General features: G+C 41.6%; 3 protein-coding genes and 1 long non-coding RNA gene across 11 annotated transcripts; 2 read left to right on the plus strand and 2 right to left on the minus strand.

The window, feature by feature from the left end:
- Nucleotides 1-3,136: 3,136 nt before the first annotated feature.
- On the minus strand, nucleotides 3,137-50,507 carry CPSF3 (cleavage and polyadenylation specific factor 3). Its single transcript, XM_005287743.4, has 18 exons — nucleotides 50,330-50,507; nucleotides 41,607-41,670; nucleotides 40,067-40,164; nucleotides 37,015-37,143; nucleotides 31,051-31,228; nucleotides 29,145-29,234; nucleotides 26,921-27,071; nucleotides 18,621-18,796; nucleotides 17,941-18,099; nucleotides 17,027-17,173; nucleotides 15,768-15,920; nucleotides 13,546-13,654; nucleotides 12,072-12,170; nucleotides 9,802-9,896; nucleotides 8,918-9,005; nucleotides 7,695-7,764; nucleotides 5,991-6,087; nucleotides 3,137-3,572 (listed from the first exon to the last, which is right to left on the minus strand). The coding sequence occupies exons 1-18, from the start codon at nucleotides 50,398-50,400 to the stop codon at nucleotides 3,471-3,473; spliced, it is 2,076 nt and encodes a 691-aa protein (XP_005287800.1). The 5' UTR covers nucleotides 50,401-50,507; the 3' UTR covers nucleotides 3,137-3,470.
- Nucleotides 50,508-50,512: 5 nt separating this feature from the next.
- Nucleotides 50,513-63,117, plus strand: ITGB1BP1 (integrin subunit beta 1 binding protein 1). Of its 3 annotated transcripts, none has more exons than XM_008179893.4 (8): nucleotides 50,513-50,670; nucleotides 51,017-51,114; nucleotides 53,490-53,591; nucleotides 55,792-55,870; nucleotides 58,250-58,386; nucleotides 59,737-59,829; nucleotides 61,278-61,427; nucleotides 62,610-63,117. In XM_008179893.4, exons 3-8 carry the CDS (start codon nucleotides 53,520-53,522, stop codon nucleotides 62,679-62,681), a joined length of 603 nt encoding a protein of 200 aa, XP_008178115.1. In that variant the 5' UTR covers nucleotides 50,513-50,670; nucleotides 51,017-51,114; nucleotides 53,490-53,519; the 3' UTR covers nucleotides 62,682-63,117. The 3 variants fall into 3 exon arrangements, with proteins under 3 accessions (XP_008178115.1, XP_005287801.1, XP_008178116.1); XM_008179894.4 differs by having other exon boundaries at nucleotides 50,533-50,670; nucleotides 51,017-51,105; XM_005287744.4 differs by lacking the exon at nucleotides 51,017-51,114 and having other exon boundaries at nucleotides 50,527-50,670.
- Nucleotides 63,118-68,216: 5,099 nt separating this feature from the next.
- ASAP2 (ArfGAP with SH3 domain, ankyrin repeat and PH domain 2) lies at nucleotides 68,217-231,941 on the minus strand. Of its 6 annotated transcripts, XM_065590132.1 has the most exons (29): nucleotides 231,657-231,922; nucleotides 202,427-202,469; nucleotides 198,788-198,860; nucleotides 190,986-191,131; nucleotides 177,426-177,500; nucleotides 174,083-174,132; nucleotides 156,457-156,586; nucleotides 152,518-152,603; nucleotides 150,894-150,969; nucleotides 150,282-150,368; nucleotides 135,706-135,809; nucleotides 135,519-135,588; nucleotides 122,541-122,628; nucleotides 118,874-118,922; nucleotides 118,596-118,762; nucleotides 116,443-116,576; nucleotides 115,672-115,766; nucleotides 111,283-111,472; nucleotides 108,412-108,497; nucleotides 108,094-108,209; nucleotides 105,037-105,104; nucleotides 104,375-104,488; nucleotides 92,592-92,847; nucleotides 89,648-89,809; nucleotides 88,061-88,229; nucleotides 87,261-87,328; nucleotides 85,386-85,492; nucleotides 74,363-74,485; nucleotides 68,217-70,881 (listed from the first exon to the last, which is right to left on the minus strand). In XM_065590132.1, exons 3-29 carry the CDS (start codon nucleotides 198,825-198,827, stop codon nucleotides 70,807-70,809), a joined length of 2,931 nt encoding a protein of 976 aa, XP_065446204.1. In that variant the 5' UTR covers nucleotides 198,828-198,860; nucleotides 202,427-202,469; nucleotides 231,657-231,922; the 3' UTR covers nucleotides 68,217-70,806. The 6 variants fall into 6 exon arrangements, with proteins under 6 accessions (XP_065446204.1, XP_008178118.1, XP_065446205.1 ...); XM_008179896.4 differs by lacking the exon at nucleotides 202,427-202,469 and having other exon boundaries at nucleotides 231,657-231,941; XM_065590133.1 differs by lacking the exons at nucleotides 202,427-202,469; nucleotides 231,657-231,922 and adding an exon at nucleotides 228,304-228,427.
- On the plus strand, nucleotides 194,142-196,690 carry LOC135982618 (uncharacterized). Its single transcript, XR_010600056.1, has 2 exons — nucleotides 194,142-194,278; nucleotides 194,557-196,690. It is a non-coding gene; the product is annotated as an uncharacterized LOC135982618 (long non-coding RNA).
- Nucleotides 231,942-264,838: the final 32,897 nt, after the last annotated feature.

Raw genomic sequence — 264,838 nt, forward strand, 5'->3', positions numbered from 1 at the left:
TGGCTCGGCCATGACCCTCCTTATTAGTGCCCATGACAGCAAGAGTGAATCTGGTACACGTCGAACCAGCTATCTTTCTCTTGGTTGCTGTCATAACTATAAAGGGAAGGGTGTAACAGCTGTCCTGTGTACAATACTATAATATCCCTCCTGGCCAGAGACTCCAAAATCCTTTTACCTGTAAAGGGTTAAGAAGCTCAGGTAACCTGGCTGACACCTGACCCAAAGGACCAATAAGGGGACAAGATACTTTCAAATCTTGGGGGGGGGGGGGAAGGTTTTGGTTTGTGTTCTTTGTCTGGGAAGTTGTTCGCTCTTGGGACTAAGAGAGACCAGACATCAATCCAGGCTCTCCACATCTTTCTGAACAAGTCTCTCATATTTCAAACTTGTAAGTAAACAGCCAGGCAAGGCGTGTTAGTTTACCTTTGTTTTCTCAACTTGTAAGTGTACCTTTTACTAGGGTGTTTACCTCTGTTTGCTGTAACTTTGAACCTAAGGCTAGAGGGGGGTCCTCTGGGCTCTTTAAGTTTGATTACCCTGTAAAGTTATTTTCCATCCTGATTTTACAGAGATGATTTTTACCTTTTCTTTACTTAAAAGCCTTCTTTTTAAGAACCTGATTGATTTTCCTTGTTTTTAGATCCAAGGGGGTTGGATCTGTATTCACCAGGGAATTGGTGAAGAGTCTCTCAAGGCTACCCAGGGAAGGGAATTAGCTTTGGGATGGTGGCAGCGGACCAGATCTAAGCTGGTAGTTAAGCTTAGAAGTTTTCATGCAGGCCCCCACATTTGTACCCTAAAGTTCAAAGTGGGGAAGCTGCCTTGACAGCTGCAAACTCCTCTTTTATAAATAGTTTAAGATATACTTCTTTGCCTTTACCCTTTTATCTTTGATTAATTCTGCAATGTGGCTGTTTCGGGAAAAAACAGGAGATTCTCCACCCTGCACATCAGAGTGAGGCACCAGCCACCATAGCAGACTCTAAAGCTAAGGGTTTAAGCCCTGCACAAGCTGCGATGGCCTCATCCTCCAGCTGATAGCCCATAGCAGATACCTTTTCCTGCTGGGGGAGAGCCACATCCCTGATGAATGCTTGTGCAAATCCTTCTTGTTGAGGGCTTACAAATTTAGGGATGCACAGCTGAAACAACATATACTCACTTATACAGACGTTGTTCTTGATATTCAGATTCCAAGGCCTGAAGGGACTGTTGTGACATCTACTTTGATGTCCTGTATTATACAGATTATAGAACGACCCCAGAAATTGCCAGATTCAAACAGTGACTCAAACTCAGGCAAAATATCACTTAATCTTTCCGTGCCTACCACTAAAAATAACCTGTTTAATGCAATGAGTTGGTAGGAAGTTGCTTAGTTACATCCCCAGACCATTTTGGATCTCAGCTGTTTATTTTTATTAAAAGTCCTTTGCTATGGGAGAGGAAATAAAGTATCTCTTCTCGGGAAATCCTAAGGGGATCTTAGAAATGACCACAATTTGCAGGAAATGTTTACTACTTGAAGATTGAGAAATGTTTTTCCAATGCGGCAGAAGCAGCTGTGTTAAGCACCAGGAAGCATTCCATGAACCAGTTTGAAAACCAATATACTGAACTACTTAAACAAATGATTAAATACAAAAGGACAATTTCAGATACTTTAGACCATTTTTAATTTCTTTTGTTCATGAAAATATCATTCTACCCAGAGATGATTCTCCTCTTTTCCACTGAATAAACTGTGATTTCCTCTTGAAGTTTTTATGAAACAAACCGGCATGACTCAAACCCTTGTATTTGCTGCTTAAGATAGAAATGTTATTCATGTAGTCAACATAGCTCTTGGGAATAATTAACTTTTTGCTCACTTTGCAGTAGCCAAACAATATTAACACTGTCACAGAGGCTATATTAAAAAAATTCTCCATGACTCTAATACTACAGTGATGGGCACTATAGAAAAATTATAGATAGTAAAAGAGAGTGTAAAAATAGATTAGAGGATATTTCCCACCAGATTATAAACATTTTAACGCAAAACAGATGTTGCATCTGAAATCTTTGACAGTATCATTTTAAAAACAAAAACATTTCACAGAGTGGTTTTCTTTTTTTAAAAAAAAGTGCTAACTGCATTTATCAGTATTTCTTTATGAATAATTTTTTATCCTTATATAATTAGTTGGTGACAACCAATTATTTTGAGAGAGACACTAACACATAAATGTTCTTCGTTGATATTACTACTGAGAATTATCTGATGCCACTTTAACCAACTCAGGAAAAAAAAAAAAAGAAGCAAGTTTCTTGTGAATGATGCAAAGATACCTTTATATTCTTCTGTTAGGAACCCCACACTTTCCCTTAACATTTTTCAGTGTGATTTAAAAATACAGACTTAAAAATCACATTTCTATAGGGATTTTGTTCCCCTACTTTAGGCCTCCAGTCCCACAACTCACTGTGCAGAGGTGCAACTCTGTATCTACAGTTATACTGACTTGAATGGGGCTGTGTGCCGGCACACTGGTGTGCCCACATGCAGCGAACTGGGCCAATATTAACACTGTAATGGATACTGATAGGCTAAAATGATCTCTCTCATAGTTAGTCTGTATATTTGACAGCCTCTTCCTTATAGTCAGTTTCATTGCTTCCACCATGTAGTCTTCTAGGCTCTAATTCTGGTAAGCACATAAGCATGGTCTTAACACATCTATCAGAATCAAGTACATACTTAAGTGCTTTACTGAACTGGGGCCTAAAGGTCTGACTTGTAGAAGTTCCAGGTAACCACACAACTCCAGCTGAAATCAACAGGGGCTGTGGATGCTCAACACTTCTGAAAGTTAGTTATTCTTGGTTTGTGTGGAATCTATTGTGATTTCTCATATTAGTTCAGAAAGCATCTACTATTCAGATCTTCACCTTACTTTCTCATTTTAAGAGTAAGTGATAATTTAGTACAGATGACTGCAAGAGGTGTGTTTATCAGTCACTATACTATTACCATAAAAAACAGCAAGAAACAAATAAAAAGACAACTCTGTATAAAATCTTATATATATAAATATATAGGGGAGCAGAAAACCCAATTCCTCCTCCGACGAGTCAGCAGACCTTGAAAATATAAGATTCCTCCCATTTATTTTTTATCATCATTTTAGGTTATCTACTACATCATATCAGGGTAAGAAATTTCTCCTCTTATGTGCATATGTCCCATTAATGGGTTCATATGTACATATATTAACTCATTATGTACATTACACAAAATGGAGTTGCTATAACAGATTGCCCATCTGTTATTTGTAATGAGAACTAAGCAGTTTTGTGGTCAGGAAATAAGTACATATGGCTTGCTAAAGGCAAGTTTTATTTATTTTTTTATGAAAATGGCGAAAATGAATCAAGTATTAAAAAGATTGTTCTTGTGTTTCCTATATATATACTGGTCAGTCAGGTCAGCGGACTGGGCTGAGGGCATCATAGAGTCTCTGTGCAGCCAACTCCACCATTTCCCGAAGGGATTCATCATCTTCATTTCCTGGCTCACATTCAGCAGTCTGGAAGAAGAGATGTGTGTAATCAAGGAGTCAGAATCAAACAGCCCTGTAAATTTACCTTTTTTTAAAAAAATTGTAAGTAAAGCCAATTAGGAGAAGGAATAGTAGATGACAGTCTAAGCAGCAATAAAACATGTCCTACAGTGGTGAAGCAAATTGTAAGGAAAAGTATCAAGAGATTTCAGCTGCATTGCAGTCTTTTAAGCGATTTGGCTACACAGAAGATAGTTCAGCAAAAGATTTACATCAGTCTTGCTGAGAAACAACAAAACTAGATAAAAGTTTGTGCTTGATTAGTCAGTAATTTTGGAATTATTGAATAGTAAGTCTAGTTTTGTGAACTAGATTTGGTTCAAAATCAAGTCTGAATCCAAGTGGCACCCCAAAGTTTTTAACTTAATCTGTGACCTCATCTGCATTGTACTAAGTTATTTTAGGTAGAAGCTTGGAAACAATATAGAGTGCCAATCAACACCTCTGCTGTAAATAATTCAATTTTAACCCACGCATGGTCACCTGGGCATTCAGAAAATAAAGTTTATTTCAAAATAAAATCCATTGCCTCTTTTACTCATTAAAGCAATTCATTTTTTTATTGAGAGGCAAAACATCTATGTATACTTGAAACTTGCCAATTCACCCACGTAGAGAAGCCCATTGACAGTAGTAGCTCTTTGACTCATGTAACTAACAAATGGCAGCAAACAAGGATTTATATTTTTGGTGGGTCTTGTGGCTCTTTTAGTCTGAAAGACACTATTTACTCCCTTCTACTCTTAACTTGTCTCCTTTCTGGACAGGCACCCCAGCCAGGAGGTCAAACAAAAGCTCCACCTTAAAAGCAGATGAAAATGATGCTTGGATGATCCCTCTTCTGCAGCGAAGTGTAACCTGGAACCAAAACCCATCTGCCGAGCAACATCCCTGTGCTCCACTAAGCCCAGATGCAAAAACCAAATGCTATGATCCATTGTGCACAAATCTGAACCCAACCCTACTTAACATTTAGTGTTTTTCTTTTTTGTTAAATCCCTGCTTTTTAAAATAGAAGCTTTTGGCAATTATCCATTTCTTTATGGTTTCTTAGTGCTGATTAAGGTGAATCACTCAGGCACTTTTAGTTCAGGAGAAAGGAGAGACTACGTAGAGTATCAAGTATCAGAGGGGTAGCCGTGTTAGTCTGAATCTGTAAAAAGCAACAGAGGGTCCTCTGGCACCTTTAAGACTAACAGAAGTATTGAGAGCATAAGCTTTCGTGGGTAAGAACCTCACTTCTTCAGATGCAAGAAGAGTATATAACTATACTGGCAAATCCTCCTAGTGTAGATGTAACTTATACTGGCAAAAGAGTGCTTTGGCTGGCATAGCTTATACTGGTTCAATGCATGAAATAAGATATAACGTCAAAAGGACTTTTATGCCAACATAACTGTGTCGACACTAGGGCTTTTGCCAATATAGAAGGGGGGGAGGAGGGAGATGAGAGAAATCACATCTCTCACCAACATTACTATATTGGCAAAAGTTTCTAGAGTACACAGGGCCTGGTACAATGCCACTGAAGTCAGTGGTGTGTACACCAGTATAAATTATATAAAATACAATACTTAAATATATTTTGATTAAGCAGTAAAAGTTTCTCTCTAGGCTTCTGGTACTTTTGTCTCTTCCCTCTTCCACATGGTCTAAACAATCTGGGGCAGGGACCATCTTTTTGTGTTTGTACATCACCTAGTACAATGGGGTTCTAATCCATGTCGGGGGACCACTAGTTTACAATACTGGAGGATATTAACCATTTATTTCACCACAACGTTGTTCTAATCATCAGGTGTACATCATCTTCCTAAAACCAAGTTTCAATACATTTCAGCTTTACCTCTTAAGCTAACTGATAAATAGACAAGATATTTCACTCTCTCTGTGGGCATCGCTGATTTTGGATTTAGTGACTCAAGGATCAAGATGGGCAAATCTGCTTTGCTTGGCACATTTTCTACTGGATGATTGTTTGCCTTTATTTAGACTGGAGACTATATTTTAAGAGTCTAAAAGTTCTAAATCAGTAAGTTATATCAGTTATTCTATCTCTACCATCTGTTTTTATATATTTTTATTTAATTGCAATTTTACTTATAGCAAGTACGGTTGCTACAAAGAAAAATATTGAAAGTTTCTCTTTCAAAAGCAGAAGAATCAGATGTTAGTTTTTTCCCTGAAAGATTTCTGAATAGGATTTATCTGTTGTGATGCTGCGTATCAAAATAGGTCCCATAGCAAGTGGTACACAATATTCATGGGAACATTACCATTACACATCAGACTTTAGAGCTCCATGAGACAGATATTTTGTCTTTTTTTGCCTATTCGCTCCTATAGCACAATTCAAATAATATCAATGAATTTAACTATACATACCCGTGTGTCCAATGAAATATTTGCAGTTTTTCCATCCACTGTGACACTTAGAACAGAGCCATCTTTTGCACTAACACAGTCCTCTCCAAACATGTCCCTAAAAGAAAGGCCTATAATTGTAAAAACATAGCTAAATAGCAAACTAGTTTTTCTTTTTCTTTTAAATTATCTTTGGATTCCAGACAGATTCTGTTAGCATGGTATCTGGTTTCAGTCACTCACTGGGTTACTTAACTTTAAAATTATAGATGACAAATACTGACCTCAGTTGTTATTAAAGTGGATATTTAAACAACGTTAAGGATTTTACTGAAAAAAAATCTGTTAGTAAGTAAGGGCCAAAAGTCCCACTGACTTCAGCAAGTGCAGCTTCCCCTTCTCCTCCCCGCCCCAAGCTTCTATGGAACAGGGAACAAATGTCAAGGCAAGTCTACCAAAAATATAGATATTACAGGATTTCAAAATACAGTATGTTAGTAAGAAGGGATTGTGATGGATATTGCAATTCCATGCAATATCTTTGGGGACCATATTGCATCACTGTGGACCAGGTATTGTATGCAACTCCAGTGGGAGGGTTATCACAGCTCCTTCAGGAACCAAAACCAGAGAGAGAGAGAGAGAGAGAGAGAGAGAGAGAGGGGGGGGGGGGGGGGAAGAGAGGGAGAGGGTTAGGTGAATTACTCAAGGTGTAAATACCCCCAAATGGTCCCACCCCCTGGGGAGTCTTGCATATATTGGTTCACAATAGATTTTCCAGAGACCAACAGGCAAAGAAAGTTTTTCACAGAAAAAGGCTGCATTTAAACTGACCAAGGCCTTCTTTCAGATCCAGCAAACAGACAGGACCTTCTGTCCAAGGAGGCCCCAACCCTTCCGAAAGGGTTGGAAAGACGGATGGGTGACTTCTGGTAAGTTTTTAGCATGTGTACAAGAACTTGTATTGTTTTGATAGGTTTTCTCTAACGTTTTTAGCTTAAGAATAAACATGCGAACTCAGAAAGAGCCGTGTGTTAATTTGTAACTGCTGGCAATACACTGTTCATAGCCCTCAGAAAGCCCAGGAACTGGCCTTTAGGCAGACTGGCTTGCTGGGGATATCAATGTCAAGCAGGGCACTGTGGAGCCTTAAAACCCCAATCAGAAGGGAGTAGGACAAGTGTCCCCCTGCCCAGAGACAGGCAACAGCGGGAGACCTGAGACCTGTCTGGGCAGTCCTGAAATGGACCACCGAAGGGGGAATATAGGTGCAGTTACCCTGAAACTGTGACAGTGATGGCTTGATTTTCAGGGGTTCTGAGTACCTACAGCTCTCATTGAAGTCAATGGGAAGTACAGATCCTCAGCATCTCTAAAACAAATAAATATCACCACGCCCTTGGTTCAAAAAATTTAAATGATCAGAAAAAAATATCCTGAAACAGTCTGTTAGGATATTGCAGGATTTATTACCTTTTATCCTTTGGTTTACTTAATTATTGAGATTCATAGAAATGAAACTGATATAAACCTCTGCAGCCTTTTTGAATTACAGTACATGCAAACAATGAAATGGGCAAAATGTAGGAGAGAACTGTGTTTCTTTAAAGGCCATATATTTGGTGGCCATATATATTATGCTAAAATCACCACATTTGCATGGCAAACAAATAATGTTTCTAACTGACCATTTTCAGTTATTAATAATATGACAAGCCAACTTACTGAAGCATGATCTCCATCCTTTTGCTAAATACATCCATATCTACTTTTTTGGAAATCTTATGCACTGCAGCTGAAAAAAATAAAGAAGTCAGCATTAGGTTTTCATTGACATTTCTTGTGCTGTATTTTCTTCTTGCAAATGTCTACCATTACATATAGTTAATTTACAAAGTTTACATACACAGCTCTCATCAATTTTCATAGATGAGCAAGAGCATATGAAGGCAGAATTTGGTTTGGCCCTTAATGTGAAGAAGAATGTATGTGTTCCAAGCATAAAGGTATGTATTGGCAAAGAGTATATAGTATAGACCACAGAGGATATGAGTATCAGAGGGGTAGCCGTGTTAGTCTGAATCTGTAAAAAGCAACAGAGGGTCCTGTGGCACCTTTGAGACTAACAGAAGTATTGGGAGCATAAGCTTTCGTGGGTATGAATAGAGGATATGAGAACTTTTAGACTATTTTTGCAATGTGCATTACTGTTATTTATCCAACTTTAAATTTCTACTACTATCATGCTGCACAGTCCCCATAAATGTTCATCCTCTTGGAGAGTCACACCATTCTTCATACTTTCTACTAACTGAAAACAACTTCACCAGTACATTTCAATCCATCATGCAGTTCCTGTTCCACTTCATGAATACAATAAAATACAGGCTCATATATGAAACTAGTCATAAGACACCACCACTATTAGTCCCAGCAAAGTTGCTTTGTTACTTGAGCTAATCAGCAACCTCACATCCAGCATCTGATACAATAAGTCTGTTATGACCTAGTAATGCTATTTGGTTACTGATGTCAATGGGTATATATCTAAAACTAGGCAAAATACAAACATTACTAAACAGGACTTTCAAATGAGAGGCTAAAATAAATATTTAGATGTGGTACCGTGAATCACTTACAATGTTAAATTTTGCTTTCTTTTAGCTTTGTACATGTAAACCACTTCATCTGTTCCGTAATAATATGGCTGTAATTTTTCCATATATTAATGCACAAGTTGCCATTTACATATAAAAGAATCCAATTAACCAACAATGCAAATCAAATCAGTTTTGTTTTTAAACAGCAAGGCTGTTTGCTCATTAATAAGTGTTTTGCTTCATAATGAAAATACATTTATCATAATGTAAAAAGTCTGCTAAGATTCTCAACAGCAGAGATGCTAAGGAGTATGCTACAATTAAATACACACAAATTAAATGTAATACCTTTCTGTATTTTGGGATTTGACTGAACTTCCAGGATCACTGTTGTTACAGTGTCTGCATACATATCATTTGCAGGATTTGCCACCCACTGAAAAATAATAATAATTAATAATAATACTCTGGCAATAGCATAATCTGGACTGAATGAATAATACAACATAAAAATGTCATAACAGCCATGAAATTCTCTTGACTCTATACTCTGATTTGTGCTGAAGAGGCTAACGTCCATAGCCTTGGATACATTTTGCACTATATTAATTTTAAAATAAATATAACTTTGTAAATTGAAAATGGAGTCACCTAGAAGTTCTCCATTCCCCACCATGACACATTCTCGGATTCCAGAGGCTCCTTCTCCTTTGTTTTCACTCTCTTTGGACACACTGGAGGGATTACTATCAAACGATCGGAGATGCTACTTCAGGAAATGAACATAGTCTTGGCATTATTTTCAACTACTATTTGCCAGGGAGAATATGGCACTGGGTCTGAAATCTGGACTATAGAATTGCTCTATTACTTTTAAAGCATTTCTACAGTGCTAGTTAATGACTAGCACTGATAGGCAAGTGCCTCCTCAGAAAGGTGTTAGTAAAGTTTCTCTCTAATACTAGTGGCAAGAACAGTGATGCTTACACATCAAACCTCCTGGGGTATCTAACTGCAGTGAAGAAGTGAAATAAACATTTTAAAATGACACATATCAGAGTAAGATGATCACTGAAGGAAACTTTACCAGTGACCTTACACCTTTAACTTGATACCCAGCACAAATAACCTAATGATCTCTCATTTAACTCAGCACCAAAGCCACTGTCCGTGACATTGGTTTCTACAAAACAGGGACTGGAAATTTTCTCTCCCCTCCTTTTCACACTTACCTCAAGTACCACCATGCCAGGTTCCTGGATCACAGTAATATTTCTGAAAACCTTCAAGGCTGGCTTTTGCTGGATTTCAATTTCCTCTACATCACCTACAATGTGGCAAAAATTGCTTAATGAGAGCAAATTACATAGCAACAAAAGTTATTATAAATCAGAGTACCTATATTTGCACAGGAAAATATATCTGGTTTAAACAAATGCTGAAGGATTTAAAACCCTTCTATTTCAGTGGGGTTCTCTGTTTTAGAGTGTGTGGGCCATATATATGCAATTCATTTCTTCCCCCTCAAACACATACTCCTCCACACACTCCATGACACTTTTTGGCTTTTTAGGGTGTAATACTGGCCATATTAGCTGTTCTAGTCGATATGTTTTAATAGTGCAGTGCATTAACTAAAGCACACCAGTAGAAAAAAGTAGCTTAGGGCTAAATTCACAAAGAAAGTACGTGTAGTGATCCCACCTCCCTCATAACTGGTTCAAAGTCCCTCCTTCACCTGAAGGGGAGAAGGGATTTGAACTCTGATCTCCCAGTTCTCAGGTGTGTGCCCTAACCACTGGGCTATATTCTGATATTCTGATGTGGAGCTACCTGAGGGCTAGTCTACACTGGCAACACTTTAATGTGGCTTGTGTGGTCGTGGCAGAGCGCTGGCGGAGAGGTCTCCCAGCACTCTAAAAAAACCCCACCTCCACGAGGGGTGTAGCTACCAGTGCTGGGAGCGCTATTACTTGTCTTATCCTCTAGGTCTGAACTAACTGATGCTTTAATAATTTGTTCCAGTATTTTTCCACATAACAAAGCTAGGCTGACTGCTCTGTGATTTTCTGGGTCCTCCTTTTTCAATATAGCTACTGTTTTCTCCAGTCCTCTGGGACTTCACCCATCCTCCATGAGTTCTCAAAGAAAATCATTAATGGTTCAGAGATTGGGTTGGCTAGTTCTTTAAGTACCCTTGGATGAATTTCATCAAGCCGTGCCAACTTGAATACATCTAACTTGTCTGAGTATTCTATAACCTGTTCTTTCCCTATTCTGGCTCGAGGCCCTTCTCCCTTGTTGTTAATATTAATTGTGTTAAGTATCTGGGCACAATTAACTTTGTTAGTGAAGACTGCTAGAAAGATGCTAGATCTCACAAATACCAAGTTTTTAACCGGTGTAGAAAACAACACATTGTAAGAATATTTTCTTGTGTAAAACGTAATGTATGGAATTGTAAAGTAGCCAAGCAAATAGTAAAGTGGCCTGGACAGCCTCAGAATTAAATGAATGTAAATCATGCAGTCAGATACAACAAACAAAGGTTGAGATTGTCAAAGAAGTCTAGGAGATTTAGACACATCTTCCATTATTTTAACTCAAATATTTTCAATTAAATAAACAACCTGCTTCTATCTTCGTCTTCTAAAAAAAAATTAGACTTTAAGGTTGACTGATTCTTTTCTCAAGAGGAAACTAAGTAAATGGTGAGGTATATGACTATCATTTTTAGCTCATCCCAGTGAATGTACAATACACTTACTAAGATGCCAAGGAAGAAAAAAAATTGATTTTCTTTGCCTTTGTTTTATACCCATTTCTCATTCTGGAGAAAGTGTCTCAGCAAGCAGCATCCAAAAGGCAGGACTTAAAATTTGCTCACTATTTCACTGACAATTTGGGAAGGTGTGCTTCCTGTTTTGGTTAATCACTACTTTCCCAAATACTTATGAACCCCAGGATCAAATTCCTTAAGCTTTTATACATATGCTGTCTACAAAGTTAAAGAAAAAAAGCACTAGAAATACAGACTAACACATCAGAAGGAGGCTCCATATAGTTGGATGGTGGGTCAGTGCTTGTTGCGCCTCTGAAGCTGGGAGAGGGAGAGTTGTGGCAACTGGGAGGCAGGGCAAACTTGCCACCAGTTTCAGGCAGGTTTGTACTCGGCATGGCTCAGCCGTGCCTCTGCTGCCATTACCTGTGCTACTGTGGTTACATTACTATTTATACTCCTGCTAGCTCACTGCACACTAGTAGGGGAATCACACTACTGGCTTGCAGTGTAGAGACAGCCTCGAAGATGACTTCTAGCGGCGAGAGAAGGATGCCAGTGAGAATCTAACGAAGCTTGTGAAAATTTGCAACAAATTATTAATAGCTTAGTTAGTAAGAGGATAGCAGAATTTACCACTCAGATTTCCCCAAGAAATAGAATAAACAAAAACCTTTAAAGAAATGACAATAGGTCTTGAACATCTCTTTCAAATGCACACACCTGTCAGTTTCTGTAGCTGGTAATAAAGCAGATTGAAAGGGCCAGAATACGGAATGGCTTGTGTCTGTGTTACAGTGCTCATAGCCAAATCAGTGTAATCTGAAGGAATTAAAAAAGAAAAGGAAGTTAGTCCTTTAAAAGATACTTTCTAAAAAATAGATTTTTCAGTGCTGAGAAATGGTGGCTATTGTTGGTTCCAAAAGCTTACATACAGTTGGCAGAAAACAGAAAAACAAAACAAAAAATCCAGATGCAGTTTACAAGAAGAAGATTGGGTCTGTAATTAAGGCATGGGCAAGGCCCTGTATTTTATGTGGCACATTAGATGTAAATTATGCAGCAGGGATGCACTGTCTCCTACAAGTCCCCCTGTCCTCACTGTCCTATTCAATCAACTTATTGTTCCTTGTATTATTTATTTTGAGAATAAATTTAATTCAAATCATGCTTTCTGCACATTTTAAGTTTTCAATTTGCTGCAAATTTTTGTACTGGAAAGTAATAAATGCATTTTAGAAGTTGTCATGGGAAAGCTTGCTTCGACAACTGGCCAGGGCCCACCTCCACCATCTATGGTATTTTTGGTACCCAGACAGGAATGGGAGGTGGTTTTGGTTTTTGGTACCAGGGAGGGAATGCATTTTTTTCTCTCTCCGTTTTTGGGCAGGGACAGAGGAAGGGTTTGAATTCCTTGTTTCTCGCTCCAGCAACCAACAATAGAAACTAGTTGCCCTACTGCCTCGCCTTAATATCTACACCCAAATCCAACTATGACAAGTAAACATATTAGTTTGATGTTTCTGCTAATGCGATCAGCTGTGAAATTGTTGAAGGTGACAGACTTCACCCACTGAAATGAACGGAGCAGTTAACTTCGTAGGTCTCAACCTTGTTTCAGACTTTCTGCAAATTCAGGTTTGAGAAGTTGTTCTGAAAGCTGTAATTGTTTGTTGTTGATTCTATTTATGCACCATTCCTTGCATCATACCAAACCCAAACTTCACAACATTGTCCAGTATGCACAATGAAAACTCAGATGTGTGGCAGGGCAAGTGGTGCATAGGTTAAGGCCATACAAAAAACAAAAACAAAAATGCTGGTCTTTAATACATAGATGCAGTTCAAGGCTTAAGGTTACCATCTGCCATTGCAGGAGGGAAAGGAAAATAATGGCAGAAAGCTTGCAAATGCCAGTGTTCTTTACCCATAAACCCTCTCTATCAGTTTGAATGGTCTCTGACAGGTATTTCATATTACAAACATTCCTGTACTGCTGTAAATAACCCCTATCAAGCAACTTTTCCCCACACTGAGCCTAAATAAAAGTTTAAAAATTGATGTCAGCCAATTACTGATCACACAGAGATTGTAGAAACATAATGCATCAAATAGAAGGTCCTATAGATCTTTTGCCTTTAGAACAGGAAACTCAGATTAGTTACTGAGCACATGACAGTATGTCATCTTCACTTACTTGAGAGGTCACATGGAGAAAGGATGTGATAGTTAAAGTTTCTTTTAACCAGGATCCCTGAAACGCGCTGTCCTTGCTCTGGCTTTTTATCTGCTAAAAACCCCATCACCTGTCGAAAAGAGAAAAATAAAAATTGTTACAGATACACATAGAGTAATCTTTGATAGCAAGCACATTTCAAAGGCACAACACAACAGAGAGATTTGGAGAACAGAATGATATTCAAATCTTGTGACATATTTCATTTACAACAGCTGTCATATAGAACATACAGGCATGGTCTACTTAACACACAAGTGATGAGAAGTATATATATGGTCCACTGATTCCCATAAAGAATCAGAGCTGCAGACTTTCTAGTTTCTCAACCAAAGCAGCGACATCATAAGTACTCAACACATTTTTCATCTCCGTTGTTTATGGTGTTCGGTGTCACTAACTGGCAGAACAATAGGGAAGCCTGTGGATCAGATTTCTCAGGCTCTTACTATGGTTTTTATTACAATTCAACGCCAATTACATCTTAAACAGCAGCCATATATGCTTTTCCACTTCTGAAATCTTACAAACAAGCTTCGGACTTTTAGCATAACCCTTGCAGGTAACTATTATGTCCTTCAAGAACAGCACAATGTGTATTATGATGCAAGTTTTAGGACTCCACCTGCTAGAAAGGGATGCTGGGAATTCATAGGTACAGAAGTCCAGAGATTACCTTCACTATTATAGATTCTCTGTACAAACTAATGTACATTATATGTCATTACGTTCATTTTCTTTCTATATTTGCCTAATTTAGATTGTAAGCTCTTCAAAGACAAGAACCTGGCCTTTCAAAAAAAAACCATCTCTAAAGTGCTGTGTGAGTGCAGGGGTTTGTATAAATATCTACTACCAAAAAAAAATAATATACTTAGAATCATACAGATAACCTTTAAGTAGACATATTCTATGAGGATTATTTCCAGAAGAGCATGCATACAAATAATGTATGTGTGCATACTGAGTATACGCTATATACTCCACCCACCTCTGAGTCTAGAAATACTTGGTCAACCGGCTGGAAGAGGTCAATTGATTCTGCCCCATGGAAGTCTATGTGATTTTTGCTATTGATTTTGCTGGGAGGAGGATCAGATGCTTAATGAATACCATTTACTCATTTTTCAAAAACTCCTTCTTTAAATCTTTATGTAACATTTAAAAAAAATGGAAGGCTGTATTCAGCAGAGAGAAAGTTGGTTATATAACAATTTCGGACAAACTATCAAAACAGTGTCTACATTAGATTTTTGGGGGGGGAATAAATGAAAAATGCTGATTGATTAATACATTTTTCTATATGTACCACTGTAAGGTCACTTGTGCACAGTTGCTCTCAGCTAGTCCAATATTCACAGCTTTTATTGCAAGATTTAACATTACATCAAATAAAGTTGTCATTTGTCATAACTCCCTTCATTCTGCAAGAGAGTCTAGAACACTGGAGATTCATTAACTGTCAAGAATACCTACAATATCCAAATTTAAATCTTTGTTTTTCAAGAAAGATCTTTAGGTAAAATATATTATCTTTGGATTCCCTTTGTAGTTTCACTATCATGTTCCAAAAAGCAGAAAAGGTAACCAGTGCATATGATATCTTCTGCTGGATAATCCCATTTTTAACATGTGTCATCCCATCCCTAAAGTATCTAGAGATGGGAGACATTCAAGAATGTTAATTTTAAGAGAGTGTTTGAATGGAGTCAGCAAGTGTTATTTAATCCAGCCAAAATATATAGTGGTTTATTTTTTCTCTCTCTCTTTTTCTGTAATTTTTATATTACACACACACAGTCTTTTTGAGGTGTGTGGGATTTTACTAATGGTTTCCTAAATTGCAAATGAAATCTGTTACATCATTCATTCCATAAATGTCAGTGACCTGACACTACAGAGATTCGTGTACTATTCTTTGTTAAGAGATTATCTAGGGCTGCTGTCCTGGAACACGTTCCATATGGAATGAGATCAAGAGACTGAAAGCATTGGCAGACTTGTCCGTATCAGCACAGACAGTGGCAGACTGAAAAAAAGTGTTTACACTATGTCCCTCTCATAGTATACTGAAGTCGTCCAGAAACACAATCTGAAATTGATTAAAAGCAGGCATATTCTTGAAGGAAAAACATAACCGTCATCAAAGATGTGCTATGGTTAAGAAAACATCAATCGTATACCTTGGCAAGTTTTTCTCCTCTGAAGTTTAATGTCACAGCCTCAGTATTCCTAGGATTGTGAACTTCTATGTGAACTTCATCGTTATCCTCATATTCTCGTATCAATGCTGCTTTCAATCTGGCCATTTCATTCTGCTCACCATGCACTAAAATCTACAAGAGACAGTTTCACACTTAATAAGGAGTACGCTCTCAAAACAGGTGCACTTTATTAAATAAATCATCCAAGAAAGTTGCTGCTTTCCTGTGCATCATGTTTAAAAATATATATAATTGTCTTGGGCCACCAATATAGGTAATGTCAACTGTACTACACTGTGGTCAGTTCCACATTTGCCTTTGTATTCTATCCATTATAGTTTGCATTATAAAAGTGCTCAGATACCATGATGAGTGCAGGTACAAAAATCTACATAGATTTCACTTATTTTAATACATGGACTAACTGCTAGTATTGTGTTATGAAAAAGGAATTTATGAAGTTCTTCAGTTTAACTAGAAAAGTCACAGTTAGCCATGTTTATATACATTTGTATGCAAGGCACACGTATGCATATATATTCATGAACTGCTCATGAATTTAAACTTTAAACTTCATTAACATTAATAAGTTTATAAATATCTCTGCCAAGTTCAGCTTCCTTTTCCTCTGCTTCTCCCTTTCTTGAAAGGAGCTGCTGGCACAGATGTTCCTTTTCTCCCTATTTTAGGTTCCAAATTCTACTTCTAATTTTCAAAGAGAATTCTGTCCCTGCTCTCATCGCCTCCTGCTCCCAGTGCTTTGCTCAAGCTTCTCCCTGACTGTTCCCCTTGTCTTCATTGGCATCGCTACATCTCCTTTCGCACTGCCCTGGTCACTTGGAACAAACTCCATCGCAAATAATTTTTACTAAATAACCTCTTGCTTATTCTTCTAAAATACCTGGAAACCCATCTATTCCATGATCCACTTTGGCAACAGTGACCAGATGCCACATTGTATTTGTTCTGTAGTGTATCTTATAAGTAGCCACATACACAGAACTTAACTGCCGCAACAGGGTATAGAGTAACCTCATCTCAGGGAAGTCACCACAACACATCCACAGCAGTGCTGCAAATCAACCAGGTATTTAAATTTTGCTGGTGTAGCATGGTGAGAAGTATTTTGCCTACCTTTGAAGCAGCAAGGACTGGGCACTGCCAGAGGCACTATACTAGATTTGATGAACCAATGACACAACCTATATTCCTAAGAAATAATGAACATGCACACTAACCACATGCGGAGGTTTCAGTGCCCTGATAAACTCGCTGGTTTGTTGGTAATCCGTGTGAGCAGAGAAAGAAATGTAGTCTACAGACATCTTCAGTGGGAGCTTCTGCCCTGACATAGTTGTGATCTCTTCAGGTTCAGACATTATGTGCTGTCACAAAAGAAAAGTACTCTTTTCAATAAACAAGGTATTTGAAAAATCTTCTACAATATATCCAGTTTTTCACTTTTCAGAACCAGAAAAATAACTATCTGCAGTTGGTTTAAGTGGTAAATAGTTGAATAAATATACATTATAAAACATATACGTTATACACACCTGGGATCAGTCATAAAAAAATTAAACACATACTTGCATCCTGTCCTTGCACCGAACATTTAGGACAGAACTGGGCCCTAATACATATGACCATAACTCTCACTGAAATCAATCCAAGGTATGTGTATCAATCTCTGATTGCAGAATTGGATTCTGAGATCCTTTATTGATTGCAACTTCAAAGCAAGTGAAAGTGCTAGGTATCCCAATCTGATCTCTGATGTAAGTGGGAGTTCAGTCATTGACTCCAGTGGGATCAGGATAAGGGCAAAAAATTGAAAGACTAGGTGGGAGGAGTGAAGGGGAGAAGTATGTTAATCACACTTTTTTGGGACAAGCTCCCTGCTAATTTTTTTAATAGTATATGAAAAGATTTTTTCATTTAAGAATAGATTGTTACTGAAGATTGTCATCTTCAATTTTACTGGACATTTCATTTGTTTTTGCAGGGTACAATTGGCTTTGGTTGTATTCAGTCATCCATACATGACAACAAACTTATTGTTTAACAAGTTCAAATAAATAATCCAATCAGGGATCACTCCTTTTAACGTAACATATAAACTAACTACCATGGCGGTCAAATGGTAATAACTCACCTTGGCAAGTGTTCCTTCAACACAGTACCCTGCTATTATTACTCCATTTCTCTTATCAGTACACCAGCTCTCGAACAATTCTCTGGATAAGCCACTCTGCATCATACCTGGGGAAGCCATAACGACACTGGGGCCAATGTCATCAAAGTGATCCATACTCTACAAAACAAAAAGCAAGAACATCAGTTTGTATAGTTGGTTAAAATAAGTAGAGCCTGACTATATCCCCTGATCCACATGCAAAAAGATCACACTTCATCCTCATGGAAGTCACCTCTTTGGCAGCGTTCCTCCCACCTTTGCCCATAAAGGACATTTTGTGGATCTCTGCAAGAAGAAAGAGTAAGGGAATGCTCCCCACCCCACCAAACTTAAGTATATCAGGTAGACAGATGAGATAGCCCCAGTACAACTACTGCTAATTTTAAATTACAGAAGTATGGTTAGCACTGCCTTATTTATTTATTTCAGATATACTCCAAAGAAAGCCTTATATTAGGCAAGAGTATGATTTTATATTTGTTCCAGAAACTAAACTTAAATCCTCCATAAACTTTCAGTTAAAGTACCTGTTCTAAGGTCAGATAAGTATAGCAGTGGCCCCACCACCCAAAGAGTACTACTGGGGGAATTCTGCGCCACTGCGCAAATTTCTTTGCTTCCACTTTATTTACACTCACCTTCAGATTACTAATGTGTTTGAAAACAAATGGATTGTTGATGTTGATTTGCTTGCGGATCTTGTCATTCATAGCATTTACATATGTCTGATACACTGCCATGCATTTCTTTGCCAAAGAGGAGGCATAGTATATTGGGATGTCATGGAGTTCAGGGTGATTCTGCCAGTATTCATCTAGAGGAAATTTTACAAGGCATAAATATATTAGCAGCTTCCAAACATGCTTTTTTCAGAATCAACATTATTTTATAAAGCCAGGTTTTCAAACATTTCCAGTGCTGTTAGAGACAGGAAATCAAAGTAATAAGAAATGTCAACATGCCTCTTTTGACCTTGGCTATTTAGGAAGGGGGGAGGGGTGGGAGAGAGCACAAACCTGAAAAAGAGTAAAGATAAAACAAATCACTAGACAAAAAAGTCAAATCTCAGTTTTTCTCAGTAGAAGACCAGTCAGACTCCATATAACCACCAATTTTCAACCACCACCTGTAAATATGCATGATGTTACAGAGCATTCAATTCACTTTTATAACAACGCTGTTTAAAGAGAAATGAGCTCTAGTGCATTACTGCTAATCAACAGGCTGGCATATCTATGTCAAATGTTAATTATAAAAAACTTACAGCTAGCAACAAAATCTGTAGAGTCTTGTTAGTGAGACTTCATGATATCACCACTAAAAGTTCTTCAAGCCAAATTCACAGATGTATAGAGTTTACGGCCAGAAGGGACATTAGATCATCTAGCCTAACCTCCTGTATACCACAGGCCATTAAAATTTCACCCACTTTCCCTGAGCCCCAATTCTGCCCTAAGTTTCACCGGTGCAACTCTAACCTAGCCTGAGAGAGAGATATCTCTTGAAGAGATAAATGGGGGGGGGGGGGCGGGGAGAGAGGGAGAGTGGATAGGAGTGTTAAGTTAAGTTAAGTTAATGGAGATATCCCATCTCCTAGAACTGGAAGGGACCTTGAAAGGTCATCGAGTCCAGCCCCCTGCCTTCACTAGCAGGACCAAGTACTGATTTTTGCCCCAGATCCCTAAGTGGCCCCCTCAAGGATTGAACTCACACCCCTGGGTTTAGCAGGCCAATGCTCAAACCACTGAGCTATCCCTCCCCCGAGTGAGTTGTGTCTGGGTCATTGTTGCTAGCAGAGTTGCACTCCACATCCAGACGTTTCTGGAATTGGGTGTGGTAGTTTTGGGGTTTGCTCCAATACGTTCCCTGTTGCTGTGGTCGGACTCAATGAGAGCAAGCTGTCAGGGCTGCCGCTCTGCAAAAGGCCATGTGAACTGTGGGGGTTGGGAGAAGCTAAGCCCAGGACCAGAAAGCAGGCTGATTTCCCTAACTCTGAAGCATTTTGCAGCAGGTTAGTGAGTGACATTGTTAACCCTCCAACAGGGAACCATGGGCAGAGTTAATTATAGAAAGGGAAAATTGGGAGGAAAAATTAATTTATTTTAATTGTATACTTTGAATGTTGTTTGATTTTAGCCAAACTGTTTTAGTTAAATTGTCTCAACTAGTATGATTCACCAACTTTTCTTTAAATGTGGAGAAAGTCATTTATATTTTACTATTCTTAGTTTTGTATTTTCTTGTAACAATTTTTTTTAAAAATCTACATACTTAACTGAGTGATTGATTAATCAGTTAGCTGACTGGCTAACAGTGATTTCAGAAGACGAAGAGTCTGCCTGGATTCCAACTGAAATTCCTACAAGTAAGTGGAGGGAAGATGTTGCTTTTGACTCAGCAGACTATAGATCTGGTGATCAAAGCCTCTGAGACTCAGGTGAACTCAACCTAAGCTTTTGGGAACTCTGAGTTCCTTCTCACTGTGTTTCTGTGGGGATTGACCTGCTTAGATTTAATTTGTTTTCTTTATTTATGTTTATGTATAACTATGAAGATAATGTATGTGAATTATAAAATAGCCATGTCATGCTGCAAACATTAAGTTATTTATTATTATTAATTATGTTTCTTTATCATAACATTTATAAAGTTAGTACTTAATTAAGTTAATCCCTTTGGTTCTTTTTGGGACTTGAATGTGGGGAGGTTGACCCTGTGCATCCTTGCTCAAAATCCTTAGAGACTGAATGCTGGGTCTCCAGCTGCTTTTCTATGGGAGTTGAGTTTTTTAGGCATTGAAGGAGGACAATGAAGTGAGCTCTACCCACCCAAAGATTACACAACTATTGCCTTCCAATAGGTTTGAACAGGCATAAATATTGGAACTTATTGAACAGTTCTATTCAAGATGTACAACAGATTGCAGCTCACTCTCTCTTAGCTGTTTCTTTTGGAAGATTAACAGAAGTAGTAAAAACCCAACCTACCAAAACACAAAAAGAACTCCCCCCTTTACCCCCCCAATAAAACCTCCACTCATTTGGTTACTTGATAGCAGCAACCATGACCCCCCCAAAGACGTACAAGAAACTGGTCTGTTGAGTAACAGGTATCACTTAATTACTTTTAAGAGTGGAACCCTACTTTAAAAGTTAGGATTCCAAGAAAAGCATTGATCGTACTGTAGAACAGTGGTTCTCAACCAGGGGTCCACCAAGTAGGGCCAGTGTTAGACTCGCTGGAGCCCAGGGCAAAAGCCAAAGCCCCACCACACGGGGCTGAAGTCCAGGGCCCTGAGCCCTGCCACCCCGAGGCTGAAGCCGAACTTAGCTTTGCAGGGGCCCCAGACAACTGCCTTGCTTGCTACCCCTTAACGCCGGCTCTGGCTTTTATATGGAGAAAACCAGTTGCTGTGGCACAGGTGGGCCGTGGAGTTTTTATTGCATGTTGGGGGGGGGGGGCACCTCAGAAAGAAAAGAGTTGAGAACCCCTGTTGTAGAATATAACAGGATATTCACAAAGAAAAATTTGGCCCAGGCACTTTCAACAGGTGGCATATTCCCCCATCCCCCTCACTCAAAAATGAGCTAAGGAACTTTTTAGAGCACTGAGAAGTGTTCTTGGTGCTTTTACTATGCAGTTTGTACTGAGACACCCATTTAGGTTAAGGGTGTTTCTGTGCGTTTGACTGAAATAGTTATACTGGTACAACCTTTAGTGTAGATGCAGTTACACTGGTATAAATCTGCCTTAAAGCAGTATAGCTTATACAGGAATAGCTATACTAGTATAAAGGACCTTTATATTGGTATAATTGCACCCACGCTGGGGGACAGGGTGTGCTGGGGGGAGTTGTGAAACTTTTCTTTGTGGACAAGGCCTCACAGAAGAAGTCCGACAAGCTCCCTGCCATGAAACACTCACAATTTAAAATGTTAGGTGCAAAACAGCAAATAAAGATAACCCCCCAAAAAAGGGTAGGAAGGAAGGGGTTTGGTTGGACAAGAGTTACAATATGATCCCACAGTTGCAGCATATGCCTATCCTGATAGCGGTGGGTTTTTTGTTTGTTGGTTTGTTTTAAAGTATAGTAATTCACTTCTTGGAAGAAGTTTATGAGCATAAGAATAACTGAGGGCCTAAATTAGATTAGGAAAACAAATGGAGAGGTCTGGAGATGTAGCCATATCTCTGTAATTGCATTTTCTACACAGTTAGGCACCCCCTTGTGTGTCTAGTTTTAGTTGATGTATTTTCTTTTCTTCTCTCTTTTTTAAGAGGCATACTAATGTCATGTATAGGAAATAGAGAACAAAGAACTACAAATTAATGGTTATATTAGATTTTTAAAATTTATATTTTAAATATCCTTTGTTACAACTCTCCTCCCAAATATGACCAACTGTAACAAAATATATAAATAATAAGCACCAGATTTAAATGCTGAGCTGAGTTAAAATGGGCAGCAGGTTTAAAACAAATAAAAGGAAGTTTTTCTTAACACAGTGCACAGTCAACCTGTGAAACTTCTTGCCTGAGAAGGTTGTGAAGGCTAGGACTATAACAGGGTTAAAAGAGAACCTCCATGAATTTATCTAGTTAAGTCCATTAATGGCTATTAGCCAGGATGGGTAAGGAATGGTATCCCTAGCCTCTGTTTGCCAGAGGGTGGAGATGGATGATCATTACCTGTTAGGTTCACTCCCTCTGGGGCACCTGGCATTGGCCACTGTCGGCAGACAGGATATTGGGCTGGATGGACCTTTGGTCTGACCTAGTATGGCCAGTCTTATGTTCTGACTCCAAGAGACACTATCACATATGTCAACAGGATTATCCACTTGTCTTAGCGTATGTGCAATGTGCCTCAGGTGGCCCATGACCAGGATTCATCACTGAATTTGGTCTAGTGGTTGAGTCATTAGCTTCCCTGGCTTGGGCCAGGTACTGATGGGAAATGCGATGTGAACGTTGATCCATGCCCCCCGATCATCCACTGTGTGATCTCATACTCCTATTTTATAGCTTCTCCCTACGTGAGCTCTGACTGGCTCAGTTTGCATATTATGAATATTTATGACTCCACCCTCCAAGGAAATTTACTCTCCTACTCATGCAAAATCACTGATCTGCCCAGTAACTACCAGCCCTTACTTCTGGATGGTTCTTGGCACTTTAAGTAAATGGCCTTGCTGTCTCCTTGCATGTGTACACAGAGATAGAAACAGAAATCAATTAACGTCTGAACTGCCTCCCCCTCACTCTCTGAACAACTAAAATACTGCAGTGCAAATGGCATGTGGGTAACCTGAGCAGAAGTCTTGGATTATTGTTAGTTCTTTGTTTTTCTGGACATGGGTGGGGGAATTATGTAACAAGGGAGAAGAAGCAGAAAGTGCAACCAGAAAGAAGCAACACTGGTTTCAAAGCAGGTCTCTGAGAAGAAGGGACAGCATTCTTCAGACTGTAGCCTCTAGTGTTTCAACATCTGAGTACTGGAGACAAAAAAAACTGCCATTGCTGCAGGCTAAAGAAGACTATTTGGGGATATTTTCAAGAAATTCCTGTACCTCAAGGTAAAAAAGGAACAAGTGCCAAATGGAAATAGTGCAACAAGGAGACGCAAGGCCTGGCTGTCAGAATGAAACATTATGAAAAATGCTCCTCAGAAGGCCATGACTTTGAAGATGATATAGACATGTCTGAACAATTTGGATCAACTGGTTATTAAACTTATTTTTGCACCAGTCTTATGGACTGTCTATCATGTTTTACTATGCTAGCAACTGATAATAGATTATGGTCATACATTTGTGTTTTGGTTGAATAACTGATGAATTTCAAAATATTGGTGTTCAGAATATTAATTGGTATGTTATTTTGTTGTGGGTGCATTATCAGTTACATTTTTACAATTACTGCCAGATTTCTGAAATGATTTTTTATTGCTTAATATAATCAAATATCCTACGTGAAGATTTCCTGATTGAAAGTGAAGTTTCATTATGCATTTAATAAATGTTAACATTTAAAAAAAAAATTTCAAGCTGTTTGGTATACTGCTGGTATAAGCGTTTAAACAGATTAAGATAATCCTTATGATTTATTAATTATATTCCCTATAAAACAGGTTTTAGAATAAATCAGACCATTTAAACAGTGTGCAAACAGCTGCAGTAGGAGGACTCTTTCACTTAATCTCATTTGCTTTAATGCACTACACTGAGTAATGCTCAGCGAGAGAGACTTCTTTTTACCATTTTGTTTCAGGCTCCAACTTAGACATAGGGGTTATGAACATCCATCATCTGCAATGTCTACAACTTCGAAGTCCTGTGCTGCAACCACCAGCAGTACCGCAACTGAATATACTTCAGACAGTATTACCTCTATCAAAAGAAAGACTTTCCTCATCATCCAGTAAAAGCATGGATGAGTTTGTAATCAGGACCAGCAGATTCCAGCAAGACTCCATCGAGGAAAAGACTGCTCAGTTAATTTATTCAACAAATTCAACCTTTCATCTTGTTTAGAGCAAATATTTCATTTGCATGATTCAATCATTATGACCAGGCTACACATCATCCGGCAGAGCAGACATTGCTGGAAGGTTGCTGGATACAGTGTGTGAGAGGGAAATTGAACGATGTGCAAAAAATATTGGTGGGAAATTCATTATTTTTAGTCTTGATGAGTGGAAAAACGTATACAATGATCAAGTAGTATGTGCTTGTGTGACAACAGAAGTGGGAGAGGAATAAAAGAAGTCTGTCTTAGGTCTGGTCTATACTACCCGCCTGAATCGGAGGGTAGAAATCGACCTCTCGGGGATCGATTTATCGCGTCCCGTTGGGACGCGACAATCGATCCCCGAATCGGCGCTCTAACTCCACCAGCGGAGGTGGTAGTAAGCGCCGCCGACAAAAAGCCGCAGAAGTCGATTTTGCCGCCGTCCTCACAACGGGGTAAGTCGGCTGCAATACGTCGAATTCAGCTACGCTATTCACGTAGCTGAATTTGCGTATCTTAAATCGACTCCCCGCTGTAGTGTAGATGTACCCTTACAGAAACAATGGATACAAAAGGAAATGCCCATACAGCAGAATACATACAAAGAAGTAGCAGTAAAAGCTATAACAAACTGAACAAAAATTTAAGTGTCAGATGTGTAGCTTTATCACTGCAAATGTAGCAAAGGTGAGAAGAAACCTAGAAGATAATGAAGGGAACCTGAAATTTATAACATACGGTTCAGTGTTCATTTGATGCATCTTTTAGCCAAAGACTTAAGTACAACTCCAGGAATAAAGGAGAATGCTACTGAAATTGCAAAATACTTCCGTAACAACCACTTTGCTTCAGCTTCACTGAACAGAACTGGAGGATCCAAATTTATTTGTCCCCCAAGATGCACGATGGAATTCAGTGGCTGACTGTTTTGAGCTATTTATTATGAACTGGCCTATTCTGATGATAATTTGTGAAGAAAATTGTGACAGAATCGATGGAACAGCCAAGTAGTCACCATTGGACTAAAGAGAAATGTAGTAGATATGCTGAATATATTGAAACCTATTTCCATAGCCTTGGACAAATTGCAGAACAATTGCTGTAATATTGCTGACGCTTTTGAAATTTGGAAAAAACTTCAAGAGACATTGAAGAAAGAAATACCAACCACAAAGTTAAACTGCAGGCAGTAAAGAAGCAGATGGATCAAGCATTTACTCCTCCTCATTTTCTTACCAATATTCTCAACCCAACTTGCCAGGGTAGAAGATGCTGCTGCTATAACATGGGCATCTAATAATCACCCATCAATCATGCCACCCATAATAAATTTCAGAACTGGAGGTGAATCATTCAAGCAGAACATGTTTGCTGATGATGTTTGTAAGAAAGTCACAGCACTGAATTGGTGGAAGTCTCTAGCTAAGCTCCTGGAACCAGAATTTGCTGAAGTGCTAAACCAGTATCTGACAACAGTAGTCACTTCTGTAGGCACAGAAAGAATGTTTTCTTAATCTGAATTAATTAATTCGAAGTTGATTGGGAGTTAAAAAAACAGGAAAAGTTGTCTCCTTCTTCTAGTCTATGAATAAAAACAAGAAGGGACGGGATGAGATCTAAAAGCCTAAGTCACGACTTGTTTCATTTTTAAGGGACGTAGATGAGTAGGAAGTTAAGCTCCAGTAACTTGCATTTAGGCATATTTGAAAAATTTCCCAGGGTGTTCTGAAATAATCAGTTTAGTTCATTGGCTACAGAATCCCTGTTTCTTTAATAAATCATTAGTTGTAAATGTGAAATATGTCTTGATAAGAGAAGTTTATGTATCCAAAACATTAAAGGTTGTTTTGTTTAATACAAATACATTTTATATGCTGTTTTGTGTGTTTAATTACAATCCTAATGCAGTTTGACACAAATCATTACCAAAAGGCTAGTTATCTAGTAAATAAGCAATACATCATTCACAATTTTCTAACATACTAAAAATGTACAATTAATAAGAATCAGAAAATATTAAAATATATATTTGCTTAAGTAATGATATAGTATACAGTCTTTTGTAGAAAAAAGATGTCCCAAATCTTGTGTAAGGATCTATTTAGTTGTAAATCAACACGCTTTAATGGTTAAGTCAACGAATGAGAATGCACCTTTCTTTAGACACTAACTGAAGTACAAATGGAAAAGTTGATTAAAATCAATTATTTAAATCCAGGCTTTCCATTTGGTGATTTAAGTCATCTTGATTTAATTTAAGTCACCCTGGGATTTTTAAGTCATTAGCTCACTGCAAAGGTGTTGAAAGACTTGTTTAAATAAATAAATACATACATACATACAAACTTATTGTACATAAAAGGACAGCCATTAAAAAATTTCCACTGTATTTTGCTCATTCAGTGTTAAATGATGTGAAGATACATACCTAAGATCAAAAGCAGCTCTTGAGCACGACCCAAGGCAAAGACAGGAATAAGACCTCTACCTCCTCTGTTTACAATATCATGAACAGTGTTACAGAATCTTGCTTCTCGCTCTTCCCTTTTTTCATGAATATGGGTACCATAGGTGGATTCCTAAGTAGTAAAGTACATACAGAGCTATTATTAAAACAATGGCGAACCGCGGCCCCACGGAGCGGCGGGGGGCCGTGCCTGCGGACCGTCAACGTCTCATGGCCCACAATCAGATTACCCTGATGGGCTGCAGATTGCCCATCACTGTAATATACTCTTCTCCAAAGTCAACAAGAAAATGCTGACTAGAATATTGAGGTTATCTTATTGAAACAGAACTTCTATTTACAGTTAAATCTTCCATCCTACTGTAAATGCATCACATCTATGAGCCTCACTTGATTTTGCTCAAGACATGAATTGTAGGGAGAATGAGTGCATTGAATTCAGGTACCAAGTTTGCTTTAAAAAACAACAACAACTAGAAAATTGCTGTGAAAACAGAGGCTGTTTGTAAGGACAGACTCTGGCAGCAGAGAGAAGACTAGCATTTTGATACTATTCTCAGGGTTGTTTTTTAAATGCTGCTTTTCCTAAACCAGAAATGCTCACCCGAATGTGTAAAACAAATACACAGGCATTGTTGACTCTCAGAGACAAAACTACAACAGAAGAATCTGACTTGGTAGCCAGAGCTGTACTTTGGTGCACTGAGGTGACCCACTCTCCCTTTCTTTAAAGCCTTGTCTGCATTGGGGATTTGCCCCTGATTTCAGCCATTTGTGGCCAGCCACCAATGCAGCTTCACCAGTGAAAATCCCTAGTGTAGACAGGCAAAGCTGCTCTTTACCCTGCCTGAAACTAGGATAAACTCCACCAGCACAAACTAAGGGTTGTAAGAATGCAGCTACGCCAGTGACTGAAATCAAGGCAAATCCACAGTCTAGACAAGGTCTCAGTCTAGAGCCTTAAGGTATTTCTTCAGCAGAAAGGCAGCTCATAACACTATAAATAGGGCCCCTAACAAAGTCATGGTCCATTTTGATCAATTTCATAGCCAGAGGGTTGTAAAATTGGTCAATTTAACGTTTGCAGCTGTTTACACCTGAAATTTTAGTGTTATAATGGTGGGGTTCCCAACCCAAAAGGTACCTGGAAGTGGGTCTGATCTCTACCCCTCTTTCCCCCCCCCCCGCCCCCAGAGCTGCCATGCAAGTGAAGGACAAGTCCTGTCCCGCCTCCAGCCCAGCAGGTACTCACAGCCAGGAGCCCTCTGGCTGGGGCGCTTCCAGGAGCAGGGAGAGATCGTACCAACGTCCACAAGTTTCCTCCAGCTGCAGGAACCTCCAGATCTGGGCAGAGAGCTTCCTGCAGCAGGGGGAGGCACTCGGAGGTGGGTCTGATCTCCCTCTCACCTCTCAGCTGCTATGCAAGAAAAAGATAAGTCCTGTCCTCCTCAGCCCTGCAAGACTCACAGCTAGGAGCCCCCTGGTTGGGGTGCTCCCAGCAGCAAGGGGGAGATCAGATTTCTTGGGGAAGGGCTTATTTCACAGTCCTTGACACATTTTTCACAGCTGTGAAATTGGTAGGGCCCTAACTATAAACTGTCGATAGAATCTATATGTAATCCCAAAGGTAAAATACCAGATTCCACTCTTTTCTTTGAATCAATACTGAACCAATGCAACATTATGCTGGTAGGAGGCACTATGATGCTGGAGATGCTCTCTTGCAGAGATGTAAAAACAAGGTCTTGACTATGTGTATTTATTAAAAGTCCCTCAATACTTCTTGCAAGAAAAGGGGTATTAATCTGTGTCCTGCCCATATTCCCTGCTGTAGCTTCAACTGTTGTGGTTGGAATGACTTCCTTCTTGTGCTACTCCTGTTCTAGCAGGTTTCTGGGCACACCTCTGGGACAAAGTTGGGGCTTACACAGGTTAGAGAAGTGACACAGAGCTTTGGATAGTGCTTTGAGACTGGCCTGAAACACAGTATACAGAAGTTATTATATGCTAAATACTGTATTGATTTCCCCTGCAGCCTGGCTGTAAGGGACACATAATGCACATTGCTAAAGTTACATGTCACCATCAAGCTTTTACCTTTATTTTGACACTCACTTTAGATCTTAGTAATTCCTTCTAGACACTCCCAACTACTAATTTAAAGAAATCACAGTGTGAAACTTACAATGATAAGAATATCAGGTTTAATATTAGGAATCTCAGCTGCCATCAAGTGTCTGTCTTCCTGTCTTGAGAAATCACCTGTATATAAAAGCTGTGACAGAGAAAGAAAAATAATAGATCTGTAATTAGACAGAATGACTAAGTCAGCAAAAAGATATTAACAACATGTTTTGTAGAGGAAAAGTTTGCTAAAATATTAACGCTAATATTCAAGGATTTATAATAAAAGGTTCAAATGTTTTGAATGTATTGAAGACTCTTTGATAAATACATTGTGCTTATATGTTTTATTATGAATACAATAAACAAATCCTAATTGCAATGACTGAAAGATTTCAAGCAGTATATATAAGCAGCTATAAACATAAGTATCAACATTTTTGTAGTTCCTCCTTTCTGTTACAAAAGTTGCATTTTTAGAGTTTTGCACCAGTACACAAGCCATGAAGAACTTAAAAAACTCAAGAGGTTCCATTTGAGAATATCATCATAATGAACATCATAATGAACAACAGCAACTATTTTAATTAGCTTACGTTGTACTAAAGACTGATATTTCCATATTATTACTTTAAACTGAGAAAACTGCACACTTATTTTTAAAGGAAAACCCATAATTTAAAATGCTTTCTCTAAGGTCTTTATCCTGCTCTTTAATACATTGGTCCCTCTCAGATCAATTCCTAACTGCATGGTGAAGAGCAAATTGAGCCCCAAACAGAGTGAATTACAGGATTTTCACTTCATAATTTCAACATGCTGTATCCTACCATTACTCATTTGAAGAGAGTTTAAATACAAATCATGCTCAAAAGCTTGAATAAGAACACAGATGACCAGCAGTGGAAAAGATAAATGGTCTGTGTAGCTTGCTATCCTGTAGCCTATACCACATGCTTCAAGAGAAAGCACAGAACATAATGCATATAAAAAATAATAATTTGAGCAATACACACAACAGAAGAAAGGCTGTTTCTTCCCACCACCAAGTGATGATCAGCAAGAAGACCACTATCTCTTCTCATTTTTATTCTAGCTATTTAACCAGAGTCTTCTCAATATATGTTCGTAACCCTTTCTGAATCTTACTAAGCCAGAGGTTTTCAAACTTTCATAATGTAAACTATATCTTAATAGGGAAATTACCTTGTGGATCACCACCTTCCATTTGCAACTACACAAAACATTTCCTCTCCCATTTGTGATCACTTCTTAGCGTGCCTGTGGACATTTTAGAAATTGCTTATAGGGAGGAAGATTGGTTTTCCTTTCCAGATACTGAACTGGGACTCACAAATCTGTGTTTGACATCTGATTCAGCCACAGACTTGTTGTATAACCTTGGACAAATTATTTAATTTTTCTGTGCTTCAGCTCCCTGTACATAAAAATGGGAAAAAGAATATTTCCCTACCTCACAAGGGTGTTGTGAAGATTAATTAATTAATGTGAGGCACTGTAGTACTATGGTGATGGAGGCTAGTGAAGTTCCTAGATAGAAAGACAGATATGGGAAAGTAAAGTATTTATGGATTAAGTTGCCTTTTAATGCAATTTAACTACTGGATGCAAGGACAGCTAGCAACAGGTGATCAGCCAGCTCTCAGCAGACCAGTTTGGTAATCTCTGTGCTAAATCATTCCAAGCTTAGACCACATATTTAAAACTCACCTCTTCCACGAAGCCTACATATACTATCTCACTTAAATAAAACTGCTGTCACTCACCAGCTATAACTGATTAAAAATAATACTTCAAGACAAAGCCTCCTTCTGGGTCTTCCAGTGTGCTTGCTTTGAGGTTTCTTGCCTATTTTCATATTTTGAGCTCTGAACTCATTGCCAATGCTTAAAAACTAATAATAAATTTTTTTGACAAGGAGTTACTGCTCTATACTAAAAAAATACCTTCACACCAGCTATTTCAATCATAAACATGGCTGCTCCCAGGACGTGGCCCGCGTGGTAACACCAGAACTTGATTCCTGCCACCTCTTTTACTTCATGAAAATTGATGGTTTCAATTTTGTCCATGCTTTCTTCCAGATCTGTCTCCGTGTACAGCATGTCATCTGCTGAAATATTGCTGTATGAAAATGAAATGGCCAAGTATCAGCTAGTTTCACCGGTTTACTTTACAGAATAATTACAGATGTGCTCCTTTGATAGATTTTGTAACTCTAGATCCCCATTCAAAATTGCAGATTCCTTCCAAATTAAAAATATTGAACCAGCTAGAGCCATGGTTTCTAACACTATTTCCCTAACCAGTATGAACAGGTCATATATTTATAAAGGCCACATTAAACTACTGTTTTCATGCAAGGCAGTGTCTTGTACTACCAGCACAATGGGTTCCCAATGGGCAGTACTTTAATACAAATACACCCTCTACCTCGATATAACGCTGTCCTCAGGAGCCAAAAAATCTTACTGCGTTATAGGTGAAACCATGTTATATTGAACTTGCTTTGATCCACCGGAGTGCGCAGCCCCGCCCCCCTGGAGCACTGCTTTACTGCGTTATATCCGAATTCGTGTTATATCGGGTTGCGTTATATCAGGGTAGGAGTGTAATAAAAATATAACTTATAGCTTGCTTTAGTAACCAGATCATAATACAGTTCTCACACACAAAAAAAGCCTGTCTATGCCTGTTAGCAAAAACTACACTTAATGATAGCTATATCTATCATACATCTGATCCCAGTGTGGAGAGGGATACCACATACTGCTTAGCTAAATCTATGTGGAGGATAGTGTGGAGGATAGTTAACGTACATTAATTATGACGCATTTCCCAGATTCAAATTCTGTCATTCATGTAAATACCATTGTATAATATTAGTCTTACGATTCATAATACATTGTATGCACCATAGTTGTAGCCCTGTCAGTCCCAGGATATTAGAGACCAGATGGATGAGGAAATATCTTTTATTGGACCAACCTATGTTGGAGAGAAAGACAAGCTTTTGAGACACACAGAGCTCTTCTACAGGGCTGGGAAAGGTTCTCCAAGCTTCACAGCTAAATGCAAGGTGGAACAGATTGTTTAGCATAGGTGGTTAGTGTTTTAGGCTCTCTTCCTCACATTCCAAGGCACCATTCTAATGCTATGTCTACACTACTGAGGTAAGTCTACCAACTCTACACAATTCCAGCACGAGAATAACGTAGCTGGAGTCTACATAACTTAGGTCGAGTTACCGCGGGGTCTACACCACGGGGGATCGATGGGAGAAAATCTCCCGTCGACTTACCTTACTCTTTTTGTCAAGGTTAGAGTACAGGGGTCAACTGGAGAGCGATCTGCAATCGATTTGGCAGGGCTTTATTAGACTTGCTAAATCTATCACTGGTGGATTGATCTCAGAGCTCGATCCCTGCTGTAGTGTAGACCTGTCCTATGACAGAGTGGCTCGTTAGCACCTCTGCAGTCATAAGATAAAGAGGAGGAGGCTAGTGGGTTACAGATTGTTGCAATAAGCCATAAATCCAGTGTCTCTATTCAGTCCATGATTTTTAGTGTTTAGTAGAGTTATGAATTTAAGCTCACAGCCTAGTCTTTTGAAAGTGTTGTGCAGGTTTCCTTTGAGGATTAGGAGTGATAGAGATACTATATCTGACCTTTCACCAACAGAAGATAAAAGATATTATCTCACCCACTTTCTCTCTCATAATACACTGGTCCATTAAGCTTTTTTCCCTAACTGACCTTTTGTGTTTTAAAATTAAACTATCTGGTGAAATTGTAAAATGTACAATTAATATTTGTTGAACTCCCAAATTATGTTCAGGGCTGTTAATGTCATAAAAAAAAGATGGCTCCTCTCCCAAGATACACAAGAATAATGAAGAAAGGAGGAACAAATATATGCATGTAACCAAGCAGCCCAGTGTCTCCCACAATCCTGGACATCAGGGCTGGTCTCCTCTGTCTGCAACTTCATGGAGGCAGATCAGCATTTTGGCACCACGCACTGGCCAGACCCTCTTTGCTCCCACTTGCCACCAGTTTCTCTGCCTCTATGGCAGCAGACAGTGGTGGTCGCTACTGATCCCGCTCTTTTTCAATTTGAGCTGCTTCTGCCCAGTTTTTGAGCAGTGGAGAACAACGTTCTCCCTCTCCGACATTCATCCTCCTCCCTCAGGGATTTAATTCTCTCTGAGCATCTGCTGTAGCATCGCCCTGTCCAGCTCCTCTGCCCCTTGAAGGCATGGCAGAGCAGCCAAGAAAACACAAGATTAGATCCAAGCAGTGTTCTATTTGTGAATCCCCTAGTTTTGGCAGATAGTGAGTTGTGCACAGCTTGCATCCAGCCAACCGGTCCTAGGGCTGCAAGTCAAACAGGCAGGTGGAGTCCCCTATCCACCTAGGCAGTCACAACTCCAGTGGGAGAAGAATGGACCAGGAACCCCAGCGCAGACCAGGGAGAGGCTTCAAAAAGTGACGAGGACCCCGACAACATGACTCAGGGCACCGAGGCAGATGAGCTGTCTGGCTCTGAATGTGAACAGGATGGGTGGAAAATGCAGGAAAGTTTTTTTTCCCCCTCAGAAATTTCAAGCTATGTGCACAAGGTTGTTTCCACAATTCAAATCCAACCTGAGCAGGCTCTCGAGAGTAAGCCTCAGAGTAAATAGGTCCCCTCAAAATCCACCCCTGAGGTGGTGATACCCCTTCACTCCTCCTTCAAGGAAGTGATTAGGGATGAGTGGAACAAGCCTTATAAGGGCAAGCGCATTAACAAGAGCAACTTCAGGCTCCATAACATTCAAGAACCAAAAGGGATCTATTGCTGATACCGAAGGCTGACCTGCCACAGAGTCCCTCGCCAGAGATATGGTTATTCTCTCAGAGGGGGAGTTCTATACTAAGGACACCATAGACAGAAAGATGGAGGCTACTCTCAAAATGACTTTGAAGACTCCTCCACCGCCGTCCGAGTGTCTCTGGCAGTTCCCTGTTTGCAGGAGCATCTTTCCTAGCTGGAAGATCTCAAAACCTTTAAAGAAAGATCACCCTGACTTTGGTTCAATTTTAAAGAAAGTCTCCCTAGCAACAGCTTTTGTAGCTGATGCCTCAATAGATGCAATGGGGTTCTCAGCCCGAGCCATGGCTTTTAGTGTAACTAGATGCCACCTAGGGCTCTGTCCCTAGAAAGTGCACATTCACTCTAGGCAGGTTCTATGCTTGGCCAAGTTGACAGGCTCCCTCGTTTTTGGAGAAAGGCTGGAGAGGGAGGTGGCTGACAGTGCAGCAAAATCTCACCCTGCCCCACTAAGTGCCCTAAGGAGAGAGTACATTAATCGGCTTTCAGACACATGCACTCCTTTCACTCTTTGTAACAGTGAAGGGACAGCCACACCGGTACCAGCAAAGAGACAACAGATTCTCCAAGGGAAAAAACAGTAGAATCGAGATACAAGGGGAAGCCCAGAGGGACCTCGGCCGCTCATCCATCTAATCCACTTTATGACTGAGATTGTGTAGGCCTCTGTCCAGAACTGAAGCTAGGGGACAGAATTTCACATTTCCTAGAGGAATGGCTCATCGACCACAGAAAAATGAGTCAGGAAGATAATGAGCCAGGGATATTCCCCCAAGCTGTGGGCTCCAGTCCAAAGGTTCTTCATCCAATCACCCAATTCCAACAATGCAGTAAAACACAATCTGATCAAGAATGAAATGTCTCATCTTCTGGATATGGCAGTGTTAAAGGGGGTTTCCCAAAATAAATGTTCTTCAGGTTCTACTTGGGACACAGAGGCCCACTGGTGTTAACATACAAAGGGTTCTTTATAAGCAACTCCCATCTCAGACCTGACAAACTCACTACACCTAATATATCATTTCCATGGTATTTAGCTATGAAAAGTAGCATGTGAGATCTCTCCTGAAAGCTTGTAATTTCTCAATACTCATAATCATTGCAAGATTTGTGCAAGTGTAATATCTAAGGAATAATGTAACTATATTGAAAATTATACCTTACGGTCTTGGAACAAAAGTTAGTCACCAGGAATCATATATCTCAGTGCTGGCCCATTCAAGTATGAGGGAGTTTTCACCTCTCTCTGATCAGCCAGTGATGAAATACAAGATTTAATTCTCTACCCTCATTGCATCTCAGAATAGTCAATGGAAAACTATCAAAGACAACTTCAAACAATCAAAACCATTTGGAAGTAAAAAGGAACATTATAAACCATCAGGGGATCGCCCTGTCTTTGAATAAAGACTGTATATTCAGCAAATCAGGTCTCCTCCAGGTGCATGGCTTCCTCATCAATGCCAAGAAAAGTTCCCTGGTTCCATCCACCAGGATAAACCGCCTAGTGGCAGAAATAGCCACCTCGATAGCAAGGATCTACCCATTACTAGAAAGGTTTCAGAAAATCCAGGAATTATCATCTTGCTCCAGAGCCACTGGAGATCCATCATAGAATTATACCGCCAACTGCTAGGACTCCAGGTCTCGTGTATAGGGATCACTTCCTGGGCACAGTCACAGATCAGACATCTTTTCAAGCCTTTATATTAAGGGTCTGGAACAAATGAAAGATCAAGTACAGGTACCGACACAGGTGTTCAACTCCTTACACTGGTGGTCAGTCCACAACGATATGTCCATCTGCTGCTGTGGAATACATGTCTGCATCACATCTCAAAGAACTACAGTTACAGTAAGTAAGAGTTTCTTCTTCGTTGAGTAGTTGCAGACATGTATTTCACTTAAGTGACTCACAAGCTGTACCCACAGGAGGTGGGGCTCAGAGTAAAGTATATTAGATAAGGATTACAGGACCACTTTCCCAAAGTTTGTATCTCTTTCCCATAATTCCTGCCACCAGGAGGTAAATCCAAAATTTTTAAAGCTGCTATATTACCTCCTTCAGGCAAGAAGCTACTTAACACTTTCTGCAAACAAATACTTTGCTTCCACAGACTCCCCTACTACAGCCACTTAACATGCTTATGTATGCAAAGCACCCTAAAATTTTCATACAGGTCAGGGACACAATCTCATCTCTATTAATGTTTACTTTTGACATTATATAACTACTATTACAGTAATGCAAAGGGACAATTACTGTTTGACCTTTCAGGGAATGGATGCCTCTGGAAGAGAGCAAAAATAAACTATAGACTTAACTACTAATAAACTCACCCAACACACAGTTCAGGCAATATATGTTTGGGGCATGGGAGTTAGACCAAAAGGAACTATCCTATATACTTGAACACAATACCAATATAGTTAACATTTGAAATGTATAATTTAATATAATAAATATAATGCCATGCTCACTGTTAATCTCAAACTATGAAAATAGCCAAAAGGTTCAAATTTGGACCAAAAAAAGTCGAGGTTTTATACAAACCATCTTATAAGATCAAAGGAAATGTTTCCATAAACTTGTATTTCCACTGGACTTTTAAACAATTTGATTTTTGTGGGTTTTTTAAAAAAGTAAACAAACAAAATTCCCCTTTCATGTTTGCAGCCCAAACATTATGACCTAAAAGTGAAATTGACTAGAAATTAATTTGTCTACTTCCATTTATCAAAGCTTCAGGAAATGCAAAAAGTAAACATGACAAATAATTAAAAGTAAATTAGATGTATTTTCCTTCATTTTTAATGCTATAAATTAAATGTTATTAGTAACCTAAGTAAGTGAACTTTTAAAGAAATTTACATATGATTATTAAACTGACAGTGGTCTTTTAAAAATATAAGATATAACAAACTGCATTCAAAGCCCCTCAAGTCATCGCATCATTTCTCACACACTTCCCCCACTGGACAGACAGGAGCAGCAATTCAGGAGGGAGTTATAAAAACAACCAGTGTGTCCACTTACCTAACCTTGACGTAATCTGAAAGAAGCCACCTGTAAATAGCTTTTGTAGCATGAGTCATAAATGTTCTTCCTTTGAAACTGGTCTTCTGCAGAAACCATGGTAAAGCCCCACAGTGATCCAAATGGAAACTTAAAACGTACAAATGAATACAGTTAATACATTAATATCACATAATACAAATCACAGAACCATATAAATGTAGGTTTGGGAGGGACCTTGGGAGGTCATCAAATCCAGCCCCCTACACTGAGGCAGGACCAAGTAAAGCTAGACCATCCCTGAGAGGTGTTTGTCTAACCTGATCTTAAAAGCCTCCAATAATGGGGATTCCACAACCTTCCTTGGAAGCCTGTTCCAGAACTTAACTACCCATACAGTTAGAATTTTTTTCCTAATATTTAACCTAACTCTCCCTTGATGCAGATTAAACTGGTTACTTTTTGTCCTACCTTCATAGGTATGGAGAACAATTGATCACACTTCTTTTTATAACAGCACTTAACATATTCGAAGACTATTATCAGATTCTCCACTCCCCCAGTCTTCTTTTCTCAAGACTAAAGATTTCCGGTTTTTTAAATCTTTCCTCATAGCTCAGGTTTGCTAAATCTTTTATCATTTTTGTTGCTCTCCTCTGGACTCTTTCCAGTTTGTCCACATCTTTCCTAAAGTGTGACGCCCAGAACTGGACACAGTGCTCTAGCTGAGGCCTCACCAGTGCCGAGTACAGCGGGACAATTACCTTCCATCTCTAACATGCAACACTCCTGTTAAATATACCCCCCTGAATAATATTAGTCTTTTTCACAATTGCATCACTCCTGTTAAATTTCTGATCTCCTGTAATCCTTGAGATCCTTTTCAGCAGTACTACTGTCTAGCCAGTTATTCCCAATTTGGAGTTTTGCATTTGATTTTTTTCTCCTAAGTGTAGTACTCTGCACTTTGTCTTTATTGAATTTCATCTTGTTGATTTCAGACCAATCCTCCATTTTGTCAAGGTCGTTTTCAATTCTAATCCTGCCCTCCAGAGAGTGCGCGACCCTCCCAGTTTGGTGTCATCTGCAAATTTTATAAGCATACTCTCCATTGTCCAAGTCATGAAATATTGACTAGTACTGGACTCAGGACTGACCCCTGCAGGACCCCATTAGATGCAACATCTCAGTTTGACAGCAAACCATTGATACCTCCTCTGAGTAGGATTTCAACCATCTTTTTTAAATGCCAAACCATTCACTAATTTACTACCTTAATGCAATGTTACATAAATCAGGAAACACAGGAATTAGGGTTTCATCAGCAATGTTAACTGGGCTGCATTATGCATTCTGTATATTCTAAGATATTAAGATTGATACATTAAAATGCAATAGAGAAAAGTTAACTTTTGCATTTTAACATCTGCATTTCTTGATAAATTTTACCTATAGAACCTTACAATTACGTTTTTTTTGCATGTAAAGAAAAAGGACTGATAATGGGAGGGAAGAGAATGAACATCACACACAGAGAGAAAGGACGACAGAATAAAGCTAATAGCAGTGGCCCCAAAGTTGGCACATGGGCCACCACAGATTAGAAGTGAACCACTGAAATGTTTTTAGTAGTATACTAGATAACAATTTGGTCATTCCTACTAATGATGCTAATTTTAAAACAGTGGTTTTGAGATAAAGGTGCAACAAGTGCATTTTAATTACCGTACATAAAGTATCTGAGTGAATGCCTCTGTAACCCCTGTATCAGCATTTCTCAAACTCTGGTCTGTGGGGCACTGGTGGTCCATGGAGAGCTAACTGGTCACATAGGGCTGACTATCCTTGTTTCCAGGTGCTAAGTCATATTATCAGCCCAATCTAACACCCTTTTAAGTCAATGGGTATCTTCTCAACTCCTGATCCAACTCCCATTAAAGTTAGCTAAAAATACAATAAATACTTCCCTAATATTTCTTTTACACAAACAATTGCTGAAGTTGACATAGTGATGTTATGTGATCACGAAAGGGAGGGGAGAGTGGCCACGAGGTCACAATGGGCATGGAGGAGAGCCATGACATTAAGTAGTAGTTTTGTAGCCTACAGGTATTTCCTGGGTGAGCCATAGGTATAAGTTAAGGCAACAAACCAATAAGCTTGCAAACCTCACGGCCTGTAAGACAATAATTTAGCTAAACTAATTAAGGCATAAGGCCCAAAAATCCTTAGCATAAGTAGCTAACCAAGAGTAACCCTAGATCATAAAATATCATAAGATGGAATGCTGTAATGACTAAACTGCTGATAGGTAATCACAGGATGCTAGTTTATACCACCCCGGAATATTTTTAGGTAGAGACATCAGCAGATGTCTGATCACAAGAATGCCATGGTAACTAATTGACATATATGCTAATAAGCTTGATGTAAAAGGATTAATAACCTATAGAGAAGGGCACCCCAATATTAGTAGGGAGAGGAACTACAAATAAGGAAAAGGGACTGAAACCCCTACAGAACATGCATTAAGCACAGTGATCTCAATATAACACATTATAAAAGCTGTATCCCAGCCCGTGTACCTGGGGAGATACCAGGATGACAACCACTGATGATGGTGAGGGGAACGATGAGGAAGATAACTAACACTTCAGGTTGTTTTGCAAGAGATGGTGTAAACCTATGGATGCTCAGCTCATTTTGTATTATCTCTACCTGCTTTGCTGGGTTGGGTGTTTGTGAAGTTGCTAACTGTATTAATAAAACTATTATAAATAAATGTGAGTGTTGTAACTGTATGTCAAGGCTCCCAACTGAATACTAATTCTGATAATACTGGGTCTGATCTTGGAACAAGAACCAGCCAAATTTCAGACTGCTAATTGGGGAAACTAAATCAGTAATATAATCAATATGCAATCAACAGATTAGGCAACAGTTCACCCTACACAAATATTGGGATAGTGTCTGGATGACATCTGGCCCCAACCTTTCTTAAAAGTTGGAAGTCAACAAGGCTTAGAGCAAGAACTCAAAGCAAGCATTAATTCTTGTTCTGAATGCAACTTACTGACTGATTAAGAGGAGATCAATCTCAGCAGGATCTATCAAGTCAATGTAAGGTAGGGCATCCATTCCTTCTAAGCCAGGGTGAATTCCACAATCAAGCTGAAAAGTGATGAAAAATAATTAAAATTCCTGCTAAAAACCTATAAAAATGAATAAACACATACAAATTTATGGCATCATTACAAGCAAGTGTCATGCGGGAAAAATTCATTTTGCTTATTCACAGTTTTTGACACATTGTGATATATTAGACTCCAAGCTAGACTCTAGGGCAGGGTTGGGCAAACTTTTTGGCCCAAGGACCACATCTGGATATGGAAATTGTATGGTGGGCCATGAATGCTCACAAAATAGGGGGTTGGGGTGCAGAAGGGGGTGGGGCCAGAAATGAGGAGTTCAGGGTGTGGAAGGGGGCTCCAGACTAAGGCAGGGGGTTGGGTGTGGGGAGGGAGGGGAGTGAGGGCTCCAAATGGGGGTGCGGGCTCTGGGGTGGAGCTGAGGATGCAGGGAGGTGTTCTGGGCTGGTATCGAGGGGCTCAGGGAGCAGGAAGGGGATCAGTGCTAGGGCAGGGGGTTGGGGTGCAGGAGGGGGTAAGGGGTGCAGGCTCTGGGCAGTGCTTACCTCAAGCAGCTCCCGGAAGCAGTGGCATGCCCCTCCTCCGGCTCCTAGGCGGAGGTGTAGCCAGCCAGTTCTGTGCGCTGCCCCGTCCTCAGGCGTCGCCCCTGCAGCTCCCATTGGCCAAGGTTCCTGGCCAATGGGAGCTGCAGGGGCGGCGCTTGGGACAGGGGAAGCATGCAGAGTCCCCTGGCTACCCCTATGCGTAGGAGCCAGAGGTGGGATAGTCTGCTGCTTCTGGGAGCCGCGCAGAGCCACGGCACGCACAGAGCGGGGCAAGCCCCGGACCCTGCTCCCCGGCAGGCGCTCGAGGGCTGGATTAAAACGTCTGAAGGGCCGGATATGGCCCCCAGGCCATAGTTTGCCCACTCCTGCTCTAGGGTATCTGTGTAGGTGACTTATCTTCAGTGGAAAACTGAATGCCTTTTGAGAGCCTATTTTTCAGACCTGAGCCTTTGCATGTGCATTTTTGTACCTACACGAGCCTCTAGCCACACTTTTCCAATAATAACAGTTGACAGCATAAGTGAACAGCCTTTCATGTGTGGATTCTATCACCTGAGTACACAGGCATTAATGCTGGAAAAGCAAACAGAGCATCTGTGCATACACACACAACTGTGTGAACAAAGTAAAGGTTAGGCTCAGACACCACTGAAAACTAGATTGTGAGCATATCACCTACACTTATACATAAATAGATACCCGAATTTTCTCTCAGGATTTATACACATCTTTTATTACTAAATTAAAATCTCATATAATAGGTCACATCCTCTAAGTAACATTGCTCTTGGGAACCAGAGACTTTGCCTGTTTAGGGAAAGGCAGACATCGATACCAGACTTTTGTGAGGAACTTGGATTTAACACACAATAGCTTTTTACAACAGATCCTGGTAATTCAGGTGTTTACAAGTAATTACCATTATTTTTCTTCCTTTAAACTCCAGAATAATGCATGATCTTCCTACTTCTTGCCCAGCACCTCTGTGAAAGGAAATCCATGACAAAGTTAGCAAAAACAAAAAAACACCCACCGTATCTAAACACAGTTAACTACATCTCTGTTTTAAGTGCATTTAGATGCCTATGTGCAGAACTCATCATTCTACTGTTTAACAATCCGACTGTAGAATGAAAGGTCAATCACTATTTAAACTAACTGAACAGTGACATTTCATTCAATGAAACTGAGATCCGGTCCATGACTAAAGCACAGAAGACCTAAATTTGGGAAAGGACTGGTATCTTTTCTCTAGGATGGCAAATGAATGCTTGTTGCCGACCTGGGCTAAAGCAATCTAAATGCTTACAGCAAACTTACCCCCGAAATATTTTGGTAACTTGAGGGTGCTTTCTATTTATAATAGAACAACTGTATCCTAGGCTGAATGAATTTAAGGTATCAGAGACTATTAGCCCAGCACAGAATTATTTCAGAGTTAACAGGAAATGCCCTCAAGTTATTATACTGATTTCTTTTATTAGACACAAAATTTTCAGCGAAAGGAGAAAAAACACAAAAAGCAAAACCAATTGTCAAACTTCTGAAAGGTACACTGTTTTAAAATAATTAAGCTCTTTTTGCTTTTCCTTTCACCATCTCTTTTCCCCACTGCTATTCAGTTTCTTCCCTACAGATAAGTAAGGTGCTTGTCCTCAGTAATTGCAATAGGTTTTTATGTTAGGGAAGGAAAGATGGGATTCCCCAAATGTAAAAAAGCCAATGAACACTCATATACATGGCCATTATTATAGAAACAGGTGTCTCAGGGATCTGTACAAAAGAAAGGGGGTAAAAATCAGAGGAAGGAGGAAAATGAATAAGGGATTTAAACTATGTTTTAAAGCACTTTCCCTTTCAGTGGAGTGTCAGCCCTCATCTCCTTGCTTTTGGTGTGCTGTTCTTACCCACACACACCCTTTAGATTCACATGTACAGGGAGATTTTCTGTTTCTGTCAGAAAAGTGAAGAACAGAAGTGGTATATTTGTTGATAACAAGCAACTTGAAAATTCTGAATAGGAAGCCAACCCAAAAACAGGGATTACAATAGCCCAAGTAGATTCACATGTTTTGCATATTCACAGCAAGGAAAATAAGAAAGAACTTGTGCAATTATGCAAATACCAGTACTCTGATTGGCTAATGGTTGTCAGTCAAAGATTTTCATACTGTATGGGGGAGAAATAACCATTCCGACATTGTACAAACCTCACACCCAAGACAAAATCTTGGGCTTAATATAGAGGTATCTGGCTAAAAATTAGTGGTCTGTGCTATCCAGGCCATACTAGATGATCTCCTCTGCCCTTAAACTCTATGAAACAACATAGTATAGGGAACTGCATAATTTTGGGGGGAATTAAACATTAAGTATCCACAGCTATGCAGCCTCCCTGCATTCTGATGGGCTGAGACATTCCATTTCAGTACTGTATAATGTAATCTGTACTAATATATCAGCCCTTGACACAGGCTTACTCTAGTAAAGAACAATTTAAAATTTTGAAATGTTTGATATTGTGGCGATAGGTGCCTTTGAAAATTCCAAGATAAAGGGCTCTCTGTGTTAGTAATACTTCCCCTTTTCCCACACAGCTATGATTTTACTTCCCTAAAGATGTGCAATGCTTTCAACTGTGAGAAAAAAGGACTGGGCTGAGAATATTTGTTTTGAAAGCTAACTCATCTCCAAAATATTTTTTTCACCACACTGGCAAACACACGCCCTTTAATAATTCATATACTTTGTTCTGATAAATGAGTACAGATAGTTTGGGTCATTTAGCAGTGACATAACTTATCTACTCTCAAGTTCATCTTTGCAATTTGGTGGCATAGGTCAAGCCTCCAGAGCATAAAAATTGATAGATGCCAAGTAGGAAGAGAGATAATATCCTGCACTTCACAAAGAAAGACACGTAACATAGCCAAGGACGCCTTACGTTTTGCTGAAAAAAACACAAGTAAGAAGAGAGAAACTGATAAAGAAAGATCAAGCTTCTCAGAGGGTGATGCAACGGAGAGCTCAGCTCCTTATGTAGCACCACTAAATTCAGCACAATCATATGACGACAGTACCATGTAGGGGTGGGCAACCTATCCCTCGGCTCCTTCTCTACTGTTACCTCAGCCCAAACTCCCTTGCTACGAAAGGCCATTTAAGTTATGGTATTTTGCAGCTTTCAGCACTCAATGCTGAGAGGCAGTTTTGAATTATAAAAGTTTTGAATTATAAATCTAACATTTTTTCTGTTTCTTCGTTTATTACTAAAGAAACTAAAGTGCCAGTATTAATGTAATTATTACAAAGGGGAAGCCTAAACAAGTATGCACTTGTTTCCTGATGTATCTAAAGTCATCCAGTTACACTACTGTAGAAATCACTTATCCAAAGGCAAGATTCAAAAAGGGATCAGATGTTTATATGGATAACAGGAACACCCAATTTTGGAAGGGAGATCAAACCTCAGACTTCAGGGTTTAAGCCTCTTTCTAAGTGATCAGGGAAAGAGCTAACACGGGGAGCAGATTATCCCAGATCTCTCTGCTGTACAGTTCTTACGCCTTCCTCTGACTGGTCTGGTGCTGGCCACTGTCAGAGACAGGACACTGACACTCAGTGAACCTTGGGTCTGTTCCAGTGCAGTACAGTAATTCTTACGATTCTATGAGAGAGGTGTCACTGCTTTTCTTTTTTCCAGATTAGGATAGGTTAACATATTTGTACAATGCATTTTGTACAGAATATTTCTTGCATGACTGAGGGAGATTTGCTTTTAACTGCTTAATAGCCTCACCAGCTGCTTCAAATCCTTTGGTAGTTTCAGGAATTACCAGTCAAAATACTTTTTTTGTTAAATAAACTCATTACCCCTAGAACTCTATTCCCACATGACTTGTTTTGGATTCTTCTAAAGAAACTACCTTTTCTTTTCTAGCCTCACATGCCTTAGCGTAATGTTTGCTGAAAGTCCGAGTTTTACTTCTTTCTTTTACCAATAATTAGCAGCTACCTTTATCTGCTGTCCTCTGAAATAAACAAAGTACCTTTCAATGAATGCGACTGAACAAAAGGGAGAGGGAAAGTGAAGTCACGTAATGTCTCTTAGCACCCAAGGGTTGTAATGGGAGCTCAGTGTGAATCCTTGTCTCTTTGTTGAAACTCCAAGGTTGCCAACTATGATAGTGTTTTGTGTGATGTGGATACCTATTCACTGGCCAACTGGACTGAAACCACCAAACCTGTTTTACACAAGCCAAGAAACAGCCATCAGATGGTAACAGCTTTTGTTAAAGTTAAAAAGTTTGCAAACAAATTTGAACAGGACACATTTACAGTCCTTTCAACTAATTCACTTCCATTTAGGTCCTGTCTACACCAGTGGCTCGCAACCTTTCCAGACTACTGTACCTCATTCAGGAGTCTGATTTGTTTTGCACACCGCCATGTTTTTCACCTCACTTAAAAACTACTTGCTTACAAAATCAGACATAAAAATACAAAAGTGTCACAGCCCATTATTACTGAAAATTTGCTTACGTTCTCATTTTTTCCATATAATTATAAAATAAATCAATTGGAATATAAATATTGTACTTACATTTCAGTGTATAGTATATAGAGCAGTATAAACAAGTCATTGTCTATCTGTATGAAATTTTAGTTTGTACTGACTTCGATACTGCTTTTTATGTAGCCTGTTGTAAAACTAGGCAAATAGCTAGATGAGTTGATGTATCAATTGGAAGATCTCTGACCCTGGGTTGACAACCACTGGTCTACATTACAGAGTTTTGTTAACACAAGTTACGCCAACGTACCACCACCGCTGTAATTAAACCATTGTTGCATGTCCACACTATGCTTATTGTGTTGGTGGAGTGCATCCACAATAGCAGCTCTTGCATCAACAGAAAACAGAGCACTGTGGGTAGCTATCCCACTGTGCAACTGGCCACAGGGTGCTTTGGGACAGGTTTGCAATGCCTCATGGGGGCAGGTACAGTGTCACATGATAAGGGCTTTCTCAATCCAATTGTTCCATGGGTATCCTACTAGATTACCAGCTGCTTTTCAAATGCCCTGGTAACCTGCAACCCGGCCATCTCTGTCAGAAAGCACGGATCCTTCACTGCTGTTCAGTATTGTGCTGTGCGTTATGAACACAAGGCTATAAGAGGAGCCCAACGGGGGGCTATTCGGCTGACGGATGCTTTGAAGGAGCATATTAACACTAAGCTACAGTAATGTGTGTTGCTGTAGTGTGCTGAGCCTGGCATTGTTTGTTTGCTCTATGCTATGAACCTTGTAATGATTGCTGTGTGTGCCTGAAAAGTAACACATTTTAAATCAGTTTTTAAAGTAGCTCTCGGTAATATGACCAAAATGACATTGCTGAACACTAACAAAAGACCACAGAAGTGTGTGTGCAGGAGGAGGGAGAAAAGTATGAGAGAGAGAGAGAGACAGAGTGTGTGTTAGGGGAGTGTGTCAGAGAGTGTGTGGGGAGGAGTGTGTATGTGTGAGAGAGACAGACTCTGTGCTGGGGGAGAGTGAGTGTGTCTGCACGCTGATTCTAAGGCTATGTCTACATTAAGCACCTTTTAGCAACACAGCTGTGCTGCTACAGCCGTTCCGCTAAAAGGCACGCAGTGTAGCTGCTGTTTGTTGGCAGGAGAGAGCTCTCCCACCGACAAAAAACTTCCACCCACAACAAGCGGTGGTAGCTTTGTTGGCAGGAGATCTCCTGCAACGAAGCGCTGTTCACGCCGGTGCTTTTCATTGGCAAAACTTCTGTCGTTCAGGGGTGTGGCTTTTTTACACCTCTGAACAACAAAAGTTTTGTTGTTCAGGTTCCAGTGACAAAGCCCAAGTTCAGACAGCAGCCACAAACAACCAGTCCTGAGGCAGAAGCTGGTGCACAGACAGCTGGTGTCCTCGTCTCCCCACCCCAGAGGAGAATGGTACACAGGTAGGGGGAGGTGGACACCCCGACATCAGCCCACACCTCCCTCCCTGACTCTGCACAGCACAGCAGTCTTTCCCCCCGCTACCCCTTGCAGCAGCCCTCCCTGCCTGCCGCTGTGGTTCTAGTCCCGGGGAAAGCAGGATTCTGCATTACTGTTTTGATTCCGTGACTCTCTTACAGTTCTCTCACAGACCAAAGAGATCCACCCCCACCGCTGTAGTCCAGGCAGGAGTGTGTTTGCTGCTGGAAGCCAGCATGCTCAGCTGGACAGTGGCTATGTGAGCTCTCCGTGCTGAGGAATTTCAAAACTTCCTAGGGCTTTGAAAGGGATGGGGCGCATGCGTGTGCAGCTGGATGCAGGGCAGTGGAGTTCGAAACGGTGAGCAGAGTGGTCACGGTGAGTGTTGTGGGATACCTCCTGGAGGCCAGTTATGGCGACATAACAAATGCAGCGTCTACACTGATGCTCTGTCGCTCTAACTTTGCTGCAAAAAGCACTACGCCTCTTGTTGAGGTGGTTTTATTTTGTTGACAAAGCAGGAGAGTTTTGTCAGCAGGAGGGGCATTATAGTGTATACTACCTCCACTGTTTTGTCGACCAAAGCTGCCTTTTGCCAACAAAACTTTTTAGTGTAAACAAGGCCTTGGAGTATACACAGTTGGTGTTCAACTGCCGATCTTCAAATGTTCTGGCATTGCTCAAAGCAAAATGTTATAAAGAAAGAAAGCTGTGCTTTATACAAGTTTAAAAAAATACCCCACAAAGAGCTATTTCAAATCTAATCCATACTTGAATCTTATTACAAATCCATTGCACAGACCCATTAAACTTAAGTGGACAAGGATCTCACCAAGCTGATATTGCAGCCTTTTCCTTTAGTTATATCATTTCTATTTTTATTCTCATATTCAATTTTATAACATATTGAAAACATTTTATGGAGCATCATAAAAAATATTATGCTGACAATTATATGCAGGTGATTTCTTCTGAGTCTAAGCAACCAGTGCAAAACACTTAGGACTCCTTGCCATCGGTTTAAAATCCTGACACAAGTCTTTTATCTAGATAGAAAGGATCCAATGCTAGGAAGACAATGGCACCTGAAGGTGCAAGAGTCTCCTAGGAAGAACTCAGGATCAGCCCCAAAGTGAGTCCCACACAAGTTCATAGACTCAGACCACAAGGGACCATCATAATCAGAAGTTAGTGTGTGGGCTTTTTACAGGAGACTTTAAAAACAGTGATGCTGTCTACTCTACATGGACTTTAAAAAGAGTCGTGGATTCTTTAAACTTGTGTCTGATATGAGTCTTACCTCAATCTCTCTTTTCCCCACTCCGCAACTGCTGGACAGCATGCTGTTTGCTTAGCTGCTGCCCTCACACACCAGTAATGGTTAAGACTACGTTTTAGTCATGGGTATTTTTAGTAAAAGTCATGGATAGATCACGTGACCTGTTCATAACTTTTACTACATACCCCTGACTAAAACTTGGGGGGGCTTTGAGGTGTGTGGCCTGCAGGTGCTCAGATGGGGGATGGCCTGGGTGCTAGGGAGGGGGGCACAGCTGGAGAAGCATCGCAGGTCCTTGGGGTGGGGGACTCGCAGCCCAGGGGGTGCCGCAGGTGCTGGGGCAGGCTCCCTACCCAGTTCCTAGTTCCACATGCTGCCTCCGCTCTGCCCCAAGCCCCAGTACTGCCACTCATTGGCTGGGAACTGCGGCCAATTGGAGCTGCGGGGGTGGTGCCTTCAGGCGGAGGCAACACATGGAGCTAGGGGGAGGGGGGTTTCTATCCCCCTTCCAGGAGCTCCCCCCAGGTAAGCACCACCCCACATCCCAATCCCCAGCCCTGAGACCGCCCCACACCAAACTCCTACTGTGGGGGGGACAGGGAGATCCAAGACTGCCCCAGTAGCAGGTAGTGTGACATGCCCAGAGGCTGCCCGAGCTGCTGCAGAAGTCACGGAGGTCACAGAATCTGTAACTTCCGTGACAAACACGGAACCTTAGTGATGGTTACATTTCAGTGGATCTGTGGAGTGAAACACCTGGGAGTCTAGATTATGAAGGAGACACTGTGACACCGACAGACCAGGTGTCAGCTCATGCCAGAGCCCCAAGCCAATTCACTTGCGTATTAATATAGATCAGAGTGATTTTGTTAAAGAATGTACTTGTTGTTTAAACTTCATGAAAATTAATGGAATGTTACTTGCATTGTTTTTACTTAGCTGTATCCTGTTATAATGTAGTAGCAAGCATTTAAACTGTGTAGAGCCCTGTAACTAAATAACCCATCAAACGAGAAAGAAGCCTTGTGGAATGCAAATGAAGAATTTTATCAGAAAAGTGTTAATTTCAAAGCAAGTGGTCATTGTGTGTGATGACTGGAGGTCAAAGACTCAAAATGCATTCCTTACTCTTTGTCATCAAAGGAAAAGCCCACAGGGGTAGTGACCCTGTCAGCTTGTTTTCTGTGAGAAGAAGCTTTAAGTATGTATTCAAGGAAAGATCCTATTTCTCTGGACTGTTTGGACTCTTACAGGGAAGTATACCAGAAGCAAAGTAGAGATCCCCAGAGACAATATGGGAACCCTGAAAAGACTTTTTGTAAACTGGCAGTTTATTGCATCACTGCCTCCATTTGGAATTACAAAGTGTGACTCATCTGTTAATATATTTTACCTATTTTAACCTCTCAATAACTCTTATTTCCTATTCTTAACTAATAAACCTTTAAAAACAACAAGGAGTCTGGTGGCACCTTAAAGACTAACAGATTTATTTGGGCATAAGCTTTCGTGAGTAAAAACCTCACTTCTTCGGATGCATAGAGTTAAAGTTACAGATGCAGGCATAATATTTGTCAGTATATAATGCCTGCATCTGTAACTTTCACTCTATGCATCCGAAGAAGTGAGGTTTTTACTCACGAAAGCTTATGCCCAAATAAATCTGTTAGTCTTTAAGGTGCCACCAGACGCCTTGTTGTTTTTGTAGATACAGACTAACACGGCTACCCCCTGATAATAAACCTTTAGTTAGTTTACTATAGAATGGGCTACCAAACTAGTTCTTTGTGTAAGGTCTAGGATACTAACTGATCCGGAGTAAGTGACTGGTGTCTTTGGACTCGAAGTAACCTAAATGTGATGTGATGTTTGGTGTAAGTAACCATCTTATCATTAAGTCCAGTTTGTCTGGGTAGCAAGATAGACTGGAGAGTTTAAGGGGATGTCTGTGATTCTATAGTAAGACTGGTAGAGTGATCCAGGAGTTCACATTTGTCACTGGCCTGGCGAAAACTAATTCTAGAACATACCAGCGGGGGTGGGGAAGGGGGGGGGGGTCTGCCCCATGTTCTGACAGTCACGGCAGACACACTAACACGACATTAATGCTGTGCCACAAACTTAAGGTCTGCGACACCATGTTGATGCAAGTGATGTTTGAAGGGACTCCAGTGCTCCAGCCTCCAACTGCTCCATGTCCCCGCCTCCCGCTGTCCCCCAAGCGCCCCAGCTCCCTCCTGCCGCTCCCCCTCCCCGGCCAGTGCCCCAGCCCCCTACTACTCTCCTCCGCCGCCGGCTGCCCCATGTTCCCGCCTCCCGCTACCCCCCTTCCCCCGCCAGCGCCCTGCTGCTCCGCCGTCCGCTGTCACTCACAGGGGCCGGATCAGCAGCTGGTCGCTCTCCTCGGCCGGGATCATGGCCTCGGCTTTTCTCTTCGCCGACATCCCGGAAAGGGAGGAGCGAGCGCAGCGATGCCAAACAACCGGCGACTCGGTGTGTCCCTCGCCAGCACCCGGCCTCGACTTCCGGTCCGCCCACGAACACCTTCCGCCCTCCGCTTCCGGGGAGCCGGGCCGCCCACACTTCCTGTCCCGGCGCCTGCGCGCGGGCGGGGCCCGACAGACGCGCGTTCCCGGGGCAGGGAGTGTGGAGGAGCCGTGCTGGGTCCTGGGCGGAAGGCGAGTCCCCGGCGGGTACCGAACCCAGCCGCTGCGGTGAGGAGCGCGTACCTTGCCTGCCGGCGCGGCCCCATCCTCGTTCCGGGTGGCGCCGGGTCCTGAGACGGGATGGGGATGAGGGGACTTCAGCGCTGGGAGGTCCCTGAGGTGGAGGGATCCATGACAGGACGGGGGTGGGGCTGGGGGGATCCCAGTGCCGGGATGTGCCTGGGGTGGAGGGACCCGTGGGAGGACGGGGGTGGGGCTGGGGGGATCCCAGTGCTGGGATGTGCCTGGGGTGGAGGGGCCCGTGACAGGACGGGGTGGGTGGGTCCGAGGCAGGATGGGGGTGTGGGGACCCCAGCCCTGGGGTGTGAGTTCCCCATTTTTCTTGTTTCTTAAGGAGCCAGTCTGGAGTCAGATACCTTGACAGTGAGCACCATGTAAATACCTAGACAGACAGAAGTGACTGAAGCCGCCATAGGCTCTCAGGTGCACCTGGTAACTGCTTTTTGTGCTGTTCATGAGCAGGGCCTGAGGTTTTGTCTCTTTGTGCCAAATTCCAGCCACTCATATCTAGGTTTGGCAAAATTTGGTATTTGTTCGTTTATAATTTAGATGGGTAGTGTTGATGTTTATTGTAAGCATTTTAAAGATTTTTATCAATTAAAATTTTGCACAAAATTGTGTTTTAAGCTTTTTCCCCCTATTTTTATTTAAGTTTTCACAAGGGGGGGGGAAACATGGGGGGTGTCAGACTATGGAGTCATCAGTCAGTAATTAATGACAGTAGACATTGAGATTCAGAAAGTTAAAGCTTTACAGCCATTGATACAAATTGTCAGCATTACGTGTCAAAATATACAAAGTAAATATCCTTAAATCAAACTCTAATAAGTTCTGAAGTAGCATTTGTCTTACTTTGTAAATTGCAGTTATTGATGGAAATAGTTTTTGTCCATTTGTTTGTGTGTGCGTGGTGAAATTGACATTTATCAACATTTACCAATAAAAATCTAATCTTTCTATGCCTACTCCATCCTTCACTGTGGGTAATAAAATATTATCAAATTGGGTTGGATGTGCAAAGAACTGAAATGGTACATGAGGTGGAGAGCTTTCTCTTTCCTGAACACTATGGTAGTTCACTAAGTAAGGTCACTTAAACTTATTCTTGTTTTCACTATAAATATATCTATTATCAAAGAGCAGAGATTCAATGACAGTGAATAAGACTATGGAAACAAATGGCTACATGTAAAAGAAAATCATAGATTTTCTGGAGACTAAACTTAACTAACAAGTTAACCTCCTGTCTAAGGAAATTTATCTCACACAAAGTTCTTTCCACTGTTTTCAGTCAAGCCTCATTGAAACCCCCCTTTCATGAATTAAAATTCATTGTCCATTTACTTCCTGGGTGAAGGATGACAGTGTGTCTTCTTTGACCCCCAAATATATTAGAGCAAATCTTTAATATGCACCTCAAGATAGAAGCAAAGAGGAGGTAAAAACCCTATCTGTTACTTTTCTATCAAGTTTTTACAGTCCTCATTAGCATTCAGTTCAAACGGGTGAGAAGAGATCCATTGTGAGTTATACAATAGTAAATTTACATATAAGCAGCCAGCTAGATACACTTTTTTCCCCTAAGGCCAGGTTTACACTAAAAAGTTAACCTTGCTCAGGGGTGTGAAAAATGCATTTTTTTTTTAATAGAGCTATACCTATCTCATAGAGCTGGGAGGGGCCCTGAAAGGTCATCAAGTCCAGTCCCCTGCCTTCACTAGCAGGACCAAGTACTGATTTTTTCCCCAGATCCCTAAGTGCCCCCCTCAAGGATTGAACTCACAACCCTGGGTTTAGGTGACTAATGCTCAAACCACTGAGCTATCCCTCCCCCCATTTAGAAATGTGAAGGACTTTTTTCCTGCCGAAATTTACTAAACACAAATGAACAGTTAGTGAAATTATTTAGGTCTAAAGCAAGTTACTGTAAGTAGTGTTGTCAGTGACCCTGCCAGCAAGTAGGGGATCTTGGGAGACAACTACTGCACTGGTGGGGTGCAAAATAAACTTTATTAAGAAAATGCAAAAAAACAGGGAAAATTCAATAGTGAGGGGTACGGGGTTTGTTAAGGTAGACAATGGGGGAGGGGTTTCTTTTAGTAAATAGGATGGGGGTTTCAATAGTGGGGTACAATACAGTGGGGTACAATACAGTTGGTAACCAATTACATTTATACTTCAGTGTTAACAGGTAGCTAACAGTTCCTATGTAAAAGGTGTGTCACAGCAGCATATAACCAACTAACAGTTATGGGTAAAATGTGTTAAATAACCAACAACTCTAGGTAAAAATATGTCACAGTGGTGTAAATGTAAAATGTGAGGTGTGTTAGAGAGAAAAAGGGTAACCAATGGGGTTTTATGCTAGACTTTAGAAAATACAATTGAGGTTTGGCAGCAGCAGGAGTGGGGTGAGCACGTGCGGGAAGGGATTAAAAGAGAGAGAGAGAGAGAAAGGCAGTGGTAGAGGAGTGAGGTTGGGGGATGGGGGAAGAGGAGCACGTGGTGGAGCAGAGACCAAAGGCAGAGGCGCTGCGGAGGGAGATTTAAACTCGGGGGACACAGAGAGACCATTCTCCACTTTACACACAAAGCCCAGCATGTTTTTTGGCAGGGACTCCTACTCTTAATGGTATCAAGTATCAGGGGGGTAGCCGTGTTAGTCTGTTGTATCCGAAGAAGTGAGGTTTTAACTCACGAAAGCTTATGCCCAAATAAATCTGTTAGTCTTTAAGGTGCCACCAGACTCCTTGTTACTCTTAATGGTGTAATGTGACAGGTTTTATTTTTAATTCTCCTTCCTTTAGCATTTTCTTTGATCCAATTATGGTGAAAAAATGTTCAGAAAAGGGAAAAAACGACACAGCAGCAGCAGCTCCCAAAGCAGTGAAATCAGTACTAAAAGCAAGGTAAGCTGAATTGGGGGTATAGTATGTTTGTGGGACAGTTTCATTTGCTGTGAACTAACAGTTTGCAGAGAGCTTGGGAACTGGGACTCCTAGCACTTCCAGTCTCCTTGGCAGCTAGCCAGGTGTACAGGATTGTTTCTGGTGGAATGTAGTCAAAAATCAAACCATCTCCATGAAATGTTTTAATTTCAATACATTGGCAAATTGACAAAAATGTTACTTTTCTCTGACCAGCTCTAATCAGAAACCTTTACTGGAATTAAAGCGTTATCAGGTACAGGTTAAGGTATGTTATTCCTTAAGAACTCAACCCCCTGCCCCCTTTTTTTTCTGGCTTTCAAGAGGGACGTTTATACTCCTAACTGAAATTAATTCCTACTATTCTTTAAAAGGAGAGAGATGCCAATGTAGAAGCATTACTGTTTCAGAACTAGAATGCATCTGCACAAAGACAAATCATTGTTTTAATTAGAGATGACAGGTCAGTCAGCTGACTGATACAATATTTATACATGTTGAACTTATGTTGCCCTTTTAATAATGGTTGTAAATTTGGGTGATAGATTAAATTAGTTTTAGGGAGATTTGCATTCTAAAGAAGAAAAGTCATTTCGATTGTCAGAGTTAATCTGAATTTCTTTTATGAAATATTTGACCTTTTTTGACCAATAAAGTAACATTCCAAGTCAAATGACTAATTAAGGGGATTTTAGATTGTAAGTCCCTCAGAGTTTGGACTGCATCTTTATATGTCATGTACAGCATCAAGCACACTGATGCTTAATAAATAGTAAGTTTATGACTGCCTTGCTATGGCTGGTTTAATCGAGTCTTTAATATGATCATGATGTTTGCGGAAATAAACATCTCGTTTGCTTTTTTTTGTCTGTGAAATCAAACAATATCAGAATTAGTTTTCAGTTGTAAGTAGCATGCTGTCCTTCCATCATACAAGCATAAATCCCATTGATGTTGAGTTAGGAGTCTACTTAGAGACTACTTCAACACCAACAGAACATGACAAAGAAGTTGTACTAAAAAATATACTTAGTGCTTTTTGTAATGTTGAAGTATTAGTTACTAAGGTTCAGAGGAGAGCCATGAGAATGACTAAGGATTGGAAAACATGTCATAGTGAAAGACTCAAGGAGCTCAGTCTATTTAACTTAACAAAGAGAGAAAGTCAAGGGTTGATCTGATCACTGTTTGTACATTTTGTTTTTTGTGAACAAAAAATTGATAATGGGCTCTTCAATCTAGTCGACCAAGATATAACAAGATCCAGTGGGTGGAAGTTGAATCTAGACAAAGTCAGACTAGGGAAAATGTACAAATTCCTAATAGTGAGGGTAATTAGCTATTGGAACAATTTACCAGGATTATAGATTTTCAAACACTGGCAGTTTTAAAATCAAGATTGAATGTTTTTATAAAGGAAACACTCTAGTTCAAACAGGAATTATTTGGGAGAATTTCCATAGCCTGTATTACACAGGTGGTCATTTTAGATGATCACAGTGGTTCCTTCTGGCCTTATAATCTATGAATCTTTCAAGAACCTCTAAGCTAGCCGTTAAAAGTGAGAATGAGCTTGATTCTTCAGAACAAGCTAGCCAAATCAAAAAAACTTCTCTTTGTTTTATACAATATTTCTAAAATATTTCTTTCCTATCTTAAAGCGTAAGTCCTCTGAGCTAATAGGTACATTCTGTCAGATAGCTGGTGAATGATGACTTAAATCTTGTAGGGTTTCTGACATGGTTGGCATTTTTTAATGTAAATCTCATTGCAAAAAGGTCATGTTATATCAAATATTAGTGAGAAACATGCACTTGTCAGTTTCCTAAAGGTTAAGATATTCAATGTAAGGAAAGAGACAGTGGACATAACTTTTTAAAGTTCATTTTCTCTGCCCTTTCTTCCATCTCTCCTCTCCCTGTTTCAAAAACGTTTGAAAGCTTTTGAGAGACCCTTGTACAGTTTACATTGGTGTAAATAAGTCAGACTGATACTCTTTCAAGTTTTATTATATTAATCCTTTGGAGAAGTATGACTTTTTTTGGTCATGTTTCAAATAGCGCCAGACCGTAAAAGTTAGAAGATTATAATGAAGTATGTAGGAGCAGAAAATCTGAAGATAAATTAACATTTTCAATAATTAACTGACATTTTTATTTTATTTTTTTCCCCTTATAACTAGTCTGTTGACTCTAGTCTTGGTGGACTTTCCAGGTCTAGTACTGTCGCTAGTCTAGATACAGACTCCACTAAAAGTTCAGGTATGTAACCAATGCTGAGACAGACTTGCTTGAAGATGGATTAATTTTATAAAATGTGTGATTGTGTGCAAGAGTTGGGAGAAGGGAAGAGGTGAGAAAATGTAAGTTCACATTGTGTGACTGTCGGGGACTTTTTAACCCAGACGGCAAGGTTCGTTGTCTGACCGCAGAGTGAGAGACAGGCAACACCAGCAAGGTCCAATACAAGCTCTTTATTGAAGAGTGCACACAACAATAGAGAGCGGCCCGTCTCCAGAGAGAACCAGCCACGATTACAACAACTAGTGAGATTATATAGACAGTTCCATCGCGTCATAGTTAAGCAACTTAAAACCCCCAAACCGCCCTTTACTAGTTAAAAGCTTCTAATATTCATGCATATCTATGTTCTTTGACAGTACAAACAGTTCATGATTCCTCAGCAGCTTCTTATCAGCTTTTTCGTCATGCACTAGAAAGTAGGGAGTTAAGAACAGAAACAGGGAGTGAAGACTGCAAGTCTCCATATGTCCAAACAAACTGTTCCTAGTACATTTGGTACAAGAATACGGTCCCCCCCTTTATCTCATTCTTTGAAGCCCAAGCAAGCATGTCCTCATGTTTCACAGAGAGACAGGAATGGCCCAGCAACTACAGTTAGCCTAACTTTGGCTAAGATGGCCAAACAACCTGTTCTATACTCCATTTTCCTTGGACCTAACAGTACTGATGCTTTACACATTTACATGTAGTCAGTTGAGGGCAAACCTATTAGATGGCCCACTTATTAGCACATGAGCTACTGTAGTATAAAATAGAAAGTGATCTTTGGGACTAGAAATGCCAAGAAGGTATACAGAAGTTCAGAGGGAGGTGTAGCAGGACTGTGGAAGGCAGGGGAGGGGAAGGAAACAGGTGCAATGGTAGGGATTGGTTTGAAACAACAGGGTATTGTAGCAGAGCTTCGTGGTTCCTGCCTCTGTTCTGATCTACAAACTACTCAGAGACCCTTGTGCTGGTCCAACACCTTGTGCAGTTTATTTACAAATGGAGTCCCACCAGCTTCATAACATATACAGCTCCTATAACAAGCAGAGGAAAGCAATCTCTCTCTCCCCTTACTGCCTGCTTCCCCCTTTCCATTTCCGTCCAGTGTAGGGTGACCAGATGTCCCGATTTTATAGGGACAGTCCTGATATTTGGGGCTTTGTCTTATATAGGTGCCTATTATCGCCACCCCCTGTCCCGATTGTTCACACATGCTGTCTGGTCACCCTAGTCCTGTGCCTTTTTGTGGGCTCTGGCTAATGGCTTAATTAGCCTTTCTGCCCTGCCCCACACACAAATTAGATACAGCTCTGTATAGTCAGCTCCATTCAGCCTTGCTTGATTGGAGCTGCTGTGAACAAAGTGCTGACTCAGCCTTTCTGGCCTAGCACTTGGTCACAGGTATGTATGTATGCTACCAGGGATGTGTTGTTGAGAGGAAAGAAGTTTCAGCTTAGATCCAAAGCCCTATGAGGTCTAAGAGCATTTCCATAGACTTACTGGGCTTTGGATAAAGCCCTCAGCCCAGAGAACTGGCTTCTCATTGTGTTTCAGTGATTATGCATATAATGAAGAAAGTGGAAATACTTAGTGCCTGTATTCACAAAATGTTTAACATGATACTACAATTCCAAAAAGAACATTCACCTCTCTGAAGGCAAAATAGTAATTCTGTGTCAAATGTATTCCCCAGAGTCTGCGTCTACATATGCCCCAGTAAAAAGCTGGCTGTGTCCACACTGCAGTGTGTAACTATATCTGTCAGTGAAAGGCTCTGGCAGAGAGAAGGCAGCAGGGAAAAGCTTCTGCAACTCCCTGCTGCCAGAGACTTTCACTGCAATTGGTTTCACTTTATAATTCTTGTGTGTACCAGCGAAATGCTCCACTCTTGGGTCTCAACATGGCTGGGGGATGTATAAATCCAAACAACAATTCTTGTTTTGTAAGCTATGGTTAGCTCTTGTACATTTAAAAAAAATTTGTTGGGTTTAAGTTGCCCAACTTTTCTGTTAGAGTAGACCATACTTTAGTGTGCTACCACAGAATGGTCTTTGGTACAGAGCAAAATATGATGACATGAGTCTATTGTAAAGAATCATTCCATCAGAAGTCAAGGAAAGATGAGGTTAGTATACTATGAACCAAATAACACAAGAGTGTTAGGTATCTTTGCTACCCTCTTGTTTCATAATTGTTTCAGTGGGGAGATCCAGTGTTTGAGCCAAGGGAGCAAAAGATTATTCAAAATTAATAGATTAAAAAAGACCAAAGAGACTTTCCAACACCAAAGGAACAATAGACGTTACTGCTTAAGTAGAACAGTTCTTTGAATTTACAGTTTTTTTGTTATAGGACAAAGCAACAGTAATTCAGATACCTGTGCAGAATTTAGAGTTAAATATGTTGGTGCCATTGAAAAATTGAAACTTGATGAGAGCAAGAGTCTGGAAGGGCCATTGGACTTGATAAATTTCATAGATGTGGCACAGGTAAGTCTTTATAATGAGAGACAAAACATATACAAATACATCAAAACATTTTAAACCAATGTATTTATCATATAATCAGATAGATGTCTTACTTCTGAAGTGCCTTAAACTGTACAAATAATTTACTGTATTAAAGCATCAGAGGGGTAGCCGTGTTAGTCTGAATCTGTAAAAAAGCAACAGAGGGTCCTGTGGCATCTTTAAGACTAACAGAAGTATTGGGAGCATAAGCTCTCGTGGGTAAGAACCTCAGAGGATGCACCCTTCATGCTGAGAGCTCAACTGCCGCCAAGCTACCTCCTGGTTAGTATTTGAAGGGTATACTTCAGAAAAACAAATTGCTACTGCAGGAAGCAGTGTTGTTGACGCAGAAGCCTGAGGCATGATTGAACAAATATCATCAGGGGTTTGCTGGTGGCAGAAAGCTACAATTCCAGAGAGTCTGTCTCCAGCCCTTGTGGCAGTATCCATGAAAGAAGACTACTTATGCCAACATTTCTCAACAACAGAGAGGAAATTTTCAGTTGAGGAATAAAAGTGAGAGCCTGACCACTCATGGCCATTTATAATTCCATTGTGTTAAGCTAGAATCTAGCTCACTCTCAGAGCTGTGCTGATCTTTGTAGTGTCAAAAGGAATAAAAACAAAAAAGCTTTTATTAAAAAAAATGGTCAGGGTTCCTTAGCAAGCTCAATACTTGAATTCCTAAATGCCAGTTTGTATTATAGAAATTAGATATTGCAAGTATAGCATACCTGCTGGTAGCACTCATAGCCATATACAAAAGTGTTCCTAATGTTGCACAAGCATTGCCAATAGCGGCATCATTGCACCAAGATGTAGCAACTATCAACATTCCTCTGCCTGCACTGTTTGTCCCTGAAACAGTGCACTGCTGGTGTAGCTGGGCCATAGAACAAACACAAAGGAAGGGACTGTAAGAAACCTCATTCTCCATAAAAAGTTCCCTTCCCAATCCTGAATAACTAAAAGAAACGCAGTGTTTAAAGAAGAAAACCGCTTTGTGGGGAACAGCCCTATTAATGGTAATATTCCAGTAGTCTGAAATAAAAATAGAACAGGGAAAATGCAGGTTTTGTAATGACTATCTTCATGGGATAGCTCAGTGGTTTGAGCATTGGCCTGCTAAACCCAGGGTTGTGAGTTTAATCCTTGAGGGGGCCACTTAGGGATCTGGGGCAAAATCAGTACTTGGTCCTGCTAGTGAAGGCAGGGGCTGGACTCAATGACCTTTCCAGGTCCCTTCCAGTTCTAGGAGATAAGATATCTCTATTTCTATTTATGCCCTTCTCTGTACACTTAACACTTTTTTTTTGTTTCCCTTCAAAGCAAGACGGAAAGTTACCTTTTGTTCCAGCTGAAGAAGAGTTCATTATGGGAGTTTCCAAGTACGGTATTAAAGTCTCAACATCTGATCAGTATGTAAGTGTGTCTTTTCTTAAAGGGCTTTATTTGGTGGAAGTTGGATGGTGGGCAACTCTGGAATAGGCATTTATCAGTGCCCTGATGAGTTTGCAGTTAAAGGACACTGGATGACCCAGTAATTATTTTCCATTTCAAAACTTCGGATTTTCTGATCTCAGAGTAAGACTCCAGTTTTTGTTTTTAACCTGAAACAGAGGGACAGGAGGTTCTTGCCTTTCTAGCAAAACTGCCTCAGATCTTCTCTTCGGAATGTAGTCTGTCTCTCCTCCTCATGCATGGGTGACTTGGGGTTCTTGGTCCTCCAGCCAAAGCAAGAGTCTTCTCCTTCAGGGGCAAGTGAGAATCCCAAACAAAAAACCTTCCCTGGGTTTAGTAATTTTTATCCTGGTGGTGGTTCTCTTGCCCTCTGGTAAAAGTCTCTAACCATGATGACCAAGACTGATCCATCAGATTCAATATTTTCTGGATTATAAATTCGATTCCTTTCCCTCCCCCCACTAGGGTCTGTCTTAGTCTTCACTGGATAAGGCGGTACGGAAGGGGGGGATGATCTTCCACCCTCATAAATCCCATCTTTCAGCCCCTAAACAAGAGCACATGTCTACTCCAGGCCTCAAGCCTTTGTCACCTTTGTTGAAAGTACATAGACAGACTTATCTCTGTCTACTTTTAAAGTCTTTTATCCATCCCTCTGCTGGCTTCAGCCTGAAAGCATGAGACAAGCCGACAGACATCCATGATTAAGCTAGCTTGCGCTGGCTCGTTCTGTGATATTGCATTCCATACTCTTTAGACAAATTCTGGCCTCTGAACGTCACCCTTTGACATCAATTTGTATTTTATTTAGACCACTTAGCAGCTATAACTCCTTCATAAAGATCCAGCTACAATGTAGACAATGCAGAGATAGATTCTTAATTTATTCTAAAAACTCTTCTAGTTTAATAGTCTGAGTCTAAAGCTCCATCATCATTTATAGCAACCAAAAATGTTCTTAGATATGTAAGAATGAGATAGATAGGGACATTTTCCCTGTCCTGAACAGCTTCAAATTTAACTAAAAGAATGTACTGACAAACAGCAGAGGGATACAAGATATTCCCCCTTCCACCCTCCCCCCCCTCCCGCCCCGGCAAATTTGTGCATTGTATCTTGGTCCTGTGCTAAACTGCTACTAGTTTGGTTATTTGTTGTTTTTAATCTTTACCTATTGCCCCCATTTAAAGATTCAAAATGTTATGGGGGTAATCTAAGGACATGTTACCAGGGACAATGGGAGGGTTTGTCTTCTGTAAACAAGTGCACAGAGTGAGAGACTGAGCATTCCGTTCTAAAGAATACTAAGGATTTTGTAAAAGGCAACTTGCGTCGTAGTGAAAGCATGCAGAAAATTTCAATGTCTGTGCCCAGTTTTAGAATAACTTTAATTTGCCATATGGTTGTAGGATGTTTTACATAGACATGCTCTGTATTTAATTGTGCGGATGGTCTGCTACGATGATGGTCTGGGAGCAGGAAAGAGTTTATTGGCTTTGAAGACGACAGATGCAAGTTATGAAGAATACAGTCTCTGGGTGTATCAGTGTAATAGTCTGGTAAGGATTCATGTTTACGGTTATTAATTTAGGTACCAATACATTCTGATGTCTAACTTCATTACCTTCAAGCTTCATACTTAGAACATGGTATTTTTAACAGCACAGAAACCCAGTGGTGACAGCCCAGGTGTAGCGCCTCTTGCATAATCACAGCCTTCTGGCAGCTGAAGGGTTAACTGGTTTCACAGGGAATAAATGTCTCCACATTTAAGGGGAAAAATCACAGAATGCACTGGATTAACTTTGTTTGAGAATCACTACCTTTACTGCTCTAAAATTACAAAGGTATCATGTGACCAGCCTTTTCCTTAGTTCTTTAGGTAGTTTCCCTTGGAATATGCTATTCTCCCATCCTTATGGTTAATAGTTGTACTTTCTAAAAATAAGTAAAAAAGGATGTACTGGCAACAAAGGGAGTTGTGCCCAGTTGTCTTCAACTGGTAAAATGTTGACTATAACATGAGGAACTTCTAGCCAAAAACCTATTTAAATCAGTGAAGCAATTATATTGTAGCAGATGACGCCCAATCTGTTGTGCTACTACGCTGACCACTGGTAAAGATAGCGGTTAGAGAGCGCTCCATTTTGTACATGCAAATACAACAGCCTCTTTCCCTCTCCATGTTAGCCCTGCTGGAGGAACAGAGCAATCATATCAGTGGCACTATGCATTCAGGCTACAGTCAGGCATTATATTACCATTGGAGGAGCTGATCGCCTCCTGTGGTATATTAAGGAAAGCAGGAGATGAGATAGTGCTAGAGTATCATGGTAGTATATGCTTTCTAGTCTCCATGCTACCAACTCTTCAGATAGTTTGGCAAAGGCATAAGGGAGCAAGTGGAGTAACTTTAAGATGCTGGTTACACCCTATAAACAGATAATAGACTAAAAATTCTGTATTTTTTTTCACACCAAAGTTAATTTAAAACAGATGTCTGCAGACATGATTGCAAACAATAGAATTTCACACACAGCTCTCCTGTTTCATTCTGTATAAGCGCTGAAAACATTATGTAGATCGTGTTCTGCTTGAATTTTAATAGATGGGAGTTTTTGCTGAAATACTACATCATGTAATAGCCAGAGCACTTAGGTAAATGCTAGTGAAAATGTAACTGTCAATATATTATGCTTTTGAGTATGATTAACTGATTTTTATTGTGTTACACAATGCAGGAACAAGCACAAGCTATTTGCAAAGTGTTATCAACAGCCTTTGACTCAGTTTTAACATCAGAGAAGTCTTGAATTTCTGCAGCTGTGTGTCATGGTACAATATACCCCCTGATACATGGTACAGTATAAGAACCCTTCATGCTGGAAGGAAGTACTGCTCCCCTTTGTGACTATAGGCACTGACCAAGCATTTCAGAATGGAATAAGGGTGAGCCTTTAACTGCTTGAAGAAGGATCATTAACACTGTGCAAAAGGAGAACAATAGAACTTTGTAAATAGGACAGAAGTTATTTTGATATTTACCCTGGTGACAATTGGAAACCCACAACCCAACCAAAACTTACCTGAAGAAGTCATTGCAGAGTATCACTGGTCTTACATTTCAATTAATATAAAACCATGAACAGTTCATTTTATACTGCACATGAAGTTTGTACCAAATAGTGTTTTGTACATGAATGTAAATATTGCAGGACTGCAAAATAAAAGTTGGACACTTTACTCAAATACTGTCTTATGAAACTGTCAAAGCCTTGAGGGCATCTTTGTTTACATAGCATAGTTTAGAACACACAACAGCAGTAGTCAAATGGGAATGAGCAAATGCTTATGAGACTTGACTTATCTGCATATCAGAGGTTGTATGTTGCTCTGGATTACAGTGGGGGCTTATGCAGACTTATTGTAACATGACATGACATCTTGATTTTTGTGTGGGGCTGTGTCAAAAGCATAGCTTTTTCATAAGCAAATTAGAGAAATATAGTTGTCAAAGTTAGACTCAGAACTCCTAGTTTGTCAGACCACTCTGTTTTATTAGCACAGCGCTCTGCTAATACATTCAGATAATGTGAGCCCCCATGCAAGATTCAAACAGTCTTATTTATACAGATAAAAGGATGCAAACTAAACAAAGGGACAGAGAGAGAGCAAAATTGTAAAATTTGCATAGGGCACAATATGCATATTCTGCTTCCTTATTAACTCTTATCGATCTAAGGCTAATGCTTCACCAATTGCCCTTAAGTGGCAAGTTAAGCAGTTAATGTCTGCTTTCCTGCCCCCTGGCTTGCAGCATTTCTCATTTCTACTTAAAGGTACATACAGCATTCTTTAATTCATTCTATTTCTTTAATATAATTAATTTCACTTTCACATAGTCTAGATGAAATTCCTGTAAAGTTGGTGCAAAACCATATTCAGAGTAGTCATCTGTCAAATTGGGAGGATGTGATGCAAAAGATTTTGTGCTGCTCTAGTCTGTTTTTTAAGCACAGCAACGAAAGCATTGCTTTGCCACCATTAACTGAAAATAGGGGGAAAACGGAAATAAAATTAACTAGGTTGGTAAAAAAAAAAATAGGGTGGCAACAGTAGATTTTAACTTACGCATCTTAATGTTAACAGTTGTATACATATTGAATAGATGAGCTAACTGTTTACAGTTTAAGAGTTCGGTAATTTGGTGTGTGTAGAATGTTAGCACACACCCAAGGAGAGGGAGTTGGCTGTTTAAGCAATTTGGTCTATCACTAGTATGTTGGCAGGCAGATGTGGACTGAGGTTAAGAAAAGGTCACTCCAATACTACACATAGGGGTCAGTCAGGCATGCTCAATCCAAAATTTAAGTGTGGGTCACCAGACCATAATACTAAAACTAGTTGTGTGACAGCTTTAGCAGTTGTGATTGGTCTAAGTATGAACCAATCAGAGAGGGTTTAAAGGTGATTGGCAGATAGAGTATGCTAATAACAGGATTGGGAAACAAGCAGTCTGAAAGGGTATAATGCAGAGGTGGGCAAACTCTGGCCCAAGGGCCACATCTGGCCAACCAGATGTTTTAATCCAGCCCTTGAGCTCCTGCCAGGAAGTGGAGTCTGGGGCTTGCCCCACTCTGGAGCTCCAGCTGGGGAGTGGGGTCGGGGTCTTGTTCCACTCCGCACAGCTCCTGGAAGCAGCGGCACATCCCCCCCCTCCGGCTCCTACGTGTAGGGGCAGCCAGGGGGCTCTGCATGCTGCCCCCGCAGCGCCCATTGGCCGGGAACTGCAGCCAATGGGGGCTTCAGGGGTGGCGCCTGTGGACGAGGCAGTACGCAGAGCCGCCTGGCCACACCTCCACGTAGGAGCCAGAGCGGGGACATGCTGCTGTTTCTGGGAGCTGCTTGAGGTAAGCGCCACCTGGAGCCGGCCTCCCTTCCTCCGAACCCCTCGATCTCAGCCCAAAGCACCATCAACCCCTCATCCCTAGTCCCACCCCAGAACCCACATCCCCAGCTGGAGTCCTCCTGCACCCTCCCCCCCAATTTCATGAGCTTTCATGGCCCGCCATACAATTTCCAGACCCAGATGTGGCCCTCAGGCCACAAAGTTTGCCCACCCCTGGTCTAGAGGCTGGTAAAAATGAATGAAAGGCAGACAGTCAGCAGGCAAGAGTCAGTTGAGCACACTAGGAGCAGGAGAAGAAGGAAGCAGAAGTAACAGTAGTAAGGCAGTTGGGACAGAGCAGAAAATGATCCTGACAGAGCAGAGAGAGAGAAGACTACGGAGAGGAAGCATGCTAGCTATAGTGTAAGATATAGAATAGAAATAGGATTAATGAGCCTCTGTACATGATAATAAAGATGTGTCTGTGTTATGAATATTACATTATTCTGTATGTATAAGGTTTAAGATTGTTGTCAGTAACTGCAGGTGACTAAATCACTGCATGCAGAACACAGCCGCTTAGTATTGCTCTTACGATATGTTTATGGTTTGGGTACTTTTAACCTGTGCTTAAGGGATTTAAGTTTGTTTTGATTTATGTTTAGATCAATCTTCCCTGATTATTTAGTGTAACTAATTGTAAGAAAATACTTTGTTTTGAAAGCATATTGCCTGGGTGTCTGTCCAAGGGTAAACAGATCTGGTCTGTTCTGGGGAATTTCCTGAAGAGCATGGGGAGATCCTTGGTAAACCCTGGCAATTCTACTAGGGCAGGCCCCTTCCTTTCACCTTGCAGGAACAGATTAATAGGTTAACATGTGGGGAACCCGGAAGTAAGCAATAGGAGAGCTATTCTGGGTTCCCAGACTCTGTGCTTGGGGTAACAGATGGATGTAGTGGGGATCTGTTCTGGGTCTGGTATTTTTCAACATTTCCATTAATGACTTTGATAAAGGAGTGGAGAGTGCTCAGAAAACTTGCAGATGACACACAAGCTAGGAGGGGTTGCAAGCACTTTGGAGGACAGAATTAGAATTCAAAATGACCTGGAGAATTGGTCTAACAAACATCAAAAAGATGAAATTCAATAAAAACCAGTGCAAAGTACTTCTTGTTAGGAAGGACAAAATCAAATGCACAACTAGAAATCAGGGAATAACTGGGTAGGTAATAGTATAGCTGAAAAGGATTTGGAGGTTATAAAGAATCACTAATTGAATGAGTGAATAATGTGATGCAGTTGCAAAAAAAGCTAATCTCTCTGGGGCATTGTCATGAGGTTCACTCACTGCTGGGGGTGCCTCCTCCTGGCCATCCTGAGGATTAGCTCCAGCCAGGCATTGTGCCCTCCTCTGGCAGTCTCTCTCCTATCCCTCTCTTGCTCCAAGACCTTGATGTGACTTGGCCTTCTGGCCAGGTCACTACATGGTTCCCCTTTCCACGGAGGAGTGCAAAAAAAGTATTTCCTAGAGAAAATCATCCCAGGTACTCTCCTCAGTGGCTGGTAGGGGAACCTTGGCCTATACTCAAGGCTCCAACTCAGGAGCCCTGCAGTTAGCAGCCAAGGCCTGCACTGCTATTCCTTGCTGCAATTCCCAAGCCTTCTCCTAACTTCCCCCCTCTGGGTTTGCTAGTCTCCCAACTACCTTCTCCTACAGAGCAACTGTGGGCTATCCTCAGTAGGCCCCACACACCTCCCAAGGAGTGACTGCAGCCTGCCTTCCTGCAGCCCCCATCTGCACTCAGCTCCTGGGCTTTATACAGGCCCCTCCTGTTCCTGCCCAGCTGGGCCTCATTTAATCAACCCCTGCACCCTAGCTTTTCCTGCAGGTGCAGCCTGGGGAGTTAATTGGCCCACCTCACCAACTTAACTTCTTCCAATCCTGTATGGGGTGAACACCCTATCACAGGCATATTAATAGGAGTGTAATACATAAGGCTATGATTTAATCACAGGTATTTATAATAATTTAGTAAAAGTCATGGACAGGTCACAGGCAAGAAACAACAAAATCACGGCCCCATGACCTGTCCATGACATACCATAAATACCCAATTGAATCTGAGGGCGAGTGGGTGCCGCCAGGGGAGCCCTGGGGGATCTGCTGCTGGGGGTGGGGGTGAGGGGGGAGCCCTGGGGTGCCAGCAGCTGCTCTGGCCACCCTGTGGAAAGCTGTTCACGCAGTCCCCGGAGCCAGCTGCATTGGCCACTGCTCGGGCAATCCCTGGGGCCAGTTGCCCATGGCCGCCAGAGCCGGGGCATTCCAGCAGTGGCTGGTGCAAGTGACTGCAAGGCTGCCCGAGCAGCTGGTTGCCAGAGCTGCTCCAGAAATAGCTGGTGTGGCTGTCCCCAGGGCTGCCTGAGCAGCTGGCCCTGGGGTCAGCCACACGGGCTGCTGCAAAAGGAGCCCATGTCATACGTAAGAAAAAGGAGATAATGGTCATGCTGGCCTCAGCTGAAGTATTCTGTCCAGTTCCGGATGCCACATGTTAGGAAAGATCTGAACAATTTGGAGAGGGTCTAGGTCAGTGGTTTTTCATTTGCAGACCTCAAAAATAATTTCAAACGGAGATGCAGACCCCTTTGGAAATTCAACCTGTAGTCCGGGGACCCCTACCATAGACGTTTCAGATTGAAAACTGACTGAACAGAATTCAACTATAAATGTTGTACATGCTCAGTCCTGCATTTGACGCAGTGAGAGAAAGGGCACTAAAGGGTTCTATGGTAACAACAACACTGTCAGGTTTTGACCTGTAGGTGGAGGTATTCACATACTTTGGTTGATCGGAAAAATGGAACGCCTTTTTGGGGATCTGAAACTTTATTTTCAGTCAACTCTCATCGACCGCTTAGACATAGTCTGCAGACCCCCAGGGGTCCATAGGCCACAGGTTGAAAAGCACTGGTATAGAGAGCTTCAAAAAAATGTAGACGGTTTAGAAAACTTGAGAAAGATTAAAAAAAATTGAGCATGTTTATTCCTGAGAAACTAAGAATGAGCAGGGGCTTGTTAAGACTTCATATATGCTCAGGGCTGTTATAAAGAGGATAGTGATCAATTGATCTTTAGGTCCACTGAAGCTTAATCTGCAGCATGGGTAGTTAAGCACTGGACTAGGCTTCCAAAGGAGGTTGTGGAATCCACCTCATAGGAAGTTTTTAAGAACACGTTGGACAGACACCAGCAGGGATGGTCTAGGTATACTTGGTCCTGCCTCAGCTCAGAGATTTGGACCTGGTGACTTCTGATGGTCCCTTCCAGCCCTAAATATCTGATTATAAGTGCAAGTACAAACAAACCTCAAATGAGCAAACAATTCTGGAGCGGCTATCATTTTACATTTTTGAAACAAACATTGCTTAAATTGCACAAAATCAAATAAGGAAAATAGTCAGTTGATTTTAAAAGTAGTTTTATTTTTCCAGTCATTTGACTGTTAATGAGAGTCAATTTATAAATCATGCTCTAATTATAAATCACTGCATCCAGAACATCGAAAATAAGAGTTGATTTAGGTTATACAATATATACAGTTGCTCTGCAACCAAACAAAATCAAACAACTGAATTGAATATTATACATCTCAAATACCATTCTAAGCTGCATTTTAAATGTCAACTGCTCCTTTTAAAAACAATTAACAGCAACCTACTAATCTGCCTAGTAACAGATTTTTGAATCATGATCTCTTGAAGTCAGCTTTGATGAAAAATGGCATGAAACATGCCAAAATCTTGGAGCTAAAATTAAGTAACTTTTTAATTATAAATATATATCTAAAGTCTGTTCAGAATCTCTTCTGCAATTTTCTTCTCCCAGAGGAGCAAATATTGAGAGAGCATACTGTTGAAACTGGGGGCAAATTTTAGTCACAGAATTTCTTCATTGGACAGTAAGATCTTAGTTACCAACACCACAGTGCCATTAAATTATATTCTGAAAAATTACTTGTTTCCCATCAAATGTACCAATTAACATGATTAAGTTTTGAAAGTTTGCACACTTTCTAGTGTAGCTGAAGTTAAATTTGCATCAATGTTTATATAGGATGTAATTGATGCCAGATAATCAAGACTGATTGCAGGCTGTTATAGATGCTACAAGATTTTGTGTTTAAAAATACTGTACATAGAAGTGAACTGTGCAAAATAATATGCCCATTTCCTTTCTAGACTCTACCAAGGAATAGACACATACAAAATAGAGTCTCAAAAAAACAAACTGAACATATCAGTAAGTGAATAAAACTGTAGTGCTAAACTATTACTAATATCACATATATTTTACTGGGAACTTTGAAAATGCAGGCTAATTAGCTTCAAAACTTGCAACAAAGTATCCTGAAACATTCCAGTTTGTTCCATTTATAATGCAGCAACAGCTTCTGGAAGAAATGACAGGTTGTCTATCAATTGTACCATTTTAAGAAAGGTTATATAAAGGTGAGATCAACAGCTTTACTGTTCCAGCATTAATGCCACATAATTTTTCTCAGTATAAACATTGTATTGGCCTTTTTCATTCGTGATACAACACTGAGGCCAACAGACACGATTTGTCAGAGATTCAAAGTTCTCTTGATAAATCTAGAGATACAATAGTCACAAAACATGTGATCAAAGCCAATGTGACCTAGACACTTATTTCTAATCCTATGCTATCAGTTTTTTCCTGTAGCATAAACAAAAGAACCAGTACAATATCACAGTATACAAACATCAAGATGACGCTGGATCTCTATTGATGTTTTGTAGTATTCCATCAATCAACTGGGAATTATGAATGGCCTAGTCTTTTGTTCACAAAATAGTAAACAAGTTTAACAGTGTAGCTACCATAGATGTGGGTATATTATATAAATACAGAGTGAGTTAGCAAACTAGTATTTAATTATTTGCAAGGTAGTGGCACACTTTAAAAAAAAATTGTATGGAATAGGACATAACTGATGCATACTTGTGAGTTTTCAGATATTTATCCTTATCCAGTAATTTAAATGTTCCACTAAAGATATTCTTTGTGTATGAACATGTCACTGTGATCAAGAAAATTCCAGAATACAAAGTCTAAACACCATAAGGAAACAATTTTAAGAAATGCTCTGCAATCCATCATCCTTACAGAGTTTTAAGTAAATTTCAGGAAGTGCAGTTTTCATATCCTTGAGTTAATTTAGTAACTCAGTAATATTGCTAGGTGGTTTAATTAATTAGCAGTAGTCACATTAAATATGACTGAAAATGGATACATACAGAAATGACATTTCAAAACAGGTTACATATACATGCAGCATAAAAGAAACAGTCTCAAACTCAGAAAATTAGCTAACAGAGTTCAGACAGCTTTAAGCAAATATCTACATTAAATTTGAAAGAAAGAAGTCTCCTTCAGTGGTGAACTGAAAAACTTTTTAGCTTTACCTGTCAAGGTACCCAAGTTCAGAGGTCAAGATTTCTTCTGCTGCAAGTGTTGATGTCCTTGATTAGAACCTGATTTTGCAAAGTGCTGAATACTTGCAATTCAGAAGTACACAGCTTGTAGGGTTGGGGTCTAAAACTTAAAACAATAGAGGCAGCTAGCAGAATTCGCTGCCTTTTTCTAAGTGTTAGGGATTTCCTTGACTCTGGGGACACAGAATCCTGAACTATGCCAGGTTGAAAGACGGGAACTGAATCTTCAACTAATTTATTGCAAGTTATTTGTAATATTTTAATGGACACATTCACATAGTTTGACTCCTGAACAAGTTTTTTTAATGCTTTTCACTTCATCTTGAAAAAGATAATATAATTGGAATGATATTTTTTAAACTAATTGTTGAAGAGTTACACAGAAAAAAATCTGTTTAAATTCCAAAGTGAGAACTGTGGTAATAATAGGTCAGTTAAAGTACATAGGACTCAGGAAGTGTTATGGCTGGAACAAAGCAATACAGATTTCAACAACGTCTGGAAATTAGAAATTTCTCCACTTGTCAGTAGCAATTTAGTCGACAATAAAGTGCACAAATGATACTGGGAAAGCTCCTTTACGATTAGGTTCCCCATCAATGTGGCCAATCTGGAAAAGACATGCAATATGTTTTCTCAAGTTAATAAAAATAACTTAAGTCTCAAAAGAGCATTACAGTATTCACATCAAAGTTACTCGCTAGTAATAGTCATGTTCCTCTCTTCCCCAGCTTAAGCACTTACACTAGCAGGAAGAACCTATTTTCTGGTGGTAGGTGAATGCTGATGACTGCCATGCTCTGGAGGACCCTATGTCTATACGTCAGGACGAACCACTATATCCCTCAGTTCTGGAGCCTTGCATTTTATTTTGAATAAAGGAAAGAAAAGAAATAGTACAAACAGGTTTGCTGTCCTGAGACAGAGGAAAATGTTAATGATAATATTTCAGGTAAGTGTGTAAGGTTCCCACATCTGGATGGTGTCACCACTGTACTAGGCACTATACAAACATACAATTAGAGATGGGTGAATAATGGATTTTTTTTTTAATTGCTGGCAATTCTAAAAAATCAAAAATAATTTCAGGTTGAACTGAAAATGAAATTTTTCAGCAAATCAAAAAGTTAGAAAACTTTCTAGCTGAGTCCAAACAAAATGTTTAGTTTCAACCTGACTATAATAATTTCATTTTGATTTCAGGCATTTTTACAAGAGCAAAGGACTAGACTCACAAGACACTGAGTGGAGAGGGACAACACACTCTCCATCAGGGGTCGGCAACCTTTGGCATCCGGCCCATCAGGGTAAAGCTGCTGGCAGGCTGGGCCGGTTTGTTTATCTGGAGCGTCCGCAGGCACGGAGCCCCGCAGCTCCCACTGGCCAATGGGAGCTGCGGGAAGCAGTGCAGGCCGAGGGACGTGCTACCCACTGCCTCCTGCAGCTCCCATTGGCTGGGAACAGCTAGAGGGAGCTGCGGGGCTCCGTGCCTGCGGACGCTCCAAATAAACAAACCGGTCTGGCCTGCCAGCGGCTTTACCCTGACGGGCTGGGTGCCAAAGTTTGCCAGCCCCTGCCCTCTGTTATAACCCTGAGGCTAGCGGTTAGGGTACCCACCCAGAATGCGGGAGACCCAGGTTCAATTACGCCTCTGTATGATGTGGGGTAGTTATTTGAACAGGGGTCTCCCAAATTACTGGAGACCCTAGACACTGGGCTAGTCTATAGGATATTCTGGTGTGAGTGTTTTTCAATCTGTCCTGTTGAAACTATTGCACTGTGTATAAATAAATAGTAATTGGAGCAAGGACTTCAATGAGGGTCTCCCACCAAAGAGGCGAGTCCCTGAATCACCAAACTATAGTCATTCTCACTCTCGTATGCACATGAAGTGCCTCACTGGGAGAACCTGATGAGAAATAAACAGGTGAAGAATCAAAAAGAAATAACCTGTTCTTGGAAATTAGCACCTTTCTACTGAATGTGGTGCCACCGTGCTGCAGGGAGTGTTTTGGGGAACGTGTGAGGCCTCTGCTCTCCATATATTCAGTAGAATAGTTCTTCCCCAGAAGAAAGGAGTAAGGAAGGCTTGAGCTTTCATAAAAACTGCATTTTGATCTTACATGAGGCTTTTTGAGCGTACAAAGCATTACTATCAGTTTTGCTATGGTGATTTTGACATCTAACAATATAAACGGAAGTAAAGTGAATGATTTCATAGGTAACTGTCCTATTTAAAAAGAAAACCTGATTTAGCTCAGCAGATTCTGGAAAATACATGGCTAAGATATATTTCCTATCAGCTGGAAAACTAAGCACTAGTTTTGAGATGAAATCCAAAAATGGATGGAGTTACTTTAACTGCAGCTCTCAGTGATGGAAGTGAACAGCGCAAGTTCTCCTAATCTTATTGATGTTAGTCACTCCGAGGAATAAAAGCAATCCGGAGTGAGCTTTTGGGGTGTGTCTACACTGCAATTAAACACCCACAACTGGCCTGTCTCAGCTGACTCGGGCTCACATTAAGGGGCTGTTTAATTTCGGTACATACTTTTGGGGAAAGGGTCGCAGATGGCTCCAGCCTGAACCCAAATGACTACACTGCAATTAAACAGTCCCTTAACCCGAGCCCTGCAAGCCCAAGTAAGCTGACAAAGGCCAGCCATGTTTCTTTAATTGCAGTGTAGACATACCCTTGGGATCTGAAGCACAATGTGTAGTAGAGTACCACTTGCTCTCTCCTTCACATCTTTCAGAAAATAATGAATTAGCAGATTTCCAAATAGCTCCAACACGCCCTAGGATTACCCAGATCCTGAACAACAGCTCCCCCTCATATCACACATTCTCCAACTGAAGCAGGGTCATCCAGAGTGTTTGGTCTGTGAGGGAGGCTAAAAACTAAGTTGGGGTGACATTTGCCCTAGATTTATTTATTTATTTAAAGACACAGGATCCTCCGGGGTCAGGTCTATCATGCATTTACTTGCCACCAGAAAAGAGGTGGTTCCTCACTGGAGATGAGGAGAAATGAGAAGTACATACACATTTGTTTACACATGTTCTTTCATCTCACTAACTAATGGAAGAATTGTTTTTCATAATCATTGTTAAACACACTTTTATGATTAATAGGACCTAACAAAGAATAGTGTGCAATAAACCTGGTTATAGGGGAGAATGATGCCACACTGGAGATGTTTGAACAACCTCCACAGGCCTTGTAGGTGATGTAGTACACTTGTGTTTAATGAGAGATATAGAAGAACAAATAGGTCTTTCAACAATTTACACTGACATACCATTTGTAGCCTGAGAAGAGGTCATGTGCCCAGCCAGAGGATTAGTGGACTAATAGTGGCTCTTTATGAGAAGGAAATTAGTTCAAGACTGTATGGAAACAATATCCTCAGAATAAAAAGGGGATAGTGGAGAACAGTGAGATATTCAGAAAAGTCCGTTAGTTAATATAGGTAAAGAAAACCCATATTTGAATGCCTTGTAGGGAACAGAGTAAGTCCTCCAGGTTACATTCATTTTAAAAAGGACAGGTGGGTAGGTTATATACTCTTTCATATGCATGTGTGTAAAGTACAGATTTTATACACATGAAAGATGTTACATCAACTGATGGTACTTTCCAGAGACAACCTTTCATGGCACCTTATAAAATACTCCATAATACTGTCCTCTTAGGTCAAACTGACAGGGAGAGAACTTTTTAGGAGCTATTGTCTGAGCTCTAGACCTTTTGCTCTCAATCAAATCAGTAGATCTGGAGGCAGAGGGAGGGGATGACAGAAGAAGCAGTGTGTGTGTGGGTGGGTTGTGGGAGCAGTGTAATTCATCCAAGCAAGGAGTCTGTAAAACCAGATCTCAAAAGATGGGCAACAAGCAGCTGGCCAGCCAAAAGATGGAGAACTATACGCCAACTTCTCTAGGGGATTCTTCACTCAGTCAGTCAGTCTGGGTAGAGCTGCGGGTATTTCAATTCCTACCAACTCTATGGTATACTTGCATTTTCTGTCACCAATGTACTTTGAAAGTGTGAGCATACTTTGAATGAAAGATGTGTAAGTGAAAATACTCACCCACCACTCCTGATCTTCCTCCCCATCTACTACAATGATATCTCCCTCTGAAAAGGTTAGTTCATCTGGATTATCTGCTACACAGTTGTATATGGCTTTTACTCTCTTGGGTTTAGTTTTTGACTGCAATACAAAAATATGTATGTACAAGTAATGAAACATGACAAAAGATAAGCAATGCAGTTGTAGCCGTGTCGGTCCCAGGATATTAGAGAGACGAAGTGTGTGAGGTAGTATATTTTATTGGACCACCTTCTATTGGTGACATACACAGAGCTCTTCTTCAGGTCTAGGGTCAGGTCTCCCAAACCTGAAGAAGAGCAATATGTGGCTCAAAAGCTTGTCTCTCTCACCAACAGAAGCTGGTTCAATAGAAGATATTACCTCACCAACCTTGTCTCTAAAAGATAAGCAACACAGACTGGGAACTGAACTCACTCAGAGAGAAAAATTAAGTTACCTTTAATTGTTACCCTTTGAAAGCAGCAGCTCAGAGAGGCCTTTGCATTATATATACTCTTTCTTAGGCCTGGGTTAATGCTCCACAATGCAGTTCAGAGCCACTATGCAATCTCACCAGCAGGTGGCAAAGTCCTACACATTAGTGATACTTAGAAGTAGAGCTTAATTAATTCTTTATATCGTCAAAGCATTGTATAAACATGAAAACTAACCCTCCAAACCCCCAAGAGGCAAGGACTTTTGTATTCTGCAGATGGGGTGTGATGGGGTCCTAGTGGGGAGCCAGCTGTGGTCACTCAATTAGTGTGAACTGCAAAGAATGGGGCAGCCAAACCCCCAAAAGCTGGTGGATATTCCAATACTTAGATTTACCAAAACAGCTTCTTTTTTACCTTACTGGTTACTCAGAAGTTCAAACAACACAGTTCCCTTAAAGTGATCCAGCCTTAGGCCTCCATCCAGATACACACATCAAATATGATGATTTCTGAAAATCTTATTTCATCATATAAAAGAAAAGGTTCTACCAATCCCAAAAGATCGGACACATTACCTCCCAGGTTAATGAATGTTTCAGATCTGACCCAAGTACACGCTACAGCCAATTCTTATTAACTAAACTAAAATTTAATAAAAAACAAAAGAGCGAGAGTATGGTTAAAAGATCAATATACAAACAGACACAAGTTCAATTCATTGAGGTTCAGATTCAAAGAAGAGATGATGAGCTTTGTAGTTCCTTGCAAAGAGTTCCTTTAGAATTCAGTTCATAGTCCAATGTCCAAATCTCATATTCGGGCGTACAAGCATAACTTGGACCCCAATTTTGCCATAAACTTCCTCTGATGAAGCTTAAGCAGATCTGAGATGACAGAATCAGGACCCAAGGATCTTTTATACAATTTCATGTCCTACCTGGGTCAGGCTTACTTTCCTGAGCTTTACTAGCCAACAATTTATCACTCACCAAGAATGTACCCTTCTTTCCTCAGTTAGGGCTTTAAGCTGATCATCAACTTTAATTTGCTCTAGAGAAACCTCTTCCTGCGCCTTATCTAATGCCAGATTTACTTCTGAGATACCAGACACACTGAATTTTTTTCCACATATGCACTTCTTCTTTGCACAAACAGCCATCTTTCTCAGACAAACATTTGGAGAAACCCTCTATAGGCAAATCCTTGCCCCTAGTAGACACAGGTTCAGGATTATTTCTTTCCTGTGACTGGTTTACGTCAACCTGACTGAACAAAGCTTTAATATCATCCCCAATCAAAAGATCCTTAGGCAATAACTTTCTTACACCAGCTATAACTTCATGTTTAACACCATTCGATTCAAGATGGATTCTGGCTAAAGGCATACTAACAGTAAACTCAAGGATTACAATATTCACACTCCTATTTGGTTAATAATCTTCCTCTTTGACAAGCTCTGCTTTAACAAAAGTAATGTTAGAAGTTGTAATTTGGCCTAAACAGCTTTTACCATTGACTTTTACATTCTCTGCACAAGTTATGGGGTTACCTTCACCAGAGCTCACAGTAAAAGTATTTACATAAAAGGTGACAGTGTTGGGGTAACTTTGGTTACACACAGACAACTGCTTAGAGTCAAACAACATCTCAACATTGTTACAAACTGGATAGCTTCTATCCCCATTTTTGCTGTTGAGAGGAGCTGGCTTTTCAGGATGATACAGTTCCTGTTGTTCCTTTATTCTTCTGAGTTGGAACTTAAGCCTTAGCTTCTAGTTCCTGAAATCGAATATATACCATTTTTTGTTCATGTTCAAAACACAGGCGTTCTCTTTCAGCAGCTTCTCCTTCCATATCAGCTATTTTTTGCTTTTGTTCAAGTTCTAGATGCTGGTTTCTCACTGCAAGCATTTTCGCGGGGTCTGCCTCCTTATCACTGGCAATTAACAGATTTTTCAGTTCCTGCTCTGGGGCCTTTTGCTTAAAATACAACCCTCTCTGTAAGCACAATTCTTCCAGGCTTTTTCTGTCAGGATCTTGATCATGAGTCACTCACTGTAACTGATTTTTAACCCTTAAACTCTCCAATGTCAAAATTAAATTGTGACAAGCGTATGGTTCTGATCCAAAAACCCAATTAACCTGTGGTAATATATATGCAAGCACGACTACACCACTGTGACTGGGGTCTTAGTGGGGAGCCAGCTGTGGTCACTCAGTTAGGGTGAACTGCAAAGAATGGGGCAGCCAAACCCCAAAAAGCTGGTGAATATTCCAATACTTATATTTACCAAGCCAGCATAGAACAGCTTCTTTATTACCTTACTGGTTACTCAGAAGTCCAAACAACACAGTTCCCTTAAAGTGATCCAGCCTCAGGCCTCCATCCAGGTACTCATATCAAATATGATTTCTGAAAATCTTATTTCATCATATAAAAGAAAAGGTTCTACCAATCCCAAAGGATCGGACACATTACCTCCCAGGTTAATGAATGTTTCAGATCTGACCCAAGTACACGCTACAGCCAATTCTTATTAACTAAACTAAAATTTATTAAAAAATAAAAGAGCGAGAGTATGGTTAAAAGATCAATATACATACAGACAAGTTCAATTCATTGAGGTTCAGATTCACAGCAGAGATGGTGAGCTTTGTAGTTGCAAAGAATCCTTTAGAATTCAGTTCAGAGGTCATAGTCCAATGTCCAAATCTCATATTCAGGGCGTACCAGCATAACTGGGACCCCAGTTTTGCGATTCAAACTTCCCCTGATGAAGCTTAAGCAGATCTGAGATGACAGAATCAGGATCCAAGGATCTTTTATACAATTTCATGTCTTTGACAAGTTGGGATTTCCTCGCGGAACAAAAGGTAATTAGGATGACTCTGAAGGATGTCCATCACTGGTACTTGGCTATACGAATTAATATAAGGCCATTTGCTTGTTCCTCCGCTATTCACACCACATTTCAAAGAGAGATGAATACCGAGATATCCCGTGTTTACAATTCATTTAAATGGTAGGCTGTTCTTTTGATCTCTGAATTATGAGAATACAGTATAGACAGGGACAGTTGATTACTCTGTCGACCCTACTCATACATATGTAAATACACAAAAACACAAATATTATCTCCACACGTGTCTTTTGAGGGTTATTTATTTTGCAGGATGTCTAACCCTTTCTGACCATGCATCACATGGGGCAATCAAACCCAAGGTTAAAGTCCTGCCTAATGCTTTACAGTGACTCTGGCAGTGCCAGAAAGAAAAGGCTAGACACAGCCTGATTTCACTTCCTTGCTCATCCCACTAGACCAGTTCTCACTCTTTTTGGATCACGACCCACAAAATGTTTGAAAAGCCCCCTGCATACCACCATAACCACAGAGAGAGACAAGGTGGGTGAGGTAATAACTCTTACTGGTACAACTTCGGCTGGTGGAAGGAATAAGCTTTTGAACTTCACAGAGGTTTTGTTCTGATCTTGGGAAGGTAACCAGAGTGTCTGAGCTAAATACAAGTTGGGACAGATTGTTAAGCATATGGGGTTGACACAGGATACCACTTAAAATGAAGTGGTCAACAACAACACTGTAAACAACCATAATCACAATGCTCTGAGGACTGTGGGATATGGCTCATGGGATGGTTTATCAGGGTTTGGGAGCTGGGAAGGGAGCACCAGTGCTGCTTTGCAGTGGAGTTTTTCTGTGGAAAGTGCTTCTCCCCACCACCAAAGCACCACTTTCCTGTCTTGGAATTGAGCTTCTAGTCAGTGGTGGAGAGCTCTGGGATTGAGTGCTTGGTGGGAGGGGACGAAGCAGGGAGATAGTAATATGAGGAGGAGAGGGAGGGAGGAGGCTGCAGGCCCCCCCCCCCCGACCTCCTCAAGCTCTCCTTACATTCCAGTGACATAAGTATTTTGCTGCACTCCCAGCTGACAGGGTGCAACCCAACAGGTACTCGCTTGTGATCCATTTAATACTCCTGGGGGGATTCTGCACCAAAAAATAAAAAATTCTACAAATTTTATTTGTCAAAATAACGCAATAAAACACACCAGTTTCAATTATTTTGGTAAGTTATTTAAACTAGAATACAGAAAAAAAGTCAAAATAACTATTCAGCATTTCCTAAAACACATGAAAGTTAAGTTACAAATAGTTGGTAATTAATACCCTACATTCCGGTTATAATCCTGGATTTTCATGTAAATTACATTACAGAACACCAAACTGAAAAAAAAAAATAGGGCTGTCAAGCGATTAATTTTTTAATTGCATGCTTAATTGCAATTAATTTTTAATCATGATTAATCGTGCAATTAATCATAGAATACCATTTATTTAAATATTTTTGGATGTTTTCTATATTTTCAAATTTATTTATTTCAATTACAACACAGAATACAAAGTGTACAGTGCTCACCTTATATTTATTTTTCATGACCAATATTTGCACTGTAAAAAAAAGAAATAGTATTTTTCAATTCACCTAATACAAGTACTATAGTGAAATCTCTTTATCGTGAAAGTTGAACTTACAAATGTAGAATTATTTACAAAAAATAACGGCATTCAAACAGCATGAATGTTTAGCCTATCTAACACATAAATACCTTGCAATGCCGGCTACAGAAGTCCCATGCAAACAGCTTTTCTCACTTTCTGGTGACATTGTAAATAAAAAGTGGGCAGCATTATCTCCCATAAATGCAAACAAACTTGTGGAGCCAATTGCTAAGACAAAAAAGAATTAGGACTGAGTGGACTTGTAAGCTCTAAAGTTTTGCATTGTTTTGGTTTTGAGTGCAGTTATGTAAAAAGAAAAAATCTACATTTGTAAGTTGCACTTTCACGATAAAGAAATTGCATTACAGTACTTGTATGAGGTGACCTTAAAAATACTATTTCTTTTATCATTTTTACAGTGGAAATAAAAAATAATAATAATAATAAAATAATATAAAGTGAGCAGTGTACACTTTATATTCTGTGTTGTAACTGAAATCAATATATTTGAAAATGTAGAAAAACATCCAAAAATATTTAATAAATTTCAATTGGCATTCTATTGTTGAACAGTGCAATTAAAACTGCGATTAATCGCGATTAATTTTTTTGAGTTAATCACGTTAGTTAACTGCGATTAATCGACACCCCTAGTAAAATGTCATTTTAAACTGCACACATGAAAGTCGTACAGTTTTGCTAATTATTGTCCTGGACCTGCCTGGGTACTTTGGGATGTGCTTGGTTCTGATTGTACTGACATTTTATTGACTGCTTGGTAAATGTTTTATTTGCCCTCAAAGTATTTTTTTTTTTTTTAAACGGGTAAGTAAAACTCTAATCCCATTGGGCCACTTTGGCACAGGAAAAAAAGTGAGAACGCACATAGATCTTCCTAGCTGATTCTCTTACTGTCATTTATAAGGCTTTACATCACTCTGACAATGTAGGGGCCTTAAAACTTTTACAGGTTTTATGTTCCTTGGGGAACTGACTGAGAATAGGAACAGTTAACTATCAATAGGATCATTAATAATGTTACTAGGCAGACAGGCTGCTACATTTCTGCCTCAGAGAATGAGATCAATTAACATCAACCAGCAGCATTAACAAAATGTTTTGGTTTTTTGTTTGTTTGTTTTACAAAAGCTATTTTCTTTAACCTAAAAAGAAAATTTTCAGTAATGTGATACTAATATTTATTTAAGTGTTTTTTTCAATTCTCAAGAAGTGATACACATTTTACTAGGCAGGCAGGCTGCTACATTTCTCACTCAGAAAATGAGATCAATTAGCTAGTAGTAAGAGGAGGCCCTGAGATATAAACCTTGGTATCAGAGGCCTGGTATGAGGCCTAAGGCCTGAACTAAAGTAATGGTCAAGACTTTGCTAACATAAAGCAAAGTTAAGCTGTGAGCCAGACGCAGGCCCTACTCACAGAAGCTGGCAGGAAAAGGGCTGAGGTTGCATAAATATATATTCACCTAGCAAAGTTAAAGTATAAACATGGTACCAAGACATACCATACGGGAACATTCCACAGATAACATGGAACAGGCCGACCCATCCCAATGACGGGGGCAAAAGGGTAAAATGATGGATAGAGTTGTTTTGATCGAACCAATCTGTACAAGGTGAGAGGCGGCACCTTGCTACGTAGAGGGGTTGCACCTCAATACGTCAGGAGTGATGTGTAACTTGTTTGTACCTGTGTATAAGAATGTATCCTTGGGGTGGTGTCTTTGTCCAGCCGAGGGGGCAGTGGAAAGTCCCGCCACTGACTGAGCTGAGTCCATTGCCAAGAGGCACTTTCTCATTGTATGCCCTGAATTAGGCTAAGAAACCTACAGGGAACTGCAATTGTGTCAGGGTCGCAATAAACCTGGCCGAGGTGCCTTCGTACCTTACTAGACTCTGTGGTTATTGGGGGTTCTCGTCGGGTTTGCTGTGTCAGCTATCTGCGCAGAGCTGGGACAGCACACAGAGGGAACACACGCACACAGCCGAGTGATATCAACATAGGGGAAAGCAGAGCACCACACCAGTAGCATCTGACAACAGCTAGTAGGCAGGCTGCTACATTTCTGCCTCAGGGACAGAGTCTTCCCCCTGCATAACAAAAAGACCTATCTCCTCCAGGCCCCTCGAGCCACAGTATCAAGAGAGAGGGACCGAGTCTCTCTCACTTGTTGGCCAGCCCCACCCCCTGAAGGTAATCAATGTCTCCCCCAGCAGGCACACACACCCAGCCTCCCTCCCCCCGCAGTGATTTGCATCTCTGAGGCTGCTCCAGGCACGCTGGAACAGACATGCTGCCTGGGCTGCCAGGGAAGAGAAGCGTCTCCCCCCACAGATTTCTTTTGCATTTTTCTGCATGGGGGGGGCACAGAAATATGTGGGCTATATGAATTCTGCATCCCCGCAGGGGCGCAGAATTCTGTCAGGTGTAAAATTTCACGGTTACGCCTCACTCAATGAGCAGCATTGTTACAATGAATCTAGTCATGTCACTGTCTGTTCTTTCCCAGCCAAATTAGAGTCATAAATACAATTACCCTCCATTTCAGTAGAGAGGGTGAATGGGTGCATATATGCACTACCAGCAATATAATTACTACCTTCAGAGAACAGCAATTACCTTCTAGAGAAAAGAAAATACCTGTAAGTAGAATATAACAGATCCCCATTCCTGGGGAACTAAGAAACTTCAGGAAAAAGTGCAATATACTTCAAGTATACTTTTAAGTGTATAAAACACATGTAGAAAAAAACAGTTTAAAAGCTTTCCACCCAAAACCAGAAAGCTATAGGAAAGATGCACTTCATAGAGAAATCTTTGGTTATTTTTGTGTACCCTAGAAGTTTGATTACATAATCAGGAGAGGTGCCCCAAGCATGTGCCCTACCTGCTGGCTGGTCTCCATGATCTTTTGGCAGGGGGGGGACACACAGCAGAGAAGGCTGGGGAGCAAAGGTGGATGGAGCGATTTAGCAAAAGTGTGTTAGCTAAACTGATCTTGCTAAAGCTTCAATTAAGGTACTTTTAGCTCCATTAATTTAGCTAAAGCACGTTAGCAAAATCACTCCTTTCTCTGGGCTCCGTTTCTGTTGCCAAGTTTTCCCTTTCCACTCTATCCTGCATCATCAGAGAAATACCCTGCCAGCTTCCCCAGGTATGCAAACTTCACTTTGCTGAAGTTATCTGGAAATTCTGATATTTTATTCAGATATGTACAATTAAAACTAAACCCTGTGTGCAAAACAGATTGTCCCCTAGTACCTACTTGGCAAAGTAATTTCATTTATATTGAAAGCAATTCTGTTCTACAACATAACAAGATAGGAACAAGATAGAGGATTGCAACAACCCTATTTTACACAAAGCCCAGGGTAATCAGCTGTTTAAACATGACAAAAGAATGTTGAATTAATGACACCAGTGGTTTCACACCTGAACCATACATACACCTCACGGTCATGTTGTTATGGTTCAGCAGCTCAACAGAGCAAAGATGAAGAGAATGAAACCAATCAGGACAGTTATTTCATCTCAAATTACCCAGAAAAGTCCAAAATATCCAATATTATATATTCAGAGAGACAGTGTGGCCTAGTGAACAGAGCAACGGACTATGTTCCTAGAGACTCACACATTCTATTCCTGGCTCTGCTACTGGCCTGTTGGGTGACCTTGGGTAAGTCACTTCACTTCTCTGTACCTCAGCTTCCCCATCTGCAAACTGGGGCTAATGATACTGACCTCCTTTGTAAAGTGCTTTGAGACCCACTGATGGGCAACAATATCTCAGAGCTAGGTATTGCTAATTTGTCAGACAGACGGGATGGAAAGAGAAGAGGGACATTACTAATTGTGGTGTGTGAAAAATACCAGAGGTCTTTATTATTTCACCAGGCCTGCACGCCTGTCAGACACAGAAAAATACAGACCCACCCCGAAACACCTAAGTCTGATTAAGATAAATTACATATACACCTCTACCCCGATATAAATGCTGTCCTCGGGAGCCAAAAAATCTTACTGCGTTATAGGTGAAACCACGATATATCGAACTTGCTTTGAGCCGCCGGAGTGCACAGCCCCGCCCCCCCGGAGCGCTGCTTTACCGCGTTAGCCGAATTCATGTTATATCGGGTCACGTTATATCAGGGTAGAGGTGTATTTTTAACTTATTATTATTGTTAGTTGTTTGTATTATAGGAGGACCTAGGGGCCCTATCAGAGAGCAGGGCTCCCTTGTGTCAGGCGTGCCAGGCATACACACACACACACACACCCACACCCAGTGAGAAACACCCCTTGCCTGGAGAGCTCACAATCTAAACAGACAAGACTGACAAACAGTGGCAGGGGAAAGACAGACACAGAGAGAGGATGCAGCTTTCCAAGGTTACACAGCAGTACAGTAGCCAAATTAGGAACAGTCCAGGTCTCCTGATTCCCAGCCCAGCGTCCTATCTAATGGACCATGCTGTCTCCACAACTAAGGCCAGGTCTACACTTACAAGCTTACAGTGGCACAGCTGTACAGATACACAACCGCTCTTACAGCAGCACTGTAACTGCATTATGCCATAGGAGAGAGCTCTCCCGTCAACATAGTAAAAACAGCTCAATGAGTGGCAGTAGCTATGTCAGCGGGAAAGCATCTCCCGCTGATATAGCGCTGTACATACGAGCGCTTATGCCAGCAAAAATTATGTCAGTCAAGGTGTGTTTTTCCCCAAGTGAGAAAAGTTTTGTCGATATAAGTGCTAGTGTTGACATGGCCTAAGTTTCAAAAGAATTAAGTGAGAGACAGATCTAAATGTAAATGTTTCTATTTACTTCCCCCTTGAAGCCCCAATATTTTTTAGCTCAGCTAGAAGTATCACTTTGTGAAAGGTACAGTCAGGGAAGTATGTGTTGCTGATATAATGGAAGATGTAACCAGACATCTTTTACTAAATGATTCCAAATGAGGATACTGATGAAACAAAACCACAAAATCATTGTGGCTTCTTCATGATTTTCTTACTCAGCAAAAAAGAAACCTTCAACTTTTTCTATTTTTATACCCTGCACCTTACTACAGCATTAGTAGTAGGCAAACAGAAAGAATTAAGAAAGAAAATCTTTGCTGATGATAATATCTCTAGCAATGCAGTCTATCTATTTAGAGAATATACAGACAGTGGAAACTGTTGGTGACAGTTGTACAGCACATACTGATGAAATAGGTCAGAACTTCAACAATGGAGAATTCCAGACCCAGTCACACACAGGAATAAGGACTCAAGAGTGGGGATCTTCTGTATAGTAATTTACTTATCCTTGAGGAGATATTACTGTAATTGGGGAATGTGTGGGTTAAATAAGATGATGTAACACTTTGCAAGTCAGGATCAATAGATCTACAGTTATGACAGTAGCTTAGCTGATCTGCAGAGGGAAGTACCACCCTTTTCATTGCCAATCCTAATACATGAATAAAATACTTTAACACTAACATATATGTTAATATCAAATGTTCCAGAGCTGCAGAATGGTACCATTTGAGCTACCTATTTCAGATGTTATTAATACATCTGCTTGCCAATGTAAAAATAAATGCATCACCCATTTTTTGATGTTGCTTACTTCACTACCTACTTCACTGAGGTTTAAGAACTAAATGATGTATGTGATAACAGTGTTATTGCTGTTCAACTCTCAGGCTCACCGAGGTTTAAGTCATCAGTTCACTGTACTTTATAGATTTTGCATGCGTCGTGTCAGATACTGGCAAATAATTTCTACTTTTGTGTTTGTGGTTATGCACTCATTCCTGTAAAATTTCAGGAAATGCAGGGTATTTTTAAAGTATCTATTACAAAATGTATGCATGTTTAATAAAATACAATGGCTTAGTCTTATTCATGGTTCAGTTTTACACCGTGTTTTTTGACAAAATACTTGGCGCGGGGGCGGAGGGGGGGAAGGAACTGTTACAGCAAACTCTCTACTATCACACTGTCAACTGCCTTTTTTTTCCAAAAAAGACTCACCTAGATTTTTTTCCTACTTACCATTTGTGACTTCCTTGGCATTGGTGCTGGTGGTTGGATCGGTGTTGATGTGCTCGCTGTAGGACCAGTTTGTGTTACAGAAACCTCAGATACAGAGGAGGATTCTCCTTTTGTTAAAAGTAAGTAAAACAATTTAAAGTGGGGACATGTTTTAAAAAAGTAAGTTATAAATATATGATGATAGCTATACACTTAAAACCAGTTCATTCTTGTTATTGGAGTATGCAAATTATACTTTTTCCTTCAGGTTTTCCACTCCTGGTTATTCTCTCTAAATTCCTAAAGACTTTTCTACCCTTCCCAACCACAAACAGCTCCCTGGTGTTGAAGACAGTTATTTAAGAGCTTCAATACTCCCGTGATGGAAACTAGAGAAAACCCTAAGATAGGAGAGAGAGATAATCAGGCTGAGCTAGATGCTTCTCCATTTCCTTATACAGAGTCATAGGACTGGAAGAGACCTCAATAGGTCAGCTAATCCAGTCCCCTGAACTCAAGACAGGATACGTAACAACTAAACCATTCCTGATGGGTGATTGTCTAACCTGTTCTTATAAACCTCCAATGAGGCAGATTCCACAGCCTCCTGAGGCAATTTGTTTCAGAGTTTAACTACCCTGGAAGTTACAAAGTTTTTCCTAATGTCCAGCCTAAAGCTCCCTTGCTGCAATTTAAGCCCATTGCTTCTTGTCCTATCCTCAGAGGTTAACAAGAACCATTTTTCACCCTACTCCTTGTAACAACCTTTATGTACTTGAAAACTATTATGTTCCCCCTTCAGTCTTCTCTTCTCCAGACTAAACAAACCTGGAGAAGAGAACAGAAGGCAAACATTGTCAGTGTCCCAGTTTTTTCTCAAAGCCTTTGGTCATCCCAATAAATGTTTTAGTTCTGGATTTTTTTTGGTCAAGCCCCACATAGGCCCCAATTCAGCAAAGCACTTAAGCACATTTCACATTGCCATCTTGTTATAACTCTTCTACACAGCAAAAACAAACAAACAAACAAAAAAAACCCATATTGAAAAGCGTTCACTTCACTGGTTGCAAGCTTTAATCAGATGCTGCATCCCTTAATGTGCCCAAGGACAGGACTCCAGACCTCCACAACAGGGCCAAGAGAAGAACTCCTATAGCCTTCTGTGAGACACATGAATACAGAGTAGAAGGCCATCAGAGAACTTTCCTTAGCTCTGCAGAGAGGCCAAGGACAAGTACAGAGGAGTTATAGTGAAAACCAATGCAGGACGTACAGATTTATAAAAATGGTGGAAAGGGAAATTGACAGCGAGAAATTCCATGATTACCACACAAAGAAAATCATTCAAACTTTTGGGCATATTATATGTATGTATATATACATACATATTATATATATCATATTAACACACAACCAGGGAAACTGACAAAAGCCTTGATTCTGCAAGGTACCGTGGGGGGGATCCACCCCGGCAGGGCCCAACTGACATCAATAGGACCCAGAGATCTGTTCATCCATGGTAGCTCCCAGGATCAGAGACTTAATGACTTTAAAAGAGAAACAGTAAAAATCCTCCTCCTTGGAGGAGGATTAAGTTACTGCAAACTAAGGCTACTTTACTTTATTTGAGAGCATCCACATAGGGGTTAACATGCTTTAGCCTATGCACGTTGATGTCATAACTTCAGTTGATTCACTTTAACTTTCCTGAGTGTCCCCATATAGACTGGCTAGTGTTGTCAAATAAACAAACAGCACCAAACTAACTAAAACACTTTCTCCCCACTCTAACCTATTTCAGTTACAGTGATCTTAGAAGTTTTAACAGTAGGTTTAAAAATAATTCAAAAATAAATGTAACTTTTAAATCATGAGTCCTCTTTATACTATAATTACCAGACTGTTGCAGAGATCCTGGTCCTCTAGGCTGCCCTTTGTTAGTTATACCAGATGACTTGTCAATCCTGTTCAGAAGAAAATTAAGCATTCATAAACCAGAACTTTCAAGTGTGTAGATATCTAATAAAATAAATTTAAACTATTTTAAATGGGTAGGTAATGTATAACTCTTACCAGGACTTTAACATGTTCATAGAAATGCAATTACTTATGTTGTTGTAAAAACTACTTTACCTACTTATTTGCAATAAGCAACTAGCCCATTCATAGATCCTATTTCATCAATAAATGTAGTGCAAAAGAGCAATACAAATTCAGTTGTAATTTTTTGTAAATGAGATTATTGTCCTTTCATAAGTTCTGAGGTTTCATCTAATGTTACTTTTAAAGTTCTTGCGCAACAAACTGCAATAGCTCCCCTAATGTTACCTCTTTTTATTATTATATCAGAATTAGAACCAACTGGACCCTTTTTGCTTCCAGCTGCCACCAAGACTAAACATTATGTAAATATCAAGTCTATCATACGAGTTTAATAAGTCTTGGTAATTAGAATTCCTACATTGTTTCAGTCTTAATACTGACATTCTTGCTATCTGTTCCATAAATATTTCTTCTCAGTTTATGTATCCTATAAGACAGTGAACGGCATTAAGTGCCTGCTGTCATTGGCAGAAGATGGGTCTGCCTGTTTTATAGCTTTCATGGTACATACAAGTGCAATTCCTTTAAAATCTAAGATCATTGAATAGGCTGAAGTGTTTTATGAATTAAATACTAAAAATAACATCAATTACCCAGTAGCAGGCTTCTTTTGAGAGATTCTACTAGGAGGTTGTGGAGGCAGAGGTGGTGGTATAGGTTTAGATTGTGGAACAGCTGGTGGTTGTTTTGACTGCTGGTTTAAAGCTTCTATAACACTGGCTGTCTTTGCAACTGGAGGTGGTGGTGCTGGAAAGAGTATATCTATAAAAAAGGCAAAGTAGAGAGTGCAATGGAATTAAACTTTTATTGAATGCATTATTCTTAGAATCTCATCCACCAATTTCTATGTTACATGATTTGTTTTCAAGGAGAAGAAAAATGCTTTACTAATTATAATTATAGTTTACTAATGGTAGAAATCCTCCCCTTGCACCAAAATGAAAATGAAAACATGGGGGGGGGTACGCATGATGAGGGAGGGAGCCCCACCTCCACCCCCTGACTCACCTCAGTGGGCCACCCAGCCTTGCACATGTATTTTTATGTCTGGGGTGGGATGGGGGGGCACAACCAAAAATTGTAACTCAAACGGGAGTGGGGGGAGGGGGGGCGCTAAGCTCAAAACATTTGAAAACCACTGATTTAAGGCGAACAGAAGGCAAACATTGTCAGTGCCCCAGTTTTTTCTCAAACCCTTTGGTCTTTGGTCATCCCAATAAATGTTTTAGTTCTGGATTTTTTTTGGTCACGCCCCACATAGGCCCCAATTTAGCAAAGCACTTAAGCACATGCAAAGGATGTGTTTAAGCCTCACTGAAGTCACTGAGTCTTAAATGTGCTTTGCTAGCTAGTGATGGATTTAAACATGCTTAAATGCTTTGTTGAATCAGAGCCTTAACGTTTATGTTTTATGGATATTTTGTTGAATAATATTTTGAGAGAAGTTCTATAAAGAGGAATTTCTCCTTGACTGGACATTAATCATAACATGACTTTAGAAGAAATGTTTAGAATTAAGTTGGGTAATTAAAAACCTTTCTCGTCAGAGAGACAAGGTGGGTGAGCTAATATCTTTGGACCAGCTTCTGTTGGTGAGAGAGACAAGGTCTTCTTCAGCGCTGGCTAAGCTTGAAAGTTTGTCTCTCTCACCAACAGAAACGGATCCAATAAAAAATATTACCTCACCCACCTTGTCTCTCTAATATACAGGAGCCAACGCGGCTATAACACTGCATTTTTCTCTTCAGGTCAGTTCAACCAGAGCATGGCAGAATATTACACTACCTCAGACCTAAGTTTTCCAGTTGTCATTTGTATTCCTAAAGCTAGCAAAAATTAAGAACATCATGCAGGTAACACATTATAGGTACTGCCTCTGTGTAATACTTCTGTTATACAACTCATTAACATTAAAGAGAAATATAATAAAACCCTACATAAACAAATTGAGAAATCCCTTAAACACTGGTAATAGAAGGAATTCCCTGCTAAATCACACTGCAGCAACCAATCCCCACTGCTCTATTGGAGGAGACTATTCATACAAATTGCTGGAGGGGGGACAACAGGCTAAAACTACAATTGCCAAAAGAGGAAGCATGAGTTGTGAAAATGGAAAAATAAGACCAACCATGATTAGATGCAGCAGAAGAGAAAAACAGGGGAAAGTGAAAACATACTTGTAGATGTTACACGCAATGGCGGCACAGGGGGATGAATAGCTGGTGGATCTGATGAAGATCTCTGTCTGCTTATATTTTCCACTCCTAATGAATTTGTCTTCCACATTGTATTAAATGAAGAAGTTGTCTGAACACCACTCCCAAGAATTGAAGGCTGAACTAAGAAAAACAGGAAAATACTGTATAAAAATTATTTGCTGACTATGTGTGGAAAATGTGCTAATAGTCACACCTGTGTTTTATTTTAAATGGTGTGCCTGTATATTGTATAAATTGAAAGGAACCACCATCTTGTAAGAGTACAAGAGAATAAATCATATCTGACTGAAAACAATAAAAAGTTTCAGGTGAAAGTATTCTTAACATTTCAGTTACATAAGTGCTTATCTCAGGTCAACATTTCAAAATGTGTCAGGTTAATAATCCATTTCACAGCTTATGAATTTGAGGATGGTTAAGCCTTGGCAAAGGCAAAAACTTCTCGACAAGAAATCAAAAGGTGAGTCCTATGAAAAATCACTAACCCCTGACTGCTGCCTCCAGACAATTCAAGAAAGGGACATAACGAACATGTAAGGGTCTGTGAACATGCTGACTTAACAGGTAATGTCAGTTTTGACCTGGAACTTCCATAAAACTGCATTTCAGGGCTTCAGCCAAACTAGGACCAACAACTGTAGCACTTACATGGCATTGCTTTTGTATTTAGAAGTGGTTCCTAATTTACTCTATTCTAAGGCTAAAGTGCTGTCTCCCTATTTCACTAGAGCACACTGTAAGCGATCCTTTATAGCAAACATTTTGCTAGTACCATATAATTTTATGCCTACGCAGAGAGCATGATCACCATATTAAGGAAAGATGAAAAACACTGTTAATGTGAAGTAGAAATAAGCATTAATTTGCATGGAGAGAAGATACAAAGGGATCAGAAGATTAAAAGAGCATTCTAAAATTAAGAGGATAATAATAATAAAGGCAGCTAACAAGAGGCTAAGATCAGTGATGTCATCATAATGTTCAATTGGGAAAATGAAAGAGGCTAATGAAATGAACTGCTAGAGTAAAATATACCAACAAATAAATCTTTTTAAGCAAGGAGGCATATTTTCCTGGCATGAGCTGCATTGCATGGGTGCCAAGTTGTAAGGGGTGGGTGGGGAAAAAATGGTAAATGAGTGTTTTGGAAGTCTGCCATTTAATCAGAAGGCAATAGGTGAAATAGTACATTTGTTCAGGGGTAAAATTTAGTCAAAGGGCAAAACAATCATTCTATTTATTCAGTCAAGGAGTAGAATAATATCCTCAGCTGGGTTCCCCCTTTCCAAAATGTCTTAACAGCCTTTAAAAAAAAAAAAAAAAAAAACACCACATGAAATCATGCTAACCATTTTGTATTCTCACTTAATTTCCACCAAAAAAATAATACTTTATGCACATTTTTATGCTTGCACCCTTTTATGCTAGCTCATCGTATTGTAGACTTGTGATTTGCCATACCAGAAAACACCAACGGTACATCAGGTCCTATATCCTAACTTCAGCCATGACGTGATGCTTCCAAGGAGGATGAAAAAACCATTCACATATCTGGTCAGTTGTGCAATGCTGTACTTTATGCTGTCTTATTGTTCATTTAGTTGTCAATAAAGTCACACCTGAGGACGAGTATTCACTCTACACAAGGTGCGTGGACTATGTTATAGGGCAGAAAGTCATGCATATACAAAGTCTAAGATACTTGAGTATAAAAGGCTGTATGTATATGTATAATACTTTTGGCATTCAGGAAAGATGCCAGATTGCTGAAGGCATTAGAACCTGAAATCCTTAGCCAGGAAACTATCACACTATAAGGACTGGCTGAGCAAGTTTCTCCAGGCTTTCCCATTTGCTTGACCTGGAGGGATTATATCTAAAGGTAAGAGTCTTGACTGTAATGGAAGTTTTTGTTATGTCAGCATTTGGCCCTTATCAAGGAAGTGAGACCTACTGATTTCATATAGGCCTTTGAACAGAGGATAATGAGCAGAGATCCTAGTTTTCTGTTATTTAAAAAACCCAACATTCCCCAATAAAAAAAAAAAAATCCACCTTTTTCCACAGTTAAAATGAAATGCTGAACTTTAGTTTCCCTAGCCACAATATATATAGGTATCAGTGGAACGCAATGTTTTATTGAGGTTGTGAACACTGAATAAGTGACACTGGTACAATCAGTAAAATTTAGTTAATAGTTAATATATGTTTTATTTTTTCACAAAATGGAAAAATGCAAATTCCGTGTTTTTCCATGGCAAACAGATTTCTAGGATCCCTGATAATGAGTAATGGGAGCTATGTTTTGGTCAGTTACCAATCCCGTAAAACTCCTAGTCCTCCAAATATGTATCTTATATTTCACTCTTTATTTTATTTCCAAACTTTCTAGCACAGATTTAAGAAGTGTCTGTAATGTTATCATTGCCTATCTTTCTTCATACTCTCTTTGGCCCCTTTTAAAGAGAAGCATTTCCACAACAGCTAGATGGTTATGGAAGTTCAGTTCAAATCAGACTGAGACATCTTTAGGAAATAAAAGTTTTAAAAGTTGGAGCACAAACTAAAAGCAGTTGATGAAGTTGATCATCTGGGCTGTTACTCATTTCTTATAACTAGCTTGAACTTTACTGATTTTATTTATACATGTATTATTTTCACACACATTCTGTATACTTGAACGTATATAATTCAGAATATGTTTTCCTTCACTAGCCCGTACAATGTAAATCAAATTCAGAATATGTTGTGCAGATTCACTTCAAGTTAAAAAAAAAATCATCAGTAAATAGTTCCAATACCTACCTGTGCAAAGTAACTGTAAAACAAATCTTCAAAATGTAAGAAAAAAAATGTTATGATCCCATTTCTTCTAAAACACTATATTTTCCAGCGTTAGTACCTTTGCCAATATTCCTTGGAGGTAGGGGAGGTGCACTTGTCGTAACAGGTACTGCAGGTTGAATGGGAGGTGGACTGCCACTAAGTATTGCTCCATAGGTTTCATTCTGTAATATACTAGGCATAAAACTTCTTTGTTTATCCTTAGCAATATTTGCTGCATCTCTTGCCAAAGATGCTACATTAGGCTGAAGTTGATTTGATCCCAGCTGATAGAAACTGACAGGCCTGTCCTCTCTCCGATTAGGACTGGGTTGCTAAAACCAAACCGAAACAAAAATACACATGGATATTACATTAGTTATGTTATCATATTCAGCAAAATATAAAAATATATTGAAAAATATACCTAATACTTGCTAGCCAGAGGACTATGCCTACTAACTCTTGAAATGTATCATACCTGTGTTGCTGCCCCTGCCACTCCTGACCACACCTCCCCTTAAAGCCATATTCCCTCATATAATTTAAAAGAAAACAAATGGTTGTGTACCATTTATTGGATATGTATTTAATTGTAACAAATGATCTCAATCAATTTGCTATGTAATTATATTTTTAAATGTAGCTTCCTACTTCTCTCTTGCACCTTCTTTCCTTTCTTGGCTTCAGTAACTTTTTTTCCCTCATTTCTATAAATAGATCATGGTGCATATTTCATTGCATTTTCCCTAGTGTCTATTTATTATCATCATCACCACCACCACCACCGATGAGATTTTTGATTGGGGGGAGGAGGGGGTTTGAGCATTGGCCTACTAAACCCAGGGTTGTGAGTTCAATCCTTGAGGGGGCCACTTAGGGATCTGGGGCAAAATCAGTACTTGGTCCTGCTAGAGAAGGCTTGGGGCTGGACTCGATGACCTTTCGGGCTCCCTTCCAGTTCTATGAGATAGGTATATCTCCATATATTTTATTTATTTATTTATGTTTTCTACATTTTCAAATATATTTATTTCAATTAGAACACAATATACAAAGTGTACAATGCTCATTTTATGTTTATTTTTTATTACGACCTATCACAAGAACTGTAGTGCAACCTCTTTATAATGAAAGTTGAACTTACAAATATAGAATAATGTACAAAATATAACTGCATTCAAAAATAAAACAAATGTAAAACTTTAGAACCTACAAGTCCACTCAGTCCTACTTCAGCCAATCGCTTAGACAAGAAGTTTGGTTACAATTTGCAGGAGATAATGCTGCCCACATCTTGTTTACAGTGTCACCTGAAAGTGAGAACAGGCTTCCGCATGGCACTGTTGTAGCCAGCATCACAAGATATTTACGTGCCAGATGCGCTAAAGACTCACATGTCCCTTCATGCTTCAGCCACCATTCCAGAAGACATGTGTCCATGCTGATGACTGGTTCTGCTCGATAATGATCCAAAGCAGAGCGGAACAACGCATGTTCATTTTCATCATCTGAGTCAGATGCCACCAGCAAAAGGTTGATTTTCTTTTTTGGTGGTTCAGATTCTGTAGTTTCCACATAGGAGTGTTGCTCTTTTAAGACACCTGAAAGCATTCTCCATACCTCGTCCCTCTCAGATTTTGGAAGGCACTTCAGATTCTTAAACCTTGGGTCGAGTGCTGTATGTATCCTTAGAAATCTCACATTAGTACTTTCTTTGCGTTTTGTCAAATCTGCTGTGAAAATGATCTTAAAACGAACATGTGCTGTGTCATCATCCGAGACTGCTATGACATGAAATACATGGCACATTGTGGGTAAAAGAGAACAGAATACATACAATTCTCCCCTAAGGAGTTCAGTCACAAATTTAATTAATGCATTTTTTTTAAACGAGTGTCATCAGCATGGAAGCATGTCCTCTGGACTGGAGGCCGAAGCATAAAGGGGCATATGAATGTTTAGCATATCTGGCACGTAAATACCTTGCAATGCCGGCTACAAAAGTGCCATGCGAACGCCTGTTCTCACTTTCAGGTGACATTGTAAATAAGCAGCTGTCAGCAGTTCCACCCTGGAAATGTAAACAAACTCGTTTGTCTTAGCAATTGACTGAACAAGAAGTAGGACTGAGTGGACTTGTAGGCGCTAAAGTTTTACATTGCACTCAAAAATGAATGAGTTATGTAACAACAAAAAATCTAAATTTGTAAGTTACACTTTCACGATAAAGAGATTGCACTACAGTACTTGTATGAGGTGCATTAAAAATAGGATCTCTTATCATTTTTACAGTGTATTTGTAATAAAAAATAATAATATAAAGTGAACACTGTACACTTTGTATTCTGAGTTGTAACAGAAATTAATGTATTTGAAAGTGTAGAAAAACATCCAAAAATATTTACTAAATTTCAATTGGTATTCTATTGCTTAACAGTGCGATTAATCACAATTAATTTTTTTACTCAGCTATTTTTTTTTTAGTTAATCACCTCAGTTAACTGCGATTATTCGACAGCCCTACTTACAATCGAAACAGACAAGACAAAGAAAGGGTAGGAAGGGAAAACCCACACATTGAGGGAAGAAAAGACTTCCCCAAGATCATACAGCAAGTTATTGTAGAGCCAGTAAAAGAACAAAGGTTTCCTAAGTTCCAGTCCAATGTCCTGACCATGCCATGTCTACCGTTTCTTTCCTTTTTTTCATTCTTTCACCTTGAAGCCCCTTATCTCTTTCGCTTTCCCTACATTGTTCTCTCTAACCTCTTTCCTTTCTTTTCCCCACTTCTCCCACCAAAATCCTTCTCCCTCCTTCCCTCCCCCTTCCCTCAATACCAGTCTTCTCTTTTCTAACATATGTCGTCAATCTCTCTCTAGCCCAGATCCATCAACTCTCACGTGTGGTGTAGAAATTTTATCCAACACCTAATAGCTACTTGCCAGAGACTGTTATGTTAGATGAAGGGCCCCACTGACCAGGGGCAACACCTAGATGAAAAGCTATTGCCTAACTCCACAAGCTGCTGGGATATGGGAGAGTGCTGGGATTCCTACCAGTGTGCTCTCCCTCTGCCCTATCTTTTATATCAGGCCTGTTGTATTAATTTAGATGGAATATATAGGCTAATGGGGTTACCATAACCCAGTTACTATCCAACATTAAACAGTTTTAAACACAGACCGGGGTTTGGTATACAGAGACCTCAGCCTACTTAGTACCACGGTAAACACACCATTAAAATCCTTTTAACCTTTTATTAAAGATACAGAAGAAAAAGAAAAACAGTTAAATATTTTGAAACATAATGTATTAAATAGCAACAAAGAGTCCTGTGGCACCTTAAAGACTAACAGACGTATTGGAGCATAAGCTTTCGTGGGTGAATACCCACTGCGTCAGAATAAATAAATAAGGCTTTCATTTTAACAAAATCCCTTGTTCCCTTTCCCTTTAGCTGGGAAGAGTCTTTAGAAGGAAAAAGCCCTCATTAGGATTGCATTAAAGATGGTCTTAACTGTCCTTTTGGGGAAAAGAGAAGAAGTTAGTAGAGATGGACCGGAGCTGTTGTCACTGTTGTTAAAGTCTGATCCTGTTTCCCAGAAGACCAGACAAAAACAAACACATACAAGAGGGGAGAGAAAAGAACAGCAAAGATAGAAAATGAAGCTTCAGTCTCTGGGGTTGACTTTCATTTGCAGCCTCACTGCTGGAAAGATATAGGCAGAGCCCACAGTCTTATCAGACACTCAGAAACCTGGCAAAACTTCTACCAACATCTGGCTGTTTTGGGCATTGCTTTTAGTTGCCTCTTTTTAGTCATAGGCTTACAGCAGTGTTGTAAAGTATTCAGTCTTGGCCAGCAAAGTCAGACACTTATTAGACAGAAAGAAAATGGAGATGGACAGGAAAGAAAAGAAAAGAAACAAGAGAGGGAAGGAAAAGGACACATTGGTGGGGTGGCTGGGTGGATAAAAGAGACAAAGTCTCACATCCCAGGTGGTGTTTGGGATTCAGAAGGAGGTGGTGGAGATGGTGATGTTATCTGGTCATGACACCTTTCAAGATTGGGATGAAGCAGGTCTGGAATCCAAGGAGATGGTAGGGGAGGCAGCCATGATGGTGAAGCTTGCTCCAATAGCCAATTTTTTGCCTAAAATATCTTTCCTTAAGGACTCCAAAAGGGAGTTATATTCCTCTAATTATTTTGTCCACCAATTAGGCCTCATTCCCAACACATCAATTTTGGATCACTGATTTCTGATTCCACACTTTTCTTGTTTACCAAATATGATCATAACACAGTACTTGAGTTATGTCAGGTGGCTTTTTAATTTGGACTAATTCAGTCTGTCTGTCTCCCTTATGTATCTTTTCCCATCAACATATGTTGTTATAGGTTACTGTGACCTTTTATAAACGTACACTCGCTTTTCACAGTTGAACTCACAACCAGAGTAAATTTATAGGCCCAAATATCACCACAGGCCCCAAGTAGTAATTATCCGGTAAGTTTAATGCTCCCCAGCCCCTAATGGCTACAGAAAAGGCAAAGGGACATTTTGTCTCCCTATATGCCACCTGGCTGCTCTGAGGGTTTAAGAGGAGAATCTACCCTTCATCTAACCTTTGTTTTCAAGGCCTCCTTCCCAGCAAACAGGTCCAGTATTTGCCTCAGCTGCTATTCATATTTTTACCCAGCATCTGCAGAGTAAAATTGAGCAGGGTTCTGCACACAGTGATATTTACAAGGGTTTGTAAACACTTTGCATTCTGCTACCTCTCAGGAAGAGCTATGAGGAGGCTCAGAAGAAGCAATGAATTGGTCTGTCTGCAGAATCAGTGAAAGTATTGCACTGGTTTACAGATTTTCCACATGTGGAGAGTTGTCTTTCCAATCGTAAGAGCCAGAAAATTAGCTTTTTGAAAAGGAAGTTTATATAAGCTAATGACACTTCTTCAGGAAAGCTAAGTACTCTCTCTGAGTGGCTCTTTCTAGCCCTGCCTATCAGAACTTTTATTTAAAAAACCTCATTTCAGAATTCTGCCTGAAAACAGAAGTTGATTTCAGGCTGCTATAATTTATTTGTCACAATACAAGACAGCTCTGTACACCAAGTCTTAAATGTAAACTGAATTTCAAATAAAAGGTTATCATCATGATAATGCACTTGCTAAAGGCTACAAAAGTTTCTTGATATGCAGATTTGTACCTATATGATCAAATGTTGTACTAGAAATGACGGAATGTTCAGACGTCTATGTTGCTCTGGGATAACCACTATTATAATAATTACAAGATACCTCATTGTGAGCAGTTTGGACAAAAGATTAGAGATTTATAAAGTGGAGCAGGGTAGTTCCTTACTGATGTTTATGTGCACAAGGTTTCTTCCACTTCAAACAAAGGTAAAACTCAAACGTTAGAAACTCCTTTGTTAAAAAATGCTTCTAGAATACACATACTCTTTAAAAGTACCAGAAGAGAGCTCATTCCACTCCCCACATTCTTATGCAAAATATCACTCAGGCCTATGTAAAAATCTTACTCTACCTTTTAATCATACAATTATTAAAGATGAACAAGCATAACCACTGCAGCATTAATAACCAAACTCTCACAAAGGAAGAATAATACTTTGCCCAATAGCCCATGAATGTACCCAGCAGGGAAACTCCCTTCAATAATACAAATCCTCAGATTTGGACCAGTGAAGCATTCTGGTCCATAAGAATACATGGTAACATTTTCAAAAGTGCCTAAATGACTTAGAACGCAAGTTCCATTTTCAGAAGTGCCTAAGTCCAATTGAAACTCAGTGAGACTTAGGCTCCTATGCAACTAACACACTTTTGGAAATGTTACCCATAAGCAAGAACGGCACAGGATCCAAGCCTCTCACCAGCTCTCTTCAGCTTACTAATGAGGAAGCAGGTCCAGTTCATAGAAGGATTAAAGGGAAATGGGTGAGTTTGACAGGAGGGAGGGAGTGTTAATCAACCTGTGCACACTATCAATATGTGCCCTAATTAGTCACTTCGAGTCTTGTGGCAAGTCATCTGTTTGCTATGTGTATTTCAGACTTATTTTTCCTGTTGTAACAGTAGTCATTTGCAATTATTGTTGTCGAATGATAACTGTAATAGACAGAGTCATGGGTTCATATGTTTAGCACAGAACTGAATTGTAACATTCCGGAGATCAACAAGAGTATAAATGAGCCTTTAAAAATAAGATTAGATAAACACACAGCTGTGTAGACTGTTGGTATAAATAAAATAAACCATTTAGCAACTGCATTCAGGCCAAGTAGGTATTTATACCCACAGTATAGTGAACACATATGCTATTTGGTTTCAGAGTGGTAGCTGTGTTAGTCTGTATCAGCAAAAACAACAAAGAATCCTTGTGGCACCTTAGAGACTAACGAATTTATTTGGGCATAAACTTTCGTGGGCTAGAATCCACTTCTTCAGATGCATGGAGTGGAAAATACAGTAGCAGGTATAAATACACAGCACTTGAAAAGATGGGAGTTGTTTTACCAAGTGGGAGGTCAGTCTAACGAGACAATTCAATTAACAGTAGGATACCAACGGAGGAAAAATCACTTTTGTAGTGGTAATGAGAGTGGCCCATTCCAAACTGTTGACAAGAAGGTGTGAGTAATAATAGGGGGAAATTAATATGGGGGAAATTAGCTAAATGAATCAACAGTGTAACACTGTTGCAAAAAAAGTGAATATATCATTCTGGGTTGTATTAGCAGGAGTGTTGTAAGCAAGACACGAGAAGTAATTCTTCCGTTCTACTCCATGCTGATTAGGCCTCAACTGGAGTATTGTGTCCAGTTCTGGGCACCACATTTCAGGAAAGATGTGGACAAATTGGAGAAAGTTCAGAGAAGAGCAACAAAAATGATCAAAGTTCTAGAAAACGTAACCTATGAGGGAAGATTGAAAAAAATGGGTTTGTTTAGTCTAGAAAAGAGAAGACTGAGAGGGGACATGATAACAGTTTTCAAGTACATAAAAGGTTGTTACAAGGAGGAGGGAGAAAAATTGTTCTTAGCCTCTGAGGATAGGACAAGAAGCGGTGGGCTTAAATTGCAGCAAGGGAGGTTTAGGTTGGACATTAAGAAAAATTTCCTAATTGTCAGGGTGGTTAAGCACTGGAATTGTCTAGGAAGGTTGTGGAATTTCCAACATTGGAGATTTTTAAGAGTGAATGCAATGTAACTCACAAATGATAACCACAGACTAATAGTCCTTAATCTTCTTTCAGAAGTCCCTGTAGTATAAGCCTAGTGAAGTTCCAGTTTTATTACTTTAGCCTTACTGCTGATAGCAAATTATTTCTTTAAAGAGATGAAGCTGAGAAGCTGACCAAAACAAAGTACAGATGTCAGAGAACTGAAAAAGGTGCTGGGCACTAAGGACTAGTGGCACCTGAGCACAGTAGGAAAACAGAACAAAACAAAAACAAGGTACAGAGCATAACCAAAATGCATGGATACAACAGACAAGAAGATCTAAAGTGTTTAACAACATAATGGAGCTGGCTGGAAGAAAGGTTTATAGCAGGAAAAGGATATTCTACACAGCAATATGGCTATTATACCTAATGCTACATAATAAGGACTAAACCTTATCAGGATCCAATGAAGAGTTGCAGCAAATGGCCTATGAACCCCAATCTCTTGCAAAGGACTTCATCACTGAAGATAGTCAAGGAGAAACTGAAGGGAAGGAAGTAGCATTTATACTTTGCAGGAGCTGGCACACAACAGTCAGTAGGGGGAGTTCATGATTTATGCTATTAAAGTTGCTGTCAAAGGTCAAAAAAAATCACAAGCACTAGAGAAGTTTCATCTCTCCTGCACTAAGGAGATAAGACCCAAGAATAAGAATTCTGCACAGACAGTATTCCCAACAGAAGTGATATTCCAGTGAAGGAGACATTTATTTCAGAACAGGGCAAGGACCATTCAGCTAACCCAACAATTTGATTGCTGAGACATTCCTTAAAGGTGACCAGCAAAAGAAAACAATGGGCTTATACCTTTTCCCCTTTCTTTATGAAGTATAAGTGGGTGTGAAAAGTTTTGGTTTAGGGTTGTTTTTTAATTTATTTTTAATTTTGGAAATATAGGTCCTATTTAAGCTGGAAGACTATATAATGACTGGAAAACTAATGAAATGGTGATATTGGAAGAGCTAAACTAATGAAAGTTTAGCTACCAAGAGGGGACAGGATTTCTAGTCAGAAACTTCTAAGGTAAAACATGGGGGGGGAGGGGGGGAGGAAGGGAGGGAAGACTTTAAAAAGATACCTAACTTAACAAAAGCCTTTCAGGCCTTCTTTATACATCATAAAGAAGCAAAAGAGGGCATAAACCCATTTTTTTAAAAATCCTTTGCAGATCACCTTTAATGCTTCTCAATTTTTTTTTAAATAAAATGAGGGTGGGCCACAGTCTTCAATGCTGTGGGCTGGATGCTAATTTTGGGGCAACTGCAGTTTCTAGAATCAGATCATCCGAAGAAGTGGGCTGTAATCCACGAAAGCTTATGCTCTAATACATTTGTTAGTCTCTAAGATGCCACAAGTACTCCTGTTCTTTTTATCATCTATTTAGGTTTCAGATTTAGCCATTAAGACATTAATGGTGTTAAGTAGTAAAATTAAATACACATCAGCGAATAGCTCACTCTTAGTGAAAACGCTGAGGAAAACATTTTTCTTGCACTAATATCTCAATGTCAACATCAATATTCATTGCTGCAAGTCAGAGACAGCAGCAGAGAATGTCGCTCTCCGGCTTATTGCAAAGTTTTGACTTGACGTTTCATTGCTGAGAATGGGCTTTTGCAAATGTATGTGCTTCCAAACATTGAACACAACTTCAACACAAAGTCTAATTTTAACAGTTTTCCCACAAAGTGCCTCGTGGTTATGATGCAGTGGAGAATAAGACATTCAACTCCATTTTGTCTCAGCAAACCTACTAATCCATCTTTACTGCTGGTCATTGCTTTGGCACTATCTGTGACTATGCACGAGCACACTTGGAAACTGCCATATTTTCTCACAGCAGAAGCAAGTACCTTGTAAATCTCCACCCCCTTTGTACTACACTTGAGTCAAATTAATTCCAGTATCTTCTCAAGCACAGAGAAATCCTCATCAATAGTTCAGATGAAAATTAATAGTGGGCTGAGGTCACTGGTATCAATGACCAGTGGTATCTCATCTAGAGCTATGTAAGTACATTTTTCAGCAGCGGTCTTGAGTTTTGAGGACATATCATTCATGTCACTTACCCTCCTTGCTACAGTTTGGTGAGACAATGACACTCAAAATCCTTTTCCATTTTTCCATCCTCAAATGCATGAGCCATCTGGATTGCACACCCTTTTTTTTTTTTTTTAAACCACATCACCATCCCTAAAAAGCTTTTTACATCTCACTAGCTCGAGACAGACCTCACAAGATGTAGTCAGACTTGCAGGTCGTGCAGTTGAAGATTTCATGAGTATGTGTCTCTGCTTTGAAGTTGTTGTTTTTCCAAGTCCTTAACATGAGTGATACATGACTCTTCAGTGTACCTCCCATATTTGGTCTTGTGTAGCATGCTGTGATGTTGGGTGATATACTCCTTCCACACAACTATCACTACCAACTACACAAGGAACTGTGGTTGTCCATTACTTTCAATGAACAAGTCATCTTGTTTGAATCCACTTAGTGTCAAATGCTCTATTCTCCACATCGACTTTTCTTTTCCTAATGCAGCAATTGCATTTACTTGTTCCCTTGCACTTGGATTACTGTTGCACTACTTTTTAATGTGTTATGTTTAAAATTCATGGACCACACACCACAACAGGCAGATATGCTTTGGTTGTTGACCAAAGAGAAACGGTCCTTTGTCTTTGCTACATCCCAGAAAAATCACATCAAGGCAGGGTGCCACCAGAGATCTTTCAAATAGTTCGCACACCTCTCCCACTCCTGACTCAAGATGTGTGTGCTGGTGTTCTATGGCTGTGGGCACCTGAATCTAGCCATAGATCAGAGAGGAGCAAAAACTCCTCATAGCCTGTGAGCCTTGTACCAGCCCTTGGCAGAGAAGGCCCTGTCTGTCCTTTCAAGGTTACTTACACACAAACACACACACACACCCTCCTATTCTCTCTCCCATTTCACCTCACACATGACCTCTCAGACTGGACAAACTTGTGCTCAATGAGAGAGCTGGGAATTACTCAGGACAGATAAGGATTAGTCTGGTTATATAGTTCATTCAGCTGTTTCATTTGTGTCCATTGGGAAGGAAGAAACTCAAGAATATGGCAGCTGCATTAGAGAGAGAAATCAAGCAGTCCACCACTGAGTGCTGTCAGATACACAGGACACGGGGCTTTAAGTATGGGGACTGGAGGGAGAGCAGAGTGCAGGGCTGGTTAGGGTTGTTCCTGATAATAAAGACTACTCCACCCCACACTGATTGCAAGAGATGGCACTGATCTTCAATCGGCACATTCCCTCTCTTTCAGTGACACTCTTGCACGTGCCCGAGACTCACTCTACAAAATGGCATCCTCCATGCATCATGACCTCACACTTATGTAGCATACAAGGTCGTGATGCATGGAGGACACCATTTTGTAGAGCAGGTTTCAGGCACATGCAGCATTTCACTACAATGCTCTAGATCTGCCACACATTCTAGGCAGCTGCTGCTGGACACATTTGGGGGCTAGACTGAATAATCCCACAAGGCTGAATCCAGCTCACGGGTTGCCATCTGGACCACCCATATAAGTGACTACAGCACTTTTGAAAATGTTACTCTAAGTGGCTTGGGAGCCTAAGTCTCATTGTCTAATATGACAGATACTTTAGGAGCTTCAGTTCCAACAACTCCTAAGGGTGAGATATGAAAAGGCATTTAGGCAGCTAAAGATGCAGATCAGAACCTAGAGGAATTTTCAAAAGCACATGGGTGCTTAACTCCCATTGAAATCAGTGGATGCTATGCACCTACATGCTTCTGAAATCAGTGGGTGTTTGGACCCTAGTCACTTTTGAAAAATCTCATCAGGCAACAATCTGCATTTTTAGGCATCTAAATACCCTTAACATTTTGGCCCTAAGTTCCATTTTGAAATGAGACAGTCACTCAGATACTTCTGAAAATTTTTACCCTAAAACCATCAATACCACCAGCTCAGAATATGGAAAGGAAAATATGCATTTTATGGAGAGGATTCAGAGCCAAGGCCCCAATCCTGCAAAAACCAATGGACAGGCTTAACTTAATGCACAGGATTAATTGCACTGAAGTGAAGCCCATGCATAACTCTTTGCAAAACCAGAGCCACTGACCTCAGACATTTTATACGTATGTGAAGATTCTATAATGAATCACTATCTTTTGATGGCACCTTTCCTATCTTTGATGTTAGCTTCTGCTATGCGTCCCATAAATACAAAAACTCTTGATTTATTGAAACAAACTGTATTGTGTTCTGCTCTAGCTGACTATCAATAAAATGCCAGCTTTGGAAAGAGGAAGAGTCACCACATGCCTCAATTTCCCTCCTTTACATCACAAAGGCACCATCTGATCATGACAAACTAAATTGTTTTGTAATTAAAACCAACAGGAAAAGGCAGACAAACTATAATTCAAGAAATTATCTAGAAACAAAACCACAGATTTTCATTATGACATTTCATTTGCATTATTCTGCACCTTTACCTATAGAAACAAAGTAACATTTTATCTAAAGCATACAAATATTTTTAAAAGACACGTTTGTAAAGTTAAATGTACAGTGTCAGGCACAAACCTGCAACTTTTCATCCACATCATCATCACTTTCATCCAGATCTTCATGGAGTAACCGCCATTCATATTCTACATGAACATGAGAATTAAATCTTCCAGATAATGCTTGAGTAAGCTAAGGAAACACAGTAGTCTGTTAGTGACAATGCCATATGCAGTAGTTATGAACAGTTAAAATATAACTTCCTTGAACAGATGAAAAAATCAGTATATTTTTTGTCTTTTAAAGTACAAAGATTATGTCTTTTAAAACAAAGTTTAGTGCTTCTGAAAGTTATTGGACAGGCAAGCTTGAAGACTGAAATCTGGTTATCCACAGAGCAAATAAACCAGATGCAGCTTGGCCTTGCACTACCCAACAATGCTCCTTAATCATGTTATGGAGTGAGAGGGTAACTCAGGCCTTATTTGCTTCAATTATTGGCTTCTCTGTTGAGACTGCCAAACAAAGAAGTTAACTATTATGGCAGTTTTTGATATGTGGACACCCATCAAAGAGGTACTGGACTGATTTCATCAATTCATTTCTTATAGGACACTGAACAGATGCTGATAGTATTTGTGTGCTGCAAATTCTCACTGAATACCCACTATGAACTACTAAATGTTCAGAAATAATTCTATTTATAAAAACAAAATCATATTGGAAGATGCAAAACTTACCAACTCTTCACAGTGTGTATGTTTTAAACGTTTAGCTATATCAAGCGGCGTCTCTCCAGCTTCATTGGCTACAATTCAGTGAGAAGAGAAAGTCACACTGCTATGTGTAATAGGTGACGTGAGCACATTATTAAACATGAGGTAAACCTAAACTTATGTAATCACAGAATCATAGAAATGTAGGGCTGGAAGGGACCTCGACGCAGGACCAAGTATACCTAGAATATCTCTGGCAGATGTTTGTCTAACCTAGTCTTAAAAACCTCCAATGATGGGGACTCCACAACCTCCCTGGAAGCCTATTCCAGTACTGTATTTAACAATCTTTATAATAAGAAAGATTTTCCTAGTATCTAACCTAAATCTTCCTTGATGCACATTAAGACCATTACGGCTTGTCCTACCTTCAATGAAATGGACAGCAATTGATCTCTGTCATCTTTATAATTGCACTTAACATATTTGAAGAGTATCAGGTCTCCCCCTCAGTATTCTTTCCTCAAAGCTAACCATTTCCCAGTGTTTTTGACCTTGCCTCATAGGTCAGATTTTCTAAACCTTTTATTGCTCTCCTCTGAACTCGCTCCAGTTTGTCCACATCTTTCTTAAAGTGTGGCACCCAGAACTGGACACAGTACTCCATCTGAGGCCTCACCAGTGCCAAGCAGAGTAGGAAAATAAGTTCCTATATCTTACGTATGATGCTCCTGTTAATTGATCCCAGAATGATATTAGATTTTTTCACAAGAAATTAACCGAACTAAGTTGAATAAATGAGCCAAACTAAGTTATTCTAAAACTGATCTTCTTCCCTCATGTTAAGTTCCCCACAGCAGCATCTAGCTGGCTGCTCCTCATTGTGATAACTTAATATAAGAAGCACACTAAGTTATTACTGCTCCCAGAAAACCCCACTATGTAGCCTGCTTACAGGCCAGTTAAACAGAGGGATTTTTAGCTATATGGTGTGGTTTCAAAAATTGTTTAAAAACACTAGTTTATGCCTTTTGTTTCAGGGAGGATACATTTTTTTTAAATTAAAAATTGGATTTTTAAATTCAAATTGGATTTTTTAATTCTGGTATTTAAATTATAATAAATTTAATGTAAACTTGTTTAAAATGAAATCTGCATTTAATACAAAATATGTTAAGGCCAAATATATTATAATTTAGTTATAAATGTGAAACATGGTTTGATACAAGAAGCGTATGTATACAAAACACTTAAGTTTGTTTTAATACAAATACATTTTATATGCTTTTTTGTGTGTTTAATTAAATTCCAGTTACCATCCTAATGCAGTTTGACACAAATCATGAGCAAAAGGTTAATCATCTAGTAAATAAGCGTTTTTCTAACATACTAAAAAAGTACAGTTAATAAGAATCTGAAATATTAAGCTATTATGACACAGAGGCCCAGTGATGGTTCACTACTCTGTGTCAGCAGCTCTTGTCAGGCCTGACATACTCACTACACTTAACACACTGTTATAATCTGTATCTAAAAGGCAGCATGTACTACACCATTGGAAAACTAATAACTCACATTCTTGCATGATGTATATATGGGGTGTGTTCAAAGAGTTATGGATATGTGCTAGAATTATGTTCTTAAAATGTGTTTGACAATCAGTGCATAAGCCCAGTCTGCCCTAGAGAATGGAATGTGTATTTGCTTGACTGGCCAGCCTGGTCATCAGGCAGAGAAAAGGTGCATTTACATAAAAGGTAAACAAAACTATCAAGCTAAACCAGCGAGGGTTATCCTGAGACTGAACTCAACAGACAGAGAATTAACATGGCTCCTGCACCTCAGAAAGACACAGGAGACCAAATCCCCAGGAGGCCTTCCTGACTTGTAGGACAAAGAAAATTCCTTTAGGAATATAAGGGACAGAGAGAGACTCCACCTTTATCCTACATCTAAGACGACAAAGGAACCAAGCATTTTGTGCTCTGTGTTGATGTCTGGCCACTGGGTCTGGTAGACATGCCAGACAAAGAATGGTGAGAAAACTACATTGGGCAAAGTCTATATCATGTTAAGTTAGGTTTTAGCCATTAGAAAATGTATTTTTACTTTTGTTTGTTTGTAATCTGTTCAATCCTTTCTACTCGGTATCACTTAACCTATTGTCCTTCTATTAATACACTTGTTTTATTTTTACTATAATCCAATTCAGTGATGTGTTTGAATTGAAAGGATTGTTGAAATTAAAGTAATATGCTGTACTTTTGTCTCTTTAAAGGAGCAACAAACCTTATTACTTCCTTCAGTGTTCCAGGAGAGGGCTGGACACTTCATGGCAGACGGTTTTGGGGAAATTTGGGACTGGTGATGCGTTGTGGTCACCCTGCAAGTATTACCAAGGCTGGTGGAGACCAGGGTGGAGCTGCTGTGTTTTAGAAAGGCTGCTGGGATTAGACCACTGAACCAAGGCTACTAAGGATACAGACACTCAGGGAACTACATGCTTGTCAGCTGGATGCTGGTGTCTGGGCTGTGAGCCACAGCAGAGCATTTCAGGCACCCAGGGTTACAGGGTAGGTGGCAACACAACCTCTCACTGGTCTGGGTTGAACCTCAAAGTGTTATAGCTATACAATTGCTTAAATAAATATATATAGTTATAGTGTACCATCCTAAGTAGCAAAAAGTGTAGCAAAATTAGAGTAAAGGCTCTATTTAGTTGCAAAACATGTTTTAACGGCTATATCAACCAGTGAGAATGCATCTTTCTTTAGATAATGGAAACAGAAATGGAAAAGTTGATTAAAATCAATGATCTAACTCAAGGCTTTCCACTTGATGATTTAAATGACTAATTTTAATCAATCCACCCTGCTTTGTTTAAACTTGAATTTAAAAAAAAAAAATCAGTATTTTAATCATTTCTAAACAAATTGAGATATTATACAGTGGAACATGTTACACAATAGAAGGGGCAAATGAAGACGCATTGCTAATCTTCATTTATCATTGCTACACTTTTCTCAGAGACCATTTGCAAGAGCAGCAAATATTGAAACGGAGTACACATTATCCTTTTACCTATTTCAATAGAAGCCTTCCCTCTCAGCAGCAGTTTGAGGCACTCAACATTGTCAGTCAAACAGCAGTAATGCAAAGCTGTGCTACCCTTATATGTTTGCTTGTCAAGGTTGCCACTGTTGGGGGAAAAAGTTGGTTCAAATTAATTTCCTAGCCACATGCTAATAAAGTTCTCTTCCCACAAACACTTGGACAACTAGATTTTCAAAAGACAGAATTAAAGTTTCTGAATCAAATTCGCCCCCACTGTAACTCTACATGAAGTACTATTTCATATAGCTCAAACAGTTGCATTTTAATAATTAATTATACACTTACCTATTCTGCACTAAAAAGTCAACTATATGAAGTGAAGTTCGATCAACTGATCTAACTGCAAGGTGAAGTGCTGTTTCGTCTTGTTCCTAAATTAAAAAAAAAAAAAAAAACAAGTGTTTCTTTTGACTATCAGCTAATAAGAATCTTTAGGGAAAACGTCTCACATTTTACATTGCACAAATTTTACACTGTAACAGTGCAACTACTGAATATTGATTTCTGCCTGCCTCATTAAAATAAATAAATAAATAAATCACATTTTCCCTACAAATCTGAATGTAATACTCTTCTTTAGAGAAGAAAATATTGGGCTCGATTCTCCTTCCACACCAGTTTTACACTGATGTAACTTCATAAGCATCAACAGAATTACTCTTGGTTTATGCTGGGATCAGTGAGTTGGAAATCTGGACTACTGTCTCCAATTCCTGGTCTTGCTTAAGAGTGCTCTTTTCTCCAGCAAACTTTACAAGCACTTCATAGTACAGAGAATCTTCTTTCTTACATGTCTGGCTGATGCGTCTTGCTCACATGCTCAGTGTTCAACTGCCTGCCAAATTTGGGGCCAGGAAGGAATTTTCCCAAAAATCACATTGGCAAGGACCTTGGTAGTTTTTTTTCCTTCCTAGGCAGCCTGGATCATTTGCTAGGATCATCTGGGCACAACCCACCAAATCAATTCTCTGCCATTGCAAGAACCTTGGGCATTAGTGGCATCTTGGTCTCTCCTGTTCTCTGGCCGTGGCACATAACAGTTTAGTCTCCTGAAGACTGAAATGCTTTAGTCCAACCATACTTAATGTCTAATGGTACATTCTGACATTCAAATTAAATCTATTAAAAGAATCTAAAATCAAATGAAAATGGCAAAAGGCAGCATTTACCACTTCTGGCCTTCATACCATTGTGTATGCATTTCTTTTAACTCTATAACCAGGCTTAGTTACACTACACCAAGCTGCCAACTCCATAAAACCTATGTAACCACTTTGGGGTTTAGAGAGCATGGCCCTTTAAATATTTTTCCTAAGGGGGAGGTGGAGAGTAAGAAAAAAGGAGGGAAACTCCAGGAGGCAGTGCTGGAGCTCCAGGGAGAGGGAGAGGCAGCCTGCAGGCCCTGGAAAAGTGAAGCAGCAGAGAACCTGCCTGAAGCCTGGGAAGGACAGAGCCGATTGGGGACAGCCCAGGACAGGAGCCAGGAGGAGCACTATTCCAGGGAGGAATTGCCCGAGAAGGACAGGCCAGAGCTGGACCCAGTATCACTGCTTGCCAGAGCTGCATGGGGCCGTGAGTAGTGGGGTTTCTGACTCTGCATTGGGAACAAGGAAGGAGGCTATAGCTAGTTAAGTGGGGAGGTGGTCGCTATGGGTGGCTTTGCAGAGAGTGGCAGAAGAGGGCACCGGAGGGGTTTGTTTGGGGAAGTTCACTGGCGCCGAAGATGACCAGGAGCACTCAAGACTCACCACTGGATTGGAACTTTGCTCAGGACTCCTGAACTCTGTGTGCAGACACATTGTTCAGTGTCTGCCCTTTCACAGACTATGCTACCACTGGGCCTGTGAGGCCTTGGCTTGGATACAGCCCTGTCTTACTGCTCCCCCTATATTTCCCCTTGTTGTTTTTCTCCTCTCATCCCTCTGTAAATAAATATTTCCATTGTTATATCCACTGTACTTTTCCTGTGCGTGTGTGTGTTCACTCTGGGGGGTTTGGAACAGGTGCCCCTGGGGTGGAAGGGATTTCTCCTGCTGCATTCTTGCGCATGCTTTCTCTTGACCAAAGCTGCCTGCAGAGCAGACTCCATCTTGGCCACGAGACCACTAAAGTTACACCTAAAAGAGTTAATGTATATACAGAAATGCAGACCTGCCTTGGGAAAATCCAACTGTAGTTTTAAAAGCTATGGCCCCAGTTCATCCACCCCCTCTTCAGCAAGGCACTTAAAAGTTTCATTGAAGATACTGGGACTTATGCTTTGCTGAATTGAGTCCTAAAGGGTGAATTAATTCTAGATATGGGCTTTTACAAAGGGGGATGCTTGCAGCGTTCAATATCCAGCTGACTGTTCAGATTTAAAAGTAAACTAAATTAAAACAAAACTAAAAACACAAACAAACTAAAGTTCCTCACAGCTGCATAAAACACTTGGAGAATTCTTTCTAGTAACAATAAAGGAATCTATTTTTGAGCCTGAAATCTAGTTATCCCTTTCTTCTTATCAAACTGGAAAGCTCTGATTTATATATAAACATATAAACAGAATTACAAATGTGTTTTGAGAAAGCTTGAAGTTATCAAGCCCCAAAAGTGAGGGTTTTTTTTTTTGATGTTCCAGTTCTTCAATGTGACTTTTCAGTCAATTAATGTTGCTTTCAGTAGCAACAGGCTACTTTCTGAACAGTCCAATCATGAGATCTCTTCCTAAGCAGATTACAAGAACAACAAATGTGGAAGACCAAACAAACCCAGAAAAATTGATTTTCAATTCTAATAATGAATGAAACTCTACTAGCACGTCACTCAGATGAATCCAAATGTTAAAATATTGAATATTCTTATACATGCTATGTTGAAAGATATTCTTGTGTAGAAACTCTCTCCCCGCCACCTCTCAAAAGACAAATAAAACTGGTTTAAACAAAACAGACTTGAGTTGTTTTTAAATAGTGCATTTTAAATCATGAAAATAAATTAGAGTGATTTTAATTTTGGGGTTAAATTAATTTACTCTATTCTTTTGCTATTACAAAACATCTTACAATAACAAGGACTTGTGTGAGTTACTCAAAAATTATTAGTTGTCACTTTCGTTAATAAAAACATGCTGCATTTCTTATTAAAATGCTGGATAGGAAAATTTGCCACTCTTACATGTCCATTGGCTAGTGGAATTTTTTCAGTCAGATCCACACCATCAGCATATACTTGAACCAATCCAAAAATGTCTCTTGCTTTGACGGCTTCACAGAGGCTATGCAGTTTAGCTGCATTGTCAACATGTTTCTTCCTTGCATATTTTCTCTCAATATACTTGGCAGTAATATAATCTTTCCTTGCATTCCTGAAATTGAATATAATTTACTTTTAAAACTTTTAACAGTATCTCTACAGACACATACATAAACAGGCAAAAATATTTTAAATAATCTCTAATCTGGGGAAGGGTTGTTTCACATTCATTGTGATACTTCCCTACTCTCACAATCATATGTATGACATGCAGTTTGTTTTATTCGTCAGTGTAAAATACAACTACAGTAGAACCTCAAAGATATGAACACCAGACTGACCAGTCAACCGGACACCATGTGAAACCAAAAGTAACCAGTCAAGTAGCAGCAAACCCTCTCCCCTCTCCCCCCACAGACACAAGCAAATATTGTACTGTGCCTGTATTGCATTTTAAAGATAGGCACATCTGGGCTGCCTGTCCCCACCCCACCCCACCCCCACGCACATGGCAGCCCCTTACAGCTAGCTAGGGGGTGAAGACACTGGGGCTGCCAGCCCAAGGCAGCCGGAGCCAGCAGAGCAGGAAACCGGGAGGGGGATGTGGTTTTACCCCTGGGAGGGGGACACACTATTTTCATTCACACACGCACACGCACACGCACCCCGCCTGGAGGGGTACAAGCTTGCAAACTCAGGACACTGAGCTGCTGCTGGAGCCTGAACTGAGCTTTGTTCAGAGTTATGAAAATTTCAGAGTTATCGACAAACTCTATTCCCGAGGTGTCTGTAACTCTGAGGTTCTACTGTATTAAAGTTATGATGAACTGAACATCCAATATCCTCAGTGATATAGAAAAACACTGAGACACTTGGCAACAATTTTGTCTCTTCTAAAACCCTGACGTGAAATTGCGCTCATAATTATACCAGATTTATGCTTGAGAGTCACCTCAAAGCTTCATATTTTGGTTTGCTGACACTAAACCTACGTAACATGCACTGAGCTAGCTTGTTGTTTATACTATTTGCTTGTGCAGGGGTACAAGAAACCTTCCTTACACCCCTGCACATACTACCCAGACCTTGGATCCAGATTCATAACAGTAAGCAGGTTCTGTATGCCCACTACTTCCCATAACCAGAACATATAGGCAGGGAATGGGTGGAGCCTTGGAGCTGTTGGTATGCATGCCGACCAATATTGTTGCACTAGTTACTTGTACTTCCCTATCTGTCATTTCTTGTCTTATACTTAGATTGTAAGCTCCTTGGGGCAGGGACCATCTTTTTGTTCTATGTTTGTACGGAGCTTAGCACAACAGAGTCGGGTCATACTTAGGGCTCCTAGGTGTTACAATAATACAAATAATCATAATAACTAATAGAACACATGAGTTAGAGCATGTTGTTGCTGCTATATGCCCAAATTATTACCCCCTCTCCCCACCAGAGAAAGGTAGGAGAAGGGAGTGAATTGTATCTGTGACACAGGGCCAGAAGTGTTACACAGCTAGCTGGCTAACTGACCCAGATTCAACCTTTAGAGACATATTAAAGGATATGTAAATGGTAATTAGAGCCATTTCATGTTAGAGAGACTAAAGCATTGAAGTGCAAACCTGTATTGTTAGAGAATTAGAGGTAATACTAATTGTATATGTTTTCATATATATACTGTTAGATGTTAACCATGTAAACAGATGGTTCCTTTCTATTAAGTCAGAGATCAAAAGGGAATATTAACACGTAGATGAAACTTGGGTGTAATAATGTCATTGTCTATATTTCTCTCTGAAGTTTGTAGTAACCTGTCTATAAATTGCTTAATGGATAATTACCTTATGCTGATGAATGCAACTAGTTACCTGTGTATACATAGGAAATAAATTCTACTTCAAAGACACTATTCTTCACCCAAGGAACTCTTGCTGTCAAGAGACTATCATAGCTTGCCAGAAAACTATAAAAAACTCTTGGGACCTGATCCTTTCATCTCAGATCTGCTTAAGCTTTATCACGGGAAGTTTGAGCCGAAAGACTGAGGTCTCCAGTTCCATTCTGAATCAAATTGATAGTCCATAGGTTCAGTCCAATGTCCACTAATTCTGAAAGAACTCTTTGCAATTCTAAAGCTCACCATCTCTACTATGAAAATGACCTAAGAACTGCATTCATGTCTGTATGTAAAATGATCTTTTAACCAATATTCACTCTCTCATTTTTTAATACCCAATTCTTATCAACTAAACTAAAATGTAAGATCTGAAATATTCATTAACCTGGAGGGTAATGTGTCTGATCCTTTGGGACTGATAGAACTATTTGTATAATGAACAAGATTTCAGTAACCCTCATCATATTTGACTTGGCTGTCTGGGAGGAAGCCCCAGGCTGGGTTGCTTTAAGGGAACTGTGTTTTTGGCTTCCGGGTAACCAGTAAGGTATTGTGGAAGCGGTTTTGTTGCTGGCTTGGTGAATTTAAGTATTAGAAATAACAAACAGTTTTGGTGATTGTCTGTCCCATTCTTTGCACTTCGGCCTAACTGAGCAATCTCAGCGTGACCCACCTGGGACCCTGGGCACATTGAGTGAATTTTATCTCTCAGAGGTATAATTCCTTACCTGTTGTGGTCTTGAGGTGGTGCAGATATATACTACCCTATACACAGAGAGCTTGTGGCAAAGCCACAATTTAGGCCGTAGATAGTATACTAATGGGTGTATCAAAAATTGATAGATTAGACAATTCAGAGTAGATATACAGGATGGAGTCACTGAAAATGAAGGTAATTATTCTTTCAACATTTGGAAACTGTCTACTCTTTCTTTTTCTTCTACTTTAAGTTAGTCTATGAATATATTGTATAATTTAATATCTAAATGAAGAGGTCAGTATTACAACATTACCAGCCCCTAAGAAGACATCTAAAGAACAGGGAATGTGATATTCAAATACTTAGTCAAATACAATTGAAAACTGCACCAAATTTAAACACTTCTATGCTTCTACTCTATTGTTCTACATTATTAAGTTTGAAGTTAATTTTTTTTTAATCTGCTGTTACCAATTATTTAATATATGATCTGTTACAGATTACTGAAAGAGCAATGGCAATCACAGCAAGTATGCTTTGTTCAAAGCGTGTTCTCCTGGTTTTAATTTTTTTGTTATCAGGCTGTCAAAGGAGTAGGAAGCTTGTATGCTTCAAAAATCTTCTCTTGTCCTTCTTAGACTTTCATTTTGTTTAACCCTTCCCCTTTCTTTCACAGTGCTTAGGCTCTCAGATTTATTTGAGAGTTACTCACAATGTTATTTTTAGTACAATTGTTGAATGCACATTCTTAACTGTTGGTGGATAACAATTTCAATTAGAATTCAGATGTAAAGTCAGATTCATATGAAGTGTTTTGTTAGAAGTTGCTTTTAATTCAACAAATCATTTTATTTGGGCCACCCGCCTAAAAAGATTATCTGGTATTTTTGCACACTGTTATTTTGTACATATCCCAGGAGATTTAGTTGGGCAGATGAGCTGTATTACACAGATTCATTTCCTATCCTTTAAACAGATGACAGGGCAAATGCTTTTCATAGATATGAATCACTAATATGAAAAAACAGTTTTGTTTTTGGATTTGTTTTCTGTTAAATTGTACCGTCCTTACAGCACCAAACTAAAAGAAATGGTGGGCAACAGAGAAGAGCCAGATGGCTAGCGCTCCCTGATGATATACTGCTGAGCCAGGGCAGCTTCTGACTCTCCGGGAGTTCACTTCACCTTGGGACAATTTTTTTTCTATCTCAGTTCATGCAGTAAGGAAAGAGAGGGGGTGAAGCTGGGGCTTTCAGACCCTGATTCTGCGAGGTACTGAGCCCTTCAGTTAAAGTCATTAGGTACTGAAGGTGCTCAGTGACTTTCAGCAGGCTGTTTTCATTTTAGTGTCTTTGTATTTAACAGCGTAGGAGATAACATGGGCTTCAATCCTTGGTCTCCTACTATATCCGTGCCTTGGGGACTTCAACATCCCCATCAGTCAGTGTGAGTTTGTCCCATAACTCGTAAGGTATAATGGAGGGACTTAGTAACATATAACCTTCACTATTGGAGAATCAGAGGTAGGGGGAAATGAGGTGAACATATACTTTACTGATCATTAAGGCACCAGAAAAAGGTTTACATTTGTGGTGAAAATCAAACCAATAGTCACCCAACATGGAGTTCAAAAACACGTTAAGCAGCACAAAAGACATTCCTGATGCCAATTTAAATACTTTCTGTTTTCAACAAGTAATGGATCTATACTTACATATCGCTGCTTGGAGTAGGTTTGACTGTCTCATCAATTGGCAGACAAAATTCCATAATCTCATTAAAACCAGCATTCCCAATATTCTTGGCAAGCTGTTAAAAATAAATACCTACGTTTCAAACAGATATGTTCAGTAACCATAGTAGCCATAAGCACTGTGTAGTCAGAGAACAAGATAAATGGAAATCAGGATTTGTGGGTTTTAGTCCTAGTTCTGTGACTGGCTGTGTGACCTTCAACAAGTTATTTGGGTCTCAGTTTACCCATCTCTAAAACTGAGACAATACCTTCCTTTCCCTCAAGAGCTGTCTTTACGATTAAGTACCTGATCCAAAGCCCACTGAAGTTAACTTCAATGGATTTTCTTGAAGTTTGAAAAACACTTTGAAATTCTCTGCTGAAAAATGCAACGTAAAGTAAGAGATAAACAGTGGAGAAGTACTTTAATTCCTCACATGAAAGGCACTATTTAAGTGCCATATAGTTGTATTCTTTTTTAAAAGGAACTTACTGTAAAGACAGCCCTGTTAAGCACCAAAAACAATCACTCTTTTATTAATACAAATTCTAATACCAGACAAACAGTTTCTTCAGTAATACAATGTTTTCGAGTGAACTTTAATTTGAGAAAGGAACATTTCTTGCTTGTATTTTTCCAGAGGTAACTTCAAAGCCTGAAAGAATATAATTCAAATGACAAAAAATATACAAGGAGTGGAACTCGCTCACTATTTTCCTCAGATTTTATAAATTAATAAAGACATTTACCAAAAGTTCAGATGTTCCCAGCACATCTAATGTGAGTGACTGCATCCTGGAGTAGTGAACACCAAGTTCTCTATGGATTCCTGAACATTCAATACAAGTCAGAATTCCCAGATTTGTTGAAAGCCAAGTAGGATCTGAAGCAAAGAAAAAAAAAAAAAGCACAGAACTAAAGTTTGGTTAGGTAATGATTGCACTGTAAAGATTAATATTATGGAAATGAAGTCAAAATGTGAGCTTTAGATGTTAAATTCCTTAGGAAGGGGTCTATGTCTAGCTCTATGGCCGCTTAATGGAATGGCTCTTTGTATGCAGTTACTCATGTGCCTCAGTCTTTGCAGGATTGGGGGCTGTATTTGCACAGTAGCTAACATTATGGGAAAAAAACTCCAGATTAGGGCGTGAGGTTGCTACTGTAATATAAATAATAATAATACCTAGTTGCCCATTTTTGTTTTCTGAGTATATATTTTAGTCTAAGGGCAACAGCAGTAACATGAAAATACATACTTCACCATGACACAAAGGATCCTCAAGAAAACATTTCAGAGACATTAAGGAGTTTCTCTCTACCTACTACTCATCATCTCTCCACAACATTCTCCCTTTCTTCTATTCCCTACCCTTCAAATGAAAATCATCCATTTTTAAGATCTAAACAGTTCTGTAACCCTTTTTTAACAATGTTTGACCCCAGCTCCATTGAACTAGCCCTTTCAGAGGCAGTAGGACTGACTCTTCTCATACCAGTTTGTAGCGGGGCGGTCATCCCGCTCCAGTTAGAAAGGGGTTAAAGGCAGGCAAGGGAGGCTGGTTGGGTAAACAGCCCCAGGTGTGGCCACATCCAATTGGGGTCCAGCTGACCCTGATAAAAGGGCAGGATGAGGGAGTGAGAGACTCTTGCTCCAGCTAAGGAGCAGAGAGGACCAGGCTGCCTGGGAGAGTAAGCAGGGTATCTGAGGCAGAGCAGGGCTGGGGAGCTCTGGCCTGGTAAGTCCCCAGGCTGAGGCCTTGCTAAAGGCCAGGGGAGGTACTAGGGCTGCAGAGAGGCAGCTGGGGCTAGAAAGGCAGCAGGTCCAAACCCCCTTGCCGATGATGAGTAGCCACTTCAGACTGCAGTTTGCCCCTGAGGGAAGGGGCTAGATAAGGACTGGCAGTGGGTCACTGAGGTGAGGTGGGTTTAGGGGATTGGGGTTTCCTGGTGAGGGGAGACCCAGAGTGTGGGGGCACTGCTGCGGGGCAGTACCCCAAGGTAAGGGTCACCAGGGTCTGGGAGGGACAGAGGGCCTGAAGTGCTAAGTGGTGGAGATCAGGAGAAAGCAGGCACCAGTAGGAAGACACCGGCCAGCAGGAGGAGCTCCAAGGCTGGAACTGAGCTAATTCCCGGACGACCAGCAGGAGGTGCCGCGGCAGTGAGTGCCCGTCATGCTACACAGTTATACACCAAAACTAATTAATTAATTGAGTTACTACCGATTCAGAGCAGTGAAACAAAGAGAAAAACAAGATCTAGTGTTTTCAGCTAAAGTGACAGTCACTAAAGGAAGTAGTGCTTCTGAGCTATGTCATATAGAAGAAAGTGGGAACAGCAGGAATTAAAAACTGTTTAAAAAGGATTACAACAGAATTTCACTAATCAACAATACCAACCAAGAGGGAAAATTACAGACTGCAAAGCACAGTCAAGCAGGTGCACTGTTACAGTCTCAGAATCATCCTCTGGCCAGTTCTCAAAGTCAAGCGGAACAATTAAAAAATAAATATTAACAAAAATTATTAACAGAATGTTTGTAATAGCCTAGTGTGATTTCCAGTTTTACTGAATTTACAGTAAAATTTAAATTATATAATGGAGGGCTCAATGATAATATATGATATTGTAATTACTGCATCAAAAGTAACATAAGCCTGGCTAATTATCAGAATCTGTAGGAGAAAGGCAAAGAGCTTACTGATACTTTTTTTTGAACTGACAATAGGATATACCAAATCCATCTTAATGAACTTCTGCAATTACACTGTTAGCATATTCTGCTAGATGGGTAATTGAATTTAAGAGAAAAAGGAATAATATCAATCAGCAGCTTAAACACTCTTCATAGAAATATAATTTTACCAATTAGAAATGCACTGAAAGAATACTTTAAATTAGTCACCTTGTGCTCCACAGTCACAACACACATCATTTCCTGTCATCCTCTGAATCTCAGATATAATTTCTTTTGTCAGTTCTTGGACAATATTATTTTCTCCTGTATTATCATCACCTTTGAATGCATTATTTAAAGCTTCTTCTTTGCTGTTCTGTAGCACCGATGTCCATCTAAAAACAATAGCAATATTTTGCTGTTCAAAATGTTAGAGGCGTCTAAAGTTTAATGAAACGTAACAGTTGAATAGCAACACCAGAAACAAAAGTAGTGAAGTAACTCACATTTGACACTCTTGTTCATCTTCTGCTTGAAAGTGATAGGTTCTGTCATCTGCATAACAATATATATTGACCCATTATTGAATACTGAATATAGAGATATGGTCTCAGAAATTCTATAATTTGCTTATAATTGACTATTGACCTCTCTTTTCTCACCATTGGAAAGGCGGTAATTGGGGGGGGGGAAATCACATTTAGGTGACATTCACCGCTGTGTGGAGGTCTTAAGTGGTTCAACAGACCTTCTGGATAGGGGTGAATTTTACTGATATCATGTACATTATACATTTACGTCTTTGTTTAGAAGCCATCCTCATTGCACCTTCATATTGCAGTTTTTAAAATAGCAGCTGTCTTCCTTTAGAAACTGACTTCATTATTTAGAAGTTGTGCCTTTACCATACAAGCCACAGGATAAAATAACAACTTTTTCAAAGATATATACAGTACGCGTCCTCAGTGAAGACAAGTCCATGGGGAACAAATTAAAAAATAAATAAATAAATAAATAAATAAATAAATATATTTTTTTAAGTCATCTGAGCACATAAAAAGGATGTGAAAATTTTGTAAGTGAGTTCTCCTGCCTTGGTAACTCAAAAATGGCCTAATGGACTTTTATTAAAGTTTTCAGGCACACACACAAAAAAGTTCATCTCTGCGCTAAGAGCAGATATTAGGAATTTCAACCAAATGGCAAATATTTTTTAAAAATCGGATACGAAGGACTTCCCTCTGCTTTGGTAACTATAACATCGTTACCATTGACTAAGTCTTCAGAAAAGAAATAAAAGTTTTACAGAGTTGAGTAATATAGAATTAATGCAAACAAAAAAAAAACAGCTAAAGAAGAATTATGTAAGTAAAGCAAGAAACAGAAAAAAAAGGGTTTTATCTGTCATTTACATGAGTTGCAAAGTCATCAAGGCAGAGAGATAAGGAAAAAGCTGTCCAGCTGAGAGAAACTGTAGAGAAGGCTCTCATGCCAAGAATGGTGAGATTGTGTGAAGGGACAGAAAGGAAGCCAGTACCTAGTAAGAAACAGCGTAGAAAGACAGGTACTAGTTTTGAAAAGTAGGCTGGAGCAAGTCTGCAGAGGGTTTTAACAACAAAGAGGGCATATTTTTTGGTAAATGAATCCTACTATAAAAAGAAACAGTGGCATGATTGGAGGAAATTGTGCGGTGATTACTCTTCTCTGTACCTGGGATAAGGGCCACAGCAATATTCTGCATATGCTGACAGCAGATGAAGAAGCACTTGGGAATCCACAGAGAAGGGAGGTGCAACAGATATGGTGAGAGGAGATGAAAGTATAAATGATGACATCAATAGTTGAGTAGAGGCAGTGGTAAAGAAGTGATGATAGCCAGTTTTGCAAGCAAATTATATGGAGACAAAATTAAAGGTGAAGGATGTTGCCAGAATTATGGAGGGTGGATACCAAGTGAAGGAGGGAAAGAGAAGATGGAATTACGTTTGAGGTTGTGTCTCTTCCCCAAGATAAGCACTTCGGCACGTTTGCTTTTTACTTTAAAAGACAAAATAAGGAAGATTGAATTTAAAATTCCAAATCTTTTGTTTTTCTTTTTAAAAAATTGGACGAAATAAAAAAACAACAAGCCGGTGCTATGTTCAATAAGTGCTGTTGAAACCCACTGCCAACCAGCAAATACAGCTTTGGAAAGAGAACGGAAAATAAAGGGACTAAGAGGCAGAATAGAAGGAAAGAAAAGAGAAAGACATAGGAGCAAAGGTGTGGAAGGGTGCAGTGTTTATTGAAGAGTGAAGTAAATCATCATTATAATTCATAACTTGTATGCCAAAACAAATAACGATAAAGGTAAAATTTTCTGAAGTGCTTGCATGATTTAGGAAATTAAGCCTCATTAAAAGTCAATGGGACTTAGGCTCCTAAATGCTAAAGTCACTTTTGAAAATGGGACTAGGCTGCAAGTCACATAAGCATTTCTGGAAATTTTACCCCTTGATGCCACAATTTAGTTAAATATTAAGATAAAAAAAATGTGTGTCTTTTTTGATAAAATTTTTAATGTTAGCAAACAAAGTCCCTTATCTTGCAATTAATTCTGTGTGAGCAGAACTCTGAGTCCCTGCAAAACCCCGTGACTTGAAATCAATGGAGTTCTGCAGGGAAACAGGAATATACTCAGATGACTAAACTGCAGAATCAGGGTCTACCCCATGTATGTAGCTAGGTCTAGACTGATTATCTGTAAAGTAGTTAAACATGACTCTTTTATTCAAAACCTTAAAAATAGGAGTAGAGGACACACACTGATATAAAATAATCCAGATGTTTCCAAAAGCAAAAAATATAATTGCACGATTAGGGTTTTTATCAGGTAACAACTGGGTTTAAAAAACAAAATAAAAACACCAGAAGTTATTAAGGTGCACCTACTTGTGGAGGGGTTAACAGCTTTGGTTACTGGTAAACAGGATAGTTATTAAAAAAAAAAAAAAGGAGAGACCCTGGCCTTGAATTATTCAAGTGTAACACTGTACAGATTACAATATATTTTTATTTTGAGGAAGGCAACAGAGATACTGGCCTACAAGATTTACTCTTAATATATCTGAAAAGTTACATCCATTCTAGGTATAAAAGTTGGAACTCTACAATGGATCATTCCATTATGTCAGCCACTCGATTTGGAACATGTGCGTCTATTTTTGGTTTCCCCCTCCTTCTTCCCATTACCCACCCCCGTCCTGGAAAAAGGTTTTACTATGTTATGGTTCATTCTTTGTTATGTTTATATAAAAACAGAAAATGAACATTTCAATGGGATAAAGCTGAATATGAAAGTCATATTTTTGCTGGTGTAAATAGATACAGGTTCACTGATTTCAGTAGCATTTCCCCCACTTAAACATGCAGAAAATTTGGTCCACTATGTATATTTGAGACATTAATGATAGGTAACAAAGGAAAAAATTGTAAGTTTCACCCATTTTATAGTATACATGTACATATTCTTGTAATATGTACCGCATGCATTTATTAACTTAATAAAAACAATATAAAAATGTTCAGGATACTCAAACAAAAGAAAAAAACTCCACTATTCAATTACATTTCATCCAAATATAAGTTTTATAATACAAATCTTTAATGTTCATATTTTGTATCTTTAATTTGGGCATTTTACAATTAAGCAAAATCAATCAAAATCAAATCAATTTTTAGTAAAAGTATTTTTCATTGCTTTCTCTGTGATTATTAAAGACACTAATGCACTTATAATTTAATAAAGAAATTTTCTGTCACAGCTCTAAGTCTTTTGTTTGAGTCTGTATTGAAGTAATTACTCTGCAATTAGGACATCATAACTGATCTTGGAAACACTGTAGTTGTTACTGCTTCAGCACTGTGACCCCACTGAAGGATGATGTAAGATAATGTGAAATGAAGGAACAAGCCCATGTTTAAACATGAATAGTTTTGCGAATGAACAAGTTTGGTGAGAAACATTATGAGAAAGAGATGAAAGGCAAAGAGTTTTAAAGAGGGAATGTCATAACGGTAACATTGCACATACATTAAACTAATATTTTAAATCTGATACATTTTCTGAAATAATCTTTGAACCCTGGACGTTTACTAGAGGTAAAGACCTAAGGAACTAAACAACAAACCTACGTGATATGAGGTCAAAACATTTTTTCTCCTCTGGGTTTGTTTTCACTTGGCAAGTTAACAGATTGAGTTTTGCAGGAGGTCGGTTAGCCTATTTAAAGATAAAAAACACACAAAGTAATATCCCTTAGTAAGATGCATACTGATTAAGAATTTGCTTGTCTGTAGGTAGAATCTGCCTGCAGCTAAGCATACTATTCTATTACAAGACATCTGAGTATGAACACAAAGTTTCCAAAACTGGCTAGCACCCATATTTTTGGGGCATCAGACAAGAGTAGTGCAAGGAATACTTTAATTTCTATTTTTTTCTGGTTCCCGAGTATGTAACCTAGACTCCCTTACCTATTGACAGAATGGGTGTAATTAGGTGTAGGGTGAAAGTGAAGGGAGTCTAGTTGTAAAGGATGGGTCTAGAACCATTTTATAAATCATCTCTTTGGTTAACTTACCGTAATAATTGTCTGAAGGAAACAGATATAATAAAGGCAATAACTGCCTTGATCATTAGAATATTTCTAATCAAATGAAATCATTTCCATTCTAGTAATATTTCCATTACTACTTCTAGTAGGCAGGAGGGAGGGAAAGTGTGGCTCTATTATTATTATTACTATAGTTCCTTTAGAAAAACAAGTAATTGTCTCCTCTCCCATATATTATAAAGCCACACTGCTGGAGAATAAACAGTTCACTACAGAATGCTCTAAAAATAAGCATATACTTTTTTGCGGGGGGTTGGGTAGAGGGAGGAGGGGAGAATGAGCTACCAAAGACATCCTAAAAGCAAGGTAATCAAAATAGTATGTGCTCCCATGGTTCAGCACTTCCAGACAAGGATCCTCTTTCCTACATCAATTTCTCTTTGAATAAAAGTGGCATGTTTTATTAAAAGTAAAATCTAACAATAGGTCTTCCTAAAGATAATTAAAAAAAAAAAAAAACACGTAAAAGGGCAATGCAGATGTCAAAAAATAAATATATCAACTTTCTCCCCAAAATAGCTGCCCCTCTCTCCAGTGTATGAGGACACCATCTTGGTGGCTGAAATCCAGGAATCACATACATCACTACAAACAAAAACTATCGATACACTTTCCTAGAGCAATTAAATCAGAAATCAAATTAAATGAGGCAGTTATTGCTTCTGTGGACAAAAATCAGTCATCTGTTTAAATAATCTGGTAAATAAAATTGCAAGGACAGAATAATGCATAACATAGATTGAAAAGAACTTAACAGTCACAACAATAATCATGGTCATCAGTTTAACCTACCAATCTCATACAAGAAAATAAGGCTTTACAGTATACAAACTGAGATTTTTGTAAAACCAAGCTGGTATGAGGACGTTATTTACTTGTAACTGGAGGTTCTTCGAGATGTGTGGCCCCAATCTGTATTCCACTGTGGGTTATGCATGCATACTGCACCAGAGAAAAGTGAACAGAGCCCTATGTGGTCGCTTTACAGATGTCCAGGAGCGGTACCTCCTGAAGAGATGCCACAGTTGTTGCTTACACTCCGGTGGAATGAGATCTTACCCCATGGAGGGTAGTGGGGGTGAGGGAGGTTTGATAGCTGATGGAACAGAATGCAGCCAGAGATCCATTTGGAGATTCTCTGCATAGAGAGGACATGCTCTCTGACTCTGCTATAACAATGAATAGTCTCGGGTACTTCCCAATTGATTTTGTTCTCTGCAGGTAAAAAGCATGCGGTTTTGGGAAAAAACACAGAAAAGTGAATTGATTGGTTAAGGTGAAATTCCGAAACTACTCAGAGGTGAATTTGGGGAGTAGATGCTAAGAAACCATATGCTTATGGAATATAGAGTACAGAGGATCTGCCATCATCGTTCCAAATTCGCCAACCCTTCTAGCTGAGATGATGGCTACAAGAAAAGCAACCTTCATTAAAAGGAGTTGCATGAAACAAGAAACTAAAGGTTCAAAGTGGGGACACGTGAGTACTGAAAGGACAGTGTTTAGGTCCCACTGGGGAGTAGGCTTCTGAATAGGTGGGAAAGTTCTTATTAACCTTTCCAGAATCTATTTGTCTGTGGATGTGCGAAGATCAAGTAGTCCCAAGAAAGTGGATGATATGCACTGATGCCGCCAAGTGGACTCGGAAGGAGCTGATGGACAAACCCGATGTCCTCAAAGATAGGATATAGTACAAGATAAGAGGAATACGTGCAGTTTCTGGGAGAATGCCACTTTGATGGGACCAAGAAGAAAAGCACTTCCATTTAATTAGGTTACATTTTCTAGTAGAGTCCTTTTTACTATTAAAGTGGATCTCTCTTATGGCTGTGGAGCATGAACGTTCTAAGGATGATGCCCATCCAAATACCAAGACCCGAGGTGGAGTGGACGCGGATCGGGTTGCCTCATCTTGCAGTTCCACTGGGTCAGGGACTCAGGAAATGTTGGGAGGATTGGTGGTTGAGATGACATGCATAGGAGGCTGGGAAACCAGAAGGGCCCAGGATCAGGATGACCCCTTCTCTGTCCTGACAGATTTTGCATAGAACTCATGGCAGGAGTGGTAGCAGAGGGAAGGCATAATTGAAGTGGTTTGACCAAGGAAGAAACAGAACATCACCCTGGGAGTGGTGACTAAGGGCTCCTCTGGAGCAATATGTGGTACATTTTCTGTTTTTTTGAGAGGCGAACAGATCCCTGGTTGGGGTTCCCCACAGAGTGAAAATATTGCACAGTACCACGTCGTGGACCTCCCACTCATGATTGACTGTAAAATGTCTGCTATGGGAATCTGCAAGCAGGTTTAGCTTTCCTGGAAGGTAGGTTGCCGATAGGGTGATTTGATTGCTGATGCACCAATTCCAGAGGCTGACTGCTTCTGCACACAGGGAGGTGGATCTCACTCCACCCAACTTGCTGATGTAGAAGACAGTCATAATGTTGTCTGACATTTATAAGGACACGCTGAGTATAGATAAATGGAAGAAAGGACTCATATGCCTTCTAGACTGCACACAACTCCAGAATACTGATGTGCATCCTGAACTCTCGAGACATCCAGGTATCTTGTGCAGAGTGACTGTTCATGTGGGCTCCCCAATCCCATAGGGATGCATCTGTAATAAAAGGTCCTGTCTGGAAAGGAAGAGTGAAAGGGGACGCCCATGCATACCTGATGAGGATTTGTCGACCATAGCAAAGGAGACACAACATTGATTACAGCCATGTCTGAAGGCAACAAAGGTGGAGTCTTAGAAATGGGGTGACGTAGGAGCATGAGGCCATATGACCTAGGAGAGACAGATAGGACTTGACCTGTATTTCAGCGTTGTTTGTGATGCAAGCTATGATTTGTTCATGTCCTGGAACCTGTCCTGGGCAGGTACTCTCTTGCAGTGACAGAATTCAAGTTTGCCCTGATGAAGTTCAAAGATGGGGGAGGGGACACAACACGACACATTTTTCTGTATTTATGCTGACTCCCAGCGAGTTGATGCATAGACTTCCTGGCGAGACTTGGTGCCAGTTGTCGAGGCAGGGGAAGATAATGAGACCACGACGTCTCACATGGGCTGCTACTACCGAGAATATCTTGGTAAAGACTCTGGGGAGAGTCTATTCCGAAAAGGAGTACTCTGTACTGAAAATAGTTGGAACCCACCATGAACCTGAGGAAGCATCTGTGAGCAGGATGAATGTCTATTTGAAAGTAAGCATCCTTCATATAAAGAGCTGTAAATCACATGCTCTTTCCTAAAGATGGGATTATAGCTGCCAATGTGACCATACAAAATCTGAGTTTGTGAATGAAGCAGTTGAGATGGCAGAGGTCAAGGATTGGTCTCCAACCGCCCTTCTTTTTGGGTACCATGAAGTAAGTCAAGTAAAACCTTCTCCCCTGGTACTGAGGAGGGATATGTTCTCTATTGCTCCTTGCTGCATTAAGGAGTTCACCTCTTGTTTGAGAATACTCTCGTGACAGGGGTCCCCAAAGTGGGCAGAGAGGGGTTTTTTGGAGGAGGTAGGGATGCAAACTGTATCATATAGCCAGAATGGATGACATTCAGCACCCACTTGTCTTTTGTTTTTCAACACCTGGAGTGCAATAAGAGTGCTAGCCAACCCACACATGGGGGTCATGAGGTGTTGGGCTTAGTGTTTCGTGACTCTTGAGTTCCCATAAAAAATAAATGTGGAGCTGAGGGCTGAGAATGATGTGCAGAACCTGTTGCAGAGGGTGTAAGGAAGCAGGACTTTTGAACTCTCTGTCTCTTATGTAGTGGCTCATAGGATCTCTGATGGAAAAACTGCTGAGCCATATGACTGGATCTAGACCAATGGGCTGTGAAACTTCCTCTTAGGGGCAAGCGTGTATATACCAAGCAAGCGGAGGGTAGCCCTGGAATCCTTCATGGTATGGAGGGACTCATCTGTTTTCTGGTTGAAAAGGTGTGATTCATCAAAGGGGAGGTCCTTGATGGTACTCTGGACCTCCTTAGGCAACCCTGATGCAAGGAGTCATGATTCCCTATGGATAATGGCAGTAGCTACAGCTCTAGAGGAAATATCAGCGGCATCAATTACAGATTGGAGAGAGGTCCTGACTATGAGTTTGCCTTCGTCTATCAGAAAACGAGCTCTGTCCTGCTGTGGAAGGCTGTCAAACTCCTCAAACTTGGCGTGGATCAGGAAATTATATTTAGCTATTAGCGCCTGGTAATTGGCTATCCTGAAATGGAGGCTGGATAATGAGAAGACTTTTCTTTCCAGCAGATCCAGGCGTTTGCCCTCTATCAGCAGAAGTAGACCAAAGATGTTACTGTCTAGCTCTTTCAGAAGAGGACAGGAGTGGGGTGAGAAAAAAAACGCAGATGTGTGCATGCCCCGGGCACAGTTGCCAGCATTTTTCCCTTAGTGGTATCCATCAAATCAGCTCTAGTGCCCCCGGGTGCCGCCTGCTCATAGCGCCGGTATAAGGGGCCTTGCCGACCCCACATCCCTTCAGTTTCTTCTTACCAACCACTCAGAGAAGGGACGCCAGGTAGGTCTTGGAATGGACATGTGCAACACATCTCGAAGAACAGTTGCAGAAAGGTTAATAACCATTTTTTCTTCAAGTGCTTGCACATGTCCATTCCAATGTAGGTGACTCTTAAGCAGTTGCACAGGAGGTGGGCTTGGAGTTCAAGGACAAGCTGACTGCAACGCTGTGCGGCCGAAGCAGGCATCATCTGTGGCTCATTGGGTAATGGCATAGTGCACCGAATGTGTGTGCATGGAGGACCACGTTGCTACCCTGCAGAGATCCTAAATAGGAACTTGAGCAAGGAAAGCAGCCTAAGAGGCTTGAGATCTTGTGGAGTGAGCAGTCTGGTTAGGTGGAAGAGGGACCCCTGCAAGGTTGTAACATACCCAGATACACAAAAGTGATCCAAGACAAAATCCTCTGAGCAGAGATGGGAAGCCCCTTCTTCTCTCAGCTATTGCTATGAACAGCTGAGTCGATCTGCCGAATGGTTTGGTCCTTCAGGACCCTCCTAACATCCAAAGAGTGCAGATATTGTTTCTCCCTATCTGCATGCAGCTTACGATAGAATACTAGTAGAAACATTGATTGGCTGCAGTGGAACTGTGAAACCACTTTTGGGAGGAACTTTGGATGTGAGTGTAGCTGACTTTATCTTTGAAGAACATTGTATATAGGGGTTCCAAGGTGAGGGCTCGGATCTCCAAAACTCTTCTGGGCAAAGTGATGGCCACTAAAGAGGCCACCTTCCGAAGAAGTGCAACAGTGAGCATATTACTAGCGGCTTGAAGGGCAGGCCCGTCAGCTTTGACGGGACAAGATTTAAGTCTCAAGGAGGGATTGGTTCCTTTATCTGAGGGAACACCCTCTCCGGTCCTTTGAGGAAACGAATTACCACTTTGTGCAAAATAATCGACCTGGCCATCAGGTGGACCTTGATTGAAGAAAGGGCCAGACCTTGTTTCAAGAGTAGAAGGTACTCCAAAACAAGCTGCAATAAGCACTGCCTAGGCAGAACCCTACATCCGGAAGACCAGATGGAGAATCATTTCCAATTTGCCAGGAAAATTGCCCTGGTGGAGAGTTTTCTATTGCCTAGTAGGACTCTTCTCTGCGCAAGCTTGCTCTTCAAGATTCAGCCATGAAGGTTCCAGGCTGACAGATGAAGAGAGCTGAGGTTCAGGTGCCGCAGCTGACCATGATCCTGAGTGATCAGGTCCAGGTTCAGTGGGAGTTGGATGTGGGGCTCCAATGAAAGGCTCAAGAGAGTGGTGAACCAGTGTTGTCTGGGCCACGCTGCAGTTTTAAGGATGACCCATGCTTGGTCCTGCTTGAACTTCAACAGAACCTTGTGAAATAGTGGAATGGGAGGAAAGATGTAGTATACGTAAGTTGTCCATGTCAACAGGAAGGTGTCCGTAAGAGGGGCTGTGGCCCCTCAGGGAGCAAAACTGATGGCATTTCCTGTTGTCACGGGTAGCAATCAGGTCTGTAAGGGGAATCTCCCCTATCTCTGGAAGATGTCTCTTGTGATGTCCGGATTAAGGGACTACCTGTGTGAGTGGAGAAGGACCTGCTGAGGTGATCTGCAAGCTATTCTGTTGAATCCATATGCATGGATGATGTCTAAGAGTTTGTGCTGGGAGTCCTGCATCTCCTCAAAAGGAATCTGAAGCTCTTCAGCAACTCTGTGGAGAAAGTCCTGGAACTGCTTGAAGTCATCAGGGAGCTGAAGGGGAAAGGGATATAGGAATCACTGCTTCATCCAGAGCGTAATATTCCTCCTCCTCTGTTGGATCCAGGGGGAGATCTGACTCCCTGGAAGATCGGATTAACTCTTCAAGGGAGTACTGGTCCCAAGGCCCCCCAGTATGGCCATTAGGAGGGTTGATAAGTGGTCAGAGGGGCCCCCATGGCATGGGTTACCAGCAGCTTTCTTGTCATGCCTCTGGGGTTTAGGATGTCCTAAGTCCACATGGGCCAAGCTGATTGGCTTGCTTACAGCTGAATCCAACTTATTTGAAGTGGATTTCCAGGAAGACTTAGTCTCATGCTCATGAGAGTGCTTCCTGAAAAGACCCCACTGTGGGGGTAAATTCTCCCACACCAGAGTCGGACTTAACAGCAGGAGGTGCACTCTTTGCTGAATCAGGCTGATGTGTTCGGGGGGGAGGGAGTCCCCAGGCTGGAGCCGATTGAGGCCTCATGGCCTTCTCCATGATGTATTTGTGGAGATGAAGTTCACGCCTTTCTTGGGTATGGCTGGGGAATGATTGGCAGATACCACACCTTGCCATGATATGGGCTTCCCCAAAGCAGTACAGACAGTGCTGGTGGTCGTCGTGCACTGAGAAGGATCACAGACAGGAAGCACAGGGTTTGAAGCCCAGAGTTCTAAGCATAGCCCAGTACCCAAACAGGGCATGGCGGGGGGAGGGAGTTTAATCTAACATTAATAGGTCTATAAAATACTAAATTGTAAAAACTATTAAAACTGTTATAACTATTTGTAAACTAGACAATTCTTATTTTATAAAATGAAGCCGAAGTTGGGGACACTGTAGGTTCCAACCTGGACCATGTGGCAGTGAGAAGGCAGTCAGTGCACCCACTCTTCATTACCTCAGGCAGAGTCACAAAGTGAGCCAATGGACCCATGTGTGGACCAACGAACACTACTTTCAAATGCTTTCGCTCCAGATGCACGGTGCACATGCATAACCCCAGTGGAATACAACAGGGACTATCACACAAAGAAGAAATAGTGTTATGTTACTGGATTACAAGAGAATCCCTAAAAAAGTAGACCTGACTTCACTTCTTGAAAACTGATTGGTGACAATAATACACTTAAACAAGGAGGAAGAACAAATCAATAGAGAAAGAGCATATACATTCTCTTGCAATAAAATAAATAAAATGATGGAGCTATCAGAAAAGTGATATTGACATCATCGGAGCTGAGGAAGGATAAAGATAAATAGTGAAAGGAGCACAAGAACAAGGGAAATAAGGGTTATCAGAGAATTATTTTCCTTCTAGATTTAAGTTCCTCTACATAAGCCTCGTATCCATGAAGAATATTGTATATTAAAAAAAAGGGATAGAATCTGCACTCTTCTATTCAACAAACCTGAGAGCCTTGCACAATGGAAAATCATGTGAGTCTTGGGACAATGAAGCTACAGAATGCTTACAGGACAAGTAAAGCAAACTGTACCCACAGAAGTCTTGGATGCAAACAGATAAGCAGGCTGAATATTTTTGTTTGGAAGGCAATGAAAAGTTATATATTACACAGAGATTTCAATTTTCATTATTTTAGTTTACTAGAGACAAACATTGTTTCAAGCTAGAATTAAGCAAGCGAATAACTTCTTGCCAACATGAACTTGGGTCTATTTTCTTGGTGTGATCTCTCTATAATGTTCATAACATTAACATTTCTTGATTTTGGCTTGTTAAACATTTTGATGCAACAATCTCTTTCCCAACAAGATGACTGACTGGAATGGAGGCTTGAAATAGAGCAACTAGTTTGCTAAATGTTTTATGTTTTGATGTCCAAGTCACCAGCCAGAACTATTTTATACCATACTAGTATAGTTTGCTATATTTACCAAAAGTTTAAAATGTAAAAGTACTTGAAAAAATTCCAAAATGTGTTGGAATCACAAGATATGTATTGGACTCTGAGTCTAAAGCATATTCAGGATTAATCTAATTTCCAGTGGGATGCGAAACCTGAAGTCCTAGAAGTACCAAACCTAGATGTCTTCTGCACAGATTTTCCAATTTAGTTGGAAGACATCTGGGCCTGGTCTCTTTTGGTCTTTGTACCCAGTTTGGGAGTACTCTCCCAATCCTTTCTATCAGCGTTTGAGTATCTAGAAAAGTAGCTGCAACCACTTTTTAAACACTTCAAGATGTGAACATCCTAATTTTGGAAACACTGATATCTCAAAACATCTTTAAATTTAGATTAGTCCATTCCACTGAATAAGTCAACATCAGTATTGATACCAAAACCATATTAGCATTTAAGTGCACACCCACCATTTCAACACCTAAAAGCGATTTCTCACCAATAGGATGCCTCAGATCACAGAACTTTCACACCACAAAATGGTTTGTCTAAGTTTCTTACAGTTACTACCACCAGCTCACCTCCACCATTGCAACAATAATGGTAACTTTGGTTTAGACAAGGTTCAACCACCTGTTGGTGTTTCAATCACATAATCTAAATCTACTCCGAGGAGAGTTGGGTGACATTCTGGTTAGAACACCAGGTAGCTGCCTGGATTTCATGTTAACTAGTTATAATACTAGTTTGGGATTTCTGAACCTTTTCACTGTACCTGCTTCACTCCTCAGATATTTTAAGGTTATCACTGTACCCTCCCGACATCCAATTAATCCAATACAATTCATCATCCAATAAGATGAAAGATGGAAACTCCCACTCCTTCAGCATTAATTAATGCTGCCACTTAGTCAACTATATTCTTCTCTCCCTACCCCTTAAAGGAATAAATTGTATACACAACACTTTAAGCCTTGGCAGGCTCAGGCAGCAAAAAGGGGGATTTCTGGAATGAAACATCCAGGTCTCTCAGATAACACTGAAGAATTCTAGGTTGGTTCATGTAGAAACTATGTAAATAATTTTCAAATGGGGCAAGAGCAGAAGGCCATTAACTAAACTATCATTAACCAGCTGATTTTATCATTTAGTACATTGCTATAGCAATAAGAAGGGCCTGAGAGCCAAACTATTAAATCTTCTCTTCTACTTTAAGAGGTATGCTGTTAGGGACTGAAGTGATTTCTAGGTTCTAAGGGTAGAACTGGCAAATCTGGATGTCTGCTGGCATGACTTATTGCCATCTCAAGCAGAATAAAACCAAACCAATTGTTAATCCTGAGCCGGCCATGGGGAACATGAACCCGCTATCTCTTTTTGCTATTAATTGTGTTGCTAGAGAAGGCAAGGTTACATTAACAATTTCCAAGAATAAAGGAAGAAAGCATTCATTACTAAAGCATCTCCCTTTGTTTTCTTTTGCAAAAAAAGTCTGGCAGATTCCTGCTTAGGCTTTTTGTACACAATCAACTTCAGGTTTCTTGAAAACAGAAAGGTCTCATTCATAACTCTTTGATTCAAGACCACTCATAAATTGCTAGTTACATGGCTCAATCTGTTTCTGTCATTGTGTTTTTCATCCCTGCATGTTACATTGCAACCAGGAAGGTGTCAACAGCAATCTCCAATTGCTGATATAACACAAGAGAGATGTCTCTGTTCTTCCTCAGCACTGAATTAGTAAATCGCTATCTTGCAACCTGTCTGTATGATTGCTAATTTCCTGATTGCTAATAATCTAGTACATTTAGGACAATGAAAGTCGGTGCATATGTATCCTGCGCGTATACATACACACTCCCCATCACACAAGAAAATATTTACTCTTACAGGTAAATGATTGATAGAGCGAAAGATCCTCCATCATTGTCAGAGAACACCTGACAAGTAATAACAAAGTATATGGAGTCATATCATTGCATTAGCTACTGCCTCAAGATGGTTGCTTCAGAAACTGAGAAAAGCTTACAAAGCACTCCCCACTTAAATCCACGCAAGGCCACATGACTAATAAGAATGGAGATCCCCGAAAGATCGAATCATAGGGTTAGAAGGGCCCACAAGTGTCATCTAGTCTAACCCCTTGCCAAAATTCAGGACTTTTTGGATCCTTTCCAGTTTCTCTACATTGGTGACCAAAACTGGACACACTACTCCAGCTGAGCCCTAACCAGCACCGAGTAAAGCGGTACTATCATCTCCCAAGACTTGCATGCTATGCCTCTATTAATGCAACCTAAAATTGCATTTCTTTTTGTTTGTTTGTTTTTTTGCAACAGAATTGCATGGCTGGCTCATGTTGAAGTTGTGATCTATCACAATTCCCAGATCCTTCTCAGCAGTGCTGCTGCCAAGCCAGTTTCCCCCCATTCTGTATTTGTTTTGATTTTTCTTCGCTAAGTGTAGCACCTGTGACAAAGTTCCTCCTCTACCTTGGTGGGTCCTGCGCTTATTGGCGGATTTGCTCGCTTCACAGATTCACCCTGTGGGTCAGGAAACAGTCCAGAGACCTTCCCCTCTGGTAGAAGCTATAGTCCAGGTCAATTCCTCCTGTGTCTGATCAGGAGTTGGGAGGTATGGGGGGAACCCAGGCCCGCCCTCTACTCCGGGTTCCAGCCCAGGACCTCCTGGTACAGTTGCACGACACCTACAACTCCCTGGGCTACTTCCCCATGGCCTCCTCCCAACACCTTCTTTGTCCTCACCACCGGACTTTCCTCCTGATGTCTGATAACGCTTGTACTTCTCCGTCCTCCAGCAGTATGCCTACTCACTCTCAGCTTCTTCCACACCTCTTGCTCCCAGTTCCTCACACACACTTCCTCTCCTCTGGCTCCCTGGCTCCCCCTGGCTTGACTGGAGTGAGCCCTTTTATAGCATCAGAGGGCCTTAATTAGAGTCAGGTGCTTAACTGCCTCACCTGACTCTTAGCAGGTTAATTGGAGTCAGGTGGTCTATTAGCCTGGAGCAGCCCCTGCTCTGGTCACTCAGGGAACAGAAAACTACTTATCCAGTGGCCAGTATATCTCCCTTCTGCTACTCTGCTGTTCCCAACTGGTCTGGGTCTATCACACACCTTATATTTGTCTTTGCTGAATTTCATTTTGTTGTCTATAGCCCAGTTCTCCAATTTATCAAGAGCCCTCTGAATTTTAACTCTACCCTCCAAAATATTGGCAACTCCCCCTAGCTTTGTGTATTCCGCAAACTTGATCAGTATGCTCTCTAGACTTGGATGTAGGTAATTAATAAAGATGTTAAATAACACCTGACCCAGAACAGATCCCTGTGGAACCCCACTTGAGACCTCCCTCCAATCCGACATCATTCCATTAATAGTTACTCTTTGTTTGTGATTGTTCAATCAATTATATATCCACTTAATGATAGTTCTGTCGAGCCTGCACTTCTTAGCAGACTTAGCAGACTGTCATGTGGGACTGTGTCAAAAGCCTTGCTTAAGTCCAGATATATTATGTCCACCACCATATTCCCCCATCCATGAAATCAGCTAACCTGTCAAAGAAGAAAATCAAGCTGGTTTGGCATGATTTGTTTTTGGTAAATTCATGCTGGCTGCTAGTGATTACCCCTTCAGCCTCCAGGTATTCGCAAATTCAATGTTTTATACATTGCTCTAGTAGCTTTCCAGGTATCAAATTCAGGCTGACTCGTATTGTTCTCCGGCTCCTCCTTTTTAAAGACAGGAACTACATTATCCCTTCACCAGGCTTCTGAGGCCTCTCCTGTCATCCACGAGTTTGTAAGTATTATTCAATAATATTATTAGAGAAAAAGTACTTACAACTTGCATATTTAATAAAGACAAGCATATGTGACAGCTAAATTTTCTGGGAGATAGTTCATTTTTATGAATAGCTAGAAATTGAGATCATAATCAAATTTTAAACAAAGATACATAAACCCTAAGAAGCATTTATCCTTTCAAAACAACAATATTGATTGTAAAAGATATACTGGATAATCTAAAATGTAACCCCCAATATACCTTTTCACTGTATATTTACAGTGGTCTTGCAAAATTCTACTTGACCATTTATCCAAGAACAAAAAAACAGGAAAGTAAAATACATATTGTTTCATTATCAGCAATCAACATAATAAAGGGCAAATGATAAGATTTTGTGGTTGGGTTGTTAAATTCTCATGGCAATTTTGCAAGGCTGCCATAAAAAGATAGAGCCATCTAATTCAAAATGCCACATGAGGAATCTAGCTAATTCCGAACTATAAATATAGAACAACATTGTTTTGTATTAGCAACCAAATACATGCATAAAATACTATAAACAAATACTTACTGTACCATGGGAAATTGTAAGGAAACCATTTTTAACTGAGCATTTCCTTTTCTGCCATACTTTTCTGATTCTGGTTTAAAAAAAAAAAAAGACAAAGTGACTCAAGTTTATGTATAATTAGTATTAAAAGTGTATAGGCTCACAGGACTGCAGTTTTTTTCCCCAGTAACTGTCTAATGGTACATACCCATCACTTTTCTTATATAGGCTACCATTTCTTTCAGTGCCATGCTCTTTGTTTCCCTGAGGCTGATGTAAACTGTAAGCTGTACTCTGACGGATTTGAGAATCCTAAAGGATAGGGGAAAAAAGTATTAAAGTTTGCTAATCGAAGACAGTCCAAATGAAGTAAATATTTTTGCCCAAATTAGAGAATAGTATGAGGGGGTTCGTTTTTCCTGCCAGATGGAACAAAGGGAATTTAAAAAGCAGCCGGTATCACTACCCACTTCTGCCATAGCACAGAAGGGATTCCACTGAAAAAATAATGCAGCTTTAGCCCTGGTTTACACTACGAGTTTAGGTCGAATTTAGCAGCGTTACATCGATTTAACCCGGCACCCGTCCACACGACGAAGCCTTTTTTTCGAGGTAAAGGGCTCTTAAAATCGATTTCTGTACTCCTCCCCCGACGAGGGGATTAGCGCTGAAATCTATCTTGCCGGGTCAAATTTGGAGTAGTGTGGTTGCAATTCGATGGTATTGGCCTCCGGGAGCTATCCCAGAGTGCTCCATTGTGACTGCTCTGGACAGCGCTCTCAACTCAGACGCACTGGCCAGGTAGACAGGAAAAGGCCTGAGAACTTTTGAATCTCATTTCCTGTTTGGCCAGTGTGGCAATCTGCGGGTGAGTGCAGATCTCATCAGCAAAGGTGACCATGATGGAGTCCCAGAATTGCAAAAGAGCTCCAGCATGGACCGAACAGGAGGTATGGGATCTGATCGCTGGGGAGACGAATCCGTGCTATCAGAACATTTGAAAAAATCTCCAAGGGCATGAAGGACAGAGGCTATAACAGGGACCCGCAGCAATGCTGCGTGAAACTTAAGGAGCTGAGGCAAGCCTACCAAAAAACCAGAGAGGCAGACGGCTGCTCCGGGTCAGAGCCCCAGACATGCCGCTTCTATGATGAGCTGTATGCCATTCTAGGAGGTGCAGCCACCACTACCCCAACCCTGTGCTTTGACTCCGTCAATGGAGTAGCATGCAACAGGGATGCAGGTTTTGGGGACGAGGAGGAGGTGGTTGAAGATAGCTCACAGCAAGCAAGCGGAGAAACCGTTTTCCCAGACAGCCAGGAACTGTTTCTCATCCTGGACCTGGAGTCAGTACCCCCCGAATCCACCGAAGGCTGCCTCACGGACCCGCCAGGCAGAGAAGGGACCTCTATGAGCGTACCTTTGTAAATATTATACATAGTTTAAAAGCAAGCGTATTTAATGATTAATTTGCCCTGACATTCACGGCCAGTACAGCTACTGGAAAAGTCTGTTAACGTGTCGGGATGGAGCAGAAATCCTCCAGGGACATCTCCATAGAACTCTCCTGGATGTACTCCCAAAGCCTTTGCAAAAGGTTTCTGGGGAGGGCAGCCTTATTCCGTCCTCCGTGGTAGGACACTTTACCACGCCAGGCCAGTAGCGCGTAGTCTGGAATCATTGCATAACACAGCGTATGGTCCCAGTGTTTGATGGCATTCAAACAGCATCCATTCTTCATCTCTCCATGTTATCCTTAGGAGAGTGATATCATTCATGGTCACCTGGTTGAAATAGGGTGATTTTATTAAGGGGACATTCAGAGGTGCCCGTTCTTGCTGGGCTGTTTGCCTGAGGCTGAAAAGAAATGTTCCCCGCTGTTAGCCACATGGTGGGGAGAGGGGTGAAGCGATCATCCCAGATAATTGGGTGTGTGTGTGGGGGGGGGGGGGGGGGGATTAGTTGGGTTTGTGCTGCACGTTAACCTGAAAACCACAGCCCCTCCTTTTAAATTGCCAACCCATTTTAAATGGCCAACCCAATGGCTGCTTAGTATGGGAAATGAGGGCGCTGCTGTTTGAAACCATTCCCACATGTTATGAAGGTTAAAGAAGTCAAAAGACTGTGTCTTACCATGGCTGCCTGCAAGCCGAATTCTGTTGCCCGGCCCTGCGTGAGTGATCTCTCACACCAAACCGGCATACCCTCAATAAAAGGCAAAATGCGACCTTGTATCGAAAGCACATGTGCTATGTAATGTTAACAGCAAGGTTTACCATGAAGGACTCTACCCATTGTTCTGTAAAATGTGTCTTTTTAACTACCACTCTCCCTTTTTATTCCTCCACCAGCTGCAAATGTTTCAACACTCACACTATCTTCTCCTTCCCAGAGGCTAACGAAGATTAGAAGGCGAAAAAAACCACACTCGCGATGAAATGTTCTCTGAGCTCATGCAGTCCTCCCATGCTGAAAGAGCCCAGCAGAATGCGTGGAGGCAGACAATGTCAGAGTCCAGGAAAGCACAATATGAACGTGAGAACAGGTGGCGGGTGAAGATAATAAGAGGCGGGCTGAAGATGATAGGTGGTGGCAGCTTGGTGACAGAAGGCAAGAGGCGATGCTGAGGCTACTGGAGGAACAAACTGATATGCTCCGGCGTATGGTTGAGGTTCAGGAAAGGCAGCATGAGCAGAGATTGCTGCTCAGCCCCTGTGTAAACAACCGCCCTCCTCCCCAGGTTCCATAGTCTCCTCACCCAGATGCCCAAGAACGCAGTGAAGGGCTCCGGGCACCCAACCACTCCACCCCAGAGGACTGCCCAAGCAACAGAAAGCTGGCATTCAATAAGAGTTAAAGTGCAGTGTGGCCTTGTCCTTCCCTCCTCCCCCACCCCACCTGGTCCTTCCCTCCTCCCCCACCCCTATTTGTGTGATGAATTAATAAAGAATGCATGAATGTGAAGCAACAATGACTTTATTGCCTCTGCAAGTGGTGATCGAAGGGGGGAGGGAAAGGTGGTTAGCTTACAGGGAAGTAGAGTGAACCACGGGGCCGGGGGGGGAGCAGAGGGGAGGTTTCATCAAGGAGAAACAAACGGAACTTTCACACCATAGCCTGGCCAGTAATGAAACTGGTTTTCAAAGCTTCTCTGATGCGCACCGCGCCCTCCTGTACTCTGCTAACCGCCCTGGTGCCCAGCGGCCAGGCGATTTGCCTCAACCTCCCACCCTGCCATAAACGTCTCCCCGTTACTCTCACAGATATTGTGGAGCGCACAGCAAGCAGTAATAGCAATGGGAATATTGTTTTCACTGAGGTCTACCCAAGTCAGTAAACTGTGCCAGCGTGCTTTTAAACGTCCAAATGCACAGTCTACCACCATTTTGCACTTGCGCAGCCTATAGTTGAACAGCTCTTGATTACTGTCCAGGCTGCCTGTGTACGGCTTCATGAGCCATGGCATTAAGGAGTAGGCTGGGTCCCCACGGATAACTATAGGCATTTCAACATCCCCAACGGTTATTTTCTGGTCTGGGAAGAAAGTCCCTTGCGGCAGCTTTTGAAACAGACCAGAGTTCCTGAAGATGCGAGCGTCATGTGCCTTCCCACGCTGATGTTGGTGAAACGTCCCTTGTGATCCACCAGTGCTTGCAGCACCACTGAAAAGTACCCCTTTCGGTTTATGTACTCGCTGCCCTGGTGCTCCCCCCACAGTTAGGGAATCCCATTGCAGCAAAGCCATCCACTATGACCTGCACATTTCCCAGAGTCACTATCGTTGATATCAGCAGCTCTTTGATTGCACTGGCTACTTGGATCACAGCAGCCCCCACAGTAGATTTGCCCACTCCAAATTGATGCCCGACTGACCGGTAGCTGCTTGGGGTTGCAAGCTTCCACAGGACTATCACCACTCGCTTGTGAACTGTGAGGTTTGTTCTCATCTTGGTATTCTTGTGCTTCAGGGCAAGGGAAAGCAAGTCACAAAGTTCTATGAATGTGTCCTTATGCATGCGAAAGTTTTGCAGCCACTGGGAATCGTCCCAGACATGCAACACTATGCGCTCCCACCAGTCTGTGCTTGTTTCCCGGGCCCAGAATCGGCGTTCCACGGCATGAACCTGCCCCATTAACACCATGATGTCCACATTGCCGGGGCCTGTACTTTGAGAGAAGTCTGTGTCCATGTCCTCATCACCGCACTGCCGTCACCTCCTCACCTGGTTTTGCTTTTGCAATTTCTGGTTCTGCATATACTGCAGGACAATGCGCGTGGTGTTTACAGTGCTCATAATTGCCATGGTGATCTGAGTGGGCTTCACACTTGCTATGCTATGGCGTCTGCGCTTTAAAAAAAAAAAAAGGTGTGAAACGATTGTCTGCCGTTGTTCTGACGGAGGGAAGGGCGACTGACGACATGGCTTACAGGGAATTAAAATCAACAAAGGAGGTGGGTTTGCATCAAGGAGAAACACACACAACTGTCACACAGAATGGACCCCTCAAGGATTGAACTCAAAACCCTGGGTTTAGTAGGCCAATGCTCAAACTACTGAGCTATCCCTCCCCTCACTATTCACGGGGGGGAGGGAGGGGGAGCAAATTAATACAAATTAATACAAAACAAATCTGGTCTCTTGTTTTGATCCACTCCATCTCTCTTATACATCTTAGGCTGGCAGCAGACGGTGCAGTACGACTGCTAGCCATTGTCGTCTCCTGGGTGCTCGCCAGAAGATGGTGCAGTACGACTGCAGGCAGGACTGAATCTCCATGAGACGAAACTTAAAAAGAGAATGACCTGGAGTCAACTCCCATTTATGTCTAGGTGCCCCTGACTGACCTCACCGAGGTCGGCTAAAAGAGCACCCAGGAGACGACGATGATGGCCACCAGTCGTAATGCACTGTCTGCTGCCAAAATCAATGAGCTGCTGCTGTGTTGCAATGCAGTACCACGTCTGCCAGCACCCAGGAGACGTACGATGACAGTGAGCTGAGCGGGCTCCATGCTTGCCGTGGGGGGGCTCCATGCTTGCCGTGGTATGGCATCTGTACGGGTAACCCAGGAAAAAGGCTCAAAACGATTGTCTGCCGTTGCTTTCACGGGGGGGGGGGGGGGGGGTGGCTGACGACATGTACCCAGAACCACCTATGACAATGTTTTTGACCCATCAGGCATCAGAATATCAAACCAAAATTCCAATGGGCAGCGGCGGAGACTGTGGGAACTGTGAGATAGAAACCACAGTGAAACACTCTGGAAGTCGACGCTAGCCTCGGTACTGTGGATGCACTCTGACGAGTTAATGGTCTTAATGGTCTTAAATGGGGACACACAAAATTGACTATATAAAATCGATTTCTAAAAAATCGACTTCTATAAATTCGACCTAATTTCGTAGTGTAGACATACCCTTAGTCTCAGGCTTCAGCTGCATTAACTTTTTAGTGGATTCTCCACCAGACTGGTAAGGGAATAGCATGTGTTGCACAACCCCAGGCTGTCAATGCGCACATTCCCACCTCCTTAGAAAGCTCTCTGCAGGTAACCTCTTTTTTTTTTTTGGCTTCACCACCACCACTTAGGTTCCTTTTAACCTAAATCATAATCAAACAACAGGCTTTCCAATCTATGCAAAAATTCCTGGGTGTAAACCATCAAAGAATGCTGCTATCTGCAGGCCCAACTGCACCTTCTCATGGAAAAGCTCATAGGAGAAAAAAGGTTCCTCCATGGAGTCTCTTCCACATTGCCCAGCTTGGGTGCCCAGAGCGCACAGATCCATGGGAACCTTGACATTCCACTAGAAACATGCTTCAAGAGGCTTCCCCCCACCCACTACTGCTAGAGCTCAGAAGGGAGTCCACTGGGGGGCATGGCCCTTTCACAAATCAGGAACATCTGGACTTAAAAAGCACAACCTGCATGATTCCAAAGGGGCACTGCTTTCTACAAGTTCCTCAATTTCAATGGTACCAGGGCATGTATCCCAATTAGTAGAAATATGCAAAAGTGATTCTTAAAAGAATTGTTTCAACCAAACCACAGTGAATTTTTAGTTGATTCTGGACCTTCGGCTCTGAACGAAGTAGAATCCTGGCAAGGATCATACCTTTTTTTAATCCCCTTAGGAAAAAATATGTAGGAATGAGTTTGGCTCATGCATATCAACAACAGTCCGACAGCATGGATTTGCCTATTCATAAAAAAAAGCTCCCCTGTCTACCATTACAGTAAGCAATACACATCCAGTTATATATGGTGGAGGATTAAAGCATGGGAGGAAAAATGGAGAAGTGAAGCTCACCTAAATGAATCTCTGAGAATACCTAAGCATAAACCTGTTAAAAAGAATAAATTGAACATCTAAGAAATAAGCCTGTTAATTTAATAAATCCCTCATTTGTCTCAAATGTATTAAATGTACACCTGTACCCCGATAGAACGCGACCCAATATAACATGAATTCGGATATAACGCAGTAAAGCAGTGATCCGGGGGGGGGGGGGGGGGGCGGGGGGGCGTGCTGCGCACTCCGGTGGATCAAAGCAAGTTCAATATAACGCAGTTTCACGTATAACGTGGTAAGATTTTTTGGCTCCCGAGGACAGCGTTGTATCGAGGTAGAGGTGTATATACATTAAATACAGTGCTCCAAAGATTATGAATTTGGGAGGAGATCACGGTTTTATTTTATTTTTTTAATTAGGATTATTTTTGTATAGATGTGTTTATGCCAGACTATTTTATGCAGAACTATTTGTCTTGGCATATCCAACTGCCATGCATAAAAGTGGAACAGGGTTATGGGTTTTTTCCTCCCCCACCATTTTTTTCCCCCACCAGTGATCAAAGACTTGTGTACAAAGGTGTATCTAGCTAACCGGGTCTCCCAGCTGTCAAATGACAGCAAGCATGTGTCTGTCCCTGTGTGTCTCTGAGCTATCTGAGCTGTACCTTAGACATTGGATCTTCAGTCTGGCCCTGCTTTTGATACTTGGCCAGGAACAAATACATCAAGTCACAGACTTATAGGCTTTTAAAAAAAAAAAAAAAATCTCTTGTGTAGTTTAAAAATAATAATTCAAAATCATCCGCATACTGGTATTTATCTTTAGCTGTTTAACACTGAATGTGCCATAATGCGCTCTTAATATAGTCCATGCTATTTCTCTTAGGAGCTAAGAATCTATTATTTGTTATCTTTGTACTCAACTACTGTATATAAAAAGAGAAAGCCACTGACTTTAACCAGCTCTGTGGGCAGCTCTACACTCTCTGCCTTGCTCAGGACTCATTGTTCCTCCTACCTGTCTTGCAACTTCCCTCCCATCGCTCTGTCCCTGTCCTGAATGCGGAAATGCTACTCCTGAGAAGTTTAGAGGCACTGAAGGAGTTTAGTTTCAGCATTGTAGAACCTTAGCTCTCCCAGAAGCTGAAGCTCCCAGTTGTCCAACCTCCCCTTCCCCCGATTATCTTAAGGTTTCAGATGACCTCCAAGGCCAACAGTTAACTGGGGTTTCCACATACTTAGTATTTTGCTGCTTCTTTTTATTTTTTGCGGCTTCTTTGGAGTACTGTCTATTCCTTTCATCTGTTTACACCCAGTTTTATGTTTTGCCAAATCGGCAACCCAATAATACAACTTTACTGCTTTCCTCAGCTAAAGAAGAAGACACTTTAGATCATGTGCATTAGTACTAATAGACTATTTAAAAAACATTAGGAAAGTAAGACTAGGGGATGGGACACAGAGCTTGTTAAAACGTAGTCTAAGTCAATAGGGCCCAAAATGGTTACCATCTGACAGTTGTTCAGAGGCCTGTGACAACTAAGTTCATGGTCTCAGTCTAGTTCCTACTGGACTAGATTCCATATGACAATCACCAATATAAATTAGTATCTTTCTGGCCAGTCTCAGCATGCTTTCTCCATATGCAGAGCCCCTACTCTTTTAGCTTTGCTTTGCATATTCAGATGTACAAGGGTACAGATGGCACTGCAGGACCAGACCCAGTGACCTCATCAGAAGAGCACGATGTACCCCACCACTGTGAGGAAATGGGGAGTTCACTAGAGGATACAAGCCAAATCTAAAAAGGGGATATTGTCTTTTTTAAACATATGGCTGTTATCACAAAAAAGACCTTTTAAAGCATGCAAGACTCTGAAATTGTACCTTGTCCGCTTCAGCTCTGAAGAGCAGATATGTGCAGAAATAAGTGAGTCATTTTATTACCGCATATTTACAGTGAGTCACTTCTCTGACCATAACCACACTTTAGAGGAAGTAATTTATAGTGTTACAAAGACTTTCGTCTAAACCAAGTTGAACAGCATAGCAAACAAGTGACAGGCATTTTATTTGTAAGTGGAATAGTAAAAACATTGTCCTGTAGGAGTGTTCTGTGCCAACGAGAGAAACATGCTAGGATAATCCCATCTTCAATTTAAGAAGTCTAACTGCCTGAATGGAATACCACCAGAAAATAATTTGTATAATAAAATGGTGGAGAACACAAATTACAACTAGCCTGCTATGCATCTTTAGTGCAGAGTTATTTTTAACTTGTATCTATATTTCAAGAGACCTGAGAAGGGATTATTTTTATAAACACAAAGCAATGCTCTGTTAACATGAAAGAGATGATTAACTGCATTTATATTATCAATCCATCTCCATACACCAAAAAAAACCAAGAAAGGTCATTGTTAGCTCAAGCAACTGACCCATCTACAGCTGTGACTGACAGTGGGGTTTCAGCTAGTTACATCAATATATACACATTGCCTGTGAGTCAAATATGTCAGTCAATTTAGACTCTTCCATTGACTTCTGACTACAACACAAAGCTCTGCTCCTTTCTTCCCCACAGCTTTCCAAAAGCCCTATGTTTTCTGTGTTTCCTAGCATCACTCCCACTGGAGCCTTTGAGAGTTCACACCCTCTCTTCTATAATTCCTTATATTCTCCAATGAATCCCTCAAGCTTCCCAGCCTGCAGGAACCTCTTACAGCCAGCCCCTCTGAATTCACATATGGCATGGCTACCACAATCAATGGAGATTAAAGATGTATCCTACCTAGCACTGGCCTAGATAGGCCAGATTCCAGGAGAACTAGAGAGGGGTCTTTAGCTTACTGAACTCAATAAATACTGCATTACAGTTACCTTCAAACCTAACTTTTTAAGAAGTGAATGAATATAAAGTAATAAATTCATAGATTCCAAGGCCAGAAGGGACCATTGTGACCATCTAGTCTGACCTCCTCTACAACACAGAGAACTTCCCCAAAATAATTCCTAGAACACTTCTAGAAAAACACCCAATCTTGATTTTAAAATTGTAAATGATGGAGAATCCACTACAACCCTTAGTAAATTGTTCCAATGATTACTCTTACCATTAAGAATTTACATCTTATTTCCCATCTGAATTTGTCTATTCCACTTGTGGCCGTTGGATCATACTAAACCCCTCTCTGCTATACTGAAGAGCCCATTATTAAACATTTATTCCCTTTGCAGATACTTTATGGTCTGTAATCAAGTTACCCCCGTAAACCTCTCTATGTTATGCTAAATAGATTGAGCTCCTTGAGTCTATAAGGCAAGTTTTTTAATCCTTTAATCATTCTCATGGCTCTTCTCTGAACCCTCTCCCATTTATCAACATCCTTCTTGAATTGTGTGCACCAGAACTAGACAGAGTATTTCAGCAGTGCTTACACTGGCTCCAAATGTAGAGGGAAAGTAACCTCTCTACTCTTACTTAAGATTCCTGTTTATGCATCCCAGGATTGCATTAATTCTTTTGGCCACAGCACCACGCTGGGAGCTCATGTTCAGCTGATTAACCACAAGGACCCCCAAATTTTTTCCAGTCACTGCTTCCCAGGATAGAGTCTCCCATCCTGTAAGTATGGCCTACATTCTCTTTTCCTAGATGTATACAATTAGCCATATTAAAACACAACACAAGAACTAGAAGTCATCAAATGAAATTAATAGGCAGCAGGTTTAAAACAAACAAAAGGAAGGATTTCTTCACACAACGCACAGACAACCTGCAGAACTCTTTGCCAGAGGATGTTTTAAAGGCCAAGACTATAAAAGGGTTAAAAAAAAAAAAAAACACACGATAAATTCATGGAGGACAGGTCCATCAATGGCTATTAGCCAGGATGGCCAGGAATGGTGACCCTACCCTCTGTTTGCCAGAAGCAAGGAATGGGTGACAGGGGATGGATCACTTGATGATTACCTGATCTGTTCACTCCCTCTGAAGCACTTGGCATAGGCCACTGTTGGAAGACAGGATACTGAGATAGATGGACCTTTGGTCTGACCCAGTTTGGCCGTTCTTACGTTTTTCTACATGTTCTTATATATTGTTTGCTTGCACCCAGTTCACCAAATGTTCCAAATCGCTCTGTATCATCTATCTGTCCTCTTCATTATTTACCGTTCCCTCACTTTTTGTGTCATAGGCAAAATTTATCATTGATGATTTTATGTTTCTTCCAGGTCGCTGATAAATATGTTAAGTAGAGAGGCCCAAGCACTGATACCTTTGGGACTTCATTGGAAACACACCCACTTGATTATTCCCCATGTACAACTACATTTTAAGACTTATCAATTAGCCTAACTGATATAAAATTAACATGGAACACATTAAATCAGTCTAGTAAATGAATTACTGGTTTCCACTCACTAGAATCCTATAGCTATGTTGTAGTCTTGTTGCTTGCTAGTTTCAAGGTCAATATCTGAACTTATATGTATTCTACAATTTGAAAACACATTTAACATTTAAAAAAAAATAGAACTACCAAGCAAAGTGAACACACAAGCTGAATTCATTTTCAGTGACTAATTGAAAGGAAGTTGTGCTGCAAATCAAGTTTTGGGAAGTTGCATGTAAGGGGAAATGATGCATACAGTCACAACAGGTGTTCACCATGAATGTACGTAAAAACATAATAGGGACAATATACAACATTTCCATTAGTTCATTCATGAAATGGGTTAAAAACACCACACACACACACACAGCTCTTATGTAGACCAAATCAACCAACCGGATTTGATTTCCAACAAAAAGAAAGAATAGTCAGTTTTGAAATCTGTTTTGCACTAATACATTCTCTTTCCCCGTTAAAAACCTAATATCTTTTTGTGCAATTCAAAGAACACAAAGGAAAAGGGAAACAACTTTTGCATACAGACAAAACAAATACTTTTCAAGGAAAAATCCTGTTTCTTGAAATCTATATGGAAATCATGCAACGTACTATTTATAAAAAACACTGAAACACTTACTCTCCTAGACTTCGGTCACAAAAGGTAAATGCATTTTAGGAGGGAAAAAAAAATCGGTTACAGTACAAGAAATTACATTGTAATGAATTAGACTGAATAACAGTTTGTTGTACAGTAAGTTACTATCAAAACTGACTCGTTTCCCAGTGCTTAATGTTTTTCAAATAATTATATTACTTTTAATATCTTGCAGGAAAGTGGGCATGTCTATGCATAACACAGATTAGCAAAATAAAAGAATCATGCATTGTGAAATTAGCAGGACATTTTGTTTAAAGCTATTTTTTCACGTGTACTTTTAAACCTGACAAAATACTTAACAACATAGTCCCAAAAAATTTGTATTGGTATCACTGCCTTATTACTACTTCTAAGCACATACAAGTTTGTATTACCTTTTTTCAGTTTGTAACAATGTGCTCATCACATGCACTGGGAACATTAATACAAATACTAACAAGCACAAAAAGACACAAACTCAGAGAAACCACCTCCCAGATAGCAATGAAACTCAACCTGGCTCAGGCCATCTTCCTCAAGCAACAGCTTGAGTTAAAACTGAAGTCTTTTCAATTCGTAGTAAAGGGCAAAAGTCTCTGATCAAGGGGAGAAGCAAATTCCAGAGCCAAGGTACTCTCTGTCTCCACTAACAGACTACTTGCCCCCAGCTCCCCAGAACTTAAATCTGAGGACTGTTAGCAATTGTCCTCCAGTAAGTCACAAATATCAGGCTAGTATAGGGACCCAAACCATATGAAATTTTATACATTAAGGTCGACATCTGAAATTGCACCTCGAAACAAACTGGTATTGTTTATGGAACAGAGGTATAATGGGCACCACCCAAGAAGAACAGACATCATATAGTAAAGGAAGCAGGTACATTACGTATTAGCTGAGGTTTTCAAAGTGATCTTAAAGAACAGCAGGAAGCATAGCACACAGTGGTGGATTTGGAAGTAAAAATGGCTATGCTTGACTCGTGAGGATGGCTTTTCAGACTGATGATGAAAAAAAGCATTCAGCTACTACTGCCACCTTGGAGCCCGGCCATGGTGCAAGGATCCAGAAGGACCTCAGAACAAAAGGCAGACATAGCCCCTTCAAAGAGTTAATAAATATCTTCTCCAACCTGCAAGCACCACCTCTTTCTTGTTTGGACTGAGCTTCAGTGAACTCTTAGCCAAGGGAGTTCTACCTTGGCCAGGGGTGGAAAGTAGAGTTACCCAGCCCATCTGTGTCTAATGAAAAAAAGCTTATATCTGTGAGCCACTACAGTTCAAAGTGTCTTACCTTCTTCACCAATGGCAGCCTCAGATATACTTTAAATGAGAGATGACTGCATAAAACTGTAGAACCCCAAATAGAAAAGCACTCTGGACAAATGAGAAACTGCCCAAAACTCTTTTCTTGGAGCTCTCCAAGAGCTGAGCAATACAAACTTAACACCATCCACCCTTGCATATCAGTAGTATCTCACAGAAAACAGTATCCAAGACTGCCGAATGGTTTATAAGCATGACTCATAGATTCTATGGCCAAAAGGGACCATTTTGATCAGCTAGTCCGACTTCCTGCATAGCACAGGCCATAGAACTTCCCCAAATGAATTCCTGTTTGAACTAGAACATATCTTTTAGAAAAATGTCCAATCTTGATTTTAAAAATGGCCAGTGATGGAATATCTACTACAATCCTTGGTAAACTGTTCCAATGATTAATCAATAGTCATTCGGCCATGACTAGAACAAGAAGCAGCACAGCATCTGTACTAAGCCCAAATGTAAAGCCAGACTGAAAGAGGTCAAGGAAGCTACTAGTTATTCCACAACAACCTCCTCAATAATCTCTCCCCAAAAGAGAAGCTGAGACAGGCAAAAGTGCTATACTTGTCATTTTATTTATGGACCTGTGACAGATGGGGTAATTTTCTGCATATCCTTGGAAGACCTTATTGAATTAAGTTTAAGTATCTTTGGGGTCCACTGTTTTAAATGAATGGTTTATGTATGATCGTGTTGTATTCCATGGGGGCGGGGGGGACACCTGCCACACGTCCTTCAAGAACTAAAAACAGTAGGTGCTGATTAAAGCAAATCAGCCAAGTTGTATGCCCCTCTCCTGGGTGTGTTTGCATATACTAGTCCAAACTAGATCCTTCAGAGACCAACAGACAAAGAAAGGACTTTGGGATAAGTAGTTGGAGTTAAAATAGATTTAGGGCCTCCTTTCTGATCCAGCAACACTACAGGACCGTCCAGCCAAGGGAGCCACAATTCTTCAGGAATGACACCTTCCGGAGCCCGGAACTGCGGTGATCTTTGTTTAGCTTTTTAGCATATGTTTAGGTTCCTTTATTGTTTTTAATACGTTTTCTCTGTAATGTTTTCACTTAAAGAATAAATGTGCTTGCTTAGAAAGAGCTGCATGGTAACTTATAACTGTGGGCAGTTATGCCTGGCATACCAATGTACAGACACCGACCTGCTTAGGCAGTCTGGCTTGCTAGAATATCACAGTACAGGCAGGGAGATGTGCAGCCTTGAAAAACCCTGGTCAGGAGGGAGAGAGACACAGGTCTCTGCCCATGAGAGGTGATGGCTGAGGAGCCAGGAGCCTAAAGTGGGTGCCCTTGGTGGACCATGGAGAGGGGATACAGGTGTAATTGTCCTGAACTGTGACAGATCCAACAACTACTTGAAAGAAGAAAAGTGCCACTTTGTCTAAACAAGGGAAACCAATGATGATCTCAGCCAGTGGTAAACCCAATATTCCAGGCTAGATTATAATCAGCCACAAGAGGCATGGGTCCAAACCATAGGTTGCAGGCTGAAGCTCCCTCAGTATGTTTAGAACTTGACTGAGAAATCCTGGTTAAAACTCAGAAGACTGCATTTGTACTAATCAGATGAATAATTTAATCGATGGAACAGTTTAAGTGACTCAACATACTGACAGCTTTGAGAGGTGAAGTATTGCAGCAGAACTTCCAGCTCCATTGTTACTGTTGTAGATGAGGCATTTGGGGGTTTGGATTTATGTTAGTTAAAAATAATGTTACTGGTATTTGAGACTACATTTACTAGATAAGCTCTTTACTGCCTGGGTCTTATTGATATCAAAGTGCTTTCGTTCTCAGTTTGAGAAAGACCCACTCATCTACAGTTCATGGCACTGCCCAAACCACTCAAGCATTTTACAATACTAGAAAGAGACAAGCAGGGAAGTCCTTTTGCAAACTCTCACTAAAAGTCTGCAAGGATTCCTTCCTTTAAAAAAATTGTCATAAGCACTTAACATCAGCATCAAGACAAAGATTAATAATTTAACCAAAAACAAAGAATAGATTTATATTGCTGGTATAAATAATTGTTTGTACTTCAAATACTAACATTAAATTAGAATTGTATTTACAATGGGTATTTCAAAGTTAAATCACCTTATATGCTCACCTCTTTCTGCTCAACTTGGAGTGCTGATTTTAAAATATCTCTAAGCTGTATTAGTTGTTTCCTTTCCTCATCCTGTGCTTGTTTAATCTAGAGTACAGATGCAGACATGACAGAGGTTAAAAATTAATGTGTTACTATTTATATTAACACATTTCTTTACAGCTTGTTGCTTAACTGGTTCAGATTTCCTGACAAATGATCAACAAGAATGAAAATACCAGAGAGAAACAATAAGTTCCTTTACCCATATGCCTACAAAAAACTTGACAATGGTTTGGCTGCTGGTGTGCTGAGACCACTGCCTACATTGCTGTCTCACATTGTCTCACTGTTTACTTGTACTCCCCCGTGTCTCTGTCTCCATCTGCTTTTGTCTTATACTTTGACTGTAAGTTCTCTGGGACAGAGACTGTCTTTTTGTTCTATGTTCATACTGCACCTACCACAATATGGTCTTGGTCCATGACTAGTACTTCTACACATTACAGCAATACAAACAACAACAGTTTTATAATCTACTCAAAGTATTACTCAATAAGTCTGAATCAAAAAGATTAGATTTCTTTAATAAACACAAAATTTGAAAAAGCAGTATGGCAGACTGCTACTTACTGTGTGAAGATCAGTTGAGAGTGTTTCAATTGAAGGCTTGAGACTTTCAACTGCTTTCAGTCCATCCTGGAAGAAACTTTAAAAAAAAAAAAAAAGCAGAAAGGAAATAGTATTGTTAGAATTAATTTCTAATGCTCAAGCTATTTTGTTCTTTTCTGTTAAAAGCACTTTACTGAAGAAAGAGACATGGCAGAAGCTGGTAAACGTATATACACACAGACTCCATATACATAGAAGTGAGAGCCATGCAACGAATTATGAAAATTCAAACTGCAAGGCCACAGGATACATTCATTTCATGCACTTTGGACCAATTCACCTGCAAATCTGCCCACTAATCCATATTCTTGAAAACTCATTCTAACGTTCCAGCTCTCTGAACAGCTTTAAAAAAATCCCTGACATCAATTTAAAATCAACCTGCTCAAAAAGTTTTCCTCTTTCTCACTAAAAATATGCAATCTCTTCCCCGGCACCCCATCCCCCAGTTTTAGAACACTGACGGTTCTTCTGCATATAAAAACATCATGACTTTTAAAGTCTAGTGTCTCAGGATCTGATGGGAGCTTCCAATAGAAAGGAAGATCCCTCCGCTTCTCAAAGGAACCCAAGCAATCACTTATTGCCAAGCATTTGATAAGTATGTGCACAGACAGTTCGAATAACTATGATCGTGTTCCCTTATCCTTTCTATTCCAGTACTTTTTAATTAAATAAAAACATTCTGAACATTTTTAACATTTTCATGATTAAAAAATAGAGCAAACACACACACAGTTTGTTTACATTAAATATTACTCTGCAGTGTTTGCAACACAAATATTGCAGCATTGTGAACCACATGGCAAAAATATTATTTTCATTGCCCAAGTTCAATGAAATGCATAAAGTAGATGAATGACAAAGATTGTCAACAATGAAAGTGATTTTTGAGTATTACTAGTAGTACAGCAAAGAAAATTTACTTTTATACAACTTTATGGTATTCTTTTAAGAGAGAGGTTTATGGATCTAAACAGGTTGATAATGTCATTCACACTTCAGAATAGAGTTTATTGCTATATTATCAATCTGTCAAAAATAAATAGAGTAAAACAAGTCCTAGTATCCTGCAGTCTAATGAGGGCTTCTGAGTTTCTCATTATTGAAGTTCTCCATTCAGCTAGAAATAAAGTAAAGCCATTCTCTCAACACACTTTTATGCTATTGCTTACCCAATGTATTTTTAGAGAGAACAGAACTGACTTTGCTCATTGATAGATACACTCAGAAAGATTTCAAAGCCAGCAGGCCAATCTGTCTCGCTCCCTTCCATGGACAGATTACTAAACACGACAAGCGATTGTGTGGTGATTATGTGTTGCAGACGACAACATGCCACAATATTAGCTCAATCTAACACCTCATTTCATATTAAGTAATATAGCAACAAACCAGTAACTGATCTATTAGACCAAATCAATATGTCTAAAGTCTGCAGTGAAACATGTTCAGCTGAGTCTTAGATCTATTTTGAAGACACAGAAAAATATTTGTGGAAAAGTTATTGCCGCTACCAGTTTCCATGAAAATGCAAAATATTGTAACTATAGAATCTTTTCAAACAAAGAAACATAAAACTTACTTGCACTGTGCATGAAAATACTTGATCAGATTCTGAAGCAAGTCAACTCCTTTTTTAATCTTGATTTCATTGACTTTCAGAAGGTACTGTTAAAACAGTAATTCACAGAAGTAAAATTAATGAAAGATCAATTACTTTTTCATATTTGTGATTTATAGGAATGGTAATTTAAAATTTTTCAATTATATTTCAACAAGCTTTAACAACCACAACAGATTTCGAAAAGCTGAAAAAAATTTGACCATGTGGAAGAGAGACCTCAGGGCATCAACCAAACCTCAAACAACTGGTGTCAATGCCAAGTCTTGATATCCAATTAGGATACTCATCTGTTGCTAACTCAAACCGTTGCCCTTTAACTCTTGAGGCCTACTAAAAGTCAGATCACAAGAAGCATGAGGGAGACCTGGAGGGCCTTCAGGAAATCATCCTGTAACCAAACAGTGGCATCTAGATGCACATTCACAGTCAAGCCAGCCATGGTGCAAGCCCACGATACATCTATCTGGCAATAAACATGTTCATATGCCAGAAGGGATTTTCACACTGCACCCCCTCCCACACCCTGCACTCCCTCCCGCACCCCAACCCCCTGCCCAGCCCTACATTCATGGCCCTGCATGCAATTTCCCCACCCAGATGTGGCCCTCAGGCCAAAAAGTTTGCTCACCCCTGACCTAAACTGACATGTTCCTTCTGAAAGGTGTGGCAGAGTGGATAACAAAACTCTTATCTCAGAATGCTAGGTTCTATTCCTAGCTCTGACTGAAGTGACCTTTTGCAAGTTCTTAGTTATCTTCTCTGTGAAACTGGTAAATGATAGTTATTCCCACAAGTTATGAAACCTTGACTCAAAATAAGGGTTATGAAGGGCACAGAAATATCAACCGCATTCGGTGGACGAGCTAGGACCAAAAACTCATGGTCTCTGGGCTTGCAGTTTAATGCACCTTCCTCTAAGCCGTAAGGCATTTTAAGAAGGGAAAGGGGTCTCTCTCTCATTTTGCTTCTCCAAAATCATGTGAAGGCTGTAGCTCTTCAAATCATCGTGAGCTTCTGTAAAGTAGGGGTCAAATCACGTCACCCATAAGAAACGTGTGAGAACTGGCAATGCTGAACTTTACAACCACATATAGAGCCCTTCTTGTAACAGCTGAGTTGCTTCTTCTCTGACATTTCTTAAGAGAGCCTGGGAAGGAAGGAACTCAAGGAAAGCAAGAGATGCACACACACAAAATGCAGTGCTTCATTACCGAAAAAAATAAGGATTTTATTGCACAGCAAAGAAAACAAGCTATAATAAGGGCTGCAGAAATTCTGTAGGAATTTTTGAAGCATCACTAAAATTAAACTGAAATGCCAACAACTGGAGAATATATTATATCTTGCAAAATGAAAGCTTCAAAGTGGTATAGGTTTATTTAATTTATTTCTTCTTCCTTACCTATTCAAGATCATGAACCATGGAACGTTATTGTCTACAGGATATGGTTATGGAATATATTTAATCCTTTCTGTATGACTGAATACTCAAGCACAGCCTTCAGTGCTTCATTTTATTGTGCTTGTTCAAATGAAGCATTGAATGGATGAAAGCATCCAACCAGCTTCATACAAAGTACTTTCAGCTTTTTTAAAGTGAAGAGATTCAACTAAGCTTAAAAGCCCCAAGCTTGATCTCATCTACACCATTCTTTTTTCCTACAATTTTTCACTGTTGTAGCAACATCAGGAACATTATCCTATACAGCAGGTTCTTATGATGTGCTCATCTTCACAGTATTTGAGCTTCTCCTACATAGAACTAGTGAGGGCTTGAGGAAAGTGGAAAGCAGCAAATTTTTCAAGTGGGATTTTCAAAGCTGTCCGGAGGATTTGGACACCCATTTCCCTTTTAAAAGGAATGGAGGTCCAAATCCCCTTGCCAGCTGTGAAAAACTCAGTCTGAGGGTATGTCTACACTGGAAAGTTTCTGAGCCACAAGTTATATCACTTTTATTAAAACGCTGGAATTAAACCGCTGTTGCGTGTCCACACTGTGCTCCTTGTGATGCTGGAGCGCATCCACATCAGCACCTCTTGCAATGGCAAAGACAGCAGTGCATTGTGGTAGCTATCCCACTGTGCAACTGGCCACAGGCTGCTTTGGGAAGGGTTTCCAATGCCTCATGGGACAGTGTCAGCATCACATGATGCAGGTTTCCCAATCCCATTGTTCCATGGACATCCTAACTACATTGCCAGCTGCTTTTCAACTGAAGTGGGGGGTGGGGGAAAGAGTGTTTGACAGGGTGCATGTGTGTATGGAGGTGGGGGGGGAGAGAGACCGTGTGTTTTGGGGGACAGAGTGTGTCAGCATGCTGTCTTGTAAGTTCAGACAGCGTCAGGAAGCAACCAGCCCTGAGACAGGGGGAAGGGGAAACCCTGACATCAGCCCCCACCTCCCTCCCCGGGCTCTCTGCACAGCAATCACATGCACGCACGCACACACCTCTCTGCCTCTGCGTTCAAGAGCATGAGCGTTCCACAATAATGGTTTGCTTTGTATTACAGAGCAGATCAGGACAGCACGCAATGGCTGTCAGAAACAGTACTTTGAAAGGGATGGGGCACATGTCTCCAGGGCAGCCGAGTTCAAAACAATGAGCAAAGCGATCACTTGCAGCATTATGGGACAGCTCTGGAGGCCAAGTACAGTGCAGAAAACAATCAAGTGTCTACACTGGCAACAGAGCGCTGGAGCCTCTGCACAAATAGTCTTACGACTCTCGTCGAGGTGGGGTTTTTTTGCAGCGCTGCAACTGAGGAGTTTCTGCGCACAAAATGGCTTGGCAGTGTGTACACATCTGCAGCTTGAGCACTAAAAACTGCTTTACTATGCAGAAACTTGCCAGTGTACACCAGCCCTTAGACTCTGTATAGGAATACAGGGCTTTTCTAATGAATCCCCACAGTCACACCAGCATGTGGAATCAATTAGCTCCAACCAACACTAGAATCTAGAGCGGGGGTGGCCAAACCATGGTTCGCGAGCCGTATGCAGCTCTTTTACAATTAAAGTGCGGCTCGCAGAGTCCCACACGTCCCCTCCTTCTCCACCTACCAGACTGGGGGCGGGGGAGCTCAGGACCTCTGCCTTACAGTAGGTTGGTGAGATAGAGGCTTCTGACCAGTGGGAATGTGGGGGTCTCAGGACTTCAGCCCCATGGGGCACACCTGCCGGGGCTCAGAGCTTCAGCAGGAATGGGGCTGAAGCCCCAAACCCCGGCAGGTGCCTCCCATGGGGCAGAAGCCCCGAGCCCTGGCAGGCGCACCCAGGCTCTCAAACTTCTGAAGATTGTCGTATGCGGCTCAGAAGATCAGTTTTGTCCACCCCTGATCTAGAATGTCTCAATAGAAGAGGCTCAATTTTCTAACCGGGTCTTAAAGTCTGGCTCCCTGTAACATGAAACCAAAAAGGGTGGGAGCCGTACATCAAATGCTACACAATTACAAACAATCATTGTTACATTATTACTATCATCATGAAGAATGTGAAAGGCAAAGTCCATTACTAATGGCGGTTTGTTTTTCAATACCAGCCCAATGATGTGGAACTGAGATTTTCATATTACTCCACTGCTACAGATAGCGGCCTAAACCCTAAATAATTTGTGGTGTAGTGGTAGTGTGAAGACTAACTGTTTAATTTCATCTGTGAATAACGTATTGAATGAGACATGGGTGATTCTATAATGCATTTGTACGTGAAATAGCAAAGAATGTAGATTCCTTGTTGAAGTTAGTGTAGCAGGGCGAAGAAGTTTAATATCCTGAGTCCAATAAAAAACTTCAAGTTTCCTTTGAATGCAACAGTTGTCATAACACAGAATCTATCTTTTCTCAAATTTCCTTTTTAAGAATATTAATGGAACAATTGAATTCTATGTTAAACCTTACCTCACACATCTGAAGCTGGAAGAACCGTCTTTCTTTCTCCATCTCTTCTGCAATTTCAGCTCCACTTATTTCTGTACGGATCATTCCATGTAGCTTAGCATGCTCCTTTTTCTCTTTCTCTATTTTCGTACTACGTGGAAAAGAACAGCTAAATCAGGTACACTACATGGTGTACTTGTAGTCCTGCAAATTTTAGATTACTTCCAATTTCTATTTCATTTGAAATTTGATAGTGACCAAGAAACAGCCGATGACTTGCTGTGATAGAAGTCTAATCCAACCGTGTTACCATGAGTGACTGACACAGGAACTCAAAAAAAGTGGTAGGAAGATACAGAGTTCTCTCGTTGAGAGGAAAGACATTTATGATTCGAATTAATACATAATCCCAATTGACTAATCTTGGTTAACAGAGCTTAATTCTGTCACTAGATTTTCAGAGCTTCCCCTGTCAGCATGGCTTCCTCTCTGTGTGCAGGGTTCCCAAAGCACAGCTGCCATCTCTTCTGCTGCTGAGCCAGCTGGCACTGGGGATGCCGGCCAGCTGGCTGTGTTGCAGATTTTAAAGTCTGCTAAGCCAAGTGCCTTGATCCTCTGAAGGTTTCTGCCAGTTTTCGGAAACCTATGTGTAACATGGGTTCTACTATATTGAAGCAAGAATTACAGTATTTTCTCAGGTTTCAGAGTAGCAGCCGTGTTAGTCTGTATCCGCAAAAAGAACAGGAGTACTTGTGGCACCTTGGAGACTAACAAATTTATTAGAGCATAAGCTTTCGTGGACTACAGCCCACTTCTTCGGATGCATATACATGGCTGAGCCATTACAAACATTGAATCTATCTCCCCTTGTAAGTATTCTCACACTTCTTATCAAACTGTCTGTACTGGGCTATCTTGATTATCACTTCAAAAGTTTTTTTTTTTCCTCTTACTTAATTGGCCTCTCAGAGTTGGTAAGACAACTCCCACCTGTTTATGCTCTCTGTATGTGTGTATATATATCTCCTCAATATTTATTCCACTCTATATGCATCCGAAGAAGTGGGCTGTAGTCCACGAAAGCTTATGCTCTAATAAATTTGTTAGTCTCTAAGGTGCCACAAGTACTCCTGTTCTTTTTGAGTATTTTCTCATGACATGGTTTTAACATTACTCTAAATGGAGAACCTGAACTTAGTGTAAAATGACTTGCATGTGTTTAGAATTTCCAATCATCAATAAGCTCTGTACTTGCATGTTCTCTCAAGAGAATGATTAAGTGTCTCGTCTTGAGCCCCAAGCAGCCAGGGGATATACCAGAATTAATCTTTCCATCAACCTTGCTGCTGAGAAATGTTCTGGAACACAAACATTTAATCCCCACCACACCCTCCCTATTGGTAAATCAAATAAAACAAATTCCTTGCAATTTTCCAGTATCCTTGGACATATCCAGCTAGCATTTTGCAGTCTTTCAGCCTATGAAGTTTTCCAGGAATGAAGGGATATCCTAAGAAAAACTCCTCCCTCTTTCAGAGATTCATAGCTTTCAAGGTCTGAAGGAACCATTGTAAAATATAAAGACAGCAATTTTTACTCCTCCCACTACAGACACATTTGAATGCAAGACTTCTAGCTTCAGAAGGGGGAACCATTCCCCTAAACCACCGGGCCATCTAACCTCTCCAGGGGATATACATCCTACACAATCATTTACATGAATCAAAAGCTCACTCCAGAACTTTTCTGGAGCCAGACAGAGCCTTGATACTGAATTCATAGGTGAAAAGCTCAATGAAACTTCAAAGAGACAAAAATCACACAGGTTAAGGTCATGGATAGGAATGATCCCATACAGGCATCAGAGGAAGAAATCAGAGGGGTGCCAAGGAAAAGTCTGCATTCCTGTCTCGTTATGGTTACATAGCAGTCCAGAGCTTATCTCTAGGCCCAGTGTTTTTAAGCTTTTACTAGATGATCCTTTATATGTTCAGTGTAAACACCAGGACCAGATGATGTGGAAGTAAACCAACAAAATGAAGACTCCATCATTTTAAGTGCTAAAAATATCAGCATCTCAAATGGTGGTTGCCTATGTAATAATAAGAAAAAGCGAATAATATCAGCAATGGTACAAACAGATCTACCCAAAGAAACCATATGCCAGGCACAAAGGATTAACCAGGCACCAGTTATGAAGAACAAGGGGAAAGGACTGATGCAAAGAATTCACAGAAGACAGTGAAATCAGCTCTCGTTTCTTTTTTGGCACTGTAGGCAGAGTAGCCTGTCCATATGCAAGCTGCTGCCAACAAGGGAAACTAGATGGGTGGGTTGCAAAATGTCAACCATGAGAGAAAATACCGTATCCAAAAACCGTTTTTAAATCTCTCAATTTCAACAGTAGCCCATGGAAAATAATGAGAGAACTGAATTAATTGAAATGTGATCAGGTCTACATCAACAACTACTGGCATCTGATTTTGTCCTCACTCAGGACAAAATTTGAACCTAGATTTTCCAAGAAGATCAATTATGCGAAACTATCCAGGCAATGAAGCAATTACATTTTAGAAAGAAACACAAGGGTAATAACCCCCAAAACACAACAGAAAAACTGTTTAATGCCATAACAAAATATTTTGTAGTTCATTCTAGTTTATTCAGATGGAGGGAGGGGAAACCTTACACACACAAAAAAACCAAACTTTACACACACACAGTGTCACAATCAACTGACCACAACAAAGAGGCAGGGGTTTGCACAGCTACCATGCTGACACCTTCTTCACATGCACATGTAGATATTTGCACTTAGTTTAAAATCAACCCACTGCATTCCATTCAGAGAGCAGTAGGGTAAGACTAATCTAAAATGAGTGGAGATCTGCATAGCAGACAAGAAAAGAACCACTCTGCATGAAAGGGCAAGATGAAGGCCTATAATGAAAAAGTAGCTATGTAGATGTGTGGCAGAGCTCTGACCTTGTCCCCGCGGGTCCTGCATTTCTAGGCGGTATATGCTAGCCTCAGTGGCTCTCTGTGACCCTCCACATAGCCCTTCTCTCTCTAGGGCCAGGGTTACAGTCTACTGAGCCCTTTTCATCACAAGCCAGCAAGGAGGTTGGTGAGAGAACTCCCACAGTCTCTGTTGTCCCTAGAGCTTGTTTTAGAACAGTTTAGCCTCCTGTCCTGACAGGGGACTGACTTCCCCTCCCAGGAGGTGTTCCAGTAGTGGTGGGTTGGGGGGAACCCGGGCCCGCCCTCTACTCCGGGTTCCGGCCCAGGGACCCTAATGGTAGCAGCTGTTGGCAGCCAACCTTTCACTGCCAGAGTTGCTACATTTCCCTGGGCCACTTCCCCACAGCTCTCCTGCTTCTCCCTTACCTTAGGGCTCCCTTATCAATAACTTGAGGGTGTCTTCATTAACCAGCCCTTCAGCCACACTTCCTCTCCTCTGGCTTCCTAGCTCTCCTCTGCCTGACTGGAGTGAGTCAGCGGGCCTTAATTAGAGTCAGGTGGTCACATTAGCTTAATGCCCTCACCTGACTCTTTGCAGGTTAATTGGAGTCAGGTGTTCTCATTAGCCTGGAGCAGGCCCTGCTCTGGTCAATCAGGGAACAGAAAACTGTTAATCCAGTGGCCAGTATATCTGCCTTCTGCTATTCTGCTGTACCCAACTGGCCTGGGTCTATCACATGTCTTATCCAGTTTTCACAGTATGTCACTATTTTTGTATTTGTTTTCCTAGTTTCGGAGTCAAAGTTAGATAATTAGATAACTAGGACTTCTAATACTCTTGAAAAGCTTATTTTGCCTTTTAGAGCTCAAATATGAGAAAAAGCAGGTCACTACTTAAAGGCTTTTACATAGAAAAATCACTATTTCAAAGGAGTTAATTGTTCTTTCATTCTGACACCAACATGGATGTGAATTTATGAAAAACTAGAGGAGATAAGCTATTGCAACAAAAATAGACATCCATTCTAACCTCTAAAGACCACATTTTTAAAGGTAGATTATTTTTGTAATAGAGTTGAAGATACACCATCACTTGTATTTCAAAGGCTATTTCCTTTTATAAAACTCGTGTTATACCTTTCAATCACTGACAGGTCCCCATCAATCCAGTCTCACATTTCAGTCTGACTCTCCAACATATCCTCTTGTATGACTTGCTCTCTACTTAAAAGTTCAAAACGCTTATTCCTCTCCTTGTATTTTCTATCACTATTGACACCACCTCTATCCAAACCCACAATCTAGAAGTCATCTTCAGCCTGTCCCTCTCTTGTCCTGCACATATAAGTGGTCATGTCCAAATCTATCCCCTTCTTCCTCAATAATATTCAAAGATCTATGCAGTGGTATTTCCCATTTTAAGAACAGGGAATCTCACTCAAAATGGAAGAAATGTTTAGTGTGACTACTGTACAATATTGGAAACAGAAACCTTTAACTAACCTTTTACTGTAACTGTTGTTCTTCAAGATGTGTTACACATGTTTTACTCTAGGTGCGTCGTGCCCAGTTGTCAGATTTTTCCCTCAGTGGTACCCATCGGAGCAACCCGAGCGCCCTCTGCTACCCCATGCTACTGCACGCAGATGTAAATGGCAGAGTTGGCCCTGGCACCCATCAGTTCCTTCCTACTGGATAGACTCCAATAGAGAGGGGAAGGATGATGGATCATGAAATGAACATGCACAACAATCACGGGAAAAGATTAGTAACTCTTTTTTCTTTGCATGACTGCACATGTCCATTCCACTGTAGGTCTCAAGCAGTACAAACTGGAGGTTGGCTCGGAGTCTACTTGAATAGGGAACAGAGGATTACTCATCCAAACCGGGCATCGTCTCTGAATTGCTGAGAGATAGCATAATGAGAGGCAAACGTATGGCATAATGACCAGGTTGCAACCTTGCAAATGTCCAAGATGGGAAAGGCTGCAGAAGCCACCTGAGACCTGTTTGACTCTGCCAAAACTCTTCTCTGGGGCATCACATCTGTCAGCTGGTAGCATAATCGAAAACAAGTGGATATCCAAGAAGAGACTGTTTGGGTAGACGCTGGACAGCCTTTCATTCTGTCTGCAATTGTGATGAACAGTTCCACCAAAGACCTAAACGGTTAGTCTGGTTCAGATAAAAAGCCAAAGCTCTTCTACCACCTAGAGTGTAGAGCTTTTACTCATCTTTATGGGCATGAGGCTTTGGAAAGATGATCGGTAAATAAATAGATTGCTTGGTTAATGTGAAAACTGGAAACCTCTTCAGTAAGAAACTTCAGGTGAGGGCAAAAGTAAAACTCTCTCTCTACAGAAGACCATACAGGGAGATTATGATACTAGAGCTCGCAATTCCCCCACTCTCCTGGCTGAGGTAATGGCAACTAAATAGCCACTTTCATTGAAAGGTGTAGCAGGGAACAGGCCACCCGTGACTCAAAGGGAGGACCCATCAGCTTTCCTAAAATTAGATTTAAGTTCCTGTACCTGTGGATATAATCTGTCGAGACCTTTCAAAAATCTGATAGACATAGGATGGGAGAAGAGTGAGCAGTTGTCAACAGGAGGGTGGAAAGCCAACACAGCCATCAGGTGTACTTTGATGGAACTAAAAGTTAACCATTGTTGTTTCAGGAACAAGAGATTTGTTCAATATATGCTGGATAACAGTCCGAGCCATGAAAATGCTTTTTTGCCAGGAACAGGTGGAGAATCTTTTCCATTTAAACAGGTAAATACCCCTAGTCAAAGGCTTTCTACTATTCAGAAGCACTTCCTGTACTCCCTTAAAAATAAACCACTTCCAACTACATCAGCCATGAAGCATCCAGACCATCAGGTGGAAGGCCTTCAGGTTGGGATGTAGAACCTGGTTCTGAGAGACCATGTCTGTGTCTAGCAGGAGTGACAGTGGAGATTTGACCAATAAGGCTACTGAAGCTGAAAATCAGTACTGATGGGGACATGCTGGAGCTATGAGTATGAGGTGAGCCTAGTCTTGTTTGATTTTGGGCAGGAGCGGAACCAGAGGGGAGGCATACAGCAGGCCATTTGATCATGGTAATAGGAAAGCATTTGTCAAAGAACCCAGGCTATAACCCGGCTTGGGAACAAAACTGATTACATGTTCTGTTGGCCTCCGTTGCTTCTGTGGGAGTTCCCCAGAGCTGGAAAATTTATCTGGCAGTATCTGGACAAAGGAATCACTCACAGTGAATGATAAACAACCTGCTTAGGTGGCCTGCCAGAACATTCTGCATCCCTGGAAGGTGGATCCAAGTGGTGATATGGAAATCACCAAGGAGAATCGCTTCTTGGCACAAATGCATTGATCGGGATTCTCCTTGCTTATTCACATAAAACCTGGCTGCTCTATTGTCTATTAGCACCATCAAATTCTTTTGTTCAATGTGTAGAAGAAACGCTATACAAGCCAAATGGACGGCTCACAATTTCCTTACATTTATATGTAGCTTTAGATCCTAAGCAGACCAAAGAGCTTGTGTCGGCAGACCACCCAAGTGATTCCCCCAGATCCAGTTCCAATGCATCTGTAACTAAGGTGAGCATCTGTTTTGGAGCAGCAAAGTGAAGTCCAACACAAACACTGGAGGGTTCTGTCCACCAGTCCAGACAGGACAAGACCTGATTTGGTACTTGGACCACCATGTCCATATGATGAGAGATTGGTGAATACACCAGTACTAACCAACCTTGTAACATTCTGAAGTGCAGTCTGGCAGTACTGCACTAGGTAAATACATGCTGTCTTGTGTCCTAGATGCTTTAGGGAGTTCTGTACTGTAGTGCCACAATGTGCCTTTAAGTCTAGAGCAATGGCACACAATGTTTGAAATTGCAACCATGGCTGGAAGGCCTTGGCCTTCCTAAAATCCAGGACTACTCCAATACATTCTAATTTTTGTGCAGGTGACAGGATTAACTTATCTGGATATTGGCTGTGCTGGACAGAACCTGAGACCAGGACCAGCTTCTCACCAGCCAGGCATCTAGGCAAGTGAACATGTGAACTCTTGACCATTATAGGAATGCTGCTACCACCACCAAACACTTTGTGAACATGAGGGGCTGCAGACAAGCCAAAGAGCAGCACTGAAAATAATCATAAAATCATTGGACTGGAAGGGACCTAGAGAGGTCATCTAGTCCAGTACCCTGCACTCATGGCAGGACTAAGTATTATCTAGACCATTCCTGACAGGTGTTTGTCTAACTTACTCTTAAAAATCTCCAGTGATGGAGATTCCTCCACAACCTCCCTAGGCAATTTATTCCAGTGCTTAACCACACTGACAGTTAGGAAGTTTTTCCTAATGTCCAACCTACACCTCCCTTGCTGCAATTTAAGCCCATTCCTTCTTGTCCTATCCGCAGTGGTTAAGAAAAACAATTCTTTGCTCTCCTCCTTGTAACAACCTTTTATGTACTTGAAAACTGTTATCAAGTACATAAAATGAAGGAGGTTTAGATTGGACATTAGGAAAAACTTCCTGTCAGGGTGGTTCTATCATGTACCCTCTCAGTCTTCTCTTTTACAAATTAAACGAACCCAATTTTTTCCAATCTTCCCTCGTAGATCATGTTTTCTAGACCTTTAACCTTTCTTTTTTGCTCTTCTCTGGACTTTCTCCAATTTGTCCACATCTTTCCTGAAATGTGGTGCCCAGAACAGAACTGGTGCCTCCAGTTGAGGCCTAATCAGCGCACAGTAGAGCGGAAGAATTACTTCTCGTGTTTTGCTTACAATACTCCTGCTAATACATCCCAGAATGATGTTTGCTTTTTTTGAAACAGCGTTACACTATTGACTTATATTTAGCTTGTGGTCCACTATGACCCACAGATCCCTTTCCGCAGTACTCCTTCCTAGGCAGTCCTTTCCCATTTTGTGTGTGCGCAACTGATTGTTCCTTCCTAAGTGGAGTACTTTGCATTTATCCTTATTGAATTTCATCCTATTTACTTCAGCCCATTTCTCCAGTTTGTCCAGATCATTTTGAATTTTAATCCTATCCTCCAAAGCACTTGCAACACCTCCAGGCTTGGTATCATTCGCAAACTTTATGTCTAGTCTCTAAAACCTTGATGAATATATTGAACAGAACCGGACCCAGAACCGATCCCTGCAGGACCCCACTTGCTATGCCATTCCAGCATGACAGTGAACCACTGATAACTACTCTCTGGAAACGATTTTCCAACCAGTTATGCACCCACCTTGTAGTAACTCCATCTAGGTTGTATTTCCCTAGTTTGTTTATGAGAAGGTCATGTGAGACCGTATCAAAAGCCTTACTAAAGTCAAAATATACCACATCTACCACTTCCCCCCTATCCACAAGGCTTGTTACCCTGTCAAAGAGCTATCAGGTTGGTTTGACACAATTTGTTCTTGACAAATCCATGCTGACTGTTACTTATCACCTGTGCTGGTTGTCTGTGCCAGCTGCCTGTGCCGGGAGACTCAGGCTACAGCCTGCTACCAGCCCAGCCCAAGGGCTAGGGCCCTAGATTGTTACTTGCTGTCAGCCCTATTGCGAGCCTGTGAGCTAGAGACTACACAGGGCGCTGCCCTTCCCAGGGGCAGGGACAAGGGGCCCAGACCATGGCTGTGTGTTTGCCTCTGTCAGACGGGCCCAGAGCTCTAGACTGCTTACGGCTCAGCTCCACTGGTGCAACCCGAGGCAGAGGACTAAACCCCAAAACAACGAGGCAGAGTGGCCTCCCTTCCCACTGGAGAGCAAGGGAGCACTATATCCTGAAATTACTATACTATACTTGGCCAAAAGGAAAACTATACTGCAATATGGAAAAAACAGTTTAACCATCTACTGAGTCCAAGTGTAGGGGTATGGACGAGGACTAGGGCTTTTACAAAAAAATTTCAGACACTTAGGCCTTGTCTACACTACCGCGGTAAATCGACCCAAGTTAAGCTACTCCAGCTGCGTGAATAACAGTCAGCATAGCTTAGGTCGACTTACTGCAGTGTCTACACTGCACTGCGTCGACAGGAGACACTCTCCCGTCGACTTACCTTAATCTTCTTGTTCTGGAGTACCGGAGTCGACCAGAGAGCGCTCTGCAGTCAATTTAGTGAGTCTTCACTAGACACACTAAATCAATCCCCACTGCATCGATTGCAGCAGCATCGATCCCTAGTAAGTGTAGACATGGCCAGATATTTTTACATTCCAGAAACTTAAAATGGTTTTAACAGTTTGAGCCTCGCCATTTTTGAAAAGAAAAGGAAAAAAAAAAAGAAAAAAAAAAAGTTAACAAGTGAATTTACCCAAGTGGAAAGAGCATTATATAAACACATGCAACATTTATTTTTCTTACAGATTTAGGTCTGCAGTAACAACCTATTCCTTCTCCAACTGACTTCAAATGGTGCAGAAACAGGCCATGAACAGCGTGTGGATATCTGCATCCATGAGTGTGCATGTTTCTGCACATTGAAGTAATGCACTTTAACTCACTTAACTGATTCCTGTAATCACATGAACACATTCAAATAACAGTTCTGTTTATTTGCAAGGGTATTTAAAATGTGTAGTGAAGGGTGTAATTAATTCATTTGTAGTTTTCAGAATTGAATGGGAAGGTTGGCAGATGAGAGAAGGAGGGCACCAGTTAGCCATAGTCGAAACATCATCTGCTTTCATTGTTTTTCCTTTCGTAGCAGTAGAGCTGCTAGCACAGAACTAACAGACATATTCACTGCCTTACAAAGTAATAAATGCTTTTTAAAAATTAAAAATAGTTTAAAATCAATTTCTTAGGCACAGCACTCTTTGGGGGACAAGAACTGTGTTTTATATGATGTCTGGAATGTGCCTGGTGACATTGGAGGCACTACCATAATAGAAATCAATGCATAAATACCACCACACTACAGCAAGTCTATGGTGCAAGAGCTGATATCACATCATTAATATCTAATACACCACAACAGGGTTGATCAAACTGACATGTGTGGGTGAGATTTGGCTCACCACTTTGTTAAATATGGTCTGCCTGCTGGAAGTCTGAGCAGTTTTTCTGACACATGCATTCCTTCTCCACATGCTCCCTCTGCATGACTGCTGTTAGTGTGTAAGCACATGGGAAAAGCAATGAGAGTGTGTGTGCGGGGGAAGGGGGGGGACGGGACGGACAGAAAAATCAAAAACAAAAAAGAATCTATGCTCCACCCCAGGTCTAGTCAAACAGCCATAATTTGACCAATTCCACTGTCATGTATTAGAGGTATCATCAGTCCAGGAGATCACTGAACTCGAGGCCTGGCAGGTAAGAAAAAGGAACTGGTTTTAAATAATTTACGTTTAAAAAAAAAATATTTGCAATTTGTAAGGTTACATGAGAAGTTTCCTAATGACACAGTCTGAAGATAGAGGTTTTTTTACCAGTAAATATTGGTTTTTAAGAGTGTAATCTATACATATACAAGTGTGCTGCTTGCCAGGAGCTAGGTTTCACAATGTGACGGAGAGACTGCTGAGACTCATCAAGCCCTCGGATTGCTACCCCTTCCTGCTTCTCCACGTGGGCACCAATGATACTGCCAAGAATGACCTTGAGCGGATCACTGCAGACTACATGGCTCTGGGAAGAAGGATAAAGGAGTTTGAGGCGCAAGTGGTGTTCTCGTCCATCCTCCCTGTGCAAGGAAAAGGCCCGGGTAGAGACCATCAAATTGTGGAAGTCAATGAATGGCTACGCAGGTGGCGTCGGAAAGAAGGCTTTGGATTCTTTGACCATGGGACGGTGTTCCAAGAAGAAGGAGTGCTAGGCAGAGACAGACTCCACTTAACGAAGAGAGGGAAGAGCATCTTCACAAGCAGGCTGGCTAACCTAGTGAGGAGGACTTTAAACTAGGTTCACCGGGGGAAGGAGACCAAAGCCCTGAGGTAAGTGAGATGCTGGAAGGAAGCACAAGCAGGAGAGCGCAAGAGGGGAGGACTCCTGCCTCATATTGAGAAAGCAGAACGATCAGCAAGTTATCTTAAGTGCCTATAAACAAATGCAAGAAGCCTGGAAAACAAGCAGGGAGAACTGGAAGTCCTGGCACAGTCAAGAAATTATGATGTGATTGAAATAACAGAGACCTGATGGTATAAATCACGAGACTGGAGTACTGTCATGGATGGATAGGCAGGGTAGAAAAGGTGGAGGAGTTGCATTGTATGTAAGAGAGCAGTAGGACTGCTTAGAGCTCCAGTATGAAACTGCAGAAAAACCTGAGTGTCTCTGGATTAAGTTTAGAAGTGTGAGCAACAAAGGGGATGTCGTGGTGGGAGTCTGCTATAGACCACCAGACCAGGGGGATGAGGTGGACGAGGCTTTCTTCCGGCAACTAACAGAAGTTACTAGATCACAGGCAGGGCTGGCTTTAGGCCGATTCGGCTGAATCGGGCCCGCACCTAAGAGGGCCCCGCAGCTGTCCACCCCACCCCCGCCCCCAGCTCACTTCCCCATCCTCCCCTCCCCTGCTTCCCGCGAATCAGCTGTTCGCGGGAAGTCTGAAAAGAAGCAGGGGCAGGCGGGCAGCAGCAGGTAAGCTGGGGCGGTGGGCGCGAGTAGGGCTCCGGGGAGGTGCGGCACGGCCCAGTCCGGCCCCGGCCGAGCACCCCCAACCCCGGCCCCAGCGGCTCTGGCTCCAGCCCGGCTCGGGGCCCAGGGCACCGGCCCCGGTTCTGGCCGAGCGCGCTGGCCCCAGCCCCGCGGCGCCGGCCCAACGCCGAGCGGCTCTGGCTGCGGCCCGGCCCGGGTCCCGGGGCACCGGTTCCGCCCGAGCACCCCCGGCGGCTCCGGCCCCAGCTGAGTACCCCTGGCCCGAGCGGCTCTGGCCCCGGCGGCTCTGGCTCGGACCCCGGGGCACCGGCCCCGGCCGAGTGACTCTGACCCAGCCCCAGCCGAGCAGTGCTGGCCGAGCACCCCCGGACCCAGCCCCAAACCGCGCAACCCCGGCAGGAGGAATTGGGCCCCGCCCTTGCTAAGGCCGGCCCTGATCACAGGCCCTGGTTCTCATGGGGGACTTCAATCACCCCAATATCTGCTGGGAGAGCAATACAACGGTGCACAGACAATCCAGGAAGTTTTTGGAAAGTATAGGGGACAATTTCCTGGTGCAAGTGCTGGAGGAACCAACTAGGGGCAGAGCTCTTCTTGACCTGCTGCTCACAAACAGGGAAGCATTAGTAGGGGAAGTAAAAGCGGATGGGAACCTGGGAAGCAGTAACCATGAGATGGTCGAGTTCAGGATCCTGACACAAGGAAGAAAATACGGACCCTGGACTTCAGAACAGGGCTTTGGAGCGGAGCCCGGAGCTGGAGCGTGGAGCAGCTCCAGAGCAGTGGAGCAGCAGGTTTTTGCCTGGAGCTGGAGCGGAGCCGGAGCACAGCTCCAAAGCCCTGCTTCAGAAAAGCAGACTTTGACTCCCTCAGGGAACTGATGAGCAGGATCCCCTGGGAGAATAACATGGAGGGGGAAAGGAGTCCAGGAGAACTGGCTGTATTTTAAAGAATCCTTATTGAGGTTGCAGGAACAAACCATCCCGATGTGTAGAAAGAATAGTAAATGTGACAGGCGACCAGCTTGGCTTAACAGTGAAATCCTTGCTGATCTTAAACACAAAAAAGAAGCTTACAAGAAGTGGAAGATTGGACAAATGACCAGGGAGGAGTATAAAAATATTGCTCGGGCATGCAGGAGTGAAATCAGGAAGGCCAAATCACACTTGGAGTTGCAGTTAGCAAGAGAAGTTAAGAGTAACAAGACGGGTTTCTTCAGGTATGTTAGCAACAAGGTGGTGGTCAAGGAAAGTGTGGGCCCCTTACTGAATGAGGGAGGCAACCTAGTGACAGAGGATGTGGAAAAAGCTAATGTACTCAATGCTTTTTTTGCCTCTGTCTTCACGAACAAGGTCAGCTCCCAGACTACTGCACTGGCAGCACAGCATGGGGAGGAGGTGACCAGCCCTCTGTGAAAAAAGAAGTGGTTGAGGACTATTTAGAAAAGCTGGACGAGAACAAGTCCATGAGTCCGGATGCGCTGCATCCGAGGGTGCTAAAGGAGTTGGCGGATGTGATTGCAGAGCCATTGGCCATTATCTTTGAAAACTCATGGCAATCGGGGGAGGTCCCAGATGACTGGAAAAAGGCTAATGTAGTGCCCATCTTTAAAAAACGGAAGGAGGAGGATCTGGGGAACTACAGGCCAGTCAGCCTCACCTCAGACCCTGGAAAAATCATGGAGCAGGTTCTCAAGGAATCAATTCTGAAGCACTTAGAGGAGAGGAAAGTGTTCAGGAACAGTCAGCATGGATTCACCAAGGGCAAGTCACGCCTGACTAACCTAATTGCCTTCTATGATGAGATAACTGGCTTTGTGGTTGACAGGAAAGCAGTGGACATGTTATTCCTTGACTTTAGCAAAGCTTTTGATAGAGTCTCCCACAGTATTCTTGCTGGCAAGTTAAAGAAGTATGGGCTGGATGAATGGACTATAAGGTGGATAGAAAGCTGGCTAGATCGTCGGGCTCAAAGGGTAGTGATCAATGGCTCCATGTCTAGTTGGCAGCCGGTATCAAGTGGCGTGCCCCAAGGATCGGTCCTAGGGCCGGTTTTGTTCAATATCTTCATTAATGATCTGGAGGATGGTGTGGATTGCACCCTCAGCAAGTTTACAAATGACACTAAACTGGGAGGAGTGGTAGATACGCTGGAGGGTAGGGATAGAATTCAGAGGGATTTAGGCAAATTAGAAGATTGGGACAAAAGAAATCTGATGAGGTTCAACAAGGACAGGTGCAGAGTCCTGCACTTAGAATGGAAGAATCCTATGCACTGCTATAGACTAGGGACCCAATGGCTAGGTAGCAGTCCTGCAGAAAAGGACCTAGGGGGTACAGTGGACGAGAAGCTGGATATGAGTCAACAGTGTGCCCTTGTTGCCAAGAAGGCTAATGGCATTTTGGGCTGTATAAGTAGGGGCATTGCCAGCAGATCGAGGGATGTGATCATTCCCCTCTATTTGGCATTGCTGAGGCCTCATCTGTAGTACTGTGTCCAGTTTTGGGCCCCACACTACAAGAAGGAAAAATTGGAAAGAGTCCAGCGGAGGGCAACAAAAATGATTAAGGAGCTGGAGCACATGGCTTATGAGGAGAGGCTGAGGGAACTGGGATTGTTTAGTCTGCAGAAGAGAAGAATGAGGGGGGATTTGATAGCTGCTTTCAACTACCTGAAAGGGGGTTCCAAAGAGGATGGATCTAGACTGTTCTCAGTGGTAGCAAATGGGGGAGGTTTAGGTTGGATATTAGGAAAACCTTTTTCACTAGGAGGGAGGTATATCACAGTTACAGTGTAAAAGGAACCTATCTGTGGACCAAAGTCTAGATACAGACACGAATGCATGCAAGCCCCGAAGTCTAAACAATCATTTCAGGATATTAAAACACTGTGCTGCTTAAATAGGAAATAATCTTGTGGATACCCCTGATTAGTTGGACAGGGTTGGAGCTAGTCCTGTAGAAAGAGGCAATATGATACCAATGTCACCATGTAGATAACAATTTTCATGTGCTGAGCAAGCAAGGAATAGCACTACAAACCAACAATTCCGAGCAACCAGTGTTTTCAATTTCAGTTGAGAATCCCAAATTTACAAGTTGAAGTGCTTTCGCACAGGGCATGGTCACTACCTGCAGATTCAAGCTCAGGTAAATTTACAACAACATGAAAACATTTCTGAGCTGCACCTGAAACAAACAGCCTGTAATGTTCAAACTGAGGAGGAAAATCTAAAGTATTTCTGGCACTGCAGTAGAATAAGCTCCAGGACTAAAGCATCAGAAACGCGGCATCAGAAGGCCCAATTCAACCTGAATTGAGTCCTTTGCTACCAAAGCAGTGTGGTCCCAGCAGTGGCTGCCAAAATTTCTTTTTTTATTATTGATGTATTTATTTGTTTTAAACTGCTGCTCCTTGAAGTTTGGGGGATATCAGTATATAATTGATTGTAAATAAATAGGACAAGCATTCAGACCCAGTGATCCACCATCACAATAGTAGAGTGGACTTTAGGGAAGCTCTTTATAGCCTGTCTTCCAAAACAAAGCATTGAAACTAGAATTGAAACCTAGGTGTCTCTAGGAAGTAACAGCCTTGGACAGTTTCAAAATCAGGCCATCAGCACCAGCTTTGAGGTCTGAATCACTTTCAGAACCAATAAGTGGTGTGATACTGAAGGAGACATTATAGGCACTGGAGCTACCTTAGTCTCAGAATGGGAAAAGTTTTTTCAAGATTTCAGAACCAAGGATGTCTTGGCATTCAAGAACACCTTGTTTAGGGAACCCAGTTGAAGAATTTTGTAGCTGACTAAGGCCATTCTGGGTCCTCCTCAGAACTGTCAGCCTGAAAATTTGTCAGTTCTACTGATTTCATCTGGAGAGACTCCCACAAAAGGAATGCCTAGAGCCTCAGTCAACTATGACCGAGAACTTGGATTAAACCACCATCTCTGAACAGAGTTTAACATGCAACTAAGCATCTGACCACTGGAGAAATTCTGGGGCGCAATGCCAACATTTAGGGGTGCCAACTCAGTAGACTCCAAATTATCAGGAGACTATGGTGCCACCTATAAAAACCCAAAATCAATGGTGCCAGGTTCTCAGAACCAGACTCAGTCCGTCTGTGAACCACTTATGTTAGACAGTGTCACAGCATCAGATTCTCCTGATCCTGTGTTGCTGGATACTCAATATTGGACTGCTCAGTATAGAGTTGACGGTGCCAGAAAATCAAGGGTGCTGGATATTTGGACTCAAACGCAGCTACCCATGACAAATCAGGCAACCTTGGTGATGCTGAAATATGGTATAACACCCCTTTAATAAGTGGCACATCAGATAAGTCAGTTGCGCTGGCATTGGATCCAATGACTTGGGCAAATCCACCAACCTGGGTATCATTGATACGAGGCACTAAATCATTTAACAAATGGTTTACCCACGATAACAGAGGTGGAGCCTTAGCACTGAGTTATGTTGACTCAGATGGATCTTATGCCCATTTCAGTTGGATACACGAAGTCAACTAAGGTCGACTTTAGTGCCACTTATACTCAGCACCACGCCACGTCAAGAAACTGGCTCACCGGAGTAAATTGTGCCAGATCCACGGCACTTGGACCCAAAAGGATCCAAAAGGATCTGGGGATCTAACTCCAGTTATACTGATACTGATCCACTTCAAGCACATGGTATACCTGCCAACAGTATCAAAATCTTGGCACCAGATTCCGACAACACAGACAGTAGTGGGAATGATACTACCATGGACAACATGCAGTGTAAATGTAGCCATATCGGTCCCAGAATATTAGAGAGACTAGGTGGGTGAGGTAACACATTTACTGTACCAACTTTTGTGGGTGAGAGAGACAAGTTTTCAACCCAGACAGAGCTCTGTGTGGCTTGAAAGCTGATCTCTCTCACCAACAGAAGTTGGTCCAAAAAAAAAAAAAAGATATTACTTCATCAACCCTGTCTCTCTATTTCATCAAGAGGGACCATGGCACTGGATAATAGCCATTGGATGGATCTGGGGATACCCATAGTGTTGGAATCTCAGCCCTGAACAAGGTCAACCTCAGTGTCATATCAGCAATGATGGAATGTCAGCACCAAATGACGTCACCCCAAAGGGGTCCAGAAACCTCAGTGCCAAGTCAACTGCCAGAATTTCAGTGCAAGGCCCAGTCAGGTAAGAAAGGGAGAAGGACATAATTAAGCCAGGCACAGAGCCACTTAGGCTAGCAGCTGTCCAGAGTTGATGCTGGACTTACATATTTCCAGATTTAGTTGACTGGGCCTGGGAAGTTCTGTCCCACCCCACAATAATCAATAGGGGCGCAAGAGGCATCCTTCCCACTTCTCTGGACTGCTCAGACTCAGCCATGCCAGACTCACACCTTCTTTGTTATTCTAAATAAAAAAACTGTATGAAATGACCAACAATCTAACTAAACTGAAAATGGTCCATGAAAAGGCAGAAGGAGGCAGGAAAATAAAAAATGACAGAAATAATAAGGACACTATATGCAATCCAAGTTCACTGCACCTTCAGTAGTTTAAGAAGGAATTAAAGGGGGGTTGGGACCACTTGCTCTTTTATACCCTCAGAACCCTCCACCAGGGGAGGGAGAAAGGGGGCAAGTGGACCCCAGTGGACATTGTTCTCCAGAAGGCACTCAAAGAACAGTACCTCTCCCCATATGCAGTGAAGGGGGTAATAAAGGTGGACTGGTTATGACTGCTCTCTAATGGGAACATTATTAAGCACACAAGCTTACCAAAAATGGAACGCATTTTTTAACCATCATTGCCATAGCACAATAAATGATAATTAACTTAATTCATAAGTTATATTATCAACTACAGAATTCTAAAATAATTTTTCCATAGATCAGTATTGTGCACATGCTTTGAAAGAAATTATGCTCAGGATCTCAGGTGGGGCTCAAGGTGTTACAATAACATAAACCACCACCACCTCTACATTTCAAATTATGCTCTACACTTTTATTAAAAAGGAAATACATACACTTTTGTTTCGTAGTCCTTCCAAGCCTTATCAAAAGGTTTTTTCAGATCCTGTCAACATAGGAAAAAGACATTTAACATGGCTAAGTATTTGCTACAAAAAACACAGTAGATCTAATCACCCAGGCCCAGGCATTGTTGTGGGTGCTTAGTACAGGACTGACAGGGAACAAGGAGCCCTTCCTCTCCCCTTCCCCCTCCCCCTTTGTGCAGCTCACATAAGAGCTGGGAAAAAAAGAGCTCAGGTGTGTGTAAGGACTGCTTCCTAACTACTACTCCAAGAGTGCATAGCTGCATGCAAGTGTGCATGGGGAACAGATTATGCAGCATCCTTAAAAAAAAACAAAAACAAAGAACATATGGCAGTGTGCATGCTCCCCCTGCACACTGCATAGCTCAGAAAGGCATTTGGCCTCTAAAACTGCCCTTGAGGCAATTCAGCTCTACACCACCTGAAAGTCTTTGCCTAAATGGTACAATCAAGTCTTTAGTAAAGACTTAGTCATTTGACTTCAGTGGGAATAGGATTGGGCCCTACTGGCCCAAATCCTGCAGCCTAACTCAGATGCAGAATTTCCCTGGACTTCAAAAAGAGCAAACTAGAGGATTTGGCTCTGAGCACAAGATAACTTGGATAAGTGCTTATTTTTACAAGGCATTCAATTGTTTTATTAGCATCTAATGTGCTCGGTGATTGAAGTTTTATTACATGATTAGAGAGATCAGCCCACTATAGATCAAACAATATTACTAACTACCAAAATTAGAAAAAAAATGATAATACATAGCAGAAACCACACATTTCCTTAAAACAATTATTTATGAAATCCATATTCATAATTATTCACTTAAGCCACAGACCAAGGCGACAGCATTGTAAGGACTGAGGGCCCAGTCTTAGGGTTACCATATTTAACAAATAAAAAAAGAGGACCCTCCACGGGCCCTGGCCTCGCCCATTTCCCACCCCAGACCCGCCCCAACTCCGCCCCCTCCTCCCTCCCACTCCCAGCCACGCGAAAAGGGCTGCCCGAGCGCTACCGGCTTCACGGTTTGCCGGGCAGCCCCCAGACCCTGCGCCCCCGGCCGGCGCTTCCCCAGCGCAGCTGGAGCCCGGGAGGGGAAGCGCCCAGCCGGGGGCGCAGGGTCTGGAGGCTGCCCGGCAAACCGTGAAGCTGGTAGCGCTCGGGCTTCGGGCAGCTCCCATGCCTCCGGACCCCAGCCGCCGACCAGGCACTTCCCCTCCCGGGCTCCAGCGGCGCAGGGTCCGGAGGCATGGGGGCTGCCCGAAGCCCGTAGCGCTTGGCTCTTAAACAGAGCCGAAGAGTCAGGGGAGGAGCAGAGCCGCCACGGCCGGAGGCTCTGCTCCTCCCCTGACTCTTCGGCTCTGTTTAAGAGCCGAGCTGCCCGAGCACTACCGGCTTCGGGCAGCCCCCATGCCTCTGGACCCTGCGCCGTCAGAGCCCAGGAGGGGAAGTGCCCGGCTGGCGGCTGGGGTCCGGAGGCAAGGGGGCTGCCTGAAGCCCATAGCGCTCGGGCAGCTCGGCTCTTAAACAGAGCCGAAGAGTCAGGGGAGGAGCAGAGCAGCCGCGGGAGGGGAAGTCCCCGGCCGGCATTTTCCCGAACATGTTCGGCTTTTTGGCAATTCCCCCAGGACGGGGGTTTGATTACCAAAAAGCCGGACATGTCCGGGAAAAACCAGACGTATGGTAACCCTACCCAGTCCTCCAAATACTTAGCATCAATGACACTCATGAGTAATGCTACTCCTTTGCATAAATGTTTGGAGGACTGCTTAGGAAACCATCAGCATAGCACTTTCAAATCATTATAGAACAAAGACAATATTTTCTTTTTTGCTTTGCTGCATTTCTACTTCCTCCTTTTTTTACCTGTTTATAACATTAACAGAACCAACATATACAGCAGAGTGGATTGTAATAAACTGATTTTGCACTTGAACAAACACCAAATCAAAGGTGAGGCATGAAAAAGCTATCTACTGCTTTGTACAGTGTGCTGCTATGCACAGTATCCTGAATTATATGAATCCTGTGTCTCATTTGTTTCTGCAGATTAGTTGTGAAAATAAAAATCAAATGATTTCATCTTGTTAAACATACCCAAATATTACACTGAAATGGAATGGTCTCAGGCAGTCAAGAATACAGGGATACAAGAGAGTCTCTTGTCCCCACATTAACACCCTGATTCTGCAACATGCTTAACTTTATGTACTGTGAATAGTTCCATTGTCAGTTGGACCGACTACACACAATGTGTAAGGTTAAAACACTTGCTAAGTCTTTGCAGGATTGGGACCTCGGCTCTCTTTCCCAATTCAGTTATGAAAGAAGGAAAACAAAAATATGCTGCAGTTATTGGCCTGTAGTGCAGGAACGGGTTAGAAAGAGGTAAAAGGGGGAGGAAAAGTTGAGATAACTAGAAGGAAGCTAAAGGGTCTAACCATTTTTGTCTGTTTTTTTTTTTTTTTTTAAAGAAGCATTTTACCTTTCTGCAGTTTACAGCCTATTTTGTAGGATTTTTGTTCTGTTTTTTTCCCCTTTAATTTAAAAATTTCAGAACAACTGCTTCCAGTTGCTTCCTCATTGTTCACTAATAACCAGACCCTAAGCTAAAAAAAACTCCTAGGCCATTGGCTTAGAAATTTGTTACAAAAAACGCATCAGCATTAGGGTTCTAAGTTTATTCAACTCAGGACACAGTTATTACTTCAGGCAGGACGCATCCAGAGTTTAAATTCTATATTTATTCATGCTAAACAAAAAGTTTCACCTACTCAAGTGTAAAGCTCCAAATAAATTTACAATGCTATATAATGTTCATAGTAATCCTTTTAAATTAAACACAAGTTCTTAAGCATCTCTCCCCACGTATTTTATCTGAGCTCTGTGCAATCCTTGCAATCTTCTACCATAGCTTCAAGATTATTATACCTTCTGAAGGAACTTTGTCCTTTGGTTTTGTAATTAACTACACACTGTACTATAGCTAAGCCACAAGGGCAAAGAAGTAATTCCGTTCACAGCTGATTTCAAGGGCATTCCTTAGTTACCAGGTAGTGAAGTAGTATACTAGCATATGGGGGTAGCTGTGTTAGCCTGTATCCACGAAAACAACAAGGAGTCCGGTGGCACTTTAAAAACTAACAGATTTATTTGGGCATAAGCTTTCGTGGGTAAACAACCTCACTTCTTCAGATGCATGGAGTGAAATACATACTAGCATATGTATTTTTTCAACTAAAATTAAATTGGTACATTAGCCATATATATTTGTACCAAAAATAACTTTATAAAAACAGAAATAAATGATTACCATACCCCTTTTACTCCTTTTAGGTCTCCCTTAAGCAAACTGTCCAATGGGAAAGTGATTATGTTGTTCATATTCTGTATCTGTAACAAAAAAATTAAATTATGCTTTAGTTCAAGATTTTTAACATACTATAATGAAAAATGTACATTCTTTGGCTTCACTCAAATATTTGAAAAGTTTTAATTTCTCTTCCTAATACTGTTTAGTAAGTATTTATTAGTACAATCAATAATCGAAGATACATGCAATCTGACTGAACCTTAGAACGCATATCTGCAAACACTACCAAACATACAAAGTGTCTGCAGCTGGGATGGCAGTAAACACAACATACAGTAGAGATTGCAAAATGAGTCCATTCATTTCTGCACTATCTGCTTTTTGTCTGTTTAAATTATAATATTAATATATTTTTTTCTATGTTTAATATATTTCAGCCTATTATTGATGATTATCTATTTTCCAATCTCTTAAACCACATCAGTATAGACTTATGTGTATGCTTAATTTTAAGTACAGGAGCAGTCCCACTGAACTCAATGGAACTACTTAACACATAATCAAACATACATATCAAATCTCTGCAGGACCAAGACCTTACAGATTATCAATTTAACATGAGAGACTGTCACCCTTACTCATGTTGATTAGTGCCTTATGCTGCAGTATTTCCTATTTATATTGCTGGGAATACTAACAGAGTAAGGTACTATATAACATAAAGGAGGCAGAATCTAGCCCTTTGAAGACTGCTGGTTTGGATATATAATATATGTAACATGCATTCTTAAAGGGGTAGGTTTTCAAGGAAGTATGCAAGAACTGTTTATTTTTAAACAGAAAAATATTAATTTTGGAAAAGGTACTAAAGATTTTATGATGACATAACATTTAAGAATAAGCAAAATATCACAGGGGAAAAAATCATTTCATTTAGAAAGAAAGGAGAAAGGACAGCACAATTTTGGATTTAAATACCATACCTTTAGCCACATTCACATAACATTTTGATTAAACAAAATAACTAAAGCAAGAAATAATGCTGTATGACCATGGGTAGCAGATACCAGTAAATCTCTATAAAGTGTTTCATCTCATCATATGATTCAGGCACAATGTTCAAGCTGTGGGCGCTATGTTAAATTTTAACTTAGTACGAATATACACATTGCATTGAGAGTAAGAGATGGTGTAACAGAACTGCATCAATGAAAAAGATTAATTTATGTTAACATATGAATAATTTTTTTAAGGGAAGATTTCCCCACCCCATCCTCCACCCACAGAAACCAGGCAACGCACAGAAAATTGTACAATGGGTGGGATTTTCAAAAGTGCTCAGTGTATACAAAGAGCTTTATATCACCTAATATCAAATCCTACAGTCACTTAAGCAGTGCTAACAATCTCTCAAGAGAGTCCCATCTAATTTTCCGCAGCCAGAAAGAGGAAGATGCAAACAGGAACCTCAAGAAAGGAGTCTGAAGCAGTATAATTGCAGAGAAGGGATTCATTTCCAGCCCAGAACAGTACATATCAAGAGTTACCATCTAATGGCTCTTTGGTGGCTTAAGTGAAATGATCTCAGCGGTCCCAATACTGTCCTCAGAGGGCAGCTATGCATGTAAAAAAAAAAAAAAAAAAAAAAAAAAAAAACCATCATCATCGACACACTTGGCACTTACTACATAAGCCTCAGAAGACAGGCCAAAGAGTAATTAGGCCTGGAGATCTGACTAAACCTTCAAGCCTAAGGATAGTTTCTTCACAGGGGGGGATGAGGTACGTTAGTGGCAGCACATACATTTTCACTTGACCAAACACATTGCATCTTTTCTGTGGATAGAGGTCATTTAGTCTCAATGACTCAGAAGCGGTCTCTTTTTATGTGAATTAATTTCACATGGAACAAAAAAATTGGTAGCAGTAATGTTTTTACATGATTAGTGCTGAAAGTGATTTGTCTGCTCCACACTGACTGCTAAGTCATGCTTAGCATTCCAACATCTACACATCAACATAATTGTGTTTAAACATGACGAAATGGGAGGCTACTTACCAGTAAACTGGATGTTGAAGATGTGTGGTCCCTATCTATGTTCCACTGAGAGTTATACATGCACACCATGTATTCGGAGCTGGAGAATTTGAAAGTTGCGTCCATTGGTCCAACTGCCTCTCCAGTTCCTTCTCTACCATGAATCAGATAAGATCAAAAGCAGAGAAGAGGGAGAACAGGTAGTGGAATACAGATAGGGATCACACATATTGAAGAGCTTCCAGTTACAGGTAAGTAACCTCCCATTCTTCTGGTCCCTATTGTATTCTACTTCAGGTGACTAACAAAAAGTACCTAAGTAGGATGAGGGTGTGAGCATATAGATGGTAGGGCTGAGCAGAGTACCACAATCCTAACTGTGGCATCAGCAGAAGAGTCCTGGCACCAGGGCATGTCTGGCAAATGCGTGAATAGAGCCTCATGTGGCCACTTTACAGATATCCAGAAGTACCACCTCCTGAAGAGATGCCACAGTTGTTGCTTGCTCTCTGGCGGAATGACTATTATACAATGGCAGATGGGAGAGGAGGTTCAACAGCTGATAGAGTAGAATGCAATCACAGATCCATTTGGAGATTCTCTGGGTGGAGATGACATGCCCTCTGACTCTCTGCTATGATGATGAACAGTCTCAGGGATTTTCTGATTGTTTTGTTCCCTGAAGGTAAAAGGCCAAGGCCCGCCAAATGTCAAGGGAGTGGAGTTTTCATTCCTCTGTGGAAGCATTTGGTTTTGGGAAGAAGAGCACACAGGTTAATCAATTGGTTATGGTGACATTCCAAAACTAGTTGGGGCTGAATTTGGGATGTAGACACAAAGAAACCTTATCCTTATGGAACATAGTGAACAGAGGATCTGTCATCATCGCTCCAAGTTTGCCAAGCTCTTTACCTGGGGTGATGGTTACAAGGAAAGTCGGTCCACTCCACCCTTTATCCCCTTAGACGGAGGCACGAGGTAAGCCAGGGTGTACGTACGTCCAATGGACAATACTTTCAAATTCTCCAGCTCCAGACGTACAGTGCGCATGCATAACTCATAGGAAAATACAATAAGGACTATCACTTGAACAATTCTGCAACCCAGACAAACCCTTAAGGGATAAATGGAGAAATGTGATGAACATGAACCCCGAATACAGCTGAAGGCTTCACAAGGAAAAAAAAGAGACACAGAAAGGCTACCAGAGAAATCACATATTTCTGTTAGGATTTTATCCTATGAAATATCATCATCCTACATCCAACCTAGCAAGCTATGCTTTCATAGTCTAAACCAGTGGCCACCAACCGGTTGATCGTGATCAGCTGGACAATCCTGGAGGATCTCCCAGTTGATCGCAATCTCCGGCTGCGCAGCGGGGCTGCCGCTAAGACAGGCTCCCTGCCTGCCCCAGCCCCACTCCGCTCCCAGAAGCAGCCAGCACGGCCCCGCGGTTGGGGGGCAGGGGTCTCCCTCCACACGCTGCTCCTGCCTGTAAGCACTGCCCCTACAGCTCCCATTGGCCAGGAATGGGGAGCTGTGGCCAATGGGAACTGTGGGGGCGGTGCTTGCAGAGATGGGCAGCGCGCAGAGCCACATGCCGCCTGCCCCCCCAGGGGCCGCAGGGGCGCGTTGGCGCTTTCCAGAAGTGGCGTGGGGCCAAGGTAGGCAGGGAGCCTGCCTTAGTAGCAGCCACACTGCACCCCCGACCAGGAGCCACTGGAGGTAAGTGCTGCCCGGCGGGAGACCGCATCCCAACCCCTGGCCCTGAGCCCCCTCCCAGAGCCAGCACCCTGAATTCCCTCTTGCACCCCGAACCTCAGCCTTGAGCCCTGTCCCAGTGCCAACACCCCAAACCAGCCCTGCGCCCCCTCCCAGAGCCAGCACCCCATCCCCCCTCCTGCACCCTGAACCCCCTCCTACACCCCAAGCCCCAGCCCTGACCCCCCTCCCAGAACCAGCACCCCCTCCTGTACCCCAACACCCTGTCCCAACCCAACCACACCCAGAGCCAACGTCCCGTATCCCCTCCTGCACCCCAACCCCCTGCTCCAGCCCCCCTCCCAGTGCTAGCACCCTGTACCCCTTCCTGCACCCAAACTCCCTCCCAGAGCCCACATCCCCTCCTGCACCCCAACACTCTGTCCCAGTCCAGAGCCCCCATCCTGTACCCCAACTCCCTGCCCCAGGCTCAGCCCAGAGCCCCCTACAAGATTCACCTTCTCACCACTGCATTCTTCAGTGAATCAGAACAGAAAACTGGTAGCAGAAACCAACATTTAAACACAACAGAACACTGACTGCCCTTCAAGACAGTTCTGACTGCTTTCATGAGCAGTGCATAGGTACAATGGATGTAGAAGAGATAATATATATGCAAGTATTTCTAGTTAAAGACTTTCAAATAAATTAAAAACTTTAAAATAGGGGTCCTTTTTGAAAGTATTAATGTTGGACTTAATTGTATTCCTCCAATATTTTGTTTTTTAACTTGTTATATTTATATTATTTACTACTTGTTGTATCCTTTACATTTCTCTTCTACTTATTTTTGTAAAATAAATTTAAATGTATATTGGCTGGTAGACGTGCAGTATTAAATGCATGCACTGTTTAGACCTAAAACAGACAAATCATGTTTGTTCATATCGATAAATCAAGAGGTGGAATGCAGGAGAAAAATCTTAAATTTTCTTTACTGTTTCTGTTATAATAGTTTTTTTAAACAGTTTTATGTAAACACATCTCCATTTTAGCACAGTAAAAAAGCATTCCTTTGCTGCTCCTCCCATTCTAGATCATCCTAAAATGTACACAAATGTATATAATCGCCCAACAGGTGCCAGTATGTTGCCTCTACATTTTGATTGATAACTTTTTAAAAGTTGTTGGGAAAGGAGATACACACTGAAGTCTAGGAGTGCTTCAGAGATGTTGCAAGATCAGTTGCCCCTGGTGCCAGAGAAACACTGGCAACTTCCACGTTTAAAAAAAAAATAACTGACCTGGTTTCCACTTCTAAAACTGCTGCTTTGGCAGCCACACAGTTTTCCCTCTGACAGCTTCCAACAAGATAAGATGACAGAGAGAGAGTAGTAAATTAACATTCACAAATTGGAAAAGGCTGGTGGGGGGAGAAAAGGCGGCAGGCGGGAGAATGTTTATTTTCACAAATACTCAGCTGCCAGAAGCCATACTAGATGTAATACCCAAGCCAACATTTGCACAGGGAAAAAAGGGACTAAACTACTCTATATGCTCGTTCATAAGCCAAATTTTTGTAGTAAAAAAGGGAAGCAGCAGAGAAAGGGGTTGTCTTATGAACAGGTATAGAGAGGGAGAGGTGGAACAGAGCCCCTCCCCCCAACAGAGGGAGCAAGGAGAGGCAGCACAGCCAGCAGAGCCAGAAGGGAAGAGGCGGGGCCAGAGTCTCTCCGCTTCTGGCCATGCTGCTCTCCCCCCAGCCTCCGAAGCAGCTGCAGCTCTGGGGCTGGCAGGCTGCAGCCATGCCACTCGGCCCCGCCCCACAATGCGGAGCAGGCCGCGGCCACACTGCCCGGCCCGCCGGAGCATGCTGCGGCCACGCCACCTGGCCCAGCCCACTGGAACATGTTGCGGCGGCGCAGCCCAGCTTGTCGGAGCAGCTCCAGCCAGGCCAGAGACATCCTCCCCTGGCCCTCCCCAGATAAGGTGGGAAGGGATGGAATGGGGAGAGTGTGGGAGTCCCGGGGTAGGGTGGGATCATGTGGGGGGTAGTCACAGGGGTTACTCCCCTGACTCCCAGCTTCTCCCCCCAAAAAAATTTCCCCACCAGTTGCTGTCCCAGCCCATCAGGGTAAGCAGCTGGCACGCTGGGACACTTTGTTTACTTAGGTTTACTTCCGTGCCTGCGGACGCTCGAAGTAAACAAACCACCTCGGCCCACCGGCGGCTTATCCTGATGGCCCGGGAGCCAAAGATTGCTGACTCCTGAATTATAGGGTCGGCTTATGAACTGGTTATAAAAATTGTCCATGTTTACTTATCCATCTTGGGGGGGCTCAGCTTATAAACGAACTGGCTTATGATCGAGTATATATGGTAATTTAAAATCATAGGACCAAATCCTGAAGTCCTTAATTGGGTAACTCATCTATTTGGTTAAAGTAGAGGTTTACTCAAGACAGGACTGCAAAACCTTAAAGCCTGCACTACTTTCAAAAGTTTTTATTTAATAATAATAATAATAATAATAAAAAACCACACCTTCTAATCAACAATGTCTATAACTTTTTGCTGAAAAATCATTTAGACACACAAATAGGGATACGCTAAATGTGCTTTTAAAATGTTTTAAATTTAATTGAAAATAAAAAAGGTTTTCTAATTGGAATCAAGCACTCTAAGTGTGCATTTTATGGTTACTAAACCACTTCTCTACTGTTTGTTTGTTTGTTTGTTGATAGCACTCAGCCATTGGCCTCACACACACCAAAGCACATGGGTTCATTAATGACTGCTAGTATAGCTTAATGTACTACACTGCTTAAGTAACTTCCCTTTCACTAAAGAAAAGCACTATTTGATTGTAAAAATTAAAATAGGTTTCCCAGGGTTGCAGGTTTTTAGCAGCACAAAGCCAATTAACAAACAGGAAATGAACAACAATGAAACATTACACCACTGTGAAGATAAGATATAACGTGTGCTTGACCTTGGAATTTTTAAAAGTTATTAATTATATAGTAAAAGAAAAAGCATTGAAGAAAAATCAACCTAGAAGAAAGTCTTTTATTTAAAGAAATAAATCTCACAGTACTTAACCCAAGATTTCTCAAGGAATATAGGCATTGCTATGTCAAAACAGACCAATGGCTTGCCACTTCTACTACATTTACAGGGATCGGTAACCTTTGGCACGAGGCCTGTCAGGGAAAGCTGCTGGCAGGCCGGGATGATTTGTTTACCTGTAGTGTCCGCAGGTTTGGCCGGTTCGCCGTTCCAGGCCAATGGGGGCTGCGGGAAGTGGCGTGGGACGAGGGATGTACTGGCCACTGCTTCCCGCAGCTCCCATTGGCCTGCAACGGCAAACCACGGCCAGTGGGAGCTGCGATCGGCTGAACCTGCAGACGCTGCAGGTAAACAAACTGTCCCAGCCTGCCAGCAGATTTCCCTGATGGGCCACATGCCAAAGGTTGCCGATCCCTGTTTTAGAAGATGCAAAACCCCCCTACGCACCTAAGTGAAAAACTACGAGGGAAAATTTCTTCCTGACTAGAGCTATCAATTTATGCTCAAAACCATGAGGATTACAATTCTAGATGTTAAGAGAAGAAAAAGCACTTAAGGAATCTAGTCCAACACCCTGACCAATGGCCCATTGGTCCCTACAGTATATTTTCTAATATTTTGTCCAGTCAAAGTTAAAATATCTAAGTGATGGGCTTCCACCACTTCCCTTGGGATACTTTTGCTTAGCCTAATAAATTTTACCATTAGCAAGTTTTGCTTCTACTTGGACCCCAATTTCCTCTCCTTCCTTGCCATTGACATAATTAAACTATCTGGTAACTACTTTATTTTTTCCTCCACATCTCTTTGTTATGTTTTAGACAAAGTATACATGTTTAACTCTTTTAATCTTTCTTCATAAGTGGCCAGATTCAAAGCCTGATGATTTGCTATCATCTTCTGAACTCCTTCCAGTTTGTCAATCTCTTCCTGGCAAAGACATTAATATAGTCCAGAAGCAGTTGCACCAGAGCCATATAAAGAGGGATTACTACCTGTCTGCTCTGCATAGGCAGCCCACAACTGCACTCACCTTTTTGTTATCATATCCCATTGCAAGACCGTGTCTTAACTTGCTCTCTATTATAAACCTCCTCCCCCAGAACACTCAGCATTACTGATGTCCAGGTTTTTCCAAGTTGAATTTCATGTTAATTTCTGATTCCTCTAGGACCTTTTGCATCATTTCTCTGTTTTCACTAGTGCTTGCAACTTCTTCAATAAATTTTGTTGAGATGCTGAAAATAAAGATCTGTCATCACATTCACATACCTCACTTTACACCTTGACATGCTGCTCTTTCAAATAAAGAATAATGATGCACATTTTCAAATTTAACACATTTTCAAATTTAACACCATTAATCTGGGCTTGAATAGGGACTGGCTGGCTCATTACAGAAGCAGTTTTTCCTCTCCTGGAATTGACACTCCTCATCTATTGTTGGGAGTGGACTACATCCACCCGGATTGAATTGGCCCTGTCAACACTGGTTCTCCACTTGCCAAGTAACTCTCTGCTCTCCATGTGTCAGTATATAATGCCTGCATCTGTAACTTTCACTCTATGCATCTGAAGAAGTGAGGTTTTTATCCACGAAAGCTTATGCCCAAATAAGTCTGTTAGTCTTTAAGGTGCCACCAGACTCCTTGTTGATTTTAAAAGCACCCATCAGTATAGTGTCATATGATTCTTTAGCAAGTTCTCTCCCCACATATACCAGTGAGATCAGGAGTAACTCCATTTAAGTAAATGGAATTACGAATGTTTAACAGCATGGAGAATCAGACCCAAACCTGCCAAGATTTACAAACATGCTTAACTTTACATATGTGAGAAGTCCTGTTGACATTAAGCAGACTACTCACACCTGTAAAGCTATACACATTTGCAAGTACAGAACCTGAACTTTAAAAACAAATAAAAAAATTTAAGTTCTTTGTTTCAATATCTTGCAGGGCAGCAAGTGTCATAGGTTAATTATATACACTGTACAACAGCATTTCCTTTGATCAGTTTTAAACATGTTACCTTTCAAGTTCAATGAGTGCTCTCTTGCTTTTGTATTATGGAAAAGGTAAACAGGAGCACCTGGTTAGCCAAAATATGTAGCAAAAACATTGACCCTTACTTTTCTCCTTTGTAAATTAATAACCCTAGCATTTTTAAATTACTCCTTATATGGAAGCTTCTCCTCCCTTCCTCAGCACTTTCTGTAAAGTGAAGATTTCAGATTCCAGTGCTTGTCATCCAGCAATTGTTATGAGCACTGAATTTACAAAGAGAAACTAAATTAATAAACACACAACAGACTACGGATAAAAAGGCCACTGGATACTTAGGAGGAGGGAGAGTATATTGAGGAATTGGGGGTGGGGGGAGATAGGGGGAGAGAGAAGAAAAACAAAGCACAGAGTTGTTAAATAGCTACTTTGTTTCTAAAGTACAAGGTAGAGACCTGCACAAATGAGATCTTTTTTCCAGGGAGAAACAGACAAAGGAGATATGCGATTATAGGGTTTTTTCCCATGGCACAGTAAAAAGAATAGAATTAAAAGAAAAACTTGTAAAGAGTAGGCATGTTGGGTTGACTGGCCTTTTCCCTATCCTAATATTTCTGATATTCAAACTCATACGGTACCACCTGACACTTAATCATATAGGGCGTTCAAGTATTTAAAATTACAAGTGACTGATACAAAAACATCCCATACACAGACCTAACCACACCATTGATGCTACTATTCTAACTAAATGAATGCCAAACAAGCTATCAATGAAAAATAACACCAAGGAACAACAGTGTGTATGCCAAGAAAGATAGTGTTCCTTTCTGAAAAGTGCCTCACCTAGGTTATCAGAATCAAAAGAAACATCAAGTGGACTTCTTAAAGACCATTTCTGACCCAGAGAAAGCTCAAGGAAACTTTATGGCAGTATACTGGAGTTACAATACAGAAGCCAGTGGATAGAGCTCTGCTATGATTATCTGGGTTCTGTACTGGAGAAAAAGGTGCACATCTATAAGAAACTGATAAAAACCAATGTAGCGGAGAATATAAAAAACTGATAATTTTAATGCATGTTAATGTGCAATACAGTCCCCCTCTAGAAATGCCACCTCAGCTTTTACGGCTAGTCTCCAAACATGAAGAACCAAAGAACCTGAAAATTGAGTTCTCCAAAAAATATAGTCTTATAGCTTCAGTAGCTATTTTAAAATGCATATACAAAAGGAATCCAGCAAGATACACACGTTAATTCATTTGCTCCCAATCAAAACTATATCAAGGCCTGAACTTCAACTTGGCCACTCTATAGTTGAGTCATAAGATACCAGAAACGGAGTTTCTAATGTGAGGAAGTGAAAGGTTTAAAAATCCAGATGCCCGGATATGACCATGAAAAGACTAAAGTCATGATGGCATGAGTGTGTACTTTGGGAAACCTTCTCCGTCAGGTATCGGGGTAGCCGTGTTAGTCTGTATCCACAAAAATGAGGAGTCCGGTGGCATCTGAAGAAGTGGGTTTTTTTACTCACAAAAACTTATGCGCAAATAAATCGTAGTCTTTAAGGTGCCACCAGTCTTCTCCATCAGAAGAGAAAAAGAATGAAAAGCGGTGAAAGCAGACCATCTTTAAAGTAGATTCATACGACATGAAGGAACGATTTAAGGAAATCGCTCCCTTTTTAATTGAAACATTTTAGAACTGCAGCCCCGATGTTCAGCTGACAGAACACAATAGCTCTCCAATCAAAAATCAAGAAAATTCTAAATAAATGACAAGGTAAAGCTTAACACTAGGCCTCAAGTTACGCTAGGGTAAATAGCTTTGTCATCTGTTCCAGTCTGGGCATGTCCTCTCTCTCCCCAGAATATCGCTATTCATTCTGCTAGCATCTTTTCTGAAATCTTTTAGAAGTGCCTTATGGGACTAAAGAACATAAGTGATTAAAAAGATGGCTTGCAGCAGCAGCTTGTATGGCAAAAAACAAAAATCTCTTTACAACTAAAACACAGTGTGCCAAGTTAATGTCAATACATTCGTTTTTGATGCAGAATGCTTCAAAAATCTCTTTGTACTGTACATAATTCAGTGAGTGAGGAGACAGACTAAAAGGGTATTTTTCTGGGGGGAAAGAGGAAGCATGGATGGGGAAAGGAGGTACTGAAAGGACTTCAATCTGACATTCCAGGTGTGTAAAACATTCAGGTCAGTATAGTTTACAACAGTATAAAAAAACATGAAATGTGCATTATGCACAGCTATGATGTTGTATTGTATAAATAAAACAGATATCAATAATTAAATAAGAATAAAGAAGAATCCAAAGTCTCTTCAGAATACTACAGCACTCTTTCAAGACAGTCCCTTGTAATCTCCACTTAGAAAACGACTTGTATCCAAGCAATTTGGAGATGATTTTCAAAGTAGGATACTTCCAGAAGGGAGAACAATTTATTCAAGTGGTATGAATTTCTGGCTGGAAAAATTAAAGAAATACTTCCAAGAAGTTCATGTTTATAAATAAGTGATTTTCAAAAAACCTTAGAGTTTGTGTGTTTTTTCATGCTTGGACATTTAAGAGTTTTGGGGGGGGAGAGTTTAAACTTTCCCTGCTGGCATCTGAAATTCAGATAACAATGGGTGTCTGTCCTTCTTCAGTTCTCATTTTGCAATCAGCAGGAAGCAAACAACTTTAAACCTCAGAAGGGTGGAGCACATCTGGAGAAAGAAAGGAGCTGTCCATTGGGACACTTCCCTCAGCAACCTGCAGTAGAGGTAGAGGGGACAGAGGGCCTACCTGCTGGAATTCATTGAGTCTTCCCTGATATACGATAACAATGATAATGAGACAAGAGGAGGAGCCATAAAGTTTCTGTATGTGCGAAAATATGTGGCACTCAGCCAGTAGGGAAAATGAGAACCATAAAATGAGAAGAATGAAAGACGTGCATTTCTGATCTATATAAATTGAAGCAAGAAAAATAGACTGCTGACAGTGAGAAGCCAGAACAGAGAAACAAGTTTTAGAAACGCTGCTTTTCGTTTTGCTTAGAGGAAGATGAATCTGATTATGAAATTACTCTCCTACAAGCAAGTCTCATAATGACCTTAAAATAGTCTGATCAGGTCACACACAGCATACAGATACTTCCTTTGTAAAGGAGACTCAAACCTTTGGATGAAAAGTAGTATATAAAAGCTACACTATTATTATTATTATTATTACACATAACCCACACTATTCTGTAATTGTGGTAATTAATTCAGTAGTTACTTTTTTTGGTAAAATGTCCACATTTATTTGGCTTGAATTAAAAATAATCTTTAAAAAGACACATTAACAGTTTCAGCTTCCCCACTGCTATTTTAATAAGAACGTAAAAGCTGACACTACTTTTTCAGTCAACATTGCTTGTGAAAACATTTGTTGCTTAATACAGATAAAATAACTGAAACCCATGTTATAGATTACTATACTCAGTTGGAGAAACAGTTTACTCACCGTACTGTGTTAAAATGAGATATAGTACAGTGTGTTTCTGTAGGCAGCATAAGTGTACTCATTTAAATGGCCAATTCTGCCACCCTTACTCAAACTGAGTAGGTCTACTAATTTCAGCGAGTATTTATATGCTAAGGGACTAACTCAACTTGAGTAAGGGTGGCAAAACTGGTCCTTAATCTCAGAACGTCATACCCCACATCTGGAGATATCCAAATTCAATGTGAAATATATTTCAGTGCTAATATTCAGGGCTTCATTCCCTGGCTCATCAAGATCATGCTCAGTGAGGCAGGGAGGGAACAGCATCGGGGAGCCAGTTATGGCCTGGAGGCGCCTCTAAATAACATGGGCTGGCAACAGTCCCCAGAAGACCACTGCCAGCTGAGCACAGCTGAAGCACATCACACACTGGCCATTCCTCCTTCCTGTCCCCTGAGGAAGGTAGCATAAAAGTTAGCTCTAGCTGGCTCTATGAGGGCTTGGGACTCACCCATCCTAGGGGAATGCAGCCAGCTTTCATTCCCTGATTGTGTCCTCTGAGTAACACAAAGCAAGCAGAGTGGGCAAAGAATCTGCCTCTTGTAATTTAAGTTTTTATATTCCCATGTTCGCTCTGTGCATGTAGAACACATACAATATGGCCCTGATCTTGCAAGGCACAAAGTGCCCGCAACTCCTATTGACTTCAGTAACACTTGATGTGCTCAGCATTTGCAGAATTGAACCCTATATATTATTTATAATCTGCAGTGTCAAAAATGGGGTAGGCTTTTTACATGCAAGTAAGAAAACCATCTGTTCTCCAAAAGCTTACAATCCAATTACATAATGCAAAGGCAATATGTAAAAGGAAGGTAAAAAGAGAGTGAACAAGCAGTGGAACATAGGTCATATTTTGTTAGTTTAACAGTTTTAATAGCTTTCTTTGCTGTTGTTTAAGAATAGGGACTATGTCCACTTCCTTGAGGAAAGCACTAAGATTCATAGGCTTCAAAGAAGCATGTTTCAATTATGGATTTGAAGGAGGCAAAGGTGAAGATGTGACATACTGGTTCAAGTCAAAGATTACAGACATTCTCAGGGAGGTCAGAAATACTGGTCTCCAAAACACTGAATTTTCTTCAACAGGAACAATTGTGGTTTTATTTGTGAACTAAATACACCTGAACCATCTATACGTATAATTCTTCCTAGCATAGTTCCAATCATAACAATGTTTTATTCTAGACCATTTCTTACCAAATTTTTGAAGAGAGCAGTCAACTCCTTTGTAAACACAGAAAATTTTAAAAACGCTGTTCCCAAATCTGGATCATCCCTACAGACACAGTTGCCTCCAAATTTCTCCAATGCTTGAGTGTACTGTTCTTCATTTTCCACATGAGCTTCAAAAGAGCAAACACAAAATTAACTCAAATAGCTACATGAACAAATTACTGAAAGTTAAAACTGGCTAAAACAAAACTCCAGAACTTTCAGATGAACAATCTCTTTATTAACTTATTTTGCATGTCAACTTGATGCATTCAAAATTAGTAAATACTTCTTTAAAAAAAATCAAGTTTGTTACATCATGCACCAAAATAATTCTTCAATGGTAAATTTAGTTTGTGTTCTTTGATTAAAAACACTGGCACGTGTCTTACTCTAGATCTGTAAAAAGCACAATGATTTTCCCCACCCGAGAAATGCCACTCTGTTTCCTTGGAGATAAAAACCCTGGAAATAAAATTATCCCTTTGTGAACTTTCTGACTAATGAAATGAAGAACAAAACACATACGTGATTCACTTCACAAGCATGTTCATTCCTCAAACATTGAAGGTATACATATTATCCAAAACAGAAAGCTTGACATTCTTTAAATGAAACACAAGAACACACTAACTGGGTAGGTCTACTACTTAGCTGTGTCTAACTTTAGACACCAAAACACACACTTATTGGCTTTTTCAGTATTTAACCTATTACAAAGTTTGAGCCTAACCTACGTGAATGTGTTAAAAACATATTTAAGTGATGCTAAGCTTACTGGACAGAAGTGCACGACTTTTAAAAACTGAAGATTCTGAGCTGAACTATTCTATCACCTCCTTTTAAAATGATGAAGCTAGTACTTTATATTTTATACATACAAAAATAAACTATGTTAAAGAACATTATTTAGGTTGCAAAGTCAAGCACTCTAAAATTAGGAAGCGCCTGATTTACAGTTGCCACTGCAGCCTTAATTTTGCCCTCTTGTGCATCTATCCTGTATATTGAATGAGGAACAGGTCCTGTGGGATAAAACAGTATGCAGTCATGTAATTAAAGTGTGCAGCATAATGCATACATACAAGAGGGCTGGATTAAGGTCGCACAGACAACATTAATTCAGGCATTTCCTAACTTTCCAGTGCTTGAATTTGCAACCTTATTAACAAAACTTTGTTATTTTGTATGGTTTTTTAAAAAGATAAAAATACATTCTATTAAGTGTAACTGTACATATCCACCCAACATGCAACATCAGCAAGGTTTGAATCTTGTGCTGCAGTGCTGAAGGTTCAGACTTCTAACACTTAAGCAAAGTACATTAGCTGGCAGCAAGAGAAGGTCACTATCCAAGGGAGGGAGGAGAACAAGGTGCTGGCACCATGGATGGCTCCAGATGTACGGTTGGTTCTCTCTCTTTTCCTTCCCCATTCCCCTGGAAGGTGAGGGGCTTCTGCCCCATGTAGTGCCCCAGAATTAGGGATGCTAGGTCCAAAGAGCAGTGTGGTTTGGAGGAGAGGCTTTCCTCCTCTCTCCCCACTATAGATGTTCCCAGGTGTTCCGAGTGCAGAATGTGGTGGTGGGGGGTGGAGTGTAACAGTAGCATGAGCCTGGCCTTAGAGAAGAAGGTTCATGTTCAGTTATTATTTGGGCATATTCCCAAAACTTCCCTAAGGAACACAAGCCACATTAGGAAAATAGCAATTTTAGTAGTTTAATCTTGTAGCCAAACCCAAGCAGAATTTTATGGGACAAAGAAAAGATACATCTCTAGCCGAGGGCTTTCTCCCTGATGATTTCAAAGCCCCGCTGCAAACAATTGAGGCGTTAAAACTTCTCAAAAAAATGCAAAAGAATCTTATAATGGAAAGTGTTCAACAATTTTAAAAAATCTCCCCCCCCCCCCCCCCCCACATTCATCTTGAAGCAGACACCAGCATAGAAAATCTCACCCCAAACTGTTCAAATTTGGCCATTACAAGTAATTGAAAATGAGGTCTAATAATGGGAAGTGCTGGGCAACCTTAACCAGCTCCACTTATAATAAATATTTATTCATTAGACTATATTCCTCTCCCATCACCATTCATAAATCATTCTTCATGAACAATGAACTCTTCACATCAGAGCTGTTTCTTTATAGGTGTCTGTACATTGCCTAGCACAACAGGGCCCTGAGCATGATAAGGGGCTATGGTAATTTAAGTACTTGGCTGGGACTCTGGGTAGCCAGAATGGATCATGCTGTCACTTTCTTTTCTCTCTACTAATCAAGGACTTTTTATGCTGTGTTCCAGACATCTCATAAACAAGGGTGGATAAAAGTCAATGATTTAAAAAAAAAATTGGATTATTTTTATTATTTAAATCAGATTTTTTTGATAAAATGCTTTTTGGGAAAAAAAACTAATTAAGATACATTATAGATCAAAGATATCTCATCATGGAGTAGGGATTATAAATTCTAATTCTATAGTATGAGACAATCTAGTCATGTAATGTTTAAGAAAAGTTTTGTAAATGAGTTCCAATAGTTCATGGATTAGGGACCCAATCTTATGAGGTTCCAGGATCTTCTGTATAGATTATTTAGGTTAATCGTTCTATCTACTCAGTGGGACTCAGTGCTTAGTCTAGAAGATCCCATCAGAGATGTTTAATTTGGCAGTTCTCAAACTGTGGATTTGTGTCTCCAGAGAGAACATGCTTGTTAACAGCAAAAATGTTTTTAAATAAATAAATAAATAAATAATATAGAGAGGTGAGAAATAAAGAGACCTCAACCCTATTGTCCCTCTGCAAATTTGTGTACACAGTCAATTCCTTACCTCTCTAAAAGTGCAAAGTTTTAAAAAGTTCAATGAATAGAAGATTGTTGGGGGCAGAATAGATCTGGACAAGAAGAAGAATAAATGTGAGAAGGGAGGGACAAGCAGTAGAAACAAAAGTGAAACTGTTTGAGCAGCATATTCCAGAAGTCTTGAGGTCTTTCTGAGTGTAGCCTTCACTGATTTCAGTTTTACCATACCATTCTCTCACTAGAAGGGAAAACCTATAATGGCAGCAGGCCATAAAAGAAACCTAGTTTGGGAATATTTTAATGAAGTTCCTCTACCTGTGGGTAAGACAGGCATGCGTGCAAAATGCAAACAGTGCAACCAAGAAATGCAAGGTGTGGTTGCCCAAATGAAACAACTGAAGTGTTCCTTCTCAGGAGGAAGCTGCATTGAAGATGATGAAAGGAACATGTCTGAACATGCAGCATCTTCAGGATGGTAAACTTTTTTATTTCATACTTCTTTTGTAAGGACTGCCTGTCTGCCTTCTGGACTATTCTTGAATTCTCATGTTTGAGCAAAAAATATAGTTGTTACTCTATGGTACTATCATTTTAGATGCAGTTGTGATAAAAAATAAATAGCTGAAATAGGCAGATCTTCCTTTTACAATTTTACCTTTAAAGTAGTACTGAGTGTCAGTGAATACAATGAGTAATACTAAATGAGCAGTATGGTAATAATAATTAAATAACTGCATTGATTATTTTGTTTAGGAGAATCCATCCTCAACATCCAGGATTCTGAAGATTATCCACCTTCAAGCTCACCATCATTTTCTATAGTTTCAGAGTTATCTTGCCAATGACTGTGTTTCAGTCACATCATGTATGTCACATAGCCACAGTATATCACCTGTAGCAAAAAGAAAAAAAATCTCCATCATCCAGAAACAACCATAGATACGTTTGTGACAAGAACCAGCAGATTACAAAAAGAGATAATTGATGAAAAAATTGCCTGGTTTGTTTATGCAACAAACTCTCCTTTCCATATGATTGAGAACCCACACTTCATTAACATGGTTCAGTCATTAAGACCGGGATACAGTCCACCCAACAGAGCAGACGTTGCAGGCTAATTGCTGGATAAAGTGTATGAAAAAGAAATTGAGCAGTGTGAAAAAGGTCATGAAGGTAAAATTGTTAACTTGAGTCTTGACGGGTTGAGCAATGTCCACAATGATCCTGTTGTATGTGCTTGTGTGACAACAGAAGAAGGGAATGTCTTCCTTACAGAAACAATAGATACATCAGGAAATGCACACACAGCAGAATACTTACAAGAAGTAGCAGTAAAAGCTATAACAAACTGTGAAAAAAAATGCAAATGTCTAGTACACAGCTTAGTCACAGACAATGCTGCAAATGTATCCTAGATGAGAAGAAATTATTTACAAGAGAGTGAAGAGAGTCCCAAGCTAATAGCACACAGTTGCAGTGCTCATTTGATGCCCCTCCTAGCCAAAGACTGCAGTGGTCCAGAAATAAAGGCTAATGTTGTTGAAATTGCAAAATACTTCCGTAACAACCACTTTGCAGCAGCTGCTCTGAAAAAAGTGGGAGGAACCAAGCCAACTCTCCCACAAGACGTGCGATAGAACTCAGTAGTGGACTGTTTTGAGCACTCTATCAAGAACTGGCCTAATCTGATGACCGTTTGTGAACAAAATCGTGAAAAAATAGATGGCGCTGTCACAGCCAAAGTTCTCAACATTGGGCTTAAGAGAAATGCTGAACACGTGCTGAGTACCCTGAAGCCTATTTCTGTAGCCTTGAACAAAATGCAGGGAAATTGCTGTTTTATTGCGGACAGTGTTGAAATTTGGAAGGAACTGAGTGAGATCTTAAAAAGAGAAATATGCAATGACAGAGTTAAATTCCAAGCGTTAAAAAAAACGAATGGGACAAGCACTATCTCCAGGTCATTTTCTTGCAAATATTCTCAATACTCGGTACCAGGGTCAAACCTTAACTGCTGAAGAAGAGGAGTTGGCTATGACATGGACATCCAGCAAGCATCCCTCCATAATGCCAGCTATAATAAACTTCAGAACTAAGGGTGAACCATTCAAGAAATATATGTTTGCTGATGATGTTTTAAAAGAAAGTCACACCAGTGAACTGGTAGAAGTTACTTAAGCACTTGGATTCGGAGACTGTTGAAGTCTCACTTTTAACAGCAGTAGCTTCTTCTGCCGGTATTGAAAGAATATTTTCTTCCTTTGGACTAATTCATTCCAAATTGAGAAATTGTTTGGAACCTGAAAAAGCAGGAAAGCTTGTTTTTCTTTTCCAGATTATGAACAAACAGGAAACCGAAGATGAAGACGACTCAGTTAGCTGCAGAAGCCAATATTTTAAGTTTCTCATGTTGACCTGGCTGACATAGTCGATTTAATTTTTGGTTTCTTTAAAAAATATATTTCATTTAACTATTTTAGTTAAAAACAATTTTAACAAAAACAAACCTGATTTTAAAAAACTTGGATGTTTAACTAAATTCAAAAAGTCATGCTTGTTCTGTTAAAATATTATATGTTTGCTGTTGAAGAAAAAAATCCAGAATACATAACGTTGTTGTTTTAATTAAATAAAACAATTTAAATGTCTGTCTGGTGATGTTCTCCTATTACAGCATGGCAAGAAAATCCTTCAAATATTAATGATTAACCCTGTTGAATTGGAGATAGTTCACCTCCCAATGACTTCATAAATATCTGTTTCAATTATCTTTGGTAAATGAAATAACCAATCATTCATTTTCTGATATAGCTGTAAAACTAATCTGAAAAGTTTTCAAAATAAATCCCTTTAAAAATGTATAGTGTGTACCTTCTACAAAATAAAACCTACATCTATCTCTGAGTTGTGAAGAATATGTATTAAGGTTATAACAACCAACAAGAATGCGCTTTTATGTTGAAATCTATGATTAAATCGAGTCTTCCTGACTAGTGACTTAAATCAATTTGATTTAAATCAAATCCACCCTGTCATAAACATTACTGCTTTTACAACACTGGCTGAGAGGCACTGCAGATGCTAAGGGTGGGGGTGCATTGCTCACTTTCTTTGGGTGTACAAGTCTCTTTCAGGTGGACTCGTTGGAGAGCTCACGGTGCGAGGCAGGGGTGCTGAAGGCTCTGAGGCTGGGTCCAAGAAAGCGGTGAAGCCAAGTGGCTTACTCTAGTGTGCCAGACCCCTTAAGGTATCGCTTTTTCCACTAAAGGGGTACTCCCAGGGACTGTTCCAGAACACTGGAGCTGTGGATCCATGACAGATGCATCTTAATTTTAGTAGGGCTTTTGACACAGTTCCACACAACATTTAGATGAGCAAACTAGGGAAACATGGTCTAGATGAAGTTTACTATAAGGTGGGTACAAAATTGATTTCAACAAAACAAAACAAAAAACCACCCACACACTCCAAGAGTAGTTATCAATAGTTCGCTGTCAAATGGGGAGGGCATATCTAGTGGGGTCACACAGGGGTCTGTCCTGGACTGGTACTATTCAACATTTTCATTAATGACTTGGATAACACAGTCGAGAGTATGCTTATTGGATGACATTAAGCTGGCCGGGGTCACAAGCACTTTGGAGGATGGACTAGAATTCAAAAGGACCTTGACAAATTGGAGAATTGGTTTGAAATCAACAAGACTTAAAAAATTCAATAAAAACAAGTGCAAATTACTACACTTAGGAAGAAGAAAAACAAATGCACAATTATAAAATGGGGACTAACTGGATAGGCAGTAATACTGCAGAAAAGGAACTGGGGGTTATAGTGGAGCACAAATTGAATAGGAGCTAATAGTGGGATGCAGTTGCAAAAAAAAGTCTAATATTCTGCAGCGTATTAACAGAAGTGTTTTAAGTAAGATACATCAAGTACTGTCCCGCTCTACTCAGCACTGCTGAGGCCTGAGCAGGCGTACTGTGTCCAGTTCTGGGCATCACGTTTTAGGAAAGATGTGGAAAAATTGGAGGGAGTCCTGAAGAGAGCAATAAAAAGGATAAAAGACTTAGAAAACCTGACCTATAAGGAAGGTTAAGAAAAACTGCATGTTTAGTCATGAGAAATGAAGACTGAGGGGATGGGGGGGCCTGTTAACAGTCTTCAAATATGTTAAGGGCTGCTATAAAAAGGGTGGTGATAATTGTTTTCTACGTCCTCTAAAGGCAGGACAAGAAGTACTAATGGCCTTAATCTGGAGCAAGGAAGATTTAGGTTACATATTAGGTAAAATATTCTTTTACTACCAGGATTGGTAAGTACTGAAATAGATTACCAGGGAGGTTTTGGAATCCCTGGTTTTGGAGGTTTTTAGAAAAAGGTTAGACTAACACTTGGTACTGCCTTAGCACGAGGTCCGGACTTGAGGTCCCTTCCAGCCCTATGTTTCTATGGTTATATTATAAAGCTTATTAATTCCTTTCGTTATGACTGGCCACCCACCAAAAAACAGAAAATTCTCATAACCTGTCAAGGAAGATAAAAATACAAGTAAATATTTGTGCATGCATTTTTTAAATAAATATATTCATATATCAAATTATTTTTATGAATATGTATATACATTGCACACACAAATATTTACTTGTATTTTTATCTTCCTTGACAGGTGAAAAGATTTTTGTTTCATAGGTCACCAGCAATAGAAGACTGTAGTTCATTGGCTTTGTTCTCATTCTGCAGTTCACATCAATTAGAGCTAAGGAGGAAAAAAAAAAAAATCCAAAACATTAAATAATCTAGTTCTCTCACTGCCAGGGCAGGATCACTGTCTAGAATATATTTGTTAGTGCGCCTCACTTCAACACTGCTTGTATTAGAAGTTCACAATTCAGTAAACAGATCATCAGTGTTTAAGTCTTCTTGCTTCAAATGCAAAGCAGTTTTCAGAGAAACTGACCATACAGAATTATAATGTACTTACCCAGCCCAGATACATTTATAGCTTTCACTGATTTCTTCATTTTATAAAGAACTGTTCGGTCAACGTCGAGAGCCTAAAAATGAAAAATATGAATAAATATTAAATGCAAATTACAAAACAGCCCTTGGCTGAGTTATATATTGGGAAAATGTTAATGTCCTACTCATTACCATCTTGGCCAACTCTATTTTGTAATGATTAAATAAAAACATTTTTTTAAATCCATCAGCACCCTCTGTTTTGCTGCTCCTTGCCACAGAGACTTTCCTTCCTTCCCTTTTCCGTTGGTGATCAACATCACAGTTAAGCCAGTTTTCATCTAGTATTACTATAAGTTTAATATTCCAAAAGAACTGAAAATGTTCACACAGCAAAGCTATTCTTCCTATGTTAAATCATTATTAAAGATGATGGAAACATTTTCAATACACCCTATACTTCGATGATGATGATGATGAAGAACCCAAACAATATAACTTCTCTAGCAACAAGATTAAAAATGACAATTAATTTTGATTTTCCAAGATAATTTAGTTTATTAATTGCACTTCTGACCACAGGAACTTTCTGACTGCTGAGCTGAACAAAAGAGATAGCAGGTATTTCAACAATACAATTACTTGGTCTTTCACTGTTTATTACTATTCAAGGCTTTCACCATGACAACATAAAATTCACATTAAAATCATATTCACAATTCTCCAATACCCATAACAAGTGTCTTTCAAAGGAAGAAACGAAGGCAGCAAACCTACTGCCTGCAAAACTGAAGGTGAAATATAGTGAAAAAGTAAAGCCTGCAGTTTTTCTGGGATACAGAAGCAGAACTTGTGCTCATGAAAACGAAGCAAAACATATTGAAAGTGCAGAGACTTGGGGTCTGGTTTTCAGAACTGGATAAGTACCCACAGATATCACTGAAGAATACTATTACAAACCACCGGTTTTATTATATATACACTCTTAAACCAAGATCAGGCTACCATGAGATTTTCTACAAAAATATTGTGCCAAATTCATCCTGGTTTAAAGTTAATTGACTAATGAAACTGCACCAATGAATTTGACCCACTGCTTACAGTTATCCTACTGTTAATCATTTTTATTTAATTTATAAATCAAACAACCCAGACCAATCAGTCTCTGAGGTCATTTCTAATTATTTAAAAATACTGAGTATAGGAATAAAAATTAACAGTGATGTTCAAAAGGGAAGTCTTATGTGGGACTAGGGTGACCAGATGTCCCGATTTTATAGGAACAGTCCCGATATTTGGGGCTGTATCTTATATAGGTGCCTATTACCCCTAACTCCGTCCCCATTTTTCACACTTGCTGTCTGGTCATCCCATGTGGGACTCATTCAGCTCATGAAGTCAGGAAAAGTCTTTGAAGCATGCTTTGAAGGTCAACAAACTTAGATTTTGACCAAACACTAGTCAAAGTGACATCTTAACACCAACGACACTGCTTGCTTAGTGCACACTCACTAGTCATAATGAGTATATGCCCATTCTGCAGGTTCTATACATCTAGGTCAGGGGTCGGCAACCTTTCAGAGGTAGTGTGCCGAGTCTTCATTTATTCACTCTAATTTAAGGTTTTGCGTGCCAGTAATACATTTTAACGTTTTTAGAAGGTCTCTTTCTATAATATATAACTATACTATTGCTGTATGTAAAGTAGGTAAGGTTTTTAAAATGTTTAAGAAGCTTTATTTAAAATTAAATTAAAATGCAGAGCCCCCCAGACCAGTGGCCAGGACCCGGGCAGTGTGAGTGCCACTGAAAATCAGCTTGCGTGCCGCCTTCGGCACGCGTGCCAAAGGTTGCCTACCCCTGATCTAGGTATTTGTATCATTCTCCTTACAGTGGTAGATAAACATTGAGGTTACGGACTGCCTATCTCCACATGCCTAGAGAACTTCAGTGAGTGAAACAAGTTAAAAACATTCTGAGAAGACATTGTATTGGTTGATGTGGCTCTGCTACCACTCTCTTGGATAATCCAGTCCATATCTACGCAGCAGAATGAAAAATACTGAATCCAGGCTGCATTCATATCCCATTTTCATTCCTCACCATCAAAAAATAAATAGTTGGAGTATGGAATTGAAAGGATTTATGGCATAACATATACAGCACATCAGTGGTGCTGTATGTTTGTGTTTATCATATACACTTGAAATAAAAATACTGTTTTTAACAAGATGCATGCCAAACTGTCATGATAACATATACAAGTTATGTTTTGTTCTTTGAGGTATATGTACAATGTTTAGATTATGCTGAAACCCTGCTGGTTATGTATGCCTACAGACTGATTAATAGTGACTGCAAAAAAACAAAAACAAAAAACAAACACTATGCACATCAAACACAGCAATTCAGTCACCTTTACAATACTTTCCTTACTATTTTTGGTCTTTTTGTTTAACTACTGCCCCTAGGCCTGATTCACCACTACTTTACTCCAGTGATTTCAGAGGAATTATTCTAATGTAAAACTGGAACAACATGTTGATGAATCAGGCCCTTTATCATTTTAAATGGGAGCTTGTATTTGTTTATCTTTTCTTGTGTTAAGAATATTAGCTCTCTTTCTTTATTTAGTATGGTTCTTCCTATACTCTCTTCCTCCTATCTGCACAGTTTTCAGCACATGCTAATCATTTTATAGAAAGCGCCAGCTTTTTTGTACATTTCAACTTCAATTCTGTATTTCTATTTTTAAAAATATGCACATGCTACATCTACACACATACATACATGCACCAACATGCTCTCAATTTTCCTTTCATTCAATTTCTCTCTTTGGACTCCTCCAACACTGTGTCAGAAGCAATGAAACTTAAAATGGCTTCTGATGTTACATCCTCTGGCATTCATGTTCACTAATTTAAAATGCTAAATCAATTCTTTGAACTGGAAGAAAGGTAGCTACATAGTTTTTATGACAGGGTCCTTTTATCCTCATAATTGATGTGTCTTGTTTTGAATCATGTACTAAAATTTCACTATTGCAAGGTTGTTTATTTTACAATCTATTTATTTTAGCATAAATCTTCTAGGCTGGCCAAATAAATTATTTTCTTGCTTCCAGCCAGCTTCTGTAAATGAGCACTTCTACTTGCCTCTTGCTAGAAATAACTGCAGTAAACAGAACTCTGATTTTCTAAAAATCAGTAAATATACGGCATATTAATTTACAACAAATATTGCCAGTTCTACAGCAATACAACTGCTGCACTAATCACAGAAACTCCAGATTAAAAAGAGACCTTCTTGTCCATCCTCCTGCCAGTGCAGAAGATTTCCGTATACTTAAGAAATAAAGTCTTGAGCCCAATCTAGTTTTATATGATGAAGAATGGAGTTTCCACTACTAATAATGGGAGGCTACTTCCCAAGGTAATTTATTTTTATTTCTGAACCTATTTGATGCTTCTTTAATACATCTAGAGATCAGTGTTTTGAGAAACTTGCTGTCTATCAGCATGTTTATTTCAGCACGTGGTCATTCTGGTTTTATTTCTGTTCTTTTGAAATTCAACTTTTTCCATACTTAAATACTGAATTGAAGCAACAACGTACAAAAAATAAACCAGGGAATTAATTATGTTCACACATATCAATTTACCTGATCAACGTGCTTTACTAATTTCAGTTAAGGGGACATCAATCTTTAAAAAAAAAAAAAAAAAAAAAAAAAATTACACTTCTGTATGAAAATTGTTTTATTTACTATTGTATAAGAAACATCTAAGGGTATGTCTACACTACCTGCCGGATCGGCGGGCAGCGATCAATCCCCGAACGCTCTCCCATTGACTCCTGTACTCCACCGAGGCGAGAGTAGGTAGATCTAAGTACGTCGACTTCAGCTACGTTATTCACGTAGCTGAAGTTGCATAACTTAGATCAATCCCCCCCAGCATAGACCAGGGCTAAGATTCAAGTTCCTGTAGCTAAAGGAGATTGGAAATTTTTTCCAGTTTGTTTACTTTGTGCATTTGACAGTTCTCTGTCTACTGAAGCTTTAATATTTCTTACTGCATGTTCAATTGGTCAGTTTCCCCCTTTGTTTGTGTGGGTCCTTCACACAGCAACAGGAGACAAAAGCCATTTAAAAAAAGAAAATATGATCGTAAAGCCACACACAACTGGTATGAGGGAGGTTTAATATGTGAAACTATTTTTACTCTTTTTTAAACTGACTAGAATTCAAGTTGGCTATTGTTAATTAGCCACACCTAAAGGCAATAGTTCCAAGAGCAACCATAGATCAGACACACTGCAAATATATTTTAGGACATAAATTTAACAGGGTATTCAGAAAAATAAGGTGTTACATATGTGCAAGGGATGCCATTGGAACAATACATCGAGAATTTTAAACTTACAAAACTCAAAACTGTAACATTTCACTGATGTAACTTATGTGCTTTGAATATAAAACACAATCGATTCGGATTACTGTCACCAGCTTTAACAAGTTCAGCTTTACTGAATATGATTTAACAAAAGGAATTTCACCAATGAGTATATTGGAGAGAAAGTAACAAAAAAGGATTTTCTTTTTGTTAACATAACTTATTTCAAAAAGTACAGCCCTGTAAAAATAGTTGGAGTCACTAAGAGACCACTGACTAGTGGGTAGCCCTTTTATCCTCACATTGGCAAACTAAATGGACTTGGTTCCATAAGCCAATTTCCACTGTTAACCACTGCAATGCTTTCTGACGCTGAACAATAAGATGCACCATACTGTTTATCTTCCCACAGAGAAATCAGTCCCGGTTTTACTGATGCTGGCTGCAATGTTGCTCCACATCTGTTTTATAGATCATGGACTATTAGGGCATTTACTCATAAAAAAGCCTGTATGGGTCTATTTCCTATTGTGTAGAAGGATTCAGAGCTGTTAGGAAACACAACACTCACAAATGGATTGATGCTTCACAACTAAAGAATCTTGAAACTACCAGCAATCTATATTTCTAGCGATCCTAAGGAAGCAATGGCAATTTAGCAATTCAAGTCTAAGTCACTTGAACTGGAATCCTCAAGCTGGGATCCCACTTGTGCAGTATATAAGAAAGTATCTATTTCAAATATATTAATAGATTCACAGATTCCAAAGCCACAGGGGGCCGTTGTGATCATCTAGTTTGACCTCCTGAATAACACAGGCCCCCAAAATAATTCCTATACAATATTTTTTTTAAAAAAGCATCAAATCTTGATTTAATAAATGTCATGGATGGAGAATTCACCATAACTCTAGGTTAATTATTCCAGTGGTTAATTACTCTTATCGTTAGGGATTTATGCCTTATTTCCAGACCAAATTTGTTTAGCTTCAATTTCCAGTCACTGGGTTATATCTTTCTCTGCAAGATTGAAGGGCCCATTATTAAATATTTGTTTCCCCCTATAGATACTTTAGACTAGTCCAGTCATCCCCTAACCTTCTCTTTGTTAAACTAAATAGATTGAGTTCCATGAGTCTATCACTATAAGGCAGTGGTTTGCCAAACTGGGGTTCTTGGGGAAAAAAATTCCCTAATGGCAGACAGAGCTGTCCCTAGGGACCCTGGGCAGCTTGGGACCAGCAGACCGGAGCCCCTGGACTTCCAAGAACTAAGCAGATCAAAGCAAGCATATCTATCACACTGAGGAGATTTAAACTTCAAGACTCCTTATAAGAAATGGAAAGGGAGGTGGATATTTTTTGCTGTTTTTAAAATTAAATAGGCAGCTAGTATTGTTTTTAAAATTATTATGAAGAACAAGTTTAAGCTTTGTTGTAACGTGTGTTGTTTGCCTGAACTGCTCAAGATCTGAATGCTTGTGTAAGAGTTGGCTTCTTAGATACCTTCATGCTGTTTCACATCTGATACTTCTTGATGAAACCTGGGAGCCTTGTCTTATAACAAGCTTATTCAAAGTGATACAAGCTACGAAAGTGAGATCTTGGAAGAGTGCTGCCATTTTCATAATGTAATAAAAATAGTGTAATGATAAATAATAATTATTAATAGTATGTAATATGCATGTCATAAAACAAATTTTATATTTTCAAGATCACTGCTTTTATAATTTATACTCTGGTAAAAGAGAAAATCCCTGGAAATATTTATTTTTAGGAGGGGGTTCACGAGACTTGACATTTTGGTGAAAGGGGTTCACAGGTTGTTAAAGTTTGGGAACCATTGCTATAAGGCATGCTTTCTAAACCTTTAATCATTCCCATGTTCTTCTCTGAACCCTCTCCAATTTATCAACATCCTGCTTGAATTGTGGACACCAGAACTGGACACAGTACTGCAGCAGCACTCGCACCAGTGTCAAATATAGAGGTAAAATAACCTCTCTACTCCACTCAAGGATTCCCCTATTTATACATCCCAGGTCACATTAGCTCTTTTGGCCACAGCGTCATGTTCAGCTGATTATCCACCACTACTTCCAAATCTTTTTCAAAGTCACTGCTTTCCAGGACAGCATCCCCTATCCTTAAGCGTGGCCAACATTTTTTGTTCCTAAATGTATACGTTTGCATTTAGCTGTATTAAAAACACACATTGTTAGTGTCCATCCATCTTACCAAGCATTCAAGATTGCTCTGAATCAATCACCTGTCTTCTTCATCGTTTACCAGTTTGTGTGTTATTTACAAAGTTTATCAGTGATGATTTCGTGTTTCCTTCCAGGTCATCCATAAAGATGTTAAAAAGCATAGAACCAAGAACTGTGGGGCCCCACTTGAAACACACCTGCTCAATGATTCCCTGTTTACAATTACATTTTGAGACCTAGCCAGTTTTTAATCCATTTAATGTGTCATGTTAATTTTATATTGTTCTAGTTTTTTTAAATAAAATATAGTGCAGTACCAAGTCAAATGTCCTACAGAAAATTAAGTATTTTATCAACAAAACTTGTAATCTCATTAAAAAGTATCAAGCTAGCTTAACAGGATCTGTTTTCCATAAACCCATGCTCATTTCCATTACATTGACCTCTAATTCTTCATTAATTAAGTCCCATATCAGCTCCTCCATTATCTTGCCTGGGATCAGTGTCAGGCTGACAGGCCTATATTTACCCAGGTCAGCCCATTTCCCCGTTTTTTAAAATTGGCACAACATTAGCTTTCTTCCAGTCTTCTGGAACTTCCCAGTGCTCCAAGATGTATTGAAAAATCAATATTACCAGTCAAGCAAGCCTCTCAACCAGCTCTTTTAAAACTCTTGGAGGCAAGTTATCTGGACCCTCTGATTTAAAGATACCTAACTTTATTAGCTTCTGTTTAACATCCTGCAGAGGGACTAGTGGAATGGAAAGAATTATCACCACCAAATGATGAGATTATATCATCTGTTTTTTCCTCAAATACAGAACAGAAATATTTATTAAACACTACTGCCCCATTATTGATGATTTTACCATTTCCATCTAGCAACTGACCAATAACATTATCATGACTTCTTTCTTCCTACCATATTTTTAAAAATACCCATAAATAAAACATATATCTACTCTAGGCCAATTACAGACATAGATCCAAACAGTTACATCTTAAAACAAATATTACTCCGATTCTTCATTTTAATTATTGCCAGAAAAATATCTGACTATTTTGATAACTGTAGATCCTTTACGTACTTGACAGGTTCCAAGACATTTGGGTAAGTAAGGAACAACACACTGTCTGCTGCATGTGGCTGAGCAAGAAAAAGGCAACCTTCCAGAAGGCAAATGGACACTGGCAAGGTATTAGGTGATCAGTGGGAAGAATGAGCAGAATTAAATCTCTATAATTAGGGCTGGTCTTGTTTATAAAAAGGTCACTCAATAAAATAAATACTACTAAATAATAAAAAAGAGACTAAGTATTGAATATTCTTCAATACTCCTTCCAAAAAAACAAAATCTTCTTGCTCAATACCTCTATGAGATGTGAACTCAGTGCTGAATAGAAAATCTGTACACTTTTGTCTACCATTGCTACTATTTATTATCTGTATTATCGTAGCATGTAGTGGCCCTAATAATAAACCAGGACCCTATTGTGCTAGGCACTGTACAAACACAGAACAAAGATGTCCCTTTCCTCTAAATCTAAGTATAAGACAAGGCACAACAGATGGATACAGCCAGATGGGGGAGTACAAGTAAACCAGGCAACAGAAGCAGCTGTTAGGGAAAGGAATTTTGCCAACTATAGGCAAAACACAGACAACCCAAATTCTTTGCAATGTAGCAATGTTGCACCTACTATAATTTCCACAGAACACATGATAATGGAACATAGAAAACCCCAGAGTGAAAGACTTGGCAATTACTATTTGTCCAAGGAGGAATGTACTTTTTTAGTATCAGGATAATAGGAAATCTACTTGGTAAAAGAGGCAGTCACCAACTTCTGGTGCGCGCTGCCCCCGCCGCCCCCAGTGCTGGCTCCGCAGCTCCCATTGCTGGGAACCGCAGCCAATGGGAGCTGCGGGGGCAGCGCCTGCGGGCACAAGCAGCATGTACCACGCAGAACCGCTTGGCCATGCCTCCTTCTGAGGTAAGCACTGCCCAGCCAGAGCCTGCACTCCAACCCCCTGCCCCAGGTCAGAACCAACTCCTGCACCGTAACTCCCTCCAAGACCCTGCACCCCCACCCACACCACAACTCCCTGCCCCAGCCCTGAGCCCCCTCCTGCACCCAAACTCCCTCCCGGATCCCACACCCCAAGCCCCCTCCTGCACCCCAAACCTCTGCCCCAGCCCTGAGCCCCCTCCCAGAGCCTGCACCGCACACCCTAACCCCCTGCCCCAGCCCTGAGCCCACTCCCACACTCCAAACCCCTTGGCCCCAGCCCAGAGCACCTCCTGAACTCCAAACCCCTCATCCCCAGCCCCGAGCCTGCAGCCAGAGCCCTCACCCCCTCCTGTACCCCAAACCCTGCCTCAGCCCAGAGCCCCCTCCTGCACCCAGAATCCCTCATTCTGGCCCCAATCCGGAGCCCACACTCCCTCCCGCACTGCAACCCCCTGTCCCAGCCCAGTGAAAGGGGGAGAGCGAGCGACTGAGGGGGGGTGGTGGAGTGAGTGAGGGGCGGGGCCTCAGAGAAGGGACGGGGCAGGACAAGGGTGTTCGGTTTTGTGCAACTAGAAAGTTGGCAACCCTACTTCAAGCCTAAAACTGAATGTTCCCCATCAGCAATAGATCAGGGTTTACAAAACATATCCAACACCCACTAGACCAAGGCGGCCTACAAGCCAAGGTAAAAAATATCTATGATTATCTCCCATCCCCACACACACCTCAAGATCATGCTCCAAAGTCACATCCCTTTAAAACAGTTGTGGACTTCATTTAGTTGAAATATATTGTCAATCAATTCTGTATTAAAATTCATAAAATTAAACTGATTACTATGAATAGTCAAAAATACAGCATATATTCAACAATTTTTATTGTTCTTTTAATAACAGTTGCTGACTAGTATTTGACAAGCTACAGGGCTGGTCAATTAGTACAATGTATTTATCAAATAAGTCTTCAAATAATGTTCAGATTGATCAAATAATTCACCCAGCAATTTTCAAAAAGCCTTATGTACTACATCTCTCTTGCTTTTGTTATATTTTCTTTCCCTTCCTACACTCTTTTACTCTTATCCATCAAAGAGCATGGGGTATATTTTCCTGAGTTACCTTCCCTGTCCGATTCCAGCATCCCCTTCTCTCTCTCCTGCCTTCCCCCCCCCCCCCCATACTGCATTCTCTTCTTCCTCTTAGGTACAGGCTCCCCCTTCTACTCCCAAAATCTCCCCAGCACTTGCCTCCTGACCAATTGCTGTGTACAAATAGGGATCAGCACCAAGGACAATGTTCTGCAGCCCTTACTCACTCATTCAAATAAAGACTTGTTTACATGGTAAAATTCACTGGCATAGCTATTGCAGAATAAGCTATTCTGCAATAGCTACTCTAGACTATGTACTTCATTAGGATAAATTATTCTGAAATAAAAATGACTTTTATTCCAGAGCAGAATGTCACACAGGGAGCTATTCTGGAATAGGTATGATGGTCAATTTCCCTGTGTAAGCAAGTTTAAGCCTCAGATCTGCACGTTTGAGACTCTCTCTCTCTACTGCCTCAGTTGCAGTCAGTAGAGAGAGAGAGACTGTGAAGCTTCATCCTGCTCATAATAAAAAGGGATGGAGCTGATGGCAGAGCTCTCTCTCCAAGGGCCCTTTCCTCACAAATTCTCTCTCCCAAAGGTATAAAATTGTCTGTGTTTGTTGACCTTGTGGGCAAATGCAAAGGCAATCTATTTTTGTGGCCCCGGTCTATCTGGCAGAAGAGTGTGGTTAGGATTTAAAAGTTCTACTGGTCACATTAATGGTGACTACTTCACGCATGGTAGGAAGGGCTGTTCTGGAAAATGTGTTTTGTAACTCCTGTTATTTATGTTTTCAAAGATATATCAAGAACGAACAGAGCTTTGGAGGGACACCCTCTGGTCTAAACCAGGGGTTCCCAAACTTAGTTCGCAGCTTGTTCAGGGTAAGCCCCTGGCGGGCCACGAGATGCTTTGTCTACCAGAGCGTCCGCAGATACGGCCACTCACAGCTCCCAGTGGCCGCGGTTTGCTGTTCCCAGCCACCACTTCCCACAGCTCCCATTGGCCGGGAACGGTGAACCACGGCCACTGGGAGTTGCAAGCGGCTGTACCTGCAGATCCTCAGGTAAACAAATCGTCTCGTGGCCCGCCAGGGGCTTACCCTGAACAAGCCGCAAACCAAGTTTGGGAACCTCCGGTCTAAACTAAAATTCCTACTATCCTGGAATCTAACTAATTAAACAAATTTACTTACTAAGTATTCAACTATCTGCTCCTTGCACCACCCCTCCCACCCACCCCCAAAAAGAAAACCTCTTAGGAAAATATAGCTGGTCATGAGATCACAAGGATCCCAAAAAGCATTCTCCCACAGTTTTTCAGCCCAATATCAACCCTTAGAAGCCTTATACCTAGGGTTAAATTGAAGCAATATAAAAGATGAACAATTCCACATGTACTATTTAGGACTCCACTGAGCCGCACATTTGGAAAGTTTCACATCCCTATTTTGATTATTTTCTACACATGTGAGACCACAGGAAGCAACAAAGCACCTGTGTAATTATTAACCTAAGTGTTGTTGCCATGTTAGTCCCAGGATATGAGTAGGGTGACCAGATGGCAAGAATAAAGTATCGGGACACATGGTCGGAGGGGAGGGTGTCACAGGCTTACAGCCCCCACTGGAGCCATGGGGGAGGGGGGTGCAGAGCCTGAGGAAGCTGCAGGTCAGGGACGCACGGCCCCAACAGCAGTCCCCGGCCACAGCCCTGCCGGGAGCGCACTGCCCCAGCTCCAGCCCCCACTGCAAGCCATGGGTCAGTGGGGGACGCAAGGCCGCAGCTCCAGCCCCTCTGCAAGGGGTGGGGAGGCCTCAGGGCTGAGGCAGGGGGTTGGGACACGGGGGAGGGTTTAGGATGCTGACTCCGGGAGGGAGTTTTGGTGAGGGAGGGAATGCAGGCTGGCGCTTACCTCAGGCGGCTCCCCGGAAGTGGCAACATCTCCCTCTGGGTCCTAGGCAGAGGCGTGGCCAGGTGGCTCTGTGCACTGCCTCACCCAGAGGCACTGCCCCACAACTCACATTGGCTGTGATTCCTGGCCAATGGGAGCTGCAAAGCAGGCGCTCATGGCGGGGGCAGCACACAGAGTCCCGTGGCCATTCCTGCACCTAGGACCCAGAGGGAGATGTTGCCACTTCCAGGGAGCTGCGCGGAGCTGGGTAGGGAGCCTGTCAGCCCTGTGCCAACCGGACACCGTCACCTGGCAATCATACAATATCAGGACAAATGGCATCCCGATCATACATTGGTCGGGATGTGGGACAAAGAGTTAAATATCAGGACATCTGGTCACCCTAGATATGAGGCACACAAAGTGTGTGAGATAATATCTTTTGTTATTATTTTACTGTACCAATTTCTGCTGGGGAAAGAGACAAGCTTTCAGGTCTCCGAAGGAGAGAGAGAGAGAGCTGTATGTAACTTGAAAGCTTGTCTCTTCCCTCCAACAGAAGTTGGTCCAATAAAAGATATTACCTCACCCATCTTTTCTCTCTCATTATTAATTTAAGACATTTTATTAAATTACAGTAAGTTGTAATTTTATTATTGCTTTTACTTTGTATTTATTTAACTACTTTATATTTTTAAAGGACAAAAGATGAGAATCGGTTTGAATACATGAAACTGCTGTTTGTTGCATTCATACCTCTTTCGCCTGCACGCACACACCCACACCTAAGCATAAGTACATTATTGGCTTTTCTTAACAAATTAATCACTAAGCACACACCCTTTAGAAAACTACTTGCATCAAGAAAGGCAAATCAAGAGCCAGCGGTTTAAAGGTTACAAAGTCTTAGTCATTCCATGCAAGTCACTACATGAATGGAAAAGTAATGCATACACATTACTTGTTAAGCTTCCACCTTGCTCCCTTACAGAAAAAGGTGAAAATTCAACTGATATATTTATGTAAGGTAAAATAATAAACCATTTTTGACAATTAAAACTTCTGAATATCTAAGAGAGAGACAGATGGAGAAACTGCTTTGAAATGAGCAGCCTCAACTTTCTCCCAAACATGCCAACTTATGTACATTATTCAGTTATCAGACAGGCAGGATATAATCCATTTTTCTCTCCTTCTTTCATAACTTCACCATGAAAATTACAGAAACCTTACCTCAAGATATGAGATGAGCTGATTTTAAGTATGGTTGTCATCAGCAACATAATAATTCTGGTGCATCTTACATTGTATAGTCTTCAAAAAGAGTTTATTTTTCCATGAAGCATTTATATGCCAATGAAATAAAACAATATGTTTGTTACCTTATGTTTCATTAGTTACTAAATTGTGCTAACAAATGCCAGAGAATATCAACATCAAGGTATGTATATATTATATTTAATTATTGAAGAAAATAATGTTCATAAAAACAAAATCCTTATCAAGCACAGAAAGATAGTGACTGTATGAGACTTAGTTCACAGAACTGTGGCAATAAAAAACGGCCTCAAATATTCAAGTAAAAATCATCATCATCTTGTCCACTCAGATTCTTTCCAGTCATCAATATGCAGCCTTTCCTCTTCACTGGCTTTCTGTTCACTTCTGGCTGCTGGGGATCACTTTTAAGCCAGTTCTATGAGACACCAACTCTCATCTTATATTTCAGCAGAGAAGTTAAAGATTGGCTAACATGCTCTTGCTTTTACTTCTTAAATGTGAATCCTGTGACTGATAGCAGGGCATTCTCAGTTCAGCGCTCTCTCTTTTTTTTTTTAAAGCATTTAGTCCCTTTGGTACCCCATCATAGCCCAAGCCAACCAACCTATATGGAATAACATAGGGTCCCATTTATTGTTTAGGATTTGACTGACTTTTGTTTTGGGAATTATTAGTTAGTGTTTGTTTGTTTATATAGTACCCATGAAGTCAGTCACTTTGCAGACATTCACAGTCCTTGAAATACACTAAAGGACTCATACTCCTTTATCCTACTCTTTATATTCAAACAAACATTTTATTTTGAGTAAGAATTAATTCAGTGGCACTGGAATCCATTTTTTAAGTTACTCTCTACAAAAGACAAGCCACCAAAATGTCCTTGTTGCCGTCTGCTTTTGAGTCTGCCAGAGACAGTCTTGACAGACCATACACCATTTGTGTTTGTCCTATATTGCCTTGTTCTTTATTACATCTATTGTGCTTCTTGAGGCCTGATGCAAAGCCCAAAGAAGTCAACAGGAGTCTTTCCTTTGACTTCACTGGACTCTTGATCACACCATTTGGATCAAACACTGGTGTAACTGCACTGAAGTCAATGAAGACTTTACCCTACCATGGAAGAATCTCATTCCAGTAGGCATCTTTTGGAGAACGCCTGAAGTTTTTTGGGGGAAAAATAAGTTAATTATTTAAAACTGTCTATTTAAATATGATTTTATGATAAAGCTAATCGCAGTCTATGTACCAAACTGTTCTCTGTAATTTGGAATATATGTATGGGATTTAGACAGTAAAGCTGACTGGAGCTAATTCCTTTATCTTATTAAGTGTGGAAGAACAAAACATATGTCACTTGTGGAATAGTTAAACACCATCTGCATTGTGAGGGAGTTAGCTGTATTCAGCTCAACAAACACCATGAACATTTTTTACTGTAATACACTCAGTTCTCCAAAAGGGCATGTATGAAAAATGTTGTGTGCTTTCGTAGGTTATTTCTATTATTTATAAACAAAAGTTGACCTATAAACAAAGGAAGTACGGTTACAAACTGATTTTACACAAATCAGATCCTGATATTTGACCATATCTACAGCTTATTTCTCATTATTCAAATCAGCAGGACATAACATCAATATGACTAACCATATACGTCAATCAAATCAAGCTATTCTGTGCAGCCACATGTTCCTATCGCTGTTACCGTCTAACTTTCTTCCCATTCCCTTCATTTCTTTGTTAAATCCACCTCACATCTGGGCTTAAAAGCACATAGCAAGAGATGTGTTTTTACAGCCCCTAACACAATTGGGTCTTGTGCCTGACTGAGGCCTCTGGGAGCTATTTTAACAGAAGTAAGTAATAGTAATCTGCACTAAGAGACATCTTCATCATGCACATATGACGCTACCACACTGAAGGGAGACAACAAAAAGAACAGAAATTCCTTCATCGTTGGATTTATGCTAACCATGGTATTTTTATCCTCCAGGCAAATAGGAGGCATTTCAGGAAGCGAGGAAAAGAGCAAAAAAGGAGACATTCTGCCAAACAGAACACCTCTAACAAGTATTACTTTGAGAAAAGCTGAATCATCTGTCAGAAATTACTATAAGCAGAGGTAAAGTAATTATTTAGATTTTTCCTTTCTTTTTAAAAGTACATCATTAAAAATTTGGGGGGAGGGATAGCTCAGTAGTTTGAGCATTGGCCTGCTAAACCCAGGGTTGTGAGTTCAATCCTTGAGGGGGACACTTAGGGATCTGGGGCAAAATCAGTACTTCGTCCTGCTAGTGAAGGCAGGGGGCTGGACTCAATGACCTTTCAAGGTCCCTTCCAGTTCTAGGAGATAGGATATCTCCATTAATTTATTTTATTTTTTATTTATCATCATCAGGTTAAACTGCTGGGATGGGGCAGTGGTGGTAGGCTAAGAAACAGATGTCCTTACTTATTTTACCAGTAATAGATGAGTTTTTTACAACTGAAAAAACTAAAAACCTCATTTTCCACCCAATGACCTGTTTGTTTACTTTTTCAACTTCATTCATCTTACAAAATAAAATGAACCTGTCAGTTTCACTTGTTAGGTCTCATACTAGCTAAATAATGAATGTTTAAAAACAATTTTGGTCCAATGCTGTACAATTTTACAACCTACTTCTATCATATATGGTAGTTACCAGACGGTATGCTATAGTTTTGATTCTATTCCACCCACCCACCCCTCACCTCCATCATTAGTAGGACAGTGTTCCACTTCTGAAAAATTCTGAAATGGGCGTTCAATATTAATACAAACACTTTTATATCAAATAATTAAATCCTTACGTTACAGCATCGTAAATGGAAGATAAGCACTGTCGTCAGTATAAATTTAAGATTAGCTCAGTTTCTGGCAAATAAGTGTTTGATATATTTTAAGATCCTCAGCTTCCTCCCTTGGCTACTATACAGGAAAAGGAATCTTTTTAATTTCACTCCGCTGATGCTTGGCCAAGCTATGGCAGGTAGAAAAAGCACTGGAGCTCCCTATATACAAACGCAGGCAGGTAACACCTCATTAATTCCCATTTGGAAGGGGGTAGGTTTTTTTTAAATGAAAGCACACAGAACATTTTTCATACATGGCCACTGATTTTGGGTGCCAAACTGGAGACTCCTTGCAGCATATTGTGTCTAGGTGGGCATCCAAAAACAGAAACAATCAAAATCAGAGGCCACCCCTGAAAATGTTAGCCTTAAATTCTTGTGGAATGAACAGCTTTAAATACAGTGGAATTAAAGGTTTAAGGCAACCATGCTCCCCCAGAAAGCTTCCCCCAGGCCATTACAGAACGGGCAAATGATTTTTTTATCCCCTGTAATTATTTGTATATTCTACAGCAACTCTGAAACCATGTTGTCCATCTGCCATCCACTTGAGGGATAATATATACTACTATTACAAAATCAAATCTGTTTTTCCTGCAGTGCGTCCTCAGGCAACTCACTTAGCCTCTCTGTGCCTCAGTTTCCTACCAATAAAAAGGCAATAAACTACTTCCACACCTCACAGGAATGCTGTGAGGATAAATACATTATAGATTGTGTGGTGCTCATATGATGCCCATCAGAACAGAATGTTAAGTACCTGAAATAGATACCTAAGATAGCTAGAAGGCACTGAACTACTTACACATTTAATAATATTAAAGCAATTGAGAATATAGATGAGGGAAGCATGTTGTCCACATTATGATATAATCAAGAACAATATGGTTAAACATTACAGTGACGCAAGCAAAACAAAATGCAGCTTACAGAATATTTAACAATTTCATTGCTTCTTTGATTCTAAACCAGTCCCTTCAGCATTGCTAATATCAAGTCTACACAGAGCTCAAGGCGTGGGAAAACTTCATTTTCAATTTTTATTGTTTTGTAACATACACCTACAATACTGTAAAGGAAAAACAAATTGATAAAATATATATTTCATATATGCATTGCAAAATTCTACACTGCACGCCTTGTAGCTGACAATGGAACAGGTTCTACGTAGCATGTGCTAAGGAAATTTCCACTTGTATGCCTTTGTTCAAAAGGTAATTCTGTTTGATTGCAAGGGCTTAAAATGATTAGCAAATGCATTTGTTTCCTAAATAGCCTCCTTTAAAATAGATTAGAAATTTCACTAGAACTGTATTTTGTCAGAAAGTCTTCACTACCAACGGACATGAATTTATAGCACCAGAGACCAAGCCATATGAAAGTTCACTTAGCTTCAGGACTTCCTTATTTCACTCTATGCCATCTGAATGTACAACAAAGCTTTCAGGAACATAAAATTGATTTCTTCAATTATAATCATGTCTGCTGCTTTGAGGTATTCAAATACACACTTAACACAATGCTAGACAGAATTATAGATTTCAGGCTGAAATTATACTGATAATCTGATCTTTACTCGGGTAAAAGAAGGGCCTATGAAGACTAGGTGGTTTTATATAAAATATTGCAATTCCACCCCTAGACAACACTGTGGCTTAAAAACAGAGTTTCAGCCTTCACTCTTAACTCCTGCCTTTTTTAAACTTAGATGCTACAATTGATAACATAACTGAGAAAGTTTACATGAAAATCCATAACAGCTAAGAGATAGATTTGTAAGATTTAGCCATATAGCACAAATATTCCATGGTAAACATTTTTGTGTAACTGAAAGAATCAATAAGTATGCACAAAGACACAGAATTTGAAAAATTTCCTCAGCACCTACTCACTTGAGGAGTGAGGGCCTCTCTAGACTACAAAATTAGGTTACCACATTAGGTCGACCTATAGTCACCTCAGTAATTAAATCGGCTGTTGGTCTCCACACTACCCTCCTGCAGCCAGTGGTGCACATCATCACCAGGAGCGCTTTCACTTACTAAAGTGGGGCACTGACAGCTGGAATGTGAGGCACTGACAGCCACGCAAGGCTCATAGCTGGAGCCCACCCCAGGACTCACATCAGAGCTGTGACCCCAGCAAGCAGCTCAATTTCACAGCAGGTAGACTACCAGAAGTGAAATTGACATTCTGGTCAGTTTCACACTGCTATTATTTCACATTTCCTCTCTGGCTCTGGCTGTCAGCCAGCAGGAGGCTCACAGCTGGAGACTCCGACTCCCCACTCCAGATCTGTCAGCCCCATTTAGGGCTCGCAGCTGGCATCTCTGGGGCTGACAGCTGGAGCCAGAGACCAAATGTGAAATAATAGCAGCCGTGAAACTGACAAGAAAATGCTGGTGGGGGAGTAATACTATATGTGAAAGAAAACAGAGTCAAATGAAGTAAAAATCTTAAATGAACCAAACTGTACCACAGAATCTCTATGGATAGTAATTCCATGCTTAAATAATAAGAATATAGCAGTAGAGATACACTACCGACCACCTGACCAGGATGGTGATAGTGACTGTGAAATGCTCAGGGAGATGAAAGAGACTATAAAAATAAAAAACTCAATAATAATGGGGGATTTCAACTATCCCCATATGACTGGGTACATGTCACCGCAGGATGGGATGCAGAGATAAAGTTTCTTGACACCTTAAATGACCGCTTCTTGGAGCAGCTAGTCCTGAAACCCACAAGAGGAGAGGCAATTTTTGACTTAGTCCTAAGAGGAGCACAGGATCAGCTCCAAGAGGTGAATATAGCTGGACCGCTTAGTAATAGTGACCATAATATAATTAAATTTAACATCCCTGTGGTGTGGAAAACACCACAGCAGCCCACCACCGTAGCATTTAATTTCAGAAAAGGGAACTACACAAAAACAAGGAAGTTAATTAAACAGAAACTGAAAGGTACAGTGCAAAAAGTAAAATCCCTGCAAGCTGCATGGAAACTTTTTGAAGACATCATAATAGAGGCTCAACTTAAATGTATACCCCAAATTAAAAAACATAGTAAGAGAACCAAAAAAGTGCCACCGTCGCTAAACAACAAAGTAAAAGAAACAGTGAGAGGCAAAAAGGCATCCTTTAAAAAGTGGAAGTTAAATCCTAGTGAAGAAAATAGAAAGGAGCATAAATCCTGGCAAATGAAGTGTAAAAATATAATTGGGAAGGCCAAAAAAGAATTTTAACAACAGCTAGCCAAAGACTCAAAAAGTAATAGCAAAAAAAGTTTAAGTACATCAGAAGCAGGAAGCCTGCTAAACAACCAGTGGGGCCACTGGACGATCGAGATGCTACAGGAGCACTCCAGGATAAGGCCATTGCAGAGAAACTAAATGAATTCTTTGCATTGGTCTTCACAGCTGAGGATATCAGGGAGAATCCCAAACCTGAGCCATTCTTTTTAGGTGACAATTCTGAGGAACTGTCCCAGATTGAGGTGTCATTAGAGGAGGTTTTAGAAGAAATTGATAAACTAAATAGTAAAAAGTCACCAGCACCAGATAGCATTCACCCTGTAGTTCTGAAGGAATTCAAATGTGAAATTGCAGAACTACTAACTATGGTATATAATCTACCATTTAAATCAGCTTCTGTACCAGATGACTGGAGGATAGCTAATGTGACGCAAATTTTTTAAAAAGGCTTCAGAGGTGATCTTTGCAATTACAGGCCAGTAAGCCTAACTTCAATACCGGGAAAATTGGTTGAAACTATAGTAAAGGACAGAATTATCAGATACATAGATGAACATGATTTGTTAGGGAAGAGTCAACATGGTTTTTTTAAAAGGGAAACCATGCCTCACCAATCTACAAGAATTCTTTGGGGGTGGCGGCGGGGTGGGAAGAAGTCAATAAGCATATGTACAAGGGGGAATCCAGTGGGTATAGTGTGCTTAGATTTTCAGAAAGCCTTTGACAAGGTCCCTCACCAAAGGCTCTCAAGCAAAGTAGGCTGTCATGGGATAAGAAGGAAGGTCCTCTCAGGGATCACTAACTGGTTAAAAGATAGGAAACAAAGGGTAGGAATAAAAGGTCAGTTTTCAGAATGGAGAGAGGTAAATAATTGTGTCCCCTACGGGCCTGTACTGGGACCGGTCCTATTCAACATATTCATAAATGATCTGGAAAAAGGGGTAAACAGTGAGGTGACAAAATTTGCAGATGATACAAAATTACTCAAGATAGTTAAGGCAGACTGCGAAGAGCCACAGAAGGATCTCTCAAAACTGGGTGATTGAATTTTATCTGCCATTTTATTGGCCAATGTTGATAAATGCAAAGTAATGCACATTGGAAAACATAATCCCAACTATACATATAAAATGATGGGGTCTAAATTAGCTGTTACAACTCAAGAAAGAGATTGTGGAATCATTTATGGATAGTTCTCTGAAAACATTCACTCAATCTGCAGTGGCAGTCAAAAAAGCTAATAGAATGTTAGGAATCATTAAGAAAAGGACAGATAAGAAAACAGAAAACATCAGATTGCCACTATATAAATCCATGGTACACCCACATCTTGAATACTGCGTGTAGATGTGGTCGCCCCATCTCAAAAAAGATATATTGGAATTGGAAAAGGTTCAGAAAAGGGCAACAAAAATAATCAGGGGTATGGAACAGCTTCCGTATGAAAAGAGATTAATAAAACTGGGACTTTTTAGCTTGGAAAAGAGACGACTAAGGGGAGATATGAAAGAAGTCTATAAAATCATGACTGGTGTGGAGAAAGTAAATAAGGAAGTGCTATTTACTCCTTCTCATAACACAAGAACTAGGGGCCACCAAATGAAAATAATAGGCTGCAGGTTTAAAACAAACAAAAGGAAGTATTTCTTCACACAACACACAGTCAACCTGTGGAACTCTTTGCCAGAGGATGTTGTGAAGGCCAAGACTATGACAAGGTTAAAAAAGAACTAGATAAATTCATGGAGGACAGGTCCATCAATGGCTATTAGCCAGGATGGGCAGTGATGGTGTCCCTAGCCTCTGTTTGACAGAAGCTGGGAATGGGTGACAGGGGATGGATCACTTGATTATCTGCTGTTCATTCCCTCTGAAGCACCTGGCATTGGCCACTGTTGGAAGACAGGATACTGGGCTAGATAGACCTTTGGTCTGATCCAGTATGGCCATTTTTATGAAAAAATCAATTTCACAGCTTGTAGGCTCCCTGCTGTGAAACTGAGTTTCTAGGGCTCAGGTGGTCAGCCCATGGCAGGGGGAGAGCTGCTGTGAGGTCCGCTGCCAGGGCTGATAGCCAGGAGCCCCGCTGACACCTCCCAGTGAGGAATTGGGGCAAGGAGAAGGAGATCCCAAGCCCAGCCACGTCCCAAAGAGGGGGGAGGAGAGCCCAACTGGCAACTGCCAGGCTTGGGCTCTCCTTCCTCCCCAATCCCTCATCGGGAAGCAGCAGAAGAGATCCGAGCTATCAGTCTCCGTGTCAGTGCTCTGGGCTATCAGCCAACAGGTGATGCAAGTAATTCAGTGTCTACACAAACACTGCGTCACCCCTAAATACATCGACCAAAGTGCTACATCTCTCACAGAGGAGGAGTTATTAGGTTGACGCAGTTGGCGACTTACATCAGCAGGAACACCATTCTACTGTAGACACTTACATATTTAGGTCAACTTAAGTTGCCTTATGTCGACCTACCTCTATAGAATAGACCAGGCCAAAGTCTACTAGTCTGGATGAAAAAGTCCAGCACCACTTACCCAACCTCCAATGCCACACACCTATTTAATTTATATTGCCACATCTCCACTTCTCTGCCAATAAGTCAATGTCTGTCCCCCCCAAATAAAATAATTTTCAAATATACACACCAGTTAAAAGTCTGGCCAACTCCCTCCTCAAACCTCCCACTCTGAATAAATGAAAGGTAGCCTCCTCACTGGTTCTCACTGCGCTCTCCTATACCTTGGGATGAGGAGCTGCTATTCTCTCTCTTTTCATTTCCCTCCCCTATCACTATACTTTCTCTCTCACTTCCCTATCTCCCTCCCTCCCACACCAAGTCTTCTCACCCACTCACTTTCTCCCTCCATGTTCCACCACTGTCTCCTGGCCCCTGCACAAATCCCAAATTTTCCCTCCCTTTCCAGAATAGTTTCCTTTGCATTTTCCCTGTGCCACCTATTACCCCGTACTCCCTCAGCCTCCCTTCTGCATCTGAAGTTTCACTGCACCCTCCTTCAAGCACTCTCCCTGAATCCCGATTCCCCTGCATGCCCCTCAATCCCTCCTGCAACTCATACTCCCGACCCCCTTATTCTCCTACTTCTAAGATCAGGAAGTGCAATTAAAAAATAATCTTAAGGACCCTTGCCACTGCCTCCTAAAAATAACTAATTTTTAAATCTCCAGAATTAATCTGTAATATACAAATATAATAAAAGGTGAAGTCTGAGGGCAGGGCCATCTAGTTTCCTCACATTTTTGTGGAAGGCCAAGCACAGTCAGCTCCCAGAAAATAGATTTAAAAAACAAACAACAACAAAACAGTTCCATAAACTGGTTATGTTCAATCATAAAACATTAGTGCAAAGCTTGCATGATATGTCATCAGACATTAGATATAAAACAATTATAATACAAATATCATGATGCAGATTATGATATCAGTTACAGTGGTCTGGACACAAAATTGTATTATATTCAGCACAGACAATGACACTAGTACTTAAGGTTGAAGAACACTACCCATCATAAGCCCCCGTTTTCAGTTACTTATAACTTTGCCAAATTTAAGCCATTTGGGCTGAAGTTTTCCATGCTTTGTGTCTGCCTCAGGCTCAATTTTGTGGAAAATTTCAGCAAAAATGGGTAATTTATTTCCAAGAAATGTTAGGGGAAAATACATTGTTTTGCCCATGTTAATAAAAAGGTTTCATGGGCAACTTTAAGTCTGGCATTTCTTTAACTTTTGGTTCCAAAGTCAAGCGCACAGTGTACTTTTAATGTAATTTTTGGATGGTCATTTAATTTGGGGCCTTGTTTCACCGTGCTACATTGCCTTCATTCCAAACCTTACACTGAATGATTTTTACATCTCTACTGTTATCAGACAGTATATTGTGTTGTCCCCGCCTAGATTACTACATGCAGTACCCATATTAATCATGATAATTAATGCTGCTAATGTTTCTAGCATTTGGCACTCGCAGAAGATCAAATCAGGCGCAACGTCAATGACCTCAAAGGAATGGTACCCACTAATTCCGAGGCAGAATTTGGTCCCTTGTATCTATCACTAAAAAGGCAAATGGGGAAAACTAGCAAATGAAGAACATCTAGCTGCGTAGTAGGGGAAACTGTTGCAAGTGCACCTTCACAGCACTTTTCATACTCTGTTTTTCTTTTTAGTAACCCTGTCCATTTGCCACTCGCATATGGCTCTCACCACACCCCATTTTTGCATTTTAGCATCTGTCCTCCTCTGGCTCCATTTCTCCATCCTTATTACCACCAGCTCCATCTGCTCCTCTTTCTCCCCCATCTTCCCACTAGCCCAAATCCAGATGCCACATCCACACCCTCCTCTGCCTACTTCTCCTCACCTCTGCTGACATGTGGCCCAATCCTGGCCCTCCCTCCATCCCCACCCCTCTCATATCCACATTCCTAACCTCACACCCATCCTCCTCCTTCCCTGCTCCCTCCTACCCTTCTCTTGCTGGCTCTGGAATGTCCTCTCCATCTCTAAAAGATCACAACCATCCACGATTCATACCTTGCTCTCTCCAGCTCTTGGCTCTCACAGAGATCTGGGTCCCTTTATTTGACACTGCTCCGATAACTGCCCTCTCTCACACTCCTCAAACTGGATCACACTGTGATGTGGATATTGAACTTCTCTGCTGTTCCTGAAGCTTCCAACCCCTCTCTCCCCCTGTGACAGAGTGCAGGGAGTGAGTACCTATCAAAAAGCCGTGAGGCAGGCAGGCACAAGCCTGCCCGCATCTGAAAGCCCCCACCCCCCACCTAAGGGGAAGAGCTACTGGACCCGGGAATCAAACAGTTACAGGGGACAACTGAGGAATAACGGTCAGGAGTGAGGGTCACAGGTACAAAATCAGGGATCCAGAGCAGGACACCGAGCAGAGAATCCCGGACAGCACCCACTGCTCCTCAAAGGTGTCTAGGGACCCAGCGGATGCCACCCAGAGGAACTCTGCCCAGATACATGAGCCAAGGGAGGAATGGCAATAGGCCTCACAGTCGCAGAACATCCGCTCATTCAGCATCCTCCTCCTGATGTTACAGATGCATACTTCGGCCAACGCCAGGAGGAGGTTGACGAAGTCTCATGACTTTGTAGGGTCACGGACGGGGTGTGCATGGATAAAGAGGTATGGGGGAAAATGAAGCCAGAACCTTAAAAGAAGGTTCTGGAGGAACAGGAATTGAGTCTGCAATCGGGTCACTTAGTGCCCCAAGAGAAGCTGATTGCAGGTAATTATATGATCAGGCTGGAGGGCTGGGTGGAATAAGAACTCAATTGGCCCCCATCAGCCAAGGGCTGATAAAAGAGGCACAGAAAGGAAGTGCTGGGGGAAAGAGAGGAGGAGGAACAGGGCTAGCTGAGTCTAGTCATACAGCAGCTTCAGAGTAGGGAGACCTCTGTTCCCCTCAGGTTCTGCCAGGAGAGCCTAAAGCTCAATAAATATTGTAAATAGGGGGAAATGTGGTGATATTGATGAAGGGGAATTGAATTGAAATAAAGTTTCACTGAGAGCACACTTGGTGAAATCTGTGCCATTTCTGCAGGGAAGAGGACAGGGGCCGATATGGACCCTGTTACACCCCCTCTTCCCACTCTCTCCTCTTCTGAAGAGCACTGCTTCAAATTTGTCTCTCTTCCTCCATGTTGCTGTCATCCACTGTCCATCCAACTCCACCCCGTCAGCCTCTATCTTCGATTTCAATCTTGGCCCTCTCGTCTCACATTCTCCCACACTCATCCACAGAGTCTTCAATTTCCATGCTGGTGACCCATCAGACTCCTTAGTTGCACATTTCCTCACTCTCATCTCTTCATTTCACCTGCAGCCTTGGTTCAACTCTCCCACTCACCAAAAGGGCCAATCTCTTAACTTTGGTCTCCACCGAGCATTGCTCTATTTTCTCTCTATAGCAAGTTTCTCTTATCTAACACCCACCTGGTCTCTTTCAGCACCACCCGTCAGCTCCCCACCCCATCCCCAGTCTCATACACCAGCATTCTGCTTTTCCATGACTTCCAGTCCATCAGTGTTGATGACTTCTCGTGCTCACAGCTCACTCCTCTCTTAACGTGGTTGTTGATTCTCTCCATACTTCACTCTCCTCCACCTTTGTCTCTTTTCCCCCTATCAACCCTCTGCCCTGACTCATCCCCAACATCTGCTTCAGCTGCTTACTCTAGTGTTACGGAAAGTCTCTGGCAGAAGTCTTGTGACCAGGCTGCCTTCCTCTTCTACAAATTCTCTCTCTTCTCCTCCAGTTCTGCCATCTTGCTAGCTAAATAACTACTACTCAAATTAACTGAATCCCACACTCACAATCCCAGCTCCCTTTTCACCACCTTTGACTCACTCCTCAAACCCTCCCCTCCTCCCGCTTCCATTTCTCTCTCTGCCAAGGATCTCACCAATTACTTCCAAAATAAAACAGATAAAATATTATATGACTTTTCCCCTCCCCTCAGCTTGCCTTCCTTCTCCCCTTGCCATCCTACAACTCTCTTCTTCTCTCCTCTGACCCCCCGCCACTTTCCCAGTGATCCCACCACATTTCCTGATTTCTCTCTCACACACACTCTCATCCACTTCCTTACTCTTTTTTTTTTTTTAAACCTCACACCCCCACAATTTTCCTCTTCAACCACTGCCCCATCTCGAAGATAATTGAACATGCTCTCTACAATCACTGTCTGGAGTCTCTCTCCCCCAATTCCATCCTAGACCCTGTCCAATCCAGTTTTTGACACTTAAATGCCACTGAAACCATTCTCACCTAGCCAAAGGTCAGAACCAGTACTCCATCCTTAACCTCTTTCACCTGTCAACCACCTTTCAAACCGTCAATTACTATCTTCTTCTTGAAACCTTGTTCTTACTTGGCTTCTGTGACTCTGTCCTCTCCTAGGTATCCCTACCTCCCTAACTGCTTCTTCAGCCATGTTCTTCAGAGGATCCTCCTAATCCCCCTCAAACTTTCTGTGGAGGTTCCTCAAGGGCTCTGTCCTTGATCCCCATCTCTTCTCCCTCAACAACCTCATGTGCAAACACAGATTCAACTACCATCTCTGTACTGACAACTCACAGGTCTACCTCATTACTCCAGACCGGTCTCCTGTACAAATTAATCTCTCAGCCTGTCTCTCTGACATCTCCCTGTAAGTGTCTAGCCATCAGCTCAAGTGCAACATAGATTAAAAGCTGTGTTTTAGCTTTCCCAATCCCTCCTCACTACTGCCTTTCTCAATTACTCTAGATAACACCATCAGCCTGTCTGTCACTCTGACCTGCAACCTGGGCATCATCTTCGACTCAGACTTCTTTTTAGGTCCTCACATCCAGGCCAAATGTTGCAGATTTTTTTTTGCATAACATCTCTAAGATGTGGCCTTTCCTATCCATCTAAACAACTAAAAACTCTCATCCAGACTCTCCTCATCTTGATTCTCAATTACAAAATCATTTTCTCCAGCCTTGACAAATGCAACCTTACCCCACTCACATCTATTCAGAGTGCTGCTACGAAGATCATTTTTCTAGCTTGTCACTTTGACCATGTCACCCCTCCCTTCACAACCCCTGACTGGCTCCCCCTTCTTTATCACATCAAACAGAAGCTATTTGTCTTCACTTTCAACTCTCATCCCCACCCCACCTATCATCCCTCACTCACTTTTGAGATGTCAACTCTTGTTGACTCATTATTTCCTTGGATTCACCCATCTGTTTGTATCCATCTGCTGTCTCCTGTCTTACACTTAGACTGTAAGCTCTTTGGGACCGCAACTGACTTTTTGTTCTATGTTTATACAGTACATAGCACAATGGAGTCCTTGTCAATGACTAGGGCTCCCATTAATACTACCACCAATAACAACATGGTAGGAAGAGAAAAAAGAGAAAAATGAAGATGAAGAATTAGACATCTGCTCATGTTAGTTGAAAACAAAAAATATATTGAGTCTAGAAAAGCTAATTCTGCCACTGAGAAGTCGCAAGAGAGATGGGGATGGGCTGAATCAAGTTGCAGCATGATTCTCTGGAAATTATACACCTCCCTACTTTTGGGGAGATGGAGGGGATGAGAGGGGGAGAGACGGAGATGGTAAGGTTGATGGTGGAGAGTTTAGTATCACTGGTGGGACAATGTCCCACCAAAACAAGTTTCATAGTGAACCTAGATGACCTATTAAGTTTAACTACCTAAAACATCCTCCACACTACAAAAGGTTTTCAGTCTATATTTAAGGGCTAAATTCCGTCCTCTGACACAGCTCCAGATGAAGTCCTAGCATTTAGCCAGAAGACTTCATACATTACTCCAGCTTATTCCTTCGTGACCTCCTGCCCCCAAAATAAACACTGCTATTTGAAGACTTATTCCTGTTTGTATCATGATGATTTTCCCCAGTAACGTCAGATGACAATGTCAGAGGTTTAACTACAGAAGAGAAGCATTTAAAAATATGATGAATTTATGAAGCTATATCCAGTAATAAGGGGAGAAAATGCACAAATATGTTTTGAAAGGAAAAGCATAGTGTGCGCGAATATGTTTTTATTAAAAACTAAATATTACAAAAATTAAGATTTTAAAATTTTCCACAATGCATCAAGAGATGCAAATATTCTTATACTCTAAACAATAGTAGAAAATGGCTCCTTCTCACTCCGATTATTTATACAGCTCCCAAAAGTGTGTAGGCTCTTCAAAGAGATATAAAAAGACAGGTTTCCAGTCCCCACTCCAAAGAGCTTACAAATAAAAATAGACATCATAAAGATATTGCATGTGTATTCAGAGTCATGTCTCTTTACTGACAAATTTTTACTGCTTTTTACTCATTAGTCATCCAAAGCTTCAACAGCTAAGAGAAAGCAACCTGAATTCTATTCCTTTTTGTGCATTACTGTTATTTACCAAGTTTCAATCAGTTACACCTCTCCAAACCCACTGAAAGCAGTGGGGTTGCCATAGATCATACAATTCAGACATTACAACTCAATTTTGGTCTGCAAAACCTTTATTATGCGGGATAACAAGGAAAAAAAACATATTGTGACTGAGAGCACCCAGAGTGAGGTTGCGGGGCTGGCAGTTATGGAATCATTGAGACACAATAATCATGGAATCTCCACAATGCCATTTTTAGACTAGAACCAAACTTTAAGAGGAAATGGTGGAGATAAAAAAAAAATCAATACCCACACCACTATTTAATTTTAGTTCTGAGGCTAAAGTAGACGTAGGGGCTTGATACTACCAGCCACCGCTAAAACTCATTTCTTTAATTCATATAGTCCATCAGCAATAATCCAACAAGCGATTTAAAGAAACAAAAATAAAATTAATTAAAATATTCTGCACTCTATGAAATAGAACACTCCTATCATAGATAAATCATGGCTTGTAATTCTGCCTTTTATGTAGTGTTTACCATGCTAATTTCTCAGATTTTAAACTCCACGATCCAGGAATTTGTGTATGCATGCACACACAACCATAAGTTTTATTTTTTAAATAAAAATCCATGTAACTGATGTAACATTTGCCACCTCACATTGTTCACTGCTTATGTGTTATGCTACTTTTCTCTACCCTCAGTTTGTTCTACTTGTTTTCTATAGTTTTTTTTTTTTTACTGTGCTCATCACACAGTATCTGAGCATCTTCCAGCTGCGCATTAATTGACGTAATTAACAACTACCATGTGTGGACTATTCTCCCATCCTCTCCCCAGGAGGAGAATTGTATGTGCAGTAGAGTATTTTGTTTTGGTAGGGTTTTGTTTGTTTGTTAGTGATATGCATGTTGCTACATGTTTATAAATTAGAGAAAGCAAGGTTGAAGAAGTACGCCTTGCACTTGGAGCACTTACTGCACTCATTTAGATTGAAAGCTTTCTGGAGCAGGGACTATCTACTGTTCTGTGTGTAAAGCCTCTAGCACAATGGGGCCCGGTTCTCACTTGGTCCCTAAGCACTACCATAATAAATAATAAAAAATAAGTATTTGGTTCTTTCGGATTTCAGTACCAGCCTTTACTATACAACTTTTTCTTCAATCCATTCACAAAACACATACATGGATTCCATCCATCACTAAATGAGTTTATGGAATAACAATTTCTTTAAAATTTTTCATGACCCCCATGATTAGTGGCATCTCACAGAATTCACTACAGTTTATGGGTCTTTTTTATTATTATTATTAAAGTCACAATGTAAAGAAGAAAAACGTGTTTTTAGCAAAAGCAATGGTAAAGTCAGGCTTTTGCTACTCAATGTGCACAGCATTAAAAAGTAATTTCACATTTGTAGGCCCTGCTACAATATGGGCATCTGGAACCTATACTAGAAATAGTAAGCTTACAAATGTTAATCTTTTTTTAAACTAGATTACTGATTTTGAACATCTCCTCCCCCAAACATATGACCCTGAGCTGAGCTAGCAGACACTAATTTGAAACTTGTTTAAACTTACTTATTACTACATATGCAAAGATTAGAAAGTACGATATAAAGTGCCTGATCCTCAGCAGTTCTGCACACTTGCAAATTCATTTCAATGGGAGCTGCAGATGCTCAGCACCTCTCAGGACAGCGTCCTAAGAATGAAAAAATTGCAGAAATGGTGGAATCACGTATCTTGTACAACAATACTGACATTTTTGTCTGTTCCAAGAACAGACCTTTCCTGATTCTCTTTCTACTAGCAGCAGCAAACACTGATCAGATTCTGGTACTCAAACAACACAATACAAATAGTCCGGAAGGGAAGTAAAAAGGGGAGCAGGCTTTCAGTTTAATGATTTCTGCAAACTGTCCAGCATTTTTTCTGATCTACTCACTGGCAGAAGCTAGAAAACTGCTCCCACCTCACTTTCAAAAGACACTTTTAAAGGGAAGGCTCAGTCATTAATGAAGTTTAAAATCAGATAATTAGCAGATAAGACTAAGATGGAATCACAACTATTCTATAATCCACCAGTTTTGTAAGTGTTCAGTTAGCAAACTAGTTCTTTCGTGTCCATTTATTAGCTGAAATCCAAACACTACCCAGTAGTCTGAACAGTATTCCTTTTACCATCCCCCATTTCAAACACTACATTCTTAAACTTTACACAGGTACATAACCAGATTTCCTAGATTTTAGTACCATACTTTATGTTGTAGTTTAGTTAGCACATTACACACTGAAAACATATACTGAGGTTTCAAATCTGTGGTATCTGTGTTAGTGCAATCAGAACACATTTGTCACATTTACTTTACCTTTTCAACTATAAGATTTATTAAGCGTTCTTTTGCGTCAAGCTGATATACTAGCTTCTATCAAACCTCTAGAAAAAAGTGTTGTTTTCTCTATTAGGCAACGTATAGACAGCTTTTTACCAAAGCAACATCTTTAACCTGAAAAACCAATAGACCACCAAGCATGAAGGATGTGAATATCAAAAAATTGAATATGAACCCAGATTTTATAGATTTAAACCTATGAATAATGTCCTTTAATTCTTGAGACTTTTTTTTTAAAAGGAGTACTCCATTTAATTAAATAATTTCAGGATCTCAGTAGGAACAACCTATTGCTGATGTTTTGCCAAAATTGCTAAAGAAATTAATGACAGTGAATAAGCAGAGTGACTGCCAATACAACCTCTAATGCAGCCTTGTAAAATTCTATTCACCCTGGCTAAGCATTTTTGACAGACCTGTAAAATATTGATTGTATTCATTATCATACAGAATAGATGAGCACATTTTTTGCCTGAGCTAGTAAGTTTTCATGGCCATTTTGCCAGGTTTTTCTAAAAAAGATTTGTCACATACCTGCAACCGCTAAAGATGCAAATTGAGATATAACATACTGATTGTGTTTCTTTGAAACCAACCAGCAATGTAACATTGGTCTGACCTCAAAACAAACAACTGATAGTCAGATTAAATAAGATAGGAACCAAACATGTTCAAGTTTATATGTGCTGCATTCTCCTGATTGTAAGTAACAGTGAAGTTTTCAAGAACATCGTTAGTTCATTCTCGTCAGCCGCCCCGCCCCCCCCAAATGAGTACATCAGTACAGCCAACTACACATGCTAAAGTCATGAATTTGGGACCCCCGGCACTGAGATTGTCTTAAAAATCATGACTTCTTAAAAAATAATATATGTTGGATTCTTTTTACTTGCCTTCTTATCTTTAAGGGGTCACATTTTCAAGTTTTTTCCTCAACAATTGGGAAGGCTAGAAATTCACTCTTTAAAAAATTTACAGTTGAGATTCTCACATAATCATATAGTACCAAAAGATTTGGCTTTTAAAAATACATATAAATAAAATATCATGAGACTTGTGATAAAATCAGGATATCTGACAACACTATTTACAATAACTTGCTTTAGACCTAAATAATTTCACTGTTCATTTGTGTTTAGTAAATTTCGGCAGAAAAAAAGGTCTTCGCATGTATAAATGGGGGAGGGATAGCTCAGTGGTTTGAGCATTGGCCTGCTAAACCCAGGATTGTGAGTTCAATCCTTGATGGGGCCACTTATGGATCTCAGGCAAAATCAATACTTGGTCCTGCAAGTGAAGGCAGGGGGCTGGACTCGATGACCTTTCAGGGTCCCTTCCAGTTCTAGGAGATAGGATATCTCCATATATTAATTAAATTTTCTGAAAAACATTGCCATTGATATTTAATTGCTAACCTTAAAATCTGCTTTAAAAGGTATAACTAAATACAGGCATTTAAGAGTAAAGTTTGTGTGGAGGACAAAATTACTTCAGGAGAAAACAGTAATTCCTCCCATGCAAATTATTTTGAATTCAAAGTCAAGGGTTTAGGGACTGGCAAATCAGGAAAATCTTGAAAAAGGCATTTAAACAACAAATGCTCTGTTTTGTTCACATATTTAAGATACTTATATAATTGATAGCGTGTGGCATTTTTTGTGGGGAGGGACACTTCAAACCTAGTGAGTCTCAAGATTTTTGTTTAAAAATTTAATTGATTTTTTAACATAAGCATACTGCAAAATAAGCAAAACCAAACAGACACACAGTATATCAATTGATGGAACAAATTACTCTACATACCAAACGAGATTATTTTGTTCACAAGTTAGTTCAGAGAGGCTGCTACTACAATCAAAATATGCAGAAACGTTTTATTTTGTTACCCACGGGACAACAAGAGACAGGATGGGTTCTAACTGTGCTCAGACCTGTCCCGAATCTCCTTTGAATGGGGAGGGAAAAGACTCCCTCCTCAATTTTTACGGTCTCCCTCAGGTGAGGAAGGATTTTGCTAGAGGAATTTCAAATTTCTTTAACAAAAAACCTCCCTCCATGAGACAGACACAGCTCTCCTCCCGAGGGGTGTTGCAAACCGCTGGGGGATGCAGCCAGACACACCCGGGGGGAGGAGAGGTAAAAGGCCCTGTATGGCAGGCTAAGGGGGACACAGCCCCCTGACCCCGGGCCGGGAGTGTGGGGGACACAGCCACAGCCCCCATGCCGAGGAAGGGGGCTGGGCCTCTGGGGGCCGGGGGAGAAAGAGCCACAGCCCCTCTCCCGGCGGAGGGGAGCCGAGCCCTTGGGAGCTGGGGGAGGCAGTCACAGCGCCCCCCCGCCGGCCGAGAGAGGTCCAGGGAGGAGGTAAGCCCCGGGCCAGCCCGGCGCTCCCTTCTCCGAGCGGCCGAAGGGCGCTTCCCCAGGCAGTCCGAGCAGGCAGCGGTGAGCGCCTTGTTCCCCGCCGCGGCGAGCAGAGCGCGGCGCCAGGCCGGAGGGGCGCTGCAGCCCCTCCCCGCCCGAGCTGCCCCCGGCTCTCACCTCCTCGATGGCCGCCACCGTGTTCCTGCACTGAGCCATCCGCGTGGTGAAGTTGGAGGCGGTGGGCGACTTGTAATCCTCATTGGTCTCGGACACGAATTCCGACACGGAGATCTGGTCCGGCATGGCGGGGCGGGGACGGGGGGCGGGCGGCTCCGGGGGAGGAAAGGGGAGGGGGCACCCCGCTTACATTGCTCAGCAACCGGCAGCGCCCTGCTCACACCCCACCGCCGTCTGGCGTGTGTTGTTCTCTCCTGCGTCCGCACAAGGAAATTCCCCGCAGCCGCACCCCTCCCTCCCGGTCACCCACGGGGGGGGCTGCTGCACGCCCCTCCCCCCGGCAGCACACAGACAGTGGGGAGGCCACCACACGGTAGCCCTCCCTCCGGCATCAGGCGGGGGGCGGCTGCTGCATGCCCTACCGCCCATCCCCACCACACAAACCTCGCTCCCCATCACACAGGCTGGGGGAGGCCACCACATACCCTCCTCTCCCTCCCCACCACACAGGCTGGGGGAGAACTGCTACACACCTCTTTGTATTCACACACTGAGGGAGGTCACCACAAACCCATCCCGTCCCCATCACACAGTGGGGGAAGCCTCTACAGACCCATCCTCTCCCCCACATCACACTGGGGAAACTGCCACACCCCCCTCCCAATAACACATGAGGAAAGGCCACTTCACACTCCTGTCCTCCCTAGGGTGACCAGATGTCCCAATTTTGTAGGGACAATCCTGATTTGGGGGGCTTTTTCTTATATAGGCACCTATTACCCCCCACCCCCATCCTGATTTTTTACACTTGCTATCTGGTCACCTTCCCTCATCACACACTAGTGGAGGCCACTAAACACCCCTCCCTAGTCACATGCTGTGGGAGGCCACCACACAACTCTCCCTTCTGGCATCACACACTGGGAGAGGCCACCATGCAACACCACTCTTCCCCATCACACATTAGGAGGATTGGGGCCACCACATACCCATGACTTCCCGATTATAGGCTATGGGGAGCTGCCCTACATCCCTACTCTCCCTGATCACACCTACTGACAAAGGATAGAAAATAAAAATCATGCAATAAATTATACCTATAAATCTGAGATAAAAATATCTGTGTTAAAATGAAATCAGGCTGAGAGTACATGCATACAGTACATCAACAATGTAATGGTTAAATACATTACAACAATTTTGTAAATATCCCAGAAACAAGCACTACAAAACCAAGAAATTCACAGTTCAGGTTAAAGAAAGTTAAACATTAAGGTAGGGAAATACAATTAAAACACCCACAGAACCTTAACTCAGCCTTGTATCATTGCCATGAGTTAAAAGCATAAGCGAAAACTATTCTATCTTTAACAATCAGTTTAATCTAATCTAAGATCATGAAGATTAAAATGCCTTAATCATAATTGTATGTTTATTGCATGGTGTCGATAGGGTCAAAGAAATCAATAAATGCTTAAATTTCATAAGGGGCATGTTTAAAAAAAATTTTAACTCATAAACAAACATTTATTTGTAAATTCTTAGAAATTTCATTCTGCACTCAAAGAGTACATGTAAATTGTGCAGAACAACTCACCTTTAACTATGGAGTCACAAACAGCACTTCTGTAATACACTCAACTAGTTAGATGGTTGCAAAAGGGCAGTTAGATGGGCATAAAGCTTGTGTGATAAAGTATGGAAATAGTACCTACAGCATAAATTAACTAAATATCTTTCAGTCCAAAGGCTCTCAGGACTTTTCCCAGCCGATTAGCCCAGGGTTTCGGGTATGTTTCTGGAAGTCTGTGTTTTGTCCTACGATCTTCTCGCTCTTCCATTCATTTTTGTGTCATTATTACTGATTATTTATTAGTGTATTTTTAAAAGTCATCACAGGTGTCCAGAACATTAGTTTGTAAAAAAAATCCAAGTAAATACATGTTGGGTCAGTGGGGTATTACCTCTTTCTGAACCCATACCAACTTCTGTTAGCAAAAAAGACAATAGAACTCATACGATTTTTTCCTTTAACATAACGAGAAAGAGTCTTCAACAGCGTATCCTATGCTGATGGTGGCAAAGCAGGTGATGGACTGTGACCATCCCTCTACCTATCTTTTTCTTTTTCCTTTCTCCCTTAGTCTTACTAACTCCTTTACTCTTACTAACTTCCCCAAGACAGCCATGCTTCACCCTACCTTTACCCTTCATTTAAAACCAAAAACAATTCTTCACCATATTCATTTGCTTGTAAGTTCGATCCCCAAACGTCTTCACTGGTTTCGTGTCTTATAGGCCTTTGGAGCAAAGTGGTTATGATAGGGTACCCAGAGTATTGTAGGATGGAGCCAGGATCCACCTTTCCCTTACTTCCTGTTTTAGTCAGTGGGAGTTTCCTCCCCTCCCCCCATTTTGTTGTGATGCAGTTAAATAACCACGGCAAGTTCCCAACCTGCAATCCGGTGAGTAGACTTATTTTGTTGCACTGAGCTGTGCCTTTACAAAAGCCCCAATCCTACAAAGACTTATACACATAGTTAATTTTACTCACTGTGGGTAGTCCTGGGACAAGTCAAGTTAAGTATAAAGTATAAAGTTAAGAATGCATGTAAATCTTTACAGGACTGGGGCATTAGATTGTAAATCCTGTGGGTCATGGATTGTCTCTTACCTATATTTATGGAATACCCAGAACAATGGAGACCCAATCATACCTGGGGCCTTTTGCACTTTACCATAATTAATGTTTACTACTAGTACTTTTGTTTTTATGTCAATTCATAGTAATACTAGTGGAGTGATCCTTACACCCACAGTGTTATTAAAACTCGATAGGCACATTGCGATTTTTAAGCTATCATGTTATATTCCAGAAGATGGGTGTCACAAAATGGCTGGTCCCTGTGAATCGACTAAGCCCATTGCCCTGAACCAGAGAAGGTGAGTCCAATTCAGCCAATTAAAGAGGGCTGGAAGCAGCCCTGGATCTGTTGCTCCAAGAAGAGAAGAGAGCCTCAGCTAACTGAGGCTGGGAAGCTGCCAGGAGCTGGAGTGCCAGAGACCCCTGGGAGGGATGGCCCTGAAGCCTGGGGCCAAGGATTATGTTAAAAGACTACTTTTCTGTTTGTTTGCTAACTAACCTCTTTTAAAAAATGAACCTTTGTGCAAAAGACTGGGCATGGCAACACGTTTTGGAGCTGGGGAGAAGCTTGGCCTGGGGACAGTGGCACATTTATTGGGCGAAAATATGAGAAGGAAAAAGAACTTGGAATTTGGACAGTAATTAATAAAACAATTTTTAACATATTGCAACTTCCCTCCCACCATATGTAGTTCAAGTTCATAGACCACCAGGGTTACGAGGTATCTGATTTTTGATGGTCGAAAAGGGACCCTGGTGGCTCCAATCAGCACCACTGACCAGTTCGTTAAAAGTCCAGTTGGCAGCACAGCAGGGCTGGCAGGCTCCCTGCCCAGTTCTGCACGTCTCCCAGGAAGCATGTCTGGCTCCTAGGCGAAGGGGCAGCCAAGGGCCAAGAGCCGACTCCACAGCTCCCATTGGCCGGGAACTGCCGCCCCCACGCACCTCCCCCGAGTGTCCCCCAGCCCCTACTTGCTGCCCCTGCGCGCCTCCCAGGGCCCCAGAGCAGAGCGTCCCTGTCTCTCCCACGCAGCTCCATGCTGCCTCCCTGCATCAACTGCTGCCGCAGGGTTCTAGTGCCCCCCATCCACTACTGTCAGGGCAGCAGACTGACCCTGAGCCTGCCCTTCCCCCTCAGACCCTTTCATTTTCCAATGGGACCCTCCACCAGCACAGGAGGACTCCCCTGCCCGCGGTCACCGCTCCTGCCCCACGCTGGACAAGGGGCAGCCCCACTCCCAGTGAGGCTACAGTGAGGGGCAGCAGCAGGGGAGGAGGCGCACCTGTGATGGCAGCCCCTCCCCCCCCCGAACACATTGCAGGGAAGACAAGGGGGCTTCCTGTACTTGAGAGGGGCCCTAGGAGCACATGCTGTGACAGCGGTGCGAGGTGAGTGTGGTGCGGGGAGGGGAGCGGAGGGGGGTGCAGGGCCCTCCCCTGGAGCTCGCTGCTGTCTGTGGGGAGAGGGCTGGGGGGAATCCTCCTCTCTGGCCCTTGCCCCGGGGCAGCCTGTCTGCCCCTCAAACTCCCCATCCCTGTCTCCCCCAGAGCCCTCACCCTCTGCCCCAGCCTTGAGCCCCTCCCACACCCCAAACCTCTCATCCACAGCCCCACCCCAGAGCCCTCACATTTTTACATTATTTTAAAAAATATACAGTAACTCCTCACTTAATGTTGTAGTTATGTTCCTGAAAAATGCTACTTTAAGTGAAATGATGTTAAATGAATCCAATTTCCCCATAAGAATTAATGTAAATGGGGGGGTTAGGTTCCAGGGATTTTTTTTTTTTTTGCCAGACAAAAGCCTATATTTTATATATATATATATACACAGTATAAGTTTTAAACGAACAATTTAATACTGTACACAGCAATGATGATTGTGAAGCTTGTTTGAGGTGGAGTCAGAGGGTGGACTATTTCCCAGGGAATGCCTTACTGCTAAATGATGAACTAGCACTCGACTAGGCCCTCAAGGGTTAATACCTTGTTAATACAGCCTCACACTCTATAAAGCAGCAGGAATGGAGGGGGGAGGGAGAAAGACAGCATGGCAGAGAGAGAGACAGAGTGTGAGAGAGAGACTTTGAGACATCAGCTGCTGCCAGCAAGTTCCCTCCATTCTGAGCCCTATCGTGTCCCACCCTGCTCTGTTGAGATGGGGGGCAGGAATGGGGGAGGGGGACACCCTGACAACAGCACCCCTCTTCCTCCCCCCACCCCCCCTCACATAGGGTGACCAGACAGCAAGTGTGAAAAATCAGGATGGGGTGGGGGTAATAGGAGCCTATACAAGAAAAAGACCCAAAAATCAGGACTGTCCCTATGAAAATGGGACATAAATACAATAAATAAATGGAGATATACCTATCTCATAGAGCTGGAAGGGACTCTGAAAGCATCATTGAGTCCAGCCCCCTGCCTTCACTAGCAGGACCAAGTGCTGATTTTGCCTCAGATTCCTAAGTGGCCCCCTCCAGGATTGAACTTGTAACCCTGGGTTTAGTAGGTCAATGCTCAAACCACTGAGCTATCCCTGCCCCCCTGGCACAGCAAGCAGGAGGCTCCTGGAGCAGCTCCAAGCCAGAGGGCAGGAATAGCACACAGCAGTGGGTGGGAGAGACAACTGGACTGCCCAGCAATTGATAGTCTGCTAGGCGGCAGCCGCCCTGGGAACTTAGGGGAGCTGATAGCGGGGCTGTCGGCCCACCCTGGTTCCAAGCCCCCACCAGCTAGCTCCAACAGGCTGCTCTTTCTGCAAGCAGTAGACAAAGCAGGTGGCTGCCAAACAACACTATAAGAGAGCATTGGGCAACTTTAAACAAGCATGTTCTCTAATTCAGAGGTTCTAAAACTGTGGTCATAGACCACCAGTGGTCTGCAAGCTCCATTCAGATGGTCCGTGGATAGTTCCCTCTAAGGTGCACTCCTGGGTGGCCACACATGAGAGAATGAAGGGCCACCCACCTAATTAGTGGAGCCACGCAGGCGTGGCTCCACTAATTAGGTGCCTGGACCCTAGAGAAGATGCACATGTAAGGTGAGGTGGTGGCCTTGAGGGGGAATAGGGAGTAGGTGGGAGGGGGTAGTGGTGTGAGAAGAAGGGGTGAGGAGAATTTGGGACATGCAGGGCTATGGCAGCCAGAGAAAAGAGGCTCAGGGCTGCAGCTGCTGGGGAGAGACCCCCTTCCTTCCCAGCTTCAGCTCTGTGGCTGCTGTGGTGGGGGAGAGAGGGAGAGGGCCCCCCTTCTTCCCAGTCCCAGCTTGGGGGCTGCTATGGCAGGGGAGAGATGGCACGTCCATCGCATTAGAAAGGTTAAGACTACTGATATTATAATATGAGTTGTGTGCTTTTATGTGTAGAACAAAATAAGTTAATTATTATTTAGGGTTTTTTTTTACATAGCACTTTTATCCAAAGCGCTTTACAATAGTTAGCTAACGGTACATACAACATTTGGAAAGATCATTAAGTGGTCCACCAAGACCCTCAGCAATTTTCAAGTGGTCCTTGGAAAAAAAAGTTTGAGAGCCACTGCTCTAATTGATCAGCAACATAACAACAAAACAACGTTAACCGGGACGACTTTAAGTGAAGAGTTACTGTATATTGGCTTACAAGGCAGGTGGGGGGGGACTTGACCTGTTCTGGGCACCACCAAAACTTATACAAACCTGCCACCTCTGGACAGTGGAGGGATGCAAAGAGTGGGGTGACAGGGTCTAAGTAACTACCTAGGAAAATGATCTTTGCAGCGGCATTCTGAATGGATATGAGCAGGGTAAGACTGCATTTGTCAAGGCCAGAGAGAAGGATGTTGCAGTAATTGAGACATGAGATGATGAAAGCCTGGACAAAAGTTTTAGCTGTGTGGATGAATAGAAAAGGCCATATCTTAGCAATGTTAGGCAGAAAGAATCTGCAAGGTTTAGACATAGCTTAGATGCAAGGACCTAGAGACAGGTCCAAGTCAGAGATGACGTCAAGGTAACAGGCCTGCATAATATGCAAGGTGGTGGTAGTGCTACAGTGATCAAGAAAGGAGATAGTGGGGAAAGCTTGGGGGACTATTAAGAGCTCTGGTTTATCTATATTTCGCTTGGCTGATGTTTAGACATCTACAAGGAAATGTCCAAGAGACAGGCCAAGATTTTCATTTGGATAGGAGACAGGTCTGGAGAGAAGGTATGGAGACGGAGAAGAGACAGGGACCAAAGACAGATCCCCCACAGAAGATTTAAGAGGGGGCTCTTCTGAAGCATATGCTGAAGGAGAAATTAGAGAGGAAGGAGGAGAACTTGGTGAGCTACTTGGTATACTTGGGGTTTCATCCCTGATACATCAAGCAGCTGCCCAGGACTACTCACTAGTATATAAAAGTTTTTTTCTTCTGTAGTTATTTATCATTATTGTCAATTGCTGATTTGGTACCAGATTGCCTCATTGTATTGCTCTCTCTGATGCCTCATTCTTTGGTCTCAAGGTTATGCACAGCTTTTCCTCATTACTTTTTTCTTCTAATTTTTTATAGTTTGAAGAAATATTGTGGGGTTTTTTTTTGCCCACCCTTGAATTTATTCTGTTTTAGCTTGCCTCTTAGACTCCCCATCACATCCTTTGCAGTATTTACAGCAATCCTGATGTGCATTTCATAAAATGTTTTCCCTATTTCTATCAAAGACGTGATCTAACGGAATGCAAATAGCGGGTGATTCACATAAAATCTCATTAGCCTCATTGATTGCCTTTCAGCGTGTTTTTTTTTTTCCTGTTTTTGAGAGAGAGAATATTCACTGGGATGCTAATAAAGCTAGCCCATTCAACAGCTAATGTTTAGATGGAAAAATGTACAGTTCAAGATATGTTAAACTCAAAGATTTATATAGCACATACAGTTTATATCATAGAGGCAAGACACTGTTCGTTACACTGTGCTGCCAACTCTTGCAATTTTATCAGGAGTAGGGTGACCAGACGTCCCGATTTCATCGGGACTGTCCCGATATTTCCTTGTTTGTCCCATGTCCCAACCGATGTTCTCCCCCCGAGTCCCGCTGCCCAGGGGAGAGAACAGCCACCGCCTGGCCCCACGGGCCACTCCCCTACTCTCCCTACCGCCCGACTGAGTCCTGCCTGCTCGGGGCCAGGCCAGACTCTCACTCACCCTGGCCCCGCGCTTCCCCTGCGTCTCCCAGGCCTCCCTCCAGCGCCGGGCGGGGGGCGGGGAGAGACCCTAGCCGCGCCGCGCCGGGGGGGGAGACCCGAGCCGCGCCGGGGGGGGGGGGAGAGACCCGCACCGCGCCGCGCCGGGGGGGGGGAGAGACCCGAGCCGCGCCGGGGGGGGGAGACGGGGAGATCCGAGCCGTGCCGTGGGAGCCGCGCCGGGGGGGACGGGGGACCCGAGCCGCGCCGCGGGGACCGGGCCGGGGCCGACCCGAGCCGCGGGGGCTGGACCCGGGCCGCGCCGCGGGGGCCGAGCCGGAGCCGCGCCGCGCCGCGGGGGCCGAGCCGAGCCAGGCCGCGCCGCGGGGGCCGGGCTGGAGCCAAGCCGGGCCAGAGCCGCTGGGGCCTGCGGGAACGGACCGCGCCTCCCCGGAGCCCTTCTCGCGCCCCCCACCCCAGCTTACCTTGTGCTGCCGGCCCGCCCCTGCTTCTTTTCAGACTTCCCGCGAATCAGAGATTCGCGGGAAGCAGGGGAGGGGGCGGGGCGTTCAGGGGAGGGGAGGAGGGGGAAGTGAGCTGGGGGCGGGGTGGACAGCTGCAGCGCGGGGCCCTCTTGGCGCGGGGCCCAATTCAGCCGAATCGGCTGAATCGGCCTAAAGCCGGCCCTGCCCCCTCCCCCCGATATTTGACTTGGGTGATCTGGTCACCCTAATCAGGAGTCTTGTGATATTCAGTGTTTTTCTTAAAGCCGCAGGTCCTAGAATCAATGATTTATATGAGATTCTCAGCTTTCGTTTTTCAAAAGTAAGTTTCTAGCCCTCATGGTTCAGGAGAAAAGCTTGAAAACTTGTACCCTAAGACTCAAAAACCAAAAAGAACCCAAATTTTATTATGTTTAAGGCTATCTCATGCTTTTTGAGGGCCTGACTGACTGTTTCTGAATGCCTGGGGTTAGCAATCCTGTAATAGCAAGTAGGCATGCTGTTTAAGGATGAAGTTACAGGGACTCTGTTGCCTTGAAAAATCACATTCCTGTAAAATGCTGTACCTTCAATAATTCTATATTTAAATAGGATTATACAAATAAATGAACTTGCTTCTAAGATTCCTGTAAAATGAAAAAAATTAGCTAAAAAGTCTTTTCCATTTGCTTATTTTGTTCATTGGCAACATTTTATCAGTTTCATTTATTACAATTTTTTTTTTTTTTTTTTTTTAAGATCAGTTGAATTGATCTCACCCACAGCTCTGGGAAGAGTTCACATATATGCCTTTCCTCATGCTCTTCAGTAGGGTGTTTACTTGTAAAAGTAGCAACAAACCTGAAACTGAAGAGGCAGCAATCAGGCACATGCACAGAGAGAAGTGCAGGAGAGTTGGGCCTGAGCATTTTTTGCATTGTTTATCTCTCAAAATCCAAACATTCCTTCTAAACAACAGGAGACAGAATGCTATTGAAAGGCTGAATTGATGGGTCTTGATCTTTTAAGCCCTCCAGTCTAATGGGAGTTTTCCACATGAAGGCTTGCAGGACCACACCCTATTTTACTATACACTCTGTGTTAATATATTGACATTAATTTTTGTGACAGAAGTTAAGATTGTCTCAATTTGGATGAATTGAAATAATGTGTCAATTTTAGCAGGATTCTGAGATGCATGAAGAAAGATGTCAAATTAAGAATAGGGTATCAAAAAAAAACCCAGTAGATATGGCAGCAACTGCTGCAGTAGAGTAGTTTTAGGACTGCTGCAGCAGTAAAAATAAAATTAGGATAGACTTACTAGCTAACTGCCTGGGGATGAAAAAGAAGTCCAGTACATAGTGCCTCTACACTCTAAAAAAAAAAAAAAAAAAGCACTGAGTGCTCTCACTACTCGTTGCGGACACAGTCTCTAGACTGTCTAGAGACACTGTCTGCACTGAGTAGTGAAAGCACATGCATCTAGTACTGACGTTAGTGGGAGGCAGATTTGGCTCCATGTAAACACCTTTCTGAAGAACTTAAACAGTATCTTTGATAAAAACTAGTGGATTCTTGGAGATTAGAGGGAAATGCCATTTCACCACCAAACTACTATGATTCACAAGATCAGCATATGTATTATTTCTTTAACATATACATATCTGTTGGAGGTGAACCCTATATAAGGTCAAAAAAGTGGACCAGGTCAGACTACTAATTTTGTCAGAGTTACATTTAAAAAGTGTTATGGTTACCATCTAGGAATCAAGCCTCCTTCAGGAGTAAAGCCAATGAGTTTTTAAAGCAGCTCCCCCTCACATGTCAATGCAGAGGAGGGGGGGTCCAACCCCATAATGTGAATGGTAAAGTCCTGTGGTACTATCAACTACTCGTTATTTGTTTGCCAGAGATGGTCTAGGAGCTCCCTCTGGCTGAAGCCATTGTTTGAAGCACACTATTAAAGTGAGGCTAAGCCAGAGCTGTCCCTTGGTTAGGGCGAATGGGGCAACCGCTCCGGGCCCTACACTTTTCGGGGCCCCACGGATCGGTGCAATTGGCTTGCGCGGTCGGTCCCAGAAGAGACGAATCGTCACTTCCATCCTGGGCCCTGAACCCTCCTAGGGACGGCTCTGGGCTAAGCACACTGTAAGCGTTGGCACTTCAGGCAGGGTCTTAGGGTGAGCTTTGGCAACCCCAAAACAGGCCTCCACATCTCATAGGGTACTCACATTGTACTTAAGCTGATGCTTCTATTTAGGGCTGGGGTTACTGAGTGGTCCAATACTTCGCCTTGGTTGGTGCTGCACATACATACCTTAAAAATTAGAGTTACCCTGTCAGGGATTGGTGCAGCACGGCTTCGGAATGACTGACACCTGTGGACCCTGTTGCATCTCAGCATGATTAGGGTACTCTGGCACCTCCCTAGAAATAGGTGATTCATGCTTTAAGATAAAACAGGTGCTTCATTACCTACTCTGGAACATGGCTCTTTGGCATCAAAGGATGCCCCCATAACCTCTAATGTGACTGGGAGCACTACTGCTTCCTTTGCAGTCTAGCTTCTCTGCTTCTGACTGTTGTAAAGGAGAAGAGGTCCATGTGTAGCCTGAGCCCTGTCTGGCCAACGGTTGATGGTTAATGCAGTCTGGCCAAGCCCTGCAATCATTATTTCCAGTACCAAGATAAATGAGGTACTGCCTTATAGAGCTTGAACTTTCGGCATTCTTTTTCTGGCCTTTGTGCTTCAGAGCCTGCTGTAGGGTCTCTGCCTATGTGCAGCTCTCTGAACTTGTGGCCTCCCACTGGGTACGTCTATTGATGCCACAGCTGGGTCCTGGCTTTGGAAAATCTAAGGGGCTTCAATTTCAGTGAGCCTGCATGCTGTCAGCATTGGTTGTGGGCAGTGCTTAATTTGTAATGAAAGAGGTGCCAGGGCTCAATAAATTAGGTGCTGGGGCTCAAGCAAGTTTTTTACATTCATAACTGATGCAGCAAACCCAGAGATGTCAGGGCTATGAACTGCCAAGCTTAGAGATGCTGGGGCTCAGCCCTGGAAAGCCCTGGCACAAATTAAGCGCTGATTGTGGATTTTAAGTATACCATAGTATTATCTGTTATTGCTAATATCTATGGTGCAGTCTGCTCTGACTGTTTTAGCACTGCAATTTTAAGTCTATCTGCTGCCTTTCTGCACAGTCCCCCCTTTACCAGATGGTTTGTCCTCAAAACTGGTGTACTACGTTGTTGCGGTGGGATTGGGAGAGGATAGTTTGGTAAAGGGGTGTGTGTAGCAAGGCAGTTAAAAGGGTGATAGAAAGCTGACATCTCTAAGGGTGCAGAGTAAGGTTGCAGTGTGTGGTCTTTGGTGTATGGTAGTTGTATAATAGTAAGGCATATGCTTGTGGGAGGAGGAATAGAGTGTATACACTCTTACGTGGCTTAACTTTTCATTTCCTCGCCTTTGTGGGTTTGTGTCAGGTACGTTTTGTGTGCAGCAATCCTAATTACTTGCCACCAAAGTTTGTGTTTTATAATGCTTAATTGGGGTATCAGTTGGGGACAAAAGTGTAGCTAATGATGGAAAATATTTTACTTTTCAGAAGCTGCATATGAATCCTAAAATGTCAGCAGCTGTGCAGGAGCCCTTCTCTTTTGTAGGATAAAATCAGAGAGAAAGATGGAGAAGGTATTATGTGCACCCCGCCCCATCATTCAGTTTTGTGTGTGCCTAGCCCAATTGATCAGATTTGTGTGCCCACAAAGTAAACACTCAGTTATAACACGAAAGACAACAAACGGTGGCCTGAAATCCAAAGGGTCTTTTTTTTTAACATACTTGTTGCACCAGTTCTATTTAGGATCCTCTTCCCTACTAAGTTCTGTGTAGATAAACAATTGAGATCTCACTATTCAACAGTGAGAAGTAGGACTGCCATGGATAAATTTCAGCCAGATCCCAAATTCACACCGTCAGCATTCATTCAGTGGTAATTAATGTTGGAAAAGCCCATAATGACGTGAACATGTACATAAGATATAAGAGAATCATTCCAGAATCCCCTTTCATTTGCTATCAGTGATATCTGACCTCTTGAAAACTTTGTAAGATTTATGGAAAAATCAGTTGGTGAATGTGGTGAGTCTTCCATCTGTGGTGAGGATGCCATGAAATCCAACCCTTTTGGATCAGAGCAGTAGCTATATTAACTCTCCCATAGGCTCTGACAGTCTTCTGGGATTACCAGTCAAGTCGGTAAACAGTATCAAGAGGAGATAAACTGATTTCACAACTCTGGGTGGCTGCATAATATACCATAGATTCCTAGTGGAAAAAGAGAGAACAACCCAATGTTAAAGCCTGGATAACAAGGACAAGGGATAACTTAGTAATGGAAAAAATGGCAGTAAGAGAGAGGCTATCTCAAAATTTAGCTCCAATATTCTCCACAATACTTATAATGTATGTAATGTAAAAAGATGTAATGCTCTTTTCATTCAGTAATAGATATTTCATCCCTTAATATACAAGAATACCATCTTTTCTAGGTTCTCTTATAATTGTATTGTTAAAAAAGAAGAGAAGCAAAGCACAGCACAGCATGTTGCTTGAGGCATGGTAGCAAGTAAGCTTATGCCCTTAAAAAGTTGCTTTTGTTGATTTGAGCTGAATATTAACATGTGTTTTATATTTGGAAATTTTGAAAAGTGTGTTAACTACTGAATGCCCATTGGGGGCCAAATTGTGGCCTGGCTTCCACAGTACACAAGTGAGTAAGGGGCATAAAACACCCTTTACTCCCTTGCTTTGGTGACCTGCATGATGAGTAGCAGTACAAGGGGGGAAGTAGGTTCCATGGTGCCACTATACTCCATCCCCCAACACAAGTCGGTGGAAATGGGTTGAGAGGGGTGGAGACTTCACTCTAAGTCTCCAGCATGCCCACAAATGACTGGCATGTCAGAAAATGAATCTTGTGCTGGGTATAGACCTGGTGCAGTTTACTCTCTCCCTGGAGGAGCAGAGAGACCAGGAGGGAGATTGTGACACTCTAAGCCCAGTTTATTTACTCATTGTTAACTTTTCCTAAAAGAAATTAATAAAAACCTTAACCTTTTTGGTACTAAGCTGCCAGTGTACACTGGCTGAGGAGCCAGCACAAAACATTTGTCCAAATCCAACTTGCTTTATTCACACAAGTAGTCCCACTTTCTTGAATTGGAGTACGAATGGGTGAATAAGGTGAGCAAGATTTGACCATCATTTTTCTGTGATCCATAAAAATGGTTTCAAACACAGGCACACAACATTAGGCATCTAAATGCAAATATAGACATCTTAATATGTAGTCTTATTTTCAAAGGAACTGAGTCCCTACAGTTCCCAAAGAAGTAAACAAGTGTTGTAGTTCCTTAGCCACTTACTTAGGAGCCACCTTCAGGCATCTTAATATGAAATTGTTGGTCTTATTGTTTTTTTCTGCAGTAATGGAGTAATAGATTTTTTTAAATAAAAAATGAGACTCTAGAAAAAGTTTCAATCCACATGATAACATTTAAAAGTAGCTCAGATTTTGCACCTAAAACATTGAAAACATTCTTTTAAGTGTCAGGAAACTAGTAGACTAAATTCAAGATACTGGATGACTTCATCTTTATAACCTATCAACAAGAATTAGCTCAATAATCATGTTACAGCAAGTCAATCTCTGGATTTAATATACTATCCCAAGGAAATCACAATCTTTCTTTTATGTCACTTAAAAAAAATCATTATTTGCATCTTAATATTTTCTTACATTTGCATGGTAATATTTTTATTTCATTTGCACTGCATTTGGCCTTTTATTTTCAAAGCTATACTTTTATGATAATACCCTTCACAATTTGCAATTGTTGTTGGACAATGATAGACATGTTGCACCTTGTTACTTGTTACTTCTTGCCTTGTTGCAAGAATTAGAACAGATGATCATGATGATCCCTTCTGACTTAATATCTATGGATTTATATTTAAATGTATACCAATACAAAGTGAGTGTAAGAACTTACCATACCAGAAGTCTCCACTCACATTGCTGGTAGTGTTTTACATAACAAACAGTGGAAGTTAGTGGAGAATCAGGCCTCTTAATTTCTGCTCTTTTCAAAACACAAAGTAAGATTACTACTAATCAAATAGGAAAAGGACAAAAAATGTAGGTGCAAAGTATTTCCCAGCTTCTAAGAGGACAGCTAAAATGGAAAATAAAAAAAATAAATCCTTAAAAATTAGTCTTGTAACCTAGTCCAGTTGAACAAATTGGAGAATGCAGAAAGCGGGATTAGGATTCATATTCCTATACAATAAAATGTGAAATATGTTCCACAGGAAACAGAGAAAATGTTATTCCCTCACAATATAAAGAAATTTTAAAGTGCACATATGTTAAATATGCATCACATTGATAAATTCTTTATAAATGCATAATATATTTATTATTTATATTGCTCCAGTACTGTGCTAGGTTTTTTGCAGGAAAACTCATGGGATTCCTGCCTCACAGAGTATAAAAGAGTATAAAAGCATAATTTAAACAAATAGATTAGCTACTGTACCTTTAAGATACTTAGAAGGGACAGGATGGTGTGCAAAATGAAATGTAGCCATCATTGTTAAGGTTTCTGACATACTATATATATTATAGGCTGTTATACCTATTCCAAGATGCATTCAATTAAAGAACTCATCTCTGATATGTATTCTAGCATGCTCCTGGGAACTAATCCAATGTCTTTAGCTATCTGTTTTACATGAAACCAATTATTGTAATGTCTCTAATGTCTAAGTGGTATTGTCGTAAGTGCTATTTTAGCATTGCCCTGAGTATTTATTTCTAGGATATCTATCTACTATTAAAATTTATTATGCTTTCAAGAATACTTTCTCCACAGGGTCACATTAGCATTTATGTATCCCTCAGACAGATAGTCAAGTGAAGTTTAATAAGAGATAAATAGTCAGCTGACTTAACTCAGTGCTCTCCACTTTCATTTACATACAATGACCTCTTACTGATGCTTAACCTTCCACTGTCCTTATCTTAAGTTTTCTATGAAAGCCTATATGAATTATTTGCTTATAATCTTTCAGTCTTCCCTTCTGATGTATGGACCATGTTGATTCATCCCTTCTGAAGAACCACACTCTGGCAAAGTATGATCTAATGGTTAGAGCACAGCAGTGGGAATCCACAGATGTGAGTTCTGTTCCTGGTTATTATAATTTATTATTTCTTTGCAGTAGTACTCAAATGCCCTTACCTAAATTAGAGCCTCAGTTCTGCTACTGTCTGACCAAGTATCTTTGCTTAAGATATTTCTCCTCTCTGTGCTTTAGTTTCTCCATCAGTACAATGGGGATAATTATCAACTACACAAGGGCATTGAAAGACCTCATTCATAAATATATTTATCTCCTAAAGCAGATATAGAGCACTACCAAATGTAAGCGTGGGAATTGTCCCGCTATTGTGGGGAACTTTCCTGGCTTATACACTACCCCAAGGGTCTGCAACCTTTCAGAAGTGGTGAGCTGAGTCTTCATTTATTCACTCTAATTTAAGGTTTCGCGTGCCAGTAATACATTTTAACGTTTTTAGAAGGTCTCTTTCTATAAGTCTATAATATATAACTAAACTATTGTTGTATGTAAAGTAAATAAGGTTTTTAAAATGTTTAAGAAGCTTCATTTAAAATTAAATTAAAATGCAGAGCCCCCCCGGACCAGTGGCCAGGACCCGAGCAGTGTGTGTGCCACTGAAAATCAGCTTGTGTGCTGCCTTCGGCACGCATGCCATAGGTTGCTTACCCCTGCATTACCCGGTGATATAGGCTAGCAAAAAGATCTGAGTCCTCGCTCCCACTTCCTTTACCCAGAGGCCTGCCTGACCTTGAGGGTTCCCCTTCCACTCTCCTGTGTGGCAGAATCCTCGTAACCCCAACAAGGCTGGACCCAGGATTCCTGGGGGACTCGACCCCCAACCCTGTTATGGTCACTTAGGGTAGAGGTTAAGGTGTCCCCACTATGGGGTGCTCTCTCTGCACTGGATGCTTCCCTGACCCACTGATCATTACATACAGTTGAAAGCAATTTTTTTTAATTGATTGCTGTTTAATACATTGTAAGGAAAAAATGAGAAAAGTTAAAGGAAAACACATAACCCCGCTTTGTGGCATGGGTAGGGTTACCATACGTCCGGATTTCCCCGGACATGTCCGGCTTTTTGGGCCTCAAATCCCTGTCCGGGGGGAAATCCCAAAAAGCCGGACATGTCTGGGAAAATAGGGAGGGAGGGACCGGCGGTGCTCGGCCGGGGGCTGGAGCCGCTGGGGCCGGGCCGGGGCTGGGGGCTGGCGGTGCTCGGCTGGTGGTGCGGAGCCGGGGGCTGGGCAGGGGGTGCTTGGCCGGGGGCCAGGCCCGGCAGTGCTCGGCTGGGGGCCGGGGCTGGGGTCGGTGGTGCAGAGCCGGCGGTGCAGGGCCTGGGGCCGGCGGTGCGGAGCCGGGAGCCGGCGGTGCTCGGCCGGGGGCCAGCGATGCAGGGCCGGGCGGTGCTTGGCCCAGGGGCAGCGCTCGGCCCGGGGGCGGCGGTGCTTGGCCCGGGGCCGGGGGCTTGAGCTGGCGGTGCGGGGCTGGGGTCGGCCAAGCCGGGCGGGAGACGCTGGGGCCAGAGCCTCTTGGCCTGGGCTGGCCGGCCGGCCGCCGAAGGGAGCCGCTCGGCCGGGGGGGGCTGGACCGGCCGTGCCCCCCGCCCCAGCTTGCCTGCTGCTTCAGGGCTTCCCGCGAATCAAATGTTCGTGGGAAGCAGGGGAGGGGGAGGGGCAGGGGAGGCGAAGTGTCCAGGAGAGGGGGCGGAGTTGGGGCGGGGGCAGGAAGGGGCGGGGCTGGGGCAGGGGTCGGGGAAGGGGCGGAGTTGGGGCGGGGGCGGGGCCCGTGGAGTGTCCTCTTTTTGGACACTTAAAATATGGTAACCCTAGGCATGGGGACATCACAACTAGCAGTCTCTGGAATGTAAGGGAAGTTCAGTCTGTTCCTCACAAGTCTCAGGCCTTCTCAGGCCCTGGCAGTGCTGCAGGGATGCTGCGGGTTGAACACTTGCTCTGGCGGTGGCCACACACCCTCAGGCTTTAGGTGGCAGGACCCTTCTTCCTAGTGTTGCCCTTGCCCCATTGGGGTTACGATCCCCCTCCAAGTCTGGCCTGCAAGGCCTCTTGGCTGAGGGCATCTCCCTGTGCTGGGCCCGCTGCCCAGGGTCCCCCTCACTCTCTCCAGCTGCTCACAGCACCTGGCTCTGGACTGCTCCAGCCCCAACACCAGCTCCACTCTGCCTCAGCACTGATGCTGCTGCTCTGCCTCCAGCTCCCTGGGCTGCTTCTCTGGCCCCTCTGTCTCTGGTTGCTACAGCTCTCCTCCCAGCGCAGGTCTTCTCTCCGGGCTGCTTCTGTGATTCAGCTCCCAGCATAGCTTGGGTCCCTGCTCCACAGTTGCCGACTTTCCCGTGGTAAATAAGCATCCCGACTTCCACAATAAGCCAAAAATCAATCTAATCCCATTTCAAAACTAGGCCAAAACAAGCCAGTCCCTAAGAACCCCAATACTATATGTGACTAGAGCCCCCCAGCGTGCAGTCTGGGACTATGGTGGGCCCGCTGTGCACCCCTGACTCTCTCCTCCTCTTGCCCCTGCTTGCCCCCCCTTACCCCTGTTTGCCGGGAGCCGATCAAAAAAAAGAAGCAACAAGCTACAAACCAAAAACTAGCCAACAAGCAACTCACAAGCCAATTAAGCCAAAAACAAGCCCAATTTCTGCGTTTTTCCATGGGTTTGACATGTCTGCCCTGCTCTCTCCTTAGCTCAGCCCCACTCTGTCTGACCCAGGCAATTCCAGTTCACACGGAGGACGGGACCCCCTGGCCTCCTGACTCCCTAATTAGCCTGCCCAGCCTGTCAATCAGGCTGAACTGGAGCATTGGCCTCTCCCCATTGTTCCTGGGGACTGTCAGTCTCAGGCTCCTGATTTGCCATCGACTCTTCCCCTTCCTTTTGGTACTGGGAGCTAGCCAACCAAAACACCCCCACTGAGTTTTAGTAATGGGACAAGAGTCCCCTTACACAAATCAAAATTCTCCACTCACATGCAGTGATGGCAGAGTTTTACATGTATTTTGCATAGACATAAATGACTACATAAGGGAAAGAACCTTAGAATCAACTGATTGGAGCACTGGGTAACTTGAGGGAGGCCTGCAAAGGTGGCTTACAGTCACTTTTGCAGGCCCCAGACCTGTATATCACAGTTCAAGGCAACTGGGATATACAGGTGGTCCTTCAAGGGCACCCACTTTAGGCTTCGGGCTCCTCAGCCATTACCTCTCTTGGGTGGAGACCTGTCTCTCTCTCTCCCTCCTGAACAGGGTTTTTCCAGGCTGCATAGTTCCCTGCCTAATATCCCTGATATCCCTAATATCCCCAGGAAGCCAGACTGCCTAAACAGGTCAGCATCTGCACTTTGCTTTCTCTTTGAAGGCCATGAATGTGATTTCCAGAAGTTATGAGTTACCACGCAGCTCTTTCTAAGCAAAAACATTTATCCCCCCCGCAGGTATTTGTTTGCATAGGGTAGGTCTACACTTACCTGGTAGTTCGGTGGCAAGCAAATCGAACTTCTGGGTTCGACTTATCGCGTCTTGTCTGGACGAGATAAGTCGAACCCGGAAGTGCTCGCCGTCGACTGTGGTACTCCAGCTCAGCGAGAGGAGTACGCGAAGTCGACGGGGGAGCCTGCCTGCCGCGTCTGGACCGAGGTAAGTTCGAACTAAGGTACTTCGAACTTCAGCTACATTATTCACGTAGCTGAAGTTGTGTACCTTAGTTCGAATTAGTGTAGACCTGCCCATACTTTGGGAAAGTAACTTGATTCCTCTTGTATAATGGCATGGGGGGGATCGACACCCCCTCGTCCCTGTCACCTATACTATTTGCATTTTGCACTACAACAGTTGCACTACAACAGTCTCAGTCTCTCACAGGTCTGAAGCTAACTGAGGTCTGATTTATCCATTCTGCTTTCAAAGTCATGATATCATTCCCCAAAAGCAAAGAATATGGAGCATCTGACATTATACCTACAAGCACCCCTGACCAATCTGGGTCTGCATAGAAATCTTTGTTGTAGGTAGAGCAAAGGCTTTTCCACCAGGAACTTTAACTGAGATTTCACACCCTGGGGACATTTGATGGGGTTTCATGACATGGGGCTTAACTTAGTTTTAGCAGTCCCAGTGTCTCTCCATCTAATGAATGTCTCCCCACTACCACCTTTCACTCCCACTGGCAATCCAATGGATCTGCACCCAGGAGGGTGCAGCATGACATGTGGTGGTGGTTTGGGGTGTGAATGGCTCCGCATGTACATTATGTGTCATCGGCAGACTGGATGTGTGACTCCCTGTCGCCAGACATTTAGTCACACAATTAACTGTGAGGTTGGGGTGTAGCTGGCCTTTCCAACACCGCACTGAGTCTCAGTGGGCAGAGTGGGAAATCCTGGGCAAAGTGACCCTGCTGGCCACATATGGAACACTGCTATTTCCCACCCATCTCAGGGCTTGTTGGAAGTGGTTTCCCTCCCCACTGGATGTGGGTTTCTGCTTGGGCCCGATCCTTGTCCTCTGATCCCACTTGTCTTCTCTCTTGTACTGATGCTGCCTCTACCGATTCACTCTCTGTTGCTCCCCGTCTGCAAGCAGGTGGGTTTCTACTCACACTCTGTCTCTCTCCAGTCAGAGCCTCTCTAGCTCTACCTTTCCATCTGTCCACAATTCCTGTTGCAGTGGTGCCTTTGATCCCAATGGAATATGGTTGCTGCCTCTATCAGCTTCTCTCCAAGCTCCCTCCGAGGAGTCAGTTCCAAGATTTTCCCAGCTTGATGGACCCTCTGCCAGTAGTCTGGATGCTCCCTGCCAACAAGGACCATCATTCCTTTTCAGTACAGCAGATCTACTAGCTCAGTAGTTCTCAATCTATTTACCATTGTGGGCTGCATATGCAGCTCTTTATGTGTTATGTGGGCCATATCCTCACTATATATATACTAACTGTATGGCCCTGAGGATGTCATATGGGCTGCAACAGTGTGCTGATTGGGCCGCAAGCAGGCTGTGGACTGAGAACCACTGTACTAATTGCACTCTGTTCTGTTCTCCAGTGTTGAGCTGCCTTTTTTTTTTTTTTTTTGCATAGCTCAAGCAGCTGACCTTTCTTCGGCTGTTCATAATTAATTTTTCTCTGTCTCTTTTAACTATTCCTTTCCCAAGAAAACTATGATGAGACTTCTCTGTGCTTTTCCCTTCTACAGTACTTGCTTATACACTGCTGGCACTATGGCGATTCACACTGTCATACATCACAGTGCCCTGTATTTCCCCTCTGGGATTCCCCAAGAGCACCCACTCTAGACTCCTGGCTCCTCAGCTATCACCTCTTTTGGGCAGAGACCTGCCTTTCTCTCTCTCCTGACTGGGGGTTTTCCAGGATGCATAGTTCCTGCGTTCATGGTAATATCCCCAGAAAGCCAGGTGGCATAAACAGGTCAGTGTCTGCACTTTGCTTTCTTTCAAAGGCTATGAACAGCTGTAGTTGCCAGCAGTGACAGGTTACCACACAGCCCTTATAAGCAAACACATTTATTCTTAAAATCAAAGTATTACAAAGAATATATATATATATACACACACACACACACAATCAACGTTCCTGTACACATGCTCAAAGCTTACCAGCAGGGCCGGCTCCGGGCACCAGCTTAACAAGCAGGTGCTTGGGGCGGCCAAGGGAGAGGGGTGGCACCTGCGGCAATTCGGGGGCAGCAGGTCCCTCACTCCCTCTAGGAGCGAAGGACCTGCTGCTGAACTGCCGCCGCCGATTGCGGCTTTTTTTTTGCTTGGGGCGGCAGAAATGCTGGAGCCGGCCCTGCTTACCAGAGATCACCCATCAGTTTTGTGGGGCTTCAGTTGGCCAAAATCCTTCCAACCCTTCCAAGGGAGAATTGGGGTTACCCTGGGATGGAAGGTCCTAACCTTTCTGGATTAGAAAGAAGGCCCTTTTGAGTCAGTTTAAACTCAGGTTATTTATCCAAGTCCTTTCTTGGTCTCTTAGATGCTGAAAAATCCAGTTTGAACTGGTAAATATGAGTCGGTGGTGGTGCCACTCTTGAGATGTTACAATCTTAGGGAATTTGCTTAATCACCCCGACCGTTCTTAATTCTTGGCGCAGCTGTGGTTACTCCCTCATGGAATTACACATAAATCCAAAAATATTGCAGGAAATTGCCATATCTGTCACACCTGAATGTAGTGTAATGTCAGAAAAATTATGTTATAAAAATGAGTGTTTTGATTTTATATGAAACATATATAATGCAAGATAAACAACACAGGAAATCCTCTGACTTCTACTTTATGCAGGATTGGGCCAACTATGTGCAACACAGCTGAGCTACAATATAAGTACAGCTGGTTTGATTTTCCTGACTTAGGAGTTTAAATTCTCAATCACCACATTGCATTACCATAGTTTTTTGCATTGAATTTCTTCACGCTGACGGTGAAGTAGGAGTTTTAGGGAAAACAATAGTAAACATGCATTGAAATAGACACATTGTGCAATGGAAAATTCCAGTGAAAAGGAAATTATTATTTATTAAGTAGTTGTTCTGCACTGTGCAGGAGGCACTGGGAAGAGAGGGGGGGTGCAGTGTCAGGGGGTGCTTGGGGACAGGGCAGAACTGGTCAGGAGGAGATGGGGTGGGGTGGAGCAGGGGCAGGGCTTGGGGGAAAGGGTGGAGTGGGGTTAGGGCCTGGGGTGGAGCGGGGGCGGGGCCTGGGGCAGAGTGAGGGTTGAGCAGCCCTGGGACAAGGAGGAAGCCGGCGCCTGTGAGGGGAGTAGTGAAGAGGTGTCCTATAAAACAGGATGAGAGCGGAATCAATAGAGGGAAGATGTCAGATTCCCAAAGGGGTTCATATTATTTATCACCATAGAATTGTGACTCAGCATGAAGCTGCTTGTGCTCTGCACCATATGGCACTGGAGCAATAAGCATCACACTTTCAGTATTTCAATCTGTCCCTTCTGGGGCGAGTCCTGGCTGACTCAGGGCCTCCTGCAGCTGCAGCTGTGGTAGCATTGCCTGAACAAGCCCTAGCAATCTCAATCAACCAATGCAGTTTATACACATCATACTGCAGCTCAAAGTCCAGATATCTTTGGGGCAGAAGGCAGGGGAGAAACTTGGCATACAAGTATGTTTCAAAGGAGAGATTTGAATGCCGAGAGGGATGTTGATGCACAAGGAGCTGGTGCTTTTATTTGATTGTTATCATTGTCTAAGAGAGTCAAATCAGTTACTGCAAGCAGCTCAGGAGGGTGGAACCTACTGAGAGAGTAGCTGCTGGGCCCTTTCTGTTGCTATCTTAAAGGAACAGGGAATTTAAAGACTGATAGGAAGGATGTAAGTCCCCCCCTTATCCTTAAGATGTCATCAGTAGGAACCCCTGATAGTATTTCTCCTGAGACTCTCTGGAGTGTACAGAGCATTCTAGATCCCAAGCCCCTCCCAATGGATGTATTCTAAACTTAATGTGTTCTAGCAGTAGTAGCTCTAGAAAACTCTGTCCTAATGAATGAGGAATATATGTTATTTATAGATGTTTTGAAGCAGACCCTACTGCTGAAATAGCTGCTTGAGAGAAAAGGCACTGAATAGGCCCTGCATTTATTATGACCTGGTAACATTTCTGCTGTCTAACGTAATTAATATTTACTTGAATGCACATATATATATTTATTCAAAGAGATCCTGGAATCCATGATCTTTCGATATTTCATGCATAAAGGTGAACTGCCAAAGCAGTAATATAAACAGAGAGAAAGCCCTGATTTCTTGTCTAACTTCCCTTCAAACTAGGTTGCAGGGGGCATTCAACACAGAAATAATTTTAAACTAACTTTTTGAAGTCCTCTGCACCTGCTGGTAAATCCTTATTACTTTGTGGTTGCTTGGACTCCTGTCATGGTGACAGATGCAGTACATGTCCAGGAGCCTTTGCAAAGAGAGAAGCTCTGTAGTGTTTTGATTCTGCCATATATGGGGAAAAAAGGAAACGTAAAAAGTTAGTGTATCTATACATATCCTATATCGAGTTCTTTTTATACTCTATACAATCCTACTGCTAAGTTTGGCATGTCTCTTCATTCATTGAGCTCCCTGTGTGAGTGATACAGTGCTACATGGTCATTTACATTCTAGCCAAATACTGTATGGTCATAACTCAACCTATCAAACTTGTATATAGTCCTGTCTTGATGGGCAAAAAGGCTGTGTTTTTAGTTATATTAGCTTAACAGGATAGAAAATCCCTGTCAAGACGCAGGCTAACACATTTGAAGCCATATTAACTCACTGTGTTTAGCCAAGACTCTCTGAAACAGGGCTTGGGTGGCCAGGCAGCCTAATGGTTAGACTGCATGGCTCTCAGCCCACTGCTGGCTGAGTGGCCTCTGCCTTTAAGACTGAAGAGGGGTAGGGCCCTCCCTTTCCACCAGGTCCCAGCCCAGGACCCTGTGTATGTCAACTCCTGAGCAGGGGGGTTGGTGTCCCTCCCAAAGGGGATTCAGAATCCATTGCCCTGGGCTATTTCCTACCAGTCCATTCATCTTGGGGCATGGCTCCTCTAGTTCAATCTATCAGGTGACTTGCTTCCTGTGTAGGGTTCCCTCTTGTGTCCAGGGCAGCACCTTGCTGGGGTTCCAGGTTCCTTCGGGTAGGGCAGCCACAAGCTGGCGAGGGCAAGCCCCACAATGTCTCTGGGGAGCACTCAGTCAGTTATCTCTGGTGCCAGGAGTTTTTTCACAGTCTTTTCTTGGCTAGGGAACCAGCACTTGCTTCTAAATAGCTGCCCTGGCTAGCAGGCCAGGGCTCAGTCCCTTCAGGCAGGGAGACAGCTAGCTCCTGACTCTTCACCAGTCAGCCCTAAACCCCCCTCCAGGCCTGACACTGACTGGTATAATGGGGCATGGATAGCTGGGCCCAAAGGTTCTCCTTAACCCCTTCTGTGCTGGTGGGTAGTTCCCCTGCTTCACCGTACTCCGCACTAGGTTAAAACACAGCCAGCTAACATGGCTGCAGGCATGTTAGTCTGCATCTTGATGGGGCTTTTCAATTATGTTAAAGTAACTCACTGAGCAAACATCAAGGAAGAACACTCTCTTTTTGTCCACCAAGACAGGGCCTACATGTATTAAATCCAATGGAAATCAGGCTCCATGAGTATCTCTCCTATTTGGAAGGCTTGGTGTTAGTCCTGGCTCTGTTATAGACAGTTATAGACCTCTGTTATTATCCCAGCTTGGTATAGTCCGCAAACTTTCTAAGTGTACTCTCTACGCAGAGAGCTGCAGTGAAGGTAGATGCCTGGCAGTAAGCTATGGATGAGAGACTCCTGAGGCGAGAGCTCAAGAGCAGCAGGGTTAATCACCGAGTTGTCATTTTCAGATTTGGTTTGCTATATTGGGAAAATGAAAAAAGAATAAAAGCCTGGTCAGAAGGGTCTGTGAGACTGTTTGTTTGGTGTGAATGTAATGAGAGCACCCTAAAAAGGGGAGGAATCGTTAGCTGGGCACCGCAGAGGCACCCTGGCCATAAGGGGGTGCATGGGTAATAAATCGTGTTTATGGCTGACCCACCATGGGAAGTTGTCTAATATTATTTGGTTACAGAGATTCCAGAGACCTTGTTCTAAATTAGAGTAACCAAGACTATTAACTGGAGTGTGGGTTTATGCTACACAGTGAATGTGAGGAAGAATACACCACTCAAGCTTTGTTCCCCTTCTCAGAGTCCTCCATTGCACGCACCAGAGCCAGAACAAAACTCTATTTTCCCCCAGAATCCAGCAAATGTGAATGGTTGCAGGGAAGCAGGCTTGGTTTGTGGAGTAATAGCTTAGTCATCTCGTGCTTTTAAGTCAACTAATGCCAATGCCACACTCATACTTTCTTACTTAGCAATACTATTAGAGGGGAGGGTTGATAACTTCTGCAGGAAGTTACTTAGACATATCTGTTCTTTGCCCTCTTTTGCAGGATCAGGACTCTGATACTTAGTGAAGCACAAAAGGATTTGCACAATGTTTGGCATATCTAATCTAATGCCCTCAAAAATGCAATTGGTGGTGCATTTAAAATAAAATTCTGGTGCACAGCATAAGTTCCGTGCAACTCGAAATGTAATATTGTCCAGCATGCCTGAAATATATTAAACACAGATTTCTTAACAATACCATTTTTTTAAGCTTCACCCTTATTGGCTTAGTGATTTCATTGCTCTTCCTGGAACATTACTCACAACGCTTTGGAATTTTTGATTCTATAAATCTATAGACTATTTCTATAACTATTGAGAGTTCTGTTCTAATATACACAGTACTGCTGAACACCATTCACATGCAAAGAGTAGTTTTATTATGGATAGGGAGGGACACAGATTACCGCAGAAATACTGGAAAAACTTGTTCTATCCAGCAAACTGCTTGTGCAGTCAAAGGGAGAAAGCAGACGCTCAGGCCTGGTCTACACTTAAAGCTTAGGTCAATATAGCTATGTTGGTCAGAGGTGTGAAAAACCCACCCTCTTGACCAGGGGTGCTAGAATAATTTTTAGAGTGGGATTGCTCAGAGTCATTGAACCAAACTTTAAAAACTGTATAAACACCCCCAGCACCCTTAGTTCCAGCACCTATGCTCCTGACCAACATAGCTATGCCAACATAACCCCCAGTGTAGATGCAGCAAGGTTGACAGAAAAATGCTTCCATCAACCTAGCTATTGTCGCTTGGGGAGCTGGAGTTCCTACAGAGATGGAAAAAGCTCTTCTACCACTGTAATCTGCATCTACACTATGGGGAAACAATGGCATAGCTATGGCACCTAGTTATGCCTCCGAAGAAGTGGGCTGTAGTCCACGAAAGCTTATGCTCTAATACATTTGTTAGTCTCTAAGGTGCCACAAGTACTCCTGTTCTTTTTGTAGTTATGCCTCTGTAGTTCCCGTAATATAGATATGGTCCTACCTACTGTCATACAGGGAAGTGTTGTTTCTACACTAATGGAAAAACCCTTCTGTAGAGAGGTTAGCCGGGGCTCATCTCTCTCTGGGGCGGCAGGGACCGTCCCCCCCCAACCCCCTGCCTCACTAAGTTCACGAGGAGGCCTATCAGGGAATTAGTCCGGCCGCAGGAGTCTTCCTTCACTGCCTTTGTGAGGGCAAAAATAAACATAGTTAGTCATAAGCCCAGGCCCTAGGTCAGGGCGGGGCAATGGTGAGTCAGGTGCTCAGGCCCTCAGGCAGCGGCTGAGCAATAACAGTATATACACAATGAGCCCAGGCCCTAGGTCTGAAGGCCTGGGAGAGGGAGAGACTGCCATCCATGAGTTGGGTGGCAGGGGGGGGACGCAGGCCCTCCCACCCACTGCGTCCCAGCCCGGGGCCCTAGCAGCAGCAGAGGACCCGCTGGTGTCAGTGGGGATCCTGGCCACAACACACTGACATGGGCTCTGGCAGTGGCGCAGCCAGACTAGGCTCGGCTGCCCCCAGGCTACTTCTGAACTCCCCCTTTTGAGGTACCTGGATCAGGGTGGTGTCTTCGGGGGGTCCAGCACCATGGGTTCCTTGGGATAGCTGGACCTGGGGCAGGCTCAGCAACTCCTCCAGGTAGCTGGGCTCAGGCAGCCCGGCCAGCCCTTGGGTCTGTTGGCGTCACTAGGCATAGCTACCAGGTAACTCGGGGGGGTGGAAGGCCATAAGTGCCAATGAAACCCCCCTGCTCTGGGTCTAAGTGAGCCACGGTAACTCCATCTTGTGAACTTTAACCAGCCTCCATGCTAACAGCCTAAATGCTGAAGCAGAATATGTAACGGTCAGCTTTTTTTAGCAGACAGCTGCAGTTTCGCTCACACTAGCAGAAGCAGTAGTGATAACGAGGGGGAAGGGGTAGGGAGAGGCCTATTACGTAGAGCTTGCAAGGCCAAAGATAAACATGCGGACGAGAACTTTTCTAACACGCCACAATGTAATGCCTGCTGTAACTGCTGTTGGGAAGGGGAACAGAACAAAGGCTTATACACAAACAGCTTGGAATATAAAATAGGAAACTTGCTTGTATTTGCTGCGCTTGATTTGAGACATGCTGGTCTCCTAGTGCCTATTCAGAGCTCTTGAATAAATCTGGTTTGCTTCTCCACCCTGATTCCACCCCCTCTGGTGTCCAGAGGGGCTCGTCTCTCTCTGGGCAGCAGGGATCCCCACCGCCTCACTACAACTTCCTACATTGTAGACTGCATCTACACTACAGCAATGCAGCTAGGCCGGCATAGTCCCCATAGCGTAGGCATACCTTCACCTCAGTGAGTTTTAATTAACCTGACAACAACAGCTTTATATTATGCTATAATCACAACATTAAGTATAAATCCACCTCATCTGCTATTTCCATCAGTCACCTCAACTCTCTCCCAGACACACATTTTCAAAATTTCAAAACAAGTATATGTCCCCATTTCCTACTCTTGAGACTTTAATCAGGTCAACAAGGTGAATCTGCTCTATGATCTTTATTTTAACTTGCTTTGGTGCCCCAGATTTAGAGAGTGAGGTCACTTCTGGTGCTATTTGGCTGTCCAGGTGGATGTTAAAGAGCCTGATTCACTTTTTCAAGAAGCTTAGAAGAAAATCAGATTGTCCTTTCCAAAAATCAATTAGGTAAATAAGATTGCTTTTATTTTATCAACTGCAGAGAGGAGCAGACATGATGTGCTCTGGGGATGAATCACTATGGACACCTAAAGCTGCCTGTTGCCAAAATTTGTTTAAATTTGAACTGATTAGATTGCCAGATTTTGTGGCGGAGTCATGTTGAATGATGGCTTAAAGAGAACTGTCCACATCCAAGGTCACTAAAGTACTATTAGTAATATATTAACCTTATGCATTGATGCCAACTCTTGTGATTTTTATCTTGAGACTCATGACAGGTGTTCTTCTTGACCCCAGAGCCTGGAGGTAAGTGATTATATAAGAAAAAATTATGGCTGAGATTTTTAAAAAAGCTACTAGCCTTCCTGGTTATGAAGAAATCTTGAAAACATGACCGGAGTGTACCCTGACGTTTCAAAATCCAGAAGGCAAATTAAAGTAATCCCCATCACCACCAGATAAAGAAACAAATCTTAAGTTGGTCAAAGAAAACCTAGTTTGATAGCATCCTGTCTGGCAAGAAATCACTTATCAATGGTTGTGGTTATGAAACCCTCATTTCTGTATTGTTTTATCTTTATGTCCCCCACTTTTCTATTGTTAATCTGTCTGGTTCTCTAATTGTTTCTGTCTGCTGTATAATTAATTTTGCTAGATGTAAGTTAATTAGGGTAGTGAAATATAATTGGTTAGAGAATTATGTTACAATATGTTAGGATTGGTTAGTTAAATGTCAGTAAAATAATTGGTTATGGTATAGCTAAGTATATTACTATATAAACTGAGGTCAAACAGGAAGTGGAAGGGAAATTGGAATCATGCTTGCTAAGGTGTGTGTGGGGAAACGGAAATAGGGAACAGGGACACAGGCAAGGCTCTGCAGCATCAGAGCTGGGAAGGGGGACACGGGGTAAACGCTCTGCAGTGTCAGAGCTGGGAATGGAACACTGGGGAACAGACTCTATCAGCGTATAGAGATAAGCTCGACTGGTGTAAAGGGCTTTGAAATATGCTTGCTTAAAAACTAACCCCAATAAACATTGCATTGTTTGCACTTCAGACTTCTGGTCTTTTGCTGCTTGCTGTTTGCATGACAAGAACCAGGGGAGAGGGTGAAGGGAAAGCCCTCTAACACCATGTTTTGGGGGCCCGATTCATGATTTTTGAATGCTTAGGTTTGGTAATATTGCTTGTTTGTCCTGCATTCCCCAAAAACCTAAAGCTCCCATTGAAGTTAAATAGGAGTTCTGGATGAGCCAAGAATAAAGGATTAGGCCCTTAATCCTCACAACATCCTGTACGAGTTGTTACCCCAAGCAGAGAGGATAAGTGATTTGCTCAAGGCCAAACAAAACAGTGGCATAAAGAGGATGAAAGGTCAGCTCCCAATTGACTAGACCAGTAGATCTCTAACTCTGATCCATGGACCACTGCGAGTCTGTGGAAAAGGGGGCTGCTGACATGGTGCTGGCCACCCTACTTGTTTCTTGTTGCTAAATCATGTTAAAAACAGCTAGAATACATCAAGCATTTTCTTAATATTACTTTTTCCATTTAAAACAATTTTTATAATTGCCACATTGCTGTTACGCAGTTGGTACTGGGAGGGGAGATAGTGCAATTGTAAATGGAAGGGAAATTATCTACAATACCATCTCTATTAGGATGTGCTCCACACTATGAAAAAATGGAGAACTGCTAAAGCAGGCCTTGCTGCTTTTCAACTGAGTTTTTTGATAGAATTATTTTAATTGTGCCCCAAATCATCCTTTGATTGCAAAGTCACCAAATAGTCTTGGACATATTCATCAATTTCAATAAATACCAGGCAGTGAATGTTGTGGGGGGAGTTTGGTTTTTTGTTTTGGGTTTTGTTTTTTTTGGTGGATTTTAATACAATTCCATTTCCTGTGCAGGGTTTAATCTGCAGGTGCATATTAGGGGCATTTTCAATTTCTGATTGTGAATCTCTGTAGGATTCTGAACAATGGGGGATTCTGGACAGGACATTGCTTTGAGATGGAATTGGATTGCCACAAGTTCCACTACCAGCTGCTGGGCCTTAAGCTCCTGTGGGCTCTTAAATAGCTTTTTTTTTAATCATCGTTTTCTCAATGGAAGAATAAAATTGGATGCAGTGTTGTGGGAGGTATGGCACAATTCATCATTTAATTGCAGAGATGCAATGGATTTAAATATATCTTTAAAAATTCTACACACATGTGGGTGCACAATCCTGCAGCCCTTACTCACTATTGTTTTAAATTAAAGGTTTTTATCCTGATGAGAGGTTAGTTATGTGATTAGGACTATAGGATCAGACCCATACTTTTTGGTAGTTTCATGAACTCTGGATTTAAGTGCAGGAGGAGGGCATAACAGGCACTTCAGAGTGGCAATGTTCATTCATGTCACTGGTTTACTCAGGTTGACATTCAGCTCTGTTAAAATGCTCTTTTGAGAAGAAGTCCCTCAGGAGGGATCCAGTTCTGGAAGTGCTATTGACCTCAGTGGCAGTTAAGAGCCCTCATCATAAGCCAAAACACTCCTTGAAACTTTTCAGGATTACACCACTATATAGCACGAAACTAGGGTTACCATACGTCCGGATTTTCCCGGACATGTCCGGCTTTTGGGGGCTCAAATCCCCGTCCGGGGGGAAATCCCCAAAAGCCGGGCATGTCCGGGAAAATCGGGAGGGAGGGAGGGATGGCTCGGCCAGGGCCGCGGGGCCGGGGTCATGGTGCCGGGCCGGGCGCGCGGTGCCGGGCCGGGGTCCAGGGGTGCAGTGCCGGGCCGGGGGCCAGGGGCCGGGCTGGGTGCGGGGCCGGGCGGGGAGCCGGGGGCGCGGTGCCGGGCCCATGGGGCTGGGAGCCGGTCTGGGGTGGCGGGGCCGGGCCCGCGGGGCCGGGAGCCGGTCCGGGGTCGTGGGGCTGGGAGCCGGTCCGGGGTTGCGGGGCCGGGGATCCGGGCCCGTGGGGCCGGGAGCTGGGGGGCTGGGCCGGGGTCCGGGCCGGGCCGCGGGGCCGGGAGCCGGTCCGGGGTGGCGGGGCCGGGGCTGGGAGCCGGTCCGGGGTGGTGGGGCCGGGAGCCGGTCTGGGGCTGGGGGGCCGGGAGCCGGTCTGGGGTTGCGGGCCCGGGGGGCCGGTTCGGGCCCGCGGGGCCGGGGAGCCGGGCCCGGGGGGCCGGTCCGGGGTTGTGGGGCCGGGGGGCCGGGCCCGCGGGGCCGGGAGCCGGTCCGGGGTCGCGGGACCGGGCCTCCGGGGGGTGCGCCGGGCCGCCGGGGGCCGGCAGTGCTGGGCGGGCCGGGGGTGGTCGGCCCGGGGCCGGGGCCGGCACCCCAGGGCCCGAGCCGACCCAGGCCGGAGCCGCCGGGGGGCCAGCCTGGGCCGCGCCTCCTCCCCCCACACTCCCCCTTACCTGCTTCAGGCTTCCCGCGAATCAAATGTTCGCGGGAAGCAGGGGAGGGGGCGGAGACTTTGGGGAGGGGGCGGAGTTGGGGTGTGGGCGGGGCTGGGGGCGGGGCCGGGGCCCCGTGGAGTGTCCTCCATTTGGAGGCACAAAATATGGTAACCCTAACGAAACAGCAATCAGACGAGGGGTGGGGGGCATCTCTCTTCAAATTGGCTTTCTTTGAGAGTACAGAACCTGCAAGGCCTATGGCAACAGGACCATTATTGCTCCAAATAAATAAGGGTATATTGGTTTTCTATCAGATAGTAAATTTTAGGGCCCATAGGTATTATAAAAAACATCATCCGCAGAGTAACCCTATTGGTTTCAGATGAGTTACATCTGGGAAGAGTTTTGCCTTGCCTAACCATGGTTCACATACTGTTACTGTCTCAGTGCTGCATTAAACACTGGCTGAACTATAATTTTCCTCTCTACATTCTGTATTCAAATTGGCTTCAGGTCAGATAAGTTCCTTGTTTTCTCCTTTTTACCATTCCTTTAGATCGCTTATTATTATGTAGCTGCTGGCTTGAAGCACTTGGAATTTAAAGGGATGTTTTCATAATTTAGGACTAAAATATCTGTAATCATTTGAAATATTGCAGGCTATTGATGGATTTATTTTAATATGTGCAGCACAAGTAGTGCCATTAACTAGCACTGAAAGCTTTCTTTATTGTTCCTTTAAATAGAACTGTTTAATTCTGAATTCCATGGTAGATACAGAAATGGAAAGAGTGACTGAAATTGGACAATAAACCAAAAGATGGACATGGTTAATGTTACTGCTGGGATGCATTTAAAGCCAAAGCTCATGGGAAAGCTGAGTGGTTGCACAAATACATTCTTCAAGTCATCAATTAATTATCATTGGAAACCCTTTTTATCAAACTCTTTATATTGATGAATGCATAAAAATTCTTAAGCTGGCAGTGATGGTGATGCACTGGCAGGCTTTTCCCTTATCAAGGATTCAACTTCTGTATGGGAGAGCAGACTTATCCAAACTTCTTAAAATAGAATTCTTGAAAGCATTCAATTTGGTGCCCCTTTGTTAACATAATTTTCTGTGGTGGAAAATACTTATACAAATGTAGAGAAAACACATTTCAAAGAAAATCTGGAGATTTTATTCATTTTATTTCATTAAGAGTTCCTGAAATAAAACAAAAGCTAAAGTGCCCGAGGAAACAAATAACTATTTTTGGTGAGATTCCTACATACACATTGCAAAGAAAAATAATTGACAATTCTAATTGTTCTTGTAATCACTAAGGCCCCAAAATTATGAATTGTTACTATTTAAGAATTGTCCCGGCATCAAGGCCTTCTAGAACAGATATAGGACAGAGAGCGGAGAGAATAAAAAACTCAAAATCTAGCAGCAAGGTTTCGTCAGACTTTCCAAATAGTCTGAGGAAACTCATAGTTTCTGAAGCCTTTCACAAGAGTGCAGCTGAAGAAACTTCCCTTTTTCCCTGCATGTGAATGAATGAATTGAAATGTAGGTTTCAAATATTAAGATACCATATTATGTTGCCAGATACAGTAGTGGGAAAAATAGGAACCACATTGTATCAACCACTGTGATTAAATAGTTATA

Source organism: Chrysemys picta, chromosome 3 (assembly GCF_011386835.1).
Source record: "Chrysemys picta bellii isolate R12L10 chromosome 3, ASM1138683v2, whole genome shotgun sequence".
Lineage (NCBI taxonomy): Eukaryota > Metazoa > Chordata > Testudines > Emydidae > Chrysemys > Chrysemys picta.

Excerpts from the sequence above, each read along its gene's own strand:
- ASAP2 (XM_008179896.4), bottom strand. The coding sequence starts at position 231,782 with ATGCCGGACCAGATCTCCGTGTCGGAATTCGTGTCCGAGACCAATGAG. Across the intron at positions 150,369-150,893 it reads TCTCAACTGATCTTCACACA|ATTAAACAAGCACAGGATGA; the intron begins GTAAGTAGCAGT and ends TCTGTACTCTAG. Across the intron at positions 85,493-87,260 it reads AGGATCTCTGCAACAGTCTG|GAGAATCCTCCTCTGTATCT; the intron begins GTAATTATAGTA and ends TTTTAACAAAAG.
- ITGB1BP1 (XM_008179893.4), top strand. The coding sequence starts at position 53,520 with ATGTTCAGAAAAGGGAAAAAACGACACAGCAGCAGCAGCTCCCAAAGC. Across the intron at positions 53,592-55,791 it reads AAATCAGTACTAAAAGCAAG|TCTGTTGACTCTAGTCTTGG; the intron begins GTAAGCTGAATT and ends CCTTATAACTAG. Across the intron at positions 59,830-61,277 it reads TCTCAACATCTGATCAGTAT|GATGTTTTACATAGACATGC; the intron begins GTAAGTGTGTCT and ends ATATGGTTGTAG.
- CPSF3 (XM_005287743.4), bottom strand. The coding sequence starts at position 50,400 with ATGTCGGCGAAGAGAAAAGCCGAGGCCATGATCCCGGCCGAGGAGAGC. Across the intron at positions 31,229-37,014 it reads TCAGATTACGTCAAGGTTAG|CAATATTTCAGCAGATGACA; the intron begins GTAAGTGGACAC and ends ATTTTCATACAG. Across the intron at positions 27,072-29,144 it reads AACCTGATATTCTTATCATT|GAATCCACCTATGGTACCCA; the intron begins GTAAGTTTCACA and ends TTTACTACTTAG.